The 288,358-nt window shown below is 44.9% G+C and overlaps 3 protein-coding genes across 4 annotated transcripts; 1 reads left to right on the forward strand and 2 right to left on the reverse strand.

The window, feature by feature from the left end:
* The first annotated feature begins 7,217 nt into the window (after positions 1-7,217).
* Positions 7,218-27,097, forward strand: TMEM165 (transmembrane protein 165). Its single transcript, XM_066573354.1, has 6 exons — positions 7,218-7,469; positions 19,022-19,247; positions 20,460-20,635; positions 20,828-21,010; positions 21,444-21,549; positions 23,127-27,097. The coding sequence occupies exons 1-6, from the start codon at positions 7,326-7,328 to the stop codon at positions 23,201-23,203; spliced, it is 912 nt and encodes a 303-aa protein (XP_066429451.1). The 5' UTR covers positions 7,218-7,325; the 3' UTR covers positions 23,204-27,097.
* A 6,775-nt stretch (positions 27,098-33,872) lies between these two features.
* Positions 33,873-145,681, reverse strand: CLOCK (clock circadian regulator). Of its 2 annotated transcripts, none has more exons than XM_066573356.1 (22): positions 145,553-145,681; positions 105,365-105,474; positions 102,312-102,402; positions 97,415-97,474; positions 92,571-92,719; positions 91,962-92,053; positions 90,746-90,835; positions 82,200-82,320; positions 78,765-78,878; positions 77,993-78,111; positions 75,777-75,859; positions 75,032-75,138; positions 73,263-73,410; positions 62,640-62,715; positions 60,659-60,803; positions 59,302-59,393; positions 59,093-59,185; positions 58,640-58,786; positions 52,876-53,079; positions 45,813-45,994; positions 40,252-40,510; positions 33,873-40,121 (listed from the first exon to the last, which is right to left on the reverse strand). In XM_066573356.1, exons 3-22 carry the CDS (start codon positions 102,329-102,331, stop codon positions 39,969-39,971), a joined length of 2,454 nt encoding a protein of 817 aa, XP_066429453.1. In that variant the 5' UTR covers positions 102,332-102,402; positions 105,365-105,474; positions 145,553-145,681; the 3' UTR covers positions 33,873-39,968. The 2 variants fall into 2 exon arrangements, with proteins under 2 accessions (XP_066429453.1, XP_066429452.1); XM_066573355.1 differs by having other exon boundaries at positions 58,640-58,798.
* Positions 145,682-165,303: 19,622 nt separating this feature from the next.
* Positions 165,304-244,496, reverse strand: LOC136573522 (phosducin-like protein 2). The gene is made up of 11 exons (XM_066574802.1): positions 244,427-244,496; positions 237,139-237,197; positions 227,682-227,726; positions 227,536-227,595; positions 225,848-225,877; positions 225,701-225,751; positions 178,705-178,825; positions 175,935-176,025; positions 170,312-170,455; positions 167,373-167,581; positions 165,304-165,440 (listed from the first exon to the last, which is right to left on the reverse strand). Exons 1-11 carry the CDS (start codon positions 244,494-244,496, stop codon positions 165,304-165,306), a joined length of 1,017 nt encoding a protein of 338 aa, XP_066430899.1.
* Between the last annotated feature and the right edge of the window lie 43,862 nt (positions 244,497-288,358).

Raw genomic sequence — 288,358 nt, forward strand, 5'->3', positions numbered from 1 at the left:
AGAAGAAGAGGAGAGTGGTGGTTGTAGGGGATTCCCTATTGAAAGGAACAGAGGCCACTGTCTGCAGACCCGACACTTCACGAGAGAGGTGCTGTTTTCCAGGTGCACAAATCAAAGATGTGTCTGCTGTCAAGACTCTTCAGTCCTCCAGAACACCACCTATTCCTACTAATACATGTAGGGACAAATGACACTGCAAAAAAGGACCTTGCAACTATTTGAAGACCTCGGAAAGAAGGTGAAGGAACTAGGAGCACAGGTGGTCTTCTCATCCATCCTCCTGGTGGATGGCCATGGAATAAAAAAATGGAACAGGATTCTAGAGGTGAACTGGCTACATCAATGGTGCTGTCAGCAAAGATTTAGATTTCTAGACCATGGTGTGAATTACCTATATGATGGACTGCTTGCTAGAGACGGGTTGCACCTTACAAAAACAGGTAAGCATATATTTGGTGGGTGCCTTGCTTCACTCATTAGGAGAGCTTTAAACTAGAACAATATGGAAAGAGAAGTGAAAGGCCAGGTAAAAATAGACAGCTAATTAGTACATTTAAGAACCTTGCTAATAGAAGTGGAAAGAAAGAAAGAACAAAGACAAAAAAAATTCAATAGGAAAGTAGAGGAGCAAGAGACACTAATCACAAACTAAAATGCTTCTACACAAATGCACAGAGCATGGGAAACAAACAAGGAGAATTGGAGCTCCTAACACAGGAAGAGAAATATGTCATAGGCATCACGGAAATTTGGTGGAATGATGCACATGATTGGAATACAAGGCTTGAAAGATACAATTTATTTATAAGAAACAGACCTAAAAAAAGGGGAGGAGGTATTGTGTTATATGTAAGGAAAAAAGTTCATCTCCGTGGAGATTCAAGCTTCAGACCATGGTAGTTCTGTAGTAACTGTTTGGGTAAGAATACAAGGAGAGAACAGAAAGGACACCATTGTAGGCATTTACTATAGGCCACCTGGACAAGCAGAAGATATGGATGAACTCTTTCTACATCAGATGGCCAAGCTCTCAAAAAAGCATGACATGGTGACCATGGGGGATTTTTTTTTTTTTTGAAACATAGTTTTTATTGCATTTTGACAAATTGTAAGTATATGCATTCATGAAAGCTTGAGTTCCATTGCTAAAATTAAAACAATTAATTATATAATTTTTAATGCAAAATTTAAAATTAACCTGGTCAATCTGTAATTTCAGAATTCCTGTAAAGTGATTATCTCAGGGAAGATTTTAAGTATCCAGACATTTGTTGGGAATCTCTCAGGTAAAAGTAGTGGATCCAACAAATTCTTATCTGCTCTTGCTGACAACTTTATCTTCCAAAAGTTAGAAGAGAAAACAAGAGGATCTGCTATCTTGGACCTAATTCTTACCAACAGGGAGGGAATGGTTGAGGGAGTAAGGGTGGCTGGGACCTTAGGAGGCAGTGATCATGCTATCCTTGAGTTTTCGATAAAAAGGGGAGGAAGACCTGAGAAAACTCAGACCTCAAGGTTGGATTTCAGAAAGGCAGATTTTAATGAACTCAAAGAGGGTAAGAAGAATCCAATAGCTGGATGTTCTTAAGGACAGAAATGTCCAAGAAGGTTAGGGAATATTGTGAAATGATATTCTCAAAGCACAATCATTAGCAATCCCTAAAAGAAGGTAGAATGGGAAGCATTTAAAGAAATCAGGATAGATGGACACAGAACTTGCACACATGTTAAAAAGGAAGAAAAATATGTTTATCAAATGGAAAAAGGGGGGGATATAATGCATTCTGTAGAAACTGTAGGGCAAGTGTCAGAAAAGCTAAAGTTAATAATAAATTGAGGCTTGAAACAGTGCCCAAAAGCAATAAAAAAAGGATTTGGGGGGTATGTCAAAAGAAAAGTCAAAGATGTTATTGGATGCTTACAAAATGAAAGTGGGGAATTGTTTAACAATTATGTTGAGAAGGCAAAACTTTTAAATTCCTATTTCGTATCTGTTTTCTCAGAAAGTAGATAGCACAGGGAAGATCAGTTGATGTTCCATTGGGGGAATAAAAGAATGCAGTCCATCTATAAGCAGAGAGATGGTGAGGGAACGCTTAGCTAACTTAAACGAATTCAAGTCTCAAGGTTCAGATGAATTTCATCCTAGGATACTAAAGGAAGCAGCCGAGGTAATTGCTGAACCACTCGCCATAATCTTTGAAAATTCCTGGAGAACAGTAGAAGTCCCAGAAGATTGGAAAAGGGCAAATGTTGTCCCTATCTTCAAAAAAGGGAAGAATGTGGATCCAGGAAACTATAGGCCTGTGAGCCTGATTTCTATACCGGGAAAGATCTTTGAACAAATTTATTAAACGGCATGTATGCAAGTACTTGGATAAACATGGAGTAATTAACCAGAGCCAGCATAGGTTTGTAACAAACAAGTCATGCCAGATGAATCTAATTTCCTTCTATGACAGAATCGCTATGTGGATTGATCAGGGAAATGCCATACTTATTGAAAAAAAAATGTCCAAATATGGGATTGACAAGGCAACTGTTAGGTGGATTCACAACTGGCTGAGTGAAAAGTGGTCATAAATGGCTGCACATCCAAGTGTAAGAATATGTGAATTGGGCTATACAGCAGCACATGTGAAAAAGACTTTGGTATACTAATAGATCATGGGCTGAACATGAGTCAACAATGTGATGCAGCAGCCAAAAAGGCAAACACAATTCTAGGATGTATTAAAAGAAGCATAGCGTCTAGATCATGTGAGGTTATTGTCAGACCTCACCTGGAATACTGCCCAGTTCTGGGCAACCCACTTTAAAAAAGACATAGATAAACTGGAGCAAGTTCAGAGAAGAGTTACCAAGATGGTGAGCGGTCTGCAAATCATGTCCTATTAGGAACGGTTTTAGGATCTGGGAATGTTTAACTTGCAAAAAAGAAGGCTGAGAGTAGACTTAATAGCTGTCTACAAATATCTGAAGGGCTGTCACAGTGTAGAGGGATCAGCCCTATTCTCATTTACACAAGGAAAGACTAGAAGCAATGGGATGAAACTGAAAGGGAGGAGACACAAATTAGATGTTAGAAAAAACTTTCTGACAGTGAGGGTGATCAATGAGTGGAATAGGTTACCACGGGAGGTGGTGAGTTCTCCTTCAATGGAAGTGTTAAAACAAAGGCTGGACAAACATCTGTCTGGGATGATTTAGTGAATCCTGCACTGAGCAGGGGGTTGGATCCGATGACCCTGGAGGTCCCTTCCAACACCACCATTCTATGATACTATGAGATCTTATTGAACCAAGTAAGCTAAGAGGATAGTCAAACCTACTACAGTGCACTGTAAATGCATTTACAAGGAAATTTGGGAAGAAGACTGTAGGTAAGCAAAGATGGACTGTAACAAATGTCTCCACTCCTGCCTACAAAATGTGAATAAGACTCCATAAACTAAAGGCCCATTTAGACACAACGAGAATCGCTCAAAAATCACTCAAAGCCGCCTTTTGAGTGATTCTCGTTCCGTCTAAATGCACTGACATCGTGCAGTTTTCGTGCACGAATCGTTGATCGCTGAATTCTAGCTTCTAACTCTGTGGGGCTGAAGGAATACCCTGCAATAGCTGTCACAGCGGTGGCAGAAGTCCTCGATGTACTGCCTATGTTTTCAATGGGGTTGGCGCTGCTATCAGCCCTATTGAAAGCAATGAACAATATTGTATATTTTTCTTAGCCCTGTGAGGCTTGAGTGAAAAATTGCAAATGAGTATGAAACAATTGAAAATCACTGGTTTCCTAATTATGCGTTTTCACTCGCTCTTACATCGCAAGAAAACTTATTGCTAGTGGGTAGGAACCCTTACTAAAAAAAGGGGTGTGATTTTAATGGGAAAGGGGGCAATGTCTAAACATGACATTGTGCGCCAAAATTTTGGTGCAAAAATCTAGCGCAAATTAAGCCAATAATAGATTATATAAATTTAGACAAAAGTGCCTAAACATGCACCAATTTTTCATCCTCATGAGCCGCAGTGATAAACTTGGTGCATTTTTAGAGTCTAGCCTATATTTACACTTTAAATATGCGTCAGTGTTTTGGCCAACTTCTCGCCCTAGGCTCAAAAGATGCAGCTTCACTTTTACAAGAATGTGATCTTTTGCATGAAGGGCGGGTAGCCCAGAAAAAGAGAAGCAAAGTCAAAAGTTTACCTGGAGAGCCTGCGGGTGTCTCAGCAGCTCAGTTCTCTTGCCACCTTGAGGTTGTGGTGCCCATTTTTACCCGCACTAGATTGATATATGCAGAGAATTACAAGGCTTCTCCAGGGGCTAGGGGTGGCACGTGTCTGAGCAGAGAGGGAGAGAATCAGCATCCTACCACACATTGGCTGCACCTTAGTAGTACAGAATGGGAATGGCCTTATTTAATAGTAATGGGATGTGTTTAGTCAGTGTCCTGAATTTGTGGAGCAGGGTATAGGGACATGCCAAAAACTAAAATCCCAATTTTTATTTTCTTTGAAACTTTAAAGTGCACTAACCTTTTAGACCACTTCTGCTCATCTTCTGGCTTATATTTGTCTCATCATTTCTGTAATAAACTTGCATTCAAAATTTGGTTGCCTTGCCACTGTAAATCACGCTTGAAGTGGCCGCTATTAGGGGGAGGGGTCTCCCAGCTTCTCTGCAATAACTGTCTGTGGTTAGGTAAAGAGCTTTTGTAATTAAAAAGGACAGAGGGACGTTTCCTTTTCAATAGGGGGAGAAGCTATCTTCACAGACAGCTCCCGTGCACTAAGAGGCTGCAGCCTCACAGATCTGCAGACACTGTGAGAACGACCTCCAAAATCTCTGCCTCTGTGCATTTGTGTGTGCATACATTATGTTGAGTTTAATCACGATTTAACTAGAATTTCTGAATTGTCCTGGGAGGGCAGAAGGGCAGGCATTCAGATACTGCCCCCCTGTTGATTGGACAACAAAAACTGTTCAATACAGCATTGGAAGGGCAAGAAAGCGCAGGACAGTGAACTACTAGCAGAATGCTAGGTTTGCTACATGCCTTCTTCCTAAAAGCGGATTAAAAACAGCGGGGAAACAGAAAAAGGGAAAAGACCACCTGAAAATAAGAAATTACAGACATGAAACAGGGCAAACAGCTGCAACACCCCAGAGGGATGACCCCGGACACTTAACTAACGTTAAGAGCTGGGGGGGATAGGTGTTGGCTTGTCATGGTGGCACTTACCAGGCTCTGGTCCCAGAGGGATGACACGTAGCCAAGGCCAGAGCAGGACTGCAGTCCAGCTTCGACACCCCTAGGATAGGGAGTCCTATCAGTCCACATTATCTGTACGGCACCGCTCCTGGACTGGGAGCACTCCAGGGGAGGAAGGGGCTGGGGTCGCTCCACGGCCTCTCTGGCAGACAATTATTCAAAGCAAAAAGAGTTGGCAATAACACCCTGCATGGCATGTGTGGGTGTGTCTCAGTAGAGTACCTCCGAGTGGAGATCCTAACTTTGGATGGCTCCACAGGAAAAACCTGTAGTGTGAAATTGTACCTATGCGATGGATTCCTCTACACAGCACTAGTTTGAAGTGCTCTCTCTCTCTGATGGTGGGTCTCACTCTATTCACATCCAGACTTCACTCGATACGGGATGTCTCTCCTCTTCCTCCATCTTCACCTACATGAAAAGCTGAAGGTGCTTCAATGCGGCTCTTTGTTAGCACTCTCTCTAAAGACAAGATGGAAGAACTCCTTCCCGCTCTCAAGCACTCCTATTTATACCCTCACTCATACCACATGACATGACAAACTGATACATCTACATGCAGGCAATGATTTTATTACTGTTAACCTCTCAAGCGCTGCAGCTGTGCAACACACACACTGGATATGACAGGACAAGCTTTGCACAGTGCATCTACATAGGACAAAACATGTATGACATTTTTGGAGGGGACCAGGATGGTGTTCTGGGCCATTACACCCCCATAGCTCCACTCTCACTCACTGCTCCCGGGATCCCCAAGGGATATCCCGATAGTACAGAGTGGGTGGGGCTATAAGGCTTCTCACAGGGATTCCCTATAGCAAAGAGAGCGGGGCGGGGCTAGAGGATGGTCCCTCTCTTGGGGAAGCCATGTAACCCCATCCCCTCTCTCCCCCCGATGTAGGGTAATCCCTTATGGAGCGAAGTGGAGGGAGTCGCCTATTGCCCCTGCTTGTGGGGAATTGCCCAGCAGCGGGGCTAGAGGAATACCCTGCTGCTTACAGCAGGACAGTTAAAACGTGCTGCCCAGAGACACATTTTAAATGTCCCGCGTAAATTTCTGTTAGTCCCCATGGGGATTAAGGGAACCCTCGGAAGTCCCTTCATCCCTGCGGGGTCTAACAGGAGTTTACAGCAGGACATTTAAAATGTGCCTCTAGGCAGCACGTTTTAACTGTCCTGCTGTAAGCAGCGGGGTATTGCTTCTGTCGGCAGAAATCCTCCTCATGGCTTATCATCTTCTTTTCCTGTGCAGGAGTTTCCATAGACTCCTCCTCCCATAGGAGTCTATGGAAACTCCTGCATATCGCGCCCCAAGGATAGGTCAGGTCCTATCTTTTCTCGCAGCTCGGACCTTAGACGTAGCCATTGTAGCCACGCATGTCCTATCTTTGTAAGGTGCAAGTTGGGTTCTGTTAGAAGCGATCTTTTCACAGGCCTCTAATGGGCTAAACACAAGCTCGTGTGAAGGAGGCCTAAGGGACATGTATTTCCAGCCTTCATACTGAGACCCACAATTGTCCCCAGATGTTGTGTGATCACCGCCTGACAGTGACTATATACTCTCAGACAGTGATCACACAGTATACTGTATTACTGTGTACACATTAGCCTTTTGCAAAAGAACAGAGCTCGTTCTCATTAACCACTCAAAAACCAGTCTTTTCTCTCTGCCTGCTAGATAGCAGCTCATTATCACATGGTTCTCTCATTACCACAGCTGACCACTAGGGGCACTAGCGTTCTCGCCCCTATCCCACAGCACAGCACTAGGACTACTGACGCTGGTCACGAGACGTACTCTCTGCGCCCTGCGGCCATTTTGTTGTAGCCTCTTATTATCCTACAGTCAGTATTTCTACAAGAAAATGGCGCGTCTCCAGCACTTCCCAGCAGGCTGTGCGTACTTCCTGCGGTGTGAGAGGCTGGGAGCTGCCGCTGACGATGGCAGTGGGCCGGGCTCTGTGAGCGGCGGTCACACAGGGGGAACCGGTCGGACGGGAACATCGCCCGCTAACTGCCAGCGAGTACCGCATTCCCGCACCGACCATGGCGCTCCCGCGGCGGGCTCTGCTGCTCCTCGGCCTCTGCGCGCTGCCCGGCCTGCTGCTGGCCGTGCAGGAAGATGACGGCACGCACCGCAACCGGGAGCCGCCGCTGCCGCAGAAACCCGAGCTGGTGGCCCGGGCGGAGGTGAGGACACTGCTGCCTCTGTACTGGGGGCACTGGGGGGTGCTGGTCTGTATGCTAATGGGTGCAGGTGGGCACTGGTGTATACTGGTGGGTATTGTTTTATTCTAGTGGGTACTGGTCTATTATTGGTACTGGCAGGCACACTAATGGGCACTGATGTATACTGGTGGGTACTGGTCTATTATGGGCACTGGCAGGCACACTAATGGGCACTGATGTATACTGGTGTGTGTATATACACTAATGGGCACTGTATGCTGGTGGGCACTGATGTATACTGGTGTGTGTATATACTAATGGGCACTGTATGCTGGTGGGTACTGGTCTATTATGGGCACTGGCAGGCACACTAATGGGCAGTGGTGTATACTGGTGGGTACTAGTTTATTATGGGCACTGGTGTGTGTGTGTGTATACTAATGGGCACTGTATGCTGGTGGGTACTGGCCTATTATGGGCACTGGCAGGCACACTAATGGGCACTCATGTATACTGGTGGGTACTGGTCTATTATGGGCACTGGTGTGTATATACTAATGGGCACTGTATGTTGGTGGGTACTAGTCTATTATGGGCACTGACGGGCACACTAATGGGCGCCGGTGTCCATTGTGACCGACTTGTACCGCCTAGTATACGCCCAGTCTTGGGGTTCAGCCCCCCATTGTGTTATCAGTGGCTGCGGTGAGGTTGTGGTCTGGCCACATCCATGTCGGCTGTATATAGGTGTACCGCCATCCTGTGCACATCAGTACCCAGGGCTGCCGGCCTCCTCTAGGCTGCCTGTCCACGGGCCTGGGGGCAGGAGCCGCACACTGATCTCCGCCGGTCCGCCTATCTGACAGGCTGACTGCGGGGAATCGCGGTAACTTCGTAGCATGCTGCGATTTGCCGCCCGTGAGCGGAGAATCACAATGCTTCTCCGCTCGACAGCGGGGAGCGCTCTCCATAGCAGCGCTATGGAAAGCTTTCACTGCGTTCCCCGCAGCCGGATTATCGCCGCGGGGAACGCAATTCAAACCCGCCCGTGCTGCTGCGGTACTCGCCCAGTCTGATATAAGGGGGGGTCCAGGACTGAACAGGTTTCTTTTTTTACTGGCCTAAAGTGGTGTAAAATAAAGTAAAAATCAGGGGACACGGGACCCCGGTCTTGGGATTGGCGGGGGCTAAGCAGTGACATCTCCACCAATCATATAGTCTTCCCATTTAACCCTTATTCACAAGGTAGGTGATAACGATCAGAGCAGTGGGCGGTCCCACGGCCGCATCCCTGGCTAACCAGGAGGATGGGCGGCTCCGAGGTCCATGAGTGGCCGGGGGTCCATGAGTGGCCGGGGGTCCATGAGTGGCCGGGGGTCCTGTGTGCTACTGGTCCGGCCATTCCCACATGACTCCTGGAGGAAGCCAAGCGCTCTCTAACACCTACATGGCACCGCTCCATACATTCAGGTATCCTGGTGCAGTGTCTCTAACACCTACATGGCAGCGCTCCTTTCATTCAGGTACCCTGGCGCAGTGTCTCTAACACCTACATGGCAGCGCTCCTTTCATTCAGGTACCCTGGCGCAGTGTCTCTAACACCTACATGGCAGCGCTCCTTTCATTCAGGTACCCTGGCGCAGTGTCTATAACACCTACATGGCAGCGCTCCTTTCATTCAGGTACCCTGGCGCAGTGTCTCTAACACCTACATGGCAGCGCTCCTTTCATTCAGGTACCCTGGCGCAGTGTCTATAACACCTACATGGCACCGCTCCGTTCATTCAGGTACCCTGGCGCAGCGTCTATAACACCTACATGGCACCGCTCCGTTCATTCAGGTACCCTGGCGCAGCGTCTATAACACCTACATGGCACCGCTCCGTTCATTCAGGTACCCTGGCGCAGCGTCTATAACACCTACATGGCACCGCTCCGTTCATTCTGGTACCCTGGCGCAGTGTCTATAACACCTACATGGCACGGCTCCGTTCATTCAGGTACCCTGGCGCAGTGTCTCTAACACCTACATGGCACCGCTCCGTTCATTCAGGTACCCCGGCGCAGTGTCTATAACACCTACATGGCACCGCTCCGTTCATTCAGCTGCCCTGGCGCAGTGTCTCTAACACCTACATGGCACCGCTCCGTTCATTCAGCTGCCCTGGCGCAGTGTCTCTAACACCTACATGGCACCGCTCCGTTCATTCAGCTGCCCTGGCGCAGTGTCTCTAACACCTACATGGCACCGCTCCGTTCATTCAGCTGCCCTGGCGCAGTGTCTATTTATAGCTTTTCTCGGGTGAATTAGCATTTCTGGAGTTATAAATATAACTGTCAGATAAAATGTAGGAAAACCAGTCTGGTTTGGCTGTGAGGTCGGAGCCGCTTACACTTCTGCCATGTGACACGTGGTGTAGGTGCCGCCCCGCGGTTGGCCTCATTAGCCGGGAGAGGGGAGTAACAGCACAAGTTCATCTTATCATGTAGGATCTCAGCCCGGCTGGCAGCACAGTGCCAGCTGGCACAGGGCGTGCAGGTGGCATCAGTCCAGAATCCTATATACTCCATTGAGTGTTCAGGATGGCACGGGTCCTCTCTGGGGGCTTCTGCCATTAGTGATGCCAGCGGTGATTGTTAGTTACCATCTGACCAAATTAATCCTGAGACTTGTAGTCCATAGAATGAAGGTAACCTCATCGCACACGTGTGGCGGAGGGCGCGCCCTGGCGATACGGGGCGGCACAGCGCTCGATTGTTTCTCCTTCCATAGTCAGACTTGGCGGCTACATCTTCCCTTGTTTCCTGGCGACGCGTTAATGCCGCGTTTACGCTAAACGGCTGCCGTTTGAGTTCACTCCTTGGAGTGATTATTGCCCAGAAGTCGCCCCTGTGAAGCCGCCTTTACTGTCTGGTTGGACCCGTCTGATCACATCTTCTAAGATTTGAATGCAGCATTGTGCTGCAAAGCATCATGGGAGCGTCATACTGCGATTACTATGGCGTTCAAGACGCCGCAGTGAAGAGTGCATGTGTGAGAGCGGCCTTACGCCAGGCGCACATGACCGTATCATAAAACACTGCGCATGTACAGCGTATTTTCCGCACGGTCTTGCGCTGACTTACTGTTTTTTTTGTTTTTTTTTTAAACTTCCTTCTAGTGTCTTTTAGCAACATATGTAAAAACCGCCATATATACGTAACGTAATTGTATGCACTGTGTTCCAAACGCTCCTATAGAAAACAATAAGGACTAATGTCCGCGGGCAGTTTGTTACCGTGTGTGACAAGCGGTCCATGGAGGCAATGAGAGTCAATGAACACCAGCATGTCGACAGACGCGTGTAAAAAATTGCGGCATGCTTTTTTTTTTACCAGCATAATACGTGCGTGCAGCCCCCATTAAACTCTATGGATATGTGAGCATACACACCCCATTACGTAAGCCTTGCGCGTGAAACGCTTGTCGCCTAGCAAAATGCTAATTAATCACTGTATATGCTTATTTCCCAGACTGCAGGTTTTTTTCCCGCCCGTATGGAAACGCAGAGACATACGCAGCCATACCCACTAAAAAACACCCAAAAACCGCATACGCACTCATGGAAATACACTAGTAATATGCAGGTTTTGATACGCAGCATTTACGCTGCCCGTGGACATGAGCCCTGAGGCCGTACACCCTTGATACGCGGTAAAATAGAACATGCTGCGGTCTTTTTTTACGCTTATGAGTGGAGCAATGAAAATCAATGCACGTTCATCGCGCCATTCATCGTGTCTGATGCCCACATAAAACGTAATACAAGTACATTCATGTGAGTCCGGCCCTTGCGATGGATGCGTCTTTGCACGTGTGTCCGTTACTCTAGGCCCCCTATACAGATGCCACATGTATGGTAAAGTACACCAGTGCCTATGAGCAGCTATATTACAGCATTACCAGCGGCACTTAACTTCCAGGATACTTAATGATGAATAGTTGGCATCACGCTGTGTGCCATGACATGCCAGGGTGAGTTGCTCAGAAACGGCCTGCACTATAATAAAGACTCGCTGCTGGGGCTGGCACAGATCTGTGTGTTCTTAGTGCTCCATGCTGGCATCATGTGCTGAGTACCGTGATAGTAGCCTGCAGCAGCCAGACCCCGCACATACAGCGCCCGCTAGTGCTAGATACATAGTCCGCTAATAAGAGCCCGATGACACTGAACAGTTATCATTCACGCAATTGTTGGATCGTGCCAGTTTGAACAATAATCGCTCTCTTGCTATTCATTCATTCACTGGTACAGCGAATGTGAACAACTGAACCATCAGTGAACAAAACTTTCATGATTTATCTGCCAGTATAAAAGGTTTGCACAAGCGAGCTGCGGACGGAACGGCGCGCATGGAGTACGGAACGTCTCACAACACCGGACATAAAGCTCCTCTATCGTGCGAATGATCGTTAGATCGAGTGATTTGCACAATAAATCTGCGTTTAGATTGAACAATTTTGTTATTAAAAATTGTCGCAACAAGCAAAAGTGAGCAATAATTGTTGGGGTCAAACCCGAGCAAATGACGAACGAGAATCATACAGTCTCAGCAGGATTAGAACTCCTTGTTGGCTCATGCACTCGTTGTAACCTAGTATGTTAGTCTGGGTTTACACGGGACAGAAATCTCATGGCTTGGCCGCACTGGAAACCGCGGGAGAGCCGCAGCTTCAAACCCCGCGGCATGTCGCTGCAGGTGTTGGAGCAGTTCGGCCGCCCGCATTCCGTTGCCGCTTTCTCTCCCCATAGAGAGGGGTGAAGCCGCAGCAGAAAAAAAAAAAAAAATCTTCATGCCGCGGAATTGAATTACACACCGCATGTCTGTTTCCGCCCGGCTTTGCCATAACGGATTGGCCGCCCCGTGTGGACGAGATTTTTGCAAAATCTCATCCACGTGGCTGGCTAATCCCGGGATTAGGATCCACAGGTGGTATTGCCGCACAATAATTCCGCAGCAATTCCACCCCGTGTGAACCCAGCTTTGGGCTGGAAGAAGACCGTGTCCTCCATCCAGTGCAGCCTGTTTCCACTCCCTCTTGTTGCTCCAGTGGAAGGCAAAAAAACACCCAATGAGGTAGTAGCCAATTTAGCCCATTTGGGGGGTGGGATTCCTGCGTTGTACGTAGGAAGGTGAAGCGGTGAACGATTCTCCGATCATCTGCTGTCCATACAGGACGCATGAGCGCCAACAAGTTAGTGACGGCACTCGCTCATTCAAACGAGTATCAGCTTGTCTAAAAGTGGCATTCCTGTTCCGTGTGACCGCGGTGCAGCGACGGAACGACCAGGATGAGTTGTTAGATTGTCCCTGATTAGATCTTTCATGCGGACCTACAAGTCATCGTTTGTCTACCGCCAATCCTTTGGTGTAAACGGGGGTTGTGATTTGCTGATAGAAAGCAGTGGCAGGAGGGTGACTAGCGGAAGGTTATGGCCCAATGAACGATCCAAACTGCCCAATTATTGCTCAGTGTAAACGCATGCCGTGAGAAGATATACGATGGCTGCTCCACCGCTGGTCACATGCTCCTTCCGATTTATCTTACCATGTAAAAGGACGCTTCCTCTTTCCTCGAGGGCCTTACCGGTGCGACCTCTATAAGGGGATGACCGGACACTACGCCCCTTTGGTACAACACTGACCTTGTTTGTCTCTTCTGCCGCAAGAAGGAAGTAAACTAGTCAGTAACTTTCTGTTCTATTGCCAATCTGCACAGGAAAATGTCTTCCTGGATGAAACAGTCTTGGCTACGTCTCTAAGTAGCATGGATGCATCATGTCCTCTGCAGCTGATCGATCTTGTTGCGTTTGGGTCTTAGGCCTCCCTCACACAGACGTTTGCAGAAATGCAGCGTTTCAGCCTGGTTCTGGCATTTGTTATGCCAGCACAGCTGTAAATGCGGCCAACGAAGTTCGAGGGGGAAAAAAGCCAATCCCTTCCGCTGCTCCAGGCTTCCCCTGCACCGACAGATCATCTATTGCTGGTAGGTTTGAGAACCCCACCTCTAGCAAGAGATTGCTGTGATTGACTCTCGGCACTGACTCAGCCAATCGGAGCCAGCGATCTCAGCCAGTAGAGATGGTCCCACCCACCTGACCACTCTCCATCATGTGCGGGAAACTTATAAAGACGATTTCTCCAGGTTTGCTTTAACCCCTTCCCGCCCCATGATGTAAGGGTACGTCATGGGAGCGGGGTGCTTCCCGCAAAATGACGTACCCTTACGTCATAGGGATAGCGCGAGATCATAGCAGATCTCACGCTATCCCGCAGCGGGAGCCGGCTGTCACTAGTAGCCGGAGTCCCGCTGCAACAGCGGGGGGCATTAAAGATCTAAGTAGATCACGGCAGGAAAAGGGTTCACAGAGGGAGCACACTCCCTCTGTGACTCCAGCCGGCTCTCGCGATAACATTGCAGCGATCTGCAGTCCTGCAGTGAAAGTGCCTCAGAGGGACATATAGGGTGTAAAAATAAGAGCAAAATAAAGTACAAAAAATACAAATGTAAAAATTTTTTTTTAGCATTTTGCCTCCCAAAAACCGCAATAAAAGTGATTTTAAAAAAGTATGTACCCCAAAATGGCACCAATAAAAACTACAGCTCGTCTTGCAAAAAATAAGCCCACAGAGAGCTCCGTCCGTGGAAAAATAAAAAAGTTATAGGACTTTGAATGCAGTGAGTTTAGTAAAAAAAACAATTTCCAAAAAAAGGGTTTTTATTGTGGAAAAACCTAAAAAAAATATAGGAATTTTGGTATCGTAACCGTACCGGCCCGCAGAAAAAAATGCAACGTGTCATTTATGCTGCATAATTAATGCTTTAAAAAAAAAAAAAAATCTATGGCAGAATTGATGCGTTTTCTCCCCCTACGATCATAAAAAAAAATAAGTTTTACAATATAGTCTATGTACCCAAAAATGGTACCGATGAAAACTACAGTTCGCCACGCAAAAAACAAGCCCTTATACGTCCGCGTCAACGGAAAAATTAAAGTTATGGCTGTTGAAAAATGGAGATGAAAAAATACCAAAAATCGTTTGGTCCTCAATGCCAAAATAGGCCATGTCATTAAGGGGTTAATAAAAAGCAACAACAAACTAAGGCCCAATGTCCACTTGTAGGCACGGATACCACTACTGAATCCCTCAGTGGTATCCGTGCGTGCCCGCAGCCATGGACATAAAAACACAGTTTACCTGTCCAGGTCCACCACGTGTCTCCTCCATGCCGGCTGGTTCGTCTTTCTTCAGCATGGCGGATGCATCCGTGAGTAGCGGATGACGTGCCGGACGCATGCGCGGTGCTTTCTTTTTTGTTCTTAAACCTCCTGCTTTCCCGCGGATCTGCGGGGCGTCCACAGTGTCAGCGGCTGGTGTGCCGCGCATCGGACGGCTTCCATTGACTTCAAAAGAAGCCACCCTGCGGAATCCGCAGAATAATGGAGCATGCTGTGATTTCTCTCCGCGCGTGTGATCTGCCTGCTGGGAATAAAAAGCACATCCGCATGCATTAAATTGCCGTGTGGGTGCTGACGCATCCCTGGGGGCGGCTGGACGTTGCGGATCTCCCACTGATTTTATAATTAAATCCGCCTGTGGACATTGGGCCTTGAAACAGAAGAATGGCATTACTGTATTGTGGTTTAATATGCTGAGAAGTAATGAGCGGTACGTGTTAGACGGAGCCACCAATCATCTCTTCTGTATTCGACGTTTGACATGTCGGGGTGAGATGGGAGGATTGGAAATGGTAAAGGTCAAAATGATCAACTCTTTTGTTCTTGCAAGAGGTAAGCCGCCACCGGAGGAGAATACATAGTGATTCGTGGAGGGTTCTGGAAGGAATTGCTTCCTCTGACCCCCTTCATAGGAATCGGTCGGCAGATAAGAAATAAGTCAGAAAAACCTGAAAGCTTTGCTTTATATAAAGGAGCGTTCTCTTTTAAGGAGGCCGGTGGTGCTGTTTGCTGGTCCTGTGTCATGACCTCCTACTGAATGCCCCTGGTCATACTGGTCATTGAGGTGATAGACACAAGATAAACACCCAATTTGGCAGGATGTCTAGTGATGATGAAATGTCTATATGCCGGCGTGTGACTAGTCCAGGGAGACTATAGGGAAATACTCCTCCGGCCTGCTTGTTCAGCTTCTCTATAGCTGCATTATTGCTCCTGGGCGCTCGTCCCATCTGTTCTGTCTGTTGAGTCATCCGCTATCGGAGTGCGCGGCGTGCCCCGCTTACTGATCCGACTGACGTGGCCCGTCCTCTCCTGTGATGATTCAGTCCCAGAGCACTGCCAGGCGATTGCTTCCTTTTAGAGAGGTAATGATTATTGCTTCTCTAATAGTAATTTGCTGGCGTTGTGCTGCCATGGCTGAGGAGGTGCGTGTCCACAGGCCACAAGGGCCCCGCTTCCTCCTGAAATCCCCCTACCTGTGTGACTATAGGGTTCTTTGTCCCGCGGTACGCATGGTCCACCAGTCACAAAACAGAAATTGGTTATGCCGCGATTTGTTTACCGTGCGAGTTTTCACGTGGTCAAATGATTTAATGCGACCCTATGGCAGCGGGCACGGGCAGAAATTTTTCGGGAAATCCCGCCGCGAAATTTCCGCCCGGGTGCATTCGGCCTTAACAGCATGAATTGTTACAGAACAAACGTGTTCTCACTCCTGGTCTCGGCTTACTTGTTGATATAACTTCAATAAGGACTTTCCTTTCAGTTCTGAAAGAGATCTGAATACAATAACTTTTGCATACGAAGACTGTATATATGTGAGTATTTCATGAGTATTACAAACAATGCTAACCCAAAAGTAAAGGCCCATTTACACGCAAAGATAATCTTTCTAACAATCAAAAGTTTTAGTGATCTTTTTGCATAGTGTTAATGGCCATTAAGATTTTATCATCTTCATTTGCATGTAAAGGGAACCCCAGGAGCTGTTTGCAGAGCCCAGTGTGTGATTAATCACACACCCAGCTGTGCACACAGCTGCATTGTTCTCGTCAGGGGTGTCGGCAAAAGTGGTCAGAAGTGGAGTTAGAACAGTATGGAAGTAAGGCAGTGATGTTTCCTAGGGGGAATCCAATAGGAGTGGTGGGAGCGTTTATCAGAAGTGGCGGAAAGAAAAAGTAGAGCAGTTGTTTGTCGCAGATGAAATCAACAACATTGGCTCTAGTTTTACTCTGCGTGTGTTCCCCATACCCCACTAACCGTATAACTGTTTGCGCTCCCCGGCCTGCAGACACCGGTCTCTTCATGATTAACGACCCTGCTGATGATCAGATTGGTTTCTCCCCCTCATACAAGATGCTAATTATGAATGACCGCACCAGCCATCCTTAAAGAAGTTGTAGCCTTTCTGGCCCCCTTTATATACTCAGTGATACATTGTTGCTCTCTGGTAAGAGATACCTGGAACACACAGGAGCGATTGATGGGAGAATTGTTGGTAAATCCGGGACTCGCTACCTGTAACTCATGAATGAAATGCTGTGTAACATAGTACATGCACGGCCAGCCTTGGTTCTCGCAAGTGGGACAGCATTGTCACTGCGGCTTTTAGTGGGTAGCTGTCACAAGCATCATACAGCCTGAGCAACGGGCAGCATGAAATCCGGACGGGTGTCCACACTTCACAGCGGTATGTTTTACTCTGGACCCCACCTAACTGCACGTATATCACTGATGTTGGGGGGGGGGGGGGGGATTGGTCATCAAGATGGTAGCCGATAAGGGGGCTACACTGCAGGGAAATGGCTGGAATACAAAGGGGAGACCTCCAGACTGTGACAGGCAATTGGGTGAGGGGGCAGAGAAGGAAAAATGTTTTTCCCTGGAATGGCCCTTTAAGGTACTTTAAATGGGATGATTGTCGGGCGCAGAAGTGCCCAACCGTTGTCCCCACGACTATCACCGCTGTGCTTTCACGCTGGAGGGGTGGTTGTTCAGTGAATGCAGATGGAGCACGCTAGAGATCTCCTCCGGCCACCCGCCTCCATTCACTCTGAACAGGCAGTCATTTTCCAAAATTTAGCGTAATGTTTTTTTTTAATGTAAATTGGGCAACACCCCTTTTTTCATCCAAGTTAGAAAATATAGATGAGTGTCTAAAAATGCATAATAAATGTGGTGCAAGACAGTTTTCTGGCTCAATTTGTGCCAGAAAGCTGTCACTTTGAAGGGAAAATCTGCCCCATAAAGCACAATTTATCAGGACTGTGTAACAGTAAAACTGGCATAGTTGCCCATAGCAACCAATTGCAGTGGAGCTTTCGTTGGACACATCATTGCCTTCTAAGTATGCTCGGACCGTGGATAACATAGAAGCAGGGCAGGGGAGAGGTGGAGGGAGTGAGCGGATAGCGGTCACTGCCCCAATACTACAGTCCTGGTTTCTATATGAATATTCATTTTCACATTGTTTTATTGCTGTTGGAGTAATCTGTGACCTGACGGAGTGAGTCATGTGACCTGACGGAGTGAGTCATGTGACCTGACGGAGTGAGTCATGTGACCTGACGGAGTGAGTCATGTGACCTGACGGAGTGAGTCATGTGACCTGACGGAGTGAGTCATGTGACCTGACGGAGTGAGTCATGTGACCTGACGGAGTGAGTCATGTGACCTGACGGAGTGCTCACGCTCCAGCTGATGCGTCATGAACAGTCAGAGGGAGGATCTCCCTCACCTCTCTCCAATCCAGCTAGATCACACCGTAATTATCATCACATTAAGACCGGGCTTTATACTTGCTGGGTACATCCTTAAAGTTTCTGCATCCATTTCTGTGCTGCCCAACTATCCGGGATAAACTGCATAAGTTTTTGCACTGGGTGCTGCCATCTTGATGCTCTGCTTTCTGCCGCAGCAGGAGATCGCAGGTGTAATGTGTTTTTTTTTTTTTTTTTTTCAGCACAGAAGCACTGCGGATCATCCGCGTGAAAAAAAAAAAAATCCCCAACCCCACCTCTCAGCCTTTTGCCCACCTCCCTAATTGATTTTAACCTTCAAATCCTTAGTGCATCCGCAATTGTATTTGCGGATGCACTGTGGATCGTCCGCACCCCTTGACGTCTATTGAGCCCATCCGCACGGAATCCACACTGAAATGGAACATTGCTGCAATTTTTCTTCTGTCTAAAAGGTGGCCAGCTGGGCGGAAAACAGACGGACCCCATTATTGTCATTGGGGTCCGTCTGGTTCTGTACGGTTCGGCTGGGGGGATTCACCTTTCCTGCTCCCCGAACTGAGCAGGAAAGCGGAACCCCAAGCACAGGTGTGAAACCACCTTTATACCGCTGAGGTAAAAATTAAAGCTGCGCTGTGATTGGTTGCTACTACTTATACTGCTGAGGTAAAATGAAAGCTGCGCTATGATTGGTTGCTATGGGCAGCAAAGACAGATTTTCTTTTAGACAGCCTTCATTAGAGTGTGGTGTTGGGGGTCAGCGGTGGGCTACTTTTCTGCGGCCCACCCTATAGAACCCGTTCTAACAAGTTGTCTGTATTTTCTTCCACAGAAGCTCCCTAGCCCACCCCCTGCTGTACATATCGGGAATGTGGACTTCAGCCCCACCACTAACCTGGGCTTCATCCATGCCTTTGTAGCGGCCATATCTGTGATCATTGTGTCGGAGCTGGGAGACAAGACCTTCTTTATAGCTGCCATAATGGCAATGCGCTACAACCGCCTGACCGTCCTCACCGGAGCGATGCTTGCCTTAGGACTGATGACTTGCTTATCAGGTGATTTGTCTTTTGTACCTTCTGTATTCTGTGGTTTGTTTACTTATAACTTACATTGTGTGTGCCGCCATAAACATACAAGACGTCCGTGTAACACCTTACATGGCTGTCGGCCAAGTAGATGGCTCATTCAGCTGACAGTCATTCTTTCCAGCCCCCCTACACACATAAAAACCAGACTCGGCCAGTTCTGCACATGCTCAGTATTAATAGGGGAGTAAGCCGCGGCCGGACGGATCGGGCATAGTGAAATCCAACATGCTGAGCCTTTTTTTCCATGACATCTGCCATTAGTGACACGTTTGCTAGGAGAAGACGATGCTGAGCTTTCTATCTGCATAGCTGAAGGCGCTCCAGCTGTGCCTGCACTGTTCCCTCTAGTTGTTCCATATATAGTATTGTGTTGATTTTTCAAAAATATATTTTCTATGCTCCCATGATCTCTCTCCCAGCACTGCTTTTATTCCTCTCCTTTCTTCACCACTTTGTCCCCTGGCACTGTGTAAAGAGAAGCTGTTCTGTATTGCAGATGGCTTCTTTCTCCACAGCACGCCCAGTCCCAGCTGGACCTAATGCACTGTCAGAGGGTCAGTGCATCAGATTCAGAAATACTGTATACCCAATGCACGCAATGGTGGAAAAAGCAGTCGGCAGCACAGAACAGCTTCTCTTTGCACAGCGCCAGAGAACAGAGCAGCGTAGACAGGAGAAGAATTAAAACCGTACTGGGAGAGAGCGCCTTAGGAAAAAAGCGAAGTATGTTTGAAAATCAATAAAATACTGTAAAAAGCAGGCTTTATAAATAGTTTCTTGATACAGCAGCGCCTGCACTAGAGAGAACAGTGCAATCACAGCTGGAGCTCCCAGCTAAGCTAGCTGAAGATAGATTTCTCAGCACCATCTTCACCTAGATGTATAGCTGAATAGAGGATTTGTACAAGATGTACAGAATAGGCTGATACTTACAGGACCAAAAAAGTTAAAATGATCCTTTGAGTGCGGTATTCAGTTTTCTCCAGTTCTGCTTGGAGCTCCTGTATGTGTCTGTAAAGCTACGCTGTCAGTGAGATGGATATGCAGAAGATGGCTTGTGACAGTGATCCTAAACCATATCCATCTTCACCCCAGCATCGGCACGTGATGTATGACGCTTGTTGTAAATGACTGCGTTCCTTGCCCTACTTCATGCTGTCTCCTTATTCCCTTCCTCAGTGTTATTTGGGTATGCCACCACCGTGATCCCCAGGGTCTACACCTATTATGTATCAACTGCTCTTTTTGCAATATTCGGCATTCGGATGTTAAGGGAAGGGTTAAAGATGAGTCCCGACGAAGGACAGGAGGAATTGGAGGAAGTCCAAGCTGAAATCAAACGAAAAGATGAAGAGGTACTTATTAATGCCGGCACATCCTGTAGACCATTTTGTATTCCGTCATAGGGAATCTATACAGTCCTAGTACTTGTTAAACTGAGTGCAAACTGCTTCTGGGGCCAGAAACGTCTACATATGAAGCCTTCAAAAATGTTCTACCTGTTATACATTTCACTAATATGGCTTTTCTCTGATTTTTCTTCCCAGCTTCAGAGAACAAAGCTCCTAAACGGCCCCAGTGATGTGGAGAGCGGAGTTGGACCAGCTGTTCCCAAGAAGAAATGGATGCAGTTCATCTCCCCAATTTTTGTCCAAGCATTCACCTTGACGTTCCTGGCAGAGTGGGGGGATCGCTCACAGCTAACTACTATTGTCTTGGCAGCTAGAGAGGTTAATATTCACTTCTCCCCTCTTTTCGGAATACCTAGAGGCGTTAGACTGAATGCATAAAGGTTCACCGGTCCGTGATTGTCATTGGGAATTTTGTTGGCCAAATCGAAGAGCGGAGTCCTCTTTGGGCACCTTGTGGTCACACTTGACCTTGGCAATCAAAGGGTTTACGAATCAGAGTGCTATTAGAGTACATGTTCTAGGGCGGCATGGAACACCCATCAAACACTTCTATGGCACACAAAGAAAGAAAAGTGCAGTAGACTAGAGCCCCTTAAGGACCGCAATAAAAAGGGTCTATTGGCGGTGACTAAGGGGCTCAAATACCTTTTTGTTTTACAGTAACTTTAAGTAGTCCTCTCAGAGAGGTTTCACTAATTCTTATAGTCATACGCTAGGAAATGTGAACTTCATAGTGCTGCTTCTCTCGCAGGACCCATTTGGTGTTGCAGTTGGCGGTACTTTAGGACATTGTCTTTGCACTGGGTTAGCGGTCATTGGGGGAAGGATGATTGCGCAGAAGATTTCAGTCCGAACCGGTAAGTAAACTAATTGACTTATTTTCATTCAACTGTACTGTGTGCCCAATAAATAACTAAGCCAGTGTATAGCTATCACGAGAGAGAGCGTCCGCAGTGAGAGATGGCGCTGAAGCGTGAGGTGTTACCATTACATTTTGTCATAAACCATAGTTTATTATACATGACACATTGACACAAGCAAAAATACAAAAAAGTTCGTTTAACGAATGTCAAATATACAGGGTGGGCCACGGAAAAGTAATTCGGCAACACACTGCTATGAATGCGGTCTAAAAGCATAGCAACCAATCACAGCACAGCACTCCTTTTTATACTGCTGAGGTATAATGAAAGCTGTAATGTGGTTACAGAAGTCTGGCAGAGGGACACATGCGAGTGACGCGGCTTAGTTCTTTATCCTGCTCACAGTATCATGTATTCAATCTCTTCTGTGAAGGACCCAACTGGACAACCCCTTCCTCAAAATGTTTGCCTATCAGGAGGCCTTAGAAGGCAGCCACTCTGCAATAATTACTAATGCTTCTAAATAGACAAATGACTGACTCTCCAAGTAAAAATATATATATATCCCCAAACATTGACTATTGCTGAATCCTCGGACTTATCAATATATTACCAATTTCACTTCTTTGTAATTAAGATGATCTTCTGATGGGTCACAGATACAGGTGAGAAGAACACATTAGTGAGGACTGCGATATCAGATCACCAGTCAGTTGTAGTACCAAATGTCTTTATGGAATACTTAAAAGGGTTGTCTGAGACTTTGGGCATTTTATTTATTGATGACCTATACTCTAGATAGGTTGTCAGTGGATGATCAGCAGGTTTCCACTGCTCAGGATCAGCTGATCCGGAGTTGCTGTCAGTGCAGACACCGCAGGAAGCAGATTGCACCGTCCTTACTGCAGTGGCCCAGGTTGGTAGTGCAGGCGCAGATTCTGTTGAATTCAATGCAATACCAGCCTGGACAGCTGCAGTACAGACAGATTCCTACGCTGTCTATACGGACATTGGTGTTGGGATCCCCACCAATCAGCCAATTCCTGAGTGGCAGACCCCAACCGATCATCTGTTGATGACCTGTCTCAAGGATAAGTTATCTACGGAAAAAAATGCCCTTAGTCGTCCCGGACAACTCCTTTTATCCTTCTGTACTGAAAACGTTGTTACTAAAAATGTGACAGGTCTCTTCTGGCCATGTTCCTACAACATAAAGATCTGATGTAGAATCTGACAGATATCGAAGGCTCACCCTCCTGTTTCTGCCTTGGATTTTGCAGTTTGACATACCACATAATCCACAAAATGATTAGCTCTATTGAACGGGGCTAATCTACAATCTGTCAGATTTTCAGTAACTGGGAACGGCATCGAGGGCTTTTTGAGTGGTGGCCTATTATTCTGGAGATCCGTCTGACATCAAACGTCACCGATCTGATCTTCTCACATATATCCATCTACAGATTTTCCAAGATCCTTTTCACTGGGTTTTAAGGGATCCTGATTTAGTGACACTTGCACAGCAGGTTCTCCCAGCAGTTCCTAATTGTTCTCTTTTTCTTCTCTTTCAGTGACCATCATCGGTGGGATAGTTTTCCTGGCTTTTGCTTTCTCCGCGTTATTTATAAGTCCGGATGCTGGTTTTTAGCTTTTTTTTTTTTCTTCAGAAATTCAAATTGTGGGAAAAGACTCCTTTTTTGTACTGTAGTTGTGTATATAATGTACAGGTAGAGAGGAGATGTCCACTGTACAGATCACTCGATGCAAGTGACTATTTTTATGCTCTGTCTCGAAGGTATTGACTGAGTAGCGACTTTTTTCCCCCTTATTTTGTGAATTCAGCCATATTTACAGATGTAAGGTCAACTCTACCCTTAATATTTTAACGCCATTTCTTTTGTATTTCCCGAAGATATGGGTAAAAGGTCTGCACCCATGAAATCAGGAGGAGCAGGTCTTGCCTAGGCCCTGCTGGTCTAGATCTTGGGATACCTGTGACTTTATACCTTTTTTTGAAATACTTTAAATGTTTTGTTTTTAGTTTTTCCTTGTACCCATTAGTTGTCCCCTATCCCCCAACGGCCTCCATCACTATTGTGCCACAAGGGGGCACAGTATCTGGTATGTAGCAATTGTCAATATTTGACATGAGTTCTGTTCAGACTGGTTAACAGCAGGAAGTCCTGGTCTCTGGATGTGAAATGTTTTCACTTCAACTTAGGAAATAAATACATAGAAGAAAAAGTTTTCCTTTTGAGTTGTCAAGCTGATTTAAAGAAGCCCCCAATGTTCTGCATCGGCGTATAGCTGTGTGATTTCAAGAGATGAAACTGTATTACATTTAGGGACGTTGGGCGGGATTAGAAAAAAGCATGGCGGATGTCTTTCAGAAACGGCGCCACTCTTGTGCATGGTATCGCTGAACAGGGCGGAGCTAAGACAGAACACCATCCAATGCAGCCTTTTTTTTTTAATATACCTTTTATCTCCCTTTTGATCGCAATGTATAAAATGTAACATTGTTCAGGATTTGGTAAATGCGTAAACTAGATTCTTTTTCATCGATCCCAGTTCTGCTTTTCGGCACACTGTAGTGATAGTGACGGGAATTACTGAATAAACCAGCACACTCCGCTACAGGCTGAGATACCGATCTTTTCAAATGTGCTCTCATTCGTGCCTCAAGACTAATCGTACTGTAATTCTTATTACTGAAACCATGGATCTTGTTTCTGATGAAGCGGGCATATAAGAAGCAGAGCAGCGGCAGCACACAAGCCAGCGGAGCCTTTCCTGCTGTACTCGCTTGTATCGTAAACGTATTCCAGCTATCCTGAGTGGCCGCTCCACACGGCAATTTTCTTTCTGGTTTGCAAATAATAAATGAGGTCCAATAGTTACATCCTCAGTAAGTTACCGGGGTCAAGGGGGAAAAACAATCTGTCCTTTTGTATAAAACTCAGTTAAGCTCTGTTAATTGTAGCTTTTCAGCTCCAATACTTTGTTTGCAGACAGTATGGCTCTTCAGTTTGTCGGATCATTGGTAACGTGTTCTTCGAGCACAAAACACTCCACACCCGTTTTAGTACCCCCCCCCCTCCTTAAAATGAACCACATATGTACACTCATTGTAAAAATAATTCCCCTAGAAGGAGTTGTCAGACTCTACTGTGTGACCGTAACATTGGTATCAGAGATAACAATATATCGGAGCAAACGGATAATTCATTATGGGAAGCTAAACACTTGAAGGAAGGCTCTAGTACCCTGTTGTACCACCTCTCGCTTGGGTACAGGATGTAATACTGGTGGGCATGGAGGCTCTAGTACCCTGCTGTACCACCTCTAGTTTGGATACAAGATGTGATACGGGCAGGCATGGAGGCTCTAGTACCCTGTTGTACCACCTCTAGCTTGGATACAAGATGTAATACTGGTGGGCATGGAGGCTCTAGTACCCTGCTGTACCACCTCTAGCTTGGATACAAGATGTGATACGGGCAGGCATGGAGGCTCTAGTACCCTGTTGTACCGCCTCTAATTTGGATAAAAGATATGATACGGGAGCGCGTGGAGGCTCTAGTATTTTGTTGTACTGCCTCTAGCTTAGATACAAGATGTACACCTCCATGTCTGCCTGTATCACATAATGTACCACCTCTAGGCTGACTACCACAGGCTACTAGAGCCTCCATGCCCACCCATATAACATCTGGTATGCAAGCGAGAGGCGGTACAACAGGGTACTAGAGCCTCCATGCCCACCTGTATCAAAAGTACAGTATGGTATCCTGCAGCATATCTGTCTACATTTGCTGTATTTGAGCCTCTAAATCGTGCAAACTTGTAGGCTGTCAAAGGTGGCATCTCACATGGTCCCATACATGTTCTATTGGCGATAAATGTGGCAACGGGGTAGGCAACGGAAGTGTGACAATGTTGTGGAGGTATTCTTGTAACGCCCTTGCTGGGTGCAGCTGAGCATTATCGTGCTGGTAAATGCCTCTTGGAAGCCGCCATGAGAGGAACACATGTGGCTGCAGGATGTCCTGTACATATCGCTGAGCTGTCATTATCTCGTGTCATTACTAGACATGAACATGGCCATCGGCAGTGCCCAAACTAAACCTGGATTTGTCACTGAAGACATTCCGGTTCCACTGCGTACTAGTTCAGTTTAGTAATTTACGACATCACTGCAAACTGAGGCAACGGTAGTTGGGTGTTAAAGGCACTACACGTAATGGGCACTGTGAGATCAAATGTCCTTAAACAAGCACCTGGAAATGGTTCCGACAGAGGGGCCTGTAACGATGGCGCCACCTAGCTCTGCATGGTGGAAAACAAAACAGTTAAAGCTGCTTATGTTTGTTGGCCGGACAGACCATCCTCTGTACTGGTGGTCTGTTGAGGGTGTTGTGAGACCCGGCCCACTTATATGCATGCCCCTATGTATCCACTAGTCCTAACATCTAACTACCCGCGTGGTGGGAAGCTTGTCAATACAACTACTCAGATTCTCACATTCCAATAATGCATCCCCTTCAACTCTTCAGTTGTCGTAGAAGCATGTCCATCGCCTATATAAGGTAAAGACCATAAGTATAGAGTCAGGAGGTTGAACTATCAGCGCTTGTGCGGTACGGTCCATCACACAGGCATTAACGCTGACTGAAAAACTGACTAATTTGAAAGCACATACAGCCAACTAAATATCAGGTGTCAGAATGAGATCAGACGACCCACCTGAGGAGAAGGACTTTAAGAGATTTGGATAGAATTGATCATAATACTAGCCAACTTGTTTATATATGAGGGATCTAGTTACATAATGGAGGGGGAAAAATTCACCAGCGTGGCCCTTTAAATGTAAGCTACGTATGAGTCAAAATAAATGGTAAGCAGCAAGAAGTCACCACAGCTCTCTGCTTATTTTTGTGTTTGGAGATGTAAGTTTAATTGTACCATGCTTAGTTCTTAAAGAGGAATTCTGGTATGTTTTACAAGGTGATAACCTGAAATTTTGCAATTTAATGTTGCAACTTGTTTTACAGAGCTCCAGCGATATTGCTTCCCCCCTTACTTAGTTCTCCATGGGTATCCAATGGTTACGACCTGTAGGCTCCGCTGTCTTACTGGTCAGGCATGCTCAGGGACTTCACATTCTGTAATGACATCAGTTTGTACAGTTGTGCATGCACAATTATCTGTAACTGGCAGTGGTGCATTGTGGGAGATGTCGTTTTTGTGCTTCCCAGCAGCCATTTTTAAATGTGAAAATCTGGAGCTGGCTGGCAAGCAGCGGTGGCGCAGGTCAGCAAAAATAATCCTAGAGTTCAGTTGGATATTTGGTATAGTGGGATTAAGTGGAAATATTAGGGAAGTTTTGAAACTCTTGCCCAATCGCCGGAATACCCCTGAAAGTGCACAGTGAAGTAACTACAAGTCTTAAAGCAACTTTCAACAAACTAAATGGCAGAGATGAATTGTGGCTTGATGAGAAATGTGTAACTGCTGTAAATTATTAAAGTATTTTGTGATACCTTTTGTCACTTCTCTATAGCGTATGAATGGTGGGTATAGGAGTTGGTCAGTCAGCAGAAGCTCCAGTAGTCATTGCATCATTTAGATCAGTTATGCCCAACCGGTGTCAGCAGTGGGTACGCCGCGTTCATGCGGTGCAGCTATATTTCCCAGGAGCGCATCAGGTGTGGGGGTTGCGTTAAGCAGTGTGCTCTGCCCAACCATATCATACTTTACTTCTCTGCTGAGCAAGCATGTCTTTCACAAGAACTGCTGGTAACCACAATAGTGGAGGCTTGCTGCATATCTACTGCTTTAACTGACTTCTAGGGCAGCTGTAATACATTGATAAGGATGGAGCTTCTCTTGATGCCTGAAAAGAGGTGGAATTTTAACATACAGTTCTCAGCTGCTTTTCTGATATACTGTGTTTTTTTTTAAAAAACTGTAACTAAACTTATTACAAACTTCGGACGCGATAGTGACATCAAACGTTCGTGTGGGAGTCCAAGGGGCTGAGCCCCCCTACTGCTCAGCAAAACAAACTGCGGTCTTCCACTTACACGGTCCAGGCGCCATAGAAAGTCTAGAGTCTATACCGCTCACGATGAGAGCTGAACGCTTCTGCTTGTTCGTTTTAGCAATTGGTCGGGGGGCTTAGCCCTCAGACCCCACTGATTGAAACTTCTGATATGTTACAAAGTTTTAAAATGTAGGGTGATTTAATTCACAACCACCAGAAGGTTAAAAATGCCACATGCTGCACGCAGCGGAGAAGTAAACACAAGTACATAGGCTCGTCCATCTTCCTAATTTTTTTTGTGTTTGGAAAAAATCTGCAACTGTCACATTTTTCTGAATGGACTTGCCAAAAACCATGCTGCAGACACAGCCCTGTTCACATAGAAGGAATGGATTTTTCTGTCCTTTATTTAAAGAGGGTGTGTCCCACCAAAACAGTGTTTTTTTGTTTTTTTTACAGCATAGGTGATTAATTGGTGAAGCTCCAACCACTGGGACCAGCACCAACCATGAGAATGTGTCCCTTATATGAATGAAGCATGTGGTCTGCTAATTCTGAGAGTTTTGGAGGTAGAGTACAAGTACCTGGCTATCTCCAGCAGTCCTATACAGTTAAATGGCCTGGTAATGCACTCATGTGACCTCCAATCATTCTGGGACGGTCTAGGATCACCACTCCTGTGATTGGATATGCTGACTGTTGGCTATGCTACACGGATCAAACGCTTATCTCCTGCCTTGTGGATAGATAATGGTGACATCCCACCAAAACAGCTTAATGGGGTTGGCCGAGGTAAGGGAAACCCCTGTCACCTGGTCCCCATGGTATAAAAAATCAGCAGTTACTCATTTCTTTCCGCCCCTCCCTCTTCATCCGCCAGCTCTAGTCTCCACTGGTTATAGGCAGTTGTGATGTACTGTAAACCTGCTGTAGCAGCCAATGACAGCGCTCAGCCATGATTAGAGTGCTGTTATTGGCTGCTGAAGCTTGGCAGACTGAGTCCATCAACAAGTAATGTCACAGGGAGACCAGAGGCGGTGGACAAGCAGGAAGAGTTAAGTAATTGCTGATATTGTATAGCATGGGAGACCCACTGACAGGGCTTTCCTTTAACTTACAAGGGTCGTCCAAGCTTTTTGTTTCAGATCCTTCGTTTTCTTCGCATGTGGATCTGCAGCATATTTCACCCTTCCAATTGAAAGGGTAAATGGTGCTGTGGCTCCACACCAGGGCTGTGAATTTTGATGTGGAAATGAATACAAATTCTGGTGCAGGATTTTCCACTGCTATGTGTGATGTAGTTCACTTCTATGGCAAAACTATAAACAGTGAAGTAAAAAAAAAAAAAAAGCCCTAGGAAATATAATACAACATTCACAGCAGCTGAAGACAACCAATGTAAATTGAACGGTATGGATGCATTTGCTCAACATTAAGTGGAGATCCCAGAACACGTCTTTGGTTCTGCATCTGAACTGATTTGTCAACGGATTTCTTGCAGCAAAGTATCTCTTTGCAAACACATATAATCCTTATATACTGTATAGCATTTGCTAGGTGTATTTTCATGTACTACCCCTATATACAGAGCATGGGTGTTGCAGGGGCACAGCTTACAAAGACCTTATCCATACCCCTCTGCATGGCTCCCAATAAGGGTGGGGAACTAGCCCCAGGCACACAATGGTTTTCCTGACAAGGTTTGGAAATAGGCAAACATCAGCCCCCTCAATCCTAGAATCAGAAATAGGAGAAATTTAAAGTAAAGCAGGAGAGAATAGGAAATATCACAGAACATGACCAAAGCCAGTCTTCTGCTTGATCAAGCACTTCTGTATAGAATACATCTTCTACTCTGTACACACATTCTGCAGTCTCCCAAATGTATTTGAGCAACCAAATATGTTTCTGTGCCAACAGATGGGCTGGATAACAATGACTTCACCAGTAAATCAATTTATGTATCTGCAAAAACAGGCAGCTGCAGCCATGGTGAGCCACCAGATAGCAGGGTAGGGACTGCAGGCTACTTCTGAAAGTGCACTGATTAGTAGCTGGTCCCACGGCAGAGTAGAGTCAAACAGAAATGGGTAGGGTACTTTTACATGGGCTGACAGTCACCCATGAAATTGCTTAAAAGACGGGACCTGATGACAAGTGAGCGAGAATCGCTCACCTGTCAAAGTTGTTTGGTTTTCAGCTCATCTAAAAACCACTGACTGTTGGTCTGTGTAACCAACCAGTCATTTATCTATGACAGACTGTCTGTTTACTCTAAATGGAGGCGGGAGACTGGAAGAGATCTCTGGCACGCTACAATGCCATTCAGTCAACGGTTATCGCTCATGTGTGAAAATAAAGGAATAGGTGCTATCCTTTGGTATGTAAATTAAAAATAACATCTGAATTTCTCAGAGGAGCATGCATGGTCTCCTAAGCCTCCTTCCACCTCCTGGGCCTTCTCCACAAGGAGATACTGTACCCCTCTCAAGCACCCATCCTGGGAAAACCTCCCAAAACAGCTGTCTGTACATGGTTATCTTTTCCTTCCGCAGTAGAGTCTGGCTTTGTTCCCAATCACATTACACAGCTTGTAAGAAAGCTGCCTTCTCCTAGGTGACACTGCAGACACATTATACCATCTCCTATTTACATATGGATTTTATTTGAGTTGCAATGAACCTAGAACACTATAAGCAGTAGTTCTGGTTCAACTGGAGTGCTGGATTTAGTGTGCCCAGTTCTGTACTATGTGCATCAAAGCACAAAAAACAGGATTTATTAGCACAAATTCCTCAGTCATCATTCAGAACCCAGTGGGAGAGAATCTGCGCTTCTTCTCTTTTGTAATGCAGCTGTGCTAAATGACATAGCAAATGATTCAAAGGATTTCTGTCCATCTGCATAATGTAAACTGTAGTTATAGTTAAGGGTTAATATAAAAAAAAACTAGTTCGCTAGTACCAAACCACAAAAGAAGTTGTGCACTACAGAGCAGAAGAAAAGTACGAGTATATGAAGATTGGGAAGGGCCACGTGATGAAAAGGCCAAAAACTGAAGAATGAAATGGATTACTGTCATGGAGTAACCTAGCCGTATAGTGTATCACCTACTCCGTGCCTCATCTGCCTATAGCAAGAAAAGACTGACTTGTTATCCCCCCCCCTTCCCCTCCAACAGAAGGTTAGGAAGCAGTTTAGGCCCTACAAAGTGCAGGATAGTCTCCAGGTGTGAATCTACCCCTATCTCTCTATTTGGAGCAGAGAGATGAAACTAAAACAGAATTAAATGTTTGCTTTTTTTTTGACACCATCAAGAACATAATAGACATCGCAAGTGGTTTCATGCCTCATTGGAGAATATGATAAATCTATAGCAGAGATAACACACAGGCCTGGCGACGACGACGACGACACCCCCCCCCCCCCAACAGAAATTTACAGCATAAAACTTTCACATCCCTTATCAGTGGACTTATTAAGTATTTACTCCTCTTCTCATTCTGTTCTGTGCCTTTTCATATGTATGTGTATATATAGATATGGTTCTTCAGATCTATTCTATTAAGCCTGAGTAAGAACCACAAGTAGGTTCGAAAGCTCGCTATACCATCATGTATTTTTGCTAGCCCTTAAAAGCTATCATATCTACAAGATTACTCGGTTTCTCTTACTGAGAACAATCACATTTTGCTCTACTGGCTAACACGGTACCAAACCTTTTTTATTTTCATCCTGCTGGTAAATGCCTCTGGGAAGCCACCATGAGAGGAACACATGTGGCTGCAGGATGTCCTGAACATATCGCTGAGCTTTGTACCTCAACACTACTAGGGGTGACCGACTGTGGTATGTGATGGCCCCCCAGACCATCACACCAGCAGGGTGCAGTGTGCCACTCCACAGCAAAGGATTGAGGTGCTCACCACTCTCTTCAAACACGAACACGGCCATCATCAGTGTCCAAAAAAAGTTGCATTCGTTGCTGAAGACACCTTTGTTCCACTCTGTAGCAGTCCAGTTTTGTCAATCACAACACCACTGAAAACTGAGGTGATGGTGGGTGGGTGTCAAAGGCAGAACACATAAAATACACCATGAGACTAAAATGTACTTCAGCCAAGCGCCTGGCAATGGTTCTGATAGACACAGAGGCTGTAACGATGGTGCCATCTGTTTCTGTCTGACAAGCAGCTCCAACTGTATCGTTGTCTGTCATCCAATCAGACGATTCTTTTTAGTGGTGTTCTGTCGAGGGCATCCTGAGCCAGTAGCCTTGTGTGGTTGCCCTCACGCATCCACTGGTCCCAACACCTCCTAACCGTCTGGTCAGAAAGGCCCAGGTGGCGGGCAATTCATCGATCCGACCATCCAGCGTCTTGCATTCTGATAATGAACCAATTCTCAAACTTGGTGAAATCTCTTTGATTACATCGTAGGAGCATCTAGTGGTCAACAAGCTCTACACAAGGGAGGGGGGGGAGAAGAGGTCCACTACACAGAAGTAGCCACTGAGTGCCTTTTTATAGGTCAAGGCTGGCAAGACCGTTCATCTAGCCACGCCACAACTCTAAGCATTTGCCTATCTGCCTGAGATGTAACTGCATGCCGAGTTTTGCAACTTCCCCCAGGTGCTTGTTTTGGGGTTTTTGTTTCTTTTGACAGAGTGTAGTAACCCAACAACATTCACCAACACTGCAATTTTACAATACAATTCCTTACAGGGGTTGCACAAGAATTCAGCAAAAATAGCCATGTACTGTGCAGCATGTGAGAAACTTGTACTAGGTTGGGTGAATGCATCTGTGGACAGCAGGGGCGGTGCCTAACACAGTTGGTCTCTGTGAGGGTCTATTCAGATGGGCATATATGCTATCTGCATATTTCTCGGCCAGCACACAGACCAATTATAGCGAATTAGGCTATTCCCACGAGCACTTTCACACATCGCTGCGTGGCCTATTTTGTTCTTTATCATGGACGATACTAGGACATGCAAGGTCCACTGTCCCTACTGCTTGGACAGCACACAGACGAGTTGCACCTTAAAATTCCAGGCACAGCTCACATGCCCCAGTCTGAATGGGCCCACAGGCTGAATACTAAGCCTGATCGGAATGAACAGTGTGGCATCAGTCTCCGTCCTCCGCCTGTAACGCCACTCTTTTTAGTCTAAAGATCCATTGACCCATGCTATGACTTTTTTTACAGGCTGCACGAACGGCAGCCATTTTTTAAAATTTCTCCACAACCCCTTTCAATACAACTTTTGCAACAAGGATGCAGCTTTCGCGCATCTTCCTATTAAAGGAGCACTCAGCTTCATAAATCCTTTGGATGTCGAGTTGCAGAACTTCCAAGTTTCACTTAAAGGAAACATATCCTCTATTTTATTTTTACTAATTAAAAACCAGGTAGTGAAGCATATTCCATTTTCTAATTTGTTTTTATTTTGAGATTGTAGAATTTTAAAAATTATATCTGTACAATATTATGGGGGCTGCCCTATTGATTAACCTGGAGAGAGATGCTTCGAAGCAGAAATCATTGACCATTCGCTCAATGGACAGGGGCAGACCCACTGACTTCTATGGGAGACTGCTCTGAGGATATTCATTCAAGCTTTATATGAACCACATACAAAATGTAATGTTCTTGATTTTTTTTGCATGTGTATTTTATGGGAGTGTCTGCTACACTTCTGTTGTGCATTCCATTCACCTATCAGGTGATTTGTGAGAGGATATAGCCAGGTATCCAGATTTTCCATTCTTTTTGCCCAAAGAGAACGTTAGGAACCCATCCACTAAGGTTCACCTGGACGTGGCAGATGGGCCCACATGATTTGATCAAAATATGTGCAAAGAACCTTACATTTTTCTGTAATTAGTATTAAACAGTTGTGCAATTTTATTCAGATATTAAATGAGTGCTGAAGTGTGTTTCTGTTAAGCCCGAGGCTACAGCCTTGCGATTGTTAATAGACGCACGTCTTCATTCAACAAGTCATACATGGTAAGCGAATCTGTAAAAGTGTTTTTTTTTTTTGCAAAGGGTGAATTTCCTACTGTTTTTTAGCCACTATTGTTTTATATGGTGGAAATACGAATTAGAAATACCCAAGCTGCTGAAGCTCGTTTTTACCGAAACTCAAAAGTCAACGTATTTTTAAAAGGAACTGTCAGATAACAGTATCTTATACAGGCGATACACTAAAGAAATGTTATTTTCACAAATGCCATTTCTAAAATAACACATTTCACTGTTCATATCTTGTAATCTCAGGCTTTATACACATAGGTTACACATAACATCTATGTCAGGTTAGAACGTAATTGAAGGTCGATGCAGAAAGTGCTCCTTCCTCTTCTGTGGTATACCCTGAATATAAGTACAACAAGGCACTGTATAAAAATCTCAGCTGATAGTTTGGATTTTAGCCCTCAATAGACAATAATAATAGCGCAGGGCCGGCAAAAATATATTGTACATGTATAGATACTTTTTTTTTCTTGTGCAAATCACTCCTAGAACGGAACTTTCAATACATAGTTTCTTAAAATTCTCTGATTAAAATATCTCTCCCAATACATAAAAATAGCTTCTGAGAGGTAAAAGTTTTCACACCATCAGGAAAAAAAAAGTGCAATTTTCAACATATTAACAGATACACCATACGAGTTGTAGGGATAGTAGTATGAGCAATAGTAAAAATGGGGTTGATGTTTGTCACTTTGATATATTCATAAATGACCCCCAACAGAAAAAAACGAAACAAAAAGGATAAGAAAAAACAAAAACACTCACACAATGCACAAGCATACTAAAGCCACAACATCACACAATGATGACATAGTACCATACAGGACAAAATTATAATACACAACGTATATATAAAAGAAAAAAATAAACTGAACGACAACAGGGTGGCATGTCAAAACAGGTTCGGAAAGACAGAAAACCTACGGCCATGCAGCATATAAAATTCGGTTATTTTTATATTATCCATATATATATGTAAATATGTACAGAATATTTTACACCATCTATACAACAATTAATCTTCAAAACGTCCTCAAAATAGTGTTATGTGGTTTACAAAAAATAGCAGTGATTACACTTTCTTATTTTATCAAACCCAGCATGATCTGGGACATGCCGACTGATCTGGCCTCCCCCACCATACCGCTGATCTTTGGTTCTAGGGATTCTTGCAAAAAGACTGTTTTTAAAAAGGCAAAACACAACATGATAATTGGTGAGAATGTATCCAATAGTAGAAATACAATGTAATGGAGTGGCATTTGAATACTTTTTGCTCAAAAAAGACCCACTATGTCCTACAAAAGGGGTAAGGTACACCAAAGTATTTTTTTTAGACGGTTGGTGCAGATGTTGTAGACTGGATTTTGAATCATTTTTGTTTTCACAATCTGTCTGCTTGTGCAAATGCAAGTTCAGAGCTCAGTGGATGTTTCTTGTGAAGTCTGTTTCACTCCCCTCCTTAGTCTCAATGCGACTGTGCCCCTCTCTCTAATAATGTAGGAAATGCTCACATGTTCAGTTTTGCCATAGGAAATCTGACATGTATTTTTCAAGAAACCGCTGCAGAAAATAGACTGACCCCGATTTGAACCAAATGTACCAGAAGATCAGTAAGCGGATTAGCCCAATTACTAATCTCTAGCTTTTCCATGTGGAATCCATTTAAATGGACACTAACTTTTCACTGAACGTCTGTTCATTAAACAGCCTGTGTGTCTCAATAATCTTAAAATATACCTGCATTAAAAAAAAAAAAAATGAAATGGCTCCCACTAAATGTCTCTCTTCCAGCACCTTCGCAGTCCACTTTAGGCATTCTGCTTCTCTAGTAACAGGGACATGGAGACGTCCCGCTAGAAGGGCAAGGCCATCTACGCAGACTGGCTGCCCGCTCTCACACTGAGCAGAGCTCTGCTTGCTGTCAGATCATCACAGATCTGTTGACAGTTAGGAAGCACTGAGCTATGAATAAGGAAGGGTCTGCGGGACGGTGCGTATGACATTATGATATTGCAAAGGTGATATTGTAATAAAAGGCAATCAAAAAAAGTCATATGTACTGCAATATTGTACTAATAGAAACTATAGTATATCCCGCAAAAAATAAGCCCTCGCACAACTATGCCGACGGAAAAATAAAAAAGTTATGGCTGTCAGAAGATGGCGGCAGAAATAAAAAAAAAAAAAATTAGATATCTTGGGGGGGAAAAAATTAAAGTAGTACAGCAAAAAAAACAAAACAAAACAAAAAAAAAACAACTAAATTTGTTATCTTAGTAATCGTACTGACCCATAGAATAAAAGTTGTAATGCCATTTTTGTTGCAGTGTGTACGCTGTAGAAACAAGACCTTCCTAAAGACCACGGAATTTCCTTTTTTTTTCCATTTCACTCCACTTAGAATTTTTTAAAGGGTTTTCAGAAAATTAAATAGTACCATTGAAAAATACAAGTCATCCTGCAAAAAACAAGCCCTCATACAGCCACGTCGATGGATAATTAAAAAAGAGTTAGGATTTTTAAAAAGAGGAAGAAAAAGCGAAAATGCAAAAACAAAAAAAAAACAAAGAAAAAAAAAAAGGGCTGCATCCTTAGGTGTTTAATATGTTATTACACTGAGCTTATTTTGGCATTAAGGCCTGCAGAAACGTTTGTTTTCGCATGACTGCATTCGGGGATCCATAACTTATTTTTTTCATCGACTTGACTATTAGGACCCGCTCTTTTGGGAGTTGTATTTTTTCAACGGCCCGATTCTGGTAACTTATTAGCTTTTAATTCCTCCTGGGGATGGACGCTAGGAAAAAAAACTGCAATTCTGCCATTTATTTTGCATTCTGAGGCCAGTCTCACATGGGCGAGAAAATTGCGCACTTTGGAAGCGATGTGAGAAAACGCAGAATTATTTTTAATGACTTCATTTCCATGTGCGATGCTTCCTGTTATGTGAAGTTGTGAAATTTGGAAATCGCTGCATGCCCCATCTTTCTGCGTTCTGCTATATTTTCTCGCCCACATTTCTGTATGGAGCCTCTGAATTATCTCATCGCAACGCATGAACTTGCGATGTACGTGCCATGTGTATTTAACATTAGCAACTCCTGTTGTAGTCAGGTGAGAAAAATCGCAGCAGCAGATTTGATGCGGGATTATTTTCCAGGAAAAAGCACCGCTGATGCTCAGACATCGCATGAACAATATACGACATTGCTACACGTTTCTCGTGGCGATGTCCACCAGTGCTCACCAGTGTGAAGTTTGTTGCCACATTCCACGAGTTATAAACTTCATGGTTCCTATGATACAACTGTATTTGGGCTTGTTTTTTTGCACGCCGAGTTGTCTTTTAATATAACCATTTTTGGGCTAGAGATATATTATTAATTTATTGGTCAACGTTTATTTCTATTAGTGGGGAGGGGAAGCATTCAACCGCTTTTGTGTAATTTAACTTTATTTTTATACATTTTCTATAGAATTAAGCCACTTTTTATAGAAAAACTTTTTTTAATACATTTTTTTTTATTTACAGTTAATTATCAGGCACCGCATAGTAGGTATAAAGCCATGGCAGTCAGAGCCCTTTTTAAGGCCCTTAGCTGCCATGGGAACCCAGAGGCATCCCGTGTTTGTGAGTCGCTGATAGGTGGACACAGCATCTAAGGAGTTAAACAGCCGGGGGTCAGAATGCTCTCTAATCCAAGCCATTATAGCAGGAGCCATACTGTCTGTTAACATATAGCTTCTGTGATCACCAGGACATAGGTGGCTTAATGTAAGCCAATCCACAGCGTAGTTACATCATGGAGACTTAAGGGGTTACACCAAAGGAAAAAAAAAAGGAAACTTGGCTACGGGACCTTGAAGTGAGATCACCAATGTACTCCTATTAATAATACTGTCCCAAACATGTGGGGATATTAATTATTTTGCAAAAGCCATGGTTGTTTACTGCCACAGAAAAAGTAAGTGAACCACTTGGAATTACCTGGATTTCTACAGTGATTACTAATAAAGCATGGTCTGAGTGTGTTGGTCTATAACTGTGACTTGGATAACAGTCTAACCAAACGATTTATACCGTTCATGCCCTTTATTGAGTAAACATCCACTGTGCAGGGAGAAGAAGCGACCCCTTGAATTTAATAAGCCATAGATGATTATTATTTATATAGCGCCAACATATTCCCCTTTAGCAGCAGTCATCTTCACCAAACCTTTCCAGTAGCTACAAATAAGATTTGAACAATATTGGGGAGGAATTTAGGATTATTCCTGTCTGCAAATAGGTTTCATTTCATCAGTATTTCTGAGATGCCTTGTGTGCACAGCGCTCTTCAGGTTCTGTCACAGCATTTACAGTTAAAGTCAAGCCTCTGCCTTGCATTTTCCCAAATGCAATCTTTTTCAATCATTCTTCAGTCGATTTACTTTTGTGCTTTGGGTCATTGTCTTGTTGCATCGCCCAATGTCTCTTCAACTTGAGATCATGGACTGCTGCCCTTATGATCTTCTGCAAAATATTTTGATCACCTTAGAATTTGCTGTTCTCTTTATGATCACTAGGCGGACAGCTTTAAACCATGATGTTCTCTCCACCATGCTTTACGGTAGGGATGAGGTTTGGTGTTGGTGTGCAGTGTTCTTCCTACAAACATAGTGTTATGCATTTGTGCTAAAAAGTGGAAACTTCACAGAACATTTTCCCAGAGGCATTGTGGAGCATCCGAATGTTCTTGGGCAAAATTGAAAAAGATGGCAATAAGTTTTTTTTTTCATATAGCAGCGGCTCCCTTCATGAATGCCATTCTTGTTCAGTGCTTTTCTAATAGCCGACACATGACCAGAGGTTTTTGCAGTTTGTCGAGAGTCTTCTATGGGTCTTTTGCTGTTATAGCTCTTTTACACAGGCCAAGAAACTCCCGATTGTCATTTGCTTGACAGAACGAGCCGGTGACGTCATTACCAGCTCATCCGCGCTCGGGCAGCCGTTCTAGACTGTATGATTCTCGTTGACCGTTATTGTTCAGTGTTTCACATTTCTATATGAAAACACTGAACAAGCAGTGTTTTTATGCCGACTGAAACTGAACGACGAGTGAAAACCTAACAATTCTCGGTAGTCGTTCACCTGCATTCTAATGAATTAAATTGATCGATAATCGTTCAGGTTTAACGATTTTCTGAACAATAAATGGTTCCGTCTAAACGGGGCATTACTCTTGGGTTCTCTCTCACCTCTTTCAGGATTGTCTGTTGTGCTCTTGGAGTCATCTTACCAGGGTGCCTGCTCCTAGGGAGCGTAACAGTCATGAATATCCTCCATTTGTAGATAATTAGTCTAACTGTGGACTGATGTACACCCAAGTCTTTCGCAAAGTTTTTGTAGTCTTTTCCAACTTCATAGGTCTCCCTAATACATCTTCTGAAAGTTGTTTGTATTGAGGCATGGATTACACTAACCAATGTTTCTTGAGAAAAACATGGTAAAAGATAAACATGGTCTCCTTAATTGAAACACTTTTTGCTAAATAGCCTTCGGAGAAATACATTTCCACAGATTCACTTTTTCTTCTCACTGCATTGTGAATGCTTACGCAACGTGCTCAATAAAATATATTAACAGTACAGCTTTGTGCGTTATTAAATTGTGTTTGTCTGTAATTACAACTTGGATAACAAATAAATCTTTACTACCCCCCACCAAGCTGGGTACTCATTTTACGAACTGCGGAAGGATGGAAGGCCGAGTCAACCTTGAGCCGGCTACCTGAACCAATCGAGGATTGAACTTGCAACCTTCAGGTGGTGAGCGAGAGCTTAGGACTTCATTTCTGCTGCCTTAACACTCTGCGCATTATTATTAGTAATCAATGCAAAAACCCAGGTAATTCCAAAAGGTTGACTACAGTTTTCTTACAACTGTAAAATAGCAGACAGTATGCCTGAAGTGCCTAAAGATGGATTTGGTGTAAAGGAACTAAAAACTAGCATCACATAAAAATTGTTGATACAGGTTTCTAAATAACCACCAAAAAGCAGTAGTACACACCGCGACACGTTGCCATAGGGAGGTGGAGGTTTGCAAGCTTCTCTAGAACCAAAGAATACAAAAAAAAAAAATTTCCCCCGGCGTTGACCATATCAGGTCTGTATTACGGCAGAGCCAAACATTGTAGATAGACGTTGGCTCCCAGTGAATGAACTCCGTCATCTCGTACCAAACATTCATCGTGCTGCTTTAGTAGTGATCATCAATCTCAATACTGTCCCTTGATAACTCCGTCCATGTCCTCTTTGTAACATCCACCATAAGTCATTCCTACAGTTGCTGGACTTTAGAAGAATCGCTCATGCTATCAGTCCTATGCCGAGTTAACTGCTGCTGGTGGGATGGAGCAAAGGTGCCTTGTTGCACAGGAAACGATGATAGGATGAGCTGAGCAGACTGATTCCCATGAACAAGCCTGGAGGCCTGGAGAAACAGACACACGTTACAGGAAAATCACCCCCATTGAAACGCTCAGTTCCTAGAATACAACCCATTCTAATGAGTGACGCCGAAACGGCCAGCATGAAGCTGGCCTTCTGCAAGGTGGCCTTACCTGTAAGAACTGCTGCGGTTGCTGGCCTAGTTGTGCCTGAGCTTGCTGTTGTTGCACAGATGGCAGCTGCTGCGATTGCTCTAGCTGGCTCTGCTGTTGCTGGGTAATGGAAATGGTCTGCGGTTGTTGCTGCTGTGTGGCGAACGTTGGATACGCCGTTACTACCGGTCCCATAAACATTGTGCTTGGAACCACAACTGCTCCACAAGCCACCGGTGTGGTCACAAGTTTGGTTACTATCTGCTGGGCTTGTGAAAACCTGTAATATTATGTACATTTACATTATATATTCACTGTAATGAGTCCGACCCCACATAATGTCATCTCCGTTCTAGTCTATGAAGACATCCATGCTTTCTCCCTCAAGCAATCAGTTTGTATCCTGACAAAGTCTTCATGTCCTCTATTCTTGCCCGTCAACTACTAACATTCACTTTAAAAATTTTTATTTGGCACACTTTTGTTTCACTCCATCTGAATTTGATTGCTCTGCCTTGCCTCTCCTGAATCTGCTGTGAAATCTTTTATTTATGTCATATTCTGTGCGCAATGGTATGTCCCATTGCTTTATATAAACTGATTTGACTCTATTTATTTGTTACCATATGTATTTTCCTCATCGCCTCCCCAAATAGCTTTCTCCCCGTCTCATCTTAGTATTGTTGGACATAGTTTGTTTTTGTAAGAGGGCAATAAAGCGCCCCCCCCCCCATCTTGTTCATTAGCCATCTAAAAGGTGGGTCAGCTGGTTGACTAGTGAAATGTAACAAGCCACTCCCAGCTGAAGTCCTGTAGCCAGAACTTTAAAGCCAGTTATATCCTCCATGCCTCGCCTGACATGTCCAGCACTAAGTGTCCAGAAACAAGTGTCTTATGCTGTCGAATGATGCAGTTTGACAGAGCAGGAGACAGGTAACATCCACAACTGTCCAAAGTCTGGAGAAAAATACTCTCCTCTTCGCACTGATCTCCATCACTATCCTCTTTTCAAGCCTTAACACTTTCTTCCAACGCCCAGGTCCAACACACTCCATCCACATCAGCCCCTCCCTCCTCTCCTCACCCATGTATGGCTCCCATGCACTTTTCAGCTTCCTAAGGCACCTCCAACCTCCCCCCCCCCCATACCACCAGGAAACACCTCAGCCACCAACACATATCCCCTAACCATGCACTCACCCTTGCTACCCTGCTACTTCTAGCCGCAGGGGACATATCCCCCAACCCAGGCCCACCCCGTACTGCTCCCTACCAAAATGTCCCCCCTGCCCCATTCAAATGTGCCCTATGGAACTCTCAATCTGCATGTAACAAACTCCCAACTATCCATGACCTCTTCACCAGTAAACACTTGAACCTGCTCGTCCTCACGGAAACCTGGATACAGCAGTCCGATTCTCCTCCCCCGCTGCATTGTCCTATGATGGTCTGCAGTTCTCCCACACCCCCAAATCGGACGACAGACGCGGCGGAGTAGGCATTACCTCTCGCCAAACTGTACCTTCCAGGTCATTCCCTCAGCTCCCTCGCTTACCTTTCACTCCTTCGAAGTCCCCACCCTGCGACTCTTCCCGCCCACTGCTCCTGCATTTTGCAGTTATTTACTGCCCCCCAGGTCCCACCCGCCTGTTTCTAGACCACTTCGCTGCCTGGCTCCCGCACTTCCTATCCTGTGAAATCCCAATCCTCATCCTTGGTGATTTCAATATCCCTACTAACGACCCCAGCTCCTCATCTGCCTCCCAGCTTTTAACACTTACCTCCTCCCTTGGCTTATCACTAATCTCTGACTCCCCCACTCAGAGATGGCAACACTCACGATTTAGTTTTCCTCGGCCTCTGCTCTGCCTCTCACTTTACTAACTCCCAACTTCCACTCTCAGATCACAACCTTCTCTCTTTGTCCATCAGGCACCCTAGCATCTCCCCTGACCCTCCTATCTATCGCACTTTTAGGAACCTCCAGTCAGTCCACACTAAACAGTTTGCCAAGATCATTCAGTCCTCCCTATCCCTTATCTCTCTCCTCCCCTGCCCTAACCTGGCAGCCGAACACTACCACACCACCCTCAGTTGTGCCCTGGATGAAGCGGCACCGCCTGTGACTCGAGCCGTCAAACGCAGACCACGGCAACCTTGGCTCACATCCCAAACACGCTTCATCCGGCGGTGCTCTAGGTGCGCCGAGCGGCTGTGGAGAAAGTCAAAGTTGCCAGCAGACTTCCTGCACTTCAAATTCATGCTTAAACTTATAACCTAGCCCTTCACCATGCCAAACAAGTTTATTTCACCTCTCTTGTCTCCTCACTATCCCACAACCCCAAACAACTCTTTGAGACCTTCCACTCCTCCTCAGCCCCAAAGAACAGGCCCCTGTGACAGACCTGACTGCTGGAGAACTAGCTGCTTATTTCAAAGAAGAAAAATCGACAACATTCGAAGAGAAATCTCTGAAAACTGCATGGTTAGCCCCAATTCTAGTTTCATCAGCACTGCACCCAGCACCTACTCACTATCTACGCTAGAACCAACGACAGAGGAAGAAGTCTCCAGGCTCCTTTCCGCTGCCCGCCCCACCACCTGTGCTAGCGACCCTCTCACCTCCTCCGGGGTCCCTTTCCCCAGCTCTCATTACTCACCTCACCACAATCTGCAACCTCTCCCTAACCTCTGGCACTTTCCCCTCCTCATTTAAACACTCCATCATATCCCCTCTGCTTAAAAAAATAACCCTGGACCCAACTGATGCTGCCAACTACCGACCCGTCTCAAACCTCCCCTTCATCTCCAAATTACTGGAACGCCTGGTCTACTCCCGCCTTACACGCTTTCTCTCTGACAACTCACTCCTCGACCCCCTCCAGTCTGGTTTCCGCTCTCTACACTTGACCGAAACTGCCCTTACAAAAGTAACAAATGACCTGATGACTGCAAAGTCGAGAGGTGACTACTCCCTACTAGGTATAATGAAAACAAAGATCTGGTACCGCGTTAGCCAGTAGAGCAAAATGTGATTGTTCTCAGCAAGAGAAACCACGTAATCTTGTAGATATGATACCTTTTATTGGCTAACAAAAATACCTGATGTAATAATAGCGAGCTTGCGAACCAACGCAGGGTTCTTCTTCAGGCTTATGGATTGGATCTGAAGAGGCATGGATATTTATACACACTTATAACATACATACTTATGACAAGGCACAGATATGGATGTGATTGGTTCGCACTTAAAAGAAATTCTGCAACAGCAAACAAACTTTTTTTTGTCTAGGCACTGATAGCGGAGTGAAAGTTTTATGGTCCCTAAATTACTGTTGGGGGGGGGGGGGGAAGATCAGGCAGGCTAGAAATGCTACAAGAGGTACACTGACATTTTTAGCTAAACACTGATAAGGGAGTGAAAGTTTATGGTCCCTGAATTACTGTTGATGGGGGTCTTATCTGTGCAATCAAGTCTCACACTTCCCATTCACGCATAAATCCTGGGGAATAATTTAACCCACTATTCAGTGTGTCAATGGTTATCAATTTATATTCCCAAATTCTTCTGTGGTTTTGTGACTTGAAACCACCCTTCAATATCAAAACTGGGTGGTTTCAAGTCACAAAACCACAGAAGAATTTGGGAATATAAATTGATAACAACCTTTGACACACTGAATAGTGGGTTAAATTATTCCCCAGGATTTATGCGTGAATGGGAAGTGTGAGACTTGATTGCACAGATAAGATCCCCATCAACAGTAATTTAGGGACCATAAAATTTCACTCCCTTATCAGTGTTTAGCTAAAAATGCCAGTGTACCTCTTGTAGCATTTCTAGCCTGCCTGACCTCCCTCCTCCCCCCCCCCCCGCCAACAGTAATTTAGGGACCATAAAACTTTCACTCCGCTATCAGTGCCTAGACAAAAAAAGTTTGTTTGCTGTTGCAGAATTCCTTTTAAGTGCGAACCAATCACATCCATATCTGTGCCTTGTCATAAGTATGTATGTTATAATTGTGTATAAATATCCATGCCTCTTCAGATCCAATCCATAAGCCTGAAGAGGAACCCTGCGTTGGTTCGCAAGCTCGCTATTATTACATCATGTATTTTTGTTAGCCATTAAAAGGTATCATATCTACAAGATTACGTGGTTTCTCTTGCTGAGAACAATCACATTTTACTCCCTACTAATCCTCCTTGACCTCTTCACTGCATTTGACACTGTTGACCATAACCTCCTTCTCACTATGCTCTGCTCTATTGGTCTAAAGGATACTGCTCTCTCCTGGTTCTCTTCCTACTTCTCTGACCGCTCTTTCAGTGTTTCCTTTGCTGGTTCTATCTCTGCTCCACTTCCTCTCGCTGTTGGGGTACCCCAGGGCTCGGTCCTTGGTCCCCATGTTTTCTCTATCTATACTGCACCAATTGGACAAACCATCCACAAATTTGGCCTCCAATACCATCTCTACGCTGATGACACCCAACTATACACCTCCTCTCTGGACCATTCCTCCAAAATATCACTGACTGTCCGCTGTCTCTAACACTATGTCCTCCCTTTTTCTCAAACTAAACCTCTCTAAAACTGAACTTGTCTTTCCACCTTCCAACCGACCTCCCCTCAACATCTCTATTCCAGTGGCTGGCACCATCATAACCCCCAGACGGCATGCCCGATGCCTTGGGGTCACACTGGACTCTGACCTCTCCTTTACCCTCCATATCCAATCTCTGGCCCAAACATGCCACATGCACCTCAGAAACATTGCTAAAATACGTCCGTTCCTCACCACGAACACGCTAAAGACACTCGTGTTCGCCCTCATCCACTCCCGGCTTGACTACTGCAACTCACTACTCATCGGCCTCCCCCGCATTAGACTCACTCCACTCCAATCCATACTAAATGCGGCAGCTAGGCTCATTTTTCTATCCAGTCGTTAATCAGACGCCTCTGCATTATGCCAGTCGCTGCATTGGCTGCCCATCCACTGCAGAACTAAATTTAAACTCTTCTACCTCACTCACAAAGCTCCGCATGGCGCTGCGCCAGCATACATCGCCTCCCTCCTGTCAGTACACCACCCAGCCCGCTTACTCCGATTGGCTAACACACTCAGACTAAACACCCCTGTAATACGAACCTCACACGCTCGCCTACAGGACTTCACCAGAGCAGCACCCATCCTCTGGAACGCTCTACCCCAAGGCATCCGAACAATTCCCGATGCACGAAATTTCAGACGTGCCTTAAAAACGCACCTCTTCAGGGAAGCATACCAAATCTCCTGACCTAGTCCCCTGCCCCTTCCTATGGTGCCCCACCCAGTTTGCCTTCTAATAATTGATCTGCACATGAAATCCCCTACTGCTTGCGTTCCCCATGCCTTGCTCCTTCCCCCCACCCCTTGCACCTCCTGTACCACCCCCAATCCATTTGTGTCAAACCCAATGTACCTCACATTGTAATTGTTGTATTGTTTTGCATTTATCCATGCCTGAAAGCGCTGCGGAATAAGATGGAGCTATACAAATAAAGATTATTATATTATTACCTTTGTCTTAATACTTGCCTGATTTGTCTGTCTTGGGGATATGTGGTGACAGCAGCCCCCTGGTTACTCTGCTGCATGTTGGATGGCATTTGCACCATATTAGCAGAAGATGGTTGAGAGATCACCATAGTGTTGTACAGCGGTGCCTGGCTGGACATGGACGTCTGCTGAGAATGTCCTCCATGTAGGTTTTGCTGGGCCTGTAGTAGGAGAAGATCTGGTTTAGAGGAACCGCATGGCACAGAAGCTGGATTGCGGGACGTATAGGAAATATTACACATTTGAGTTGTAGTAATAATATAAATGTGTTTCTTACATCCGCCTAGGCAAACATTATATATATATATTATATATATATATATATATATATATATATATATATATATATATTCATATATCCACCTTCATAGGAAATAGCTAGCAGTTAAATGGTTAACTGGCTCAATATTGTACACTGGTGTGTGTTGGATTCTTGTCCACTATCTACAACACACACTTTCCCGCACCTTTCCCACAGGAGAGCATTCTGGGGTCCCCAGCACTGATGAGGAAAAGCTACTTGCACAATGAACACAGTTTGTTCTCATCTAGTTAGAGGTGACGTGTTTGGTAGCGGCATACACCTGGGGCGTTAACAGAGTCATTACATACTAAGCCAATCATGAATTGTTATGATGTTGGGGACGTGTATGGTATTAATGCGTCATGTTCAATTATATATGCACCGTTATGATATGAATAAAATTAGAAGTGTACTGAGAATGACATGAAGTCAAGCTCAAATACATTTTCATGCATGAAACTTATTATAACCAATTTGGAGCAGACTGGTGAAATCTTCTGGAATATGATATTATTCCCATAACATCTGGCGCCCGACTTGCAAAAATTGATGAGTGATCTTTGGAAAATACGAATCCAACCAACGGGCATGCGGGTTGCCGGACGTCAACAATGGGGACACTGCAGCCAGGTGAGCATTGTTCTCCCATCTCCATTGTGTGTCAGTCATTCTGCTTACCAAGGCTTGGGTGAGTAATTTCCATCTAAAGGGTTAATTTTTGTTAAATGGTCACTTATCTACTCAAGAACCCTTATTTGTGATTTCACTGGCCTGTGTTGCTATGAGCTGTGAAATTGTTAGACATAAACTAAGGTGTCTCATCATCATTAGTAGCATTTATCTTGGTTCCAAACCTTGACGAAGATTTGATGGCTTCTTGAGATAAGGTGCTCGTATCTTCAGATAAGAAACGTTTATTCTCAAGGTTAATTTAAATACTTCAGGCATTAGATTGCTAAGTAGTTGACGGTGAAAGCAGACTATAGAGGGTTTCTTTCCGGCCATAAATATCGGGTAACTTTAACAGCGGACTTTAAAAATGGATAATGATGTAGAAAGGATGAAGATGGCGATTGTTCCATGTGCTTTGGGTTAAAGACAAAGGAAAGCCAGTCCTTCTTCACCATTTGAGGGCACCGCCCTGGCCTTGTCACGGATGAGGTTTTCTCCCTATTGCGCTGCCCATAGATGGCCGTGTTGTTATTGTGGCCAATAGCAGTCGGCATACCTTGATACATGTTTAGTATGTAGTATTCCTGGACCTACCAGTTACCATCGCCCAGTCAGGCCACGCCTTCGGTGGCCATTTCAGTGCCAGCCATGGCCCAGCAGCCATTTTAGAATCTGCTGTAACAATACCTTCGGCCGCCGCCCAAGCGCCATCTTAACTTCACCGCAGAAATGAGCTGGCTTATCACCTCCCATCGATGTACCTTTTACCTGGCCTCCCAATGTTCGCACTAGTAGTGCAATGCTGGGTACCTTTTCTGAATTGCATAGGAATATTCAAAACCCCTCCATTCCGGCTGCAAACCTTAACCTCATCCGATTATCTGCCCTGCAGCCTGTGTTTGGCACCCACCTCAAGTCGTTTTGCCTAGCATTATGCTTAAGTTGCCCACATACGTAGTTGTTGCTGGAAAGATCTTTTCAACTCCACAGTGGTGGGGGAAATGGGGAAGAAAGGGAATCCTTTTATAGTCTGTGTCCCCCTATGACATGAAGCAAGTTCATGCAGAATCTGTGGACAAATGTGTGACAAATAACCATCATTTGTCCCGTATGTTTTGATGTCTTAGCATTGATCTTTGCTGTACGTGTTGTCTGCTTCACATAAGTGTCAGATAGCATCCATACTGTGGGGAAATGTCACTATGGGTGACAGTAGCATTGATACAGATTAGAGGATAGCAGACAGCAGTAGAAAAACTTTCAGAGAGAGAGAGAAAGGATTATTACGTGATAATTTGATAGCCTTGTGACAGTGCAAGAGTGTTATTGTGTCACCTTGGGATATGTATAGGAAAGGGGAATGTAGGTTACACTAGCACTGAAAGGAGTGGCATTTACAAATGGCTTGATGTAATACAGGCTCTGTGTAGTTTACAAATGGTTAAAGGATGCTTGATTCTCGCAAACCTCTGATAAAGCTGCAGCTCCACCTCAGCCCCCCTTTTCAGCACTTGTCAAATACTTTCAGCAAGAGAAGGAATGTGTGTTGACCTTGTACTGCAGATGTCTCGCAGCGGTACTTTGCTTTTGCGTGAATAGAAACTTGAAATGAATCAAATGAATTCTACTGTCTTAAAAATAGGAAAGATAGGAATTTTAAGGTATATTCTTGCTGTTGTTGTGTACAGGTCAGTTCTGTGATTGGTTGGATGTGTGTATACTTGCTAAATGGTGTTCCTGTTGTGTTTTCTCTGTGAGAATGTCCTGTAGGAGAAAGGAGTTTTTGATAACCTCTATGTGAGACCTCAGTGTTTCTATTAGGGGAAAATATTAGTGATAATGGCGTTAACTGCGGAATCTGTTGTACAGCTCTAGTGTTACAGTTAAAGGTTGAATATTTTTCTTCTGTTTGCTGCTCCTGATAACAGGAATTCCAGAGGGACATAGTAGCGATTGAATGCATTTGTATGCAGATGAGAAGAGTTGGACTACTTATGCAAATTTTTCTTTGTGTGATGCTGTTGCGGCCATTTGCTAGCGTCCCTCTGCTTTCCCCGTCTGCTTTTGTCCAGCATTGAGAGGGTTACCCAGCTCTCTCCTTCTGAGCTTACCTGAGGGGTTCATTAGTCATCACACCCCTATTTAAGCTGAACTGATGCACTTTAATGCCTTTCAATTATGTACTGGTGTGAACGGTGTACATCCTACTGCGTTCTGTGTGAACTATCCCATGCTTCTGTGGGTCTGCTGTAGGCTTTCTGAGCTGGCATGGTCACCAGTTCTGTCTGTGTATCTATCTGCATCTGTCTGCTGCCAGTTCCTTCTGGTACTGAGTTTTCTCCCCTGCAGGGATAGTCAGACCCGAGGTTCCAGCGCATTGCCGCTCTTATGAGGGTGATCACTCTGCTTATAGAGGTAGGGGGCTGTCATTCTCCCCGCAGCCAAGGGTCACTTCCCCTTTTTCTGTTTACAGTCGGTCTTTCTGAGGAGTCGGCTACCAACCACTCAGGGACTGTCCTCAGCTTGGTTTGGTTGGTCCATTGGATCCATAATTTCCTAAAATCCGTAACAGCAGTAAACATTGTGTGTGGAGGATTATATGGTTCTTAATATTTATATGAGAGAGACAGACTTGACCGCATGGATGGATGAGAGTTAATGACCAGTGTTCAAGCTGTGATGAATGTAAAATGTGTGATGCAGATATTGACTGGGGATAAAAATTTCTCTACCCCTATGCATAATACTTTAATGATCGCTCAGGGTAGGATGTGAATTTCAGCCGCATTTTTGTTTTTCTATTTCTATGCCTTTGTATACATCAGTGTCAGTTTTCACTGAAGCTGTGGTTTTATTCATTAATTCAGGAGTTCAGGATAAGCAGTGATAAATATTGTCTCCCCAGGCTTTAAAAAAAATAAAAAAATAATTTTTTGGTTTTGCTTCCATCAGCTCTGCAGTACGGGACTATGGCATTCCAGCTCAGACTGGTTGGCAACGTCCCATAGCATATTACTCAACACGCCTTCACCCTGTTTCTTGTGTTGCGCCCTCTTGTGTTAGATGCGCTAACTGCAGCTGGAAAAAAAAAAAAAGTTTTAAGATGAGCTTTCAATTTACATATGACAGTATTTCGTCCCATGATGTCTCAGTTAACACTGTCATAGGTTTTCGCTCAGACTTTGCTCCATAGAATGTCACTTTTACCTACAGTGCGCCCTGCTCATGCCACTCAACGTGTGAGCGTTACAACACCCTCAATTCCGCTACCTTGCTACATCTGGAATAGGAGAGAAGTGGTTATGTTGTGCTCTCCTTACATGATGTGGTCAAAGCCGATCCTCTTCCATCTTCCATGTCAGCCCGAGAAGCCACATTGCGAGCTCTGGAAGAAGCACGCAAGCATGCTCACAAGAACGCGTCTAACATCTACACAGACTCATGCTATGCCTACAGCATTGCTCATGACTACGGACCCATCTGGAGAGTGAGGTTATTCTTGAAAGAAATTAAAAACAGTAAAGGTGTACAAGCACTGATGGAAGCCCTCTTGCTGCCTGAGAGAGTGGCCTTAAAACGCAACAAAAGGCCACTTCAAGGTGGCACAAAAGAGGCAACCGTAAATCACCCGGCTGATCAGGCTGTGAAGACAGCCACACAGCAGCCTAGACTTGATCCTTCAGGCGCTGGGGCGGTACAGGTACCAACTCAGACGTCACCCCCGGTGGATTATGACCTGTTAATTCAGTTACAAACGCAGGCAACCAAGGGGCAAAAAAGGAACAATGGGAACCAGCAAGAGGGGCAGAGAGTCACCTGAAATAAATGGACGGTATCCAACAAGCCTTGCCTCCCACAGGCCCCTATCCCGTCATGGCTCCGGCCTCCCATGGAAATACACACCTGTCAAAAACAGCTATGACAGATGTGGTTGCTAGTCACTGGTCTGCACCAGGATTTAGCGTCACAGCAGCTAAACACACACAGGGCTGCCTGATTTGTGCACAGAACGTGTATAGGCTCCCATGCAGTGCACCTGTCGTCCCGACTACCCGTTCCAGTGTCTTCAAGTAGACTACTTCCAACTGCCAAGGGTGGGCAAGTACGAGTTCGTTCTGGTCTGCCTAGACCTGTTCTCAGGGTAGCCAGTCTGGCCTACCCGCTCACAAACGCCACCACCAAAAACTGATATCTGAGGTGGTATACAGGTACAGAGTACCAAAGACAACTGAGAGTGACCGAGGTACTTCTTGGACCTTAGGCCCGCCCCCGTCCCGCCTCTCCCCATTGCAAATAGTGCAGAGGGGCGGAGAGGAGGCAGAGAGGGGGCGAGAGCTCAGTTCCTGCTCTGAGGCTCTTCCATCCCCCCCCCCCCTGCACACAAGAAGATCGTATATCGGTCCCGGCTGCAGAGAGAAGAACTGCGCATGCGCGGATGAGAAGGGGCTCGTTCCCGCGCCGACAAGAGCTGCTGCGGCCCGACAAGAAGAAGAGAAGATTCTTGTGGTAACCAGGGACGACGGAGGAGCAACACAGGGGGGGGCATCCCTTCAGGTAAGTCCAAAACTTCTGTTTGCTTCATTTTCCATGCACAATGTATATTACAAAGTGCATGGAAATGGGCAAACAGAAGTAATGAGACCTAATGTTTATGGCCGGACAGCCCCTTTAACTAATGTATATTCTCAAGTGTTTACTTCCCTTTCCAGATCCTGACAGCTTAGAAGGAACTCATTTGGGTTGGTTGGTTACCAAAAGACACGACCGCAAAGCTCTAGATCGCAGACTTGACGGTCCATAACAAGTGTTCCTGACCACCACTACAGATGTTCAGCTAGAAGGACAAATCCAACTGGATTTACGCGTCTCGTTGCAAGAGAGTCTTCCCACCATGATGAACATATGCTTTCTCCTAGGTTGTTCAATTCCTCTTATCTTTCTCACAGCTATGGTTCCATAACTAAGGCTCTGAAGGATCTAACTAGCAGCAAAATTCTAGCATCTCTGACCCCTCTTGGAGCCACCGGACGGAGCCACCAGATTTAATCTTTTGCTAGAACTTTAGTGACTATTCTTACTGATATTGCTATTATTGACTGCATTATCTGTGCCTTCAAGGATTTCTTCCCAAAGACCATTGACAAAGCTTTCCCTGTTATATATGATGATGCTTTGCCTTTGACTACTGACTCTGAAGCTGAATCTGCTTTCGATCAACCCTCTGTTCTTGCAGTGCCTTCCTATGATACTTTTTGTTTGTGCATGGAGAATGTCAGTTGGGGAAACCAGGGAAGTCATGTAGGAATACCGGCACTTGCCACAAGGGCAGTTGTAAGCACCTGGCTAGACGTTCGCCTGACTGCTCTAAGAAATGAAAAGGAGGGACTGTTGTAGTAATAATATAAATGTGTTTCTTACATCAGCATAAGCAAACATTATTTATATAATGTATATATTATATATACACATACATACATACATACACACACACATATATATATATATATCACCTTCATAGAAAATGGCTAGCAGTTAAATGGTTCAATATTGTACACTGGTGTGTGTTGGATACTTGTGCTCTATCTACAACAAACACTCCCCTGCACCTTTCCCACAGGAGAGCGCTCAGGGGTCCCACTGATAAGGAAAAGCTACGTGCACAATGAACACAGTTTGTTCTCATCTAGTTAGAGGTGACGTGTTTGGTAGCGGCATACACCTGGGGCGTTAACATATGTTAATCATAGAGTCACTACATACTAAGCCAATCATGAGTTATGATGTTGGGGGCGTGTATGGTATTGATGCGTCATGTTCAATTATATATGCACCGTTATGATATGAATAAAACAGAAGTGTACTGAGAATGAGATAAAGTCAAGCTCAAATACATTTTCATGCATGAAACTTCTCATTATAACCAATTTGGAGCAGACTGGTGAAATCTTCTGGAATATGATATTATTCCCATAACAGAGTCCACATCACTGACTCACCTACAACTGACTATGGTTACAGTGGAAGTAAGTACAACAAATTAAAACATTAAGCGACTACAAATCGTACCTGGCTAGTGTTTTGTAAAGGCTGCTGCTGGAGCATGTGCTGCGCCCCCATGTGGCTGGGGTTCATGGCCCCCTGCAGCGGGTTAGTCTGAACCACTTGGCCTTGCATGGTCAGCTGTGGCAATTGCTGCATGTTTTGGCTGTTTCCCGATGAAACCTGCACTGGTCCAAAGTTTAAGCCAGGGGTGGATTGCTGCAGAAACATCTTCAAAGCAAAGATAAGAGTATGTAAGAAGCAATATAAAGAATGTGATCTGATCTAACAAATTATACAAGTTCTTGATTAACGAGATAAAAGCGGGAACATGCCAAAGGATACAGAGTTCTTTTGTATAGGAAACTATTACCTGTTCAGTTTTTTATTACTCTATGCACAGTTTGTTACATATAAGCCTTATCAAAAGGCACACAAAGAATTTCTTATTTAACCTTTCACGACCAAGCGTCATTGATACTCCTGTGTCTAGGTCATATTCTGCAGTTCCGGTATTTGCACTTGCAAGAAACCATAACTTTATTTTTCCAGTGACATCTCTACATGGGGGATTGTATTTTGTGGGATAAGTTTTTTTGCCCCAATGGTATCATTTAACCCCTTCAATGGCACGCCTGGAAATTTTCCGGGACTAGCTTTACTGCCCATAGTGATATAGCCTGCAAGATTTCCGGGCTAGGTTTCACTATGGGACAGTGCAGAACACAATGCCATAAGCTGTGGCATTGTGTTCTGCACACACATCGCCTGCACAGTCCCACAGAGTACCAGTGCAGGACTTTAAAAAAAGAAGCAGGAAGATATAACCAATCTGCCGGCAACTTCCCGCTTCTTTTTTTTGATGTCCTGCACTGTTTACACGTAGCCACCGAGACCATCGGCTCGTCAGAAGCTGGTTGATGGTCCCCATGGCAGGAAGAGCTGGTGATGGGCTGTCAGATGATAGCCAGGCGCTAGCTCTTACAGTGGAGAACGGAGAAAACCTCTGATCTCCGCTGTTTAACCCTTTACATGCCATGGTCTGTGTGACCGCAGCATATAAAGGGCTGACAGAGGGAGAGGTCTCCCTCTATCACCATCGGACCCCCCCCCGCAATGTGATCAGAGGGTCCTGATGGGTCTCTGTGGCACCCGGAGGCTTGAATATAGCCTCCGGGTCTGCCAGCTAAATTAGGCTATGACGCTCAGACTCTGTCTAATACCCTGCTATGCCTCAGCATAGCAGAGTATTAGAAGAATAAAAAAAAGTATTACGCAAGTCCCCAAAAGGGACAAAAATTTGAAAAGTTAAAAAAATACAAATAAATGATAGTAAAAAAATTAAACATAAAAACGCCGAAACCCCACCTTTCTCCCTTTACTTTGTAAAAAATTAAAAACAAAATTACACATGGTATCCTTGCGTTCGTAATGACCCAGAGAAGGAAGTTAGTCCATTATTTAATCTGCAGGGTTCACGGCCTGGAAAAAAAAAAATTTAAAACGTGACAAAAATAGCTAATTTAGCCTATCTCACCTACAAAAAACGGAATGAAAGTGATCAAAATGCTGCACGGATCAACAAATTGTACTAATAAAAAGTACAACTCTTCCCGCAAAATAAAAACCCTTACACAGCTCCATTGATTAAAAAAAATTAAAATGCTAGGGGTCTTTGAATGCAGCGATAATTTTTTTTTTTTTTTTTAAAGTGTGAAAAAGTAGCAAAAAAGAAAAACACTATTTCGAATTTGGTATTGGCATAATCGTACTGGCCTGTAGAATTACTTTAATACATTATTTATAGTGCTCAGAGAATGCAGTGAAAAATAAAAAACATGCCAGAATTACAGATTTTGTTAATCTTGCCCCTAGAAGAAATTGAATAAAAAGCGATAAAAATTTTACGTTCCCAAAAATGAGATAAATGAAGACTGGAGTTCATCCTGCAAAAAACACGGCCCTCTATAGCTCTGGAAAAAAAAATGAATACGGCTCTTGGAATGTGGCGACACAAAAGCAAACCTTTAAGAAAAAAAAAAATGTTTAAAATGTACAAAAATAGCAAAACATAAATAAACTGTATAAACTTGGTATCGCCGGGATCGTGTGACTCAGAGAATAATGTTATCACATTATATATTTATAGTTGGAATTAAATGATTGGCCCATTTAAATAACCTGCCCTGGTGGGTCTGAAAGGGTGGTAAGAAACCCGCCACTCAAGGGGTTAATGTACCACATAACGTAATAGAAAACTTTAAAAAATTTTGGGTGGGGCAACAGAGGAAAAATATGCAACTACATCATTGGGGTCGGGGGGAGGCGTATATTGTCTGTGGTGCAGTAAAAATGACGTGTTATCTTTACTCTGTGGGGCAGTACAATTAGCGCGATAGCAAATTCAGAGTATTTTTTTTTTGTACTAATTATAAAAAGTTTTAGAGCACGTTATTTGCAGGGCGACCTGTAGTTTGTATTCATAATATGTTGAGGTACATACGACTAGTTGATCGCTTTTATTTTTTCAATTTTTTCTTGGATACCGGGTGCCCAAAAAAAAAGCAATTCTGGCATTGCGTATTTTTTTTCTGACAGCTTTCACCATTGGGAATAATATAATGTAAAACTTTAATAAATTGGACCTCTAAAGATTCAGCAATACCAATTTCTTTTTTTTCCCAATATGACAGCTGATAGCAGAGTTTTTGTTAAAATTTTTTTAATATAAATATATATATTTTTTCAACAATTATAAAGTCTTTATTTTACTTATTTTTTCTTTTAGTCCCCATAAGGGACTTGAACATTTGATCGCTTATACTGTATGTGATCCTATAGCAGTGGTGGCGAACCTATGGCACGCATGCCAGAGGCGACACTCAGAGCCCTCCCTGCTGGCACGCGTCGCCGTCGGCCGCTCACCACTTGTGAATGCTGACAGGGGCAACGGCTCCCCTGCAGGCATTCACTCAGCTGTACAGCTAGCGGCGCTGATCCCAGCGCACACTGTGACATCAGTGTGCAGCCGGGATCTTCCTCCCCCCTCCCGACATCGGTATTCTTGTATTATTTCGCCACCAGGAGTTAGGGGTGGCGACATAATACATAAACTTAACATGTAGTCATGCCCCCAGCTTGCTTGGGATGTCACTATTGCGCCGGGGGGCCGCCCCGAGGGGGATGGTCACTATTGCGCCGGGGGGCCGCCCCGAGGGGGATGGTCACTATTGCGCCGGGGGGCCGCCCCGAGGGGGATGGTCACTATTGCGCCGGGGGGCCGCCCCGAGGGGGATGGTCACTATTGCGCCGGGGGGCCGCCCCGAGGGGGATGGTCACTATTGCGCCGGGGGGCCGCCCCGAGGGGGATGGTCACTATTGCGCCGGGGGGCCGCCCCGAGGGGTGGGGGATGGGGGGGTCACTATTGCATAGGGGGGCCGCCCCGAGGGGTGGGGTAACTATTGCACCGGGGGCCGCCCTGAGGGGGGTCACTATTAGGCTGGGTGGCGCTGTGGGGTGCCGCTATTATACCTGGGGTATGTTTACATGTGGTGGAAATAGGCAAAGCTGTTTCAAAATAGCCAGGGTGCAGATTTTGACTGCTTTTTGGATGCAGAATTTTCCACAGTATTTTCTGCTGAGGACGTTCTGCAGCATTTCTGCATCCAAAAAGCAGTTAAAAACTGCACCCTGTCTATTTTGAAGCAGCCCTGTCCTTTTTAGAACGATGGGGGTAAAATCATACGTCGTGATAAGCCCCGCCCCCTGATGTGTTGGCACTTTGCAGTAAATAAGTGGGTTTTGGGTTGCAGTTTGGGCACTCGGTCTCTAAAAGGTTCGCCATCACTGCCCTATAGTATTACATTGCACTGTATTTTAACCCCTTAACGACAGCCCCATCGGGAAACTACGTCCTGCTGTTGCAGGGCGTGTATGGAGGGAGGTAGCGGCGCTATCTCCCTCCATAATAGCTGCGCTCGGCCGTTCGCGGCTATTAACCCTTTAAATGCCCCGAACAGTCCCGCACGGCCCCCCCGCGGTGAGATCGGGGGAGCCGTGCAGGTGTCATGGCAGCCGGGGGCTTAATGAATGGCCCCAGGGCTGCCTTAGCAGACTGCCTATCAAGCCATCCACACAGGGTGGCTTGAAAGACTGCCTGTAAAAAAGCAGTATGACGTAATGCTATAGCATTACGTCATACTGCAGGAGCGATCAAAGCATTGCATGTTAAAGTCCCCCAGGGGGACTTCAAAGGAATGTAAAAAAAATAATCAATAAAGTTTTTTTAATTGTTTAAAAAAAAAAAAAGTTATAAAAGTTTAAATCACCCCTCTTTTGCCATATCCATTATTAAAAAATCAAAATCATAAAATAAAAATATGTATTTGATATCGCCGCGTCCGTAAAAGTCCGAACTATCAAAGTAGTGCATTATTTTTCTCGCACGGTGAACGTCGTCTGAAAAAAAAAAAATAAAGAACGCCAGAAATACACTTTTTTAGTTACCCTGTCTCCCAGAAAAAACTCAATAAAAAGTGATCAAAAAGTCGTATGTATTCCAAATTGATACTATCGGAAACTTCAGGACATCCCGCAAAAAATGAGCCCTTGCTCAACTACATCGACGAAAAAATAAAAAAGGTATTGTGCGCACAAAATGACCGCAGAAAATAATTGAAAAAAATTAAATATCTTAAAAAAAAATAAAAAGTACTACAAAAAGTACTACAGCAAAAAAAATACTATACAAGTTTGGTATCGTAGCAATCATACTGACCCATAGAATACAAATATCAGGTCGTTTTTGTTGGAATTTGTGTGCTGTAGAAACAGGACGCACCGAAAGATGGTGGAATGTCGTTTTTTTTCCCATTTCTCTCCGCTAAGAATTTTTAAAAAGTTTTTCAGTAAATTATATGGTACAATAAATAGTGCCATTGAAAAATACAACTCGTCCCGCAAAAAACAAGCCCTCATACAGCGACGTCTATGGATAAATAAAGGAGCTACGATTTTTTAAAAGGGAGTAGGAAAAAACAAAAATGGAAAAAAGCAAAAAAGCTCCGTCACTAAGGGGTTAACAGACTTCCTATTACATAGGTGCTGTGGAAAGTCCCTAAGAGGCAAACAATCATGACAGTCCCTGCAGCCATACTGGATAGAGTTACATAACAATTACGACATTTGAAGAGAGAATCACTCATGTTTTGGGCGGAGATGTTGTTGTCAAAACACAATCAACAGTATAAAATCCCGGGGCCTTTTACACAGGCAGATTTTCGTCCCATTAAGGGCTTCTACCCACTAGCATTTTTTTTTAACCCTGCGATAGCGCTGCGTTTTTTTCAATGGGACTTTCCTATGTTAAAATCACATTGTACAAAAATCCCAACAGCACAATCTTGTAGCGAGTAGAAGCCCTAACAAGTACCTTTCATCGATATAACATGTGGATTGGCACTGGTTATTGTTATTTACATATGGCTAATGGCACGTGCGGGGAGGAACAATTGTTGATGCAGTTTTACGTACCCACAGTGTTTGCTTTTGTTGGCAGCACGTCCCGTTTACATTGGCTGACAAGTCTTTTTTTTTTTGCCTACGAACAATGCGATTAGCTGACTAATGAACGCTTCCGTGTTTTTTGGCTGATCATGGACATATATGCACGGACCAATGACCAGAGATCAAAACATTTATACCCAATTATTACTCCATCTAAAAGGGCTTTAAGATGGGAAAATATTCTGTAGTGCACCATTAAAAGGGATGAAAACCCAAGAGCAATACCTGGAAGCCTTGACCATGGACCATCTGCAGCTGCTCCTGAATCTTCCGTAATTCCTCCTGCTGCCGGTGGATGTTCTCCTCTATGATGCGCGTTCTTTGCTCCAACTGATCCTTTAGGTGCTTCATGGCTCCAAACTGTGCCGTAAACTGAAATATGGGCTGAAAATCATTAAAAGCATGGCAACAGCTCAAACCCCTTCAATATAGGCTCAGCATGAAAAAGGACACATAGTGATAAAGTGAAGACTTGGGAAAGATACATCAGACTGTAAAAGCACCTAACCAAGTGGCATCACCAAAACCATGCAGAAAATGTCTAACTATGGAAACACAGACATCTGAAGGGTGAGAATACAGACCCAGAAAAGGCAAAAAAAAACATTAAAACTGAATTCAGTAATGAGGCCAGCTATTTTCTTTCCAGAAGGAGTGTAGTGAGAAATCATGGCTTACCTGACTTATCCCGGTCTGCAGGTGAATGGCAGGGGCTGCTTGCTTCTGTACTGGCTGAGACAATGACTGGTTCAGAGACACTGAACTCATCGACTAGAAGGACACGTGCGACTAGTTATTCCACCCAGTAACTTACACAACAAACACGTGAAGGCAGCATTATGTAAGCATTATGTAAGATATCATTCTAATGGGCTGGGCCTCCTTACCTGACTACTAATGGAGGATCGCCTCTTGTCCATGCCAGATAGAGCCTGCCGTGGAGGCGTACTAGTGTCTGTTGGCATCTTGGTAGGTGTAGCTAGAGATATATAATTAGAAGTCAGAATATAGCATTAATTTAGGAAGCAATACAACAATGATTATACAGTTTGGAGCAGCGATTCCCAACCTTAGTACCACAGGGAGAATTCCTGAAAAATGTTTCCACAGCTGGAGAACTCCTAATGCCAATTTCTGGCTGAAAGTGGCTTAATGTAGGGACGGGTAAGGCAGTCTATCGTTCTTGTCCTGCGCTATAATTTGGCACAGATATGTTAACTACTTTGCAAAATATCTCTCAGCAGACTGAAATCTGCCTGCCTTCCTTACTATAAATGTGAAAGGTCTAATTGCGGTTTTCTGGTGAATCATGGTTGGGAAACATTAGCTTGGAGCATGAATAGGGTTAACATACACTATCCTACCAAAAGTATTTGGACCCCATCTAAAGAATGGATTGTGTGGGTCATTAGTATGTCGCATGTCCTAAACCATGCTACATAAGACGCAGACCCTTGGGGGTGTCAGTCATAGTTTGTATCGGGAACTGCACGCTATTGGATATACGGTTATACTGCTGCACACAAGCCGGCCATCATGAAATACAAGGCATCAGCCATCTACAATGGTGCAAGAAGAGACAGTTAAGTAATGTAAGAACGTTTTATGGAGTGATGAATCACGCTAACCAGTCTTCAAAATCAGATGGCGTACCTGGGTGTGGATAATGCCTGGGGAACACCTTCACCAGAGTGTGCTGTGCCAACAGTTAAGCACGGTGGAGGTTCCGTTATAGCCTGGGAATGTGTTACGTAGCATGGTAAGTTGTAGTGGCAAGAACCGTGTGCACGAAGGTGTACCTTGACATTCTATACAATAATGTGGGAATGGTCAGCAATACTTCCAACAAGACAACGTGCCTTGTCACAAATCCAATGCTATATTACGTTGCTTTGAGGATGTGGATGTTCCATGACTGAACTGGTTGCACAAAGTCCTGACCTGAACCCTACTGGACATCTCTGAGACAAACTGGAATGTCAGGTCAGGAAATATGAACAGCGTTCAACGTTTTGAAGAGAACTCAGACATTTGCAGGATGAATGGAGGGAAATAGCAGCTGAAGTCTGTCAGACATTAGTAGAAAGTATGCCACAGTAATTATCCAATGTCATTAGTCTAAAGGAGACCCCACTAAGTATTAACACATGTAAATAACGCCTTTTGATTCTTCCTGGAGGTATCTATTTACTTTTGGTAGGATAGTGTAGACGTATTGATAAGTTCTTGGCTTCTCATACTCACATGATGGATCAGACACGGCTGTGTGAGAAGAGGATTTGATTGAACTCTTGGATGAAGGAGATGGTGTCCTGCTGTCATCAAACCTTTCCAGGGCATCTTTCAGGCTGTCCTTACTTATATGATTGTCTGAGACATTGTCCTGATTCTATAAAAGACACAATTGATGAATGTTATGTTCTTTTCACAACTGGGACTGTACAAAGTCCAGATAATAACCATCCATAACCAAGTACAACGCTATACAAGAATTATTTGTATTTCCCTATTTATCACCTAATAAATGTAGAGGGCGCATCAAAGCAAAATTGTAATGAAAAATGGATTTTCCTTTTTTAAAGAAAGCGATTAATTTCAATCTCTACGTGTGATAAGAGGCCAAGAAGTCAGTATCAGGCCGGGCTCACACGAGTGAGTCGGATTCCACATGCGGGAGGCCCACAGCAGATTCTGGCTGTCATCCTGGTCGGTCACCCTGCACACGCAATTTCTCTTTATTGCAGATGACCGCAGCGGCTTTTATTTGCATTTCCCGTGCCATCACTAAGTGTTGACGTGGGTACCCACACCGCATATGTTGAGCGCGTATCAGCTGCGGGTCGGACGCCTCCGGTGATGTCAATGGAGGCTGCCCGTGGCAAAATACAGCATGCAGTAATTTTTCTTCCGTTCACGGAACATGCAATTCGTATCCGCGGGTGTGAAGGAGAAAGTGAAAGTTCATGCCTTTCAACACCACTTTTGCCCCGGATCCTCAGTGTGGATGGCGATCGCCAATTCTGCAATTAGAATCAGTTTGTGTGAACACACCCCCCATCTCACTGAATTAGTAACACCGGGAGATATTTAAAAAGCCACCCTTAAAGGGGTTGGCTAGGTTTTAACTATGGATACTCTGACTGAGAAAAGGGAAGCTGGTAAGGGGGTGGGTGTTCTGTCACCAACTCGCTGCTCGCCTTGCCAATATGCTAATGCATGCAGCTAATTTATTCAGGAAGAACACAGCTCCGTTTCCTCTGCTGTGACCTAGCATGGTATTGCAGAGAAAGTTCTCGTTTACTGCAAAAGTAACTTTCCCCATAATACCAAGCTGGAGCACCGCAGAGAGAATGGAGCCGAGTGCTTTGTGAACGCAGCAGCTCCATGCATGAATGCAATGGCTAGGCAAACAGCTGATCAGCAGTGGTTCTGTGCAGCGGACCCCCACCAATCTAATATTAATGACCTATCCCAACGATTGTCCCCCTTTTAACTATTGATGGCCTCTGTAAATATTTTATGTTTCCAATCAAGGATCCTTAATTCTGCAAACAGCCAAATAGAAATTCTCTCAGACTAGATGTTGTATCGATCTGCTTTACTTTTACATGTGAACAGTGGACAGATATCCGGTGCATATTGTGCGGTGTGATATGCAAATGTGGTGGAATTTCTATGTTGGACTTGTAGATGTAGAGTAGATCTTTCAGGATAACTTGAATATGTAAGTGTACAGTATATACACCTGGCACCAATGAATGCATATTACTAACTATCTCACATTTTAAAGTTCTTCACAAAACAAAAGAGAAGCTGTCACCGGGCTCATGCTGCCCGAACCGCAGGCATGATGAATCCAGAACAGGTATACACAGAGCCACATTTAAGTGTTAATCTGAAAGGCTGCGGCTTTTCAGAATAAACACACTTTGAAGTTTGCTTGTTGGACTTGGAAAACAAGCTCTCGAGTCAGAGACGGGCCGTGCTAGGCTCTCCCCGCCCGCAGCATGCTGACAGATCTCTCCCGAAACACAAGCAGGGAGTTGTCATTCTCCATGCTGCAGGTGAGGGAACTGCAAACTTCACAGTGTTTCCGTTCAGAGATGCCACAGGCTTTCAGAATATCACTTATATGGAGGCAATGTGCAGATCTGTGCAGCATGAACCCGTAACAGGTTCCATTTAATGCTCTATGGCACTTGGAAAGGCACAGACAAGCACTCACTTTATCTGAGATGATCGCTGGTGGGGAATCTTCAATACCAAGCTCGCGCCTCCTCTTGGAGCCAACCTCGGCATAGCTGCAATAGCACATGCCATTTATTAAAACCTTCATTTTCACTCAGCATGTATTGTTCAGGCAAGAAAACCACATAAATGAAATTCATTCTAAATGACATAACTTGTGGATCCTGATGATGTCATCACTAATACCACATTTACCGGATGACTGGTCAGCAAGGAAACTTTTCCTACCCTTATTTTCCCAGAGATGCTGGTGTTGGAGCATGTCCAACTATACTACTGTACTTGGATCACTACTGTAGACCAGTGGTTCCCGAACTTTTTCAGGCTACGGACACCAAACTCTTGTCTGCATGGAGGAACATATCTACTAGTAACCTGTGTTCCAGAAGACCAAGCATGTTGATTAAGAAATAAGGCACAGTTGCTGAACTTAAGTTGTTTCAGTCAAACTTTACCAGCACTTATTAACAGAAAAAAAAGGTGTGACTTATAAGCGACACTGACATGCCAAAAGTCATGGGATAGCAGTATGTAAATTGATTAACTTCTTAGTGACGGAGCTTTCTTGTTTTTTTCCCCATTTTCGGTTTTTCCTCCTTCCTTTTAAAAAAAATCATAACGCCTTTATTTATTCATTGATCTAGCTGTAGGAGGGCTTGTTTTTTGCGGGACGAGTTGTAACCCCCGGCTGCCATGACACCCACACGGCTCCCCTGATCTCACCACAGGTGGGCCGTACGGTTCGGGGGATTTAAAGGCTACTGTCAGAAGTGACAGGCATTTAAAGGGTTAACAGCCCCGATCGGCTGCACGGCATGTCAGGGCTGTTGCCCGTGGGTGTCAGCTGTAACAAACAGCTGACACCCGGGATGTATGGAGGGAGATAGCAGCGCTATCTCCCTCCATACACATCCTGCAATGGCAGAACGTAAAAACACTATGGGGCCGTCACTAAGGGGTTAAAGGTAATGGCTAGGGAACATCCACACTTATATAAGCTGTGAGGGGTTAAGTGAGTGAAGTTGAACACTGGCGAGTGAGATCTTGCCGAGGGAACATGAATTATTCGAATTTGAATGAGGCCGGATAGCAGGTGCTAGATGGATGGGAAATTCCATTTTTGAAGATATGCAGGCATTTACCATTCCTCAAACAACCATGTCAGACGCGTACTGGAAAAACGTAATTGAAGGCATTGCCACTCACAGTGGACAGCACAATGGCCGCCCACGGGTACTTAAAGGGGTTGTCCCGCGGCAGCAAGTGGGGTTATACACTTCTGTATGGCCATATTAATGCACTTTGTAATGTACATTGTACATTAATTATGAGCCATACAGAAGTTATTCACTTACCTGTTCCGTTGCTAGCGTCCTCGTCTCCATGGTGCCGTCTAACTTCAGCGTCTAATCGCCCGATTAGACGCGCTTGCGCAGATGGGTCTTTTCCCTTCGGCTCGGTTCGGCAGCAGCGGCGTTCTGGCTCCGCCCCCTTCTACGCGTCATCGCGTAGCTCCGCCCCGTCACATGTGCCGATTCCAGCCAATCAGGAGGCCGAGCCGAAGGGAAAAGACCCATCTGCGCAAGCGCGTCTAATCGGGCGATTAGACGCTGAAGTTAGACGGCACCATGGAGACGAGGACGCTAGCAACGGAACAGGTAAGTGAATAACTTCTGTATGGCTGTAATATACATCGTGCATTAAATATGAGCCATACAGAAGTTATTCACTTACCTGTTCCGTTGCTAGCGTCCCCGTCGCCATGGTGCCGTCTAACTTCAGCGTCTAATCGCCCGATTAGACGTGCTTGCGCAGATGGGTCTTTTCCCTTCGGCTCGGCCTCCTGATTGGCTGGAATCGGCACATGTGACGGGGCGGAGCTACGCGATGACGCGTAGAAGGGGGCGGAGCCAGAACGCCGCTGCTGCCGAACCGAGCCGAAGGGAAAAGACCCATCTGCGCAAGCGCGTCTAATCGGGCGATTAGACGCTGAAGTTAGACGGCACCATGGCGACGGGGACGCTAGCAACGGAACAGGTAAGTGAATAACTTCTGTATGGCTCATATTTAATGCACGATGTATATTACAAAGTGCATTAATATGGCCATACAGAAGTGCATAACCCCACTTGCTGCCGCGGGACAACCCCTTTAATGATCATAACTGGAACCATCTGGCTAGAATTGTCCATGCAGACAAGTGATTGACCGAAATCACATCTATATTCAATGCAGGAGGCCTCACACATATCAGCACAGCATTCTTAACCTTCCCCGGGATATGCAAGGTGGATACCAACCAAAGTACCCCTGTTATCACCATAACACCGGACATCACCTCACCTGGGCTCGTAAGGCTGCTAACTGGACTCTAGATGACCGGCAACATGTGGCGTGATCTGATGGGCCATTCTGCCAATTGTTTCAGTCTAGTGGTAGGATTCATTTGTAGTGCAGACCCCATAGAGCCATGGACCCCAGCTGTGAACAAGGCACTGTGCAGGCTGGCGGTGCTTTCATACTGCTGTGGGCTGTGTTCTCACAGCATGGCTTGGGTCCACCTAAACATGTCATTGACCGATGCATGCTATGTTTAACTACTTGGTGACCATTTACAGCCCTTAAGGGACTTCATGTATACTCATAATTATAGGATATTCCAGCAGGATAATGCATCATGCTATTGGGCATAAGTTGTCCAGAATTGGTCAAAGGAGCAGTCTAGAGTTCCCAAGAATGGTGTGGCCTGCGCATTCACCCGAAACAAGCATTTATGGGATGTAGTAGAAAGGTCTATTGACACCAAAGATCCTGCACCTGCAAATACTACAGAGCTGTGGGTGGCTATCCAGATGCCATGGCTCAATATTTCTCTAGTCGTCTTCCATCCGCTTGAGGAATCGGTGCAATGTCAAGTTGCTGCACTTCACTGGGCTAAAGGCAGTTCTACACAATATTGGTTCCTGACCCATGACCTTTGGCATGTCATTGTGTATACACATGCACATTTTATATCATATTCCCATTGTTCCAACCAAATAACAAGCTACATTTTATTGTGAAAGGTCAACCTAGACATTACAGCCATCTTGAATCTGGAATTACAATATTTCTTAAAATCTTCAAAGTGACTCTCCATAATAATACATTCAGCAGCTACACTGAAGTAACCCAGATTGTGTGTAGGGGGAATGATCAAATCCAGCGGTCTTAATTTGGAATGCTGTTCATTTATCAATAGCAGCTTCTTACACCACATATTCACATTCATCGGTTGAACAATAGGAAGAACAAGCATGCAGAGACACGAGGGGCGTGGCTAGCGACCAATATGGAGAGTCGCAAGTAAGGAGAGCTCCCAGGGGAAACTGCCAAAATCCGCATAAAATCCTGGCCTCTACGGATCTTTGATGCCCAGAACATCGCCTATGGACCCATAGACCCTGCAAGAACCATCGGACCGCAGTTGGGGGCAATTACAGTCTCCTGACTCCTACTACAAGGCTGCGGGCCGAGACGGAGGAGAGGCCGCACCAACGCCCTGCTGTTTTTCCCGCCCGCTGCCTGCCGCCGACCTCGCTGACCCCCTGCTTACACACCGGACCGTCCTCCTTCACCCCCTCTGGGACCCGTGACTTACCCGAGCGCCGCATCCACTCCGGACCTCTCTCCCTTCCTCCTCTGCTGCCGCCGGCTGCCCGCGATCCTAGCGGGGTGAGAGCCACTGATCCGGACCTTGACCCGCGGAGCCAGGCGACTCGCCTCCTCACATCAGGAGCCGAACCGCCGCAATACAGCCCGAGCGGGGGAAGCGGCACGCCGGCCACCCCGCCGCTTCCGATCCTCCGCCGCCTGCTGTCGGCGCCTAGCGACGAACCGAGCCGTGCCCGCTTTCCCTGCGGCCGAGGGGCCCGCCCTCTTGCCTTCAAGTAAGAGGCTCCTGCTGCCGGATCCTGACCGGAGCCACGGGCTTTGCAGCCGCCCGTCTCCGGACCGCGTGGGGACCCTCTGCGGCCGGCGGGTGATCGAGCCCCCCCCCTTGGACGGGGAGCGCGGCCGACCTCCCAGCCTCCGGACCTCACCAACCACCATAACAACTACGTGGGGGGCCGCAGCTCGCCCGGCCGTCCTGCTGCCCCATAACACCGCGTCAACGCTTGCCAGCGACATTAAACATCCCAGGGAGCGCTGATTGACGACCGGACCGCGACGCTCGGCGCCTCCAGAGACTTTAAAACGCCTGAAGATCCAGTCCTCTGGACCCGGCCCGGCGGAGCCGGCGGCAGAACCGTGAGTAACCTCTGGGGGCTGGGGGACAACACATCCACCCAACATCATCGCCCCCCCCGGAGCGATAAACCGGGCAAATAGCCCAGGACGTTACAATCCGTCTTAACCCTAGCTGCCCACACTACCACATATATATTGGTGCCCTGGAGGGGAGGAGAGGAGAGGTCTGCTTTAACACCTTAAACCCTATACGGATCTCGGTCCACCTGACCAATAAAGGCGCCCCCTGTAACTCAAATTGTGCGCCTGAGGCGCCTGGACGGAGCAGTGCCACCTTTGATGAGCGGTGTCGCCACGCGGGGTCAGCGCTGTCCCCTACCTCTCTAACGACCCCAAACCGGATAAATCCTGTATAATTGCAGCCCAAACTGCGGGACCATTACTCTCTAACAGACATTGTAACTATATAATCCACAAAGGCTCTACAGTTAACAACATCTAAGACTCTGAAAACCGCATCAAACCGCTAAAACCGCCACCCGGCCTCTACTACAAACAACAGTCTTGATATTCCTCATATTACACTACATCAGGCAGGAGAAGACAAAGACCCATATCTTCTAACAGCAATTGCAACCGTATACCCATATGGACCCTACAGCCAAAAACATCTAAACCCCATAAGAAAAGCATCAATTTGCTAGAACAGTCAACTGGTCTACCTCACACGCCAAAGTCCCCGGCACCGTTTATGTCATACTGCAGCTGACGGAGAGAAGACAAAGACCCTTACCCTTCAAGTGCTACTAGAATCGTACAAATCGGGAAAAGACAAAGATCCTCATTTCCTCACAGTCGACTCAATATCCTTCATTATGAGCACTCGGGCTAAAAGCGGGTCGGCAGCCGATAAGTTGAAAGAGTATGCCCGTACTGAGACCCCTGAGCATACCCCCAGAGCGGCACGACCCGCTCAGATGAGAGAACCCGATGACGAAACGGGACACCCCTCAGAACCGACCATGCGACAACTCCTAGACGCAATCAACACCTGCAAGTCCTCGCTTACCAACAAAATAGAAGAAATTAAATCTGATGTCTCCCTGCTACGGCAGGACCTGCAGAACATGCGAGGCAGAATGCAGGAGATGGAGGACCGCATATGCAACGCAGAAGACTCCCTACGCCCGCTCTCCGCGGCTGTCAAAAAAGCCACACGAGTCACAGAATTCTGCCAGTCCAAAATGGACGACTTGGAAAACCGGTCGCGCCGCAATAATCTCCGCATAATAGGCCTACCCGAAAGATCAGAAGGATCCCACCCAGAAACATTCACTGAAAATTTGCTAAAAACCCTATTGGGCGACGACACTTTCTCCGCTCACTTTACAGTGGAAAGAGCCCACCGGGTCCCAGCAAAACCGCCACAACCGGGAGCTCCCCCGCGTCCATTCCTAGCAAGGATCTTAAACTGCAGAGATAGAGACACCGCATTGCGTCAGGCTAGGCTAAAGGGTCCATTAAAATACAATAATGCAACAATTTCTATATTCCCGGACTTCTCCGCTTAACTACAAAAACAAAGAGCCACCTTCATAGAAGCAAAAAGAAAACTCAAGGGAAGAAATATCCCATACTCAATGGCATATCCAGCCCGCTTGCGCATCGTAGCCCAAGGAAAAGTGATCTTCCTCCAATCCCCCACTGAAGCTATGGAATGGCTGGATATGCACCCGGAGCCACTGAAGGACAACTGACCCTGCCGCACTTATACCAGGACTTGAGCCTAGTTATAATCCAAGCGGCTGATACCCCCCTGACTTATAGATGGTGAAATGCAGGGCCAAGGCATCTTTAAATCGCCTCTGGGACCTGGCGAATAGATACTAATCTCTATAGGCCACTGGGATACTTCCCCCTTTTTTTTTCTCCCCCCCCCCCCCCCAACAATATAACATCTGCTACTTCTAGATAGATTGTAGCTAAATTGTCTCGTAAATTTTCCATATATTGGTTTTGACATCCGCGCTGAAATTTAAGCGGGATGCCAAAAGTTAAAAGTTTAAACTGTTGTTTACTGCTCTGTATTAATATTTTTAGCAGGTCTGCGCTAACACAACCTTCTTCCCCACACACGCCAACATCTTTCCCCCCTTCCCATCTCATGGGTATAGATGTAACACTTATAGTACCTGTCCACGTAATCAGATATGTCTTTAAAATGCCTTAGTTGGAACGTCCGGGGTCTGGGAACTGCACTTATACGAAGGGCAGTTTTTTCATACATCAAGCAAATTAATCCACATATTGTAAGCCTACAAGAGACCCACCTCACTAAAGAAAGGGCTGATACCCTGGCGAAACCATGGGTACAGTGGATAGCTCACTCCTTCCACACCTCCTTTTCCAGAGGCGTTACCGTCCTTGTTCACAGGTCGCTACGCTGGAACCCCATTAATGTCCGCAGGGACCCCGAGGGAAGATTCATATTTATATATGGCGAAATAGACTCCAAACCCTATGTGATCCTGTCTATTTACAACCCCCCACATAGCAACCTCCCCTTGGCAGGGGTAATATGCATGGGTGACTTCAATAAGGTAATGGACCCCAATATAGACAGATTCCACACACCTCCCAACATAGCCCCAACTCCAAGCTCCTCCCTGAGACAGTTAATCGAAAGTGTCGGCTGGATTGACCTTTGGCGGTTTCAACATCCCGATACACGGGAGTTTACTTGTCATTCCCCGGGCTACAATGCGCTGACAAGGATAGACTACGTATTTAGCTCCGCAGAACTAGCATTGTCTCTCTCTAACATCACTCACTGCCCAAGAGGCATATCCGACCATAGCCCTATATTACTAACATTGAAATTTCCCCAACAAAACATAGTTCCTACCTGGAAACTTCACCCATTTTGGCTGAAGCTGATCGGATCAGATGACCAAACACCTTTCCATATATCCCTATTCTTAGACGCCCACAACGATAACACCCATCCTGCCCTGAAGTGGGACACTCTCAAAGCTTACATTAGGGGATTTCTTAAGTCAGCCATTTCATATATTAAAAAGTCGACATCCCAAACCGACAAAGAGTTGGAAGATCAGACAATGGAAGCTGAAAAAACATATATAACTAACCCTACAGACGCCAACCAAACTGCCTGGCTCGGTCTGCTCCGCCTCCACAAACACCAGATACACGCTAAAACCAAGCGCAAATTATTTTTTACTAAACAACATTATTTTGAATTGGGAAATCAGTCCAGTCATCTACTCGCTAACCTCATCAGACACGAAAACAACACTAACACGGTCCTTAAGATTAAGAATCAGCATGGAGTGGAGATGACCGATGCCCCATCCATTACAAACTGTTTCAGGGAATTTTACACTAACCTATATAGCTTCTCCTCCCAGAACACCCTGACAGACATCCTAAGCTACTTAGAGGACTTAAACTTCCCAACCCTCTCTGCGGAACAGGTTGAACTCCTGGAAGCCCCAATCACACTAGAAGAGATTCAACAGACAATTCAGGACATGGCCCTCAACAAGTCACCCGGCCCTGACGGCCTCCCGATAGAGACGTACCGCAAATATAGCGAACAACTAGCCCCACTACTACTTGAAACGCTAAACCAGGCCCAAACAGACAAATCACTCCCGCCCTCATTCTATAAAGCCTCCATAGTGGTGATAATGAAACCCGGGAAGGACCCTATAGACTGTAGCTCCTATCGCCCAATTTCATTGGTAAACGCAGACTACAAGATCTTAACTAAAATTCTGGCCACTAGGCTAAATCAGGTAATCCTCTCTATTGTTCACCCGGACCAAACGGGGTTCATGCCAGGGAAATCCACGACGATAAATATCCGCAGAGTCCAGACGGCCATCCAGCTAGGAAAGCAATACAACATGCCCTGGGCTCTGGTCTCACTGGACATGGCAAAAGCTTTTGACTCGCTGGAGTGGGTCTTTTTGGAGGCCTGCCTGGTCCGATTTGGATTCGGACCTAAATTCCAACAATGGGTTAAAACTATATATAAATCCCCGAACGCAAATGTAATCGTAAATGGCATTCCATCGACTGAATTTCAACTGGCAAGAGGCACCCGACAGGGATGTCCTCTGTCCCCAGCCCTGTTTGCCATAGCCATTGAAGCCCTAGCGATCCGTCTGAGAAACACCCCCGAAGTGAAGGGCATTAAATGGGCAGACTTTGAAAGTAAAGTGGGAATGTATGCGGATGACACAATACTCTTCTTATCGGACCCAATACACTCCTTTTCCCAAGCTATGGTTCACATAGACAGATTCTCCTATTTTTCGGGACTACATGTCAACTGGTCCAAATCAACAATCCTCTACACTGACCTTAACCCAAAAAATGACCCCTGCGTTACCAGGTACGGATTAAAACCGGTCTCATCATTTAAATACCTAGGGATGTTCATGTCACATGATCACAATAACGCTATAGCAGAAAACATAACCCCACTACTAGACAACATCAAACACAAACTGAAGAGATGGGCTAAGTTACCGCTCTCTGTAGCCGGACGCATAAATCTCATTAAAATGACTATCCAACCCAAATGTCTATACATACTGCAACACATGCCGGTACGAGTCCCCAAGCGCTACTTCCAATCCTTAAATTCCCTTATTATTACATTTATATGGAACTCCTCCCGCTCCAAGCTAAGCTTGGCCACACTACAAAGGCCCAAAGAACAAGCGGGAATGGCCCTCCCGGACCTTCGACTCTATTATCTGGCAGGACAATTGAGAAATATACGAGCTTGGGTTCTGGACAGGGTACTACCTATAGCAGATAAACAGCTTGCAAAACAAGTAAAAGGTAATAATCTCCTAAACTTTCTAGAATTTCCAGAGTGCACTAACCCCGCTGACACAGTCCCGCTCCATAAATTAGCTCTTGGCGTATGGAGGGAAGTAAAGACACTACAGCAATACAAAAACACAATACCCGAGCTCCCTCTTTGGGACAACCCGGGTCTCCCCGCACTACACTCAATCCCAGATCCACAGTATTCGATGGCTCAGGGAGTACACATACTGAGTGACATATACACAGAAGAAACACTCCCTACATTTACACAACTACGCGACAGGCTACAGTCTCCGCAGCTTCAGCTATTCAGGTATTTCCAGTTAAGACACGCATTAAACTCCCAATTCTCGCCCACCTCAACCCGCATATCCAAATTCCCCACAATCGGTATTCTCAAGTCTCAGGGACCTAAGGGACTAATCTCTGCCCTATACACGCACCTTCTTTCAGCTAAAATAGACCCTAACCCACCTCCAGTATATGACAAATGGAAACAAGCCATCCCATCTCTCACACCTGAGGAGTGGCAGGACATCTCTGAATCCCACCTGTCAGTTTCCCCGGCTATAAATAATAAACTAATTCAGTTATACATAATCCACCAAGCCTATCGCACCCCCAGTCGTCTTCACCAAATGGGCAATACATCCTCAAGCTCCTGTCATAGATGCCGCCAACCAGAGGCGAACTTCTGGCATCTAATTTGGGAATGCCCTCCAGTTAACGACTACTGGTCAAATATAACTGATCTTCTAAACTCACTACTACCGTCCCCATTGGCTATCGACTTAGACCCCAGGGTGGCACTGTTTGGCCTGCTGGAAGAGGAGGTGTGGCCACACCACACCCGTACCTTTCTTGAGAAAGCATTATTCCTAGCACGAAAGACAATAGCCATGAGGTGGATGGCTACAGAGGTCCCTTCGGTCCCGCACTGGATCCAGCTGGTGAACACCGTAATCTCCTACGAAAAAATAATCTACCAGAACCGAGGCTGCCCGGCCAAGTTCTACAAAATATGGGGGAACTGGTTGGATGCCCACTCTACCCTGTCAATGGAGTGAACCCTGAACCCCTACTTCACAAACCACTCCCTGTCACCCCCTAACCAACCATAACCCTCCCTACCCCTACCCCCTCCCTTTTTCTCTTTTCACACTCTTCCCCGGTAATAAAAAGCGCTTATAGTCCTGCATTTCACTTCTACCGAAACAAGAACAAAACAGAGCAGAATTAGGTTTAAAAAAGCTAAAAGTTTACTGTTGAAACTGTTCAAGCAATTCAAGAAATACAGCAATGAGACAGCATTGATTTATCTATAGCAAACTATATATATGTATACCTTACATTTAACAATGTTGTTTATTGTTCATCTATATTCTGTATTTTGCAATGCACATGTTAATAAAAAAAAATTGAATATAAAAAAAAAAAAAGCATGCAGAGACACAAGTAACATCAGACAACGTGTAGATCTTTGACATAAATGTGGTGTCCTTACCTTACGACAGAATGTGTGCACACAATGAACTCTGGTCTGGAATTCCATTGATGGTAAGTGATATAGTATCGCGTTTGCAACCATATCCACTGCTGCCCCTTGGTCAGGAATCTATAGTAACAAGATTTGCCTTTCCCATACTGCATTACTGTAAGAAAACCATAATCATCATCAATATGCTAGTTGCTGATATGTCAGGGTCCTCTCCACAGGCTACAAACTCCACTTCTACTGCGGAATTTCCAGCCAGTCTGGAATTGGGAAAACTAATGTATTAGGCTGCGGTCAGATAGGCGCACAAATACAAAAAACACATTGCATCTATTACAGCCATTGGTTTTCTATGAAGTCTTCACATGTCAGTATTTTTTTTTTTTTTTTTTTTTAGAGGCGCACCTGCAAAAGATAGGACATGCGTGCCTATAATGCACACCGGTAAGATCCGTGCTGCGCGTAAAGACATCATACAGAGGTGACAGGGGATGAGGGGACTCCCGGAGGATTCCATTAACACCTGCGGGAAGTCCCCTCATCACTGAACACTGACAGCACTGTGACAGTGTTCAGTGATTAGGGGTCTGCAGGGAGGACGAAAGAATCCCGTCACAGAGGAGCGCTATGCCATCCCATTGCTTTCAATGGGGCCGACGCTGCTGCTGCCCCACTGAAAGCAATAGGATGAAGGCAACCTCTGCAGTGGGTCACAGCACTCAGCCAATCAGAGGCAGCGCTTTCTGGAGGTGGGGATTTTTTAATCCCCGGCCACCAAAATACAGAAAAAGACTGACAGGACAGGGAGAGGAGTCGGACAGCGCTTCTAGGCGAGTTAAAAATTTTTTTTTTTTTTTTTTTATAAGCTAGGGCTTATATTTCAAGCTCCCCACCTGAAAATCATCGCTGCAAGGGTTGCCTTCATCCCATTGCTGTCAATGGGGGCAACAGCAGCAGCAGCAGCGCTGGCCCCATTGAAAGCAATGGGATAGGATAGCATCACGGTCCTCTGCCACAGCTGTGACAGGGGATTCTTTCGTGCCCACGCAGAGTCCCATCATCACTGAACACTGAGACAGTACTGTCATAGTATTCAGTGATGAGAGACCTTCGTGGAGCAGCTGCACTTCTACAAGCACAGCTGCTCCAGTGAACAGTTGAAGGCCTGTACACACTATTTTGGGCACATGTAATAAAGAAAAAAAAAAAAAGCACGGAGCTTCGGTCATGCGTATTTTGCACATCTGTGGAGCTCTTTTTTTTTGTGCACATGGGCACACAAACCCCCCCCCCCCCAAAAAAAAACACTTGTTTGACCGAGCCCTTTAGTCCAGACTAAAAGTACCCTTACTGTTATGTTCCATTCAGACGGGATGAGAGTCGTCTAAATGACAGCACAAGCACGGACGTCATTGCTAAGGTCGTTAGCGCTCGTGGAGAGCGTTCAGACAGGAAGAGAACACCACTGGATCACGGGCTTCTTGCTCAGCGCTTCACCTTCTAAGTAAAGTGCTGAGTGAGGAGCATTTACACCGAGCAAAAATCCTGCGATCCAGCGATGTTTTTTATGCCGACTGAACGAGAATTGAACAAATAGTAAACATTTCTTTTACACAGGACGATTATCGTTCAATTTTTTTCTTTTGAGTGAATTTTGAGAAATAAGGGCCATTAACATGGTACGATTAAGTCATTAAAAAGGCAATAAACTCCTGCTCCAGTTTCAGATTAGTCAAAACAATCACAAGATGATCAATACAAAGTACCAAACCACCTACAATGTTCATGGCATTTTGCAAGATTTTCCAAGTCATCCACATGATAGTAATCATAGCCTGAAGTGCCCAGCACCTCAAAAGGCAAATATCCAATTATTGGAGGAGCCCTAAAGCAAGGTGACAAAAGAAAGCAGACATCAGCAATGTGATCATTATACATGCTCATACATCATGCAAGTTCCCTTAACAGAAACAGCTTAGAAATTGGGTTCGAGTAGGAAAGAATTCAAGTTATTCTAGTCTTGTCTCTGTCTCTCTCGGCAGGGAGGAAATAAAGGGCTGCAGTAACCTCCGTCCCCTCCGACCCCGCCCCAGAGCAGTTCTCAACTAATCATCCAAGTTAAGTTAGAGATATGATTTACCCATTGAACGTGCCTCTAGATAAAGAGTCTTCAGTGGTATTTAATGTTAAAATATCATTATTACAGAATGGATCAAATCACTTGATATAGCATCTAAACAAGAATTCTTAAAAATGAAAACATGTTCTATATTGAATATCAGCTTAGAAGTGCTTGTAGTCAGATTAATCTTATTAGGTAAGAGCCAAGACGCACTTGTCTTACATCAGGCTCTGCAGTGAAAAAAGGCTGCAGATATCAAGGCTCGCTGAAGAGGTAGTATCACCAGAAACCGTATACACCTTTCTAACTAATACACTGCCCAAGCAGATTTAGTGAGAGCTCCTAAGCACCAAAAGCGTAACTCACTCTGCACTACAGCCACTCACAGGCTCTTCACCTACCTGTGGTCTAGGAAGAGGAACTTCCATTCCAAGCTGTGCCTTGATGTGAACTCCTCATTAGGTTCCTCCACGGTGCACATTTCCTGGTGTTAAGGACAGAAAAACAACTAACTATCTGCATCAAAAAACATTTAAAAGCAAGGCCTGTTTTATAGTTAAAGGGGTAATCACCTTCACATGCATCCAAAAAAACAAGATTTTTAAACTTACTGTAAAATCTCTGTCATCACGCTCATTGAGGGACACAGCTGTAGACTGTGGGTATAGTTAATGCCACTAGGAGGCGGACACCAAGCAAAAAAGTGTTAAGCCATTTACATGCAAAGATGATCGCTCAAAATGTGTTCAAAAGATAGCTTGATTGACAGTTTGAGTGATCATTTTGCATAAGCTTCCAATGGGCACTAGTTCCCATTAGTAGCTTATTAGCTTCATTTGCAAGTAAATGAGGCTCCCACAGCAGGTGGTGTGTTATCTGCATACAGCCCCCCTGTTCTCCCATGGGACAGCAACTGAAAGCAATGTCATCAGTGCTCCTGTGGAGAACACAGTGTGCAGTCCCTGCCATCAGCTGGCCTGCGGAAAGATTGTTTTTATGCTGAACTAAAAATCATCGTTCGTCCAAAAAGCAAACAATGGTAGCATTTACATGCAACGAGTATCGCTCAAATTACATCATTGGTAGTTCCTCCTACCAAGGACACCTCCCTGCAGGCACCGAGTTAATCAGCTTCTATGCAAGCAGTAGGAGCAGCAAAGTTGTAAAAAAAAAAAAAAAAAAAAAAGTTAAAACGGTCAATTTGAAACATTAAAACTGTAATGCAGCTTAGAACCGTGTGCAACTCCCTGGAGAGCGCTCCAAGGAGGTAGATATCAAAAACTCCTTAGAATCAAGCTGAGCAGGTGCTGCGTCCTCCAGTGAATGCGACAAGAAAAGTTTAAAATCTCATTTTCTCGTCCACGTCATTGGGGGACACAGCTGCAGAACGTGGGACGTTCCAGAGCAGCCCAAGGGGGCTGAGGAAGAGCATAAAAGGGTGAATGCGGATCAGCAGACATAAAAGTGTGCGCTTGGTAGAACTTTGAAAAAGTGGGTATTGGCCCATGTGGTGGCCTTACACAATTGAAAAGCGGCAGCACTGATCCGTACCGCCCAAGAGGTGCCCACTGGCCAAGTAGAAAGTGCATTACCACAGAAGAGAAGCTCTCTTCTCATGGCACAATAAGCCACCGCTGACCTGATCCAATGTGATATGACAGCTTTAGAAGCCACAAGTCCACGTCTCAGACCATTTGGGATTAGAAAAAAAGAATAGGAATGCCTGAGCACGGACGTCACAAAGGTAGATTCGAAAGGCTTGAACTAAAATCAAATTTGTGGACAGCAAGTTCCCTCAGATGAGCGGAAGAGGGACAGAACGAAGGTTAGACAATGTCTTCATTGATGTAGAAGTCTGACACCAGCTTAGGTAAGAAAGGAGGAAACAAGACACAGGACCACCTTGTACTGATGGAAGATGGAGAACGGAGGATTGGCCAACAAGGCTGAGAGCTCAGAAGCCTGGCAGATGGAGGTGACCGCTATCAAAAAGGCCGCATTCCAGGACAAGAGACAAGAGACAAGCTCAAGTCTAAGGGTCCTGACACTGACACTAAGGTTGGAAGCTTGCGATTGTTTCCAAGTAACTCCATTTTTGACAGTAACTAATACCCAGTCTTCAGCTGTCCCCCCCCAATGTCTCAGACGAGAAATAAACATGTTTCTTTACAGACTCTTTCTGTCCTATAGATTAGCCATATCCGGTGGCATACAAATCAGAAAGATTGAAAAATACCTCTACAGCGCCATTTATTGGATGGCAGCATTTCTTCAATTCAAAGAGACCTTATAACAAGCCATCAATGATTGGGAATATTAAACCAAGCCAGAAACCATGCATAGACAGACTGTTTCGGGGTGCTTGCCCCTCATCAGAATGCAGTAGATTTATGGCTTAGTCTGTGAGGGGCCCATTAGCTTTTAGGTGTCCCCACACCCCTTCTGGGTGCTCTCCTTGGGGAGAGACTATACCCTCCCCTGATCCACTCACCCCCTAGGTGTCCCCACACCCCTTTTGGGTGCTCTCCTTAAGTAGACACGACACCACTTCTGACCCTGGTGGCATACATACAGGACTCCAAGAACTTGATTAATGTAAACCCTAAAGACAACATACCTTAATGAACTGAGGTGTAGCCAGCCGTACGGTAGCTACAAAGCACACTCGCTCTTCATACGTGGGCCTGAGCGGCCTCTGTAATGCCCCATCAAAGCCATTATGTGTCGAGTTCGGCACTAAAATAAAGCAGAAAGAATTGTTTAAAGATCTGGTTCAGTATAAAATCTCATAACTTCTGCACAATACTGTTAGAGTTCCAATGTATCACACCTTTCAGTCTTTTCCATAGAAAATCTTGCACACCAGAACATATGAACAGCAAAAAGCAGTGGTGCCGTGCTCTGGGCGCAACATCATCCATAGCGGACTGAGCATCCCTCACTCATTTGAGTAACATGTAAAGGGATTGTCCAACTTCTAGATGTTTTGCTGCAGGAAGTTTACAGCTCTGTACATTGCACAGTGACCCGGGTTTGTACTATAGGCTGAACCCCACAGGACTCTGCCTGTGATCCCAACTCAGACCACTGCACAACGTACAGAGCTATACGCTTCCTGCAGCAAATCTTTTAGCAGTCGGACAACTGCTTTAACATTAGATAGCGATGCAGGGGAAACCAATGGCTGCCCAAAACTCTCTAAGTGATAACTTGCTGACTGTCAAGACGGTTCCACTTTGAGAATGGATTGTCTGCAGAAAACGTAACTTGTAACGTGAAGCTCTGGTTACAACGGTCTTCTTAGTAAGAAGCAGACAGCAATGTATCAAGACTGGATCTATGCATTGTAAACTATGTGTTTAGGTTGCCTATATTCTAGTGCAAATTACCATTGTTTAAAGACTTGAAATTCCCGATGCATTTTACAAATTCATACGTGGCCGGTTCTTTTGGGTCCACTGTTCCCCGTAACATGTGGCAACAGAATTCAAGTTCATTTTTTGCTGAAAGAAAATAAGACATAAAATGGCTTGAAAGGCAGATCGTACAATATCTTACAAAGACTTCTTACAAAAGCCATCTTTTGAGCAATAATCGTTGTGTCTAAACAGGCGGCCATCGGGCACTGTTCGTGCACTATTCGTTCATCGTTGACTTTTAGCAAGCGAGCCAAAAGTCAGTGATGAGCCTTATCAGAGCCGTGCATTGAGTTCTCAGCGGGATACCAGCTGATAGCATTCTTTCAGCTGGTATCCCACATGGAACTCTCAGTTATAGCTCCAAGAACAAGGCAGCTCCTGCTGTTCTCGGCATTATCAGCTAAGCAGGATACCAGCGGACAGCTCCAAGAACAAAGCAGCTGTTTGCATATACAAAGCAGCTGCTATTCTGGAAGTTATCCGCATTGTCCCTCTTTGTCTGCATTTAACTCTTAAGTAGCTAATTAGCTACCTTAAAGTTTATGCAAAGATGATCGCTCAAAACAGTCACTCAGACTATCGTTTGAGCGATTTTTGAGCGATCATCTTTCAGTGTAAATGGGCCTTAAAAGAGGTTTCCCAGTAATGACATTTATGACCTTATCCACAGAATAAGTGACACATGTCGGATCACTGGGGATTCAAAAGAGACCCCCAGCAACCCTGAGATCTGCACATCCGGAGTTCACCATGTGAACAGAGCAATGGCATGCAGGTGTGACAACCCCTCTATTCACTTACTTCTATGGGATGGAGGAAGATTGCTGAGAACTTCCTCCATCCCATAGAAGTGAACTGAGCAGCAGAGACCCCTGCACACCACGGCTCTATTCACATAAGGAACTGAGTGCAGATGTCAGGGTTGCTGGGAGTCCCAAGGGGTCAGACCAACAGCAATCTAGTATTTTTTTCCCTATCCTGAGAATAGAGGATAAATGTCATTAGTGTGAAATCTCTAACCAGTTAAGGATGAACGACCTTCACCACAAGGGATTAATATTGCGTTACTTTAATAGATTGGACGCAGCGATACTAATTGTGTTTTGGGTGTAATTTGTTTTCCTTCATTTTAAAACTACTGGAAAAGTTTTTTTTAAACTTATTTATTTATTTTTTTTAACTTTTTAAAACTAATTTTTACAACATTCTTTTTGTAGTCCCCATAAGGGACTTTAATATGTGATTGTTTGATCATTTCATTATACCGCAATCTGATAAGCTCCACGTGATTCTAAGGCTGGATGCAGACGACCGTATATCGGCTCGGTTTTCATGCCAAGCCAATATACGTCGTCTCTCTCTGCAGGAGGGGGAGGCTGGAAGAGCCAGGAGCAGTGCTCTGAGCTCCCGCCCCCTCTCTGCCCCTCTGCACTATTTGCAATGGGGAGAGGCGGGACGGGGCGGGCTAATTCTTGGAACTTAGCCCTGCCCCCTTTTATTGCAAATAGTGCAGAGGGGCGGAGAGGGGGTGGAGAGGCAGAGAGGGGGCGGGAGCTTAGTTCCTGCTCCTGGCTCTTCCATCCTCCCCCCCTCCGGAAGATGAGGACGACGTATATTGGCTCGGCGTGAAAACCGAGCAGATATACGTTCATGTGACTCCAGCCTAAGGCATACCTTTTTGTAGGTAATCTGGTATGCCAGCCCTGGCAGCTTTCAGAAGGCTGGGCCATTTAGAGGGTGTCAGCTGTGAGAAATAGCCGGCACTCACATTGTATTGAGTGGGATCGGCTCCTGATCCTCCTCTCCAAACCAGGACATAACTGGGTCTTGGAGCATTGAGAGTGTTAAAAGGAAGTCTGTCATTTTCACAATGTAAACCAAATATACTGCAACATGGAGGACTTCTTGCTGATTAAATGTTACCTGTATTTTCTTTAACACCGGCTCCCATCCACAGATATGAGTCTTGAAGCACTTCTCGTGCAGTATGCTAATGAAGAGTGGAGCATCCGATGAGCGGTTCACCTCTCACTCTGGTCCAGGCCATCTCCTACCTTCTTCCATTAAACACATCCCTTGGAGTATTGATTGACGGCTACCACTCTGGCTGCTGAAGAGGTCTAGTGTTCCATGTATCACCGGCGCCAAACTGAAGGATCAGCCCCATGTGCTGTGACACCATTCATGACATGCTGGCTGAGAAGACATCACACAACAGGCACCCAATCGCTCAGTATGGCACAGATACCTGGAACACTAGACTTCAGCAGGCAGAGCTGTCGATCTCAATCAATACTCCAAGGGAAGGGTTTGAGGTAGAGAATGAGACAGCCCGGAACAAAATGAGAGATGAATCTCCTTATGGACGGTCCCCCCGTCAGTAGCATACTGCGCAGGAAGCGCATCAAGGGTCACATCTGTGGATGGGGGGGGGGGGGGGGGGGCTTTGTTCAAGAAAATAAAAAGTAACATTTTAAGCAGCAAGTTGCCCCAGACTTTACAGTATATTTGATTTACATTGTGAAAATGATGCGACAGACTTCCGGTGGGGTGTATTCACACATGGTGGATCTTGGAGCAAATTCACATCCAAATCTGCAGCATATTTTGCACTGTGGATTTTGATGCAGATGCTCGCCAAACATCATGTAGATCTGCAGCATATTTCGCCCTTTTATTTGAAGGGTTGAAGTCTGCTGTGGATCTACATACAAATCTGCACCAACGGTACAGAAATTGATGCAGATTTTCCGGTCCGAAAAATCCGTAGTATGTATGAACGCACCCATACAGGACTTTTAGGACTGGTGTACTGACAGAGGTTTCTATGGTGTATATTGATATTGGGAGGGCAACCCTACATAGAAACATACTAAGATTACATTGCATCTAGGCAACATAGTAGATTGTCAATAACCTGGCCTATCTGAGATGAGACATGCAGACATGTGCTACAGCATTGGTGAGGGAATGGCAACTTCTACTCACTACACTAAGGGCTTCTTTAGACGACCGTATATCGGCTGGGCTTTCACGCCGAGCCGATATACGGTGTCCTTGTCTGCGGGGGACGGGGGACGGGGACGGGGGACGGCAGATGGAATAGCCAGGAGCAGGAACTGAGCTCCCGCCCCTTCCCACTATTTGCAATGGGAGGGGTGGGGCGGGGGCGGAGCTAAGTGGCGGTACTTAGCTTCGCCCCCTCCTGTTGCAAATAGAGGCAAGGGGCGGAGAGGGGCGGGAGCTCAGTTCCTGCTCCTGGCTCTTCCATCCTCCTCCCCCTGCAGACAAGGACACCGTATATCGGCCGGGCGTGAAAACCCAGCCGATATACAGTCGTCTAAATAAGCCCTAAACTAGTAAAACCCTAAGTGTAGACAACAAACAGAATAGGAAAGCACTTACTTTTCAGATAATCTGAACCCAAAGAAGCACTTTCCACCATGCGTGTTGACAGGATTTTATATATGTCCGAATGCTCCCCTTCGGGGATAAAATTAAATATACTCTGATCAACAAGATCAGACTGAAAGAAAAGATGGAAAAATAGTTAAAAGTCTAGTAAGCCACAAGATATCGGTCCACCCTAGAAACACAAAGCAAACATATCATCTTCCATTTAATACATGTCAGCTGGTGCCGAGATTCAGGTGTGACAGAGGAGTCTCATTTATAGATACAACCCATGAGGTGAAGTAGTGATGGTCTCTCTCTCCAGCGTACAGGTAGAACTATTTCCTGTTGATCTGGCAGTGACTACCGTAATACGGTCTTAGCAAAAAGATGCTAAAGCTGAGGAATCTGTTATAAACAGTAGGTGGCGATAAAGATCCAAACTTAATCACTCCAGCGAGTGAAAATTAATGATCATCATTCAGCGTAAACACGGCCAACGATTAAAAGATGAACAATAGTTCGTTCGCATATCATTCATTTCATGCAGCCATAAAACTCATTTTTTGCTCATTTGCTAACTGTTCGGTTTAAACATCAATCGTTCAGTTGTTCTCATTCACCGGTATAGTGAACTGAACGACTGAACAACCCTGCTGAAATAAAAAATAAAAGTACCGTACTTTTCGCTTTATAATTATCATTGTTGGCTCGTTCTCTGAACGAGAAGTGAACGATTCTCAACGATGTATCTGCCTGTCTAAACAGGTGGGTAATGACGTCGCCAGATCCGTCACTCGTGCAAATGATTCTCCTTCAGGATCATTCAGTGTAAAAGCAGCATTACACAGCTGAGTGATAAGATAAAGTTAACCTTTTATTTCGCTATGCCTGAAGGGAAGATATGAACACAGGCAGAGATCCAACCCAGGTCACCTAAGGTAAAATAGTTGACAAATCCAACTGCTGAAACAAAGAATCTTAGGACTTTATGATGCCACATCTGTCTTAAGGCGGTCCTGGCCGCTCTCCATCTAGGTCTGTTCTTGTAAATACTTGTTTTCCCACAGCATTTATCTTTACTCTGCATTGTTTCTGGAGACGTTTATGAATGAACTAACAACTGGGTGTTGCTATTCCTCTGTGTGTCACCATGCAATCTGATACTCTGAAGACTGATTGGCCAGTGTCCGACCATGTAGACTCACAGCGCCAACTGTTAACACCCACTGTCACTTTATGGATACATTTCTAGGAGCAATAACAGAGGAACAGCTTAAAGGGGTTGTCCCGCGACAGCAAGTGGGGTTAAGCACTTCTGTATGGCCATATTAATGCACTTTGTAATATACATGGTGCATTAAATATTGGCCATACAGAAGTAAGACACTTACCCCCTTCGGTGCTGGCGTCCCCGTCTCCATGGTGACGATCAAACTTATCCTCTGGTCTCCGCAACAGTCGCGCTTGCGCAGAGAGGAATCCTCTTCTGGAGGGTCCGGGCTCACGAGCTGCGTCCTGGCTCCTCCCCCTTCTCAGCGACATCACGTAGCTCCACCCCCGTCACATGGTGCCGATCAGCCAATGAGGTGGCTGTAATCGGCAGTGGAGCTCAGACTGGAGAAGAACATCCACGGTGCACCATGGGAGAAGACCCGCAGTGCACCATGGGAGAAGACCAGCGGTGCACCTTGGGAAATGACGGCGGCCATCTTGGAAGAAGATTTTTATAACTTCATGAAACAGCTTCATGGTGAGTAGAAACGCTCTAAAACAGATATTTTGGTATAACTTACCGTAAAATCTCTTTCTCGTCGCGTTCATTGGGGGCCACAGCCTAGACCATGGGGATATAGCCACTGCCCTAGGAGGCGACACTAAGCAAAAAAGTGTTAGCTCCTCCCCACCTGGCTATATCCCCCTGCAGGCACTCAGCTAATTAGTCTGTCTGCAAGCAGTAGGAAGCCAGTGGGAGTAAAATTATACATACTATGTTTTATACATACCAAAAAACATACTTTTGGCGCAATTTTCTGCCAAACCATGACCGAAGAACAGGAAGTTCCAGCAACCGCCTAAATAAACAAGGGGTGGGTGCTGTGGCCCCTAATGAACGCGACGAGAGAGATTTTACGGTAAGTTATACCAAAATATCTGTTTTAGAGCGTTTCTACTCACCATGAAGCTGTTTCATGACGTTATAAAAATCTTCTTCCAAGATGGCCGCCGTCATTTCCCAAGGTGCACTGCTGGTCTTCTCCCATGGTGCACTGCGGGTCTTCTCCCATGGTGCACCGTGGATGTTCTTCTCCAGTCTGAGCTCCACTGCCGATTACAGCCACCTCATTGGCTGATTGGGGGCCACAGCCTAGACCATGGGACGTCCACAAGCAGTCCCGAAAACAATATATTGGGTGGGTATTCAAAGTTCGGCTGTGCGGTCAACGACCGCCGCCTGCAAGATCTTCCGGCCAAGAGCGGCGTCAGATGATGCAGCTGTGTGGACCTTATAAAATTTTGAGAACGTATGTAAGGAAGTCCAGGTGGCTGCCTTACACACCTGAAGGGCTGAGGCTCCGTGACGGACTGCCCAGGAAGCCCCTACCGCTCGTGTGGAGTGGGCCGTAACCCGAAATGGCGGCGAGCGCCCTGAGGCGCGATACGCCTCTGTTATCAGGGACCTTATCCATTTCGATAGGGTGACTTTTGAGGCTGCCAAGCCCCTTCGGGTCCCCTCCGGAATAACGAAGAGGGTGTCGGTCTTCCGAAACTCCTTTGTTCTTTTCACATAGATCCTCAGCGCCCTTACTACGTCCAGGTGGTGCAGCATTTTTTCCTTTTTGTGTACTGGATCTGGACAAAAAGAAGGCAAGACAATTTCTTCATTAATGTGAAACTGCGAGAATACCTTTGGTAGAAACTCGGGTGATGGTCTTAGTACCGCTTTGTCCTGGTGGAAGGTCATATATGGCACCTGTATAGACAAGGCCGCCAGCTCCGAGACCCTACGGATTGACGTGATAGCGACGAGGAATACCACCTTCCAGGTCAGTAGTCGCATAGAAATTTCCTTCAGCGGTTCAAACGGCTGGTCCGTCATAGTGTCCAACACGAGATTAAGGTCCCAAGTTTGGACCGGGGGTTTAAACGGGGGCGTCGTATGGGCGACTCCTTGCAGGAATGTACGTACTGCCATCCTATTTGCGATTGGCTTTTGGAACAGTACCGTTAATGCCGACACCTGTCCTCTTAACGAACCTACCCTCAATCCTACTTCGAGGCCCGATTGTAGGAATGCAAGAATTCTGGCCACCGAAAATTGCATCGGTTGTACCCGCCTCTCCTCACACCAGGTGAAGAAGCGCTTCCAGACTCTATAATAAATTGCAGATGAGGCTGGTTTTCTGGCCCGTATCATTGTCCGAATAACCTTCTCCGAATAACCTTTTCTCCTCAACACCTCGGTCTCAACGGCCAAGCCGTCAAATGCAGAGACTTGGAATTCGGGTGTAGAAAAGGTCCCTGGGATAGCAGGTCTCTTTGTTCCGGAAGATGCCACGGTGTGTCGAACAGCATTTCTATGATAGTCGCGTACCAGCTTCTTCTTAGCCAGTCTGGCGCTATTAATATCGCTGGTCGCCCTTCCTGCTTGATTTTCCCTAGGATCCTCGGTATGAGAGGGATTGGTGGAAATACGTATAGGAGCTTGTACTCCCCCCACGAAATGGTCAGCGCATCCGTTGTCGCTGCTTGTGGATCCCGCGCTTGAGACACAAATGGGCGTAGTTTGTAGTTTAGTCGGGACGCCATGAGGTCCACGTCTGGTGTGCCCCATTTCAGGCATATCGTCCGAAAAACTTCTGGGTGCAGCCCCCATTCGCCGGGATCCACTGTTTCCCGGCTTAGATAATCCACCACCCAGTTTTCTATTCAGGGAATGTAGACTGCGGAAATCGATCTCAGATGCTTCTCCCACGTTAGTATGCCTGCTACCTCGCTCATTACCGACGCGCTCCGTGTTCCCCCTTGCCGGTTGACATAGGCCACCGCTGTGTTGTTGTCCGTCTGGACGCGTACATTTTTTCTCTTGAGACTGGGCCCGAAGTGTCGGAGAGTCAGGTAGATGGCCCGCAACTCTAGGATGTTTATATGCAGCCTTGTCTCTCTTTGAGACCACACTCCTTGAACAGACTGGTCCCCCAGTGTTCCGCCCCAACCTGAAAGGCTGGCGTCCGTCGTCACTACTATCCAACGATTTGGGCCCAAAGGCCGTCCCGCCTGAAGCCTTCCAGGTTCCAGCCACCACTTCAGTGACCTTTGGACTTGAGGGGTTATCTGGATTCGCTGTTCCAGGGTCAGCCGGGACCCATTCCAGCGTGACAATATCAAGTGTTGTAGCTTCCTCGACCGGAACTGGGCGAACGGAACCGCCTCGAATGCTGCCACCATCTGGCCCAGGATAGCCATGCAGTGTCTGAGGGTTAGCGGTTTCCCCTGTATTAGGGACCGGACCCCCTGCCGGAGCTTGTCTACCTTTGCTTGGGGTAGCAGGACCCGATGCTGGCTGGTGTCGAATATCATGCCCAAAAACTCCAAGCGTTGTGTTGGTATTAGGCATGATTTTTCGCGGTTCACTATCCAGCCGAATTCTTCTAGAATCTTCATCGTGACGTGTAGGCTTTTGATGTTGCCGCCCCACGACGGTGCCTTTATTAGTATATCGTCCAGGTATGGGATGGCTGATATACCTTCCGCATGGAGTAGCGCCATCACTGCTGCTAGTACCTTCGTAAAAACTCTTGGAGAGGTAGACAGGCCGAATGGCAGCGCCGTAAATTGAAAATGCCTTCCCTGTGTTTCGAAACGAAGAAATTTTTGATGTGTTTCCCGAATCGGGATATGGAGATAAGCGTCCTTGATATCTATCGAGGACAGAAATTCGCCTGGTTGCATGGAGGTTACCACGGACCTGATTGATTCCATCCGGAAATGTTTTGTTCTGATGAAATGATTCAACCTCCTTAAATCCAGAACCGGCCTCACTCTGCCGTCCTTTTTGGGTACAAGAAAAAGATTCGAATAGAACCCTTGCCTCTCTTGTGCCCCCGGTACCGGTTTCACAACCCCCCGTGCCAGAAGGTTCTGCACTGCCTGCTGTAGGTTGGCTACTCCTTCCGGGGTGGTAGGCACTCTGGAGCTGCAGAACGAATTCCGTGGGAGAGTCGTGAATTCGATTGCGTACCCGGATGTCACAATCTCCTGCACCCACTTGTCGCTCACGCGCCTCCCCCATGTCTCCCGAAATTGGGAGAGCCTGCCCCCCACCCTGGTGACACTGGGTGGGGGCAGCATCTCATGCCACGCCCTTTGATCCCGCCGTTTTAGATGTTCCGGGTCGGGATCGCCATGTTTGTCTTGTTTTGAAAGAGGGGCCCCTCTTTGCGTCCGTCGGGGTTCTTGTAGACTGGGACCACTGCCCTGACCCTGGACGGGACGAAAAACGCCGAAAGGATCTAAAAAACGGTTTCCTTTTTAATGGAACCTTCTCCTTTCTTGCCGGCATTTGTGGTAACGACGTGCTCTTGCCGCCTGTAGCGTCCTTTATCATGTCATCCAGTTTAGGTCCAAACAGCCTGTTTCCTTCGAATGGCAATTTTGTTAGGGCCATCTTGGATGCTGTATCTGCTGACCAGCTTTTCAGCCAGAGAGTTCTCCTTGCCACAACCGATGCAGCGGATGCCCGGGCAACGAACTTGGCTGCGTCTAGTTCTGCTGCGCATACAAACTTGCTTGCCTGTATGACGTTGTCTGTCAGTTCGAGCAACTCACTCGGTGGAGCGCCTGCTACAATGTCTCTTCGTAGTTGTTTGGCCCAGGCTATGGACGCCTTACTGACCCATGCGGCCGCAAAAATCGTCTGTAAGGCAGTGCCTGTGGCTTGAAACACGGTTTTTGCCAACGTATCCAGCTTCCTGTCTTGAGGATTAGCCAGCATTGCTACTTCGGCTGTTGGCAGTGCTGTGCTTCTAGACAGTCGTGACACTGGCGGGTCAACTACCGGAGGTACCGCCGAACCCTTTTTCAGACCCCCTGGGAATGGGTATGTAATTTCCCAAGTCTTCCCGGGTTGCCTAAATTTTTTGTCCGGGTTCTGCCATTCCTTGTTAAGGACCTCCGAAAAATCCGGATGGTCTGGGAAGACCTGTCGCGATCTCTTCTGCCGTCTAATTGACACCAGGGAAGGAGCCGTCTCCACTGGTTCCTCCGTTACTTGGAGGGTTTCTCTTATGGATATTACCAGGCCGTCCATTAGACTGGCTAGGCGCGACACCTGTTCCTCGTCTAGTTCCGAAACTGACAAGCCTGCAGAGTGGTCGTAGTCTTCAGACCCACTGCCCTCGCCTGCCGTTTGGGCCGTGTCCTGGGACGCCCATGAGCAAGACGCTCGAGGGGACTCATGGCGAGCCCAGGCTGGTCTCGCAGAATACCGGGACCGTGAAGAGTGCCTTGATCTGTGGTAAGTATGCACGGACTCCCTGGACCCATGAGAGCCATGAGAGTCCCTGTATCGTCTGGACTTGGAGGATCTAGACGACCTCCTGGTGTGGCGCGATCTATGGGGAGTGTCCTCGCTGCTACGGGACCTCCTTCTCTTGTGCCCTCCCTCGTGCATATTCCGAGGAGGACGCGTCTGAGCTGGGCTCTAACCGGCGTAAAATCGCCGCAGAGGATGTGGCCAAGCCAGAAACGGCAGCGGCCAGGGACCTCGCCCATTGGGGTTTGGGCCCTGGCTCCACAGGGGCGGCGGGGGGCACCGGGGTCCCTGGAGCTGCGCGCGCCGCGGCACATCTAGCGCAGCGGGGGTCGACTTGACCGCAAGCAAACATAACGCTGCAGGTAGTGCAAGCGTAATGCTTTATCCTCCCCTTGGCCGGGCTGGAACCCTCTGATCTAGGGTCAGACATGGCAACAGACAACAATTTCCAGGTAGCGGGTAAGCTACGTACCGTTACAGGAATGCCTGCAGGGGGGACGGGGAGGGCGAGGGGAGAACACCGCGAAGTGCTGCCTTGGGCAGGGCTTACCCGGTCTAGCAGCTGTTTCTGCGGTTCCCCCGGTCCAGCTGGAGCCTCTGGTCCTGACGCTTGGATGCTGTCGGGAGTCGACGCGGGTACACCACACGATCTCGCAGCGTTGGTGACCCGGCAGGTGCTGTGGCAGGGACTGCTGCGGCGTTGTTACAGCTGCTGGTGCCCGAGACGGAAGGTGCTGCTGCTGTCCGGGTGCTTTCTCCGTAGCAGAAGGAAACTGCAGGGCTGAATGGCTGGACGGCTGCTGTGTGCTCAGAGAGCTGCGCAGTGCTGGGCTCAGAAGTGCAGACAGACGAAGTGTCCAGCTGCAGAGAGCGGCCATTCCTCTGTCCGGCTGCCCCTTTTAAACTTGCCGTGGTCGGAGGGGGCGTGGCCTACCCCGGAAGCGTCCCCGCTACCCGGAAGTAACGTTTTCCGGCCGTGACGACGGCGCTCCGCCCCCCGGAGCGCCGTGCCCGGAAGTGGCCTGTCGGCCGGCGCCCTGCAACATGCCCGCTTCTATCCCTGGCCGGGAGAGCTGCCGCTGCCGTCCCGCTGCTCCTTAAGGTAACCTGCGTCCGCTGCCGCCGCCAGTATGGAGTCCCGAACGGACTGTTACCGCCGCCGCTGTCCGTGTGGAGTCCCAAGCGGGGTGTCTTGTCCTGGGAGCCACAGCCTGTCCGTGCGTCGACCGCTCCAGCAGTGCTGCCCCCTACGCGTCACCGTCAGACAGTGCGCTACTCCAGGGAGGGGGAGCCCTATGGCTGGCGGGTAACCGACTCAGATGCGCATTGCATGGTTGGGCCCCTTTTTCTTCTCTGGGTGAGACGCCGCAGTAGTGGTGGAGACACCCCCTGCCTGCGTCTCCCCCGGGAGGCAAGTAGAGCCAGGGAAAAGCCCCGACTCCCCTGATTCCCGCGAATAGCTCTTTCCACGTCTGCCTCCTAGCAGACACTAAGCTAAAGACTAATTAGCTGAGTGCCTGCAGGGGGGATATAGCCAGGTGGGGAGGAGCTAACACTTTTTTGCTTAGTGTCGCCTCCTAGGGCAGTGGCTATATCCCCATGGTCTAGGCTGTGGCCCCCAATGATACGGACGAGAAAAAAAACTGATTTACATGGGTAGTTTGTGATGCTTGCTTAACATGGGGGACTGGGGTGTGAAAATCTTTTCGTTTTGGCCGCGGGACAACCCCTTTAATGTAGAGTTCAGAGAAAAGATACTCAGGTGAGCACTGCAGCCCCCTTATTCTAGCAATCAGCTGAGATCTCAGCAGCAAAAACCCCACTGATCAAAACTTTTCACTCATCTCTCCGACATGTCAAGTTTATGGAAAGTGCAGTTACTCTTTAAAGCAAATGAAAATATATCTATCCTCAAAACTCAGCACCTCCCAACCTAATAGTATATGAGACCCATCACTGCCATGTCAGGTTATAAAGCAAATATAAACGTGCACCCAAAAACCTATCAGCAGCCAATACTTACAGGTAAGTGTTCAAGTAAAGGTGTAACACTCTCCGATACATAGATGATATTTCCATCGGTCATGACTGCCAGGAAAAAGCCATCCAGGGCCTGGGACAGAGAGAAGACATGTTAGATGTATTTTTCATCAATGTACTGTGTTCAAACCACATTCATACTGATTTTAAGAAAAAAAAAATTAGATGTATTGACTCCATCAATGTTAGCAGGTCAGAAGTCTATAGCTTCCATGATGTGATGTACCCACATACTAGATTAAGACCATTACGAATGCCGGAGCCTTACATTTCCAACCAAAATGTTTGCACAAGTGCAGAGACAAGTGTTCTCACAGTGCAATGCTGCAGTCAGGTTACGTCCACATATCCTGTCGCACTACTGCAGTACCAAAATGAAGTAAAAAGTAAAAAATACAGTTACCCAGCATGTTCTGCCAAAATATAAGGCTCTTTTAACATGTGCACTGTGACTTCCATTTATAAAGGAGCACTAATGTTGCCCAACAAATCCCAATGAAATACTAATAGGGGTTTTCCAGGCAGCACCCACTGTCGGTTCTGGGATACACCGGGGTTGGAGCGGAAGCTGCTGCTCCATCTCCCCTATAGTGGCCAGCGCTCTTAACTGCAGGCACTGCTCCCATTGATTTCAATGAGAGCTACGCCTGCAATTGCGAGCGCCGTCCACTACACAGAGCAACGGCTTCTATTCCGACCCTGATAGTGGGGTCCATTAGATTCTGTGAGGTGTCTATCATGTAAGCAGAAAAGCAGCCCTGCAGGTAGTGCTATTTTTCCCCATCAGATAAAGGAATGACGCCTCTGACACAGATGTGTACACCATCTTAGTTGTACAGTGGCATAACAAGCAAGAAATTCCACATGTAAACAGCCAACATATTTCATAATCTGGATTTACCTGCAGCTTCCCCAATGGCTAGAAATTTCAGGCCCCTAATCCCACAATGGGCATTTATTTGTAACGGATTGTTGGGTGTCTTCATCGATCACTAGAACAAAGGTCCTGAGCCCCCCCCCCCCCCCTCCCTTCCCGCTGCATTCAAACTTCACATTGTGGGTGCACACATAGGCAGAGTATTGTGTGCAGATGCTAAGTGCAAAACCCATCTGGAACATAAGCAAGCATTTTTCAGTGATCCGATAAGGGTGTGTTGGAAAATGTTTGCAGCATCTTGCGTAAAGTTGTCAGCACTCACTTCCAACATGAGCTGTGTAAACTCTTCGTTGCTGAGGAACGCCGGCTTCCAGTCTTGTCGAATTTCACTGGCGTCTGACTGCGCACTAATTTCTGTAGACAAAGACAAAAACAATAGTTGATACATCATAAGCTCTTCATCGGACCATCCTCATACAGCAGGCCATTGGGGGCCAGTGTCCACCCAAGATGGTCTACTGCTATACTAGTAGATCGTACTACAGTCTCGGAGAGCTCGGACTTCATTACACATCACACTAATTGAGCATTATATTGCTAAACGAGAGTGTCCGTCACAGGATAGTGTGCAGCAAACACAACCAACAATTCGGAGGGTCAATGCCAGGAGTGCTGCTCTGCTCCAGCACCTAGCATATGACAGAGACGATCTGGAGGTCTGAACAGGTACAACTAGAAGGTTAGGCAGATTCACAGCTCCTTTCTGGGATTCCATCGGTTTAGGGGAAAATCCTGCAGATAATATTTTGCAATTCTATTAAACAGAGCTGCCTTCCATTCCCCGGGTTACATAACATGACGAGTGCCAACGACCAATCCTTTGTTGCTAGCATCAAAAAACACTTTAACTAGATGATGTCTGTTTACACACCTTTGTGTTTCCGCAGAAAATCAATACTCTTCTGTAACACTGTGGATTTATCCATCTTCCGGGCATTTCCTGGCAGCATAGAACCAAGTTCTTTAATGAGCACGTTGAACTGGTCTCTCCGTTTCTTCTCAGACTTGTTCCGAGACACCCTGGAAGATCAAAGTAGTCAGTTACAGTGGTAGCAATAAGAATATTGTACTGTAACTATATCTAATATACTGTATAGACATCTTATGGCCTGATGCAGTGCAGTTTATCAAAACAACTCTGCCCTCATGTGGATGTATTATGTAACTACACTCTATGTCTCACACCTCCCTCATCATCACCATATCATCTACAGGATGGGCTACAGAAAATGAGCCCGGCACCCCACTCTAATGAAAGTGGTCTAAAATAAAACCTGTCTTTGTTATCCATAGCAACCAATCACAGTGCAGGTTTCATTTCTCATGTTGCTGAGCTGAAATGAATCCTGCACTGTGATTGGCTGCTATCATAAGACAGGGGTGGGTAATTCTCCGTGACCGACTCTGAAAAACAAACTTCATTGGGATGTTGTTTACGGGGAAATATTTTAATTAAATGCTGTAAGATAAAAAATAAATGAAACCTGCGGAGGCTTCTGAAAACTTCCTCCAGTGTCTACAAAAGTAGGTAAATGGGGCAACACAAAAAGGGACCTCCACATTGGTTTACCCTGAGTATTTTGTTGATTTGATATGCCTGAGGCCTCTGTATTATAACTATGATTCCTAATGGCATAGGATAGAGGCATTATATATCATGTATGTGTTATGAGATAGAGATAAATTATATTTATTTGTTCTGCAGTTACCGCCCTAGGGCAGGCTTTCTACTAGTTCTATATGAGAAAGACAACCGAGCAGCTACAGTTTTGTTCAACCTTAGTAATGTTTGGCGCAAGTTGGATATTACAAAGAAGTAGACAAAGGAGGTCAGCTGTTTTGTAGAGGATACGGTACATTACAATATTTTACATCAGATCAGGTGAATGGATAGAAATAGTCTAATACATTTCCTTTAAACCAGACTTCCTGGTACCATTATTACCAGACAGACCGGTGCTACTGGATTACCTCCTCAGAATAAGTGATGATCAAATATACAAATATGCCAACACATTTTTAAAATTGCAAAAGATTAGAAAACTAGATGCGCCCAACTCTTTAAGCTACAGTTCTACATCACTTTCACGTGCGCCAAGAGGATTTTCAGTGTATATTTACATGTGGGGACGTTAAGGCCTCCTGTCCATGGGCAATGTGTCACTGCATTATCTGCGGCGATAATCCGTCCGCAGGTAACGCAGTGACCACTTCCCATAGACTTAACTATGGAAAGTGCAGCCCGACGTCCACGAACGGAGAATCATAGCCATTTTCCGCTCACGGGATTCAAATCGCGGCATGCTCACTGTGGAGATCTGTCACCCCCCCCCCCCCCCCGCTCCCCCATGGCGGAATATCGCTAGTGATATTCCCCCTTGCCCGTGGACAGGAAGCCTTAACCCTTTTCAATCCACTGTCTGATGTCTGAAGACATTCTGATTGAAGGCTGTACAGCTCCGATTTAGGAAGACGTCCAGCAGGGTATTCTTACTGTAGATTACTGGCCGCTCTGTTATCAGGGGCCTCTCCAGCATGTCCCATACCGCAGTACTGGCTCTAGCCAGCAGATGGCACCATTGTATAATGCCAGAAAGAGAAAGCCCCCTAGGAAACCCTGAATCCAAAATTGGATTGCAAAGGGTTAATAGATTTCTTCATTGGCATATTATCATTGATTTCAAAGTGTTTTCTGGGACTAAATAATTGATAACCCAACCTCAAGATAGTTGATTGGTGGGGGTCCACTACTCAGAATCCCCTCCCATTAGGCCTCTCTCACACAGGTGCTTGCAGTAAACACAGCATTTTTCAATTAATTCAGCGATTTCAGCAGCACTGGCATTTGTTATGCCAGCGTTTTGGCTGCCTTCTCAGCACAGATGATAAATGTAGCCAAAGAAGCTGAAAAAAAAAATATATATATACTCCGCTAGTAGGTGCCGACCCAGCAGGCTTCCAGGCACTTGTCTGTGCCTGCAGAGCATCTCTTGCTGGTAACGGAGTTTTAAGACCACGTCTCCAGCAAGAGATTGCTCCGATTGGCTGAGCTGCGAGCCATTCATTCATTGAATGGCGGTGATTGGTACATCCAGCGCTGGCTGTCATTGGCGCTGGATTAGCCAATCAGAGCAATCTCTTGCTGGAGGTGGGGTCTTCAAACCCCATCACTAGCGAAAGATTCTCTAACAAGTGCCCGGAGCCCTGGAAAGCAGCTGCAGGGACCTGATGGCGGCAGCATTGGTAGTACCGCTAGCACAGCTAACGCTGCCTATTCATTCCAATGGGTGACGCACAGCTGAAAACGGCCAAAGATAGGACATGCATCGCTGTCAAAGTGCAGCTTTGAAAACGCAACGTTTGGACACTTGTGTGAAGAGCCCAATTGAAATGAATGGGAGTGTTGTACAGCATTTAGCACTGCGCTGAAAAGGCAGCACTAAATGTTGTACAACAACGTCTGTGTGAGGGAGGCCTTAGCTGAGCGAAGAGGCAGCGGTGTCTCTTCTCAGGCTTGTGATGGCACTTTCATCAGTCAGACTGAGAACAGCGAAGTCCAATGCAAGTGAAAGGGACCAAGCTACAATGCCAGGCACAGCGGCTATACAATGTACGGTGCTGTGCCTGGTATGGACTGGGATCACAGCAGCGCTCACCCGAGCACCACTGTCACTTCAATCAGACGACTGGTGGGAATCCCAAGTGGCGGAACCCCACGGTCAAGTATTGAGGACCTATTCTGAGGATCAGTCATCAATAGTTTACAACCCAAAAAGAAACCTTTGGAGTATATAACCCCTACTGAACACAGTTTACACACAGGATTAAAGGGGTTTTCCAATATCCTGTAGGACTGTGGAAAACCTTTATTCCTTGCAACCTACATGGTAATCATGCTGTAAATATGCTAAGTGTCTTGAAAGATTTCCCATGCCCAAGCCTACTGTTTTCAGCACAGCCAAGTGGTCTAAGTAGTAGGGTAAAATAACAGTGTCAGTCATGGCATGGCCCAGCAATGTCGCGTTCATAGGCATAACTAATTGTGCAAATATAGGGTTAGAGAGAAAAAAAAAAAGAAAGGAAGTAGAGCTCTACTGTCTGCATATCTTGTACAGATGCTTAGTTACAGCCGGTATTGCAGTGTAGAGCTGCAGTCACAATTCTGCAGGCTTCAAAGCCATCTCCTCGTTTTAGTTTCTACTTATCTGAGCAGCTTCCTCATTACATTCTGGGAAATGTAACCTTTACACAAGGCACTGTATGATAATCAGGGCTAGGAAATACTGACTGTCCCAATGTACAAAGAGTTCAAGTTAAGTTGCAAGATGCAATTCTGATGGCAAGCTTAGGCTCCTTCTAGACGGCACGATCTCGTTTGCACGAGAGGATAAACTGGCGACGTCATTGCTTGCCCGCTGGCTCTCGTGCAGCCCGTTTAGACAGGCAGATTCATCGTTGACTTGTACACAGAGAATTGCTTTCAGGTGTGAAACCCTGAATGAGAAGCGTTTAAACGGAACGACGCGTGAACGAGCCAGCGATTATTTTTAGGTCTGCAGAAACTGAATGACGAACGAGAAGTGAACGTTTCTCATTTGTCGTTGAGTCGTCGGCTCGCATTTAGACTGAATGATTATTGTTCACTTTTGTTTGAAGGATTTTTTCAATGATAATTATCATTCCGTCTAAAAGCTCCCTTATTGACCGTTTCCAATGATTAGAATTCAGATCATCTTTGGATTATAGAACTCAGAATCAGTAGAAGAAAAGGAACGCAATAAGTTTACCAACTTTTTACGCAGATTTATGAATTGTAAAGCCGTGCTTAAAAGGAGGACATGGCACGGGCACACCAGCATCATGTGTGCCAATGTACTAGTCAGAGATGCCAGATAACTCATCCCCGCTGTGATCCTCAGTATTACTGGTATAGGGCCTCTTGGCCACGGGTGGATCGGATTCCGCATGCGGGAGCCCGCAGTGGAATCTGACCCTGCCCGTGGCAGAGGACCCTGCGGGTCTTTTACTTACCCCTCCGCGTCTTCTATCTTTTTCACTGCAGATTTGTGCGGAAGCGCCGGCCAGTGCACCCTGCAGGGTAGTTGTTTTTTTTAACTCATGCTTTCCTGCGGAATCTGTGGCCCATCCGCAATTCAATTGTGGATGGGCCATGGATCGGACGGCTTCTATTGACTTCAACGGGAGCCATCCGTTCAGGATCAGCACTGAAATGGAGCATGCTGCGATTTTTTTCCCAGATTAAAAGGTCCACAAATCAAATCCGCATGCTTTATTTCATTTGCGGACGCCCATGTATCCCTATGGGCGGCTTGATTTTCGGATCTTCAGTGCAGATTCCACAAATCCGATCTGCCCGTGGACATTGGGCCTTACACTGCAATAAACCTTTTTCATGCACCTAAATGGGCCCGTTTATAGCCCTTGTGGAAGCTCCTCTTAGGTCTCTTGCACACTGGCATTCAATATTTCTCCATCATAGGAGTCTAACAATGAAAATAATGAAAGTGCCAGATCTGGCACAGGACAGGTACAAATGCAGCCCAACGGACCCAGAGACTATAACTGGGGCTGTCAGGCTTCAGTCATTTTACCAGAGAAAACGGCTTAGCACGATGCGCTATTTTGTGGCAGAGGCTCCTGACCGATGTGTACAAAGCCTTAAGGAATATTACATTGAAAGAAAACATGAAATACCGTTTTGCTTTATCCCTGTCATCTTCTTCCACAAGTCCATCAAAATTACTCCCATCATCTCTGTTAAGACAGAAATATTGTTACTGACTAAATATAAAAGATTGGCAACAGCGTCATCTATGTGTTCAGACCGCAGTGTGCTTCCCTGCATTCGTAAGGAGGTGCAGGGATATAAACCGCTACGGGACTACATGAAGCATATAGCCAACATCAAAAATCACCGATTTACATACATGCAATAAAAAGAATTGTGGGGGGATCAAGACTGAGGTGTAGTTCTCTGTTGTCAGAAAGTCACACATTTTTAAGCAAGTAGGGTTTTGCTCAAAAATTGCGAAACTTTTTGCTGCTGCACATCTCTCTTCACTTTACCAAACTGTTTGGGTTTGAGTAAAGTGGGGTTTTTAGACAGATTTAAAGAGACTCTGTTACCATCTTTTTGCACCCCTCTCTAAGGGCAGCATAAGGTAGTGACAGTCACGCTGATTACAGTGATATTTCTGTTGTATGTATATGTGCAGTAGTTTGTGAGAAACTTTTATCAGTAGCAGCAAATGCATAGGACAACTACTTGCAGGCTAGCTACACCCATCTCACCCTCCAACCAATGATTAAGTGCTGTTTGGCTATTTGCTGTGAATACAGAGAGAGCTGCCCATTATTGGTTGGAGGGTGGGTTGTTTGCGGCTAGTCTGCAGCTCATTAATATGCAGGACTAGTTCTGTGTCCTGTGACTACTAATAAAATGCATGTTTCTCAAAAACTACTGCACAGATACATACAGCAGACATATCACTGATCAGAGTGACAGGCACTACCTTATGGCGCTCTCAGGGAGGACTGCAAAAAAATAGTATTAGTCTCTTTAAGAAATGCAACTTTTTTTTAAAAAAAGTTGCAAAGTATGTCACAATCTCACTCCAATAGCTGGCTGGCGAAAAAAGTGCCCGACATCTCTAGAGAAATTTACAAGGGAACTTGTCCGCTAGAAAATTCTGTCCAAATTGCAGGCAGCATGTTACAGAGCAGGAGGAGCTTGGTCACAGGTCCAAACTTTCCGACCGCACCCAAAAACGGCACCCAAACCAACAGTGGCCCCCCCCAAGCAGCAGCAACAGTGGCCCCCCAGCAGCAGCACCAGTGGCCCTCCCAGCAGCAGCACCAGTGCCCGCCTAATGCAATCCCCAGCAACACAGCCCCCCCCCCCCCCAAATAGAATCCCCAGCAGCACAGGCCACCCCGCAAATACAATCCCCAGCAGCACAGGCCACCCCCAACATCATCCCCAGCAGCACAGGCGCCCCAAATAGCATCCCCAGCAGCAACAGTGACCCCCCCCCCACCCAACGGCATCCCCAGCAGCAACAGTGACCCCCCCTCCCCAACGGCATCCCCAGCAGCAACAGTGACCCCCCCCAACGGCATCCCCAGCAGCAACAGTGACCCCCCCCCAACAGCATCCCCAGCAGCAACAGTGACCCCCCCCCCCCAACGGCATCCCCAGCAGCAACAGTGACCCCCCCAACGGCATCCCCAGCAGCAACAGTGACCCCCCCCCACCCAACAGCATCCCCAGCAGCAACAGTGACCCCCCCCCCCACCCAACAGCATCCCCAGCAGCAACAGTGACCCCCCCCCCCACCCAACAGCATCCCCAGCAGCAACAATGACCCCCCCCCCCCAACGGCATCCCCAGCAGCAACAGTGACCCCCCCCCCCAACGGCATCCCCAGCAGCAACAGTGACCCCCCCCAACGGCATCCCCAGCAGCAACAGTGACCCCCCCCCCAACGGCATCCCCAGCAGCAACAGTGACCCCCCCCCCCCCAACGGCATCCCCAGCAGCAACAGTGACCCCCCCCCCCCCCAACGGCATCCCCAGCAGCAACAGTGACCCCCCCCAACGGCATCCCCAGCAGCAACAGTGACCCCCCCCCCCCAACGGCATCCCCAGCAGCAACAGTGACCCCCCCCCCCCAACGGCATCCCCAGCAGCAACAGTGACCCCCCCCCCAACGGCATCCCCAGCAGCAACAGTGACCCCCCCCCCCCAACGGCATCCCCAGCAGCAACAGTGACCCCCCCCCCCCCAACGGCATCCCCAGCAGCAACAGTGACCCCCCCCCCCCAACGGCATCCCCAGCAGCAACAGTGACCCCCCCCCCCCAACGGCATCCCCAGCAGCAACAGTGACCCCCCCCCAACGGCATCCCCAGCAGCAACAGTGCCCCCCCCCCCCAACGGCATCCCCAGCAGCAACAGTGACCCCCCCCCCCCCCAACGGCATCCCCAGCAGCAACAGTGACCCCCCCCACCCCAACGGCAACCCCAGCAGCAACAGTGACCCCCCCCCCCCCAACGGCATCCCCAGCAGTAACAGTGACCCCCCAATAGCATCCCCAGCAGTAACAGTGACCCCCAATGATTGCCCCACAAGTAATAGTGACTCCAATGATTGCCCCAGCAGTAATAATGACCCCCAAGTATTTGCCCCAGCAGTAATAGTCACCCTCAATAGTTGCCCCAGCAGTAATAGTCACCCCCAATGATTGCCCCAGCAGTAACAGTGACCCCCAATGATTGCCCCAGCAGTAACAGTGACCCCCAATGATTGCCCCAGAAGTACAGGTGACTCCTAATAATTGCCCCAGCAGCAACAGTGCCCCCCCAATAGCATCCCCAGGCAACAGTGCCCCACCCAATAGCATCCCTAGCAACAGTGCCCCACCCAATAGCATCCCTAGCAACAGTGCCCCACCCAATAGCATCCCTAGCAACAACAGTGGACGCCCAATAGTTGACGCCCAATAGTTGCCCCAGCGGTAACAGTGGACGCCCAATAGTTGCCCCAGCGGTAACAGTGGACGCCCAATAGTTGCCCCAGCGGTAACAGTGGACGCCCAATAGTTGCCCCAGCGGTAACAGTGGACGCCCAATAGTTGCCCCAGCGGTAACAGTGGACGCCCAATAGTTGCCCCAGCGGTAACAGTGGACGCCCAATAGTTGCCCCAGCGGTAACAGTGGACGCCCAATAGTTGCCCCAGCGGTAACAGTGGACGCCCAATAGTTGCCCCAGCGGTAATAGTGACGCCCAATAGTTGCCCCAGCGGTAATAGTGACGCCCAATAGTTGCCCCAGCGGTAATAGTGACGTCCAATAGTTGCCCCAGCGGTAATAGTGACGCCCAATAGTTGCCCCAGCGGTAATAGTGACGCCCAATAGTTGCCCCAGCAGTAGCAGTGACCCCCAATAATTGCTCAAGCAGTAACAGGGACCCCTAATAATTGCCCCAGCAGTAATGGTAATCCCTAACAATTGCCCAAGCATTAGTGACCCCCCAAAACTGCCCCAGCAGTAAAAATGACCCCCAATAATTGCCCCAGCAATAATAGTGACCCCCAATAGTTGCCCAAGCAATAGTGACCCCTAACAGTTGCCCTAGCACAAATAGTAACCCCCAATAGTTGCCCAGCAGTAGTGACCCCCAATAATTGCCTCAGCAGTAATAGTGACCAGCAATAATTGCCCCAGCAGCAAGTGCCCCCCCAATAGCATCCCTAGCAGCAACAGTGACCCCCAATAGTTGCCCCAGCAGTAATAGTGACCCCCAATAATTTCCCCAGAAATAATAGTGACCCCCAATAGTTGCCCAAGAAGTAATAGAGACCCCCAATAGTTGCCCCAGCAGTAATAGGGAGTCCCAATAGTTGCCCCAGCAGTAATAGGGAGCCCCAATAGTTGCCCCAGCAGTAATAGGGAGCCCCAAATTTTCCCCCAGTACGCGGATTGCTCGCGCGGGAAACCAATTGCCAACGGAAGCCGTCTGGATCCGCAGCACGGACGCAGTGACAGCTTTCATCGGGAAAGCATGAGTTTAAAAAAAAAAACGAGCCATGGCGCATGTGCGTGGAACACTGCCGGCGTCCCGAGCGCATCCACCATGCAGAAGGAAGAAGCTTCGGTCGCGATAGAGGGGAGCCTCGCAGCGTCCAGACAGGTGAGTATAATGTATTTTTTGGCCTCATTTCTGCGGGCGGAATCCGCTGTGGGATGTTGTGCGTGAAAACCGTGCGGGCCGTGGACATGAGGCCTTAAGGGATTTTCCAGGGTGAATACTATTGATGACCTATTCTCGGGACCCGCACCGATTAGGCGATTGCGGCACTGACAAAATGTGCACAAATACGGAGGTCGGCGATCAAATACTGAGCTCTGTCTCGGGTAGCAGTGGCAGATTTAAGCGATGCACAGGCTGACTGCGTCCTAAAAAAAAAAAAAAAAAAAAAAAAAAAAAAAAATGATGACAGCGGAGGCCTGGAGCCGCCAGCGTAGGGCAAGTGGGGAACAGGGAGAGGCGAGTATGAGCTATTTGTTATGTTGTGGCCATGGGGAGCACTTTTTGGACAAAGCTTTTAACCCTTTCCAATCCACTGTCTTACGTTTAAAGACACTCTGATTGAAGAATGAACAGCTCTGATGTCTGAAGATGTCCGGCAGGGTATTACTGTGTATTACTGGCCTCTCTGTTGTCAGGGGCCTCTCTAGCATGTCCAATACCACAGTACTGGCTCTAGCCAGCAGATGGCACCCTTGTATAATGGCAGAAAGAGAAAGTCCCCCTAGGAAACCCTGACTCCAAAATTGGATTGCAAAGGGTTAACTCTGACAACCCCTTTAAATAAACCACAGCATCAAACTACACCTGTACCAAATCTAACCAATTTTTTTGTATTATTTCTTTTTAAACATATTTGGTGCAGATTAAAAACGGAAGGGTTCCCAGTTATTGAATATAAAAAAAATTCAACATTTGTAGATATGGTTAAAAATTTACCCTTTACATCACAAAAATATATCAGAAGACAAAAGACAACGTTAAGCATACAGACAAATTTACCTGTCTGTAATGGAGCTCATCTTATGGTTGCTTATGGGAGAGAACACAAAATCCCACACTTTAACCTTGTAGGAGACATTTGTAAGCTGGTCTGTGAAAAGATGAGAAATGATACAAGTCAGCAGGCAATGTATCCATCATCAAACTAGAAGGGGAAAAAAAGCAGCCCTGGAGCTTCAGCATCGATTCAAAGGTTTCTAAACTACAACTCATTTATTTAGGAGATGCTAAACCAGGACTCCCAACGATTAACCTAATCTCTACAGATTATAAAAACAAGCGCTCCTTGGTGTTCTGCTCCCAGGATCCTCCGCAGCAGATCATTCTCCTCCGTGTTTACTTCATGCCGCTGTAATCACGCCCGGGTAGCTGCCAATTTACCAATTTAAGCAAACAGTCGTGAGCAAACAAAGTTCACTAGATCCACGAGTTAAAAAACAAGGCTGGAGAGGTCTGATAAAGAGTCGAAGGGAGGGGGGGGGGGAATCATAATTGAGGTTTTCAGCCATCATCACCGGTGTAAATTACAAATGCGAAAAAACCTTTTGTCACAAATTACTTCTGTGCTGAATTATGAATTCACAGGCCAAAAGCACGAGGCTGCATTATCGGGAGATGCTGAGGTCCCCTTCTGATCTCTGTCAGTTTCGTCTTGTCACGAGGATCTCGTGCTGATCCACATTCCCAAATACATGGATGTCCCCACAAATATCAAAAAACACAATTTCTTACTTTTTAACACTCGTACTAATCAGCTATTTTTTTTTATTCCACTCAAGTCTCCATGGCATCAATGTACAGGAATCAAAAACAGGCGAGGTGTCCTCAGAAACTGGCTGCAGGTCTACACAGTCGAGGAATCATTTCACGAAATTAGATCTGACTTGAACTTCCACATTCAGAAGCCGTATAGAATACGTCCTGAATAATAATCTTTATTTGTATAGCGCCAACGTATTCCACAGCGCTTAAGACTCTACAAAATATTCTACGGAGCCGTTTATGGAGTCATAATTCTGTACACATTTGTCAGTATTGCTCCACCAAATATTGTACGCCGGCCATATTCTGCGCATGGACATCAAAGTCGTCTGAAATTCAGATCTCTAAACGTGGCTCTGTATCCGTTATCTGTATGCGGACACACAAAGCTCACCGATTTAGAGCAGAATAGAGACAACACTGACACATGCTGAACTAAATGTACAGAAAATATTTAACTCTATGCAACACAACTAGGACTAGAGATGAGCAAACGTACTCGTTTCGAGTACTTACGCGCCCGAGTACCGCCATTTTCGAGTACTTCAGTACTCGGGTGAAAAGATTCGGGGGGCGCCGGGGGGCGGGGAGAGGCGTGGCGGTGCGGGAGGGAGCAGCGGGGAACAGGGGGGAGCCCTCTCTCTCTCCCTCTCCCCCCCACTCCCCACTGCTACCCCCCATGCCGCCACGGCGCCCCCCGAATTTTTTCGCCCGAGTACGGAAGTACTCGGAATTCGCGGTATTCGGGCGAAAAAGGGGCGTGGCCGAGCATGTTCGCTCATCTCTAACTAGGACTCAAAAAGGGTTTATGTCCAAAATTTTATTTTTTTATTTTTCAAAAAGAAAGGGAGCCTGCCATCAAGTTCATTCCACCCAAAATACGGGCAGCCTGAACTCGAGGCAGGGATATACATTGCATTGCGCCCTTGGTTGGTCATAGGCAATTATAAAAAGGGCAAAATAATTTCATTGTGCATTTTGACACAAATGTATTACAAATCTGCAGACGAGAAAGTCAGCGGCATGTCCTGGAATCTAAGCAGATCCGAAAACCCCAATCACATGTGCTGCAAGAAACTTGCACTGATATTCTGAACTCCGGCGATCAACAAAAGAATTCATAGGAGTAGCACAGATCCAGCTTCTTTAAGGAAAAAGAGGGGGGCTAAAATTAACAAGGCGCACAACATAAAACAGGCTCCCCGTCACCAGTTCTGTAATGCAGTCTCTGCAGGAAGCGGGTCATGGAACAGGAATTTGAAAATCAAGTCGCCATCACATTTTGAAGAGCTGGCATTGGAGAAGTTACATTCCAGGATAGTCGGTGCGCTCAGTGAAGATGATCCGGACCGGGGAGGGCAGTTTTGTGAGAGGTACTTGGTAAGATGTGATGCAGTTTCCAAGGAAGATTCTTGGGAGCGATGAGGCTACATTTAAATTACATTAAAGGACTCAATTAATCGTCATAATTGCACTTATTGAGAATCGGCATGTTATGGAGGATCATCATGTTATTGACCAGGAGTTACAGTGTGGCGCGGCTCATCGATGAAGGGAGTAATTGGACCGGTCTCTTGTGATGCTACTCTGGTGCCGTCTCCTTGGACTTGCTGCAGCAATCTGTCAGATCACTTATTGATGAGGACTTTGAGGATGAGGATCTATACTTACAACAAGATAGAGCCCCTTCCCCCACTACCATCATGGTGTAAGGGCCTACTTGGATGAGAATCAGCCAAACAGATGGCTTGGATGAAGAGGTTCAGTGGAACACTAAAACCTCCAATTCCCCCATTCACCGGACCTAACGCCACTAGACTTTTTTTTTTTTTAAATGGGGATACTAGAAAGAAAGTTTATGACAAAACGGCAGCAAAAGTCAAGAAACTGAGGTCAGCCAATAAACAAAAATGGGCATAAATACCAAATAAAACAATTGACATTGGTCAACAGTTGGAAAATAGACATTGAAAAAAAAAAATGAAAACAAATAGACAAAAAAAACTCCCAAAACATTTATGTATGAATGAACGAACTATAGGTTAATAAACACTGACTTTATCATCGAAGTGTGTATACATTTTATTTTGGGACATCCTGTATGTACATTCACCAACTCTATTGCCAAGTGAATGGAACTACAATCAGTGAGGTCTGTACTTGGGAAATGCAACACTCCTGAATAATAATGTGACCATTATTGGTACTTTCCCCTTTTGTTCTTATTACTTTACATATAAACGGTGGCTTTTTACTGCTAGCCTATTCCAACCTTCGGATTCTGTGGTTACCTTGCTATGTGCCGTCAGAATGAATGATCTCCTCTGCGGTGTAGGTGGTTAACAGGAAAGCGTGAAATCTTCAAGCATCACTCCGGTCTTCAGCATCTCAAGACTCAAAGCTGTGAAAAAAGGAATACAATTACATATCACCAGCACCATAAGCTTATAGCTCCACTTATAATATATGTACACATCTGGGGTATTACGGGGAGTGTCAGAGTATCTAAGCCTGTTGTGAGCAGCGGTGATTCTACGAGCCCCGCTGCCCCACATTTACTGAGATTGAGGGTTACGGACTGTAAGTTATTTTGCATTTAATAAATCACATAGAGTACGGGAAGAACATAAATTACAGCCTTCCTGCTCTGCACCACAATTTATTCTTGGGTCCAACATCAAATAATGCCTAGCGTGATGCAATAGAATTTTACAGGAAGCTTCGGTTCATCTCGGACCATATTCACCGGTATCACAAAGTGCAGCCTTCGTTCATTGGAAACCACCTACGGGGTATTCAATAGTGAGGGTGGTCTGGGATGGATCGCAACCTCCTGCGAAATTGTACCACATGACATTATGCTACCCATTTTGACATTTAGGTCACAAGGATAAATTTGCATCAGTTTCCGAGTGCCATGAATCGGTTCTAGATATAGTGGTGGATTTGACAATCCTAACTTGTGCCAAAGGTTTACCACTCTAATATAGGACTGACTACTTCTAAAATACTACTCCATGCATTCATGCTATTTAGATCATTGTAATATACCCTTCACCTACCACTTACCGCACTCGTTTTTTTTTGTTTTTAATTCCCCACTCTGCCTCTTAGCGCCATTGCGGATTAAACACCGCACGTATGATGTATGTACAGTGTCTTATACGCACCCATAGAGAATACGCACCTATACGCGCATAGCACGCGGTAAGATAGGACACGCTACCTTTTTTTTTACGTGCATATCCTACGCAACGAAAAACGCTAGAGAATGGGACACATTCTACGCAATGAACACTAAAAAATGGGACGGATGAAAATCGATGTATTTGAATTGCTGCAATGTACCAAGTATACATTCGTGTGAATGACTCCTAAGGCCGGCTTCCCACGGTCGTGACGGGCTCCGCCGCGGAATTCCGTGGCATAGCCCGTCACGGCGCCCCCGAGAGACCCCAATACTTACCTCCGGATCCGGCGTCCTCCGTCCCGCATGACGCTTCAGCGCGCATGCGCAATAGAGCGTGTGACGCGCCGCCCGCGGGTGGCGGTGAAGCGGTTTCACGCTATCTTCCACTGTGCTACAGCGGAAGATAGCGTGACGGACGGCTTCCATTGACTGCAATGGAAGCCGTTCGCGCGCACACCTGCGGCAAATAGAGCATGCCGCGGGTGAGGTCGGGTGATTTCACGGTGCGGAATTCCGCGGTGGAATTCCGCACCGTGAGCATTTAGCTATTAGGTTCAATAGAACCTAATAGCTGCAGGCAACGCGGCGGATTTTCGCCGCGTATTACGTGGCGGAAATCCATCCGTGGGAAGGAGCCCTAAGGCTTGAACACAGGCACAAGTATCCAAAACCTTGGTAGGTAATCAATATTTCCAATGAGAGTTAGGTTGCTCTCACACAGCACACTTTTTACAGCATTCAGCGTGCTTTAAAAGGGTGCGTTAAAAAGAACACGTGCAGTTTTCGAACACATCAGACAACGCCTCAGCAGTGACGTCACTTCTTAATGCGGAAACTCACAGAAAAGTGATTTTGCGTGTAGAAGTTTGACAGGCCCCATTATAGTCAATGGGAATATGTCTGGTGCCACTTAATGTATGGATCTGTCATCCACCCATGTCTCAGCAGGAACACGGAACAGCAAACGCTGGAGCGAACCTAGCCTAAAGCCGGCTTCACACAACCAGGTCCTACTGCGAAAACCTAGGTTGGCGTCCGCAACAAATCGCACGCATTGAAAAAAAGATAGGTACTTTTGCCTTTTCCTTCACACTCGCGGATATGAATTGCGTATTCCGTGAGCAGAGGGAAAAAAAAACAAAAATCGCAGCATGCTCTATTTTGCTGTGGACGGACTCTATTGAAATTAATGAAGGCCGTCTGACTTGCAGCCCTTATGTAGTTGACATTGTGTTTGGGCTGTGGGTACCTTCATCATCGTTTAGTGATGGCACGGGGAATACAAATATTGGGGGAAAAATCTGTAGTTTGTATGACTGACGGCGAGCGTCCATGGTCATCCGCATTACTGATAATGCAGGTACGCGGGGTCGCCAGCTCGCCCGTGTGCAGCCGGCCTAAGGCTCTGTTCTTCTGAATGGGGTCATACACATGAGCGATGTTTCGCGCACTCCGAAGTGATGCTATGGGGGAAACACATTGTGGCGCGTTCTGTCTTCCTGCATGATCTGGAATCGCAGCCCCTATGGTCTCAATCCACAATTACTATTCGGTCGTGTGAGACCGGCCTAAGGTAGATCGCTATTTTTATATCATGTGACGGGGGACCGCTCATCCGGTCACTGCTCCAGGCTCTTGGTGACCTTTGGTAGGCAGGAGCAAGGAGATTTTAAGTTTCCTGTGCTCCCTGGCTCCTGTGCATGTGTCCGGCATTTTGCTGGCAGGCGCATGCGCAGAAGCTGGGAATGGTCCATGGAGGAGTACTGCATAGGGGTTTAAATGCGGAGGCATGAAACTTCAACTTTTTTTTCTTCTTTTTAACTTTTATGTGATCACTATTATCCATTGGGTAACAAGGATCACATGACCAGGAACTGCATACCGCGCCCCCCCCCTCCCCCATGACACCTCCAGGTTCTCAGCTCCCCATGACAGCTTTAGGTTGTCAGCTACCTCCAGGAACAGACAGCATGTAGCTGTCACATCCACAGCCCACGTGGCTTTAATCCCCAATTTTTACATCCCTGGGGATTAAATCCTGCTAAAGCAGAACGTAAAAAGGCAATGTGGTGGTCACTAAGGGGTTAAGACCAAGAACTTACAGAAAGTGCGGACCTCACAGCTACAGGCACACGCACATCGGCCCCCACCTCACAGGCACACGCACATCGGCCCCCACCTCGCAGATAGAGGCACACGCACATCGGCCCCCACCTCACAGGCACACGCACATCGGCCCCCACCTCGCAGATAGAGGCACACGCACATCGGCCCCCACCTCGCAGATAGAGGCACACGCACATCGGCCCCCACCTCGCAGATAGAGGCACACGCACATCGGCCCCCACCTCGCAGATAGAGGCACACGCACATCGGCCCCCACCCCACAGATACAGGCACACGCACATCGGCCCCCACCTCACAGATACAGGCACACGCACATCGGCCCCCACCTCATAGATAGAGGCACACGCACATCGGCCCCCACCTCATAGATACAGGCACATGCCCATCGGCCCCCACCTCACAGATAGAGGCACACGCACATCGGCCCCCACCTCAGATACAGGCACATGCCCATCGGCCCCCACTCACAGATGGTGATGTGAGAATATCACAACACCGCCGCCACCACCACCGTGCCGAGTAAACAGACCCGAAGGGATTTATCTAGCACACGCTGGAGGAGGCGGTGCGGCAAGTCAATGAACTCACTTATTCTCTATTGTCCTAGTAACCTGCTGGCCCAGTTACCTACTTTCCTCTACAAACGCTTACTTCACATCGCCGTATGTTTGTATCTACGTACAGCAGCAAGGAGAAAATGCTTAACCAGTTCAGGACCAGGGCACTGTCCCCCTAATGACCGGGTATAGGTCTGCTTATTAAAACAATTTTTGCGGCTTTTTTCCATAATATGTAATTCAGTCACATAATGTAGCCAATCTCTCCCAGTTTATACTGCTCACTGTCAACATATCCATTACCTGCCAGGAGTTGTTGGGATCAAATGAAGCTTTCCATTTGTGATTGTAACAATGATATAAGTGATTATAATATAAGAGCAAAAGGAGAATTCATTGCAGAAAACTGACCTCTTGTATGGAGGCTCTAGGACCCTGTTGTACCGCCTGTAGCTTGGATACAAGATGTGATACGGGCGGGCATGGAGGCTCTAGTACCCTGTTGTACCGCCTGTAGCTTGGATACAAGATGTGATACGGGCGGGCATGGAGGCTCTAGTACCCTGTTGTACCAGCTCTAGCTTGGATACAAGATGTGATACGGGTGGCCATGGAGGCTCTAGTACCCTGTTATACTGCCTCTAGCTTGGATACAAGATGTGATACGGGCGGGCATGGAGGCTCTAGTACCCTGTTGTACCGCCTGTAGCTTGGATACAAGATGTGATACGGGTGGGCATGGAGGCTCTAGCACCCTGTTGTACCACCTCTAGCTTAGATACAAGATGTGATACGGGCGGGCATGGAGGCTCTAGTACCCTGTTGTACCACCTCTAGCTTAGATATAAGACGTGATACAGGCGGGCATGGAGGATCTAGTACCTTGTTGTGCTACCTGTAGCTTGGATACAAGATGTGATACGGGCGGGCATGGAGGCTCTAGTACCCTGTTGTACCGCCTCTAGCTTGGATACAAGATGTGATACGGGCGGGCATGGAGGATCTAGTACCCTGTTGTACCGCCTCTAGCTTGGATACAAGATGTGAAACAGTCGGACATAGAAGCTCTAGTACCCTGTTGCACCGCCTCTAGCTTGGATAAAAGATATGATGCAGGCATGGAGGCTCTAGTACCCTGTTGGGGCGCTTCCAGTTTGGGCAAGGCAGAGACAACATCATAAACCCAGCAGATGCCCTGATCTCATAGCCAGTCCCGTGATGCTGCTGGAGGAATTTCGGACTATTGCTGATGTCCTGTTCATTGTCAAGAATGCACTAAGAATTCTCTACACTTACGCAGTTTCTCCTTCCCATCGCTTTTGTTGCACATTTACAACCTAGTATCCACTGCTATTAGGAGCGTGGGAAACTGCCAGTGGAAGTGCAACTAACGAGCACGCGGTGGTGTCACCAGGACCTTCGGATGAGCAATACATTTCTAAAGCTATTTGAGAGCCTTATTGCAGCATTTACAATAGGGAGAGACCCCCATCAGCCAGTATGGAGGATTACTGAAGCGGTTTTCATCATATTTTATAACAGAAATGACTCACACCGTTGCATTTTATATCACATGAAAAGGATTATCCAACACATCCAAAAACATCCCATATCCTCAGGAGACCCGCTCCAGCACCGATATTTACTCAGTTTAAAAGGATCTGAAACCCAAAATACAGATTTTCTGTAAGCCCATTGGGGAACAGTTAAATGGGTCATGCCAAGATCACAACCCCTGTCCATAAGCCCTATTAGGGTGTATGAACACGGGGAGGGAACTTTTCAAAAGTTCAGTTGGTTTGCTGAATTCCAAAGGAAAAAGCTTAGTTTAAATTACTTTGAACCAAAATACCCCCCTAAAGTCAGTCTAAAACAGGCAGATTTGTATCGCGGATTTCAGTCGCCGTTCGCGCAGATGATCTGCGATAACATGCAGGCATTGACAGGCATGCATTCTCATTCACCCTCGGATACGAATTGCATATTTCGCCAGCAGAAGAATCGCTGCAATCTATTTTGCAGTGGAATCCGCGCGGACAGCCTAACTTGATGTCAATGGAAGACATCCAAACCATAGCCAATACGCAATTATAACATTGTGACAGTGCGGGAAGTAGGAAAAAAATAAAAATAAAGAAAACCCTTTACTGCACATGACCGCCTGCGTGCCTCCATGGTGATCCGCAGTACAGTTATATGAGGTACGCAGGGTCACCCGCCAGGTTCATAACCAGAATCTGCTGCAGGCCTCCTATGTGCTGAATGCAACCCGCTCATGTAAGCCCGGCCTAAAACTAATTTTTAACAGTTAGGCCGGCTTCACACAGGTGTCAAAATCACGCAAAATCTGTGCATTGCAAGACGCACAAATATGAACCCCATTCTTTTAAATAGGGTCATGCACATGAGCGATGTGTTCCTGCATGGCATCGCGAAGCGATGAAACAAATCACAGCATGTTCTAAATTGTGCGTGCTCTCACATCACAGTGCCCATTGATTTCAATAGGGCCGGCGACCGCCATGCCAACCCCATGGAAAGCAAGTGGCAAAAACTCTGCGATCCTCTGCCGCAGCTGACAGCCACAGCGGAGGACTGCTTCTTCTCTGAAGTGATGGGAGCCTGTTTTGGCATGAAAACGCCTTGCGTCTATGAGGAATTCACATGGTGGGGGCGGGATTCATGGCCGTATATAGCGCTCGCCAGTGTAAAGTTAGCTATAAAACACCACCCCCTTCTCTGTTAACATTGCTGCCTTTCAACACTGGGGTCCTAGGTTCAAATCCCACCAAGGACAACACCTACATGGAGTTTGTAGGTTTTCCCTGTGCTTGTGTGGATTTCTTCTTCTTCATAACACCCATCAATGTTATTTAGATAGCGCACACATTTATTGAGTAGCAGGAGGGGGAGAAAAATACATTTTAGTGGGATCACCCGAGGTTCGAGTTTGTGCCAGACCAAACTTTTAGCAAAGTTTGACCGAAACAGGGTTCAACTTTTTACTACGCTCAACACTAATGTACATCATAGAGCAGGGTCAGATCCCTGGGGTGTCGGGAGAGGGATCCAGGGCAAACACTCATTCTGAAAGGGATTGTGTCTGATGGTACAACACCTTTAATCATACCAACCATGAAATTCCTCTATTTCACATTTGTCTGCAGGTCCGAGAGCTTACAGAAGTATCTAAGTTAGAGGTTATCGAGACGTACTGGACTGATGAAGGAGAACAGGACTTAGAACTTGCGTACAGTACACACACACACTCAAAAACACTAAAGGAGTCCTTTTTGTGGAAATTCTCCCAAGTTTTGTGGCATTAACAGACTTGTGATAGTTGTGTGAGGTCACATGGGCTAAACAGCATCATGCATCACGTGTCCAATAGAGGGCATAGAAAAGATTCCAGTCTTGTTGAACATGCAGGTCAATGAGTTCACATAGTTTGTCCAAGGACAAGGCCGAAGGTCATGTTCAACATTAACCCTTTCCAATCCACTGTTTGACGTCTGAAGACATTATGATTTAAGGCTGTACAGCTCCGATGTTGGAAGACGTCCATCGGGGTTCTCTTACTGTATATTGCCAGCCTCTCTGCTGTCGGAGCCTATCCAATGCGTCACCTCATGCAGTACTGGCTTTAGCCAGCAGATAGCGCCGTTGTATAACGGCAGAAAAAGAGTAAGCCCCCTAGGAAAACCAGGATACAAATTGGATTGGAAAGGGTTAAAGAGGAAGTAACTTGCCGAGTACCAGTGGTGTCTCAAATACAAGTACGGGCAGGTAAAGCCCTCCTGAGAGCGCGCTGTAAGCAGCCTTGTGTCTCCTGGTGGAGGAACGGCTGGTAACATCTACAAAGAAAAGATGCTTTTTTTTGGTGGCCCCACAACAGCGGTACTATATATAACCAGAAAATATGATAGCTTTTACACCGGTCTCACACAGACATGTTGAATTCTGGCTCGGACCATGGCTGACGACCCCACGCACCTTTACTGTGGATGACCGCGGATGCTCGCTGTCGGTCGTGCGCAGTAGAGATGGTTTTTTTTAACCTATTTGTCTTTCCTACGCTGTTGCTAGGCGATGACGCGGGTACCCGCGGCCTATCCGCAATGTTAATTGTGGATGGACTGTGGATCAGACCGCGTCCACTGACTTCAATGGATGCCACCTGTGGTCCGTAAGGAACCCCCTTATTGAGGAACGTGTCAATAGAAGTAATGATTTCAGGGGAAATTCATGCCAAAAAATATAGAGGCTCTTCTGTATAAAATCAGAGGCGCACAGAAGTGCAGTACTACCGCATGGTTTCATGCATGAACGGACAGCGCCATTTACTGGAACGGTGATGAGCAGGAACACCAGACACAACTGACGGACAAGAATGGCGTTTGTAGAAGGAAGAAAAAAAGTCCTGTTTTTCTAATCCAGGACAACCTCTAAATTTGGAGAAAGATTTAAAAAAAAAAAAAAAAAAAACACCACAATTTAAGTTAGCTGCAACTTTGGTTAAATCGGTTTTTGCAGTCACACATTCTCCAACTTCGTGCATTCCTTGGAAAATGTAGCCAACACCTGATCATAAGGATATGTTGCCATGAGACCGATTTGCTGCAGATTTTTCATGCTCAATGGCTGTGAGCATAAGGTGCATGTTATTTTTTTCTTTCGTGCGCGCTAAAAGTACAGTAAAAACCACCCCTGCACACAAACACGCAATGCCCCTTCTGCAAAAACGCTCACATGAATCTGGGCCAAGTGCAGAATTGCAGGGATCTGTGGGGAGAACCCGCCGCTAACGTTACATGCTGTGGATTCAAAATACACCCGCGTCGATTCAGCTGTGGATTTAACACCATGGAGATAGTTGTTAAGATTTGCTAGAATTTCAGCCACATGGCTTGTATGGTAAATGCTGCAGAATGTCTTGTAGAAACTCCACTTGGATGATCTGCCTTATTTCTACCCCCTGGGAACAGAACTTTAGGAATATTCACATGCGGCAGATTTGTCGCAGAAAGTTCTGCAGCAGACAGTTACTTCCGTCCATCTGAACAGGACTGTTTAAGGAGCAAGCGTATGGATTTCTGCAAATCCCATTTACTTAAGTGGGTCAGCTGCAGGAATTTCTACAACAAACCTGCCAAGTATGGACATAATCTAATACAACCCTGTTGTGCAACACCGACCTGGTTGTCTAACTCCGCACATATCATCTCCTTAAAGGGGTTTTACCAGAACAAACAGTTATTCCCTATGCAAAGGAGAGGGGATAACTTGCGTGATCGGTACCAATCTCACCGCTGGGACCCCTGCTGATCTGGAGAACCGGACTCCCGTATCCCATTCTCCTGTCACTGCGGAGGTTGCATCTTTCCCAGCAGGGATGTCACTCAGAACGGAGCACTGGCGAGCATGTTCAGTCAGCACTCCATTAATTTCAAAAGGACTGTCAGAATACCCAAACAGTGCTCCCCCCCCCATTTAGAAATTTTTGAAAAATTTTTCAGTACATTACATGGTACAATATTACTTTTACAGCAATAAAAAAAAAAAACACAAGCCTTCAGACAGCTATATTGACGAAAAATGTATGATTTTTTTTTTAAGTGGGGAGGAGAACTGTGGTGGTGGTGGTGGGGGGGCGATACTATAAACAAGGTCTTGCAGGTGCAGTATTTGCTGGTTGTGGGCGAGCGACTTCTCCTTTGCTCTGTTGTAAAACTGGTTGGGATTAAGGTGCATTTACACGGGACGAATGCCCAACACTCGTCCCTGTGTGTCAGCGCTATGAAGCTGTTGCATGGAAGCTAGTATCGCTGGCTTGCTCACAGAGCGGCCAGCAGGGGGCAGGGAGGCTGCAGGAGATTTCACTCCTTGCTCTCCCTGGCCCCTCTACATTGACTTAACATAGCGGCCGTTCAGTACTGAACAGCTGCTGTTTACACTGAGCGATGAGCTCATCGCCCATCATTTATGCTGATTAGTCTTCCTGCACCTTTTCACCCCCAGTTTACGTTTGTAGAACAATGTTCTTTTCCCAAGATAAAAAGACGACCAATGCAATTTGGGTTAGAATACGTAGCCTTAACAAAAATGGAGGCCGGAACCCCCGTCACTATAGTCAACGTCTCCCAATGTTATTTGAGTGAACGTTTTCTAGACTCCTAAATAGACAAAAGGGTGTGTAATTTAATTTGATTAAAAAGGACTTATCCTGTCCAGAACATTCGGTACAAATTCATTCTTGCAATGGAAAAAAAAAGGGTAAGATAAACAATAGCGTTTATAGTGATGTACGGGAAAGTGAGAGAAGCAGCCGCCTGCGCATGGACAGCGTGGCCATATTGATTGCATGTATTAGGCAGGGGGATCAGCTCTAGTATTACATCTCTTTCTAAGGCAAGCTTCTATTGAAAGAGAAGAGAATTGAACCAATTTGTGTCTGGAGTGTGCCATCTCACGAAGTAGGTGGGCAAAGCGCTCTCCCTAGCAACTACTGCTAAAATTAACCTGCAAAGCTCTGATGCAAAGAGGAGAAGAAAACAAAAAAGAAGAAACAAAACACTCGTCTCCTCGCCACACGCTGCACACCAGAACAAGCCGAGGAAAAAAGAGACTTTACAGGCTCAAGTTTAACTGCAAACAACCTCAAAATAATACAAAAACACTCGAGGATAATCATATTCTGCTGCTTACAGAAAACATGGCGGCATCTTGTTCACAATCGTTGGGCAGCCCATAAGATGTGCAGAGTGATCCCATGGGGACGTTCCTATAATAAACTAAATACAGTTCTACCTCGGGTTACGAGTGCCCTGGCTTGCAAGTTATTTGATTTGCAAGTAGGCCTTTCCCCGAATTTGTGCTCTGATTTACAAGCAAAAATTCGGGGTACGAGCCTGCTTGCAAGTCAAAAAACTCGCAAGCGCAGGCTCAGGGGAAAAGTCCATACTCACCTGTCGTCGGCATGTCGTCCTCCCGATGGTCTGTGGCGCTGCTGCAGGCTGTCGCTCCCTCCTCCACACCGACAGAGCATTGCTTTCTGAATGCGGGGTTTGAATACCCTGCCTCCAGCAAGCTAATGCTCTGATTGGTTAACTCAGCGCGGCGTCAGCAAATGAAAGCTACTGCTGGGTTAACCAATCACAGCCATTCCATTGCTTTGTCTCCCCTCTGATGTCCGCTTTACAGACTGCCGCAGCCGGTTTACGGTATATCGCAGGTGCTGCAGCCAATGACGGAGCTTAGCGCTTGATCACAGAGTTGTGTTATTGGCTGCAGTGCCTGTGAAGTCCTGTAAACCAGGCAGCCTGTAAGTAAACTCAGTTGGGGGAAGACCAAGCAACGGCGTGGGACATAGTGGGAGCATTAAGAGGGGAGTATAGGTTTATTGCTTATTAAACAGCAAGTGAACGGATTTTTTACTGAAAAAATATATATATATCCTGGTTGATAGCAGATCTATGGCATGGGATTAAAGCCTCTACTCCTGCAATTCAGCAGGAGCAGGTTGGGTCCTCCGCTGTTAGTCACAGCTGAGAACCCAAAGGAGATGGGAGAAGTGGTTTTTACCCACTTCTGCCTTCTCTTTTCTCAATGAGAGCTATATACTAAGAAGTGAAATTGTTTCTTCCACTACGCGACCCAGCGATCACATTACTGCCGGGTTCCCCCGGTACAGCAAAGCTGCAGGATCCTAGAAGACCCTGATCAGCTCTGACAATGACTCATGTTACTACAGGGGGATGTTTTCCTCTGCAACTTAGGCTCCAATGGATGCCCCAGCCACAGTGGAAAAGTGTCAAATAAAAAAAAGGACAATGTGAATGACCCCCAGAAGTCTTATATGACATCATGGGGGTCATAGATAGTAGGGAAAAAAAAGAAAGAAAAATAAGTAAAAAAGACGCCAAACAAAACTGTCGCTGTATGCACCCTGTAATCCAAAATCATAGACTTAGACTGGTAGAGTTGAAAGGGACCTCCAGGGTCATCGGGCCAAATTTTGGAAATCTGACATGTGTCACTTTAACATAACATAACTCCGTAAAGGTTTTGCATATCCAAGTGATTCTGACATTGTTTTTTCACCACATATTGTACTTCACTTAGGTGCTAAAAATAGACCGATAGAATCTGTGTACATTTAATAAAAGCGCCAAAATTTGGAAATTTTGGGGGGGAAAAAAGTCATTTTTTCACATTTTCAGTTGCAGTGTAAAATATGTGCAAACCTACTGTACAAATTTTGGATGATATATATATTTCCATACGTTTACTTTATTATGGAAGCACCATAGGAAAACTTTAGTTTTAACATTTATTTTTAAAATTTTGAGGAACATTTTGTTAGTGCAATTTAGAGCAAAAATAAAATGTCATATTTTTGCAAACATGTCATTTTAAAAGAGTTTTTTCCCAATAGTGCACATGTAAATGAGGATTTGCACCCCAAAATGGATACCCCGTGTTTGTCCTGTGACGGAAACAATCCCATTGTGTCCCTAATCTTATGTCTGTATGCACAATGGGGCCCAAAACTAAAAGGAGCAGCTGGAACAGAAAGCTTCCGTAACAGAAATTTAGCTTTAAGGTGATTTAGGCCCCATTGCCCACTTTTAGAGCCCTTGAGCGGCCAAAGCTATATAGAACCCCCACAAATGACCCCATTTTGAAAACTATACCCCTTAACGAATTCATCTAGGGGTGTACTGTGTATTTTTACACCACATTTTTTGAATGAATCTAAGCAAAGCAATTTTTTTAATTTTTTTGGCAATTGTCATTTTATACACAGTTTTGTTTGTATAGCACATACATGAATGAAGACTTGCACCTCAAGATGGAGACCCCTGTTTGTTCCGTGTTCAGAACCATACCCATTGTAGCCCCAATCTACTTACAGGACACATGGCTAGGACTGCAACAGAGGGAACACCTGAATAAGACCTCTTTGACACAGGCTACAAAATCTCACTACTGCGGACGCCCAAAGGGAGTAGTTTCATTTCAACTTACGGATCGGAACCATGGAGGGAAGATGATACTAACTTTTTAAAAACTTTTATGCGATCGCCGTTATCCATTGAATAACAGCGATCGCCTGGCCAGGGATTACGGCTCCTGATGATAACCAGAGTGTTTTTACTGCCCTGTAGATTAAAGTCTAGACACCCAGGACGTAAAAACACCAAGTGGTTAACGGTATTTAGAAGGGGTTTACCAAGACATTTAAAAACTGTTTTAAAAGGGGTTGTCCAGTTACAAAAAGACTTTAGATCCAAAAGGATTTAAAATCAATAACACTAACAATACTAAGGGCTCCTGTCCACGGACGAATTTTCACTGCGCTCCCCGTGGCGATAATCTGGCCGCGGGGAACGCAGTGAACGCTTTCCATAGCTAGTTTTATGGAAAGTGCAGACCCCCTCTTCACAAGTGTCGAATCACTGCGATTCTCCACGTTGAGCCTATCTGTCAGACAGTCTAACCGTGGAGATTTGTCTGCCGGCTCCTGCTCCCACGGCGGAGATTCGCTGCGGGATTTCGCAACGCCCGCTGAAAGTTTGCATAGGAGTGCATTACAATACGCACTCCTATGCAGACGGCCTCGGTTTGGCCGCGCGAAATCTCGCGCGGCAAACAAACCGCGGCATGTCCTATTTTTGTGCGGGGCTGGTGATCCAGCGCTGCAGCTGAGCAATCTCCCTGGTCTGTGTTAACAGCAAAAGTCAGGGATCAACACTTTGGGGGGGGGGGGGGGGGGGAGGAAATCGGCGGGGCTTGTTGGGACGGGCATGGCCACAATGGACCAAATAATTTATGAATAACGTTACACTAGAAACTGGCAAAAAGTACGATGAAAACGTATGCCTGGTTGGGCCAAGGCGTGCATTCCTGTAGGCACATGGAGCTGCTGGGGAAACTGTACTAAGCCTGGCGTCAGAAATAACGGGCCAGAAGTGCTGAAACCCTCCTTCCTATTATTCGACATGTACCGACACAGAACAGGAGGATCACGGGGCTGTGGCACTGGATTGCCGGGGATGAGTACGAACAACATGAGAAAGGCCAACATGGCCGAAACGTCGCCTTTTTGTATGAGATGGAGGACTAAAAACCTTTTTTGTGGATTAGCACCTCTGACGCTGCCGCAGTCTTTCTTTGCATTGGACAAGTACAGTTTGTCTGGTTTTAACTTTAAAAAGTGAGTTTGTAACCAGACAACCCTATTAAGGGCAGGAATGGCATGAAAAAAGTAAACTATCCAGTATTCACCCACTGAAAAAGTTCACTAAGGCAGCTGCTTTGGTCCTATGGCGGACATGTACCGCTCATCATTCAGCTGACGGCTGCAGCCAATCACGTGGCGTAAATAGCAAAATCACAGCAGAAGCAATAGTTAATAAGGGGCTTTTTCTTCCCCATTCCTGCGTCTCTGATCAGAGAGCGATGCATACAACCGAAGTAGTAAGGCAAACTTACCCTATGCTGATTGAGGAGATCACAATTGGGACAAAACCCAGCACCGCTCTGTCGCCAGTCATACGGTCGTACGCAGAGCGGGTCTCTCTGCGTGGTATTTTCTGGAGAGGTTGCAATAAAAGCAATGTAAAAAAAAGGACAAAAACATAGCCGACGCTACAGCACTGCGGAAAACCATGACTATATTACTATTCTTCACACATTAAAAGTACAATAGTTCTAAAAACAGCAAATGCAGTGCGCCCAAAAATGCACTAAAATGAAGTCCTACTTGGCAGAAAAACTTCTCTCCGACTTGACGAGAAAGTGGGCATGTCGGCATGCAGGAGCATGAAGCATGGGCTGTCGTAGTAGAACGCTTAACTAGTGAGTCATACTGGCAAACCCACGACTGCTTATTGCTGCCACCATTGTGAGGAACACATTGTTTTTTCCTTTTATTAAACCACGTCTAGAAGAAAAAGGACAAAACATAAAAGCAGAAGACATGAGTCGTTTAGTGCGCCGGCCAAGAATTCACAATCCCGCAGTAACAAAGGGTAGGATGAAGGCGCTATTGACAGGACGCACGCCTGTTGTCTTGAAAGAAGGCCAGGTGTAATTAGGAATGTAATAATCTAGAACGTCAGATCTCACGGGCAACATAGTATCCATTTACTCTTAGTATAGCTGTGGAGGGGCGGAAGAAACCAAAGTCCCCAGTGCAAACCCACACCGATGTAGAGGTAGAGGAGACTTCTTTAGCTTCACACCCGGGACCGCCAGTGCTGCAAGGAATCAGTACTAGAGCCACTAATCGGCGCAGGAATGACCGGCCTCCCAAAGTCCGAATCACAAGCAGGGCTATAAAAGGTTCCAAGCTAGGAAAAACAAACACCCCGTACAACAATTTGTAATCTTCATAAGTAAATTAACCATTCCCATACTACAGTGCGCCCGTATGACACGGTCACATGGCGGGGTGGTCCACACATTCCGATTCCTCACACATTACATGAATGAAGGGCATTGTGTTGCTACCTCCGTAACGCTGCACATCACTCACAATTATAACAGATCAGCCTTTACCGAAGACCTACATGGATTATAAAAGCAACACACTACCCAGGGGTCACACAGGTTTTTAAAAAACATTTTCCATGACAAAACCTTGATTTTCAATGACACTTGCGGAACTTAAAATACACGCAATCAAAGGTTTTTGTTTTTTTTTACTTGAATGACTTGAATTCGTGATTTGACAGGCACTCAGTCTTGAAAGAACACTTTCTCGGAGCGTGCGTGATTTTCTTTTAATCCACAGATCAGATACAAACAAGAGATTACAGCTACAACAGATAAAGCGTTAAAGGGGTTGTCTCGCGGCAGCAAGTGGGGTTATACACTTCTGTATGGCCATATTAATGCACTTTGTAATATACATCGTGCATTAAATATGAGCCATACAGAAGTTATTCACCGCTGCTGCCGAGCCGAAGGGAGAAGACCCATCTGCGCAAGCGCGTCTAAAAAAGCAAGAAGACACCGAAATTAGACGGAGCCATGGAGACGGGGACGCCAGCAACGGAGCAGGTAAGTGAATAACTTCTGTATGGCTCATATTTAATGCACGATGTATATTACAAAGTGCATTAATATGGCCATACAGAAGTACTTAACCCCACTTGCTTTCGCGAGACAACCCCTTTAAGGAGGCGGTCACGTTCATAGCTTGAAGCGGCATGAAACTGTGACTCCGGCATTAAAGTGATTATATACCGTGTATTAAGTATAGAGGTTTACAAGGGACACTTTAAAAAAAGTCTGGAATGTTTAAGGCCTCCTGTCCATGGGCATAGCGATATTCCGCGGCAGATCGCCGCCGCCTGGGAGAGCTGACAGGCTCACCTCGGAGAACTGCAGCTAATCGCAGCATACTGCGATGTAAATCCCACGAGCGGAGAATCGCTATGATCCTCCACTCAGGGCCAGCAGGGCTGTGCTTTCCATAGTAATCTATAGAAAGCGTTCAGAGTTTCCCGCGGCCAGATTATCGTCGCGGAAAACACAGTAAAAAAAATTTTTTTTAAATTTATCGCCCGTGGACAGGCAGCCTAAGTGAACTCTCGCTCTGCCAGTAGTTACCCAAGCATTACAGATTCTATACCGCCACTACAACAGAATTAAGTTAAGCGAGTTCGCCACAAGTTTTTTTTTATTTCTTAACAAACTTGACTTGGAATATTTTGACAAACCAGCTTCTTTGATTCTGTCGATCAGCCAACCATCCTCCCATTTTTAGCATATGAACTGCATTTAATTATTAACTTAAATACAAGAAAAAGTAATTTCTCAGTGATACGGGTGAAAAAAAAATTCAGATTCGACACTTAGCAAGACGCAAAAAAAATTCCATGACAAAAACCAAAAATCCATGACTTTCATCACTACCACTATCCTTCTACAAAGGCCAAAGTGTGACTGTTCTCAGTAAAGCCCCATTTAGACACATAGATGATAGATCGAAATTCGTTAGAACGATAAAAGAGCGATGGCTTTGGTTTTAAAGACTGATGTTTTTAACCTAACCAAAATCGTTGGAAAATGTCGGCTTTTCAGTGGTTGTATTATCGTTGTGTAGGGTCTGCATTGAAAACGCCCCTAAAATCTCTGAACTGATGACTGAACGATCACATTTTGACCAAACGAAAAGCAAACGGCCGAACGATGGATTTTAAGAGGACTGAAAGAAGAATGATGAGCGAATCTTTAACGAAAACTGCCAATGAGAACCGGTGCTCGATTAACCAATCATAGCCATTCATTAAAGCAACCCAAACACCAGCTACTACTAGGTGAGTTTTTTTTTTTCTACATGTAGTCAATGTAATCAGGGAAGGGCTTATTATCGGGGGAATCATGATATGTAGATACACTGTCAACGCACTGGTGCAGCTAGGACAGAAATATGCACATGAATACCCAATTGCACTACATGAAGCTCTTAAATGGGTTGTCCGAGTTAGACCGTCTGCACACGACTCCATTTGCATTGCAGAATCCAGAGTGGGCGTCCGCTTCCAGATTCCGCAGCAAATACCTTCCATAGCATGCGTCGAAAAGTGATTCTTCCTGCACACGGGCGGAAACCAATTGTGGTTTGTGCTCACAGAGGGGAAAAAAAAAATATCACAGCATAATCCATTTTAGAGCGGATTCCGCATGGACTTTTCATGCTGCATTGTACAATTCTGCTTTCCTAAGATGAGTCAAGGACATTCTGTACAAATGGTGTGTAAAGCCGGTATGATGTGTGCAAAGGCACACCGATGCTGCAACAGCAGGAGAGGAAGGCCCAATGGCCACGGGCGGATTTGAATTGCAGAATCTGCGTGCAAGATCTGCAAATCAAGCCACCCATAGGCAAGCATTGGGCATCTGAAGTTCACTTAACACCTGAAGATTTGTTTTTATTTGATTTGCGGTTGCTATGCACAGATAATAAATCGCAGCATGCTCCATTTTACCGCGGATGACGCACAGATTGGCTCTATTTAGCTGTATAGGAGCTTAAGGTTTGCAGTATGTCCACAAATACATTTGCAGATTCACAGCGGATGTGCAGGTTAAAATCAATTAGGAAGGTGCGGAAAGGCTGGGAGGTGGGGTTGTCGATTTTTTTTTTTTTGCGTGGATGGTCCGTAGTGACATTGCGTACATCCGTGCAGGGAGAAAAACAAACAACCCGTATTCTACTGCACACAATAAAAAAAAAAAATCTATTTATTGATAACTCGCAGTGCATCCGCACATGCCGTGGACATGAGACTGAAGAGATTGTGGAAGTCGTTATCACAAAGTCTGCAGATCTGTCAGCCTGCAGTCTCTGAGTGCAAGGGAGCCGCCTGTGAAGATAGCTCCTCCCCCTGTTGCTAAGGAAATAACCCCTCTATCCTTGTTACTACAGAAACGTTGTACCTTATGACAGAGTGGATCGCAGCCACTTCAAACGTGGTCAAGCAACAAAAGTCTGAAAAGTTGGTGCCCCTTTAAGTCCTAGAAAACATTTCTCAATCATAAGTAAACTTGAAAAATTCTAAACACAGAAACCATTTATTCTGGATCAGGGTAATCCAAGACGGCTTTCTGGTTCAGTGTAATACCCAGGCTTGTATAAACAGTAACTATAGGGCCTCATCACAACAGCCATCTTTTACATAGACCAGCCTCCACCAGAGTTGCTATAATGACAGATCATATGGCATAACACGGACATGCAAGAATACATTAGGACCAAACTAAACCTGGCCATGCACGATGCATGAACATTGGCCGAACCCATCAATTTTGGCATCAATGATCTAATTTGTATGGGGGGGGGGGGGGGGGGGGGAGCACAGGTGAGGCTGGGGAGAATTTTAACAAAATTCTGATTAAACTACAATCAGACTGTCCACATCTGTGCAAACACTGAAGGGGATGCATACAGAGTAGTATCTCCAGAGCCCGGAACTGGATGAGATGCAACTTCCTAATATGAGCCCCATAATGATTTATCTTCTCTTCTTTTAAAGGGTCGGACTGGGGCGAGGTGAAGTCCAGAAATGTTATAGAATAGGCCTAAGTTTTATCCGATAACAGGGTAACATATGCCATTTATTAGACGGCCTCAGCACTTGCAAATAACATCTGGAGCTCCATTTCTTTGGGCTAGTTTCCCACAAGCGTATTGTACCACGTTCGCAATATAGACGTATGTTGCCGTGTCCACACCTGCATTAGTGAATGCCATTTTATTACTCCGTTATGCGACCAGTAAAGGGGTATCCCCTGACCGAACAGATGCGTTTTACGACGCAACCGTATGGCACCTATAAGGCACCTAAAAGTGGCCTTAGGGCTCATTCACAGGACTGTGATTTTGGTGCGTATTACACCCGCGATGCACGGCTGCGTGATACGTAGACTTACATTGATTCGGTCACAGTGTGTAAACACTGCATATAGATACACGTGACAAAAATTACAGTATGCTCTATTTCATCATATATCACGCCCTATTCTTTTTATGGGTAGCACATGCAACAATGTCCATATGTAATATATTGCTTACGGGTGATGATACATACACAACGCCATTATGAAACAGAACGAGAAATTATATTAAAAAAAAACAAAACGAAAAGACAAGTCACACTGCGCACGACCCTGTGTGTGAGAAATACACGGTCAAGCGCAGGGCACTCGCTGCCATACACAGCGATTGCCGGTTCTCCGCCGGCTCACACAGACTGGTAAAATGCTGCGTAACCCAGGCAGCGTTTTACCCATACGGTCATGTGACTGAGCCCTTACAGTGTAGGAACAGCGTTCACCACCCTGGGTCTACCATGTCGTGGTCTTGAATAAAGGCTGATTTACACGCAACGATTATTGCTCGAAATTTGTCAAATCAACGGCTTTTGAGCGATAGCCGTTGCGTGTAAATGTGTGCCCATTGTGCAATTACCATGTACTCTTCGGCCATCGTGGAGTTCAGCTCAGCCTAAAATCCATCGCCGCGTATAAGAAGGGTCGCACGCACACTAAGTTCTCCGCGGGCAGCGCTGATAGCATTGTATGCTTCCTGCTGCCCGCGGCACAACAAAAGTGATGTATTTAGAGAACAGACCACCCGCTGTTCTCTAACTACATGCAAATGAAGCAAGTTCGATACTAATGGGCTGAATAACTCATTAGTCCCTAATGCAAAATGATCGCTCAAAACTGTCAGTTTCTGACTAATTTTGAGCCATTATCTTTGCATGCAAATGGACTTTTAGATAAAGACAACACTTTTTCCATCAGCCTCCTCGCTTTAGGTATGGTAGGATTTGTCACATGAAATCTGCATTGCTAATTTCCCAGCATGCAGCAGTTCTATCTAGTAGAATTACATCCGTGTTTCCCAACATGTCAGACACTGTCATGGCTCCTGGCAGTACAGTTTTTTTTCAACATTTTTTTCCCCGTGTCGTCACCTAGCAAACTGTTTGCGATCTTCATTGACTTCAACACAAGCAGTCAACGCAAAATTTACATGAAAACGGAGCATGCTGCGATTTTTCCTCCCAATTGATTTCCACTCATGTGGAGGAAGCAGCGGATCTCCATAGGAAGTAATGCACGATATTTGCTGCGGAATCGCTGTGCGGACGCCGACCGCGGATTCCACAGCAAATATCCGCCCGTGGGCAGGAGACCCAAGACGCATATGCTAGTGGGCTAGTTACATAAATTTTTTTTTTTTTTAATGGAGTGGGTCTTTAAATATTACATCTCTTTTAGATCACAGACATTTTTAATGATTCAAATAAAAGACAAAAGCCACTAAATGGCTTATAAAAATTACTGTAATTGAAAAATTCCTGTTTGCCATCAGCAAAATGAAAACTGAAAAGGAGATTTTGGTAATGCAAAACTACAGCCATAACTAGATAGTGGCAGGCAAGAGGTATGTAAAATGTACCTTTAGTAACGATTTTATGGCCCCCTGTAAACAGGAAAAAGTATAATGCTACCGCCACAAGTGCTCCTAAAGGGACCTTCCATGAACTGCTCTCCTCTGTCCACTGAGCTACTTGAGCTTTTGACTTACAACTGCAGTGTCCAATCAGAAGATCAGTATAGCCATCAATCGGAGCTATGCAGCTGCTCAACAGGTAGTCCGCCCTCAGAGCACCGGCTGCAGCAGCATCCAAGGTCTTTTTCTGGCTGCTGGAGACCCTAATAATAATCAATAGAGGTAGCTTCACACACACCTGACAGCTCTAATTATGGGCAGGGCAGAGAAGTTTTGTATCTGCCAAAATACTGACAACACATTTAACCTCTTTAGTGGCACGCCAGGAAAATCTCCGGGGCTTGCTGCACTGACCATGCAGTTAAACCCTGGAAGATTTCTGTGGACAGCTCTAGTGCTGAAATGTACAGAGCACTGAGCTGTCATCTGAAATCTTCCGGGGTTTTTACTACATACTCAGTGCAGCAAGTCCTGGAGATTTCCCTGCCGTAATACCAACTGTCAAAGTGTGAGGCATGACATGGTAATAATATAGGTGATAACAAGCCGATTGGTGGAGGTCTGACCACTGGAACCCACTGATCCTGAGATTTCATCCTGAAGTGTGGACAATGGAGGATGCACATGCATGCCTCTGCTTCAATCACTTCAACGAGACCCCAGGAGACAGATAAGCACTTGAACCATGCTGCCAATTAAAGATATGCCCAATTGATGTGGTGCCTTATTGTAACCAGTGAAGATATTTAATACTTAAAGGGGTTGTCCCGCGCCGAAACGGGTTTTTTTTTTTTTTCAACCCCCCCCCCGTTCGGCGCGAGACAACCCCGATGCAGGGACGTACAGACAGCTTACCGGAGCGCTTACCTTGATCCCCGCGCTCCGGTGACTTCTATACTTACCTGTGAAGATGGCCGCCGGGAACCTCTTGCTCCGTGGACCGCAGCTCTTCTGTGCGGTCCACTGCCGATTCCAGCCTCCTGATTGGCTGGAATCGGCACGTGACGGGGCGGAGCTACACGGAGCCGCTCTCTGGCACGAGCGGCTCCATAGAAGACAGCAAGAAGACCCGGACTGCGCAAGCGCGGCTAATTTGGCCATCGGAGGCCAAAAATTAGTCGGCACCATGGAGACGAGGACGCTAACAACGGAGCAGGTAAGTAAAAAACTTTTTATAACTTCTGTATGGCTCATAATTAATGCACAATGTATATTACAAAGTGCATTATTATGGCCATACAGAAGTGTATAGACCCACTTGCTGCCTCGGGACAACCCCTTTAAACCAAGTTCTAGTAACAAGTTCTGAAATGTTCACTGCCGATACCGGAGAGTCGGTTTAGCTCTGTTACTACTGAAGGGCAGCCAGAAAAAAAAAATAATTATCACCAATTTCCCTATTGTCCGACTACTACAGCTTAGGATAGAAAGATGTCTGCTATAGGAATCTATGCAATTCCCCAATATGTTAATAGATTACAACACAGTGAGCTGACGTTCTCCAGTCTAGTTTCTCGTTCTGCTCATCCGTCTTCCTCTTCTACAAGCACCCAGCAAGGCTTACAGTTCCCCGAGGCCAAGGAGGGTACGCTGCCAATCTGCACAACAAGGATATATTCACTGCTAATTACAGAGTTGATCGCCATTTCTGCTAGTGCATGCAGCTTCCCTCCATAACTTGTTTTACCTCTACCGCAACTCTCACATGGCTATGTACACGTGGCCATCACATCAGCGTTTCACTTTCTGGTTTTTCTGTTCCGTCCTAGAGCATGTTGGCAAAGGAAGGATTAACGATCCGTCTGTATCAAACCTGCACCATTCGGCTTGCTTTTGTTAGCAGATTTTGGTGTGGAATGAATCCCATCCACATCATTTGGGGTGCGCAACTGACAGGCTGAGGATTGACATTCCACGCCTCACGTCAATTTTCACACGGGTTTTGCGCACATATTTTATACAGCGTGTACATGACATTTTGAAAATATTGGCCAATTTGCTGTTTCCTGCACAGAAAATCCGTCCCTTGTGAACATGCCCTTGGGCTGCATTCACACAAGCGTATGTGCCCCTCGAAGGATGTGCATTTGTATGCACAGCCCCAGCCACAGTCCCGTACATTGAAATGACTAATTTGCCCGAATTGTTTTATATGTTCTATTCCCCTGCACAAAATAGAACACAATGTTTTGGGTGTTTTTTTGCATGAAAGAACTGCGTACACAAAATACGTGCTTGGAATCAATGGGTTCTATTTACTGTGTATTGCGCAAGCAAATAAAGTCGTGCGAATTCGGTCTTATACGTTCGTCTGAATCCAGCCTATCGGCTCGGTTTTCACGCCGAGCCGATATATGGTATCCTCATCTGCAGGTGGGGGATGGAAGAGCCAGGAGCAGGAACTGAGCTCCCGCCCCCTCTCTGCCCCTCTGCACTATTTGCAATGAAAGGAGGTGGGACGGGGGCAGGGCTAAGTTCCCCGAATTAGCCCCACCCCTGTCCCGCCTCTCACTATTGCAAATAGCGCAGAGGGGTGGAGAGGAGGCAGAGAGGGGGCGGGAGCTCAGTTCCTGCTCCTGGCTCTTCCATCCTCCCCCCCTGCAGAGACAGACGATGTATATCGGCTGGGCGTGAAAACCCAGCCGATATACGTTCGTGTGACTCCAGCCTTAGAGCAGAAAAATAAAACATCCAGTAAAATCTCCATGGATTGCAGAGGGACTAATTTTGTATCAGTTCACTTCAGTTTCATATGGTTTCCATTCTTTGAGAAAAGACTGCAGCGCAGGACTTTTTTCCATCCAAAATTTAAAAAAAAAACAAACAAAAAAACAAAACACAAAAACAACCCCAGAAACTGGACAGAATGACTTTTTTTTTTTTTTTTGGTTCAACACTGTAGTCAATAGGGGACAGACGACTGACAAAACGGAAACCAGTTGGTATCTGCTTTAGCGTCCTTTTACGGATCTGTGAAAATGGCCCTGCAGGTGTGCAAAACTACAGCTTTATATTAAAAAAAAAAAAAGTTCTGCTTCTTTGATAAATCAGTTTGATGGATCCATCCCAATATCGGGTCAGTTCATCTCGGTCTGCATCACTTAGATATCCAATGGTGAAAAAAAAGTGGAACAGAAAATAGAAGGCAGCAGATGACGGCAAACACAACCCAGGCAGGACCGCTCTATCCAACCTGCCATGTGTTACTACAATATATATATCTTGTAATGAGCAGCACAAGGCTCAGAATAGTTCCAGAGAGACACTTTTTTTGTATTCAGAGGAATAGACAAAAAAAAAATTAACCCCCCGTGACGGAGCTTTATTCCGTTTTTCCATTTTCCTTTTTTCCTCTCTCCTTTTAAAAAAAAAAATCGTAACTCCTTTGTATATCCATTGGCGCAACTGTATGAGGGCTTGTTTTTTGCAGGTCGAGTTGTATTTTTTAATGGTGCCATTTAATGTACCATGTAATTCTAAGTGGAAAGAAACAAACAAACAAAACAAAACAAAGTCCCACGATCTTTCAGTGCGTCGTTTCTACGGCGCACAAACTGCAACAAAAATGACACAACTTTATTCTGTCAGTACACTTACAAGGGTACCAAATTTATATAGTTTTTTTTTGCTGTACTACTTGTATTTTTTTCAAAGCCATTACATTTTTTGAAAGGATATTCTGCCGCCATCTTCTGCGCGCAATAGCTTTTTTATTCTTCTGTCAACATAGTACTATTTTGGAATACATACGACTTTTTGATTGCTTTTTATTGTATTTTTTTCTAGGAGACAGGGTGACCCCCCCAAAAAAAAGCACATTTCTGGCGTTATTTTCTTTATTTTTTTCTGACGATGTCCATCGTGCGGGGTAAATATTGCGTTTCTTTGATAGATCTGACTTTTACGGACACAGCAATACCAAATATATATTTTTGTTTTACTATTTAGATTCTTTTATTACAACTATGGCAAAAGGTTTTTTGATTTTTTTTTAACTTTTATTACTTTTTCTTCTTTTTAAATAACGAAAACTTTATTGTTCTTATTTTTTTTACTAAGTCCTTAGATGGCACAACAACTTGCGATGCTGTGATCGCTCCTGCAGTATGCTGTAATTCCATAGCATTACAGCATACTGCAATCTGACAAGCATTCTATCAAGCCACCCCAAGGACATGGCTTGATAAGCATTATGCCATTACAGCCCTGGGGCCTTTCAGAAGGCCCATGACTACCATAACACCTGCACAGCGTTCAAGGGATTTAAATGCCGCTGTCAGAATTGACAGCAGCATTTAAAAGGTTAAAAACTCTAATAAGTTGCGCGGCTCATCGGAGCTGTTGCCGCCGGCTGTAAGAAACAGCTGGCACCCAGGATGCATGAAGAGAGGTCGCCCCGCGATCTCTCTTCATACATAGACCGCCAATACAGGCCGTCAAAAAGCGTATTCGCAGTCGTTAAGGTTTAAAATCCTACTTAGGTGCGGTTTTCGTATGAAAAAACACCCATTCAAGTCTATGGTTGTGTTTTAAAACAAACAGAAAAAAAACAAAGCTGGTTTTAAAGGCGTGCAACCATGGTGACCATAATAAAGTGAAGAATTAGAAAGCGATTTTTTTTATATGCACATGAAAAATGTGTGAATAAAAAATGGAAATCCCAAAAAGGAAAAAAAAATGTTTACAAAATAAGTGACTAAATTCGCAAACGCCCATGTGACTACACCCTTGGGCCGCATTCACACAAATGATTTTCACATGCAAGTTCTGCCCGATTTCGAGAAGGACAGAACTTGCATGTGAAAAGAAGGCATAAATTTCAATGGGTCAATTCACGCGAGTGATTCTTCACTTGGATCGATGGTTGGAGTTGGAAAAATTGCAGCATGCTCTATTTTCAGTGTTTCCCAACTCCAGTCCTCAGGGACCACCAACAGGTCATGTTTTCAGGATATCCTATAGTAAGAACCCCTGTGGCAAGGTCTGAGGCACCAACAATAATTACATCACCTGTGCAACAATCGTGAAAACATGACCTGTTGGGGGTCCATGAGGATTGAGTTGGGGAACACTGTTGTATTTCACTAAGCATCACGCAGTAAAAAAATTTATTTAAAAAAATGGGTGGTATTAGTGCATCTTGACGCCACCAGTGGTAACATGCTTTCCTGAGGCCCATCGTGCAAATGGGCAGCCTGCCTAACAGTTGGAGCACAGAGGCCAAATAGTGTTGAAGCGCTTACTACTGAGCTGGCATCGGCGCTTCACAAGCGGCACCCCCACCCACACGTGATGTGACTTGAAAAGAGCGGGGGCAAAGAGATATTATGCGCCAGCCGCAGAGTGCAGGAGCACACAACGCCCACCTTCCACCCCCACCTGATGCCGGTTTCCCAGTGGTGGACCACAAGCGCAGAGGATCGCAGCGATCAGCAATGGAGCGCCCGGCACAGATGTCACATTAATGGCGGTGGAGCACAGCCGCTGGGGACAGCAGCAGTGAGTGCGGAAGCAGGGCACACGGAGCTCAGACAGGGGGACATGAGCCTTTAAGTGCAGTGCTGTAGCCCGCAGTGCAGCCGGGGGAGGTGAGCATCGCGAGCGGGGAGCAGAGACGGAGGGGTGGGGGGAACACAACATAGCCTATTTTGCTGAGCCCTGCCGGCTTCTGCCACGATTTCGAGGTACTAGCACCTTCAGCTCTTGAGCCAATCCCAAGCTAGGGGTGTAAGAGGGGCGTTCCTCCTGTCAAACCCCTAGCTTCAGGTGGCATCAAGATACACTAATACCAAAGTGGGTTGGGATGAATAACATGGCAGTGTGCGCCCCGCTGTCTCATCATGGACAGTTACGAGCGTTGGTAAAAGCAGACTAAGGCCTCATGTCCACGGGGAAAATCAGGCCCGCTACGGATTCTCCATGGAGAATCTGCAGCGGGTCCCTCCTGCCCCGCGGACATGAGCGCTGAAAATCAGAATAAACTTACCTCTCGCACGCTCCGGATACTTCCTTCGCCGCGGCGTCATCTTCTCTGTGTCGCGGCCGGATCTTCTTTCTTCGGCCCGGCGGATGCGCAGGATGACGTCGGTGACGTGCCCGCACATGCGCCGTCCCGAAGCAAAATGATCCGGCCACGACTGAGAGAAGATGACGCGGCGGCGAAGAGAAGAAACGGAGCGGGTGGGTAAAATCTGATTTTTGTCTCCCGCGGATCCGGACGGCTTCCATAGGCTTCAATAGAAGCCCGCGGGAGACCCGCATGAAAATGGAGCATGGTCCAGATTTTTTCATGCTCCATTTTTTTAAAATCACTTTTATTGACCATCTGCGGGTATTTATCTACCCGCGGGTGGTCAATGCATCCCTATGGGGTGCTGATCCGCGCGTGGGAGAAGAGTTAAAATCTGCTGCAGATTTTAATTCTTCTTTTGCCCGTGGACATGAGGCCTAAGATGTACTGAACGAGTTATTAAGAAAGACCATCGCTGTCCACACTCCTGTCCTATGTAATTGGGGTACACGTCACGCGGGCCGTGAAAGTTTTTTCTTTAAAGAGACCCATGTCACGTAGCTATGGTAGGCGTTTACACAACCAGACCACAGAGCCCCCCAGACACAACCAGGTCCCCTTGCACTTCCCACCAGTACTTCCACGCTGACGGGTCCTAGTAGTTATAGGTCATTTGCCAACATAAGCGGCGGATGCCCCAGGATAAGACTAGAGCATGTCATCTGTATGCACAAGATTTGTTTCCAGAACTAATAGCCACACAACTTTCTTCTATCTGACCGGCACAAAGGCAGTTTTGAACATCTAAAAAGACGGACTTATAACACAGCAACAATAAGATAAAAGTCAGAAAAGTATTTCATAAAAGAGACATTGTACTGCAGACCACCAAAATGACGATACATTACACATCACAAGCTGGGCAAAACTTTTTTTTAATGCATCCAAACTGAAAATCAACAAGGCTTCTACTTCTTAAAAGGCTCCTGGAATTAAACACATTTTATTAAGCCCTTAAAAGGAGTTTCCAGGACTTAAAAGTAAAAAAAAAAAAAAAAAAAAAAAAAAAAAAGGTAAAAAAAGGATCAAAAGTAATAAGAATTGAATACTTACCTATCATGGCAGCTCCCCGTCCAGCACTGCAGCCCCGATGGCTGCACAGACCCAGCCGACAGTCACGTGCTGTATATTGCGCACATCACCGCTCAGCCGCTCACAGGTATTGCTGATTTTTCTATAAACAATGTATGGCATGTGACCAACCGCCGCTGCTTCGGGGTTATGTATTGCAGGCACCGGGGCTGAAGCGTAGGTCAGGATAGGGAAGGATTGAATTTTTATTAATTTAAAGCCCCTTTAACTTCTTTTAAAGTCTTGGTATACCCCTTTAATGATGCGCCACCCTTTTTCCGCCCTCCCTTCATCTTTTTGTTTATCCTCACCACATACAAAAAAAACAAAAACATAACTTTTATATTTATCCACCAACATAGTTGTCTGAAGGCTGTCTTGTTTATATGGTCAATACACTATGGCAGAAATACCAAAAATTTATGGGGGGGGGTTTCGGTACTACTTTTAAAAAATAAATAACTGGGAAAAAAAGTTACATTTTCTACAGCCATAGCTTTTTTTATTTTTCTGTTGATAGAGTTGTGCAAGGACTCATTTTGTGCAGGACGTCCTGTAGTTTCTACTGGTATCATATTCAAATTCATATGACTGATTTTCTTCTTAATTTTTTTTCTTGCAGACAGGGTGACATGATAGGAATATATAGGTTACATGAAGGAAGTAGGGAGAGGGGAGACATGATGGAAACCTTTACCTATGTTACACGAAGGACGTAGGGAGAGGGGAGACATGATGGAAACCTTTACCTATGTTACACGAAGGACGTAGGGAGAGGGGAGACATGATGGAAACCTTTACCTATGTTACACGAAGGACGTAGGGAGAGGGGAGACATGATGGAAACCTTTACCTATGTTACACGAAGGACGTAGGGAGAGGGGAGACATGATGGAAACCTTTACCTATGTTACACGAAGGACGTAGGGAGAGGGGAGACATGATGGAAACCTTTACCTATGTTACACGAAGGACGAAGGGAGAGGGGAGACATGATGGAAACCTTTACCTATGTTACACGAAGGACGAAGGGAGAGGGGAGACATGATGGAAACCTTTACCTATGTTACACGAAGGACGAAGGGAGAGGGGAGACATGATGGAAACCTTTACCTATGTTACACGAAGGACGAAGGGAGAGGGGAGACATGATGGAAACCTTTACCTATGTTACACGAAGGACGAAGGGAGAGGGGAGACATGATGGAAACCTTTACCTATGTTACACGAAGGACGAAGGGAGAGGGGAGACATGATGGAAACCTTTACCTATGTTACACGAAGGACGAAGGGAGAGGGGAGACATGATGGAAACCTTTACCTATGTTACACGAAGGACGAAGGGAGAGGGGAGACATGATGGAAACCTTTACCTATGTTACACGAAGGACGAAGGGAGAGGGGAGACATGATGGAAACCTTTACCTATGTTACACGAAGGACGAAGGGAGAGGGGAGACATGATGGAAACCTTTACCTATGTTACACGAAGGACGAAGGGAGAGGGGAGACATGATGGAAACCTTTACCTATGTTACACGAAGGACGAAGGGAGAGGGGAGACATGATGGAAACCTTTACCTATGTTACACGAAGGACGAAGGGAGAGGGGAGACATGATGGAAACCTTTACCTATGTTACACGAAGGACGAAGGGAGAGGGGAGACATGATGGAAACCTTTACCTATGTTACACGAAGGACGAAGGGAGAGGGGAGACATGATGGAAACCTTTACCTATGTTACACGAAGGACGAAGGGAGAGGGGAGACATGATGGAAACCTTTACCTATGTTACACGAAGGACGAAGGGAGAGGGGAGACATGATGGAAACCTTTACCTATGTTACACGAAGGACGAAGGGAGAGGGGAGACATGATGGAAACCTTTACCTATGTTACACGAAGGACGAAGGGAGAGGGGAGACATGATGGAAACCTTTACCTATGTTACACGAAGGACGAAGGGAGAGGGGAGACATGATGGAAACCTTTACCTATGTTACACGAAGGACGAAGGGAGAGGGGAGACATGATGGAAACCTTTACCTATGTTACACGAAGGACGAAGGGAGAGGGGAGACATGATGGAAACCTTTACCTATGTTACACGAAGGACGAAGGGAGAGGGGAGACATGATGGAAACCTTTACCTATGTTACACGAAGGACGAAGGGAGAGGGGAGACATGATGGAAACCTTTACCTATGTTACACGAAGGACGAAGGGAGAGGGGAGACATGATGGAAACCTTTACCTATGTTACACGAAGGACGAAGGGAGAGGGGAGACATGATGGAAACCTTTACCTATGTTACACGAAGGACGAAGGGAGAGGGGAGACATGATGGAAACCTTTACCTATGTTACACGAAGGACGAAGGGAGAGGGGAGACATGATGGAAACCTTTACCTATGTTACACGAAGGACGAAGGGAGAGGGGAGACATGATGGAAACCTTTACCTATGTTACACGAAGGACGAAGGGAGAGGGGAGACATGATGGAAACCTTTACCTATGTTACACGAAGGACGAAGGGAGAGGGGAGACATGATGGAAACCTTTACCTATGTTACACGAAGGACGAAGGGAGAGGGGAGACATGATGGAAACCTTTACCTATGTTACACGAAGGACGAAGGGAGAGGGGAGACATGATGGAAACCTTTACCTATGTTACACGAAGGACGAAGGGAGAGGGGAGACATGATGGAAACCTTTACCTATGTTACACGAAGGACGAAGGGAGAGGGGAGACATGATGGAAACCTTTACCTATGTTACACGAAGGACGAAGGGAGAGGGGAGACATGATGGAAACCTTTACCTATGTTACACGAAGGACGAAGGGAGAGGGGAGACATGATGGAAACCTTTACCTATGTTACACGAAGGACGAAGGGAGAGGGGAGACATGATGGAAACCTTTACCTATGTTACACGAAGGACGAAGGGAGAGGGGAGACATGATGGAAACCTTTACCTATGTTACACGAAGGACGAAGGGAGAGGGGAGACATGATGGAAACCTTTACCTATGTTACACGAAGGACGAAGGGAGAGGGGAGACATGATGGAAACCTTTACCTATGTTACACGAAGGACGAAGGGAGAGGGGAGACATGATGGAAACCTTTACCTATGTTACACGAAGGACGAAGGGAGAGGGGAGACATGATGGAAACCTTTACCTATGTTACACGAAGGACGAAGGGAGAGGGGAGACATGATGGAAACCTTTACCTATGTTACACGAAGGACGAAGGGAGAGGGGAGACATGATGGAAACCTTTACCTATGTTACACGAAGGACGAAGGGAGAGGGGAGACATGATGGAAACCTTTACCTATGTTACACGAAGGACGAAGGGAGAGGGGAGACATGATGGAAACCTTTACCTATGTTACACGAAGGACGAAGGGAGAGGGGAGACATGATGGAAACCTTTACCTATGTTACACGAAGGACGAAGGGAGAGGGGAGACATGATGGAAACCTTTACCTATGTTACACGAAGGACGAAGGGAGAGGGGAGACATGATGGAAACCTTTACCTATGTTACACGAAGGACGAAGGGAGAGGGGAGACATGATGGAAACCTTTACCTATGTTACACGAAGGACGAAGGGAGAGGGGAGACATGATGGAAACCTTTACCTATGTTACACGAAGGACGAAGGGAGAGGGGAGACATGATGGAAACCTTTACCTATGTTACACGAAGGACGAAGGGAGAGGGGAGACATGATGGAAACCTTTACCTATGTTACACGAAGGACGAAGGGAGAGGGGAGACATGATGGAAACCTTTACCTATGTTACACGAAGGACGAAGGGAGAGGGGAGACATGATGGAAACCTTTACATATGTTACACGAAGGACGAAGGGAGAGGGGAGACATGATGGAAACCTTTACATATGTTACACGAAGGACGAAGGGAGAGGGGAGACATGATGGAAACCTTTACATATGTTACACGAAGGACGAAGGGAGAGGGGAGACATGATGGAAACCTTTACATATGTTACACGAAGGACGAAGGGAGAGGGGAGACATGATGGAAACCTTTACATATGTTACACGAAGGACGAAGGGAGAGGGGAGACATGATGGAAACCTTTACATATGTTACACGAAGGACGAAGGGAGAGGGGAGACATGATGGAAACCTTTACATATGTTACACGAAGGACGAAGGGAGAGGGGAGACATGATGGAAACCTTTACATATGTTACACGAAGGACGAAGGGAGAGGGGAGACATGATGGAAACCTTTACATATGTTACACGAAGGACGAAGGGAGAGGGGAGACATGATGGAAACCTTTACATATGTTACACGAAGGACGAAGGGAGAGGGGAGACATGATGGAAACCTTTACATATGTTACACGAAGGACGAAGGGAGAGGGGAGACATGATGGAAACCTTTACATATGTTACACGAAGGACGAAGGGAGAGGGGAGACATGATGGAAACCTTTACATATGTTACACGAAGGACGAAGGGAGAGGGGAGACATGATGGAAACCTTTACATATGTTACACGAAGGACGAAGGGAGAGGGGAGACATGATGGAAACCTTTACATATGTTACACGAAGGACGAAGGGAGAGGGGAGACATGATGGAAACCTTTACATATGTTACACGAAGGACGAAGGGAGAGGGGAGACATGATGGAAACCTTTACATATGTTACACGAAGGACGAAGGGAGAGGGGAGACATGATGGAAACCTTTACATATGTTACACGAAGGACGAAGGGAGAGGGGAGACATGATGGAAACCTTTACATATGTTACACGAAGGACGAAGGGAGAGGGGAGACATGATGGAAACCTTTACATATGTTACACGAAGGACGAAGGGAGAGGGGAGACATGATGGAAACCTTTACATATGTTACACGAAGGACGAAGGGAGAGGGGAGACATGATGGAAACCTTTACATATGTTACACGAAGGACGAAGGGAGAGGGGAGACATGATGGAAACCTTTACATATGTTACACGAAGGACGAAGGGAGAGGGGAGACATGATGGAAACCTTTACATATGTTACACGAAGGACGAAGGGAGAGGGGAGACATGATGGAAACCTTTACATATGTTACACGAAGGACGAAGGTAGAGGGGAGACATGATGGAAACCTTTACATATGTTACACGAAGGACGAAGGTAGAGGGGAGACATGATGGAAACCTTTACATATGTTACACGAAGGACGAAGGTAGAGGGGAGACATGATGGAAACCTTTACATATGTTACACGAAGGACGAAGGTAGAGGGGAGACATGATGGAAACCTTTACATATGTTACACGAAGGACGAAGGTAGAGGGGAGACATGATGGAAACCTTTACATATGTTACACGAAGGACGAAGGTAGAGGGGAGACATGATGGAAACCTTTACATATGTTACACGAAGGACGAAGGTAGAGGGGAGACATGATGGAAACCTTTACATATGTTACACGAAGGACGAAGGTAGAGGGGAGACATGATGGAAACCTTTACATATGTTACACGAAGGACGAAGGTAGAGGGGAGACATGATGGAAACCTTTACATATGTTACACGAAGGACGAAGGTAGAGGGGAGACATGATGGAAACCTTTACATATGTTACACGAAGGACGAAGGTAGAGGGGAGACATGATGGAAACCTTTACATATGTTACACGAAGGACGAAGGTAGAGGGGAGACATGATGGAAACCTTTACATATGTTACACGAAGGACGAAGGTAGAGGGGAGACATGATGGAAACCTTTACATATGTTACACGAAGGACGAAGGTAGAGGGGAGACATGATGGAAACCTTTACATATGTTACACGAAGGACGAAGGTAGAGGGGAGACATGATGGAAACCTTTACATATGTTACACGAAGGACGAAGGTAGAGGGGAGACATGATGGAAACCTTTACATATGTTACACGAAGGACGAAGGTAGAGGGGAGACATGATGGAAACCTTTACATATGTTACACGAAGGACGAAGGGAGAGGGGAGACATGATGGAAACCTTTACATATGTTACACGAAGGAAGAAGGGAGAGGGGAGACATGATGGAAACCTTTACATATGTTACACGAAGGAAGAAGGGAGAGGGGAGACATGATGGAAACCTTTACATATGTTACACGAAGGAAGAAGGGAGATTGGAGACATGATGGAAACCTTTACATATGTTACACGAAGGAAGGAGGGAGAGGGGAGACATGATGGAAACCTTTACATATGTTACACGAAGGAAGAAGGGAGAGGGGAGACATGATGGAAACCTTTACATATGTTACACGAAGGACGAAGGGAGAGGGGAGACATGATGGAAACCTTTACATATGTTACACAAAGGAAGAAGGGAGAGGGGAGACATGATGGAAACCTTTACATATGTTACACGAAGGAAGAAGGGAGAGGGGAGACATGATGGAAACCTTTACATATGTTACATGAAAGAAGAAGGGAGAGAGGGGATATGATCGAAATCTTTATATATATGAAGAGAGAATGGAGAGGGGAGACAATCATGGATTTGATGGTTTTTCGGCGCGGATGCACAGTGGATTGTCCTCGTGGAAAAAATAAAAATCGCACACAGGTGATTAAGTCATAAAGTTGCCTAACCCCCTTCTATACAAAAGGTTAATGCCCAAATGACACACTTGTGTGCTTTTGTGGTGCTGAGAGCTAAGAACCGCCTTCAGGACGACATACAGCTCTCTTAGCTCGGGAGAGCAATGAACCTGCCCATATCCAATACCCGGCTACTGCAATGGTGTGGGCCGCTCTGAAAAAAATCTGTCCTGCATTGTCTTTTCCCTGCCTTCCTGCTTCCTTGTATTCATTTTGTACATGGTCTTCTAGTAGCCTGCAAGCCATCCGCGTCCACTTGTAATGTAATTGCGGATGCACCTGTGATTCGAATGCTTCAATAGAGGTTAATGGAGGATTTCCACGTGAAATCCGCGCAAAAATTGAGCATGCTGCCATTTCTTTTCCGCTCGCAGACACCGGAATTCTAGTCGACATGTATGCGCAGAGATGCGGATGCTCCTTCGTTCATATGGGTGACTGAAACAGCTGATCATCCACACGGTTACCGATTGTGGATTCTGCCCGTGTGCAGGCAGCCTTACACATATTACATGAAGGAAGAAGGGAGTGGGAGACATAATGAAAACTTTTATATATGTTACGGGAAGGAAGAAGGGAGAGGGTAATTATGATTGAGACATTTACACGTTACCCGAGGGGAGACATGATGGAAACCTTTACATACGTTACACAAAGGAAGAAGGGAGAGGGGAGACATGATGGAAACCTTTATATATGTTACACGAAGGAAGAAGGGAGAGGGGAGACATGATGGAAACCTTTATATATGTTACACGAAGGAAGAAGGGAGAGGGGAGACATGATGGAAACCTTTACATATGTTACATAAAGGAAGAAGGGAGACATGATGGAAACCTTTACATATGTTACATGAAGGAAGAAGGGAGAGGGGAGACATGATGGAAACCTTTACATATGTTACACGAAGGAAGAAGGGAAAGGGGACACATGATGGAAACCTTTACATATGTTACACGAAGGAAGAAGGGAGAGGGGAGACATGATTGAAACCTTTACATATGTTACATGAAGGGAGACCTGATGGAAACCTTTACATATGTTACACGAAGGAAGAAGGGAGAGGGGAGACATGATGGAAACCTTTCCATATGTTACATGAAGGAAGAAGGGAGACATGATGAAAACCTTTACATAGGTTACACAAAGGAAGACGGGAGAGGGGAGACATGCTGGAAACCTTTACATATGTTACGCGAAAGAAGAAGGGAGAGGGGAGACATGATGGAAACCTTTACATACGTTACACGAAGGAAAAAAGGAGACGGGAGACATGACGGAAACCTTTATATATGCTACACGAAGGAAGAACGGAGACCTGATGGAAACCTTTATAATATGTCACAGGAGGAGAGAAAGGAGAGGGGAGTGTAGGGGCTGAGAGACCTAATGGAAACCTTTACATATGTTACATGAAGGAAGAGGGGAGAGGGGAGACATGATGGAAACCTTTACATATGTTACATGACGGAAGAGGGGAGAGGGGAGACATGATGGAAACCTTTACATATGTTACATGAAGGAAGAAGGGAGAGGGGAGACATGATTACAAGCTTCCTAGGATAAGCATCTATCTATCTAAAGGCCGCCTGCATACAGCTGAGACAGATTCCGCATGCGGAATCCGGCTCTGGCAGCAGCAGTGTCCGCGTGTACCTGCTCTGTCGCCGTCTTTTCTGTACTGTGGATGGACTCGGTGGCTCGCCGGCGCACATGCGCAGTACAGATTTTTTTTCTCCCGCGTTGTCGTTAGGGGATAACGCAGAATTCGCGACTGGGCCTGGGGTCAAAGGGCTTCCATTGACTTCAATGGAAGCCGTACATGCAAAGCCTGCATGAAAATGGAGCAGGCTGCAATTTTCACTTGTGTGCAAAAAGCAGCGGACCTCCATAAGTAGTAGCGGGAGGCATTTTCTGCGGATTCGAGGCGCGGACCCCGCAGCAAATATCCGCCTGTGTGCAGGCAGCCCATGTGAGAAGTAAGAAGGAAACAATGTAAGGGCAGACTCTTTTCTGTCAGTCTTCTATGTTTCTAATTCCTACCGTGTTTCCCCAAAAAGACCTACCCCAATAATACGCTCCACCCTGATTTTCAAAGAAGAATGGAGGGGGGGGGGGGGGGGGGGAGCTTGAAAAATAAGCCCTAGTTACGCTACATGAAAAATAATAATAATACTCACTTAGCAGGCGTCGTTCGGGTCCCTCTCACTGGGCTGTGGCGCTCTGGCAGTCTTCCGTGTAATCCTCAGTACTGAGAGAGCATTCTCTTTCTGGTAATGGGGCTTGAATATTCCACCGCCAGCAAGAGATTGCTGTGGTTGGTTCTGGAGCGCCATAGCTCAGCCAATCAGAGACGGCATCCGATGAACCAATCACAGCCATTCATTGAATGACAAAATTGAATGGCTGTGATTGGTTCATTGAGCGCCGGCTCAGATTGGATCATGAGCGCCGTGGCTCAGTCAATCACAGCAATCTCTTGCTGGAGGCGGGGTATTCAAGCCCCGTTACCAGGAAGAGAATGCTTTCTCAGCGCTGAGGACTACACTGAAGACTGCTGGAGCGCCGCAGACCAACAAGAGGGACCCAAATGGCACCTACTAGGTGAGTATTACGAAACCCCTCAAAAATAAGACACTGTGCCTATTTTGGCAATTATGCAAAGGTAAAAGAAAAAAATCAGGAGGAGATGACTATTACAATCTTTTCTCCTTTCCCAATTCCAGCCCCTTTAAAAGGGAAGCAGACGGGTCTGCTAAGCTGGCCGGCCTGTGGGTATTGTGTTAGACATGCCAACTTCAGCAGTCTGTCTCTCATACTGATTGGGTTTAGTGGTTTTGCAAATCTTACTTTTGAAACTTTTCAGGTCTGGACTGGAGAGGAGTCCAGTGAAGCTCATATATATACGCTCCTCCCCCAGATATCAATGGACAGCAACACAAACGGACCTGCCAACCAGCATCTGGAGGGAGGAGGGCCGGGGGAGTGTGCATACATGAATATACATGAGCTTCTCTGGATTCATCTCCAGAGCGGCCCTGCAAAGTCTCAAAAGTAAGATTTGCAAAACCATCAAGCCGATCGGTACAAGTAACAGACCGCTGAAACCATTGTGCCCATCACTATACCCCGCTGCCCGGACCGCTTAGGGGGCCTGACAGGTTCCCTCTAAAAGGGGGGGTGTCCGGCGACAAAACACGTTTCTATTAACGGGTCCAACACTATTAAAGTACCATAAGCTGAGGTATTTGCTCCTCCTCAGTGCTGCAGCCCCCCTTGTCTTTGTGGTGAAACGGAACCACATGGCCGCTGCAGCACCCTAGTTCTGAACTCCTGGCATCGTGGCACCCAGGATGGGTGTGCTGATGCCAGGAAAATAGACACGGACAGTGCAACCTCCGAATGGCTGCAGCTGGTCACGTGGCGTCCGTTTCACATTGAAGACCAGTAGGCCTGCGGTGCTACAGCGCTGAAACGCTAGGTCCTCTACCTTTATCATTTTACCCCTTTCCAGTCCGCTGTCTGACCTCTGAAGACATTATGATTTAGGGCTGTACAGCTTCGATGTTGGAAGACGTCCGTCGGGGTTCTCTTACTGTATATTGCCAGCCTCTCTGCTGTCGGAGCCTATCCAACGTGTCACCTCATGCAGTACTGGCTTTAGCCAGCAGATAGCGCTGTTGCATAACGGCAGAAAAAGAGTAAGCCCCCTAGGAAAATCAGGATACAAATTGGATTGGAAAGGGTTAAAGTGTTATACCAGTTATTAAAGACGTGTTTTGTAACCCGGACAACCCCCTTAAGCCTGCAGTTCCCAGCAGATAGCAGGCAAGTAATAACTCCCATGATAAATTAGGAAAACCTGAAGGACAGTCCAGAAACTTTTATGGCTCATCGGCCATGTTTTTGATTGAATGAAGTCAATGGACTTTGATTCCTGCACACCGGCATGTGGACACGGCCTATCAATACACTACAGAAATGCTCTATTCCTCTGCGTACCACGCAGCGTAAGCCCTATAGCCCTGTACGATGCGTTGGCCATACACCATACACTGCATATGGGCAGCGGTTTCATAGGCCTTCCTCTGAGTTCAGAGCAAGGAATTTAATTTAAAAAAAGGAAATAGAAAAAAAAATTAAAATCAGACTACGCATTCTCGTGGGCGTGTGATTCACAGGCATGCGCAGTGCCTTACGTGGTCTCTGCCGACTCCTACCAGCAGCGCATGGCTACTGAATGTGTTACAATGCTCTAGGGGGACGTGCAGCGTTTTACGCATACAGCCGTGGGCATGAGCCCCTAGTCTTAAAGGGGATGTCCAAGACGTTTAGTAAAAAAAAAAAAAAGGGAAACCTTTACCCAGTGTGTAAAAATAATAAAGAGCTCATACTGTTCCCTTGTCCCCCGCTGGTGGCTCCGGGTCTCCCCCTTGATATCCCTGACGTAAAACTGCTGCTGCAGCTCAGTGCCGATTGCAGCTCTCTATCATTGGCTGCAGCAGCCTTTTCCTTGGGAAGGCACAGGCTGACTACAGCAAGTAAACATTAGGTCGGGCCTGGAGACAAGCTGTGACTTTGGGCTCTTTATGATGTTTTCACACTGGGGGACCTGTTTGTAAAAAAAAATATTTTTAAAATTGTTATCTCATTTAACCCCTTTAGGCCCAGATCCACGGTGCGAGTAGATGCGATATTTTTTTTTCCCGTGCGGACGCACTGTGGATCATTTGCGCGGCGGGAAAAAAAAAACTCAAGCCCAAAGTGCCCGCCTGCCTTCCGCCTCCTCCCAGCAACCAGAGAGGTATCTGCCTACAGATCCACAATACATCTGCGATTGAAGTGCGGATCGCTTGCTTCCATGGAGATCTATGGATCCCCTCCGCGGTGAAATGGCGCATGCACGGGGAATCTGCAAATCAAATCCGCAGGTGTTAATTGAAGTGCAGATGCCCCATGCTTCCCTACGGGCGGCTTGAAGCGCGGATTCCGCAATTCAAATCCGCCCGTGGGCGTTGGGCCTTAAATTTACCGGCAGGAGCAACTGTGAGAAAACAACAAATCCGCAAGTGCTTACCTGTCCTCGACGCTGCAGCGCTGCTGTTCACCCGGCCTCTGATGCCGGCCCAAGTCAGCTGACCACCACCAGCGCCACTACTCGGAACTGCTGTCATCATGGCGACCAGGATGCCAGGACAACAAGCCCCCGGCGCTCAGGCTGCGGTCACCTGCCTGCTGCCAGACCGGTGAGGATGGGCGGGTACTGTTATACTCTGACAGCTGCACCTGATAGCCCCTTTACACCTGCATACTCCGCGTCCGTAAACCCCATTGGAGGAGGGGGTCCTTCTTTCCATATGTGGTTATATAACAGTCACTCTGCACACCTGACAGGAGCACCCCCTACAGGTGAGCAACAGGTAGCTTGTGACAGCACACCAGATGTGAGCAGCACATACCTGACAGCTACTACATACAGGGATGAACATGGCAGCAGCCCAGGGACAGTCACAGCACATCACATCACGAGAAAACTTTTGCAACCCACCTGCTGCCCGGTAAGTAGTCTCCACTGGACCAGCAAAGGCGGAGCACGAGCAGCCCCGGCCTACCTGCTGCACAGCCCGCACACTTACCTGCTGCTGCTGTGGGCACGGGGCTGGCAGCAGCAGTGAAGTTGTCTCTCTGGCAGGGGGTGTGTTGTACCAGCAGCAGCACAAGTGTTACACAAGGAGAGCACACCCCCCACACACAGCACACCGCTCACCCCACTGGCCGGCAGCACCGAGCTGTCCCCTCCGCTCCCGGCCTCCTCCTGGACGAGGACACGATTCTTCCCGCTGTCTGTCTACTGCAAGCGCCGCGCTCCTCACTCCTCCACCATCACTAATGCAACAGCTCTGCGCAGGCGCAGCCCGGCCCAGGAAGCAGCGACAGGGAAATCTCAGGACACGACAGGGAATACGTCCTACTGCGCAGGCGCCCCGGCGTCACGTGATCTCGGAAGTCCAAACGCTAACTTGTTGCTGGAGCTGTCAGTGCCGGCCGTAGCGCCTGTGCCGTAGTTGTATACTAGTGCTGTAGCTGTATACCTGTGCCGCTGCTGTATACCTCAGCTATAGCTGTATACCCGTGCTGTAGATGTACACCTCAGCCGTAGCTCTATACCTGTGCCACGGCTGTATACCTGTGCCACGGCTGTATACCAGTGCTGTAGCTGTATACCTGTGCTGCCGCTGTATACCAGTGCTGTAGCTGTATACCTGTGCTGCCGCTGTATACCAGTGCTGTAGCTGTATACCTGTAGCTCTATACCTGTGCCGCGTCTGTATACCTCAGCTATAGCTCTACACCTGTGCCATATCTGTATCCCTGTGCCGCGGCTGTTTACCCCAGCTATAGCTCTACACCTGTGACATACCTGTACACCTCAGCCGTAGCTGTATACCTGTGCTGTAGCTGTACACCTCAGCCATAGTTGTATACCAGTGCTGTGGCTGTCTTCCTTAGCTATAGCTCTACACCTATGCCGTAGCTATATAGCTGAGCTGCGGTTGTATACCTGAACCGCAGCTATATACCTGTCCTGAGCTCTATATCTGTGCCGCGGCTGTATACCTCAGCTATAGCTGTATACCTGTGCCGCAGCTATATACCTGTCCCGAGCTCTATACCTGTGCTGCAGCTGTATACCTCAGCTATAGCTCTACACCTGTGCTGTAGCTGTATACCTGTGCTATAGCTCTACACCTGTGCTGTAGCTATATACCTGTCCCGAGCTCTATACTGTACCTGTGCATGGCTGTATACCTGTGCTATAGCTCTACACCTGTGCTGTAGCTCTACACCTGTGCTGTAGCTGTATACCTGTGCTATAGCTGTATACCTGTGCCGCAGCTGTACACCTCAGTAGTAGCTGTATACCTGTGCCGCGGCTGTATACCTGTGCCGCGGCTGTATACCTGTGCCGCGGCTGTATTCCTGTGCCGCGGCTGTATTCCTGTGCCACGGCTGTATTCCTGTGCCACGACTGTATACCTGTGCCGCGGCTATATACCTCAGCTATAGGGCTTTATACCTGTGCCGTGGCTGTATTCCTGTGCCGCGGCTCTATACCTCAGCTATAGCTCTACACCTGTGCCGTAGCTGTACACCTCAGCCGTAACTGTATACCTGTGCCGTTGCAGGCCGAAATGCGCCGATTTCCTGCCTTTTTATGTTTTTTTTTTTAATGTTTTTTTTTTATGCACGTAGATACGTTAAAAAAGCGTAACATTTCATTGCTTTCTTTGATAAATACACTGAAAATATCGGTTTCCTGCATATTTATGAACATTGATTCCAATTGGCTGTTTCGCTGCATAATACGCACCAAATATGACATGCTGCGTTTTTTTTTACGCGACCGGAAATCACTTGAAAAATACGCAGCTGTGAATGAAGCCGTTGAACACAATGTCTTCTATACTGCGTATTACGCCTGTAAAAATAGGCATTGGATTTATTTTTGTGCAAATTAGCCCTTAGCCTGTATTCACACAAACTATTTTTTTACATGTGAGTCCGTCCAAGGTGAGAAGGCCCGAACGTGCATGTGAACAGCAGCTATTAACTTCAGTAGGTTAATTCACATGAGCGATTCTCCCTGACCGATCGTCCAAGATAGAAGAGCCGCAGTGTGTCCTATTTTTGGGCGATTCTTGTTAAAGAATCACCCATTATTTGCTATAGCAGGGGAAAAACTGCAATGCGCCTGACATGAGATCTGTATGCTAGTGCGGTACTTTTTTTTTTTAACGAGTGAGATACATCTGTTTTTTGGTTTTTTTTTTTAACGTGTGTGAGACACGTATGTACATCAATGCGAATCTCAAACTTTTAATGCCAAAATGCGGAAAAATTGCTGGCAGACGATTGCACAGGGATAACTTTATGATAGGTGGAGGTCACACTGTGGAGACCCTCCACAATCCTAAGAATGGGGGTCCCATGTCTCCCTCTTCACTGTAGGGTTGCTTGTACGCAGCTATTTCTGTTAGCCCCATTAACCCCTTTAGTGGGAGGTTTATTATTACCAAGTAATGCCTTACAAGGCAGTTTTTTAAAAATGAGTCAAAAATGCAATTTAATCTCGTAAGTATTTGAAAGTACTGCACTACTGTGACAGTTGGTATTATGGCAGGGAAATCTCCAGGGCTTTCTGCGCTGAGTATGTAGTAAAAACGCTGGAAGATTTCAGATGACAGCTCAGTGCTCTGCACATTTCAGCACTAGAGCTGTCCACGGAAATCTTCTGGGTTTAACTGCATGGACAGTGCAGCAAGCCCCGGAGATTTTGCTGGCGTGCCACTAAAGGGGTTAAAAGGAATAGATTGTTTTAATGCGAATGTCAATAGGACTTTCTAATGTTAAAAACACTTAATACTGCAGAGTGCCAGATTATTGATAGTGGCTGTTCTGAGTACTACAGGTTATCCCATTTACTTCAATAATATGGCGTTCTGCAGTATCAACATGACTGTGCTCAGATGGAAGCACTGAAGAAAACATTAGCTGATTGGCGGGGCAAACCACCAGCTGATCAGATATTGATAGCCTACCCCGAGGAGAGGCCGGCAATTTTGTAAGGTGGGAAAAGCCCTTTAAAGGGGTTGTCCCGCGAAACAAAGTGGGGGTATACACTTCTGTATGGCCATATTAATGCACTTTGTAATGTACATTGTGCATTAATTATGAGCCATACAGAAGTTATTCACTTACCTGTTCCGTTGCTGGCGTCCCCGTCTCCATGGTGCCGTCTAATTTTCAGCGTCTAATCGCCCGATTAGACGCGCTTGCACAGCCCGGTCTTCTTCTTTTCTGAATGGGGCCGCTCGTGCCGGAGAGCGGCTCCTCGTAGCTCCGCCCCGTCACGTGCCGATTCCAGCCAATCAGGAGGCTGGAATCGGCAATGGACCGCACAGAAGACCTGCGGTCCACCGAGGGTGAAGATCCCGGTGGCCATCTTCACAAGGTAAGTAAGAAGTCACCGGAGCGCGAGGATTCAGGTAAGCACTATCCGGTTTTTTTTTTTTAACCCCTGCATCGGGTTTGTCTCGCGCCGAACGGGGGGGCTATTGAAAAAAAAAAAACCCGTTTCGGCGCGGGACAACCCCTTTAAGGGTACATTCACACACAACGGAAATGATGCGGATTTTCCACATCAAAAACCATGTGAAATTCATCACCATTAGTGCAGATCTGCAGCTAATTTCACCCTTCCTGCTGCGGAGTCACAACAATATCCTCATCAATATAGTGATGCAGATTTTCTGCAGCAAAAAATCCACACCATTTCCGCTATGTGTGAATCTACTATTACGGCCGCATGCACACAGGCAGGTTGGATTCCGCCCGCAGCAGAATTCGATCCTGTGCCCAGCCAGCATTCGCGCGTACCTGTATTTTCTGCTTTTTCTTTTCTGTACTGCAGAGATAGATCAGGGGAAGACTTAGGGAAAACTAGAGTTAAGGCCCTTTTACATGCAACAATTATCCTTCGAAATTCATCCAAATGGCAGAAAATGAGCTATAAAAGTTACTTGTAAACACAGGCATCGTGCACTTTTCATTCGAATGATGGATTTTGGTTCACTTAAAATCCATCGTTCAGCTGCTGAAAGACTGAGCAAATGCATTCCATTTGAATGTATTTTGCTCATCTTTCAATTGACTGCAAGATGTTTACAATAGCCACAAGGAGAACAATGGAATGTGCAGGCAGCTGTTTGCACAGCTGGGCTTGTATTTAAACACAGGCTTGGCTCTGCAAACAACTCCTGGAGGCCCTTTTATATGCAAATGAAGATGATAAAGTGTTAAGGGACATTAATACTTTATGCAAATAGATCGCTAAATCTTTCAATCTTTCATTTGTTTGAAAGATTATCTTTGTGTTTAAAAGGGCCTTTAGAGTCAGTTATTGTCAGTTATCCTTCAGTATCATTGATCTACTCCGTTATCTGACTATCATCACCATTATCTGTTTGTGCCATCATCTGATTACCATCACTCTTCCGTTCCTGTCATCTATTGGCGAGTTCCTATTGTTTGTCCGGTTACATAATTTGGCGCTACTATAAGTCCTGGAGGTATCTGAGTCCTGAGAGACACCATTAATACCCTAAAAGGAAACTGCTGTTTAAGTTCACTTGTGTCATCTTGTGACCTACTGGCATTGTTACAATTCTTGAATTTTTGTAATTAGTGAAATTCACATACTTTGATATTCACTGTTACAAAGTTTAACATTGTAGGTTCCATAAATGTTACAGCTGCCCCTCTCAAATCACCTAATTACCGTGCTCTTTTTGCACAAGAAGTACTTGGAATAGCTGCCGGACACATCCACTGATCCGTGCAAAGAATAAAAAAATAAGGACTTATCTTTTTGTCCAAGGGGTCATATATAGTGGGTCAGAGTCCATGTAGATTCCACTGTCACTATCTTTGTGTAGCTTTAGGGCTCATGTCCACGGGCAAAATGTGATTTAAAATCCGCAGCGGATCTCCCGCGCGCGGATCCGCACCCCATAGGGATGCATTGACCACCCGCGGGTAGATAAATACCCGCGGATCGTCAATAAAAGAGATTTAAAAAAAAATGGAGCATGAAAAAATCTGGACCATGCTCCATTTTCATGCGGGTCTCCCGCGGGGACGGCTCCCGCGGGCTTCTATTGAAGCCTATGGAAGCCGTCCGGATCCGCGGGAGACCTAAAATAGGAATTTAAAGCATTTACTCACCCGCAGCGGACCGCGAAGCTCTTCTCTTCCTCACGGCCGCATCTCCCTTGCTTCGGCTCGGCGGATGTGCCCGGCGGATGTGCCCGGACGTGCCGCCGGCGTCAGGAATTCATCCGCCGGCCGAAAATGAAGATCCGGCCGTGAGGAACAGCTGACCTTCCCCGCACGCTACGGATAGGTAAATGCTTTTAAATTGTTATTTTCAGCGCTCATGTCCGCGGGGCAGGAGGGACCCGCTGCAGATTCTACATGTAGAATCTGCAGCGGATCTGATTTTCCCCGTGGACATGAGGCCTTAGGAGAGTCAATTGTTCATGGCAGCTCTTGGGTGATTTCACCTCTGCGCTTGCGGTTCCACTTTCATGCTTTGTTAGAGGAGCAGAAAATGGGAATCTCTGGACAGAACCAAACAGCGCCGGATGGACTCCATTGACTACTGCATGCAGCACTTTCTCTTCTGGTATTTTGAGCTGGATCTGTGACGGAACCTCAAGCCGCACCTTTAGGCCAATGTGGTTAACTCTGAGTCATTGTTACAACTCACAAAATTCATACTCACACACAATTATTTCTCCTTCGACAAAGAGCTATTCCTGCAACTTACCGGGACCGCCATGGGTAGTAAAATGGCACCGCATTATGCTAACCTTTTCATGGCAAAACTGGAGAGTAACTTTCTGGCCTTCTGTCCAAACAAACCATTGGCCTACTTCTGCTACATTGATGACATCATGATCATCTGGACCAACACTAAACAGGAACTAATAAAATTCCATGAGAGATTCAATGCATTTCACCCCACCATAAACCTGACATTAAGCTACTAATATACAGAAATCAACTTTTTGGACACCATAAAAAATTTTGAACAAATCAATACAGACATCTCTATACCGGAAACCGATTGATCAACCCACATACCTCAGAAGGGACAGTTCCCTTCCTAAACACATCAAAAAGTCCATAGTCTATAGCCAGGCCATCAGATACAGCCAGATCTGCTCCAACCCAACAGACACGAACATTTACATAATCTCAAAAAGACATTTTTAATCAGGACTACCATCCAACCTCAATTGATGACCAAATCACCAGAGATACCCAGAAATCAACCACTCCAATACAAGGAGAAAGAAAAAAACAGACATGTACCTCTAGTAGTGACCTAGAATTCACAGCTAGAGGTACTAAGGAAGACTGCAAAGAAACTCCATCATACCCTACACAAGGATGACCGTCTGAAAACCATATTCCCAAACCCTCCCCTTCTGTGTTATAGCAACCTCCTAATTTGAGGAACTGTATAACCAGGAGTGCATTGCCCTCTGACACACCAAAAGGAACTTATCCCTGTAAGGTAAGGAGCTGCAAGACCTGCTCACATATACTGACTGCGGACAGGATACGGATCCCCAACACACAGCAGGACTATAAGATCCTTGGGACATTCACATATTCCACGTCCAATGTTATGTACCTGATCCTGTGCAGTGACTGTCCTGTTGGGGAACTTTATATTGGGGAAACAGGACAAAATCTGAGAGCCAGGATGAGATCTCATCGCCACTCAATTAGAGAGGGAAAGACTGAAGTACCTGTGGCAAAACATTTTTGTGGTCAGGGATAGAGCAGATGAGAGTTATTATACTGAGGGGCAATTGCAAGTCGCAGCGTCACAGAAGAATTTGGGATTATGGTCATGTTTGATACCCTCAAGAATGGAATGAACCTCAGCCCGGGATTCTTGCATCAGTGGAAAATATGAAAGGTCTGATAGAGGTCAAGAGGGATGTCATCTTCCAAATCATAATTTTTTTTAATTTAATTTTTATTTTTATCTCTTTAAAACTTTATAAAAATTCAGAACTGGACTTAACAATAACATAACAATCGGATAACAACATGATAATGTTGTTATCCGATAGGTGGTGATGTATCTCCTTCCATGTGCAGGTTGAAGGAGAGATAAGACACATAAAACAGTCCTGAGCTCAGTGGACTGATTAACGATTTACGTTTCAGCTCTCTTTGTCTATTGTTTTAAGTTTTGAGTGCAAAGCAGACTCAAATTTCTGTGTGTGAACATTTATTAATATCAAGAGGGATGTGTCCCCCTCACCTCTGCATCTGTATGTTATAATAATGCGCCATCCAGACTAGTTTCATTCATTAGCCTGATGAAGGGGCGAGATATCCCCAAAAGCTTGCTATAACATCATGTATTTTTGTTATCCATTAAAAGGTATCATATCTACAAGATTACTTGCTTCTTTCTCTGAGAACAATCACACACAACGCAGATGTGAAACCTGCCTTAGGAGTGAAACCACACTGCCAAAAATCCTGTGTGTAATGTGCTGACATATTAATAATACCACCTTTATTTATATACCGCATACATGTTCCAAAGCACTTTATGTCAATTGGTATTGGGTTCTCTCCCCATCAGTGCTCACAATATAAATTCCCCTATTAGCATGTTTTTCAAGTGTGGTAGCAAACCCTCGCATACATAGGGAGAATATACAAAATTCTAGCATGGAAACAATGCTAACCACTGAGCCATCATATTGGAAGACAGCATATTTAGTAATGTATGGGATGTTACAGTAAAAAATGAGAATACAATATGTAAAAAATTTAAATACTACTAAGAATAAAATTAACATAGCTTTAGATAATATTACAGAAGCTACGCACGTTGCATGACTATATTATGGTTGCCTTCCGACCAATATTTTATCCACCTAGAATACAAAAGTTTCGATTGCAACCTATGGAGTAGAATAGAAACAAAAGTAAAAGACATACAGTTTAATAGGAAGTGATATTCCACCCTGTTTGCAATTATTTTCAATAAAAACAATGTTGTATTTACTTTAGTGCTATCCAGCATTGGAGATATGCCAGCCTGGCACACAGAGCACAATTGTTTCTCATCAACAGGTTGATGTCAACATTTATCAAAAACAAAACTTTCCTGGAAATATTTAGCAATGGCAGATAATAATAATAAGGGCGGTTTGGGCAGCCACCCGAAACTCAAGACTCCACAGGCCCATGGTTGCCCAAACTGCCATACCGTCTTAAAGGGCTGCACACACAAACTTGATGAAAGTCCAACGCCTGTGGCAGGTAGCCACTGCTGCATGCTCTAATAATAGTCACAGCGAGGGTGATTGGTGACCTGTTCTACCTGAGCCCGTTTATCTCTTGCAGCTGCAGTCCAGGACTTTGAAATTTATGGCCTACCCATAAAGAGGTGTTTTCGAGTGTGGGACTACTTTTTATTTATCGCTGCAAATATGTTGCAATAACAGCCATATTCACCCTATCATTCCCTCAGCGATCCAACGCTGCAACTTCTGTGGTTCCCCTGGTCTTGGCATGAACCACCTGACAGCTGCAGTCAATCAGCGGTCATGTGCCCTTCTCCTGGCATCACCATTCAGATACAGAGAGACATGATGCCAGGACAATGACACATAACCACCAGTACCTAGACACAAAAGGTTGCAGTATTATGTATGGACCTCTGTTATGCTGCACCTTGAAGGCTTTACTAAAATTTTATTATTTGGGGTCATGCTCGTGAGTGAATTTAGGGTCTAAATAGAAAAGGCCCACTGTGTATAACATAACCTTTTTCACTGAGGCAGAAAAAGTCTACATAATAATATAAAGCCCTTCACAGTATAGACCTAAAATAAAAGGTTAAAGTTTATTCGGTTTATTTAAAAACATGGTACATAATCGGGCTGCATGCACATTACTCCTATAGATATGGAGGGGGAGTGCAGGCAGCCCTCAGAAACACACATATACAAAGACTCCGATAAGAACACTGAGAGGAACGTGTTACAAATAGGTTCCTTAATAGAGGTCAGATACTTGATATTTGTGCCCCTTTGTCAAAATTAGAAATACGAAGGGGATCCGACAACCAGGGGTGTTGTATGATTTTCGTAAAACTTCTCTTATTCATCGATTAGCATAAGTGTAATGAGTGCGCAATCACAACTTGTTACCATACTTCGCACTTAAGTTGGTTCACAGTTGCTACAGTATACTTTTGGTCCGCGGTTCCACGCGTTTCCTTGCCTAGGAGGCAGTTCATCTGGAACCCATGAACCAGCACATAATACAGGGTTAGTAAGACTTGTCCCCTAGATGTGCGATTAGAACCAATTACACAGATGTCTTGTCTGAGAAAGTAGACAACTCACCGCTAATAAATAAACAACTCACGGCTAGTGAGAGGACTGTCGTCTGTCTACAAGTTTTATCAGGCTATTGCGCAGGAATGCACCACTATTGCGGGTCAGTGCTTTGCCAGATTGATTTTTACAGTCTAGTCTCACTACGCCGAGGACCCTCCAATCAGGATATTATTGTAATCCCAGAGTTCACTAGACAGCATCCCCTGATTATATGTATCCAAAAAAAATAGGATGTCAAAGTGCAAAGGGGTACGGTATTATTGTATCTTGACGCCACCAGAAGCTAGGGGTTTGACAGGGGAACGGCCCTGTCACACCCCTAGCTTCCAATTGGCTAGATTCAAGAAGGTCCTAGCAGCAGCGTCTGGATAGCTTTTTGCCTGGCCTGGAGGGTTAGGGTTAGGGATTGGTGTTCCGGTGAGCCTTGCTTTATTAGCTGTCAAAGGTTCCATGTTATGGAGATTACATGGAAGCATGTACCGCTAATAAAGTAACCCCCCCCCCCTTCCCGAAACACCAATCCCTAACCCTAACCTTTCAGGCTAGGCAATAAGCAATGCACAGTTTTGTCGGTGAACATGGACCCCTGTGCCGCTGCCGGACAACTGCTCCGCTTTTCATACAGCGCCCCACACACACTCAGCACCGCTCACATGTGGCACTACATCACTGACATGTGGAGAGCGCCGTCTGTCACCTAAATGCACGGCCAGCGATCACATCTGGGGACCGCCGCCTCTCACCTTCCTCCACGGCCGACCACGGAATGTGAAGGGAGATGTGAGAAGAGAGCCAGCAGGGAGAGCCAGCGATAGGTCGGTGAAAGGGAGCGGAGCACATGCACTTTACCGGTTCTGCAAGGCCAGTGGCACCTACAGCAACTGTGAGCCCGAGGAAGGGCAGACATAGGCTGAAGCACGGAGAGACATTGCGGGACCTCGAACACGGAGCGGGGCTGATCACAATCAGCACTGCTGCAATGCGGCTGGCTACAGGAGCTCCATTTTTTTATTACAGAACTCCACATCTGTATAGATGAGTATAGTGACCCAGTACACCTTCATGGTCCCCTCCATAAATGTCATACATGTTTGTCTTATGTTGTGCAAAGCTTGCCTTGTCATATCCAGTGTTTGTGTTGCACAGTTGCGGCGCTTGAGAGGTTAACTTCAATAAAATCATCGCCCGCATGTAAATATATCAGTCTGTCATGCCATGTGGTATGAGTCAGGATATAAATGGAAGTGCTTGAGAGCGGGAAAGGGGGTTCCATTTTGTCTGCTGAGAGCGAGCCTAACACAGAGCCACATGGAAGCACCTTTAGCTTCCTTGTGGTGAAGATGGAAGAGCAGGCAAAGTATCCCGTGATGACTGAATTTTGGATGTGAGTGGAGTGAGCCTCAACAAGAGAGAGAGCAGTTGTAAGTAATTCTCTAGACAAGGCCAGTGCAGAGGTACTAAGTAATCTTCAAGCTTTCCTACGAGGCCGTCTAGAGCCAGGATCACCGCGTAGAAGTACACCCTTTAATAGTCATACCCATGCGTCTCTATAGCTGGGTGGAAGTACTTCAAGTTAATAATTACTGACAGAGTGTCTGTGGAGTGACCCCACCCCTTTTCCTCCTCTGGAGTGTTCCCCTTCCAGGAGCGGTTCCTGACAGATAACATAGACTGCAGGACCGGTGTCATCCTTAATTTCCTCCCTGACCTTTGATCACAAGAGATCCTGCACTGTAAAGACTTTAATGAAACTGTCTTGTAATCGTTGTCATGCAAGTTTACTAAAGTAAAGTTCATACCGGGCCCTAACCGTTCCCAGGGACCTATGATACTGAAAGACTGTTTGTGTCTATAATTATTCTCCGCCGAGGATCATTCGGGTGTGAAGGAACGGTGGCGTCACCTGTGACAACTGCTACCCCTATTTTTCTGTTTATTGGCATTCCCTATCCTAGGGTTGTCTACGGTGGCCTGCAGTGATACTCTGACCTTGACTGCGTGTATCCCTCAGGGATAGAAGTCTGGTAAGTGCCGCCGTGATAAGCCAACACTTAACCCTCCTAGCTCCCCACGTATGTCACGTGTTCGAGGTCTCCCTAAGGGACGCTGCATTGAGCATAACAGGTCCGCCACATTCATTGTGCATGCACTTATTTTCTAGTGGTTTGCTATGGGTTTTTTGTATGGGCGCTTTGTATAGGTAATGCTCATAACCAAATCATCTTACTATAAAGGCATTCTTGAGGCATAGTGCTGTGATATGATCATGTCATGATGCCAGGGCCATATTGGATTTTGTCTGTGGGCGTGGCCTAGATGTGCCATGATGTGGTTGCGCATTGATGTAGGTGTTGCAACCTCATTACTTCTCTTTACTGATGATAATGGGGGATGTACCAGCATACGCCACTATTCAGGTGTGTTATAACTTTACTGATTGGCTAAGACCATATTTACATGGGCAAGTGCTATATTAGTCTGAGAAACTCAGACCAATATTGCATTTGCAAACCAGTGATTTTTCGTTGCGATTGCACTGCGTTTTGAGAGAAAACATATTCTTCATATGCATGAAAATATTGTTTCATTATTAAAAATATAAAAATAGCATTGCACTTGCATGAAACTCACATTTACATGCGAAAGCGATGCGATTCTTTACTTGGTCCTATAGGAATTAATGGCCCAAAAAAAGGACATGTAGCATTTTTTACAATTTTTTTATTTTATTTTGCACTGTTGGTGCAAGCAAAAAAATCACTCATGTAAATTAACTCATTGAAATCAAATAGAGGAGGAACAGAAGTAAAACACGTAAGTGTTATATAAAGCAAACATAAGTGAGTGTGCAAGCTGAGTGAGTGTGCGTGGCTGCATTCTAAGTATACTGTATTCTGAAGGCCTTATTCACACGACTGTATTTACGCAGGCATTTAGTCACGTAACAAAATCGCGACCATCTGAAGTATTGGTTTCCAGTCGTTCACATGAACGATTTTTCGGTGTGTAAAAAAATTGCGCTGGGAAAAAGAGCACATACGCGACCGTTTTTGGTCGCAGATTTTATGTATGGCATCAAAAGATAGGTCTTGCCCTATCTTTTGCTCAGATACTCAGGAAGCTCCTATAGACTTCAATGGAAGTTGGAAATAAAGGAGGGGAAGGGAGTAACCCTGCGTACAATGCTAGGAAAATAACAGAGCTGGCCCAATTTAAGCATTATTAGTAGAGATGAGCGAGCGTACTCGGAAAAGCACTACTTGCTCGAGTAATTTGCTTTATCCGAGTATCTCCCTGCTCGTCCCTGAAGATTCGGGTGCCGGCACGGAGCGGGGAGCTGCAGGGGAGAGCGGGGAGGAACGGAGGGGAGATCTCTCTGTCCCTCTCTCCCGCCCGCTCTCCCCCGACTCACCTGTCAGCCGCAGCGGCACCCGAATCTTCAGGGATGAGCACAGCGATACTCGGATAAAGCAAATTACTCGAGCGAGTAGTGCTTTTCCGAGTACGCTCGCTCATCTCTAATTATTAGTCATTCCGAGCTTTTGACAGCGATCAAGGGTTTTCATCACTAATGTATATCTTTTTGCCGTTACGCAGCAGCGACCTGTGTGAATGGCTAAAAATATGTGTCTAGAGTTTGGGACTTGATCGCTGCAATTATTCAATCATGTACTAATATGGCGCATATGGGCGAACGTATAAACACATATGGTCGTGTGAAGGAGGCCTAGGTGTGCTGTGTCTCAAGTCTGTGACTTGGGATTAGCGACTCTGGATTCAGGGACTTTGGAAGAGTCACTTGTATTTATTTACTGTTTACCTATTTGAATTTTTGCATATATTACTTTATATAACCTATCTGGACAATTCCCATTTAGGCCGATGCACACGGCCGGGTCGGACTCCAACTGCGGAATCAGACCCTGTGCCCCGACATTGACTCCCTCCTACCTGTCTTGAAGTCTTCCTTCTGCTCTGCGGATATGCACCATGCACCATGCAGAGAGTCGTGCCGGCGATAACGCGGATCCGCTGCGACTCGCCACGGGATGGACGGCAACAGAATCCGTCCGTGCGAGCCTCGCACTAGAATAGGACATGCTGCGATTTTCCCCCTCAAGCGGAAATCGCAGTTAATTTCCGCTTGTGGGCATGCAAAAGCGTTTTCCATAGCATGTCCTATGGGGAGTATTTGCTGCGGGATCCAGATGTGAACTCCCGCTTCGGATTCCAAATTGCAAATACAGCTGTGGGCATTGGGCTTTAGAATATGCTCCATAATTGACAAAGCCCCCCCCAGTGTACATCTCGTGCCATGTATGCGGTCCTTGAAAAGCCATTCGAGGGTGCATACTGCTGTATGAAATGTGAGCATGTTAAGCATTTGGGAGACATGATCTATATACAGTGTATATACATGTGCATATATATGTCTGTATATGCATATATATGTTTATATATAGATATAGAAATATATCTATGTATGCAGTATACATATGCAATATTGATAAAAAATTGTATAATTACACATTGGTAATAAAGATAGAAAAAAGTTTTCTTTCCAAATTCCATGGGTGGGCCAGCAGTAGAAGCTCTCATGGAAACAGTATTTATATTTCTACTCTTCTCTTCTAAACCATGACCACATTAAGACATTTCTCACCCGAGACAGCTGCCTGTAGATTTCTGACAAGGTAATATAACGTTGCAGAAAGAAATAGAAAATCTGCTCGACTATAAAATATCCACTATTTTAACCCCTTAGCGACATCCGCTGTATGCAGAGTTTGTATCCTGAGCCACACTCCATGCATGGTGAGTCTTGGACAGTACACCCAGCTGCAACAACTCTAATTGCAGAACTCCAATCACATCTGTTAACCCTTCATATTCAGTTGCCAGTTCTGAAAGTGGCATTTAAATAGCCAACAGTGAAGGAGCTCCCTCTGTCTCCTGAATGGCTGCCACAGGACCATGGGGTGCCGTTTGGGTGTGCTAGCAACCTGGAGACTTTGTGAAGACATCCAGGGCTGCCATATGTTTCTGCGTATTAATCCCTGCCTGTAGAGATACAATATACTGCGATATTGAAGGAGAGCAAATTGATATTGAGTTTTGTGAAAAAAGATTTAGCATAATTTTTTGCTTCTTGTAATTTCTGCTCTTTCTGAGTTCAATGGTCAAGTGGGTGGTCCTAACAGTCACTGACAATCTTCCCTGTATGTATCACTGATAAGACCGCCCACTGGACTATTAAACACAGAAAAAGAAGATAGTAAAAGGACAAAAGCAAATGTTATACTGAATCATTTTCATTTCATCACACACCCTAAGATCAATCTGCTCAACTTCTCCTGCACTAAAATATGTTGCCTGCTTAATAGACTACATGTTCAACGTGACGGGGCCCCTTTAAATAAAGATACTCATACTGATGTAAAAGGTCTGGAGACACACCACACTATATAAGTTGGTGACAAAATAGTCTCACACAACTGGATTTGAATTGTGGATTCTGCAACCGTATGATCCGCGGTAATACGGTGTTCAATCAAATACATAGGATTACACAATTCAGCTCACATTAGCAGGTTGGAATAGCGGAATCCGCAACCATAAAGCCCATTGTGCTGTATGATAGCATATAAATACCCACAGCCCAAACGTAATTACATTGTGTATAGGCAGTTGGTACCCATGTCATCGCTAAGCGACAATGCGGAAATACAAACTAACAAAAAAAAGCTGGACTGTATATGACCGCCTGCATGAGTACACGGTCATACGCATGCCGTACACAGGGTCACCGGCCTGGCTTACAGCTGTGATGTGGTAAGTAGAAATACTACAAACCGCGCCAGTCTTTGATGAAGGGTCTATGGTGATGATAATCTTATTCATATACTGTTTAATTCCATACCAAGGCAGAAGACCCTCTCCATTCAGCCTGGAGAAGAGAGACGCAGATCCACAGCTGGGTTCTTCCTGTATTTCGGAGGGATTTTGAGGAGTTTGCCATCCATGGCCCATGGGACATCCCTCGCTACTGCTGCCTCTGTGAGCCCATCCTTAACTATTCAAAAATGGGAACATTTGCCATGCGGATATGAAGGAGGATCCTGAACCGCACAGTCATAAACATTTCTCAAGAGTAAAAGCCTGGTGTGGAGAAGGGTTGTAAAGAAACTTGTCATCACCTATGAGCACTGTAAACTAATCCCTCTAGCCCCACCTCCTCTCTTGGCTAGAGAAGAATCACTATTAGAACCCCTCTAGCCCCTTCCTCCTAGCCCCACCCCCTTACCCTGGCTCTCGGGGAAGCCCTGTAGCCCCACCCCCTATCTCTCAAAATACGGGGAGATATGTAGGAGATCCCCTGTAGCTTTGTCCCCCCATCTCTCCTCGCTATGGGGGATTCCAAGGCTGTTTCGTGATCTTCTCCCATTGATTTAAATGGGGCCATCGCTGCTGCCGCTGACCCCTTTGAAATCAATGGGCGATATCGCTGATTTTTTTAAATCGCAACTTAGCTTGAGTGAACACATCGAAAATGATGATGAAACCATTTAAAATCATTGGTTTCAAAATCATGCGTTTTCACTATATTTTGGTGCAGAGCCGCACCCAGATCTGCAGCACAATGCGCAAAAAGCATTTTATGCCGCAGATCTACAGCAGATTTTACCTTTGGTGGAGATTTTCATGGGTTTTTTTGCTGTGGATTTTGGTACAGATTTTCCGCTACATGTAAACGTACCCTTAAAGACGTTCTGTGTAACAATCATATATAATTGGGATGTCTCATTAGTATGTAACTGGTGCTGATTAGAGTTGAGCGAGCATACAACTGGTGCTGATTAGAGTTGAGCGAGCATACTCGCTAAGGACAATTACTCGATCGAGCATTGTCCTTAGCGAGTATCTCCCCGCTCGGAAGAAAAGGTTCGGCTGCCGGCGCGGGTGAGAGGTGAGTTGCCGCAGTGAGCATGGGGAAGTGGGGGGGAGAGAGGGAGAGAGAGATCTCCCCTTTGTTCCTCCCCGCTCTCCCCAGCCACTCACCGCCTGCCGCCGGCAGCCGAATCTTTTCTTCCGAGCAGGCAGGTACTCGCTAAGGGCAATGCTCGATCGAGCATTGTCCTTAGCGAGTACCTCTCCGCTCGGAAGAAAAGGTTCGGCTGCTGGCGCGGGTGAGAGGTGAGTTGCCGCAGTGAACATGGGAAAGTGGGGGGGAGAGAGGGAGAGAGAGATCTCCCCTTTGTTCCTCCCCGCTCGCCCCCGCCACTCACCGCCCGCCGCCGGCAGCCCAGTCTTTTCTTCCGAGCAGGCAGGTACTCGCTAAGGGCAATGCTCGATCGAGCATTGTCCTTAGCGAGTACCTCCCCGCTCGGAAGAAAAGGTTCGGCTGCTGGCGCGGGTGAGAGGTGAGTTGCCGCAGTGAACATGGGAAAGTGGGGGGGAGAGAGGGAGAGAGAGATCTCCCCTTTGTTCCTCCCCGCTCGCCCCCGCCACTCACCGCCCGCCGCCGGCAGCCCAGTCTTTTCTTCCGAGCAGGCAGGTACTCGCTAAGGGCAATGCTCGATCGAGCATTGTCCTTAGCGAGTACCTCCCCGCTCGGAAGAAAAGGTTCGGCTGCTGGCGCGGGTGAGAGGTGAGTTGCCGCAGTGAACATGGGAAAGTGGGGGGGAGAGAGGGAGAGAGAGATCTCCCCTTTGTTCCCCCCCCCCCCCCCCGCTCGCCCCCGCCACTCACCGCCCGCCGCCGGCAGCCCAGTCTTTTCTTCCGAGCAGGCAGGTACTCGCTAAGGGCAATGCTCGATCGAGTAATTGCCCTTAGCGAGTATGCTCGCTTATCTCTAGTGCTGATCTGTCTGCTAGGGTTTTCATGGATCATGAGGATGAAGCAGCTGCTGTGCTTGGCGCACCACAACAGTCCACTCATTTACTCTTGTTATTACACATTGCACACCAGGTGCTCACGTGAGCAGCACAGCCTGTAATGTCTTGGACTACTGATACACTATCAGAGCTCAGTATGCATGTGGTGGCCTCCTGAATCACCACTGCCATGTAGGTAGAATGAACCATGGCAAAATTGGCAGCAGAATAGGGAGAAAGGACATCAAAAGTTAATAAAACACCCCTCCCTGGTCCTTGGACAAATTCTGTTCCTGAACCAGAAGGCAGCTTTAAGGTGCTTGCAGAACGTGTGATTAACAAGTCAAGTAAAAAATCTCATTATTTCATCCTAAGCCTCACAGTGTCTCACCCAAGTTATAAATGTGGGAAAAGTTGTTTTTGCCAATTTTCAGAACCTTCTTTTAGCATATATTGATATGGAAGGAAGCCACTTAGGGGCGTAGCTATAGGGTATGAAAAGGATGCGGTTGCACCCGGGCCTAGGAGCCTTAGGGGGCCCATAATGCCTCTCTTCTCCATATAGGGAACCCAGCACTATGAATAAAGCGCTACAGTTGGGGGCCCTGTTGCAGAATTTAATTTGGGGCCCAAGTTTCAAGATATGCTTCTGAGCCACACCGTTATCGTTTAGAGAAAAAACTACAAAAATTAGCGTGAAAATGGGCCACATTGCCAGACTGTAGCATATAATTAGTTGGAAAATGTAATTGAAAATAATGAGTTTTCTGTGTAGCTTACAATAAAAAAGACTAAAAATGATATAATATACATGGACTTGATAATTAAGCACGGGGGGGTCATGCAGCATTCAAAGCAACTTAATTATAGGGAATTCATATTGGGTGAGTTACATTATAGAACATGTTTTAGGGATTATTGCATATTGTGGTTTTTCTACATTTTTTACATTGAACTGCAAACAATGCAGTTGGATTTACACAGTGCTTGTGGAAGAATGTTCTATTGACAGATGAGACAAAAATGGAACTTTTTAGAACAAATGCACAACACTATATTTAGAGGAAAAAAACAGTGAGCACCAAAACCTTATCCCTACTGTGAAGTATGGTAGAGGGAGCATCATCGTCTGGGGCTGCTTTGCTACCTCAAGGCTTGGATACCTTGTGATTATAACAATAACTTCTAAGATGATTTAAAATATTTTACAGACGATCATAGGGGCAGCAGTCCATGATCTCAAGATGAAAAGATGTTGGGTGATGCAACAAGACAATGACCAAAAGTACAAAAGTAAATCAAAAGATGGCTAAGTCAGAGCCCTGACCTTAATACTGTTGAGATGCTATGGCATGAAGAGGTGGGCACACAAGACATCCCAGAAATAATAATGAACTGAAAACACATTTACAGTAAGGAAATGTACAAAATTCCTCCTCAGCATTATGCAAATTTTATTTGCAGTTACAGTAAGTGTTTTGTGGAGTCAATTGCTGCTGAAGTAGGATCTACAGGTTATCAAATTCAAGGGTTCACTTAAGGCCCATTTACACAGAGCTATGATCGCTCAAAAATCGCTAAAAAGCGATCGTTTGAACGATCATCGTTGCGTCTAAGCACGCGGCCATTGTGCACTTTTCGTGCACTGCTAGCTGGTCATTAAATTTAGGCCAAACTTAAAATCGTCCTTCAGCCTTATCAGCAGTTCTCCATGGGGAGTGCTGATAGCATTGTTTCCCGTCAGAGAACAATGGAACTGAATGCAGATAAGAGCCCTCGGGCTATTAACTGCATTCAGCTAAAGGCTTTATTTGCACACTAAATTGCTATTAAGTAGCTGAGTAGCTACTTAATAGTTTATGCAAAATGATTGCTCAAAGCTGTCACTCAAACTGTCGTTTGAGCGATCTTTGAGCGATCATCGCTCTGTGTAAATGGGCCTTTACTTTTTCTCCCTGTACTGTGTATGTTCACATATTGTGCTCAATAAAAGACATGACATTTATTTCTTGTTACTAGTTTAGTTAGCTTGTGTTCATCTTTGAATCTTAACGTGTTAAAGTGGATATAAGGTTCAGCTTCATTTATGGTTGTATACAGTAGTATATACAGTCACTCGAGGATGTGGCTTTGCTGTCCTATCCTTTTCACTCGGAGAGCATTATCTGTTATTCTGTATTGTTAGATGTACTGGCCTCATCCCTATGGAGCGGTCAATAGTCCCATAATCTCCACTGGTTATTGGCTCTCATGTGGAGATACAGAAATTCGAGGTCATCAGACTTCACATTTGGAACTTGAAATGAATATAGGCCCTTCATCATCAGATTACTGGCTGTTCAGGCGCAGCTCACAGTTTTTGCCGCAGGCGACCTATAATCTGCAAAATACAAGTGTTCCAATGAGAAGGAATTCTATTGTCTTGCATACCCTTCTGCTGAAAAAAACAGAGGCACTCAATCACAAGCTCAGCCCCAATAGCTACCATGTGCCTGCACCTTTAACCCCTTTAAGACCAGACTGTTCCGATTCCTAAAGGGCCAGACACTTTAAGTTTTTACATGGCGCCCACCATTGTGGAGAGCTTGATGACAGTAAGAGAAGGAGAGGAAACTCATGTTATTTCAGCTTTATTATAGTCAGTCGGTGGCATCATTTTTCCAGTGAATAGATGTACGCTTCACTGAAGACATCATCAAATCAATAAAAGTTTTTCTGGGATCTTCTTCCAGGTCAGTTTCAATGGCTCCTGTGTCTGCCAACTTCCACTCTAGATCTATAAAGGAGAAATAGAGGCTAGATTGACAATAGGACTTCATCTCACTGGCGTTAGCCCCAGTTAACCATTTCCATGTCTCTGCTCCGGTTGTGTAGCAGAGAAATGGAAATAAAAATAGAATTAAACATTTTCCTTTTTCCCTATTGATTTCAATGAGTTTTCATAAAAATCAAAAACATTTCCGTTTGCTTCTGTTCCGTTTCATTTCCGTTTTTTTTAAATGAAACAAATGGCATTGTCACTGTCAATGAGTGATGCTGTACTTGATTGATAGTCTGATGTCACCTATTACCAGTGAGCAGTGGGAACCGCCCACTTGACACACACAGCCAGGAGACAGATCTAAGAAGAGTCTGTCGGGCTGAAGGGTATGAAGTAAGAAAAATGGGATAGAGTCAACGGGGCCATGATTATACAGTGTTATACAGTCAGCCCCGCCAACTTTATTCCATGACAGGTCCTCTTTAAAGGGGTTGTCCCGCGCCGAAACGGGTTTTTTTTTTTTTCAACCCCCCCCCCGTTCGGCGCGAGACAACCCCGATGCAGGGACCTAAAGGAAGCTTACCGGAGCGCTTACCTTAATCCCCGCGCTCCGGTGACTTCAATACTTACCGGTGAAGATGGCCGCCGGAATCCTCCTGCTCCGTGGACCGCAGCTCTTCTGTGCGGTCCATTGCCGATTCCAGCCTCCTGATTGGCTGGAATCGGCACGTGACGGGGCGGAGCTACACGGAGCTACACGGAGCCCCATAGAAGACTGCAGAAGACCCGGACTGCGCAAGCGCGGCTAATTTGGCCATCGGAGGGCGAAAATTAGTCGGCTCCATGGAAACGAGGACGCTAACAACGGAGCAGGTAAGTAAAAAACTTTTTATAACTTCTGTATGGCTCATAATTAATGCACAATGTACATTACAAAGTGCATTATTATGGCCATACAGAAGTCTATAGACCCACTTGCTGCCGCGGGACAACCCCTTTAAGTACTGGTAACCAGACTGAGCATATGAAGACTTTGTAAATAAACAGTAACCTATAGTAAACATCAATGTAAATTCTATTTTAGTATTTCTCTATGTAACTAAAAAAAAGAGTTGGGATTTGAACAAAAAAAATAAATTAAGCAATCCTTATTTGTCCCTCCCCCAAAAAAGAAACATAAATGACTGTAAAGCCTTATGCACATGTTTATAGTTATGTATCCATTTGTAGGTATCCATGATATGATACCTAAAGAAATGTATAGGCTCCTGCTGCACCTCCATATGCCTCTGGTCTTATATGGAAGCATACAGAGATTCCACTGGAAGCTACATTATGTAGGTATTGTCCCCTAGGAGTATTGCTACAGGCTCCATACACCTGAGTCTTCTAGCACACAAATCTATTTGGTGCCATGTGCTGAGAGCACTCGTCTTTATTATAGCCCATGAAGCTATATACATGGACATTTTCCATTTGGGCACAAGGTCCATGTGAAAAACTCATGGTCAATGCATGTCAGTGTGCAGAGTCCATATTGGACCGCACATGGATGGGTGCTCATGTGCTGTCTGATGTGTGTTGCCCCAAGTTTCATAGGTGCAGCTTTCATTATGGCTAGTGTGCACCTAGCCTAACTTCTGTCTTGTGCATGAGACCGAATGGCTTAAAAATGAAAACCGTAAAGTCTTTAGTGCTGAGTCTATATTTTCACATATCCTTGAGGCACTATGGTACAGAACTGAAGGCACTTAGTACTCTGTTGTATGCTGATCCATATGGCGTTATATTAAACAGACTATCTTTGTGAAACAGCTCAAGTCATTGCCATGCAAAAATTGATAGCAAATATGGTGAAAAGTGATGGAGCCACAGAAAATACTATAGTGGTATAGTCCAATATTGTCAATTTTTTAAAGAAGCCAAAATGCTATACAATATTTCTACCTTCTAGGGTCACTCTGGTTCCTCCACATTGGTCCATTCCAATAAATTGGCCTTTAATTTGGCCATTTCTGTAGACAAGTAAGGTTGGTACATAGGCCTCCCAGTATTTAGGAATGCAGTTATCAGCTGGGGCTTTTACGAATCTGGTTTCTGGAAACTTTTTAGCCAGTATCCTGAGATGATTGTTCAGCAGCTCACACATTGGTATCCTGGAAAACAACAGAGGTCTTACTGCAAAGCAAATCCAGAATGCAAATAGCTTTTCTATAGGAGACCTCTTTAGTGCAGGTATTCAGTTCTGTGGCACGTTTCCACAAATGGACAGGACTGTGCAAAAGTTTTAGGCAGGCGTGGAAAAAATGCTGTAAAGTAAGAATGCTTTTAAAAATAAAAGCTAATAGTTTATTTTTGTCAATTAACAATATGAAAAGTGAATGAACAAAAGACAAATCTAAATCAAATCAATATTTGGTGTGACCGCCCTTTGTCTTTAAAACAGCATCATTTTTTTAGGAACACTTGCACAAAGTCGGGGATTTTGTAGGATTATAGTCAGGTGTGTGATTAGCCAATTATACCAAACTGGTGATAAACATTATGATTTTCAAATGTAGTTTGAAACACAATCATTAACTGAAACAGAAACCGCTGTGCAGGAGGCTTAAATCTGGGTGAGAAACAGCCATACTCCGCTACAAATGGGTGAGGTTGTGGAAGACAGTTGCATGTCATATGACATACGCAATGGCAAGAATGAGCACAGTAACAAGGTACAAGTTAGTTATACTGCATCAGCAAAGTCTCTGTGAGGCAAAAATTGAAACAGACTGGGGTTTCAAAATGTGCTGTTCAGCTTATTTTGAAGAAGTATAAAGAAATGGACAATGTTGAGGACCAAAGGGAAAATTGGTTGGCCAAGGCAAATTGAAAGAACAATTTTGCTTTCATCATTCCACAAACTTGTACCATTTCTCTTTGGGCCAGTCAATGTGTTCCTTTGCAAATTTTAACCTATTCAGGACATGTCATGTCTTTTTTTTCAACAAAGGGACTTTTCATGGAGTTCTTGCTGGTAACTAGGCTTCACTTAATCATCTTCCAATTATAGCCGTACTCACTGAGTCTTTGTAACTTTGGCTATTCTTCAATCCATTAGAAGAAGGGTCCCCAACTCCAGTCCTCAGGGACCACCAACAGATCATGTTTTCAGGATATCCTATGCTAAGAAGCCCTGTTACAATGTCTGAGGCACTGACAATAATGACATCACCTGTGCAACACTGAGGAAATCCTGAAAACATGACCTGTTGGGGGTCCCTGAGGACTGGAGTTGGGGAACACTGCATTAGAACAGTAGTTTCCCTCCTGCTTCCGCATCTCTCAAGTTTGGGTTGCCACTTCAAGGCATTTGAGATCATTTTAGCTGAGCAGCCTATAATTTGCTGCCTTTCTCTATATGTGTTTTTCCTCTCCAATCAACTTTTTAATCAAAGTACATCCTTTATCAGAATAATGTCTGAAACAACCCAGAAGTATTTCCCATTTTCACCACTATTTCAGAAGGCAATGCACTATAACTCACATGTGCCACATCTACCTCCCTCCTACCTTAACCCCTTGAGTGGCACGCCCGGAAAATTTCCGGGACGAGCTCCACTGCTCATAGCGATACAGCCCGGAAGATTTCCGGGCTATGTATCACTATGGGAGCTGCAGAGCATAATGCCACAAGCTGTGACAGTGTGCTCTGCCTGCACAGACCCACAGAGAACAAAGCAAGGGCTTTGAAAAACCAGCAGAAGATATTGCCGATGTGCCGGCAACCTCCTGCTTTGTTTACAGGTTGCCATAGAGACCATCGGCTTGCCAGAAGCAAGCCGATGGTCTCTGTGGCAGGGAGAGCTTAATGCTTGGCTGTCAGAGGACAGCTAGGTACTAGCTCTTACAGCAGAGATCAGAGAAAACCTCCGATCTCTGCTGTGTTAACTCTTTACATGCTGCAGTCTATGTGACTGCAGCATGTAAAGGGCTGTCACTGCAGTATGTAAAGGGCTGTCACCATCAGACCCCCGGAATGTGATCAGGGGTCCTGATGGGTCCCCGTGGAAGTCCCCTAAAGGGACAAAAAAAATTAAAAAAAAAAGTTAAAAAATTATTTAAAAAATAATAAAAACACTTGTCTCCCTTTACTTTGTAAAAAAAAAATCAAAAATATAATCACACATGTGGTATCCATGCGTCGTAATGACCCAGAGAAGGAAGTTAATACATTATTTAACCCCTTAATGACATGGCCCCTTTTTTTCTTTTTTCCCCATTTCTTTTTTTTCTCCCCCCTGTTTAAAAAATCACAACTTGTCCCACAAAAAGCAAGCCCTTATATGGCCATGTCAATGGAAGAATGAAAAAGTTATGGCTCTTGAGACGCAACTGCAAAATTAGTTGAAATTCAATGATAAGACCATTTTAAAAAACCTGCCCTGGTGGGCACGACAGGGTGGTAGGAAACCCGCCACTCAAGGGGTTAAATAAGGGCCAAAATTAACACCAGTTATTCCACAGAATTAATGACTTCAACGATTTAACTCCTCACTGCTATTATCTTGAAAACTCTTTTCAATTAATCATCCAATTACTCTGAATGAGCGGCATGCACATCCTAATTGTTGGGTCTGTTTCTTTTTTCATTACTCTACTACACTTACAAATAAATTACTTGCTATGTAGAAATATTACTTCTACCAAAACCAGTCATTTAATGATGGACTGTTATTTTTTGAACAGTATTGTATATGTTAGGGATTTACGAGTTTTGCAACAACTAATCCACACTGTTTAACATCTCTTGAATTATATCGCCAAGTATCAAATAATTGAAACATATTATATGAGAGTAAGTGGGTCCAATAAAACAAGTATAATGTAACTTCATACATTACCATGATCTATAAAGATGAACCACCACCCAAACATTGTCTTTGGCGTTTGTTACTTCTTTTACATACATGTCTGCAGCAATTTCATTGAGCTCTCCATATAGTTGTGTTTTTTGGAGCGCTTTTAGTTCCTTTATGCGCTTTTTCCTAAAAAAATAAGTCTTCCGTTATTATTCACAGATTAGTCAAGGTCAAGATTTCTGTAAATATGATCTATTGTATCTTAGCATCTAGTTAGCATCTAGGCCAGTGATGGCGAACTTTTTAGAGACCGAGTGCCCAAACGGCAACCAAAAATCCACTTATTTATCGCAAAGTGCCAACATGTCCGGGGGCGGGGCTTATCACGATGTATGATTTTACCCCCGTCGTCCTAAAAAGGACAGGGCCGCTTTAAAACAGACAGGGTGCAGATTTTGACTGTTTTTTGGACGCAGAAATACTGCAGAATGTCCTCAGCGGAAATTTCAGTGGAAAATTCTGCAGCATTTCCGCATCCAAAAAGTAGTCAAAGTCTGCACGCTGTCTATTTTGAAACAGACCTGCCCATTTCTGCCACATGTAAACATACCCCAGTGATAATAGTGACCCTGCCCAGCAGCCCCAGCAATAATAGGGATCCCCCCTCCAGCGGTAATAGTGCCCCCCCCCCACAGTGGCCCCAGCAGTAATAGTGACATCCCACAGCAGCCCCAGTATAATAGTGACCCCCCATCCAGCGGTAATAGTGACCCCCCCACCCCCCCCAGTAGCCCCCCAGTATCATAGTGACACCCCGCGGCGGCCTCCAGTATCATAGTGACACCCCACGGCGGCCCCTAGTATCATAGTGACACCTCATGGCGGCCCCCAGTATCATAGTGACATCCCACAGCGGCCCCCAGTATCATTGTGACATCCTACGGTGGCCCCCAGTATCATAGTGACACCCCATGGCAGCCCCCAGTATAATAGTGACATCGCAGAGCACCCCAGTATCATAGTGACACCCCACAGCGGCCCCCAGTGTAATAATGACATCCCACAGTGCCCCTTCATTCCCCCCCGAGATCCACATACTTACTCCCTCCTCCTCGTGGAAGTGCCGCTGCTGCTCTGCCCCATGCGCCGCCAGCAGCGCTGATCACTGGTGCACAGTGATGTCAGCGTGCTGCCGGACGCCTCCTTCCCTGCTCTCGCGGAACCAAGTAGGAGACCTCAGGGGAGGGGGAGGAGGATCCTGGCTGCACACTGACGTCACAGTGTGCGCCAGGATCAGCACCGCTAGCAGCGCTGCTGAGTGAATACCGGCAGAGGAGCCACAGCCCCTCCCGGTATTCACTAACGTGGTGAGCGGCCGACGGCGACACGTGCCAGCAGGCAGGGCTCTGTGTGCCGCCTCATAGGTTTGCCACCACTGATCTAGACTATTACGGTACCACTTTCACCACATTTTTGCTGGCAGCACTTAAAGAACGGGTTTGCTTTTCCCTGTGTTTTTTTGAAAAGAGAGCTATTCTGGTAGCAGTAGTCTGTTAAGGAAATGTAAATGCATGTGAGTATTAGTTTTAATTATGGTCAAAGTAAGATTCTGACATTCATTGCTGCATCACAACTGAATCTTCTATCCAAATTCATGTTTTAGCACTAGGTGGCACTATAGTATAAGCTGAACAGGAATAGCAAAACATCTCCCTACAAGAGGTCCCGCAAGGTACTGTGCAATAGAAATTCGGTCTCAGATGTCTTTTTTAAGTTGAAAATATTGTAACTTGGAAAACTAGTAAGTAATTAGTTCAGAGGTCCTTAAAATGTCATCCCAAAATAAGAAAAAAATATGAAGCCTGAATAATATTAAGCAGTTATATAGTAAAAATAAAGCACATATAAATGTTAGGCCTTCTTCACACAGGCGCTTTTTTCAGTGAAAATCGCAGTGTATCGCTCCCATTATTTTCAATGGAGCCTCTCAGACAGGCACTCAATCGATTTTTGAGCAGAGTCTGTTTTATTTTTTGGCTTTTAGCGCATCTCATCAATGATGGGGAGTGCTAGAAGCTGGCGTTGGCCACAGCATTGCTGTGGCCAAAAATGAAAGCAAATCGCGGGAAAGCGCCGCGATCAGCAACGCTGCGCTTTGCCGAACGCCTGTGTGAGAGAGGCCTTACAGTGTACCAGAAAAATAAAATGTAGCCACCCTCATCCTAGGAATGGTAATGAGCAGAACATGATTTGTAGTATTACACTGTAGAGAGCAGTACAGGATGTGTTATATTACACCATAGAGAGCAGTACAGGACATGTTATACCTCACTGTAGAGAGTGGTACAGGACATGTTATACCTCACTGTAGAGAGTAGAACAGGAAATGTTATACCACACTGTAGAGAGCAGTACAGGATGTGTTATATTACACCATAGAGAGCAGTACAGGACATGTTATACCTCACTGTAGAGAGCAGTACAGGACATGTAATACCACACTGTAGAGAGCAGTACAGGATGTGTTATATTACACCATAGAGAGCAGTACAGGACATGTTATACCTCACTGTAGAGAGCAGTACAGGACATGTTATACCACACTGTAGAGAGTAGAACAGGACATGTTATACCTCACTGTAGGGAGCAGTACTGGACATGTAGTACTGCACTCTAAAGACCAGTACAGGACATTAATACCTTACTGTAGAGAGCAGAACATGTAATACTGTACTGTAGAGAGCAGTACAGGACATGTAGTACCGCTGTGTAGAGAGGAAAAACGAAAAAAAAACCAAAAAAAACATTTGGTGTTAGCCAGTAGAACAATGTGTGATTATTCTCAGAGCCAGAAACCAAGTAATCTTGTAGATGTGATACCTTTTAATGACTAACAAAAATGCATGATGTTACAGCAAGCTTTCGGGGATATATGTGTAGAGAGAAGTACAAGACTTGTAGTAGCACATAAGTAGTACAACACTATAGAGTGCAGTGCAGTACATAAAGTAGCACAATATAGACTGCAGTATGGGATATGTAATACTATACGGTACTATATTGTAGAGAGGCAGTACCAGACAGACAATCAGTGCAGGCACTTCAGTAATAAAGGTTTTTTACCAGCATAATGCCCATGCTGATTGGCTGAACCTTCCTTGCACATCAGCACTGCCTTTGGCTTTGTATACTGAATGTGGTTCAAGTTACAATGGCCCAGGAAAAATCATTGTATGATACAAATATTGCAACCTAAGGACACAGCTTAAGGCCCTTTTACACACAAAGATTATCGCTCAAAATTTGTCCAAACGGCCGACAATGATAATCGTTACATGTAAACACAGGCATCTTGCACTTTTCATTTGAACAATGGATTTCAGTTCACTTAAAAGCCATTGTTCAGCCGTGGAAAGACTGAGCAAATACATTCCATTTGAATGTATTTCATTCATCTTTCAAAAGACTGCAGGATGTTCTCTTCGCAGCATGTTTACACTTGCCATGAGAAGAACAATGAAATGTGTTGGCAGCTGTTTGCACAGCTGGACGTGTGTTTAAACACCAGCTGGGCTCTGCAAACAACTCCTGGAGGTCCTTTTACATGCAAATGATACTTGAAGAAGTATCTGAGTGCAGTAAGAAGAAAAATATTCAACCTTCAGTTTATGTGCTATTAATCCCTAATGACCAGTTTCTTGTGGTCCTAAATAACCAGACATTTTTTAAAAACTCTATTTTACATATATGGTTGTTTAATGGCCCAATTTTTTTTCCCTTATGGGCTAAATAAAAAAAACATTTATTGCCTTTTTTACATGACAAATAGGACTGCTTTTTATACCTTTTTCCACTCCGTTTTCTCAGTTTTTGTTTGTTATATTAGGAGTAATGTGTACAAAAAATTTAACAAATATTTTTTATTCATTGTTTGCAGTCCCCTGCAGTTAGGCCCTCCAAGTTTAATTGTCCTATTTTTAATGCATTTAATAAAATAATAAACAATTTGTACACACCCACCCGCTCTGTAGCTCCCCTGGGTGCTGCAGTCGGCGCCACTGTATCCCTCTGACTTCCGGGTTGCAATCATGTGATATGCACACAAGATCACTGCAGTGAATCTCTGATCTCAGCATTAGTGAGGTTGGGGAATGTCTGCAGTGATCAAGCCGGAAGTCAGAGGGATACAGCTACGCCGACTGCTGCAGCCAGGGGATCAACAGAGCGGGTGAGGTGTGTATAGTTTGTTTTTTAAATTCTATTACTAAGAGGCCATTTTGACCGAATTGGCATGGAATAAAGCTCGTTATTACCAAATAGGGGGCAAAATAGGCCAGTATCAATGGTTGGGGCTAAAAGGGGCCATTATTACTGAACATTATTACTGAATGTAAGGCAAAAGAGGCCATTATTACTGAATGGGAAAGGGGTATCAAAAGGGCCATTTTACTGAAGTCGTGGGGGGCAAAGTGAGCCATTATTTCTAAGTGTGGCAAAAGAAGCCATTATTATTGAATGGGGGTTCAGAAGGTCCATTATTACTGAGTGGAGGGAAAAGGGGGTATTATTACTCAGTAGAGGCTTAAAGAGGGCCTTATTGATAACATGGGGCGCTGTTACTGTGTGGGTGGGTGTAACTATAAGCAGCACTTACTGTGTGGGGTCTATGGGCAAAAATGGGGATAGTATTACTGTGTGGGGTGCCACAGGTAGTATTATCAATAACAGGGACATTAGAAGGGAGGATTGCATAGAGGGTTGCATAATGTAGGAAGGGTGGTGGAAATGTGAGGATCCAAAGAGGTCTGTGTGTCAAATTCTGCAGAGACAGGTCGTGGTCGCGAGAAATCTTCATGGCAATCAGGGCCGGATGCAGAAGAAAAGGGAAAAATCACGTGTGATCACTGAATATAATGGCACTGTAATCACTTATATGGTCTGCAGAGCCTATGTACAGCTCGTATCTACTGCTACCTGGTCACTGTATGGGGGTAATATTGTTCTTTGTATATCTGAAGGGGAGGGGGTTCGGCAACAGTCTGGTAGTATTATGTGGTCATGGTCTGGGAGTATTATCTGGGGGAATTTTCTTTATAGTGGTCTTTATTCAGTACCAGTATGGTGTCATTATTCTGTCACTATGTGATGGAAATATGTCATCGAGGTGTGGTGCTATTAATTGTCCCATATATAGTGTTATTATTAGTAATATTGGTCTTGATATAGAGGATTTTGTTCAGTGACAGTATGGAGATGATTTTATGGTTCATAGTGATTGCCCTGATACTGTATGTTTCTTTGATTTTTTTATTCACAGTATAACACTTTCTGTGCTTACTTGTGTTTGCCCTAATTGCTGATGATTTGGGCTCACGTGAACTATAAGGGCACTTTGCAATTCTTTTTCCAGGGCCACTTTGGGTTCCCAATCCGCCACTTCCTATGGACAAGGGTGGTGCAGTGTTTGGGAGAAAACAGCCATGTTTTTCTAACTCTAGACAACCCCTTTAAAGCTCAGGAGTAAGCAATATATATATATATATATATATATATATATATATATATATATATATATATATATATATATATATATATATATATATATATATATACAGCAATTGGTCTGAATCAAGTTAAACCAGTAGAAAACAAAGACACAAGTTACCTGTACATTTGTATCGCTCTCTCATCCTCTTCCTGGAATGTGTCCTCAGCTTCCTTTAAGCCAGCGAGGGTCATTTTTTCGTAGGGTTTCACTAAATATAACAATTTAAAAACTTCTGTTTTACCACTTTATGGTCTAAGAAATGGCTGTCTTGATATTTATTAGTTAGTAAGAATGCATTAGGCTGGTTTAAATGTCACAATCATTGCAATTTTGATGACTGCGAACAACTGGACAAGAAAAGTTTATTTATAGCAAATCTATAGGACAAGATGAGATTTAAAAGGGTTATCCGCAGACAAAAACTCTTTTCAAAGCCGCTTGGCTAGCAGTACTGACCTCACCCAATCACTGCGGCTCCTGTTGCTGTTCGCTTTTTAATCTAAATTAGATTATATGGTGTAGAAAAAAGAGTGGCGCTACCTCAGTGGCGGTCGGGTGTGGTGGTGAGTAGGTCCTTGTCATAATTAGGTATCTTGATAGTGAAGTAGCAAGAGAAATATATGCATAGGGTGCCGAGCCCCCATATTAACTAGCATGTATCCCCAGCAATACTAAAGAAGAAGCATTGCGTTGCTTCGAAACGTGCTTTTTAAGCTGGTTCTACCATATAAAAACTGAAACATTTTAATGCTAACATCTGTGTATGTCCATGTCTATTAAAGGGTTGCGCATTATTCTCAGCCTTTCGGATCATTCAAAATAGAGCCTTGTGTGGCGCAGAGTGTTAAGGCAGCAGAAATGCTTGCACCAGGGGACTTGTAACATAGTAAGGGCTCAGTCACACAGGCGCATCGGCGCCCGTGTTACTGCAGCCAGCAGGCGGACGTACCTGAAGACGGCCGTCTTTCTGCAGCGCTGGGAGGAAGAACATGTGACCGCCTCCATTGCCGGTCATGTGTTCTATGACCAGCACTGGAGAGAGACGGACGTCTTCTAACTGTCAGTCACACGGGCGCATCAGCGTCGGTGTACGGGTGCCAATGCGCCCGTCTGACTGAGCCCTAAGGCTAAGTTCACAGCTGAAGCAGTTGAAAGGAATGAAAATTAAAAATGGAAACAGATAGCTTTCCATTTGCTTCTGGTTTCCATCGCCCCTCAGCTGTCTTTTTTCTAAACTAAATAACCCCAATTTTGGTAACCTCTCTGGGTATTGTAGTCCGCCCATTATATTTATTACTTTAGTCGTCTGCCTTTGAACAAACTCAAGCTGTGATATGTCTTTCTATAGCCGAGATGTAATTTGCTTTCAGCAGGTTTGTGAAGGTTCAACAGGATTTACAAACAGTAGTTTTGCTGCACATAGGTAACTTTTTCTTAAAGTGGACCTAGTAAATCTTCTGAGATGTCTATTTAAGTACCGTATATACTCGAGTATTAGCCGTCCCAAATATAAACCGAGTCAATACGTTTTACCACAAAAAAAAAGCCGAGCTATACTCGAGTACATACTGGGTAAAAAAAAAAGCAATACTCACCTATCAGCCGGCGTCTGTGTCCCCGGCGCGATGCTGTCCCAGGTGCGATGCTCTCCTCGGCGGGGTGGACAGGTGCTGCAATCTTCTCCCCACTGTCTTCTCCCTGGCTTGCTTTTGAAATCCCCACCGTCAGCGCTGTGATAGGATCGAGCGCCGGCCAATCACAGCCGGCGCTCGATAAACCAATCACAGCCATTCAGCCTTTCGGGGAGAACATCGCGCCGGGGACACAGACGCCGGCTGATAGGTGAGTACTAGTGGTTTTTTTTACCTCACTTGAGTATAAGCCCAGGGGAGCTTTTTCAGCACATTTTTTTGTGCTGAAAAACTCGGCTTATACTCGAGTATATACGGTAAATACTTGTAATCCAATGAAATAACAATTCTGGAGCATTATTTTTCAGACAAGGGGGCTGGTAACACTAAATTCTCAATTTATTCTTAGATTTCCAGGAGTAATAGAGACACAACACATTGTAGAGGTATAATAAAAAGATGTTACTGAATGCTTACCGTATATACTCAAGTATAAGCTGAGTTTTTCAGCAAAAAAAAAAAAGTGCTGAAAAAGCCCCCCTTGGCTTATACTCGAGTGAGGTAAAAAAAAAAAAAAAAAACCTCAATACTCACCTCTCAGGTGGCATCTGTGTTCCCAGCGCGATGCTCTCCCTGGCAGTGTGGCAAGCTGCTTCAGTCTTCTCCCTGCTGTCATCTCCCTGGCTTGGTTTTGAAATCCCCGCCATCAGCGCTGTGTGAGGAAGTGCTGTGACTGGAACGAGTGCCGGCCAATCACAGCTGGCGCTTGAAAAACCAATCACAGCCATTCAGAATGACATTACTGAATGGACAGCATCGTGCCGGGGACACAGACGGTGGCTAAGAGATGAATATTGCTTATTTTTTTACCTAGTGTATACTTGAGTATAGCTAGGCTTATGCTCGAGTCAATAAGTTTTACCATTTTTTTGTGGTGAAACTTATTGACTCGGCTTATACTCGGGTCTGCTAATACTCGAATATATATGGTATTTTCTGGAGTATACAAGAATTCACTTAGAAGAGCTGAAAGGTCACCTTTAATGTTCTTATAGACAGGAAGAGCTTTCATATTTTTGTTAATCTCTAATTTTCCATCTAACGTCTAGCTATGGCTATGTTTTATGTATCTATTCTGAAAACACATTTGACAGTTGTCATTTTATTCTGCATGGCATTAGTGCTGCTGCTGAGCCTGTGTGGAACATGTTATTGTCTTTTCTTGACAATCCCAGTGTTTGTTGTGTGCTACTCACCTGCTGCTTCCTTTTGCATTTTTAAAGCCAATTCTTCAATTTCATCTTTTTCTTCTTTCTTGGGAGGAATAATCTCAAAAGCTCTGAGGACATCGTTCCATTCTGTATCTTCATTTGGATTCTGTTTCAATTAGTATAAAAAGTATACATATATTTGTTTGTTCTTATACTTATTTATTTCATTATAAATGGGACACGCCAGTGATTTTTTTTCCTATTCATTAGATAGCTATTCCCCAAGTATATGTTGATTAGTTTCACCTTGGATAGTTATTTCTTTCTATCTGAAACTTTCTCCTCAGATGGTTGTGTAATTTCAGTTCTGACCAGCTCAGATCTACTTGGGTTTGTGTTCAGTTACTAGTCAATTTCTCAGTTTGTGTGACGCTGTTACATGAACCTAACACAGAAACTGTCTAGAGGGGAACACAGGCACCCTTGTCACAGTTACTAACGATGATCACACAGCACCTGTGACACAGTGATAGAGGAGCTCACAGCTCATCCTGCTGACTGTATACTTATGGTCTGTAGCTTATTTAGTTGACTATAGAAGGTAATGATATTTACATTGCTTCCCCCAGTAAGTAGAAATGGTATAACCTCTAGCTAATACTGTGCTGATGCATCATGGGATTGATTGAAAGTAAAAACTACATTTTCACCATCAAGATGGTGCCTGACAAGCATCAGGCTGCACTGCATGGAAGTGACTGCAATACAGCGAGAAGACTTTTAGAGTGGACAGGCAATCATGTGAGGTGGCAGAGATGTAAACATTTTCGCTAACGTGGCCCTTTTGTATATATTATATAACTAAACTGTGATAACTTGCTGCAACAACTTATCTCAAATCAATAAAAGTCATTAAAAAGGAAAGTAAACTCTGCATACAGAGCACAGAGGCTCATGTACATGCAAATGAAGCTAATAAGCTACTAATGGGCATTAGTGCCCATTAGCAGCTTATGTAAAATGATCACTCCGCCTGTCAATCATCCTATCTTTTAAACAAATTTTGAGTGATCATCTTTGCGTGTAAATGGGGCTTAAGTCTCCTCACTAGGTGCTTCCCCTAAGGAGAAATCATACCCTTCCTTACCCATGGAAATAATGCATTGGGTTTATAGGATGAGTTGTGAATAACATATATTTTGCCTCTATCTATCCTCAAGGCAAACTGCATCTTGGGACAAATGTATTCTCCAAGTCCAAAGACAACATCTAAATGAAAGCTAAAGTCTTTGAAGTGTGAAACCGCTGGTATGATCAGGACAGCACAGCAAGACTGGCTTAATAATAGATACAGAGGACGTGAGTCATAGTCATTATCCAATGCTACTTTCATGTTTACATTTTGTTTTTCATACATCGAAAATACATTTTCTTGAGACCCAAGGGATGGTGTCCGCATGTGGTTTTTCATTTCTGCCTTCAATTTAATTTGCCTAGTTACATAATGTAGCAAACTCGCAAATTCCTATTTACCGTACATTGCTGTTTGCTAAAGTTCTAATATGATTCCTCATTTTTATTCTGACTTTGAAAAGTTACAAAAGTATAGACTCGTCTTTGTGTGAGATAGATGACTTTAGTGAATAATGCATCAACTATGTTAAAAGGAATTCTAGTGACATGTGCGATAGTTGTATGTTAATATTTTATACTGCTACTCAGTGCCACTAATAAACAGTCTGTAAGGACATTGAGATTGTAAAAAAGTGATGTCACATACCGATAATAAGAATAAATTCACTTTTGGTGTTGTGAGGGTTATGAACATATTAATGTATATATGTATGTATCTTTATACGTTTCCGGAGGCTGTAGGCCTAAATTGTACACTCTATTCTGTGTCCTATAAAAAGCTCTGCTAAAAATGCTTGTACATTTAGGCTAGTACTTAATTACATTAAGTACTGGTGTAATCTTAAGTGTCCATCATGTCTCCAAGATCTTGTTTATCTCGTTACACTGATCAAAAGGTTGTATGGAATGCTTTGTTTCTTACTGCTGTCTAGGTAGGGCATGTGATTAGAATGTAGAGTGTGATGATAATCAGGGTACCAGACACGATGTCTACAAACAAACAAATAAAGCATTGTTTATAGAGAAGACAAAATTATGTACCAGTAAAACAGGTCAACCTCTGTAACACTAGCCTCTGATACGCCTACTATTTTTTGTATAAGAAAGACAATGTACACAATAAACTCAGATTGCTCTAAGACACGACCGTGATGCCTGTGTCTATTGCTTTCTCATGGTGGCTGCCATAACCACCTTTGATTTGGAGCCCCACAGCATATTAACGTAACATGGAAAAATCCCTATCAGTAATTGGCGCCCAACGTGGGGCTTGATGGAACAAGAGGACCACCTACACCTCGAACCCCCCCGGACCCAGATGGGATAAGGAGCCACTCGGAACCACGGATTGACAAAAACTGCGCAGTAAGGTAAGGTTTTATCTTGCCACAATCTATCCGTGCTTCCTGGCTGCTCCTTTCCTGTCCGAGGGGTAAGAAGTGCATGCCTCTTATAAATCTTCAAGCTTTTTAAGAATTCATATGGTGGGCTGAATATGCTGTGCGGGTGTTTAACTGTTATTGTCTTTATTTGTTACTTTGCATGGTCAGTGTACAGGGTGAGGAAGTACAGAATATGAAACCCTCTTGCCGATCTCGGGAAGGCATGGTATAAATTGTACCAGGGAAGCCTAAAATTTTCAGGGGATAAAATCCCTGAATGGGAGCCTCTTATAGGTATAAGAGAAGTAGTTGAGACGGGGGGAAATAAGCAGGGTTGGGAAGTACCGACACTTTTAGACAAGTGAGGAAGTACTGACACTTAAAAAAGTACTGACACTTTAGTAACTGACATGCAAATGTTTTTGTCTTTATGTGTGTGTATAAATGGAAGGACCTGTATGAGAGTTAGACTGTGCTATATGGTGTATACTGTCCGGTAACCAGAAACGAAATGAAGCAAAAATGACCAAATGCTGAGCCAGACCACAGGGGGTGGAGCTAGGTGATGTAAGGAGATGGGAGGGAAGAACAATAGGAACAGGTCTTGCTCCACCCTACACACAGTCCAGCCTAGGTGAGAAGTGTGTCTCCATTTTAAGTGGATGTTGGTGTATATATATGTATATTGTGGTAATGTATAGAGTGAAGGTCACTCTTAGACTCCATGTTAAGTCTCTCACTTGAACAAATGGAGTGACCAAAGGAGGGGCATCTAATAGCCCAGGATTACCACAGTGTATATATGTATATACAGATTCGTGGAATATGTGGAATTCAAAAATATTGAGTTGTGTTAATTTGAATATTATTAAATTAAGATATTAATATGAGATAATTGTGTACTTGAAACACCTGATAAGTACTTTAGTCAAATTAATAGCAAAAGTTCTATTTAAAGTGTATCCCATTTCCAATTAACAACAGTATTTTATTTGAAGAGTGTATAAAGAAAATAATAATAAAAATAATAAGCCTCTTGGTGTACATAAACCGCCAGCCATTGTCCATACTGCTGGTAAAGAGGATAAGGTGCGGAAGACTGCACAGAAAAATAGTGAAACAAACAATTGTTTTATGTGTGTGAAAGAATAAAAATTATAAGCCTCTTGGTGTACATAAACCGCCAGCCATTGTCCATACTGCTGGTAAAGAGGATAAGGTGTGAAAGATAGCTAAAGAAATTGGCAAATGAATATTGGTCCCCATCCCACTTATTAGGGTCCCAATCAACTACAGTATGAACCTTTTATAGTGTCTTACTCTCTTTAAAGCGTACTTTGAACTAAGTCTTGCTCCTTGCAGCAATATATATTAATAGCGCTGTGAACCGGATTACGCAGAGAGTAATACACTAGTTTGTTTTAAAGGAAAATTTTGATAAACTGATAGTTGAAGAATTTCTTGTGATAATCTGGCACAGTGTGAAAATGTCGCCTTTTAAGAAAATCCGCAATAGTACGAAAATGTCGGTAGCTAAGAACAAAGAAGTGTCCGATGAATTGTTAATTATGCCAGGGTGGAATAAAGCCCCCTATAATATATTGGCCGCTGAGTGGTCGCAGTGTGGTGAATATCAGTATGTGGGTAGAAATGGGCATAAGTTGTATTGTGTTTGTCATTGGGTAGCCTATTCTGAGCGAATTGTGTAAAAACCGCGGTACTAAGAGTTTTTCTTATCTATACATAATTCGCTCATTATTGGAAGTCTGGTGTACAGTAAATGCTATCCCAATTTCTACTTCACATATTATCAGTCCGTATAGGAATGAATAAAACCCCCTTAGTGAGTGTGAATTTGCAGTTTAGAAGATGTTTACAGGCAGTGGAACCAGTTATACAGCTATTTGTCTGGAGAAGTTTCTGTGTTCTATAGAAGATAAGATACATTTCAAAGGGTGGGGAGTACTGGGCTTTAGAAGACCTACTTGTCTTTGCAAAGAAATCTGAATTAAGAATTGGTTATATTTGGCTACACAGGAAGTATGTTGTATTGTATATATATATATATATATATATATACTGTTCAGTAGCTGAAAATGAAATGAGAAAAGAATTCAAAGATGTTCTCTCATTGTCGGGTTAGTTCCCTCTTCCATCTTCACCCCCTCCTTCATCTCAATTCCAACCGTCTCCTCCCCACCCTATGCCAAGTCATCCACTCCAAGGTCAAACATTGGACTGGAGGGATGGACCTGCTGGCATTGTGGACAACAGAACCCGGATTGGAGAGAGAGCTGCCCTGCTTGCGGAGCTCCTCGGCACAAACCGGTTATGCCTATACTCACTAGATCCTAGGCTAGTGAGTGGAAGCATGAGGACAAGGAGGAGATGCAGGAGTATATGTAGAACAGGGAAGGCAGCGGGAACTATAATCTAAAATTATGTGAAAGACTATTGTGGCACAGATTGGGATAAAATTAAACATAGAGAATTGAGAAGTGGTAAAATATTTTTAATTTGTCTGAAACATTGGGGAAAAAGAAAAAAAAAAAAATTGAGAGAATCCTCCTTGTCTCTTTCTAATATCACACAAAGAGAAGGAAGAAAGTGTAAAACAATTCTATGCCCCCCTTCAACAACGTTTGTCAGATCTGGGATATAGGGGCATAGAAGAGATGGGTAAACATGTACTTAGTATGGCCTTTGTAGAAGGTCTATTGAAATCCCTAAGGTCATAGATAATAAGCCAGAGTGGAGACAGTCTGAATCTCCGGCCCCTTTTCAGACAAAAGGGCATTTATGTAACTGTCCTGCAGGCTTGGACTCCGCCTGAGGGGACTGTGCTGTTGCAATATGTTAATGACTTTCCAGCTTTGTGCTGAGGATATGAAAACATGTCAATCTGCACCCATTTCTCTTCTAAAATTTTTTTTTAGCAGAAAATGGCTGCAAGGCTTAAAAAGGAAAAATTACAGCTTTGTAAACAAAAGGTTGTTGTCTAGCTCAAGAAGGCAGACATCTCACAGAACGACGCAGGGCTGCAGTTCAAGCCATTTCTGTATCTTCTTCTGCTGCCAAAGCTTCGCACCTTTTTGGGACTTGTCTCATACTGCCGTCCCTGGCCTTTCATGCGACAGCAGTATTGACGCAAAAACATGGAGGACGTCCACGGTCACTTGGGTATTACTCCGGTAGCCCGAGGAGCCCCCTCCTGTGTCTGTGCGGTGGCAGCAGTACAAGTAAGGGTTGACAAGTCTTCTGAGTTGGTCCTGAACTACCCCCCCTAGTGGTTCTCACCCCTCATGACATCCAGAGTATACTCACTCAAGTACAACCTAAACATCTGTCTCTAGCTCGTCAAATAAGGTTGCAATGTGCTTTGCTCATGCCCCCCCTTTTTAATATTTCTTTTCAATGGTGAACCCGGCTACTCTTCTTCCAATCGAGTATCCTGTTTCAAATGGGGGAGGGGGAGGCATAGGTGATCAAATGGGGGAGGGGGATGCATAGGTGATCTATGTACTACAGATCAGCTATTTTAAAAAAAAAAAAAAAATTTTTTGCAAATAAGAACGTGATCTATTTGGAATAGAATATCAGCATGATTGTCTAGCATTGATGCAACAAGAAAGTTTAAGTTTTAAAGAGTTATTGAAACCCCTTGTTAATACATATTTTGAGTTGTTTTTATAGATGGTACCAGGGTGATTGATGACTCCACACCAGATATGCAGTGTTCACACAACAAGATCTCTAAAAGCAGAATGCCTCCGCATGTCTCAGTACAAGAAGCGGAACTGAAGGCCCTCACTGAGGCGTGTAGAGTGACAGAAGGTAACCATTTACACTGACTCCTGGTATGTATTCGGCATAGATCATGGTTACGGCCCAATATGGAAGGCCAGGCATTTTTAAACTTCTGTAGGACAACCCATTGAGAATGGTGTAGCAGTACAGAACCTTATGAAAGCCCTACTCCTACCAGACAAAGTAGCAATCCTGAAGGTGAAAGCTCATACTAAAGCCAACAGTGCAGAAGCAAAAGGCAACGCCCTAGCAGACTTCAGCGCAGACAGCGGCCCTCAAGCCGTGGAAGAAAGAAGGAAAGAAGATACTGACCGCACAAGTCAGAGACTATGATTTGGACTTTGATAAAAATTTGAACATTGATGTACTAAAGACATTACAGTCACAAGCCAGCAAAGAAGAAAAAGATAAATGGACTAATATGGGAGCAGTAGAACAGGGTGGCGTATGGCAAACAGTCAGTAACTTGCCTACCACGATCCCTGTACCCCATGATGGCCCAGCTGATCCATGGAAAGACTCACCTATCGAAGGCAGCTATGTTACCTACGCTTGAGAGAGAAAGGGTTGCCCCCTGGGTTCTTTGTAGCTGCTACATCATTTGTCCAGTTTTGCATGAGCTATGCCGTAAGCAACAGGGTAGAAGTAAATTGACCACAAAGGCACTTGCCAGGACCACTCTACCCATTTCAGGGATTGCAAATTGACGACATTCAGCTCCCACGTGTTGGGAAGTATGAATATGTGCTTGTTGTTGATGTTTTTCAGGTTGGAGGCGTACCCTGTTACAAAAGTAAATGAGCAGGTAACCGAAAAGAAGCTCATGAATAAGGTAATCTGCAGATACGGGGTACCAGAGGTAATCGAGTCAGATAGAGGTACACATTTCACAGGTGAAATAATGCAACACTTCATGTCTGCCCTGGGTAACTCCCAGGCATTTGACACCCCTTATCATCCACAAAGAGCCAGAAAACCATATTGCATTATAATATTTCTCTTCAGGCAATGAAACCCTGCACCAGAGGAAAACGAAAATGGTATGATACCCTATTAGGGGGAATTGGTACAGGTGTAGGGGTTCTGAACTCTATAGATTTAGAGGTGATGAAGAATAAAATGGCTGGGGTAGGACAGGATGTTTCTAGATTGATAAATGTTCAGGCACAATGCATGCCTTCCTTGTTCCTCCCCCGATGTCTTGCATTAAGATATGATAAGGATGTATTAACGCTTTTTAATCTGGTTTTGCGGTTTAAAAGGATTTGTTTGTAAATATGAGTAAATTCATGAACTATACACAATGTAGCCTGCAATATGTATATATGATTCACGAGAGGGACAAAGCGGTCAGATGTGATGACAAATAATGAAAAATTGTGGAGAAATATTCTCAATAATGTAATTCCAGTAGCATCTTGGATACGGCCCGGGGCTGATGGTGTAGAATGCTCTGATGAGTATAGCACTGGGGAAATGATTTTATGATGTAAAGGACACAAGCCTGATGTGTAAGTCTGTAGTACTACCTGTGGTGTTCGGACCGCCTCTATATGCTTTACAATATTGGTTGCCCAAGTTCACAGGTATGATGATTTATAGTGAAAATAAAACCCATGGTATAGAGAACTGTGAAGAAACACTGGATGGCCTAGCATGCGGACGGAGTACAGCCGCATATGAGCCATGTTTCCAGCAGCCTTCAGTCAGCATATGTGATTGGACGGTGCTACCTGCGTCTTTCCATATGCTGATAGAAGTTGGCCCCCAATATGTATATATTCTTTGTTGCCAACCGAACTGGAACCACCAATATGTATAATCTCACCACTCCATTGTCTGGATGTATACAGAACATGTCGGTGATACATCGGTTTACAGAAACTTACACCTTTTTGCCAGATGCTGAAGCAACATTAAGGTACTACTGGCACCCAGATGCTATCCCTATGTCAACTCTGACTGTATCCTTAGGTAGAATTGTAAGACTAATGAAAGACACTGAACACCTTCAAAAACATTTGGATGTTACTAACCTCTCCCTTATGGAATTAGAAAAATGTATGGGTAGGAGATAAGCTAGTCAGCCTAGGTACTAAGATCCAGGTAGACACAGAGTATAACTGGTATGATATTTTTACTGAATGGTCACCTATTGCAGGAAAGATGATGGATTTTATGTTTCACCCTTTACTAATACTGTTTCTTTTGTTCATTCTTTTGAGTGTTTGCAATTTATGGACATTCTGTGGGATACGGAGACAAGCAAATTATCTGGAATCGCTCCCTCTACGATATCGTTAAAACAGTCATACGTAAAAGAGCAACAACAGTGGGGATCCGGCGAAGAGGATAGAAAGACCGGCAGGGGTGGCTTAGCACCCCTGATAGTACCACTACAAAGGCTCTTTTCAAGATGGACTGTTTCAAATGGGGGATTGTGAGGGTTATGAACATATTAATGTATATATGTATGTATCTTTATACGTTTCCGGAGGCTGTAGGCCTAAATTGTACACTCTATTCTGTGTCCTATAAAAAGCTCTGCTAAAAATGCTTGTACATTTAGGCTAGTACTTAATTACATTAAGTACTGGTGTAATCTTAAGTGTCCATCATGTCTCCAAGATCTTGTTTATCTCGTTACACTGATCAAAAGGTTGTATGGAATGCTTTGTTTCTTACTGCTGTCTAGGTAGGGCATGTGATTAGAATGTAGAGTGTGATGATAATCAGGGTACCAGACACGATGTCTACAAACAAACAAATAAAGCATTGTTTATAGAGAAGACAAAATTATGTACCAGTAAAACAGGTCAACCTCTGTAACACTAGCCTCTGATACGCCTACTATTTTTTGTATAAGAAAGACAATGTACACAATAAACTCAGATTGCTCTAAGACACGACCGTGATGCCTGTGTCTATTGCTTTCTCATGGTGGCTGCCATAACCACCTTTGATTTGGAGCCCCACAGCATATTAACGTAACATGGAAAAATCCCTATCAGTGTGCTGCATGTATATCTTGGTGCACTGCATAAACTGCATACTGCGAACTTCCACACTATATACACTGTCATGTACCGCCAGCTCACTTTGTCTCATGTTCAGCGTCCCATCCACTACTACAATTGTGCTTTCCCTGACCTCTCCTCTTCTGTGTCCTACATGATTTCTTCTTCCCTGAGTCTGATCCCCATTGTTGCTGCTCTCCTACCCATTTCCATAGTCTCTCATGGGCATGTGCTGGCCCCTGGCTTCTTATGGGGTCAGTGTGCATCAAGGTCTCTTCTCTCCAGCCAATGTGTTCTTGTCCTAGGCTTATTAAAGTGCTATTTTGGTTACAGAACGTTTTTTCAAGTTTTCACCCTTCCATTAGATGGACTGCTGGGACCCCCACTGATCACAAGAACATTCCATCCTCCTCACTTCTGGGCGGCTTCTGCTATCCACAGTAATGTCGTGGAATGCAGTGCAGGTTGGAGTTTTGCCGGCCTTTGCTCCATTCATTTCAATGGGGCTGACGGAAATAACCAAGTGCTTGTACTTGGCTAACTCTGACAGTCCCATTGTAAATGAATGGAGCAACACTGCGCAAGCCTGACCTGCACTGCATTCAATCTCATCCTCACTGCGGTGTCTGCAGCGAGGAGGATGAAGAAAATAGGACTTACCCGGGATCGGTGCGGGTGCAGTAGTTGGACTCTGACCAATCTATCTGTTTCCCCTCATCCAGTGGATGGGTAAAAACATGAAAAAACATGCTGTAACCAGAGTACCCCTTTAAGGGACATATTCTTAGATGGAACATGCATCTAGTGGGCATCATTTTGTGCACCTGCGCTCTCTTCAGTTGTGTTTTTACTGCCGAGGACAGAGGAGCAGAGCCCAGCGATCAAACCAGGATCCCACCGAAGAGCTGTGGAGTTGCTTTGACAGCTGCAAAACCCAACGTGTCGGCCAATGTTGTTGACCTACATGGCGTGTCTGTTCCCACCTCCCAGCAAGCCTCTAGAACAGGTGTAGGCATGTACAACCAGGCGCTGTCCACCCGTGCTACCAGCCTGTTTTCCGTCCATACACCAAGTACTGTGCAACGGTGTACGGACTTCACTTAGCAAAAGAAAAGCCCGCCAGTAGAAGAAGCAGGCAGATAGTGGGCACTGGAGCTCCCACAGAGATTTTCAACAGGATGGAGGCAAATTTCTGTAATAAAACTTATTACTGGTTTGCGTGATAGCTCATTTACTCATAATATGTGGGGAAACCAAATCTTGGCACAATAGTACTGAACATACAAAGATTGATTGGCCTATGACATAAAGTGGACAATTTTTGTTGCACAACACAGGTTAAGGTGACCAGATTTTCCCAGGGTCAAAGTGGGACAAAGGGGTGTGAACAGGGGCGGGGCTTATCACGACGTATGATTTTACCTCCATCATTACTAAAAGTACATGGCCAGTTCAGAAAATAAAAGGGAGCAAATTCCGCAGCATTTCTGCATTCAAAAAACAGTCAAAATACATACTATTGCTGCAGATTTTGACTGGAAATAAGCCGTGTATCCACAGCTGATTTCATACTGTGCGGCGCTCCCCTCACCTCCTCCGTAGGCTTCCCGCTGCCAGCACTCCTTGGCTTCTGATTCCCAGTGACCTGTAGTGGCCTGACCTGACTAGCGGTGCGCACCTGACTGGGATGCAGGGAACTGGAAGCCGGGGAGCGCAGACAGCTTGAAGCCTTCTTAGGAGGTGAGGGGGAGCGCCATGCAGTTTGAAATCAGCTGCGGATACGTGGCTAATTTCCAGTCTGTACCAATGGTACAAATTTTGGCAGTTTTTTTAGATGTGGAATTTGCTGCATAATTTTTTTCCCTGCGGATATTCCGCAGCATTTCCGCCATGTGTAAACATCTCCTAACTCTGCTTGAGGTATGCTGCCACGTGCAGAGTGGCCTCAGTAGTAATAGTGACTCCTATACCAGCCCCAGCAATAATAGTACCCCCCCCCCCAATAGCCTCATAGTATTAACGCTCCCCCTAAGATCCATATACTTACCCTCCTCTTGGTCTTCACAGCGCCGACGCTCATCTCAGTGCTGCTGCCGGCGGCTGGAAGTGTGTGTGTACCTGCAGCAGTGCCTCCTCCTCTCTCCTCTCTTTCAGAACCAAAGAGGGAAGGAGGAGAAGGAAGATCCCAGATGCACACACTGCCGTCTGTGTGTGCATCCGGCCTGCGGCGCTGCAGATTCATTACCAGCTGGGGAGCTGCGGCATCCCAGCTGGTAATCACTTTTAATGGTGACCAGATGTCACCAGGAAGAGGGACAAATGCCTGTCCCGCTTTGGTCCCAGCATAAGGTGGGACACAGGGTCCCAATGCGGGACTGTCCCACCTAAATCGGGACGTCTGGTCACCTTAACACAGGTGCAGGGACTAAGTCTGAGTGAGAAAATAGTGAACCGCTGGGTAAGCTCTTCTAGTGAGGGTTGATAAACTAATAGAAGTCTAAAGCATGGTACCAAGCATACTAAGGCTACATGCACACACTGTAACTGCTGTGTGCTGTCTGGTATAAACGGATGATTCAGGGGCACTGCATGTCCTATTTCTCGTCCTTGAAATGGACAGAAATAGGACATTCCATGAGTATTTCACATGGACAATGTGTCCTTGTGAGAAAACATCGATGTGTATTGCCTCATAAGCTACAATGGGGCCGTGTGCTCTCCATGGTACTAGTGTAGTATGTCTCCACCAATCGGGAGCTTTTAACAGCTTGGGCCATGACCTGTAGGTGAGCCAGGCCAACCCATACTTCTGTGGAGACATACTACATTAATACCAGCTTATATTCCAACTGTTGTCAGAAATGAAGCGTACCATACCCTTGAAGATTGCTCATTATTTATATCCTGCGCCAGAATTTATAGGTGGGGGTTCCCTAGGTCATATCTAGACCCATTCATCTTGGTGACCTGAATCTAAAGGCAGGGCTGGGGTTATCTTAATTAAAAATGGCAGGAGGATTAACCTCCTTGTTTTTGGATTTGTATTAGAAGTGAGTACTGAAAATATCTACTGTTTTCTACATAGTGGAGTATAATTCAATATATACAGTTATATTCGTGTTCTCAGTTACCTGCATGATTTTGCAGCATGTAAGAGCAGTCTGTCAGGTGTTGGATACTTTCTATATAAATACCATTAGACTCATTCCAGAGATCGGATTCTAATTAGAATTATGACAGAACAATCTGTGACTCTAAAGCTAGCATTGTGACATAACCATCAGGATTTAGAATTATACAGTGATAGGCTCTTTAGCTTTTCTCTCTCATCCCCCTTCTGTGCATACTGTGTCCCGGCAGTTGGTCTGCCACCAATCAGAAAGTGATGGCATATACAGGGTTATTACCTTCCCGACTTGAAACACTTGTGAATTACATTTATTGACACTCAGATAAATAAATTTGATATCATTGGAAACAGAAACTCAAAAAGTTTTGTTGCACAACATCAAAAATGTTTTCCACATCATTGATTTTTGCTTACAGGTGCAACCTTTTTCCTTAAAATTGGGGTACCACTTATGTGTTGTGTGCCCATTGAGTGGATCTTCACCAAAGTTTGCTCAAAAATAAAGTTGCGCACTAATAACAGACTGGCAGACGCGAAAATCAAAGACACAAAATGCTTTCCTGTCTTCGTCAGCAGCCATTGTGTCCCTAGCAATGACTACAGCAGAGTAAAACATTTTGAGCCTCATTTATCAAAACTGTCAAACAGTAAGACTATCCCTGTTCCCTATAGCAACCAATCACAGCTCAGCTTTCATTTTATATCAGCAGCTTGAGAAGTGAAATCTTTGGGCAGTCAGGAGCCCCCTGAGTGAATAATTATTCTTGGATGAAATAGCTGCACTATTTTATATGGGATTTAGTATGGTATCTCTAACAGGGGTTCCATCGTAGATGTGAAAGGAGCCTAAACAGGCGATACGAGGATATAACATGCTGCATAGACTGAATAAAATTTCATGTTGCTGGTGATATAAAGTAATTTTCTTTACATGTTCAAAATTTACCAATATGATTTTAATTATGCATAAATATACACTCAATATTATCAACGTGACATCATTTATTACATTTACATTGCTGAAACATTACAATTATTATATAAAGCAATATTCATGGTAAGGCCGCCTGCAGACGAGCGGGTCGGATCCGGCAGCGAGAAATCTCGCCGCGCGATCCGACCCCAGAGCCTGCAGGGACGAGCGCGTACTCACCCGCGCCTGGCGGCCCCGGCTCTTTGATGTGCCAGCTGCCGCGCAGCCGGCGCATGCGCAGACCGGAGCCGGCGGCCAGGTGAGTGCGTGCCCCGCAGAAAATTAGAACATGCCGCGGTTTGTTTGCCGCGCGAGATTTCGCGCGGCCAAACCGCGGCCGTCTGCATAGGAGTGCGTATTGTAATGCACTCCTATGCAGACTTTCAGCGGCGGAAATCCCGCGGGAAATCCCGCGGCGGGATTTCCGCTCGTCTGCAGGCGGCCTAAAGCTGATGTACTGTTTTTTTTTTGTCTAGTGCAAGGGCCTAAAGGATTTCAAAAGCACTAAAAATTGTGCCAGGTACTACAACCTTAGGCACTATATTGTCATTAAACAGTATCTGTTCTGCACAGTGTGTTCTTACAAGCACAGCTTGAAATTTTTGCTACTGGGGCCTCACCAGCCACATAATGACGATGCATGTGCCTCACCAGTGGATGTACATGTGTGGTGACAGGGAATGGAGATAGTAATTAGGTAGGTGAAGTCACGGGTGTTCTGTTTTTTTGCCCATTCCACGATTGCCATTGCTTCTTCTCCCCGAACCAGTACCATAGTGAAAATGTAGGGTGCACTGGGCTGTTCTGTTCTTTGTGTGATGTGGTATATGGTGTGACTAAATAATTGTCCAGGAGAGCAGGGATAACCGTTTACTTGAATGAAGCTTGATGGTTACACGTCTGTGCAGTGTGGATGACTTCTCTACTCCAACATGTATTGTATAAATGTAAGATTGACTGGATAGTGCAAAACAAGACACCCCACAGAGCAGATGAGCACAAAGAAAACAGTTAAAAAGTTTTCAATATCACCAAAATCTAGTAATCACGCCACCACTCAACGTTAGAGCAAGCCAGCAGGAAAAAATCTGATAAACCTTGTAAGAAATCCTCCTTCTCCACCATCTGAAGAAAATGTCTAGGAAACACACCTTCCAGTGCGATTCCTGGTTGCTTTAGAAACCGGTCTCCAAAACCACATTTGAACATTTCCTTTGATTACTTCCTTGAAGTAATTAAGAACTCGTCCACTGTGGAAGGAATTTTAGTGGTAATAGTTACTGCAACAAGACTTCTAATAAAGAATAAAACTGGTGTAAATTCAAGCAAAGCCAGTCTTTATTCATCATACTCAGAAATTAAGTATGTAAATGTACACATATGAGACCGTGGTGCCATTAGTATAACACACCATACAGGAGTCCAACTCTGGATTTCACTAGTTGGCTTATCTCAGAGCGTGTAGGCAGGTATCTTAACCACATTTAAATAGGTGACTTGCTGCAAGTAGAATGACATAAGAGGTAGCCACCTTCAACATCTTCTGTGACGACTATGAGCTCACCAAGAACCAAGGTAGGCGTTAGTTTCCACTTTTGTGAGATATCATTGTCCCAATCACAAATATTGTGAAATTACTGGGTTGTGCTTTGAGTGAAACACTATGTAGGTCAGTTTTAACCATATGACTCAGAGTAATTTTTATGAATGGGATCGATCTATATATGAAATTGGTTTGTGATTTTACTTAAAAATTAGATAGGAGTTATATGTCTTTTAGGTTGTGTTCCCGTACAGGAAAATATACTTGCAGCTGAAAGTCGGCCTATCTATGAACAACTGCCTGTTTACTCTGAATGAAGGTAGATGGCTGGAAGAGATATCTGGCGTGCTCTGCCTCTATTCAATGAGCGGTCATCTCTACTGTATGAAAGCACAGGAGCAATAAACGTTAAGATGGCTGTCAGGCGCTGAAGTGCTTGAGAGTTCCATGTAAAGGTTCCCTTATACTGATGGCTCTTTTACATTCTTCACTTCTGAATATGATGAATAAAAATTCCCTCTGTTTGAATTTAATCATACAGTGTCACACTATACCGGGCTATACATTTTATGATTAACCAGATTTTCTTCCAAAATGGATGGATTTTTTCATTCCATCATCAAATTGAGGGGTTCTAGAAAGAATCTGGAGGCATATTTCTGTAACAACCATGAATATACTATCACCGCACCAAGTGACTTGATCTGATGTTGAGGGATAAAGTGATTTGTATAATCTTCTCCATCATGTGGCTGGTGCTTGTGGTACTTAATAGAGCTGACAGATGTTCTTACATGCCTCCCAACCATGATGGATTTGGGGGCTATTCCAGGTTATCTTGGAAGGCATGTCACAGGTACTGATTACAATGACCACAGACAGCATGCTCTGTACTCCACATAACCTGACACCTCCCAGGGCTCCTGCTCTCAGTGAGTCCAGCCAGCTGGAGAGGGGGAAGTCCTGTGGGAGTGATGAATATGGATTTATTGCTGCTGGATGAGCTGGGGTGGGGCCCTCGTGGTGGGGGCCACTATTACAAAGTGGGGACATTATTAGTAAGTGGGACCACAGAGGAGGCACTATTAAAAATTTAGCATCACAGAGGGGCAAGATTAGTAGGTGAGGCCACAGAGGAAGCACAATATGTAAGTGGGTCCACAGAGGGAGCATTATTACCTTGTGGGGTCACAGAGATGGCACTAGTATTATTGGGGGGAGTACTGAAGGGTTCAGTGACAGCAGCTGGGTATTGAGAGTGTGCAGAGCTGAGTTGTGATTGGAAGAAGTCATCATAGTGGTTTGGGCCCAGAGAGAAGAAAAGCAAGAATGTGTGACTCCAATCGGTGAACCATCACCTGCGATCCCCAGAAGTGACTGCACTGTAATAACTATCACTGTGTAAAGCTCATATCTGGCGATTATGTGGTGACTGAATCATTTAGAGGTATAGTGCAGCTGAGCAGCTGTATCTAAGACCATAGTGTTAGAAAATTTGTCTAACAGTGTATGTGTATGTATATATATTTTAGAAAATTTGTCCTGGTGCATTTTTATCAACTGTAGGCAATCTGTGCTATTCAATAAATAGGAATACAATACAAAAGTTACCATGCAGTATTCTTTTTTAACATGGGAGCCTATGGGCAACATATGTCACTATGTGCCTATACAGCAGCATTCATCAGAGGCATATGGAAGAGGTATATCTTAGGAATTCCTCACAACTAGAGATGAGCGAGCATACTCGGTAAGGCGATCTACTCGAGAGAGCATCGCCTTTTTTGAGTACCTGCTGGCTCGTCCCTGAAGATTCGGGGGGGGGGGGGGCGCGGGGGTGAGTGGGGGGTTGCAGAGGGGATCGGGAGGGAGAGAGAGAGAGAGAGAGAGAGAGGGATCTCTCTCTCTCCTCCCCGCTCCCCCTCACTGCCCCGCGCCGCCCCCGATCCCCGCGGCCCCCCCGAATCTTCAGGGACGAGCCAGCAGGTACTCGAACAAGGCGATGCTCTCTCGAGTAGATCGCCTTACCGAGTATGCTCGCTCATCTCTACTCACAACACACGGTATACCTCAGTATACATAGACCCTAACAGACCCTTATAAATTAATGGATTCAGGACAACCTGATCATAAATTCATGTTAACTTGCTAGAGAGCAACTTCTTTTGATTTTTTTAAAACAAAAAGTAACTTTATTTAACTTTATTATGTTTTCACTACAATAAGGCAAAAATAAAGTACATGATCTGCGATCATCTGGTTGATACGGACACGTAATACAACAGCAGGTTAAACAAATGAAAGAATCAGTCTAACAGATAAAAAGGTGTTTTAAAAACATTGGTTAGAGAAGAGCATTTATTTACAGGACATTATAGACGCATCTAGCAATACGTTCAGCGTGACAGTATTCTGCATGCAGAGTTCTTCGACTGCACCTGTCTCTAGTCATTCTCATTATACACCATAGAAATACACAGTAGAACACTGAAAAACAATGTTTGAGTATGCTTTTAATAGAATTAAGAAATTAAGGAAAATTTGGCAGTATTAGCCAAAAATAATTTATAATAATATCCTTTACATTCTATTGTGAAAGATTGTTACAGGTGTTTACAATACGGGGTGTCCAAGTCTTTGTAGGTAGACCTTCATCAGCCATCTGTAAGAGAGTGATCAAGAGGTTAACGATATACTTAATGATTGTAGTAGAAATAATGTCTACTCCAACATAAAGCCATACAAAGCTTATAGTCAGCCAAACAGACCCTTATAGGGGTATTCCAGGCTTTTACAATTGAGGACCTATCCTCAGGACTGACAGGAATCTACGGCTCAGGATCCCTGCTGATCAGCTGGTTATCTGCCACACTGTCAGTCTTCATTTGTGGTCAAGGCTGGAAGTGTACTAGCTGGTTTTACTCCCATTGAAATCAATGGGGCTAATGCCTTCTATTACACTTCCATCTCCTCATTACGGACAGGACCAGAAGATCAGCTCATCGTCAGGGATCCTAAGGGGTGGACGCCTGTCAAACAACTATTAATAACCTATCCTCAGTTGTTAAGGCCTGGAATACCGCTTTAAGAAAGCTTGAGGGTGGTCTGGTAGAGAAAACATATTTGCAAATACGTCTGAGCTAATGTGTTCATGCTGTATTCTGCCCTGAGAGGGCTGATAACAGCTGATTACATTGTCTCAGCTGTAATCAGCATGGCAGAACAAAGGGGATGTATTCAGCAAACAGCATGTGGTCTGTTCCCTGAATACAGCTCCCTACTGCTGACACGTTACTAATTGGTACTAATAGGCATTAGTACCAAGTAGTAGTTTTATGCAAAATGATCACTCAAAAGTCATCTTTTGAGTGATCATCTTTATGCCTAAATGGGCCTTAAGGGAACTAAATGATTGTTGCCAATTGCCCATCAGATTACATTTTAGTGCTGAGGGACTAAGGAGTGATTCTGTGATCAACTGTTTTTTTTTGAGGAACCTTCTAAAAAGAATTCCATGAAGTTACAATGGCACAGATTTGCCTTTTAGGGCTTGTTCACACAGGCGTATTAAGCGCGTAATACGCAATGAATAGATCCATTAGTTTCAATTGGTTCATTCACATGTGCGGATTTCTTTTACGTGATGTTCAGTTGCATGAAAAAAATGCAGCATGTTCTATTTTGGTGCATATTACGCACTAAAGGCCTAAATAGATAGCCGTGTTTTTTCTTAACGCTTTGCGGGCATGAGAATCGATGAAACGAGACAAAACGAAACCATTGATTTCAATGGTTTCATTTTCACTAGCGTGATTCGTGCGCGTAGTAGTTTTAATACGTGCGAGAAAGATAGGGTAGTACCTATCTTTCAGATTTTTTTTGGTGTGCAATAGTGCGAAGTTTGAATGTTAAGAAAAAAAGACTTTGACAGATTCATGCGCAAGTACGCTCTGTAGCGGCGAGCGTATTTGTGAATGCGCCCATATGAAGAAGCCCTAATAGTCCACTGAAGTGAACGGGGCAGTGCAAATATGCAGTGAATAAAAGTGGTCGTCCAGCTTACAACTAGTGATGGGCTATTTCACGGATAGGCCATCGATTGTAGATCAGCGGAGGTCCGCTGCCTGGCATCTCCACCAATCTACCTGTATTACCAGTAAAGTTTCCATTCACTTCAATGATAACTTTTCTGTAATACCAATCCTGACCACTGCAGTGGGAATGGAGTTGTCTGCTTCCTGTAAACATCAGCTCGGTGCTTATGCGCATCAGCCCAGCAAATAGTTGACCGGTGTGGATACCTGGCAGCGGATACCTGACGATCTACAATTGATAGCCTATCCTGAGTAAAGCCCAACAATAATTTCCAGGCGGACAAACCCTTTGATAAAGCTTAAAGGAGTTTTGCCAAAATCTAACAGTATTCCCTCTCCACAGGATAGAGGATAACTTTATGATCAGTAAGGGTCTGACCACTGGGCCCTTAAGTGACCGAGAACAGGGGTGACAATGGTCCCAGCATAAATGGAACAGAAATCATGCAAGCGTGCTGCTACTCCATTCACTTCAATGACAGCGCCAAAGATTACTGAGTACTCCTACTCAATTATTTCTGCTGCTGTGATCGAAATGAATGTAGTGCGTCCTCCGCTTCATTCATGCTAGGACTGTTGGGGACTGCTTTTTCAGTATCAGTAGGAGGCCCAAAAATCGTCCCTTCACCATCATAAAGTTATCCCTTACGTTGTGGATAGGGAATAACTTTAGATTTTGGTACAACTCTTTTAATTAATATGCAATGAAATCTGAAAAAAAAATTCAATTCACTTTCATATCTTCACCATTTTCAAGATTACAATTTTGGGCCTCTGAATGAGAATATTCTTGTGAAAATCCAGAGGCCGAAAACCTATGCAGACCCAGCCCTTTGTATCCAACCACAGCAGCTCCAATGGTTTGCTACAATGTACAATATCCGTGTAGTTAAATGGAACCTGACAGACCCCCTGAGCTGGCCAGGCAGCAGCGTACAGGGATGGACACACTGATTTCAGCAATCTGTCACTTAGGGCTTATTCACATGGCGTATTATTTATCAGCATTTTGTGAGCCAAAACTAGAAACGGGTCCAAAATATGAAAGAAATGCAAATCTTTCCATTCTACTTTCTCTCTGTACGTTCCACTTCTGGTTTTGGCTCACAAAAAACTGATGTAAAATACGTTGTGTGAATAAGGTCTTAGACTCATCGGTTTTGGTTTTGCAATTCCTAGTTTTGAAACTTAGTGGAGCTTTTCAGGTCCTTCTTACTGTACACATGGAGAGACCTGCAAGTCAGCATGTGAAGGAAGGAGGAGGGTCGGGGGAGTGTGCATATATGAATATACATGAGCTTCACTGGACTCCTCTGCAGTCCAGACCTGCAATGTCTCAAAAGTAAGATTTACAAATCCACTAAACTGATAGGTATACATAATAGACCATTGAAATCATTGGGTCCATCACTAGGCCCTGCTGCCCGCAGTCCGGCCCGCTTTAGGGATCTGACAGATTCCTTTTACAATGTATCAACCTGGACTGTTTGAAAAGGCTTAAAGGGGTTGTCCTATTACAGGACAACATTCCTCCTATATAGGGTTGCCACCTTTCTCACGAAAAAATACCAGCCATGGTAAAAAAAAGGGGCATGTCAGGGGCCTGACGTATCACAGCATTTTCCTCCTCTATCTCCTGGATCCCGTCCAGCGTTTGTGCGTATGTGCGGAATCCCGTCCAGCGTGTTCTCGCGAGTAGATGACGTTTAGTGTGATTCACACGTTATCTACTCGCGAGTACACGCTGCAGACGCTCGCATCGCATACAATCTACACATGTAATTATATACATGAGATACCCAGGTTACCCTAGCATGGTCCATATCACTATATGGAGGAGATATACCTCCCCTGTATATAGTGATGCTGATGTAAGGTAGATATGTCCTGTATGTAATTATATGTACAGCTGGTATAACGTATACCACCTAAACATACAAGATTACATGCAGTACATGGTTCATACCTCGTATCGCATGTACTGCTCCTCCGCTCTCCTCCTCGAGTCCAGACACGGTCACTGCAGGGCCAGCCGGACATCCATCCTTACCCCCATACATCACACACACACACACACAACTCCACTACATCCATCCTGATCCCCAGACATCACACACACAGCTCCGCAACATCCATCGTGATCCCCAGACATCACACACACAGCTCCACTACATCCATCCTGACCCCCACACACATCACACACAACTTCACTACATCCATCCTGACCCCCACACACATCACACAGCTCCACTATATCCATACTGACCCACACACACATCACACACACAGCTCCACTACATCAATCCTGACCCTCACACACAGCTCCACTACATCAATCCTGACCCTCACAGACATCACACACACAGCTCCAGTACATCAATCCTGACCTCCACACACATCACACACACAGCTCCACTACATCAATCCTGACCTCTACACACATCACACACACAGCTCCACTACATCCATACTCACCCTCACACACATCACACACACACACTCAACTCCACTCGCTCACTCAATCCATCTATCACCCCACAGCTGCAACACACACACACACACAGCTCCACTACATCCATTCTAACCCCCAAACACATCACACACACACCTCCACTCACTTACTCAATCCATCCATCCAGAACCCCACAGCTGCAACACACACACAGCTCCACTACATTCATCCTGACACACACAGCTGCAGAATCCTACATTTACTGAGCTCCCCGTGGTCCTGTGATCCCTGACTCCTTCCGCACAGGGTATCACATGACATGACATCACTGGAGGCCCTGGAAGACGTTGGCTCTGCAGGTCTGTGTTTCCCCTGCCAGAGAAGAGTTAACTGGCACTAGGGGACAGTGCAGGCTCTGAAAATACCAGCCTGTAATAGGGCTGATAAAATAAAAAATACCGGCACTGGCCTGACAGGAAAAATACCGGCCAGGCCGGTTGTTTAACTGCCGGATGACAACCCTACTCCTATAGTGCCCTTGTGCTATAACAACAAGGAGCAGTACTTATCTATCCTCTGCTGCCACAGGGGCCCAACACTACAGCCCTGTTGTCCTCCTTGTGTTTGTTGAGGAAAATGATGTCAACGGAAATCACTTGACTGCTGCAGCGTCTCAGTTCCAAACTCCTGGCATCATGGCAGCCAGGATGTGAGCACTGATGCCAGGAGAATGGGCAGTAAGGCTGTAGCCATTGATTGGTCAGGTGTTTTCCAGTGGCATCATCTTCCACAACAAACACCAGAAGGACAACAGGGCTGCAGTGCTGCATCATGGCAGCAGAGGACACGGAAGTATGGCACCATGGGTGCTATATGGGAAATGTTGTCCGGTAACCGAACCACCTGTTTAAAATCTTACCTATCTTACTACCTCTATATGTATCTTGTATGGGCACTAGTCTCGTTTCGAATGCTTCCAGTTTATACTGCATTTACTGTATATGTTTGTTAACCCCTTAGTGACCAGCCTATTTTGTGCCTTAAGGACCAAGCAATTTTCATTGTTGCATTGCAAGAGGCATTACAACTTGACATAGTCTTACAGGGGCTTGTTTTTTTTGGACGAGATGTACTTTTTAATGGCACCACTTTGGGTTACATACGAGTATAATATGTTGCATTACTTTTATTACGTTTTTTTGGGGAGATGAAAAAAACTTTCAGAAATGTCACTATTTTTTAGAGTTTTTTTTTTACTGCGTTCACCATTCAGTAAAAATAACATGATAACTTTCTTATCTGGCTCCGAACGATTACTGCAAGACCAAGTTTATATAGATTTTTTACTGCTTTTGCACAATAAAAACAAGTTTTTTTTAAAGAAAAACAATTGAATCTGAATCGCTGCATTTTAAGCATTTTAACCCATAGCATTTTTATCTTTCTAGCAATGGAGCTATGTGAGGTCTTTTTTGTGTGGAAAGAGTTGTAGTTTTTATTGGTACCATTTTGGGGTTCATGTGACTTTTACATTGGTTTTTATTACGTTTTTGGGGGGCGGATAAAAGAAAAATAGTAATTCTAGCATTACTTTTTAAAATTATTTTTACGGCATTCAGCATGCAAGATAAATACCAAAATATTCTCATTGTCTGTGTCATTACGAATGCAGTAATACCTATTATGTGTTGCATTTTATTTTTAGCTATTCAAAACAGTTTTTTTGAGGGGTGGTGGTGGGTGAAAATGTTTATTTTTTTTAAAACTGTATGCATTTTCTTTAAATTTAACTTTATTGGACTTTTTGACATTATTTTCAGTCCCTCAATCGCTTAGATAGTACACTGCATTACTTATGTAGCGCATTCTACTAAGCTGATGACAGCAGGCACTTATTCATAACTTGGCCACAGCTATTTTTTGCGGTTTTATATGGCTAGCTACAGTGTCTTGCAGTGCCGAAGCCCTGAAATCCCTCGGTCGCCAGAACAATGTAAGGACTCCTTCACAGTGGCAAGGGCGATATCGGGCAATGATTCACGGCCTGATATTGCACTTGCCACCATGTGCAAGCCACGTGGATGCGAGGCATTTTCATGGGAAACAGCTTCGCATCACTGCGGGAATGAAGGGAATCCCCGGCGTGGCTGTCACAGCCGCGGCACAGGATTGCGGAGTTCTCTCATTGCTTTTAACATACATATTCCAGAAACTCTCCATTAAATGGAGAATTAGAAAACAAAAATTCTATGCTTACCTATTCCTCCCTTGTCAGACTGCTTACCACATCTTCTCCCTGCCGATCCTCTCCTGTCTCCTGCAGTCTCCCCGGGTCACCTCACCGCAAGCTGACTGTTTCTTCGTCTTTCGGTGAAGAAGCGTCCATTCTCAGCAGTCTCCTTCCTGCAGGGCAATATACGCTATGTCAGTAGTGATGTTGCATTCATAGCTTAGCTTAGGGAGTGCCGAGCCATTGCCGAGATTGCGCATGCGCGCTGTCTCTCTGCAATAGTATATGAAGTCTTGCAGCGTCTCAGTAATAGATCGACATTCCTTGCTAGGCAGTGAACATTACGTCACTAGTGACACAACCTATATTGACCCGCCGGAAGAAGAATGCAGAGAATGGACTCATCATAACAAGAAGAAGAGGATCCGGGCGGCTGAAGATGAGGTGACCCAAGGGACTAGAGAAGATCAGCGAGGAAAAGATGCTTGAAGAAGGCTGCCTGGGGAGTAATAGGTAAATATTTATTTTATTTTTAAATGACAGAGCTCCTTTAACCCTTTGCAATCCAATTTTGGATTCAGGGTTTCCTAGGGGCTTTCTCTTTCTGCCATTATACAATAGCGCCATCTGCTAGCTAGAGCCAGTACTGTGGTATGGGACATGATGGAGAGGCCCCCGACAACAGAGCGGCCAGTAATCTACAGAAAGAATACCCTGCTGGATGTCTTCCGACATTGGAGCTGTACAGCCTTCTAATAGAATGTCTTTAGACGTCAGACAGTGGATTGGAAAGGGTTAAGGGCTCCTTCACACAGGCATATTTTAATCAGTATTTTATGAGCCAAAACCAGTAGTGGGTTCACAATACGGAAGAAAAGCAAATCTTTTCATTATACTTCCTCTTTGTACATTCCACTTCTCCCTAAGGGCTTCAATAGACGAACATGTTTTTGCTCCGTTATGCGGCCATGATAATCACGGCCTCATAACGGGACAAAGCGAAAACATTAATTTCAATGGTTTTATTTTCACTAGCTCCTTTCTCGGGTGCAAATGCTATGTGCAGGAAAGATAGGGCAGAACCAATCTTCCTGCTATTTTTTTAAAACTCCAGTGCTATGGCGCGGAGTTTGAAGAGTCCAAGAAAAGAGGAGAAAACCCGTTCATGCACAACTACGCTCTGTACTGGTGAGCGGAGTTGTGAATACGGCCGTCTGAGACCTAATAAACTAACTGCATACATACATGGGATTTACAGGATGCGATTCAGAGGAAGTCTACATTTTTAGGGTGCATTCACACGAACGTATATCGGCTCGTTTTCACGCCGAGCCGATATACGTCGTCCTCATCTGCAGGAGGGGGAGGCTGGAAGAGCCAGGTGCAGGAACTGAGCTCCCGCCCCCTCTCTGCCTCCTCTCCACCCTCCTATCCGCCCCTCTACACTATTTGCAATGAAAGGAGGTGGGGCGGGGGTGGGGCTAAGTGAGGAGAATTAGCCCCGCCCCCGTCCCACCTCTCCCCGTTGCAAATAGTGCAGAGGGGCAGAGAGGGGGCGGGAGCTCAGTTCCTGCTCCTGGCTCTTCCAGCCTCCCCCCCTGCAGATGAGGACGACGTATATCGGCTCGGCGTGAATGCAGCCTTAGGGTGTGGGCAGACGAGCGCATAAACGGTGCGTTTTTGCGATCAAACGTATATACGTGACCATCTGAGGCAATGGTTTCGAATGTATTTGTTCACATGGGCGATTTTACGGCGCGTAAAAACGGCAACCCGAAAAAAAAACGGAACATATGCGACCAAAATACGCGCCAACGCATATTCGATGGCCGAAAAGATAGTTTGCAAAGTAGGAACAAACGAAAATACGCTTTCTAGCTCTGGTTGTGATCGGTGAAAAACATTCTCTCGGGCGATTATACGTTGCGCTCGTGCGAACGTAAATACGCCTACGCTCATCTGCCCGCACCCTGAGAGAGTGGATCTCAATTAGTTAATTGCTACAGTTGCCAAAATGTGCAATGCTTTCACAGAAAAAAAAAAGTCTCTCCTGAGCAGAGATCAGTGAATGGACTTCTACACTGCTCATGCACCTTTAGCTATTGATTAAAGAACAGTTCGTTAATATTATGCTACTAATTAGTGGCAGCAAGAAAAAAATGCAGGCAGCGAAATTTCAATATCCACACGTTGTCCTTTATATCCATCAGTAGGGTAATGTCTTTCATTTACAGCCGTCTGTAATGTACAAATACAACAGAGACTAAAAAAAGTTTGCAAGATCTGAACATAAGTGTGGAAATAGGATATACCCTGGCAACTTTGTTTTTTGGGGTTTTCCTGCCTATAATGAGAGTTGTTCTTATATTAACACTATATTGGAGTATTGCTATTTGGTCAATTCTCCAGTATAGTCTTTAATGTATTCTTTATGTATTATGTGTATATCACTCAGTTAATCAGGTTTCTTTTTGAAGCTAATGATTTTGCATAGTAGAGAGCTTAATGTATTCGCTATCCAAAATTATTGCTATATATAGATCCAAATACCTCTTAGCGGAAACTTGGTGATCTCCTTCCATTACGTGGCTGGAAAAGACAAAAGAAATTACATAATAAGTGCTGCAGGCTACTTAAAAGCTTGATAATTAAGTAGATAACATACAGATATGACATGTCTTTTCATAATGAGCAATTATATTTTTAGAACTGCATGCCACCAGCGATAAGATTTACAGGCAGCTCCCGGGTTATGAACAAGACAGGTTCCGTAGGTGTTTTCTTAAATTGAATTTGCATGTAAGTTGGAATAGTTACACTTTAAGGGCTTATACACTGGAGCGTATATCGGCTGCCGTTTTCTCGGTCTGGCCGATATACGCTACCATCTGAGCCGTCTTTACCCTTCTCTCCCCCTTACTGACTCTCTGTGTCTCTCTCCTCCCCTCCAGCTGTATATAATGGGAGGGGGTGGTGGTGGAGCTTAGCTCCGCCCCTGTCCCGGCCCCCCCATTGCTTGCTAGGGAAAAGAGATGGGGAGCTCCCATTGCAAACAGCCAGAGGGGAGGAGAGAGGCAGAGAGTTCGTGAGGGGGAGGGAAGGGGGAAGACCGCTTAGATGGTAGCGGCCGGCCGTGAAAACTCTCTGTTACTGTAGTCTTCTGTTACACTTTAGGCTCCTCATTGCAGTCAGAGCTGGAAGTGTAATAGGGTACAATTATATCTTGTCTCCACTAGAAGAATGGGTGGAGACAAGATGCACACCCACAACCAATGCCCCCAACTGGATTGGGTGGCCATCATCTCCCCTGGCGCCCCCTGTCATTCCTCCCTCCCATGCTGCTCGGCCTTGTTCCCTGTTCCGGCTCCTGCGCTGTCAGTCTTCTTGCTGCCATCACATATGCCAGCCATAATGCGAGGCTGGTGAGGAGAGTGACAGCAGTTGAGTGACTGCACCGGAGTAGGGACGGGAGAAGGCAGAGCTCCGGGGGCAGTGACACTCCGTTGCTCTCACTTGTCCCTTTTCCTGTGCTGTGACAGTCACCCCCAACGTCCCCCCTCACCTCCTGCATTCTCCGGTCATGGTACTGCCAGGTAACACATGTCCCCGCTAGACTCTCTGTTTTCCCCTCACCCCCCACCCCACCTGCATTCTCCACATATGGTACTGCCAGGTAACACATGTCGCCTCCAGACTCTCTGCCCCCGTCCCACCCACCCCTCCACCTTAGTGCCATGCTCATAACTATCTGGCCGGCCCAGTTAAAACACATCTGCCCTTGCGGCCCCCCACTCTGCTACGCTGATAAGTCTCCTTCCATCCCGTTCCCCCTGTGGCCGCTGTCACTTTCCTCCCCGGTCTCACAGTTCACTCCGGCGGCACTCTCTTCTGCGCTATCATCCTGCAGGGTGATGTAATCTCCAGGCAGCAGGGGGGGCATGACACCCACAACCGCCAATCCACAGTTGGGGGCGTCATCCGGGGCGTTCCCTCTCACTGAAGCCAGTTTCCGGTGTCGACAAGATACAACAGTACCATGTAATAGAAAGCATCACTCCCATTGATTTCACTGGGAGTGAAGCCTTACTATTACTTACCACCAATAAAGACATGCAGCTTGGCAGCACTGACAGCAGGCCGGAAGGTAGATCATGAATAATAAATGCCAGGAAAACCCGTTTAAAGAGTACAATAAATGATAGAGTTCTTCAGAAAATATTATTGAACCTACTCTGATATCAAACTCCACAAATATGTGTCTGTTTTATTTGCATAATAAATAATCACATGAATAACATACCCTGAACAAAAAGTACCCCCTGCTTGAAACTCCTCCTGGTCCCTGGACCTCCTCCTGGAAATAAAAATAATCACAAGATATTAAATGCATATATTTGGGTTCACTTTGAAAGCATGATGTTGACTGTATTCCCATGGTTTTACTCCCATGCGTATGAGTCAGATTGGTTGGTATGCCATCACAGAGCTGTACAAACTAAATGGGCAAGAAAAACACACAGTCAGCTCTTATTTGTATTGCCTCTAATATACCACCTGAGAAGACATCCTATATCCTTACCTCCTGCCAGAGTTATCACACAATGTACAACACAGTCATGTAGATGCATGAAGACACAACGCATATGTGTGACAAAAACCCATAAAAATGGCAATGAGATAAAATCAACTATAATACACATGATATAAAATACTTGGGTGAAAAAAAATATATATATATATTTAGTCTTATCTCTGGATTTATAGTGTACACACATATACAAGTTCACAGGGGTGCCCCTGCCATGGACGATTTTCGGGTGCGTGAAAATGGTCGGATGGAAAATATAGCGCATACTGTGCGCACTCCGGTCAGTTGTTTTTACGCTGTCCGGGAGATATAGTTCTGGAATTATCTACTGGACGAAATACGGCAGCCGGTTCCGTAGACTCCTATGGGAGCTGCTGACAACGGGAGGTGGGAGGGAGTTTAGCAGAGGCTCTGATAAACTCCCTTCCCCTCTCTGCCCCTTGCCAGCTGTTGGCAAAGGGAGGGCAGGACGGGGCCAGAGATTAGCACACTAGCTCCCGCCCCATCCCGCCCCCTCCCTTTGCCGACAGCCGGCAAGGGGAGGAAAGGGGAAGGGAGTTTAGCAGAGCTAAACTCTCTCCTCCCACCCGAAGGTGTCCGGGGCTCGCCTTCTGAACAGGTGTATAAACAGGACAAGCAGTCGTGATATGGCCGACCGAAAATCACAGCGCCCCTGTGAAGGAGCCCTTTGGCAGCAGTCTGCAGAGCCTCAGAGATGGCGGGTTGCCACCCAGCTAGTACTTACTTTTAACCAGCCATATTGATGACCAGTAAAAAATAATTGCTATATACAAGCCAGTTAGGCAGCAACCTGCCAAGCAATTAACTCACTCAGTCTTCAGCTCCAGTCTGGCAGCTGCTGCTACTATAATCAGGCTTCGACCCCTGACCTCTCTGCTCAGTGTCTGCACTGCATGCAGGAATGCAGATGCTGCGCAGAGAGATCAGGGGTTGAAGCCTGACTACAGTAACAGTGGCCACCACTGGACTGGTGCTGCAGAGTCAGTTAACTACTTGTCAGGTTGCTGCCTGGTCGGAGGGCCAATATGGGGGTCACCATTACTATTGGGGCCACTATGGGGGATGCTATTACTACTTGGGCCCCTAATTGGAGTGTTTCAACTACTGGGGCAACTGTTACAACTAGAGCCACTAACAGGTGCACTATTAGTACTTGGGCCACTAATGGGGTTGCTATTACTACTGTAAACATTATGGAGGATGCTATTAGTAATGAGACCACTATGGGGGTCACTGTTACTACTGTGACTACTAATGGGGGTGCTCTTACTACTGGAGTGACTATTGAGGTCACTATTACTATTGGGCCACTTATAGGGAATTATTATTATTGGGACTACTAGGGGGTCACTGTAACTACTAGGGTCCCTTACAGGGTCACTATTACCACTAGTGTCATTAATGAGGCCACTATAACTATTACTACTTGTATATTGCTGCTTCAATGTCTGTAAAATTTTTTTGCAGGGGGTGAGGGGGAATGTTGCCATTTCTTACTTTGCCTCAGGCGGCATAAAGGCTTGGGGCACCCCTACAGGTTCAACTGAGTAAAGTGACCATGCATATAGAATATCTATCGGCTGAACAATTATGTTTATGTTATTCCAATGGTGTGGGGCTCAACTAAAAGGAATAGAGAAACAAGCAATCAATGAATGGCACACAGTAAAATGCTATCTATAGTCAACTTTAGGGTAAATACAATATACAAAGAACTTTTTGTGAAGTAAAAGGTCTTTTATTTTTGGATATACAAATCATTGTCATTCATATTTAAGATATCAATCTTAGGTTCGCATGCCATGGTTACATTGCAGGGCAGCCTCTTTGCCTCCTCAGGATAGGTCATCAATATTTGATCATGGGAGTTCTTCGTCCAGGCCCCACGCTGATCAGCTGTCTGAAAAGGCCAGTGACATCCCATTCATTTATTACATGGCCTATGTGCAGCTCATTCAAGCGAATGGGATTGAGCTCCTATGCCGAGGAGAGTTGCTATGAAATGAACCGTGCTATGCCTGGTATACAGTGAAGAGGCTGCAGTACTTGTCCGAGTGCTGCAGCCTTTTCAAACAGCTGTTTGGCGGGGACCCTGAGCATTGGACTCCCACCAATCAAATAATGATGACCTATCTCGAGGACTTTGTTTCAGTGAGCTGAAACGAAACAACTATGGGGTCCCTGTTGGATCTTTCATGTATGCAACCACTGGAAAATAATGCCCATGTACACTAGAATACCTCATATTTATGCTATAAAACTATAACTTGGTATTCCCAATCAGTAAATCTCTGTTTAAAAACTTAGCCAATGGTATCCTAATCTGACATGGTGAACGTTTTATAGTGTATGAGAATATCTGTCATGTAATATACAATACATTCAAGTTGTAAATGTGAAACAAAACTATAACTTACGACAAAAAAATGGGAAAAAGCAAAAGAATTATGTTACATACTTCAGGTTTGAATCTCTTCATCCTCCTGTCATGAAGCTGAGGAACGAGTTGCAGCAAAGGATGCACGACAGACGACTGAGAGGACATGAAGACAGACAAATGAGCAACAATGGACTCCTGGATGCACAGGATGTCTTCATTACCATTACATGGGCAGACCATGTTGAACAGAAACACTGAACATGTCCCTTTACACCAGACAACCCAGGGACCAGGCAGGAGAAGGTGCTATCTACTTTTCTGGCCTTTTCAAACAAAAGAACGATTGGCCATATCGGAAAATATATGGGGGTCCAACAAAGCAGGTAGAATAGGAGACAGAGCTCAAGTTGCAGTAAACAAAAACAGTCTTTACTGAGCAGCTGAATCAATGGTACAGTCACTTTAACCTGCCACACTGTTTCAGAATGTTGCAACATAGTTTCAAATACTTTTGCAACACTGGCTCTGCTACTCAACAACGCTGTCTCGGTCTGTCAGCCCTTGCGGAATCAAGTCTCAGTCTCTTTGCATACTTACAGTTTCTTTGTATAGTTACAGGCTCCTTGTATAGTCACAGTCTCTTTATCTACTATACAGGCCTAATTCGTTCAGTTCTCATTTGTCGTTCATTTTATGCAGACAAGGTCTCCCACCTACTATTTATAACAATGGTGGCTTCTTATGTGACAGAGGGACCTTTGAAGTAATTGACAGTAGAGAAAAAAAGCCACCTACAATGGCGCTATTGCGTGGCAGACCATTACTTTAGGTTCCGGATGCCAAAAACATGTATCTAACAGAATTTATTGCTTGTGGCTTGTTTTAATAGCATGCCTGCAGAAATACCATATACTGATATAAGCGATCAAACGATCGAAAGTTCAAGTGCCCTCTGGGGACTAAAAATAAAGTATAAATAAGTGAAAAAAAGGTTTTTATTATTGTAAAAAAAGAAAGATATTAAAACTTTAAACGTTCCCCTTTTCCTATATTTATAATCCAAAAACAAACAAAAAACCTCCAAAACATATTTGGCATCGACTCATCCATAAAACTCCGATATATGAAAATAACGTATTATTTATCCTGCATGGCAAATGTCATCATAAAAAAAAGCAAAACACAAGACCAGAAATATGTTTTTTTTGGTCACCCCGTCTCCGCGAAAAAATGTTAATGCGATCAAAAAGTCGTCTCTACTACAAAATGGTAGCAATAGAAACCACAGGTAGCCCCACAATAAAAGAGCCCTCACACAACTGTATTGACGAAAATTATGTTATGGCAGTCAGAAGATGGCGGCCAAAAATATACTTTTCTTTTCATATTTTATTTTTTAAAAATAGTACAAAAAGAATAAACTAACTAAATTTGATGGCATGATCATTCTAACCCACAGAATAAAGTTATCCTGTAATTTGTGTCACAGTGTATAAACTAAAAATAAGACTCCCCCCAGAGATGGCAAGATTGCATTTTTTTTTCATTTCATTCCACTTAGAAACCTTTAAAAGTTTTTTTTAGTACATTTTATGGTACATTAACCCCTTCCCGCTCCAGGGCGTAAGTTTACGTCCTGGCAGCGGGGTACTTCCCGCAACAGGGCGTAAACTTATGTCCTGGGGATAGCGCAAGATCACTTATGACCGGCCTCCCGCTACAACAGCAGGGGTGCATCGGAGATGCGCAACCCGCTGTTAACCCCTTCCCTGCCGCGATCTATGGGAGGGGTTCACAGAGGCTCTGTGACGTCACCGGGCTCTCGCAATATAATCGCAGAGAGCCCGGCTGGTTGCCATAGCTACAGGATGCCAGACACTGGCGTCCTGTATTGCCATAGCCTGTGATCGCTGTATAAGCGATAAGGCATGGCAGGGCAGTAGCCCTGCCATGCCTTACAACAGCGATCATCAGTGCTATACTGTAAGTGCCCCAGAGGGACACAAATTGTGTAAAAAAAAAAAAAAAGGAAGAGAAAAATGAATAAAAAAGAAAAATGTTAAAACAAAGTTAAAAAAAAGCCTTTTTTAATGCTTTTTCTCATATTAGCATTGAAAAAAATAAAACCCCAAATATTTGGTACTGTCGCGTCCGTTACTACGTGAACAATTAGTTGCACATGCTTTTGACTGTGCATGGAAAAAAGCGTAAAAAAAAAACCGCTAAAAACTGAGGCAAAATGCTAATTTTTAGCATTTTGCATCCCTAAAAACGTAATAAAAGTGATCAAAAAATCCGAATGTACGCCAAAAGTGTACCAATAAAAACTTCAGCTCATCTCGCAAAAAATAAGCCCTCACAGAGCTCCGTACATAGAAAAATAAAAAAGCTACAGGACTTTGAATGCAGTGATTTAGAAAAAAAAAGATTTAAAAAAAAAAAAAGGGTTTTTAGTGCAGAAAAGTGGAAAAACCTAAAAAAATGTAAGAATTTTGGTATTGTTGTAACCGTACCGACCCGCGGAAAAAATGGATTGTGTAATTTATGCTGCATGATTAACGCTGTAAAAGAAAATAAAAATCTATGGCAGAATTGATGCATTTTCTCTCCCTATCATCATAAAAAATATAATAAAAGTTTTACAATATAGTCTATGTACCCAAAAATGGCACCAATAAAAACTACAGTTTGCCACGCAAAAAACAAGCCCTTATATGCCAGCATCGGAGGAAAAATAAAAAAGTTATGACTTTTAAAAAATGGAGAAAATACGCCAAAAATCGTTGCATCCTTAAGCCCAAAATAGGCCATGTCCTTAAGGGGTTAAATAGCACCATTGAAAAATACAACTCACTCTGCAAAAAACAACTCCTCAGACTGCTGTGTCGCTGGATAAATAGAAGCGCTGTGATTTTTTTGAAGGTGAGCAGGAGGAAAATAAAAGGGGAAAAAAGGGGCTGCATCTTTAACATAGTAACATAGTGTGTAAGGCTAGAAAAAGACATATGTCCATCCAGTTATCCAGCTTATTACTCTCCTCCCCCCCTAACGTTGGTCCAGAGCAAGGCAAAAACACACAATGAGGTAGAAGCCAATTTTCCTCATTTAACCCCTTAGTGACGGGGCTATTGTAAAACTACGTCCTGCTGTTGCAGGACGTGTATGGAGGGAGGTAGCAGCGTTGATTACAGCTGACACCCGCGGGCAATAGCCGCGCTCGGCCGACCGCGGCTATTAACCCTTTAAATGCCGCTGTCAATTCTGACAGCGGCATTTAAATCCCCCGAACGCTGTTCGGGGGTCCCGCACGGCCCCCCGCGGTGAGATTGGGGGAGCCGTGCAGGTGTCATGGCAGCAGGGGGCCTTTAGAAAGGCCCCAGGGCTGCCTTAGCAGACTGCCTATCAAGCCAACCCCGTGGGCTGACTTGATAGACTGCCTGTGAAAAAGCAGTATGACGTAATGCTATAGCATTACGTCATACTGCAGGAGCGATCAAAGCATTGCATGTTAAAGTCCCCCAGGGGGACTTCAAAGTAAAGTAAAAAAAAAAAAATCAATAAAGTTTTTTTCATTGTAAAAAAAAAAAAAGTTATAAAAGTTTAAATCACCCCCCTTTTGCCATAACTATTATAAAAAAATCTAAATCATAAAATTATATGTATTTGGTATCGCCGCATCCGTAAAAGTCTGATCTATCAAAGTAACGCATTATTTTTTCTGCATGATGAACGTCGTCCGAAAAAAAAAATAAAGAACACCAGAAATACACTTTTTTAGTTACCCTGTCTCCCAGAAAAAACGCAATAAAAAGCGATGAAAAAGTCGTATGTATTGCAAATTAATACTATCGAAAACTACAGGACATCCCGCAAAAAATGAGCCCTTGCTCAAATACGTCGACGAAGAAATAAAAAAGTTATTGCGCGCACAAAATGACCGCAGAAAATAATTGAAAATAATTAAATATCTTAAAAAAAAATACAAGTACTACAGCAAAAAAAATTACTATATAAGTTTGGTATCGTAGTAATCGTACTGACCCATAGAATAAAAATATCATGTCGTTTTTGTTGCAGTTTGTGCGCCGTAGAAACAGGACGCACCGAAAGATGGTGGAATGTCGTTTTTTTTCCCATTTCTCTCCGCTTGGAATTTTTAAAAAGTTTTTCAGTGAATTATATGGTACAATAATTAGTGCCATTGAAAAATACAACTCGTCCTGCAAAAAACAAGCCCACATACAGCGACGTCGATGGATAAATAAAGGAGCTACGATTTTTTAAAAGGGAGTAGGAAAAAACAAAAATGGAAAAAAGCAAAAAAGCTCCGTCACTAAGGGGTTAAAGAAAAAAATCCTTTTCTACTCCAATCTGGCAATCGCAATAATCTCTGGATCACCATGTAATATTGTAGCGCTCAAGAGAGGCATCCAGGACCCTCTTAAACGCTTTTATAGAATTCGCCATCACTACGTCCTCAGGCAGAGAGTTCCATAGACTCACTGCTCTTACAGTAAAGAACCTCCTTCTATGGCCGCCTGCACACGAGCAGAATTTCCGCTGCTGGAAGCCTGCGTAGGATTGCGTTAACAAACGCAATCCTATGCAGACTGCCGTGATTTGGCCGCGCGAAATATCGCGCGGCAAACAAGTCACGGCATGCTCTATTTCTGTGTGGGGTTCTGTGAGCCCTGCACAGAAATGTCACTCACCCGCTGTCGGCTCCGGTCTGCGCATGCGCCGGCTTCCTTGCAAGCCGGCACATCAAACAGCCGGAGTCGGCGGGCGCGGGTGAGTACGCGCTGGTCCTGCAGGCGCTCGGGTCGGGTCCTGCGGCGAGAATCCTCGCCGCTGGATCCGACCCGCCCGTCTGCAGGCGGCCTATGTGGGTATAGAAACCTTATTTCTTCCAGACGTAGATGATGCCCCCTTGTCACAATCACAGTCCTGGGTATAAACAGATTGTGGGAGAGATCCTTGTATTGTCCCCTGATATATTATACATAGTTATTAGGTCGTCCCTCAGCCATCTTTTTTCTAAAGTGAATAACCCCAATTTTGATAACCTCTCTGGGTATTGTAGTCCACCCATTCCATTTATTGCTTTAGTTGCCTGCTTTTGTACCTGCTCAACCTCTGATATGTCCTTCTTGAGTACCGAGGTCCAAAACTTTATACAATATTCCATGTGTGGTCTTACCAGTGACTTGAAAAAAGGCAGAACAATGTTCTCGTCATGTGCCCCGAGACCTCTTCTAATTCCCTATATTATCCTATTTGCTTTAGCAGCAGTTGCCTGACACTGGTTGCTCCAGTTAACATTACAGTTAACCAAAATCCCCAAGTCCTTTTCCATGTCAGTTTTACCAAGTGGTTTCCCATTTAGTGCCTAATGGTGACATGTATTTCCTCTGCCCATGTGCATAACCTTACATTTATCAGTGTTAAACCTCATCAATCACATTTGTGCCCAAGCCCCCAACTTATCCAGATCCATTTGCAACTGTATTCTTTCCTCTCCTGTGTAAATTACTTACTTTTTGTGTCATCTGCAAATATTGATATTTTACTGTGCAATCTCTCCTCAATGTTGTTAATAGGGCCCAAAACTGATGACCCCTGTTGTACTCAACTAGTAACGGTGACTCAATCAGAGTATGTAGCATTAATAACCAGCCACTGCTTTCTATCACTGAGCCAGTTACTAACCTACTTACACACATTATCACTCAGCATTCTCATTTTATATACCAACCTTATATGTGGCACAGTATCAAACAATTTGGAAAAGTCCAGATACACAAGATCCAATGACTCTTCCCGGTCCAGTCAAGAACTTACCTCCTGATAGAAGCTGATCAGATTGGTTTAACAGATGCGACCCCTCATAAACCCATGCTGATATGGAGTACTACAGCTATTTTCATTGAGGTACTCCATGATAACATCTCTTAGAAACCCTTCAAACATTTTACCCAAGATTTACCGTCCTGTAGCTTCCAGGTTCACTTTTCAACCTCTTTATGAATACTGGCACCATATTGGCTATGTGCCTATTCAGTGGAACAGACCTCATCACTATAGAGCCCTTAAATATAAGAAACAACGATCTGTCTATCACATTACTTAATTCCCTTAGAACCCAGGGGTGTATGCCATCGGGACCTGGCGATTTGTCTATTTTAATCTTTTTAAGGCAGCTCTGTACTTCTTTCTGGGTTACACTAGTGACATTTAGCGGAGAGTTTACTTCAGCACTCTGAATCTCATCTGACATTTTATTTTCCCCTGTGAATACACTGCAGAAAGAATTCTTTAATAGATTAGCTTTCTCCTCATTACCCTTTACAATTTTTCTTACATTATTTATTAAAGGGCCAACACCATCAGTATTTAGCTTTTTATTATTTATGTATTTGAAGAACCGTTTAGGGTTAGTTTTACGCTCTCTATCTCCACCTTTTGTTGCTATTATCTGCTTTTTACATAATTTATTTTTTCCTTACCGGTTTTTAGTGCTTCTTCGCTGCCTTCTTGTTTTAGTAGTTTAAACGCTTTCTTAGTTAAAGTCTCCCATAATAACTACTTCATTGTGCTTTGCTGCTTCATTTATTTGTCTCAGTAATATATTTTCTGTGGCTTCTGTTCTATTTGCTGGCCTATGAAGATTTTATTATTGGTTGTCCCTCCATGTATTTCTACCCATAGAGAGACTCCACATATTCATCTCTCTCACACATATCTTCCCTTAGTGTGGGCTTTAAATAGGATTTTACATAAAGACAAACCCCTCCCCTTTCTGGTTTTTACAATCCCTTATGAAAAGACTGTAACCCTGTAAGTTCACTCCCTAGTCACAGTTTTTATCCAACCAGGTCTCAGCTATTCCCACTATGTCGTAGTATTCCTTAGACATTATTACTTCCAGTTCATCAACCTTATTGGTCCGACATCTAGCATTAGTCACCATACAGGTTAGTAGGTTTTGGTTATTTTTTATAATAAATGCATCCCTATTAACTATTCTGCCAGTTCTAACTGTACTGATCCCTCCCCACCGATCCAAGCCCTTTTTCATTACATTAGGCCCTTTTGGACGAAATGATTATTGCTCAAAAAATTGTTCAAACAAGCAAAAATGAACAGATGACTCCCCTGCACTGCTGTCAAGCTCTTTCAGCAGACAGGCAGCACTTAGCCATTCATTGATGAATTGATGAATGGCTAAGCACTGCCTGTAATTGACTGAGTGCTCAGCTAATCAGCACAGCCCCTTCAGAAGGCGGGGATTTTTAAATCCCATCTGCTGAAAGGGCTTAACAGCAGGCTTATATTTCAAGCCCTTCCCCGAAAATCATGCTGCAGGGGTTGCCTACAACCCACTGCTTTGAATAGGGCCGGCGGCAGCGCCAACCTCATTGAAAGCAATGGGATAGCATCCTGGACTTCTGCCATAGCTGTGGCAGAAGTCCGCAATATACTCCCTATGCTTTCAATAGGGCTGGAGTTGCTGCCGGCCCCATTGAAAGCATTTTGCGATATTGCAACGTTTTTCTTGTTCTGCGAGGCAAATATTTTCACTGGCTCTCGCAGCGCAAGAAAAAAAATGCTAGTGGGTAGAACCCCTTAGATTCAAGATCTGTGCTTCCAATCGTGCAACAGGCTCATATTTCGTACAGCAGTATGCACCCTCAAATGGCTTAAGAAACAGCACACTTTAGAAGACTGCATACTTAGAATACAGCACACTCACTCATCTCGCACACTTACTTTACTTTATATAGCACTTATCTGTAACACTTATGCTCCTCCTCTGGAAAGCTTAAAGAATTAAAGATTATCCAGCAGATATCACTAATGTCAGATCATTGGGAGGTATAAGAAAGAAAATATGAATGTATTCTGTGTTTACTACAATACATAAATAAGAACATGGGCTGGTAGTAAAGTTTTGGTGTTTGACTACGACAAATCACAGCATTTGTAAATGGTTCTGAGCAGAAGATTTTTAAGGGGTTGCCTCATGTGGACAATCCCTTATCTTAATGAGGACCTGCGACATCTAGACTGAGGGTACATGGTCCAGTTGGTTGCATGGAGCCAAACCATGCCCACTCATGACATCCACATCTGTCACTGTAGGTCTGGTTGCTGAAACCCACGGTAATCACCTGTGGATGACCAGACTTTTCACCTCCAGCAGCCACTGCTAGAGAAATGTGTGATTACATGGCACCAATTCAATAAATGAATCACCATATAATCCATGATTGCAGAGTCCTCCAGAAGCGGAACAGCTCTTTGCAATGGCTCTCCACTCTGGCTTGTAGAAGGCATCTCTCAAGCAGGAAAGTTCCCTCTATGTGATTCATATATCCTGGAGAGTGGAGCATAAGACAAAACAACACTGCATGGAAATAATACCTGTGCTGGTGTAAAGGGGGAGCGTTGTTCCACTCCCCCCATACTGAGAGAAGCACCACAGCCGCTGGTACATGCGGCAGACAGTTTTGTTGTGTCCAGACCCATTGACCCGATCCTCATCCAACAGAGGGAATAATAGAGGCTGTCCAGGGGCCAGTTCAAGTCTTCGTTCCTCCACCAGTGCATCGGTCAGAGGAAGAATGGGGTGATGAATTCTATAAAAGCTGGTAATGCTGGGAGGAGGCTCCCCTCCCCTCCAAGATGTCGGAGGTGACACGACTAGCGCATTACAGCTGAAGGGAATGTCCCCACCATAGGGAACAGTATGGACATGGTCCTAGCTTCTCCCATCTGCAGGTCCTGAATCTTTCTGGTGCTTCTAGCGCCATATGAATAGAAGCTGTGCCACAGGAGGAGATGAGCCCAGGAACTGCAAAAGTAAGAAACAGCTGCTGTTGTAGAGATAGCAGAAATGGAGTGCACCGAGGGGCTACTGTGAGCTGCTAGGTCTGAGCAGTGGAGACGTGTGTGAGGGTGCGATAGCCTGCAATGCAGACTACTAAGACTCAAGCTTGCTGTCAGGAGTGCAGGACCAAAAGTTTTATAGAGACGATTTTATCCAGGTGCAACAATCTGCCTGAGATGGAAATGGCCAGCCTTGAGACTTCCACTGCTAGAGGACACCTGGACCATCAGTCAGATTGCTGGAGATTATTGGTTGAGGATTGCTTCTAATTCTGGATTAGCTGGAACTGGTCAAAGCCAGTACCACTTTGCAACTACCGCAACTACCGTAAGTCTCGTTAAAAATCGATAGGTGTGCACACCCATAAAGACATGTTAGATAGCCGGTAGGCCTGCTGTACGTTAAAGAGAACTTCAGTATAAGTTGTATGAACAGCAGGGATTTACCCCAGACTCAATTGGCTAGGAGAGGACTTTCATCCGGGATCAAGTGTAAACCCCTAACATACCAGTATAGCTGAGGGAACAGTTTTCAGATGCCATGAGACACAAGAGACTATTCTGTTATTAATGGACTGTGCAAGCTAAGGTGCACTTTATTGTTGCCGTTAACTTACTATTGTGTGTTGTACATATTGTAAAATATTGTTCTTTTCTAGTGAGCCTAGAGTAATGTTGTTAGAGCATAGCTAGTTGTAGTTAGGATTAAGTAACAGCATCGCAAAAGATATTTTGTTCTCTTAATATCATACAATTGTTCTTTTATTTAAAACAGGGTTACACAACATGCGGCCCAGGACCACACGCAACCCACAATGCCGGTTTGTGTGGCCTTAATAATCTAGGCATAGACACATCTATGCATTGCTGTTCACATGTAGTTTCCATATCAGGGTGAAGAGGAGTGGCAAATAACAAAATAACAGGAACAGACAACTACTAAGGGTGCACTGTGTAGCCATGTCTGGGTCCCATATACATTAGGACAAGTACTAAGGGTGCACTGTTTAGCCATGTCTGGGTCCCATATACATTAGGACAAGTACTAAGGGTGCACTGTGTAGCCATGTCTGGATCCCCTATATATTAGGACAAGTACTAAGGGTGCACTGTTTAGCCATGTCTGGGTCCCATATACATTAGGACAAGTACTAAGGGTGCACTGTGTAGCCATGTCTGGATCCCCTATATATTAGGACAAGTCCAAATGGTGCACTGTGTAGCAATGTCTGGGTCCCCTATATATTAGGACAAGTACTAAGGGTGCCCTGTGTAGCCATGTCTGGGTCCCCTATATATTAGGACAAATACTAAGGGTGCACTGTGTAGCCATGTCTGGGTCTCCATATATTAGGACAAGTACTAAGGGTGCACTGTGTAGCCATGTCTGGGTCCCCTATATATTAGGACAAGTACTAAGGGTGCACTGTGTAGCCATGTCTGGATCCCCTATATTAGAAGAATGAAGTCTTGACCCATTTGGCACTCCAGAAAGGAGTATGTGAGGTAGAGGCATCATATATTCATGCAGCTCTCTCCATTATAGTTTGTAGGACTTACAAGATGCCAGGCCATTACCTCAACATCTATCATCTACAATGGTGAGAGCTATATGCATTGTCTCCTCCTCTCTGGAGTGCTTATAGGGGGGACCCTCATTCTCCCAATAGATGGGAGTCTTGGAAGTGGAACTAGCTTTGATACAGTATGGCATATACTTAAGATACACCATAAATGTCTGAAATGGGAATCCTCTTGCAGCAATTGGAAGTATAGAAATGTGGCTCTCAGACCAGAAAACGTTGTGCAACCTTGCTTTAAAATTTCCTAATTTTGTTACTCCGTTGTCTGCATCATATCCTGAAACCTGTGCTGCATACCACTTCCTGTGACACTGGTGAAAGGCTACTGAATTCTGCAGTTGAGTGGAGGGTTGTTGTGGAGGGATGTGCAGCAGTCATATGATAGATCTGAATCCCATCTCAGCCGCTCAATTTACAGGAATTTACAATACATAGGAATGGGAAAAAGGTGACCCAACAAAGTGTTCAGCATTCGCTAATAATAAACTGGCAATTAAATACATACATATATGTTATTTTATTTTAGTAGCATCAAAGTAATGCAAATAATGAGAAGCCATCTTTCAGTTAGAGATATTGCATACTAAAGTCCAAAGTTCAGGCAACATTTTTGTGTAGTGTACACAAGAGACTGGCGGATTTAATTCTCATTAGATGATGAAAACACATTAATAATATCTCAATACCAAGGTCTAAAATAATTTCATCTGGATACTTTGATAAAAGCATTTGATGATAGTGAAGCACAGTCTTCTAGGTTTTAAAGAATGTCAGTTCAACAAGTCAAACATTTATATAAACAGAATGTAATATTTCATTATTGTCTATATGAATATTTCTTTTCCCAGTGCGCTCTGTCACATTGCAAGAATTGCGCCCCATGAATAGCAATTGTGCACATTCAAATAGTTCTGACTCTAGGCTGTATTAATATTTATCATTGCAGTGAGCAGGTACCCAGGAGATCAAATCCTAACAAGGATACCTTCAGATATCTGCAAATAGCAAAGTACAACTGTGTATCAAGACAAGCAACTTTCCATACCATTAACCCTTTTATCAGATTGTAAAACACTGAGCTTGTAATTAATTCAAAGGGTGTAAACTACATTGCACCAATGTTCGCCTCGTCCACGCATAAAAAAATAAATAAATCACATTTCTTAGTAACATAGTATGTTAGGCTGAAGGGAGACAATGTCCATGCAGTTCAGCTTGTTTCCACCCCCTCCCCCTTGTTGATCCAGAGGAAGGCAAAAACCCCAATGAGGCAGAAGCCAATTAGCCCTTTTGGGGGAAAAAATTCCTTCCAGACTCCATAATGGCAGTCAGAATAGTCTTTGAATCAATATTTGAATATTCCTACCTGAATCCAAGACCCAGATCAACAACCCCGCTGGTTATTTAATGTCTATATCCTGTAATATCATACAGCTCTAGAAAGACGTCTAGTCCCCTCTTAAACTCCTCTATGGATTTTGCCATCACCACATCCTCAGGCAGAGAGTTCCACAGTCTCACTGCTCTTACAGTAAAGAACCCCCTTCTGTGTTGGTGATGAAACCTACTTTCTTCTAGACGTAGAAGATGCCCTCTTGTTACCGTCGCAGTCCTGGGTATAAACAGATCATGGGAGAGATCCTTGTATTGTCCCCTCATGTATTTATACATAGTTATTTGATCGCGCCTTAACCCTTTTTTTTCCAGGGTGAATAATCCCAATTTTGATAGTTGGTTATATTACTGATGCAAAATGAAAGTCAAAAGATCAATGTTTCACTGTTTTTTTAAGCTTTTTGTTCTTTATTAAAGGGAACCTGTCATACCTCCAGAGCACCTTAAACTAACTTATGGTGCTGTTAGGGAAATCATAGACTGGTAGAGTTGAAAGAGACCTCCGTGGTCATCTGGTCCAACCCCCTGCTCAGTGCAGGATTCACTAAATCATCCCAGACAGATGTCTGTCCAGCTTTTGTTTGGAGACTTCCATTGAAAGAAAACTTACCACCTCCCATGGTAACCTGTTCCACTCATTGATCACCCTCACTGTTATAAAGTTTTTTTCTAATATCTAATCTGTGTCTCCTCCCTTTCAGTTTCATCCCATTGCTTCTAGTCTTTCCTTGTGCAAATGAGAAGAGGGATGATCCCTCTGCAGTGTGACAGCCCTTCAGATATTTGTAGACAGGGAGCTGGAGCTGAGTAAAGTATTTTTTATACTTGCCAGCTTCAGCACTGTCACCCTCTGAAGATCACGTGGCACTGTAAAACCTGACTCTTTTCAGAGTCCTGTGAGTGAGCTTCTCACATAGAGTTGCCCGTGATAACAGTTCCATCAGTTTGTGGCATCTAGTGCAATTGTCACTTTTCTTATAATACATAGAAGTATGGAGGAGCAAAATTCTAGCTTCCCAACACGCATCAGGGATCTAAATCTCGACCATCGAAAGAGAATTCAGGGCATTTATTTAATTGTACCCATACATATGAAAGAAGATATGTCGCCATCCAACTCAACCAGGAGTGGATCTGGATGAAAGGAAAAATCTTTCTTTAGTCTAAGAACTTTATTTCACTCCTATTGAGATGCCCAGAAATCACATGGAGAAAGAACCTATTATTTTCAATGGGTGCAGTTACAGGTGCAATTTTTCTCTTACAGTATGCACTAATTTTTTGGGCAATTCTGTTGAAGAATTGCCCATTCTTCCTTATGGGAGCAGGGAAAACAATTGCATCACTCTTGCATGTATATGCAAGTGCAGTGTGATTTTTCTCCCATCGGGAATAGAGGGCAATATTCACATGAATGAAAATCACAAGTTAAGCGGTGCGAGTGTGATTTTCTCACAAAACACATTGCATTTGCATAAAATCCATGAGTTTGCAAGTGCGATATCTGTTTGAGTTTCTCAAACTGATATTGCACTTGCCCGTGTAAATGCACCCTGATCCAGATGGTTTTTAGTTAAACTAGAAGTACAGTACTCAAATGTGTTTGGTATTGTCACATCTAGTCAGAGGGTATCCAAGAGAGAATCCCGCAGCACACCAGGCAATACGCTAATAGCGCAGAGGTATCCAGCAATGTATGCCAAGCCACTGAAGGGACTATGGACCTCCAGTCCCCAAGTCAGACATCAACAAAGAAGAAGTGGCAGCATCCGTTGAGAGTTTTAAAGTAAAATCAGCAGCTTTATTACTCCATATTCAAAGTGGTACAGGCAATGTTTCGACTACAGTTAGTCTTTGTCAAGCCAGAGTCAGAGGATGATGGGTTCCTGGACCAAACAAAGATTCAAACTAGTAGGCCACTGATTTAGATCTTTCCAGACTAAATTTAAGTACTTTGGTGAAGTGATTTGATTTGAGGAGTTGTGAAAATAACAACCAATTTTACCAGAATCACCCAAACTGGACCAGTCCCTCAAAAAAGGAACACCCACCTGAAAAGGACGACCCCACTGCAAGAGAAAGACTGAGAATAAGTCCAAGGAGTACTGACAACAGCGTACACAAGACACTAAACCACAGGAACTTCATAAAACCAAGTAGCTAACCTTCTCAGAACTGCTACATGCAGGATCTCAGAACTCAGGGACACAGCGTGACGACCAGTATACAACACGTATACGGGGCTGCTTTAAATAACTTTACATGTAAACTCATAGGGTAACTGAGCTGAGAGACAACCCAGGCAGCCTTCCAGTGCTGCCACCAGAGGCTGTCTCCTTCGGTGTCCAGCACAGAATGACACTGCGCAGGCACCATCCATGGACTTGTCACGCAACTTGGAAGTCACTGTGCTTTTGGAGCTGTGACAGGTATGCTGCTATTAACAAGTGGCAAAATCAATGTAAAGATATTGTCAGGCAGACAGATGTGCATCCACCTTGCCACACACCGGTTTAGCTATAGGATATCTGAGGTGGTAGCACCTGGGGAACCCTGGTTTTCACACTTAACACCTCTAGATGGGATACCTGCTTTGCTGTGGGGTTCCCAAGCTGTTACACACTCAGATAGTCCTGGTTATGTGGCTGCTGACATTGCACTGGGCTAAGGCATGGTACCAGAAGGTCTGAACACGCACATAATGGAAAAGCAGGCTTGCGTCGGTACTTATGGCACAGGTGTTTAAATGAGGTCCAAGCTGAAGGTCAGGACAGGCAGCAGACAAAAGCCAAGTCCAATATACAGAGTCAAGGTCAGGGAGCACAGAAGTCAGAATAGTCAATACACAGGCTAAGGTCAAAACCAGGAACATACAACATATAGGCACTTTGTCACAATGGCTGAATGAGACCAATTACTTAGACATCATTCATGGCATCCAATTAAAAAGGTTAACTGTTCATTGACCAAGATGTAGCTGAGCAAGAGAACAGAACAGTAGAGTTCATGACAGATATGTCCTTCCTTATCCCCTCCAGTTAGCTGGATATGTGTGTCACAAGATAACCAGCTTATAAAAACAACATGATTTCCTGATATTCTGTCACACGATCCCTATCCTATATGTGCCTACTGTGGCCACCCAGTGGTTGAAATGCGTACTGCATAATTCAATGGTTTTGTTAACATATTGCAATATTGTTTTGGATTTGTTTAGTGATGAATTGGAGTCCTTTACCAAATTCGAAATGATGGGGCACTGGAATATACTCTTGCAGGAATTCTCCAGGAAGGATGTCCACCAGTACCCAGTTTTGAAGTCAAATATACAAGATAAGTCTTTCTATTCCTAAATGATAATGGCAAAGTCTCACTGGCCATATCACTGCTGAGCTATTTGTTATAAGGGTTAATGGTGCCCACAATTAAAAGGGTTTTCTCATCTCAGCCAATTATAGCTGAGCTAGGAATAACCATCTGAATGTGGCAGCTACTCGAGATTAAGGCTGCCTGTCCAGGGGCAAGTTGTCATTGCGTTATCTGCGGCGATAATCCAGCCACAGGTAACATAGTGAACGCTTTCCATAGGCTAACTATGGAAAGTGCAGCCCGACATCCACGAGTGGAGAATCACAGCGATTCTTCGCTCGTGAGATTCAAATCGCGGCATGCTGTGATTTTCCGCTGTGAGCCTATCAATTAGGCATTTTTGTTACAAAAGAACCAAAGCAGGGACTTTAGATGTTTTTGCATTTGAAGCCTTTCAAACTACAATGCATGCTCTGATCTACAGCATCCTATATATATTCTTTACCCACTGTTAGGGCCCTTTTGCAAAAGGAGCTTTCCCGCAGCGGAATTTGGCAGCGGAATTCAGCTCTGGCAGCAGCGGCGTCTGCGAGTACCCGTAGTTTCTTAGCTTTTTTTGTACTGCTGATGGTCCGCTGGGCTCGCCGACAGACATGCGCAATACAGATTTTTTTAATCTCCTGCTTTCCCTGCGCCATTGCCTAGTGATGACGTGGAGTCCACGACCATTCCTCGCTGTCAATTGCGGAAGGGCCGTGGATCGGACGACTTCCATTGAGTTCAATGGAAGCCATCCGCGCTGAATCCGTGCATAAATAGAGCATACTGCAATTTTTCCTACTCGAGTGGAAACTGCAATTAGTTTCCGCTTGTGTGCAAGAAGAATCACTTTTCCATAGCATGCTATGGATGGTATTTGCTGTGGAACCTGAAGGCGGACGCCCGCTTCGTATTCCGCAATGCAAATCCGCCCGTGTGGACCCAGATCGGATATAACTCTTTCCTTCCAATCATGATCTTGCACTGTAATCGTATTACTAACATGGTTCTGCATTGCACACTGGTCCAGATTTTCTATAGTTTGAAGGTTTTTTGCCCCAAAACTGCAACTTACCGTGATGTCTGAGTTTCCTGAGTCATGACTCTTAGAATAATGAAATAAGAACTGTGCAGAAAAGAAATTAAGACGCTATTTTACTTCACAAAAAGTTCAGCAGACAAGGACATCTTCTCAATTTTAGTGCAGTTTCGCATAACTCACCCTTTTAGAGTCATCTTTTTCCTCTAAACCCTGTAAAAGAGAAACAAACAATAGCAGAAAAAAGGCTTCATTTCTCATTAAGCCCCTTTACAATATGGTTATACCAATCAGTATCGCCAGCAGAGCAGGACAGACAATCTCCACCTACAAAATTGTTAATAATACTGCAGTGTGAGGGGAGGTTAGAGTATTTCAATGCTTCTTGCCGCTCAGTCTCAGTGGAATTGATCCAACACATTGAAAACTGATGATCGCTACTGGTACAACTGCTGAAACCCCTGGCTATCAGTTGGCATTGCTGCAATAGATTGCAGGCAGATACACGCTTCTCACGCAGTCCCACTGAGAAAAGGACTAACTGCTGATGTGCTTCTCTATACAATGGTACAAAACAGGTTTGTGCTATAAAGGCAACAAAAAAAAAATGTTTGGGGCATTTAAAGGGTTAACAGCTCCGATCAGCTGCACGGCTGATCGGAGCTGTTCCCGCCAGGTGTTGGCTGTAAGAGACACCTGGCACCTGCGCTGTATGAAGAGAGATCGCCGCGCGATCTCTCTTCATACATACCCCGATACTGCAGGACGTAAATGTACATCGAGTAAATACAAGTTATATTGGATATTTCCCCATAAAACTATATATCAGTCTGCTCAGCTCCCCCTGCTCTATAAGATGATGCCTGCAGTTTGGACAGCAAGTTCGAGTTGACAGATTCCCTTTAACTGCCGTGTGGGTCACTAAGATACCGAACAATTTGTATCTGTATAGTAGGCTTCTTTCACACAATGACCTACGTGTGCAAAAATCATTAGCGTTATAAACTCGCAGCTGTTAGAACCAATGGTTTCCTATGGAAAAGTTCAGATGTTTTTTGTACATCTAAAATTCCTTTATCTGAGCGTCCTCATAGGAAACCATTGATTCTAATAGCCGCAAGTTTTTTTACGCGCATGATTTTTGCGCACCTAGTGAAAGAGGTCATAGGCTGTGATGCATTAATGATCAGTTACTATGGATAAAACACTAATGGATAGATAATAGAGATGAGCGAGCGTACTCGGAAAAGCACTACTCGCTCGAGTAATTTGCTTTATCCGAGTATCGCTGTGCTCGGGTCTGAAGATTCGGGTGCCGCTGCGGCTGACAGGTGAGTCGCAGCGGGGAGCAGGGGAGAGCGGGCGGGAGAGAGGGAGAGAAAGATCTCCCCTCCGTTCCTCCCCGCTCTCCCCTGCAGCTCCACGCTCCGTGCCGGCACCCGAATCTTCAGGGACGAGCACAGCGATACTCGGATAAAGCCAATTACTCGAGCGAGTAGTGCTTTTCCGAGTACGCTCGCTCATCTCTAATAGATAACATAATTTAGAATTAGAAGGTTGTCCCGGAAATGACTTTTTCAACATATCACAAAAGTCTGATCAATACATGTGAAGACAAAATTGAGAATAATCTCACATGCCCAGCCATCTCTTCATTAATGGATGGCACCAGCATTTTAGGGGATTGAAAAACTGGGACCTTGATGATGTTTTGGAAAACTCCTTTGCAGAATCAGGCATCATATGCCTCCACTGACAATACATACTGAATATTACTATCCATCATCCAGTGTGTGTTATATCTAACCCTTTTGTATATAGTTTCAGTTAGTTCCTATTAATTAATAAGTCTCCTAAAATGTTTTACTTACCTGAGATTTCTGCAGAATTCCCATTACCATAAAGCAAAGTTCTTCTAGAGCACTTGATACCTGCATCATAAAAGACAGGAAGTCCCATAAACTCACAGCTCTATTTATATACTGTAGTAAATGGGAAAGTTAATTAAAAAACTCACCGCAGGCTGGGAATCTGACAGCACTGTAGTACATGCATCATCTATCTGTAGACACAGGGAAATCACAAAAATAAGAATAAATATGCAACCTGCTGAGTGTTAGCAGTTCTGTACTCAACATTGCTAGAAAAGTACACACTTACATTATTTGTGTGAAAACAAAAACCTGGTATCTTGGCGCCACTCTCCAATAAAAGTAATTAAAAGCCAACAGAAGATACGTGTTTCAGGGTGAACCCCCTTAATCATGCAAGTTGCCAAAATATGGGCCTAAAAGTGCTAGTGGCCACTGCTCCTGTTGTTCCCAGCCCTGATCCTCTCTGCTCCTGGTGCCACCAGCACTTTTGGGGCCATATTTCTGCAGTCCCAAGAGTGATGTACTACCCAGCCGACCGATAAAGGGGTTTACCCCAAAAAGTGAATCTTCTGCAGGCTTTGAATTTTTTTAATAAAAGAAAAGTTGGATATGACATCCTACCGTCTTACGACTTTCATTGGAGAGTGGCGCCAAGATACCAGTTTTTTGTTAGCGCATATCTAGTCTGCCCATTGTTGGTGGGTCCACCTAGCTGGTAGCACCTCTATTGTCTATTTTTTATAACCCTCCTCAAGGCTTTTTGATTCCTGGTCACATATATTAGACTCACACTTATACACTAGGACTTTGTTCAGGGTTTCCATTACTCTGCTCTGTTTTTGGAGGAAATAAACTGAAAAAATGTATCAGTCCCCATAACCCCCTCCTACCCCCATTGATTGCAATTTCATTGCGGCAAATTTCCGTTTTTGTCAGAAGAGCTACTTTCCAGAAAAAAAGCCTAAAATACATTCTGTTTGAAATTAAAATGCACTCCTCCATATATGTTGCAACACTAAGAAGGAAGAGTGGTGAAATTATGGAAATCGCAGGAATGATAGATATGTTAATGGTATGCAAATTATCAGAAAATGGAAACAAAATATTCAAAACATCTTGATTTATTCAGTATCAAGAATGTGCGTCATGTGCAGAAATATGAGCACTTACACAATGAGCTTATTAATGGTTGTCTGAGGAATGTTCTGCCACTTTGAATGCACTTAAGTATGCAAATCATCAAGATGAACTGCTGGCAGCGCACTTTGCAATTGCTGACCAATGACGCCCCAGATGGAAGACAAGTCCGAAGATGCTGCAGGCCATGGTAGCACGTTTAGGCCACGCAGGCTGCACGAGCAACATGTGGCCTGGCATTGCAGTGTTGAAAAATGGCACCTGGGGCACTTCAGAGAAATGGCCACACCACTGATTCCACGACCAAATCAACATAACACTGAGCTGTTAGTGTAATGAAATCTAGAGCAGTCCGCCTACAGTACATTATGCCACCAAACACCCTAATCCTGCGACTAGGACTAATGTGATGTCTCCTCATGAAACCTTTTTCATGGTGTTGCCCACGTGGTCTTCAGACCTATCTGTGACTATCATTGTGTCCAAACAAAAGTAGGACCTATCGGTGAAAAGGATGCACCTCCATTCCAGACTCCTTTTCCATCTTGCTCTGCACCATAATCACCTTTGAGAGTTGTAACGTGAGGTCAGTGCGACACCTGTCCCTGGATGTCTGGCTTGTATACGGCTGCTATTTCAGTTCCCACAGCGGTTGCACCCACATTTACCAGAAATATGCTCAGTTTCCATTGATACTTCGACTGCTACTCCTGGCTTTGGAAAAACTATGTTGCAGCCTTTCCAGAAACAGATTTAATAAAGAAATGAATGCCTAAACTGTGGTGTGTGTGTGTGTGTGGGGGGGGGGGGGGGGGGGGGGGGCGCAGCATGAAAAATTCACACCAAGAACCATAGCAGCTGACTAAACTCAAGATCACTAATAATTTCCAAAGCACCAAGTAGCACTGAGGAAGTTGCTGCAGCATTCATTGACATTGTGTACTTGCTGTATGTTGCCCATCGCCATGGACTATCTTGGCGTGTATACACACATACTACGCCAAGATAGAACATGCTACAATTTTTCTGCATGTGAGCGGTAACATGGTCACCTATGGAAGATTGGTAGAACGTATTCCATGCGCAAAACACGCATGTAGAATACGCTATACCAACACGCCTGTGCAGCGTCCGAGAGGCCAGCACACAGCTGAGCACACAGTGGGGTAGAGAAAGAGCTTGTCACGGGGGTTTTCTATCATCTCCTCCCCTGGGGGTAGCTCGAGACCTGCCCACGTTACAGCTGGGGGAAATTAAGGGGGTTGTAACAGGGGGTTATCTTAAGTCCATTTGTCACTCGTGACACCACTGTTCCATCCTCTGCGGCGGATCTCCAGATGTAATAAAGTAGTCCACACACAGGGCAACTTTCTGAACAAGAACTGGGAATGGTCGATTCTGTTCGTTTACTGAACACTTCTGAACTCGGAACCAATTAAACAGTCTTTTTTACAGCAATAAATTGTAGTGGTGTAGCAGGGAGGACTCTCGCGGTATTCGGATCATTCACAGTCCAAATTATCTGCAAATTTCCTTTCCCAGTAAAAACTCTCACTATCGGAAAACACTCACTCTCTCTTCTTTGCACTGTCTAGCGGTTGGTCCTTCTTTCAGCGTTCAGCAGAAGTCCCAAGGCCATCTGGGTCTAACGGGGCCAGGCTGAGCATGTGGAAGTCGCTTGGCCTCCTCCATGTCCCACACACACCGACCGACTTGCTCCTCTCAGGCTCCCTCCAGCCTTCAGACTCTCACACAACTCCCTCACATTGCATTCAGCAGAAACATATATGAAACAACATCATGTGACCGAAATTGACACACACGAAACAATACATTTCTCAGACAGGACAGCACATTCCATACAGCACATTCCATTTTAATGCTGCAGCCATGCAATACACATAAACCTAATGCATTGTACAAACAAGACACTGACAAGACATTGGCACAAGACAGACATAGAATATTATGGGGTCTACTAACTCTGGGCCACTACCCCTGTGTGAGCCCGGCCTAAGGCCACCTGCACACGGGCGGAAATCCCGCGGCGGGATTTCCGCCACTGAAAGCCTGCATAGGAGTGCATTACAATACGCACTCCTATGCAGACGGCCGCGGTTTGGCCGCGCAAAATCAAACCGCGGCATGTCCTATTTTTGTGCGGGGCTCGCAGAGCCTCGCACAGAAACGTCACTCACCCGGCCGCCGGCTCCGGTCTGCACATGCACCGGCTGCCCAGCAGCCGGCACATGAAAGAGCCGGGGCTGCCGGGCGCGGGTGAGTACACGCTCGTCTCTGCAGGCGCTCGGGTCGGGTCCCGCGCCGAGAATTCTCGCCGCCGGATCCGACCCGCTCGTCTGCAGGCGGCCTAAGGCTGTCTACAGTATAGAGCAATTAAGTTATGATGGAGCCCCCAGCATATGCAACTAACATTAGGCTCCCACAACAATGCTACAATGTAATTGAAATTATAAACTGTGCTCCACAAAATATAACGCTAAGTGCTTGGTGAAGCCAGAATCACCATACAACTACCAGAGTGCAGCACAAAATACACTCTTTGTAAAAAAAAAAAAAAAAAATCAAGCCCCTGAAAGGAGTTTTAATTTTGTTGCAAAACTCGGCATGTGGTTACATCTCAAGCAGATATGCTAATGATTAGAGTTGTGGCGTGATTAGATGAACGGTATTGTCACCTTGGGCACTAAAAGTGGTTCCACCCTTGGACTATAAAAAGGCTCTCAGAGGCTCCTTGTGTGTAGTGACCTCTTCATCTGTTTGTGTAGAGCTTGTTGACCACTAGACGCCTCTATGATGCAATAAAAAATTTTTGCCCAGTTTTTTGCTCAGATTTTGAGAGGGGGTGCATTATTGGAATGTGAGAAGCTGGATGGTTGTATCAATAAATTGCCTGCCACCTGGGCCGTGCTGCCCAGACTGTTAGGAAGTGTTGGGACTAGTGGATGTGTGAGGGCACATACACAACACATCTGTACTCAGGACACTTTTAACAGACCACCAGTAGAGAGGATCATCCGACAAGCACGAGCAGCTCCAACTGTTTCGTTGTCTGCTATCCAGAGATAGGTGGCACCATAATTACAGGCCTCAATGTTTGAAACATTTCCAGGTGCTTGGCTGAAGGACATTTGGTCTTATAGCGCCATTACGTGTACTGCCTTTGAAATGCACCCACCATCTCCACTGTTTGCAGGGATGTCATGAACGATGAAACTGGACTGCTACAAAGTGGAACCAGGTTGCCTTCAGCAATGAATCCAAGTTTAGTTTAGGCACTGACAACGGCCGTCTTCGTGTCTGGGGACCTAGGTGTGAGTACCTCAATCCTGTCTTTCCTGTGGAAAGGCACACTGCCCTCACTGCTGGTGTGATGGTCTTGGGGGCCATCGCATACAACAGTCAGTCACCCCTAGTAGTGGTACGAGGGACAATGACAGCTCAGCGATATGTTCAGGACATCCTGCAGTTACATGTGCTCCTTTCATGGCAGGGCTTCCAAGAGGCATTCTGCAGTAAGAAAATACACAGCAGGAGGGGGGGGGGGGGGGGTCACAGGAATGCCTCCACAACATTGTCACACTTCCATGGCCTGCCCAGTCGCTAGATTTATCGCCAATAGAACATTTATGGGGCCATCAGGGATGCCAACTTTGACAGCCTATGAATTTGCATGATCTAGAGGCTCAGTTACAGTAAATGTGGTGTGATATGCCCCAGGATACCATACAGAACCTGTTTGTCTCCATACCCGCCCATATCACATCTTGTATCTAGGCTAGAGGCGGTACAACAGAGTATTAGAGCCGCCACCCCACCCCCGTATCACATCTTGCTTCCAAGTTAGAGGCGGTACAACAGAGTACTAGAGCCTCCATGCCCACCCATATCAAATCTTGTATCCAAGCTAGAGGTGGTACAATGGGGTACTCGACCCACCCTTCAAGTGTTCAGTTTTCTGCAGTAAATTTTCCTCTTGCTCTGATATTGTAATCACTTACTTTTATAATCACACATAGATAGCTTAATTCCATTCTGATATCTTCTAGGCGCCCATGTGCATTTGCCCATTGAAGAAGCCCTAACTCTGTTACTCTATTGACAGTGGAAAAGTAAAAGACACTGACTAAGTCAGTGACATTTTAGTTTCCAATGTCAGCAAATCAAGTCAGAGGCAAGAGAAATAAGCAAGTTTTTTCTTGCCCTAGTTTTGTACATTGAGAGACAAACAAAGCTCGCCGCTACAGAGAATAGTTGCACATGAACAAGGCAAAAAAAATTGTTTTTACCTTTCAAATACCGCACTATTCCACGTGAGTTTGAAAAAAAAAAAAGCGGGAAGATAGGTCCTGCCCTATCTTTCTCGCACGTAGTATTAGGTCCATGCTGGAAAGATAGGGCAAGTCCTATCCTTTTCAGGCATAGTATTAACATGCGAGAATACAGCCAGTGAAAACAAAACCATTCTATTCTTTTCTATTGGACGAATACAGATCAGTAAAACTGACGTCAAAGTGGTGTTTGCTTCACTAATGACAGTGAATGGTTCAGTTCGTGGGTTCCATCACTCTGGTATTTTATGCACCTGTGACAGGACCCTCAGACGTAATCCCATACCACAGTAATAATGCTGTGGGGCCGCTCCCTAGCAGTACATTCAGGGTGTGTTCACACGTGGCAGAAATATCAGAAGTCAAACTCTGCAACATTTCTGCTTTAAAACAGTGTCAAAATCTGCATTGTTGGTGTGGATTTTGACTAGGAATCAGCTGCACATCCACAGCTGGTTTCAACATCTACATTGCTTCCCTCACCTTGGAATATTTTGCGCTGCTGGCACCAAGAGCGAAGGGCTGGCAGTACCCCATTCAGCCAGCATCTGCTAGTGAGTGCCACACCGCTGGTCGGCTGATGCAGAAGTGGCATCACCTCACTGGCAACTGATGGGTGACGGGTTGCGCTGCCAGCACAAATTATTCTGGGGTTAGGGTAGCGCCGTGGATGTTGAAATCAGGATTGGATATGCATCTGATTCCTAGTCAAAATCCACACCAATAGTGCAGAGTTTAACACGGTTTTTGATGTGGATTTTGACATGGAATTTTGCAGTGTAGAAAATCTGCAGCATTTCCGCCACAAGTGAGCATACCCTCAAACTACACGCGACACAAGTGTACTGTCACTCGTCAGTCGAGCACACCTCATGCTGTTTTCCATGCTGCTTCTGGTATTGAGTATATGCTACAGAGGGATAGGAGAGCAGGATCTCTTCTCTTTGTGTGCTGTGTATGGGAAACATCATAGAAACTAGTCTTCACCCAACAGCTCAAGGGAAAACTAATAGTGTCTAGGGAGAGGTGCTTATGTGGAGATGTACTGAGGGTGCAGGCCTGAGAAGAGAGGGTGGGACACATCTCTGAGTGAGAGGGGAGCATAGCATCTGGAAGGAGATACACTAGGAGTCCCCCTGAACCCCAAGGAGCCAAAATCTGCAGAGAGGGAGATCAATTGCTGGAGCTGCTTTTACAAGGCCCACTTGCTACAACTTGTGTAATCAGAAATCAGTTAAGGGAATATCGGAAGAGCGATGCTTGTACTCTTCAGCTGCAAACTGTAAGTGAGATCCGTTCTAACCCGGATCATAGATGTGCATATTAGTACTGGCCTGTTATATAGGGAAACTCTGCAGCGATTTCTAGTTAAAGAGACATTGCTTCCTCTTGTGAACACCGACTTAAAGGAGATGTCTCGAGGAAGCAGTTAATTTTTTTTTTTGCCCAGTCCCCCCCATTAAACATACATTACTAAGCCCCCCTGTAGATGACATTTCTAGCTGGTTCGTACTTACCGTTCCAGCGTTTCAGCAACTTATAAAAGTTTCCTCAAGATGGCCGCCGGCTCTTTCCCAGTCGCTCGCTGCAGCCCGACGTGCGCGCTCCCGAGACGCCGCCAGCTGTGTCTCCATGGCGACCGGACGCCCCGCAGCCGCCGACCAGACGCCCCGCAGCCGCCGACCAGACGCCCACCGCCAGGCAGCAGGTAACCGGCGCTAGCCCCCGGCTCCCCAGCGCTAGACCCTCAGCCCAGGTGAAGGCCCCGGAGCCCAGCGCTAGTTCCCCCGGCCTAGCGGCAGCCCCCCCCGGCCTAGCGACAGCCCCCCCATCGCAGCGGCAGCCCCCCCCGGCCTAGCGACAGCCCCCCCATCGCAGCGGCAGCCCCCCCATCGCAGCGGCAGCCCCCCCCGGCCTAGCGACAGCCCCCCCATCGCAGCGGCAGCCCCCCCGGCCTAGCGCTAGTTCCCCCATCACAGCGGCAGCCCCCCCCCCGGCCTAGCGCTAGTTCCCCCATCACAGCGGCAGCCCCCCCCCCGGCCTAGCGCTAGTTCCCCCATCACAGCGGCAGCCCCCCCCCGGCGCAGCGACAGCCCCCCCGGCGCAGCCCGGCGCAGCGACAGCCCCCCCGGCGCAGCCCGGCGCAGCGACAGCCCCCCCGGCGCAGCCCGGCGCAGCGGCAGCCCCCCCCCGACCCATCACTTACCTGGGAGGCTTCTCGGGGCTGCTGGGCTGGGCTGGGCTTCTCCGCTGGGCAGCTCCAGTTTCTGCACCTTCCTCTAACAGAGGATGGTGCAGAATGGCCGCTTCAGCGCGCTCCCGAGCAGTGACAGCTCGTCTGCGCATGCGCAGAAGAGCTGTAGCGGGGAGCACACTGAAGCGGCTCGTGCTGAATGGAGAAGACCGGACTGCGCAAGCGCGTCTAAAAAAGCAAGCTGCCAGCGAATTTAGACGGAACCATGGAGACGAGGACGCTAGCAACGGAGCAGGTAAGTGGAATAACTTCTGTATGGCTCATATTTAATGCACAATGTACATTACAAAGTGCATTAATATGGCCATACGGAAGTGTATAACCCCACTTGGTTTCGCGAGACCACCCCTTTAATGCAATACAGTACAAATGCTGTGTTTAGTTTTAGTGCATTCATAGTAGTGCAGTAACAACCTTGTTCAAAAGGACTGTGTACCGCTTACTGTATCTGCCTCTGCTGTTACCAGATCAACTCTTGCAAATGTTGTTCATATTGTTTTGATTTATCACTTGTAATAAGAACAGACACAGAACTGAGTTAGGGCACACAGCATTAGTCCTAATGCATACGGGCGCATTTTTGTGTCGGGATCCGCAGCGGGTGTCTGGCCGCGGATTCTGCAGCAATGTCTGCCCATAGCATGCAATGTAAAAGGATTCTTCAATGCACATGAGCAGCACTTAGAAGACCAATCCAGACAGGTACGCAGGGGATTACCGTCTTGGCACAGGGTCGGATCCCGCATGCGGAATCCGACCCTGCCGTATGCATGCGGCCTTAGGTAACCCCAGAGTGAAACTCAGATTGCTTGTTTATTGCCAGTTACTCTTGTTGCTACTCACGCTCATATCAGTATAATCATCTCTTCTGTATTCTTAAATAAAACATTGTATATTTTTTTGTTAACTCCGTGGCACCATCATATCCTGAAATCCGAGTTGTGCACCACCTCCCTGCAACATTTGCACCCACTGTACTAAGAAGGAGACTGAAGGGATCACTGGTTGCGCGCGTTCTATTCACTATCAATGGGGCTGCAGAGATACAAGTACCTTTCCATTGGGGCTTAAACAGATGGGCATGAGTTTGTCCCGTTATGCAGCCGTGAAAATCACACCACACAATGGGATGAAACCATTAATACTACCCCGAAGAAAAGATAGGACTTGCCCTATTCTACGTACGAGAAAGATAGGGCAGGACCCATCTTCCCTTTTTTTTCTTCTTTCATGCGCAACTACACTCCATAACGGCGAGCCTAGTTGTGCATACACCCATCTGTTTAAGCCCTTCTAGCTAGGATTTACTTTTTCAGTAATTTGTGTTACAATAGCTTGCCAGTGGGATCAGACCAGATTAGCTAACCTGCAGTTCCAACAAGCGTCAATGAGACTTTTGGAATCCTTGACCCTATCTCTGGTTCACTGGTTGTCCTTCCTTGGAGCACTTTTGGTACATACTACCCCCTGCATACTAGGAACACTCCACAAGTGTTTTGAAGATGTTCTGACCCAGTAAATTAGCGATTAGAATTTGGCTCTTGTCAAAGTCACTTGGAATTTTGCGCTAGCCCGTTTTCCTGCCTCCAACACATCACTGACTGCTTACTTGCTGCCTAATACATCCCACCCCTTACAGGGTACAGAAGGGCAGCAATCTCCAATACTGAGTTAGGAATGCCATTATGACAGCTCACATATATGTACACTAGGAATGCAGATAACAGATATTAGGATCTGGTGACAAGCAGTTTTTGAAGTGATGTACTAGTGCATCCTATCAAAGATCTAAGAATAAGTAGATACAAATAACTAGAAATAGGCTTGAAGTTCCAAGAATAAAAGTAGACATGCACTTACCCCATTCCACAACTGCAGCTCTCCTTCTGCTCGAAGCACAGGGAATGAGAATGGGGCACCTATAAGACAAATTTAGTTCTATTTAACTCATACGGTATAGCTATGCATAGTTATTACCTTCTCTGAGCTACAGTATATCTGATATACAGTTTTCTGCGGTACACTGCTGACTATAAAATGTGTCGCCAACAAAGCTCATTTATCTCTCTATCATGGAACACATGCTGCATTCATGTGTACCAAAAATGTTATAACCGTCTGGATGTGTTGTTCCACTTTTCCAAGTTTACTACCAGTTTCAGTTACACCTCACTTGCTACCATTTTGCTATGTGATGCAAGCACAGTATTGATGAACATTACTGATACATGGTCCCATTATTTCACGCTTATACGTGATCCTTGGTTAACACAGTGAATATTTTCACCGGTCACACTGTCTGTTTTAATGTATACTTTTTAAGGGCTCAGTCACACGGGAGTTTTTTCGCACGATTTTCTGTGCGCATAACTGATGTACTTAAGAAATCGTGTGACCAAAGCCAGAGTCACAGCTGACAAAAATGCGTTTATCCACCCAAAGGGCTCGGTCACACGGGCGTTTGTATGCTCAAAAAGAGTGCTGCACACAATCCTCTACCACAGTTGTGTCACAGCTGTGGCAGAGGAGAACGATGTTCTCCCATTAAATTCAATGGAGCCGGCAATACAGCCGGCTCCATTGAAAGCAATGGGCAGCCGGCAAGCACTGTATTAATTTACGGGGAAGGGCTTCAAATATAAGCCCTTCCCTAAAAACCATCCTATAAAAGTGTTAAAAAAAAAAAAAATCAATACTCCCCTCTCTGCAGCTGCCGGGGCTCAGCCGCATCCAGCCAGCTCTTCTCCTGAACTGCTTTCAGTAGTATTCAGCAGGCGGAGGTTTAAAATGCCCGCCTGCTGAATGGGCTGCCTCTGATTGGTCACAGCACTCACTCATGAATTCAAGAATGGGTGAGTGAGTGCTGCCTCTGATTGGCTGAGCGCTGTGACCAATCAGAGGCAGCTGTCAGCTGTCATTCAATAGCTGAGAGCTGCCTCTGATTGGTCACAGTGCTCAGCTAATCAGAGGCAGCCCATTCAGCAGGCGGTGAGTATTGATTTTTTTTTTATTTTTTACACTTTATAGGATGTTTTTTTAGGGAAGGGCTTGTATTTGAAGGCCTTCCCCAAAAATTAATACAGCGCTTGCCGGCAGCCCATTGCTTTCAATGGAGCCGGCTGTATTGCCGGCTCCATTGAATTCAATGGGAAAACATTGCGCTCCTCTGTGACAGCTGTGGTAGAGGAGAACAATCTTTAGTATACGTTCTCAATGGGGTGGGCGCTGCTTCCGCCGGCCCCATGAGCGCACATACACAGGAACACCAATATGCGCAGAACGCAGTTACATGCGTTCTGCAAATCGTTGTGTCCTATAATTTTTGCCACATGCATTTGTGCGCATGAAAAATGCACACACGTGACCGCTCCCATTGCAAAGCATTAGGTCTATATAGATGCGGATTGCAAACGCACCTGTAAATCGTGCGAAAAAACGCCCGTGTGACTGAGCCCTAATCCAGTTTTTATAAAATCGCATTGATGATTCCGAAACATGTCTGGAATATTAAACTAGGATCACCATTCTATTGGGTCACCTTAATTCGAGCTAGTTCCCTACAAGGGACAGTATAGGGTGGTATTTTTAACAATAGACTATTAATATTCATATACTTTACAACATTCTAGGCTACACATACTAGGATATATATATATATATATATATATATATATATAGTGCAGGCAGGAGGTCATCAATATGATGCACTATACATGGTCAGTGCTTGCATGACTTGATACTTGTACTGATGGTATACCCCTGCTCATGTGTTCATGTACATCTAACGCCCTACTGCAATGGCCAGATTGGAGCAAGTTACATTTAGCCCCTTAGATGTCATAGTCAATAGAGACTGCAGCATCTAAGGAGTCTGACAGAGGGAGGGCCTTACAGCTTTCAGGCCTGCCATGTATGGAAGCCTCTTGGCCCCATATAAGTAGTATACAGACAGACAGCTATAATACACTGCAGTACAGAAGTAGTGCAATGTATTTGTAATGGGCAGGTATTATGTGCCCGGTTATATGATACGGCAGTGACAGACGGAGGCTAAGGCTGAACATCAATCCAAATAAACATGGTTTCACTCCATAGGAGGCTTCTCATACTTAAATGTTATTTAATAACTTGGCATAGCATCATATGTTAGTATTGTTTCCAAAGCAACTGTAGCTATTTTTTCTATTATACATTCTATGTGTCCTCATTACCTGGCATAACATGCACGGGCTTCACATCAGGCAGGGGAAAGGCACCTGAATTTTTGCATTACTATCTGGAATCTCTTGACTGCATAACCATTACATGCATCATCTTTGGCCATAGGCCCTGGCCTCCTATGCTTCATAGGAGGTCATCACATAATAATAGCGGTTCAATCTCTGAGCTACATCAACTTCCAAATATTCTGTCCTAGCTGGGGTCCCTTGCTGCCCCATTACATATTTCACATAATACCATGCATACTGCGTCATAATCCTACAACATTACATTAACCCATTGACTACCCCACAAGGCGTTGCATTAACTTGAAAACTCATTGTGCCAAACGTAACTACGCACACTAGCGTTAATACAGTTCCGGAGAGAAGATACTCCTGCAATCCACGTCCCCCATACCCTGGCCAGGAATTTTACACAGCTCTCAATCTTGGGAGAGTAAATACACTTACAAACATCCCCGTCATTGTACTCTACTCTGCAATGTCAGGCAATTGCGAGAAGGGAGACTTCCTCTTCTCCCACACACTGTGGGGCCCTTCACCCTTATGGTTTGGCCAGTACGCCTGATGCTGCTTCTCCATCTTCAGCCTGTAGCTCTTCAGGAGCCTCACAATGTCTGGTCTATGTGGCCTCCGCCACTTTCGGTGCTGGTGCTGCTGGGCTGCTCTCTCCTCATGCTGTGCCTACTCTCTGCAGCTGTGGGGACATCTACTGCTAACCCCTTCCTCTCCTTGCCATTGAAGATATAGTAAAAAATTGTGGTGGAGCTATTCCGTGAGGAAATGGATAGCCTATATTGTGCCTATGGGTTCAGAGATTATCATACAGAGGTGCTGCCCATCCAGGTTGCTGCTCTGCTGGCGGCAGGCGTTCGGCGGAGTGATAGTGAAACAAAAATAGTGACTGGAGAATGGCACAACCATTGTGAGAAAAGAAGTTACAAAGGGTTAATTCCCACTTTCCCTAATTTGATTATAAAGACAGGGATAAATGAGTTTGAGGTTCAAGCCTTCTTCATCAGTATTGCTTGTGTGGTGGTAACAAAACAATTGCATAAAGACAATGATACATAACAAAGGCAAAAGGAACATGATAAATTAAAAAATGTTGCATAAAATGCAATGAAGTGCAGAGTTTAAAATAAGGAAATACATTTATAATATCTACAGAGTGTCACAAGATATAAAGATGTGTGTATGTGTTCCACTGTCACTTTCACTGTTAAAGGTAGCTTTTTAGTAGAAAAATCAAACTCCTGCTACTGAAGTCAGCTGTGACCTGTATTTAGAGGGGGTTTTCTGGGACTAAGATATTAAAGCGACACTCCTGGCCTGGAGAAACAAAGATGGCCGAACTGCTTCTTTGACTAAAGTTTGTGGCATATCTTTGCAGCTGGCTGCTCATTGATTCCCCTACTGTTTTCAGTGCCCTCTCCCCCCATTGTCTTATTTGTCTGCAATTCCTCCTGTTATTTTCTGAGCCCGATAGAAGTTATTTTGGCGTTCTCCACAGCCTGGTGCCAACAGATGAAATGACGTCTTATTGTAAATTAATTTATAACACTAGTTGGAGTTTCACTTTGGAAGGCCGATCATTACTATATTGATGACTGAAAAAGATTTCTCTGAACACGTACCTCTTAAATAAATAGGAATTCTGGACATCTTATGCAATTAGAAGACAGTTATAGAGATCATGAGACTTAGAGATTGCGGTGCACAATTGTATTAAGGTATCTAAAAGAGCTGGGCGTATCGGTACATCTAGTCAAGCTAATAAAATCACTTTATACCAATCAAGAGGCCACTGTGAGAACACAGCATGGGGACACAAACTGGTGTGGAATCGGCAAAGGCGTCCGACAAGAATACATCCTCTCACCTTTCTTGTTTAACTTGTATGTGGAAGTAATAATGCGGAAAATGGACTTAGATGAATTGGAAATCAGGGTGAAAATAGGTGGCAGAAACATCAACAATCTCCGTTACACGGATGACACAACTTTGCTTGCAGAAACATAAGCAGGTCTGCTTAAAACTGAAAGTGAAAACATGGGCCTCTACTTGAATTTAAAGAAGACTAAAATTATGAAAACTGCAAAAAATGGCCAAATTCAAATCAAAATCGACAATGAGGTCATAAAAAAACATGTAAGACTTCATCTTCCTTGGCTCAAAAATTGACTAGGCTGGAGAATCTGCCAGAAATAAAACATAGGAGAGCACTGAGGTAAAGCGCAATGCAAAACATGGACAAAATCTGGAAAAGCAGGGATATCAGTACAGCAACTAAATGCAGGATAGTGCAAACCATTGTTTCCCACATAGCCATGTATGGATGTGAAAGCTGGACTGTGAGGGAAGCTGATAGGAGGAGGATTGATGCTTTTGAGCTGTGGTGCTGACGAAAGCTGCTGCGTATGCTCTGGACAGTGAGAGTAGCAGAGGAGTCCTGAATCGTATAAGACCCGATATATAACTGGAGGGAGAGATGACCGGGCTCAGACTCATGTATTTTGGCCATGTAATGTGAGCAGAGTCGCTAGAAAAATCTATAATGCTGGGACAGATCAGTGGCAAAAGAAGACCAGGCCACCAAAGGACACGATGGCTGATACTGTCAAAGCTGATACTGGCATGGATATCACACAACTGAAAGAAACCGTGCAAAACCGAAAAACATGGAGGGAGGGAGCCTCTAGGGTCGCCGAGGGTTGTGAATGGCTAAACGGCTAACAACAACAAAGTATGTAGTAAAAAGGTCAAAACTTCAGCCGGCACAAATGATAGACATTATGAAGCAGGTGGGTGGTAAGTGATGGCACAGCAGAGCAGCACATTTTTTTCTTTTAATGAGGAAAAACTTTTACCGAACAAAACACAATTCTGTAGGAGCTGCGTGCGTAGCACACAGGGCGCATGACATCCCTGACAACATATCCACTGAGGTTCTTCCCTGCAAAACAGCTTCACACATGGCCAAAATATCGTGTCACAATCCAACTTAAATATACAATTCTGTTCTACTCATCAGGTGCCTAGGCCGTACCACTCTAGAATAATACACAACCCACTGTACACCATGGATATATTACACTACAACATAACTATGAACCCTGTAAGACTTTACACTCAATTATGGCACCCTAACTCTCATTTGCTTTAACACACTCCCATTAAGTTCACATCCCTCCACCCTTGCCAGAAATTTTACTCTATACAGTCCTGAGATAATAAGTACACTTAAATCCCTACAACATCTCCTACTGATCCTATTCTTCTGAACTGATGGTCTTGTTGCACTTCAACACTGACACCTCGTTGTCCGGTATCTGAAGGGAAGGAGCCTCCCTCTCTTCCCATGCACTGCATGTTCCTCCATTCAACTGTCTCTTCTTCCCCCTGGTCATCAGGACCATTTTCGTCTCTGGAAGTCTCATGCCTGGCATTCCCCAGCATGTGGAAACTGTCTATTGCACTGTCCCCAGTTACAGCCTTCACTGCTATATCTGCACTCTTCTCTGTGCTGTGTATTCCTCCTCTCACACACTCAAATCTGTGCTGCATCACAGTCCTAATAGGGCAGCTGGGCTTTCCCCATTGTGTCACACAGCCAATCAGGGCTTTTTTTTCTGGAATCTACTCAATATAGCCCAGTAGCTCTATTTACTGCTATTAGTAAGAACCTCTGTTTATGTTGGAGCTCCCTCTTGTGGCCAATTTGGATAGCACAGTCTGTAACAAATACAGAGCTACAGTGACCAATAGCAGCCAAGCTGCAATCATAAGTAAGAGGGAAGCAGGGCACTATTCACCCTCCTTACAATTATATAGCATGCCATACTGTAATCCCATACTTGATACTTCCATGTACAAGGAGGTACATTTAGCTGAACAGAAGCATCGTTTTCATATTTAGGCCATATGCCAAAGGTTTAAATTTCCTTTTTGGCTTTTAGTTTATTTTCTCCAAACCAAGCCAATCATTGGTTTTAGTTGTCAGAACTAGGAGAGACTTATATCTATTGGAAGCAAACAATGATGGCTGCTATTCAATGACAGTAAGTTGAAAGCTATAAGGAATTGATACAAAAAGTATATTACGTAGTGATGAGCGAGCATACTCGCTAAGGGCAATTGCTCGAGCGAGCATTGCCCTTAGCGAGTACCTGCCCACTCGAGAGAAAAGGTTCAGGTGCCGGCGGCGGGCTGGGAGCTGCGGTGGAGAGCGGGGAGGAACAGAGGGGAGATCTCTCTCTCCCCCTTTCCCCCCCCCCACTCCCCCCTGCTGACTGCCGCAACTCACCGCTCCCCCGCGCCGGCACCCGAACCTTTTCTCTCGAGCGGGCAGGTACTTGCTAAGGGCAATCAATGCTCGCTCATCTCTATATATTAGACATGTGGATGTGTATTAGAAATTAGAAACATTTCCATGTAGAAAGAATAATATTAATTTGCTAGAGCCCTGATACAGTTTCAATAGTATTGCCTGGATTAGTTTTCAAGTTCAGCCAGTTCCCAGAAGTTCTACAATTCATTTTCCACATAGCTATATGGCTTCATTAAAAAGAAATTTGAAGAAGAATCTGCTTATTGCCTGGGAATGCCCGTAGACATACAATGTCTTTTATTGGATACTTTGATGAGAACCTGCTTACTGCTTTGATTGTGTTAAGTTTGTTATGTAGCTTTATTATGACTCATGGCTGATATGTCATTATTTGGAACATACCAGCACAGCAGCAAATAAATATAAGTTTTCCTATCTTTAGACAATTGCTGAAATTTAAAGCTCTGTAAATGTGTCATTCAGTATAACTCCTAGCAATAACTGAGCATTGAAGTCGGATAAAAGGAAAATTACAGGTTGCAGATTTTTTTTACCTAAAATGGTTCTGGAGTACATTTCTGTGCTTTTGTCTTACGGACTTGGTTTTCACAGTTCACTTTACTTCTTTGTGGACAAAGCGTAACAATTTTGTAGCCATTAGTCATCTAAGCCTTCACCTACATTTAAAATTTAGTCTTTCAGTTTATACCTAATGGCCCATTTAGACTGGACGAATGTCGGACAAACAATGCCCGATACTTGTCTACGCATACACTTGCTCCCATGCTGATACACAGGAGTGAGTATCGCTTGCTCTATGACAGAGCGGCCAGCAGGGGCAGCTGCAGTAGATTTCACTCCTCGCTCTCCCCTGACCCTTTCTATTGACATAACATAGCGGCCGTTCAGTACTGAACGGCCGCTATTTACACTGAATGATCACTGTTCAGCTCATCGTCCGATTATGCTGCATAAACGATGGATGATGAGCTGAATGATGATGAGGAGTGGCTGGGGAGTAACAGAGAAGGTGAGTACGGACTGTTTTTTATTTTATTACACACAAAGTGACATTGGGAGCATTATTTCTGAAAGGGGACAAAAAGGAGACATTTTTAAAAGGGGCAATGAGAGCATTATTTCTAAAAGGGGACATTATTTCTTAAGTTGGATATGTACCCCAAAAATGGTACCAATAAAAACCACAGCTCATCCCCCAAAAAGCAAGCCCTCACCCAGGCCCAACGATGGAAAAAAAATGTTATGGGTCTCGGAATTTTGTGACACATAGCAATTTTTGTAAACACTTAAAAAAGCACAGCTGCTCCAGGATTTGAGAGAAAAGAAGCCCCGCAGGGCTTCAGGATTTCCCCATAGCAGGGAGAGAGCGGAGCTATGGGGGATGTAAGCATCGGGGAATTCCTTCCGTCGGCAGAAATCCTCTCAATGAGATTTGTAATCTTGTTTTCCTTCAGAGGAGTTTCCATAGACTCCTGCTCCCATAGAAGTCAATGGAAACTCCTGTGCAGCTCGCACAAAGGATAGGTCAGGTCCTATGTTTTCTCGCAGCATGGACTTTGGATGCGGGCATTGTAGCCATGCATGTCATATCTAAAATTCCTTCATGTAAATGCTTCTATAGGAAACCATTGGTTCTTATAGAAGCTCTCTTTTTACGCGCCTCTAATGCGCAAAAAGAGCGCTTGTCTGAACGAGGCCGAAAAGCTGCAATCCCACACAGCAAAAAACACTTGTAGATGAAACTCTGTCCAGCCGCAGCTGCCAATAGCTGCACAATATTTTCAGCATTATTGGCAAAATCATGCGGCCATTGGCTGCTGCGGCACAGCGGGTTTTTGATCACAAGTAGGTTTTGTTGTGTGGGAATGCAGGCTTATAAAAATATATTTTGGAATTAATCAGAAGTTTTGACCCAAAAACAGAATAATGTTCAAAGTTGGAGGTAAACTTTAAGTCAGAGTCACTGACCATAGCTCTACCCTAATGAGTCAGTGCTTAAAAGTGATTTATTGTTTTAGGGTGAAGACCTACTTGTGTGTTTTTAACGCTGCAATATCGCTGTGTTTTTTTCACGCGATTGTCAATGGGACTTTCTAATGTTAAAAACGCATCACAAGTTGGTGCTTTGCAATTTTTGTGCAATGCGTTTTTAACATTAGAAAGTCCCATTGACAATCGCGTTAAAAAAACGCAGCGATATCACAGCGTTAAAAAAAACACAACTGGGTGTTCACCCTTAATGTGATTACATATGTCACTATGACAAAAGCCATGATGCATGACCATATTTGTCAACAGCTCCTTATTTCATCTCATTCATCCAAAAGAAGCAACAGATCATTGTAGCCAAATATATGTAGTATATGAGTTAGGCCCAATGTCCATGGGCATATCAGATTCTGCATGGAGCCCGCAGTGGAATCCGATCCTGCCCGAGGACGCTGCTTACCCATCCGGGTCTTCTGCATGCCTGTCTAGGTCTTCTATTTTCTCCATTGCAGATGTGTGCGGAATCGCCGACCATCACACATGCGCAGTGGGGTTTTGTTTTTCTTAAACCTCCTGCTTTCCTGCAGAATCCACGGCTCGTCCGCACCTCAATAGCAGACGGGCCGCCGATCGGATGGCTTCGATTGACGTTAATGGAAGCCATCCATGTGGGAACCGCACTGAAATGGAGCATGCTGCAATTTGTTTTCCAGACTAAAAAGTCCGCAAAACTAATGCATATGCTTTAATGCATGTGCGGACACCCATGCTTCCCTATGGGTGGCTTGCTTTGCGAATTTTCCGAGCCGGACACTCGCACAGTTCCTGCAGATCTGATCCGCCCGTGGACATTGGGCCTTAAGTTCTTTTTTTTTTTTTCTAAGGGGTCAACCGTACGGGCTTTAGGCTTAGTTAAGCATTTCCATATCTCTGTTCCATTGGAGGAGCAAAGAAACGAAAATAAATATGGAATTAACTGTTTCCATTTTGTTCCCCATTGATTAAAATGGGTTTTCATTAAAAAGGGAAATATTTCTGTTTTATTTCTGTTTAATTCAGTTTCTTTTCCATTTCTCGAATGACACAAATAGTGCGATCAGCTGTGCTATTTGTTTTATTTGAAAATGGAGATGAAACGGAATGGAATTAAACTGAAATAAACAGATAATACTTACCCAATTAAGTTCTTTAGAAGTAGCGCACTTAATTTGTCACACACTGTTCAGCATTTTGGCCTAGTTTTTGGTAAATAAATACCGATGACACAGTGTAATTTGTCATGTGGTGTTCTCCATCAAAGGTTGTTTTTACCTACTTTGAGGACCTTCTAACGATTAGATTTTTTAAAATTCATATCACGGTAAAACCATCGAATTCTAAGAGGGTATACTTAGTTTTTCATATTACTATAATGTTTTTTTGGAGACAAGAACTTGCATGTCCCACCTTTGGTGTATTTTATGGCTCCACAGAGTAAATATAAACATAAAAAGTATCTAAAACATATACTGTATGTACTCCACTTTCCAGTACTATTTGCAGAAAACTTTTTGTCCATTTTGAAGTAAATCACTCCTTGTATTCTGCATTCAGAGTCAAGAAAGTTTTCCATTGTAGGGGTCTGAACATCCCTTATAGGTGAGGCTCATTATACATAATTGCCTGGTTCTTACTAATCATCCAGCAGCTCATTAGTGCTCGTTCCGTGATCATTTTATTTATGAGTAAAGTTATAACTCAAAATCTTTAGATCTTTTCAGGTAAATTCTCCATGGACCTAACAGTCATAATGATAAATGTATTGGTAAAAAAATGAAAGCTGACACTTTAGTTGACTTGAGTTACCCGTGTAACTAGTGAAGAACTGTATATTGTTCCCTCACCATTGCCTGGACAAACAGCGCTGGCCCTATCCCACTTTGTATCATGACTCTAATTACCACATGTGAGTACCTGGGGGGCCCTTCAACACGCTCATGTGCTACATACTGCCAAACGTAAGAGGATAATGATGTAAAGTAAAGCGGAGGTATAAATCCTGCACTGATATCTTTAATTAATTATTTGATTTGGTTACAGCTTATTGCCGAGATCATTCTAAACATAATTACATAAGTGCATGCTGATTTTATTACTGCTGTGATTAGCTCTGTTCTTGGAATCAATATTTTATACTGATTCCAGTTTCTACCAGCCAAGAGCAGAAAATAACATATGACAACTTGTGACTCATATGTTCATACAGTAGTCAGAATTGGACAATAAATCTGCAACACTGGCTATATACATTAAATATGATTGCACGTTCATTGTAAGTCTAAATTATGGCTGTCAGTACTGTATAATATTGTTCTGATTGTAGCCATTGATAACTGTACCTTTTAGTTTGTACTTTTAGTTCACAAAGTACCAGGGAAGATGACACTACAGTATACATAATAAAACAATATTTTGTAAGCTTCAGGTTTTGGGAGCCAAAAGGAGCTCCAACAAGCCACCCTGCCTTGTCTAGACTATTTAGAAACAGGGCTAGGACAATGAGCTGAAAGTGAGTGTAGCCTTTAAATAAGCACACTAGAATGGTGATTTTGAATCATAGAATGAAGAGTTGGAAGGGAGCTCCAGGATCATCAGGTCCAACCCCCTGCCTAGTACAGGATTCATTAAATCATCCCAGAGAGAGATTTGTCCAGCCTTTGTTTGATCACTTCCATTGAAGGAGAACTCACCTCCTGTGGTAACCTGTTCCACTAATTCATCACCCTCACTGACAGAAAGTTTTTTCTAACATCTAATTTGTGTCTCCTCCCTTTCAGTTTCATCCCATTGCTTCTAGTCTTTGCTTGTGCAAATGAGACTAGGGCTGATCCCTCTGCACTGTGACAGCCCTTCAGATATTTGTAGACAGCTATTAAGTCTCCTCTCAGCCTTCTTTTTTGCAAGCTAAACATTCCAAGATCATTTAACTGTTCCTCATAGGACATGATTTGCAGACCACTCACCATCTTGGTAACTCTTCTCTGAATTTGTTCACGTTTGTCTATGTCTTTTTTAAAGTGGGGTGCCCAGAACTGGACACAGTATTCCAGATGAGGTCTGACTAAGGAAGAGTAGAGGGGGATAATTGCCTTACGTGATCTAGACTCTATGCTTCTCTTAATACATCCCAGAATTGTGTTTGCCTTTTTGGCTGCGGCAATCCATTGTTGACTCATGTTAAGTCTGTGATCTATTGGTATACCCAAGTCTTTTTCACATGTGCTGCTGCTTCGCTCAATCCCTCCCATTATGTATGTGCTTTCTTTATTTTTCTTGCCCAGATGTAGGACTTTGCATTTCTCCTTGTTAAATATCATTCTGTTAGTTGCTGCCCACTGTGCATGCTTTCCTAGATCTTTTTGAATGCTCTCTCTTTCTTCCCTAGTGTTAGCTATCCCTACTAGCTTTGTGTCGTCTGCAAATTTGAGCAGTTTCACCTCAATTCCCTCCTCCAGACCATTTAAAAAATGTTGAACAACACTGGGCCTAGGACAGAGCCTTGTGGTTCCCCACTTGATACATTCTTCGACTTGGATGTGCAGCCATTTATTACCACTCTTTGAGTACGATCACTCAGCCAGTTGTGAATCTACCTCACAGTTGCCTTGTCAATTCCATATTTGGTCATTTTTTCAATAAGTATGGTATGAGATACTTTGTCAAATGCTTTACTAAAGTTAAGATATACTATATCCACCGCATTTCCCTGATCAACCCAGTCAGTGATTCTGTCATAAAAGGAAATTAGGTTTGTCTGGCAGGACTTGTTTGTCACAAACTCATGCTGGCTCTGGTTAATTACTCCATTTTTATCATGTACTTGCATACATGCTGTTTAATAATTTGTTCAAAGATCTTTCCTAGTATAGAAGTCAGGCTCACAGGTCTGTAGTTTCCTGGATCCACCTTCTTCCCTTTCTTAAAGAAGGTTGATCCTGGAAACTACAGGGTCTCACCTATATTGTATTTAGGGCCCACCTATATTGTGCCATATGTCACTTATAGAAACTTCCACAGTTCCTATAAGTGACATATGGAGTTTAAAAATTAGGATTATCCTGTGAAAAAGTTAGATAGAGCCTCGTGTGGTGCAGAGTGTAAGCTCTCGCCTACAACCTGAAGGTTGCAAGTTCAATCTCTGCGTGATTCAGGTAGCCGGCTCAAGGTTGACTCAGCCTTCCATCCTTCCGAGGTCGGTAAAATGAGAACCCAGCTTGGTGGGGGGTAATAAATAATAATTATCTGAAAGCGCTGCGGAATAAGTTGGCGCTATACAAATACCAAGATTTATTATTTTTAGATAGCAAATAAAAAGTTTGTGCTCAATTTTCTGAATTATTGAAGGTGTTAGGATATTAAGTTCTTATCTGGTAGGCTAATAGTAATATAGATGATAAGGTTGAAAATAGATACAGGTCCATCAACTGCAGTCTATAATCCTATTCTTTTTTTCCAGAAAAAAGCAGAAAACCCCAATGAGGCAGATACCAAGATACTAGGCGACTGATATCAGGAAAAAATTCCTTCCTTATGCCAACTAAGGTGATCAGAAAAAATCCCTGGATCACCATATGTATTTCCATATTTCTAGTACCCATATCTTGTGATATTGCTTTCAAACTTAAAATGTCCAACCCCTCACCACCCCCCACCCCCCTCACCCTGCTTTTGTCGCAAAATTCTTACCCGGGTCTGAAAGGAGGGTGAGTATATTACTTGATATTGTTCTTCTCTGATGTTGTCTCTCTACTCTTGTCAAGACTCAAACCCAGGACCTCTTGTGCTCCAGTCAGCAGCTCTCTCCCCTGGCTATCCAGGATTTGGACAGTTCCTTGCTGAAACCCAGCATTGTTGTATGTTTCCTTGCTCCTGCTAAGTCTACTTTCTGTCTCCCTGTCCTGGCTCCACCCTGCTACAAAGGACTTACTGTAAAAGTCTGACCATGCCTCAGATCCAGTGCATGATTATTGTGCTCCCCCACCTTGATCAAGCTCCTCTTCCTCCTGCTCATCTGCAAATGTTCCGATACCTTCTACTGCTGACACCTGGCTTCCATTTGACTAAGCGTCCATCTCATCCTATTGTACTGCATACCGATACTTCCCTATAACGATTCCTGGCTATGTTTACTATTCTCCAGTGACCTGCATGGCTACTACACCTTCGGCTCCAATCCAGCGTTAGTAAGAGATAACAAAATAATCACGCCCAAACATGGACCCCGTAGTGACCACTCTGCAGAAGCAAGTTACAGAGCTCTAGGAATTTTGAGCCTCCTACCAAGAGAAGTTCACTGGATTACAGACACTGGTCCTAGATCAACAGAAGGAAATCAGTTTACAGATGCAACTTCTGGACTTGTATCACTCAGGCTCTGATGTTCGCATGGTACTGCCCACAAAATTCGGGGGGAGGGGGGGAATCGCTGTCAGCATAGAGGCGTCCTCAATCAATGCAGGATTTATTTTCAGATGCAGCCCACACTGTTTACCAGTGACCAGAAAAAAGGTATGCTTTATCATTAAGCTCCTCACTGACTATGCACTTGCCTGGGCCTCACCATACGTAGAGACCAACAATAATCTACTCGACAGCCTCAATGCCCTCATAGCCGCTATGGGGCAAATCTTTGATGATTCAAACCACTGTGCCACGGCTGAAGGGACGTTACATAGCCTACAACAAGAGGGTGACGTTCCATTGCAGAATATACAGCAGAGTTTCATTGCTGGGCAAATGATACTACGTGGAATCCTGCTGCACAACAGAGCCACTTTCACCAGGAATTATCTGAGTGGGTAAAAGATGAACTTGCCAGAGTGGAAGCTCCCGATAACCCAGACGACTTCATCTAGCTATGCGTCTGGATTGACCAGAAACGTTCTGAGCAGTAAAAGGAGAGACTGTGGGGTTTAGGCACCAGTACCTCGTACTCGTTCAGTCAATCCATGTTGAGTTCCTACTCAAGGACTGAAACTGCTCCATAACCCATGCAGGTCAACGCCATCCACAAACCTCTCTCTACCATAGAAAAGAAAAGGTGTCAGGCTAAAAATCTGTGCCTTTATTGAGGGAGCTCAGGACATTATGCCCTAAGCTGTCCAAACAAGCTCCAAAGGACTCTCACCTTAGCCCACATTAAGCCCATGGCCAATCCAGTCATCATGAAACAAGGGGATGCCACCAAACACACCTTTGCACCAGTAGTTCAGGACGGTGTGGAAACCCTCCCCCCACTCAACCATTTTGCCTCCCCAGTTGAGATTCTAACGGGTAATCAGAAGACATGGCGCTTAGTCGTGTTGGTTTTGGGAGAGGGGGTAGACTTCATGGACTTAACATTCGCTCGTGACAAAGACATTGCAACCACACTCCAATTCATACTGATAGACTTGGAAACCGTGAATGGGTCACCCTTGTCTTCTGGTCCCATCACACAGGAGACAATTGAACTGGAGCTCCACATGAACCTCGATGATCAAGAAACCATCAGCTTCCAAAAATCACCTAAATTTTCTGTTATTCTCGGTATCCCCTGGCTTTCTACGCATAATCCCTCTATCAACTAGGAAACTAGTTCCATTGCCTTTCCTTCAGAATACTGTAAGGAAAACTGCTAGAGGGCGCCATCCACCCCTAAACCAGTGCAGGACCTCAAGTATGAGTAAAAAGACTTAGAGAAATTACCAGTTCACTGCTGGATGTTCAAGGATGTTTGCAGCAAGAAGAAGGCTGATCAGCTGCCACCTCACAGGCTGTATGACTGTCCTATTGAGCTGCTTCCTGGATCTTTTATTCCATTCGGGCGTATATTCAACCTCACAGAACCAGAGTTAGGAGCCCTTTGTTAACATCTGGATGAAAATTTAAAAAAGAGCTACATCCAGCCTTCTTCCTCTCCAACAGGAGCACCCATTTTCTTTGTTGAAAAAAAGATTCTACTATTTGACTGTGCATCGATTACCGGGAACTAAGCAAGATTACCGTTAAGAATCGCTATCCTCTCCCATTAATCCCAGAACAGCTGGAGAGGCTTCGAGCAGCCAAGGTCTTTACAAAACTGGACCTCAGAGGATCATATAATCTGGTACGGATCTGTCCCGGAGACGAGTGGAAGACAGTCTTCCGATCAAGATGCCGTTCGGTCTCTGCAATTCTTCTGCTATCTTCCAGCACTTTAACAAAGATGTATTTCGAGACCTGTTGGATCAATTTATAGTGACATATCTCATCGATATCCATATATTCTTTGACAATTTGGAGGAACACCACAGACAAGTTCGGGTGGTCTTGGAGCGACTCCAAAAGAATAGCCTCTACATCAAGATAGAGAAATGTGAGTTTCATTATCTTCCCAGAGGGCTTAACAATGGATCCCAGCAAGATGAAAGCCATCCTGGATTGGCCTATTCCAAGAAATTTGAAGGAAGTACAGTGCCTGATTGGTTTCACAAATTTTTACAGAAGATTTATCAAGGATTTCTCAAAAGTCATCTCTCCCATCATCTCCCTCACAATTAAGGCACACACATTTTCCCAGTCCCCGGAGGCACAAGCCGCTTTTGAGAAACTTAAGACTGTTTACTTCAGCACTAGTACTGATGCACTCAAAACCAGAATTGCCTTTTGTTGTGGAGGTGGACACCTCCAACTCTGCTGTTGGAGCCATTCTGTCACAACACTTTCCCTGGAAGAAACCCATCACCTCCTACACCAGCGATGGTTTAGGATGAAGAGGAGTTCCTGTTAGATTAGATCCTGGACTCCAGAAAACATAGAGGGGGGGCTGGCCTGGTTGAAGGGATATGGCCCAGAGGAGAATTCCTAGGAACTGGCCTCCAACATCCATGCTCCCCAGCTGACAAGGGAATTTCATCTCAGGTACCCAGGTAAGCTGACTCCTGGGATGTCCAGTGGCAATCCCAGGAGGGGACTGGTGTGAGGACTCCAACCCAGGACCTCTTGCGCTCCAGTCAGTAGCTCTCTATCCTGGGCTATCTATACCTGTGGCTATCCAGGGTTTGGACAGCTCCTTGCTGAAACCCAGCCTTGTTCTATGCTTCCTTGCTCCTGCTAAATCTACTTCTTGCCTTCCTGTCCTGGCTCCGCCCTAATACTAATTGGGACTTCCTATAAAAGCCTGACCATGCCTCAGATCCAGTGCGTGATTATTGTGCTCCACTACCTTGATCAAGCTCTTTTTCCTCCTGCTCATCTCCAATTGTATCGATACCCCCTGCTGCTGCTGCCGCTGCCCTCTGGCTTCCATTTGACTACACTTCCATCTCATCCCATTGTACTGCATACCGATACTTCCTGCTGCTGACCCCTGGCTTCCATTTGACTACACTTCCATTTCATCCCATTTTACTGCATACCATGACTTCCAGATAACAATTCCTGGCTATCTTGGCTACTCTCCAGTGACCGGCATGGCTACTACACCTGAGGCTCCAATCCAGCATCAGTAAGACATAACAACTCTGCTGGTTCAGTATCCTGTTTTCAGCCATCCAAGCTACCCACAGCAATTTTCTAGCTACTTAGTACACATTGTGCACTGCTCTCTAACTGGCCAGCAGTGATCATGTGATTAGTGCTGACCAATGGAAGGTATATATAGCGTACTGGTAGTCTTATACTACCAATGCACTGACGTTTAGCCATCTTGGACAGTTGAAAATGGGACTATGAATCAGCAGATTAGAAGGGCATCAGCACAGAAGTCGAACAGCAAGCAGTTTAAAATGTTACCACAGGTTTGCTTTAAAGTTGTTTAATGAATTAAATGAATTAACCATCACAATATCCTGTGGCAGAGAGTTTTAAAGTCTTACTGCTTTTACAGTGAAGAAGCTGTGTTTATCACAATGGTTAAACCTTTTTTCTTCTAGATGCAAAGATGGTCCCTTGTAGTGCTTACAGTGTTGTGGGTGATGGTCTTGCAAAGCTGATTCAGGACATGATGCAACAGAAGAAGTGCCAAAAATATACAATATTTATTTGAGAACAAAGAAATGCAAGTAAATAATGGTATATTGACATGTAGTCAATAAACCTTCCTTCTTCTGGAATAACGATGCTAATTACTGCTAACTAAATCTTAGGATTACTAGTATGTTGGGCACAATTTGGAATAACAGCAATATGGGAAAAACTGTATTAATAATGTTGTATGTGATAGCAGAGGCTGGTCTGGTGTGAGGCTTGTCTGTCATTTAACCAAGTTGCAATGACGAGCAGGAAAGAAACTGGCAGTGCACGAGCGATTCATGATGGCTCTCAGGCGCAGGTATCTGCAAATGCTACTGTGAACGCTTTGCACTATGAGGCTGCCTGTGCAACATTGGAGGCAAAATCCATTATGGATTGGGGTGATCATGTGTAATGCACGGAATGCTTTCACCATTCTGAATGCTTGACTGAAAGATGTCACGATGCGTTGAACAAGTTAGTGGAATTTGCTTGATCAGCATCTCCTGCAACCTTGGTAGGAAATACTTATGAAACAGCTGTATTTTCCTCCTTTGAATATATTATTTCACTGAGAAGGGCAAGCATGGCCCTCTTTTATAAACTTCAACTGCCTCTGCAAATAGTACTATGCAGGCTATTTCAGCACAAGCTAGTGATGTGGATATGCAAAATGAACCTACTCTACGTGATGTTTTTCTAGCTGTGACTAAAAGCAATACTGTTCTGGCTTTCCTCTTTTTGCTTAGGTTAGTAGTCTGAAAGAGGATGTTGGATTTATAAGACATGATTTGCACAGAGTTACTGAGAGATTGTCTAAAGCAGATATACGTATTAATGAAATGGAAGAAAAAATTGTGCCTATGCAGGATACAGTTAGTAAATGGGAGCAGTCTATCTGTACTTTGCAATATAAAGCAGGTGATCTGAAAAATAGAATAAGGAGAATAATTTGTGACTAGTGGGGATTCCAGAAAAGGTGGAAGGATTGTATTTGAGATAATTTTTTGACGGATAACTGAAATCAACTGTTGGGGAAAATGCTTTCTCATTTTTCTTTGCTGTGGAAAGGGCTCATAGAGTTCCTGCTAAACTACCTCCACTTGGTGCCACGCTGAGAACTGTTTTGATAAAACTCTTGCATTATAAAGATTGGGACATTTTAAAGAAAGCAAGAAAAATGAAAACGATAACAATGCACAGTCATCGTATAGCTGTCTTTACAGATGGGATGAGTGAAAACTGACAGATATTTGCAGGTCCGACTATTGGGATCTCTAGCGATCCTTAGAATGGGGTTCCCGACCTCCTCACTTCCTGGTTTCTTTTCCTATGGCAATGTATGGACAACAGATCGCAAACCTCTTCTGCCAATTGGCTATCTGGACTCATCAGCATTCCTATGAGCGCAGATTTCTTTTACATATTTGTTTATTTTATTCTAGGTTCCAAAAAACTCCTTGAGAGTTTATTGTTTTTTTCTGCGGCTTTCTTGATGTGGATGCCTGTGAGGGCATAGGAAGATTGGTCACTTGTCGAGCCAGTACTACAGGTGTAGAGGTCTGACCCCAGTTGTTGGTGTTTCAGACGTCCAAGCCAGGTAAGTTATCTTTCTTTTCCATATTTTGATTTTTTTTACTCTGTGGCACTATTCAATCGTTACTAATATTTTATAACTTGATTTTACTTATTCATAGACACTAAACATAACATATGAGACATTCTTAGTTCAGCAGATGTCCTCTTCGGCTTGGTTCTCAAAGTTACACAGAGAGGGAAGTGAATGCGTTGAACTCTGCGGCACCTCACAGATCTGGTGATGTGGTTATTTTCAGACTGTACCTTACTGATGAACCATAATTTTAGTTACTAATTTCCTCATTGTCCTCACCCCCTGGGATGGTCCAGAGATGCTGAGTCTAAGGGTTGTGTATCTGTTTAAATGGCAGGGACAGTAAAGAAAACTCAACTCACTAGCATGTTCTGTGATCACCGGTATCTTTTTCAGCAACAAATGGAAATGCTGCATAACTGCTAATGGCATGTCCAGGATAGTACAGAAGAGAGAATGGGATCAAAGTCCCATCCAAGACTCCAGCAAAAAGCCAATGACTACTAAGGAACCTGGCTGGACAGGATATGCAAACGTAATAACATCATACTTCGATTTAAAAAAAAAAAAAACAGGAGCTGTGAGTATAGGAATAGCATAGTTTCATCCTGGTGTAGTGTTGGACTCTACTGGACCATGATAATCTGACAATGCAAAGGGTGGTATCGTGGGAGCCTTTGAGAAATGTTAAATGTAATATTTGTTTATCGTATGCTTGACCAATTACTTTTAAAACATCTGTAGTGTACAGACGTTGTACACTCCATAATCAACTGTGGACTTTGAGGTGCTTAAGAAATGTACATGTCACTTTAATATGTTAATTCATTGTTGGTCAACCACACTTTGTTTGTAAGAATTCAAAATAGGCTAAAGGGCCTGAGTCAGATAGCCAGAAGAGAGACAGCTGGGGATTGGAAGAAAGTTTGTAGGCATAGGTTAGCAGTGAGCAGTCTAAGGGGTCTGTAGGAGTGTAGATCGAGAGTAGAGAGTGAAAAGAAAAGAGAGCGAGATGGAGAAGGAAGGATGCTGGTTATTTTACTGAAAGGGGGGGGGGGGGGGAGAAGAAGGTTGCTTGACGGAGTATAAGGAGAAAGAAGCCAACCAGTGCAGTTGGAAGGGAAAAAAGTGTGAGTACCCCAAAGTTCAAAAAAAGAGCATAGCTAAAGTAAATTAAGACTTTCAGCAAGCAGAAGGGCAAAGCAGGGAGGGAGGGAAGGAAGGAAGGATTGATTCTCTTGCCTGTTACTAGAGAGGCCATTTGTGTCCAGATTGCAAGTTTGCACTTCATGCCAGCATGTGTCCTAATTGTACTAAGAATTGCCTAAGGAATAATCTATCTCAAAGTAATGTAACTCTGAATTGCACTAAGAAAGTAAAGTGACTCTGAATGTTACTAAGAAAGCTCAAGTCTGTTATAGTTGTTATTCGAAACGAACTTCCCGCGATGTTCGAGGGTTCGTTTCGAATAACGAACCCCATTGAAGTCAATGGGCGACCAGAGCATTTTTGTATTTCGCCGATGCTCGCTAAGGTTTTCATGTGTGAAAATCTGGGCAATTCAAGAAAGTGATGGGAATGACACAGAAACGGATAGGGCAGGCGAGGGGCTACATGTTGGGCTGCATCTCAAGTTCACAGGTCCCACTATTAAGCCACAATACCGGCAAGAGTGGGCCCCCCCCCTCCCAACAACTTTTACTTCTGAAAAGCCCTCATTAGCATGGCATACCTTTGCTAAGCACCACACTAGCTACAACAAAGCACAATCACTGCCTGGATGACACTCCGCTGCCATTTCTCCTGGGTTACATGCTGACCAACCGCCCCCCCTCCCCCCCACAGCGCACACCAAAGTGTCCCTGCGCAGCCTTCAGCTGCCCTCATGCCACACCACCCTCATGTCTATTTAGAAGTGCGTCTGCCATGAGGAGGAACCGCAGGCACACACTGCAGAGGGTTGGCACGGCTAGGCAGCGACCCTCTTTAAAAGGGGCGGGGCGATAGCCCACAATGCTGTACAGAAGCAATGAGAAATATAATCCTGTGCCACCGCCATCAGGAGCTGCACACGTGGGCATAGCAATGGGGAACCTATGTGCCACACACTATTCATTCTGTCAAGGTGTCTGCATGCCCCAGTCAGACTGGTAATATGTACCTTAACAGTAACCGCGTTGGTGGTAATGTGGTGGTGACTGCGGACCTAGTAGCACGGTTGTATTTTGTTGGTTTTCGAAATGCGGCCAGGATTAAGTGGGCCGTGGCGGGGGGATGGTGTGGGGGCTCTCTTGTTGTGTCGGTAAAGGTGAAATTCTTGGACTGCCACCAGACGAACCAATGCAAAGGCATTTGCCAAGAATGTTTTCCCTGTTGGAGGAGGAGGGGGATGTTTTTGAGGCACTACGTGTCCTCTCCACGTGTCCGTGGTTATATGCACCTTAACAGTAACCGCGTTGGTGGTAATGTGGTGGTGACTGCGGACCTAGTAGCACGGTTGTATTTTGTTGGTTTTCGGAATGCGGCCAGGATTAAGTGGGCCGTGGCGGGGGGATGGTGTGGGGGCTCTCTTGTTGTGTCGGTAAAGGTGAAATTCTTGGACTGCCACCAGACGAACCAATGCAAAGGCATTTGCCAAGAATGTTTTCCCTGTTGGAGGAGGAGGGGGATGTTTTTGAGGCACTACGTGTCCTCTCCACGTGTCCGTGGTTATATGCACCTTAACAGTAACCGCGTTGGTGGGAAATGGCCTCGCCGCCATCATGTCTTTGGGAAGCCTCTGTTTCCACACCCCAGAGACATACTATTAGCAGCGGTATAGGCAGAGCCCAGAATTCGTAACATTTCAGCCGTAGCATTAGGACAGGCCCCACTAACATATCAGTAGCAGCATTATAGGAGGAGCGCAGTCTTCGTTCCATGTCAGCAATAGTAGCACTCAAGACAGGCCCCAGTAACAATTCCGAAGCAGCAGTATAGCGGGAGCGCAGTCTTCGTTCCATGTCAGCAATAGTAGCACTCAAGACAGGCCCCAGTAACAATTCCGAAGCAGCAGTATAGCGGGAGCGCAGTCTTCGTTCCATGTCAGCAATAGTAGCACTCAAGACAGGCCCCAGTAACAATTCTGAAGCAGCAGTATAGTGGGAGCGCAGTCTTAGTTCCATTTCAGTAGCCTTAGTATAGCCAAGGCCCAAGTTACATTTATGTAGCTAAAGTGTAGGCCAACCCCACACACCTTTCTGTACCATGAGTGCAGGCGAAGAACATACAAATTGCTATGATTACACTGTAGGTGAGGGCCCCAAAAAATTGGTGTACCAACAGTACTAATGTACCTCAGTAAAAATTGGCCATGCCCAACCAAGATGGCAGGTGAATCGCTTTGGTTAATGTGGCTTAAGTGGTAACTAGGCCTGGAGGCAGCCCAGTGTAACGAAAAATTGGTTCAAGTTAAAGTTCCAACGCTTTTAAGCGCATTGAAACTTATAAAAATTGTTCAGAAAAATTATTTGAGTGAGCCTTGTGGCCCTAAGAAAAATTGCCCGTTCAGCGTGATTACGTGAGGTTTCAGGAGGAGGAGCAGGAGGAGGAGGAGGAATATTAGACACAGATTGATGAAGCAGAAATGTCCCCGTTTTGGATGGTGAGAGAGAACGTAGCTTCCATCCGCGGGTGCAGCCTACGTATTGCTTACGTATCGCTGCTGTCCGCTGGTGGAGAACAGAAGTCTGGGGAAATCCAGCCTTTGTTCATCTTGATGAGTGTTAGCCTGTCGGCACTGTCGGTTGACAAGCGGCTACGCTTATCTGTGATGATTCCCCCAGCCGCACTAAACACCCTCTCCGACAAGACGCTAGCCGCAGGACAAGCAAGCACCTCCAGGGCATACAGCGCTAGTTCAGGCCACGTGTCCAGCTTCGACACCCAGTAGTTGTAAGGGGCAGAGGCGTCACCGAGGATGGTCGTGCGATCGGCTACGTACTCCCTCACCATCCTTTTACAGTGCTCCCGCCGACTCAGCCTTGACTGGGGAGCGGTGACACAGTCTTGGTGGGGAGCCATAAAGCTGGCCAGGCCCTTAAAGACTGTTGCACTGCCTGGGATGTACATGCTGCTCGATCTCCACACCTTCCCTGCTACCTTGCCCTCGGTACTGCGCCTTCTGCCACTAGCGCTGTCGGCTGGGAATTTTACCATCAGCTTGTCCGCAAGGGTCCTGTGGTATAGCAACACTCTCGAACCCCTTTCCTCTTCGGGAATGAGAGTGGGCAGGTTCTCCTTATAGCGTGGGTCGAGCAGTGTGTACACCCAGTAATCCGTCGTGGCCAGAATGTGTGCAACGCGAGGGTCACGAGAAAGGCATCCTAACATGAAGTCAGCCATGTGTGCCAGGGTACCTGTACGCAACACATGGCTGTCTTCACTAGGAAGATCACTGCCAGGATCCTCCTCCTCCTCCTCCTCCTCCTCCTCCTCCTCAGGCCATACACGCTGAAAGGATGACAGGCAATCAGCCGGTGTACCGTCAGCAGCGGGCCAAGCTGTCTCTTCCCCCTCCTCCTCATCCTCCTCATGCTCCTCCTCCTCCTGTACGCGCTGAGAAATAGACAGGAGGGTGCCCTGACTATCCAGCGGCATACTGTCTTCCACCGCCCCCGTTTCCGAGCGCAAAGCAGCTGCCTTTATGGTTTGCAGGGAATTTCTCAAGATGCATAGCAGAGGAATGGTGACGCTAATGATTGTAGCATCGCCGCTCACCACCTGGGTAGACTCCTCAAAATTACCAAGGACATGGCAGATGTCTGCCAACCAGGCCCACTCTTCTGAAAGGAATTGAGGAGGCTGACTCCCACTGCGCCGCCCATGTTGGAGTTGGTATTCCACTATAGCTCTACGCTGTTCATAGAGCCTGGCCAACATGTGGAGCGTAGAGTTCCACCGTGTGGGCACGTCGCACAGCAGTCGGTGCACTGGCAGCTTAAAGTGATGTTGCAGGGTGCGCAGGGTGGCAGCGTCCGTGTGGGACTTGCGGAAATGTGCGCAGAGCCGGCGCGCCTTTACGAGCAGGTCTGACAAGCGTGGGTAGCTTTTCAGAAAGCGCTGAACCACCAAATTAAAGACGTGGGCCAGGCATGGCACGTGCGTGAGGCTGCCGAGCTGCAGAGCCGCCACCAGGTTACGGCCGTTGTCACACACGACCATGCCCGGTTGGAGGCTCAGCGGCGCAAGCCAGCGGTCGGTCTGCTGTGTCAGACCCTGCAGCAGTTCGTGGGCCGTGTGCCTCTTATCGCCTAAGCTGAGTAGTTTCAGCACGGCCTGCTGACGCTTGCCCACCGCTGTGCTGCCACACCGCGCGACACCGACTGCTGGCGACATGCTGCTGCTAACACATCTTGATTGCGAGACAGAGGAGGAGGAGGAGGGTGCTTTAGTGGAGGAAGCATATACCTCCGCAGATACCACCACCGAGCTGGGGCCCGCAATTCTGGGGGTGGGTAGGACGTGAGCGGTCCCAGGCTCTGACTCTGTCCCAGCCTCCACTAAATTCACCCAATGTGCCGTCAGGGAGATGTAGTTGCCCTGCCCGCCTGTGCTTGTCCACGTGTCCGTTGTTAAGTGGACCGTGGCAGTAACCGCGTTGGTGAGGGCGCGTACAATGTTGCGGGAGACGTGGTCGTGCAGGGCTGGGACGGCACATCGGGAAAAGTAGTGGCGACTGGGAACTGAGTAGCGCGGGGCTGCCGTCTCCATGATACTTTTGAAGGACTCCGTTTCCACAACCCTATACGGCAGCATCTCAAGGCTGATGAATTTTGCTATGCGGACGGTTAACGTTTGAGCGTGCGGGTGCGTGGCGGCGTACTTGCGCTTGCGCTCCAACAGTTGCGCAAGCGACGGCTGGACGGTGCGCTGAACTACACTGCTGGATGGGGCCGAGGACAGCGGAGATGAGGGTGTGGGTGCAGGCCATGAGGCGGTAGTGCCTGTGTCCTGAGAGGGGGGTTGCATCTCAGTGGCAGGTTGGGGCACAGGGGGAGAGGCAGGGGTGCAAACCGGAGGCGCTGAACGGCCTTCGTCCCACCTTGTGGGGTGCTTGGCCATCATATGTCTGCGCATGGTGGTGGTGGTGAGGCTGTTGGTGTTGGCTCCCCGGCTGAGCTTTGCGCGACAAAGGTTGCACACCACTGTTCGTCGGTCATCAGGCGTCTCTGTGAAAAACTGCCAGACCTTAGAGCACCTTGGCCTCTGCAGGGTGGCATGGCGCGAGGGGGCACTTTGGGAAACAGTTGGTGGATTATTCGGTCTGGCCCTGCCTCTACCCCTGGCCACCGCACTGCCTCTTGCAACCTGCCCTGCTGATGCCCTTGACTCCCCCTCTGAAGACCTGTCCTCCTGAGTAAGCGTTGCACACCAGGTGGGGTCAGTCACCTCATCGTCCTGCTGCTCTTCCTCCGAATCCTCTGTGCGCTGCTCCCTTGGACTTACTGCCCTTACTACTACCTCACTGCAAGACAACTGTGTCTGATCGTCATCGTCCTCCTCACCCACAGAAAGTTGTTGAGACAGTTAGCGGAAGTCCCCAGCCTCTTCCCCCGGACCCCGGGAACTTTCGAATGGTTGGGCATCAGTGACGATAAACTCCTCTGGTGGGAGAGGAACCGCTGCTGCCCAATCTAAGCAGGGGCCCGAGAACAGTTCCTGGGAGTGTTCCCGCTCCTGAGCAGGTGTCATTGTAGTGGAGTGAGGAGGCTGGGAGGAAGGAGGAGCAGCAGACAGAGGATTCGGATTTGCAGCAGTGGACGGCGCAGAACTGCGGGTTGACGATAGGTTGCTCGAAGCACTTTCTGCCATCCAGGACAGGACCTGCTCACACTGCTCATTTTCTAATAACCGTCTCCCGCGTGGACCCATTAATTGGGCGATGAATGTGGGGACGCCAGAAACGTGCCTCTCTCCTAATCGCGCAGCAGTCGGCTGCGACACACCTGGATCAGGAGCTCGGCCTGTGCCCACACCCTGACTTGGCCCTCCGCGTCCTCGGCCGCGTCCACGTCCTCTAGGCCTACCCCTACCCCTCAGCATGCTGTATTACCAGTGATTTGATTTCACAGGCAGGAAATAAATTGGCGCAAGACTGCAGGCCAAATATAATTTTTTCCCTTTTTTGAAAACGAAAGGCCCCACTGCCTCTAGTGAATGAATAATCTAAGTTTAATAACTGTGCTGTGGCCCTGCTAATGTGTCACAGAACGTGAGGGTAGCAGAGTTATTATAACTCTGGCAGAGCAGGTATTTTTTTCCCAATTAAGGAAAGCAAATGGCAAAGCCAGCAGTAAAACGTAGCTGGGTGCGTCTGATTTTTAAACGTTGCACATGCAGCCGACACGTACACACAGCCCTTAGGACGGACAGAGGCAGGACAAATAGATTTTTTTTCAGTTTTTTTCCACCAAAAGGCAGCACTGCGTATATTCAATGAACATGAGAAGTTTAATAACTGTGCTGTGGCCCTGCTAATGTGGCACAGAACGTGAGGGTAGCAGAGTTATTATAACTCTGGCAGAGCTGGTATTTTTTTACCAATTAAGGAAAGCAAATGGCGAAGCCAGCAGTAAAACGTAGCTGGGTGCGTCTGATTTTTAAACGTTGCACACGCAGCCGACACGTGTCCACAGCCCTTAGGACGGACAGAGGCAGGACAAATAGATTTTTTTTCAGTTTTTTTCCACCAAAAGGCAGCACTGCGTATATTCAATGAACATGAGAAGTTTAATTACTGTGCTGTGGCCCTGCTAATGTGGCACAGAACTTGAGGGTAGCAGAGTTATTATAACTCTGGCAGAGCAGGTATTTTTTTTCCAAATTAAGGAAAGCAAATGGCGAAGCCAGGAGTAAAACGTAGCTGGGTGCGTCTGATTTTTTAAACGTTGCACACGCAGCCGACACGTGTCCACAGCCCTTAGGACGGACAGAGGCAGGTCAAATAGAATTTTTTTCACTTGTTTTACAAGCAAAAGGCTGCACTGCGTATATTCAATGAATAATAACTGTGTTGTGGCCCTGCCTACACAATTCTTTCCCTGCAGTATCAATGGAGGGTGCAATGCTCTGCAGAGGCGATTTTGAGAAGAAATAAAATATGCAGCACAGCTAACAGCAGCCAGCACAGTACTGCACACGGTTAAATATGGCCCTAGAAAGGACCGTTGAGGTTCTTGAAGGCTACACTCACTCCTAACACTCTCTCTGCCTATGCAACACTTCTGTCCCTAATGCCGGGTGCAACGCTCTGCAGAGCCGATTTTGAGGAAAAAAAAATTGCCACTGCTAACAGCAGCCAACACACAGCTATCAGTGGCCCTAATAAGGACCTTTGGGGGTCTTGAAGCCTACACTAACTACCAATTCTTTCCCTACAGCAGCTCCGGTACAAACAGCACTGTCCCTCATCTAACTCACAAGGCATCTGAGGCGAGCCGCGGGAGGGGCCGACTTTTATATTCGGCGGACACCTGATCACCCCAGCCACTCACAGCAGGGGGGTGGTATAGGGCTGGAACAACACAGGGGGAAGTTGTAATGCCTTCCCTGTCTTTCAATTGGCCAGAAAAGCGCGCTAACGTCTCAGGGAAGGAAGTGAAAGTAACCGGAACACCGCATGGTGTTCGTTACGAATAACGAACATCCCGAACACCCTAATATCCGCACGGATATCAAGTTCGGACGAACACGTTCGCTCATCTCTAGTCAAAACATAAAGATGGAATTAGGATTCAGGATGCACCGCAAGCCAAGGCAAATTCGGTACCAAAATCCGCAAGCTAACAGTGGATTTTGATGCAGAATTGAAGAGGGTTAGAAAACCTGTCTGCATTTCAGCACCATATCCTGTTAGGCCTCATGTCCACGGGGAAAATCAGGCCTGCCGCGGATTCTTCATGCAGAATCCTGCAGTGGGTCTCTCCTTTCCCAGGGACATGAGGCTAAAATAAAGATTAAACTTACCTGTCCGGACACTGTGGATCTTCCCTACGTCGCGGCCGGATCTTCCTTCTTCGCCCAGGGGATGTGCTCGGCACGCCGGCAGCATGCCGCACGCATGCGCCGGGCACTCTATTTTTTTTTTTTGAGCTCCCGCGCCGGAGAGAAAAAATTCAGCTGCGGGTGTGCCGCGGATCCGGATGGCTTCCATAGGCTTCAATCGAAGCCTGCGGGAGACCCGCACTAAAATGGAGCATGCCGCAGGTGTTTTCCCGCACACACAATCCGCGCCTCAAGGGAAAATGACATCCGCAGGTATTTAATTACCTGCAGGTGTCCAATGCATCCCTATGGGGCGCGGATCACGCTGCGGGAGAAACGCTGCGGATTTTAAATTTTATTTTAGCCGTGGACATGAGGCCTTAAACCTGCGGATTTTGGCATGGAATTCCACAGCTGCAGATTTCGGTGTGTCCTGCGTCCTAATTTAGCCCTTTGTGAAAGATCCCTAAGGCTACCACGACACTTCCACAGCCTAAAGGATAATTTAAGGAAAAGGTGGACCAACACCATCATGCAACTTATTACTGTTAGGGTGCCTTTCCACTAGCCTTTTTTTATCACTGCGTTTTTTTTAACGCGATTGTCAATGGGACTTTCTAATGTGAAAAACGCAACGCAGCACAACTTGCGTTTTTGGTGCATTGCGTTGCGTTTTTAACATTAGAAAGTCCCATTGACAATCGCATGAAAAAAAAACCGCAGTGATTAAAAAAAGGCTAGTGGAAAGGCACACTTAGTGTTACCCCTGCCAACTATTCAGCTGATCCCTGTAATAAGTCATGCTGGTTTTAGTGTCTTGGAATATCTACAGTAAGTCTTCACACTTTACATGGAAATAATCTCAATGATGCAGGTAACTTTAGCCTTATTATTCACATTAATGCTGCTCTAGGCTGGAACCTGCTGACAGTGTACATGGCTTGACAGCGCCAGTGTGTAGTAAATCATTAATATGTTGATGCATTCGTTACTTGTCCCCTATAAATACATAAGTATGACAGTAAATACAAAATATCTGGAATAAAATATCAGTCTAATCAATTACATTTCCATAATGTTGCATTATAACGCAATAATATATTTAAATAGAGACGGAATAGATGCATATGAACTTAGGAGGTTACGTGAAAATCAAAGGGTAAAAATGAAGATAGGTGGAAAACCAGCCCGTCTCTTATTTTTAACGGTAATGACAGTCTCAAGGATTACATAAATATAGTGACAAGAAAATTTCATTAGCTAGTCTTTTCTGCTTTTGAACATTGAAAGGTCAGAAACTTCATTGCTTGTCTGCATGCATAGTGCATTCAAGAGCTGAACGGGATGAGCTCGGGACACGGTTATGTGGTGTAGATCAGGAGTGCCAGAAGGGATGTAAAAGATGAAGAAAGTCTCTGTCTAGTGTTCCAAATAATTCTTACAATCTGCTAAAAACAGGGCTGTGGAGTCGAAAAGCCGAACCTCTGCCTTTTCCTAGACTCTGACTCTGTCTTCACAGCTTTGGAAGGAACATACACTGGACTATTGAAAGTTTATTGAACGTATAGGTTTGCTTTTACTTGCCTTAATACTGTCTTTATGCTCTATCTAGCAATTCTGAGATGAGTAAGCCACTGTAGTAAAAAGAGGAGCGAGGTACCGCTCACCCCACTTACAACAGTGCCTTCTTCCTTTGGACTATACAGGCGGAGCTTCACTACTGAGCATGTGTGGATAGAGCAGCACAGATTATTTCAACTAAAAGCCTAGAAGAAGCACCACGAGGATACTTAATGGAGAGGAAAGGCATTAACTGATTTCCTATTGCTGTTTCCACATCTTAATAATCAAACTTTTTGATAAATAGGGGCTTAGATCAATAGAACATATACTCATAGGACATTTTAAAACTTTTCTAAATTTCTAAACTTTTATTTTAACCATCTTTCTTGTAGATATTGTATTTTGTATTTTACTGTGATATATTTAAAACATACCTGCAGTTTCAGATGACATCAGTATAAAAAGCCATGTGTGCATATGTGAAGTACAGCATTATATCTGACCATTATATGACTTGTATCCTGCATTCATCACCATTTTCCCCTCTGCAGGTTGTGTATCTAATTTTCAGTACTCTCTGAGTTGTGGGAGGAGACTAGCTGTTATGCTTTCTTCTGTACATTATGCACAGAGAACAGCCAGACAGTCTTTTCCTTCTCTCTATGGCACATGCAAACATATCATCATGTAGGAAAGTTATACAAAAGTACTGAGCAGTGTACATGTGACTTTAGTAGAACAGCATGTCTGTCTGAGTCTCTCTCCCTCTAGCAGCTACTTGCTCCTCTCTCTTCTCTCTATGCACTCTTTCACATGGGCGATGCGTTTTTCGTCTGGCTGCACCATGGCCAAAAAACACATGAGCAAAAAAATCAGCAACTAAGTCGTGGCTAAAATTTGCATTTTCTCGACCATTCACGATTTTTCTCGATTAAAGGAATTCCGGGCTGCGGCATATATAAGCCACACCCAGCCATGTGAATGGGTGAGAAAACGCAAGATTTTTCTCGTTCATGCAATTTTAGGCCTGGCTGGCTGAAAATTGCAAACGCTCATGTGAAAGAGGCCTAAGAGTCAAAATAAAGCAAAATACATGAGTACTCCAGCTATCAGCTTGCATAGATTCGCATTATAATTTATGCCAGTTAGCATACATTACAGTAAATTTGCTGGGATATCCTTTCGCTAAGCCCACTTACTTTTTTAAAAAGTGACGAAAAAATTAAAAAGTTACACATTTTTGTGCAAATGTGTCATGCGCCAAAGTTTGTACCTTTTCTTCCACTAGTACTCTAGCACAGTGACATAGGAAAATTCCCACCTTTTGCTTCTTTCCCTACCCTTTATATCAGTTGTTCAAATTGTATTACATAAGTGCCAGAACATGGGATAACCAAATTTAGTTTTGCCGAATCCAAGCATTTGGGCCTCATGTCCATGGAGAAATTCGGGCCCGCATGGATTCCCTGTATAGAATCCCGCAGCGGGTCCCTCCTGCCCCGCAGACATGAGGCCAAGAAAATAGATTATAGTTAACTGTCCAAACGCTGCGGGTCTCCCCTCCATCGCGGCCATGTCTTCTTTGTTTTTTGAACTCCTGCTTTCCCGCAGTCCCGCGTCACAGATGCAGTGACAGCTGCACCTGTGCTGCGGGACCGGACGGCTTCCATAGGCTTCAATGGAAGCCGTGGGAGCCGTCCGTGCGGGAAAATGGAGGTTGCGGGTGGTTTCCTGCACATGCGATCCACGCGCCAGAAAAAAATGTCATCCGCAGGTATTTAATTACCTGCGGGTGTCCAATGATTCCCTATGGGCACGGATCGCATGTGCGGGAGACCCGCGCGGTTTTACTAATTCTATGTTGCCCGTGGACATTAGGCCTCAGACAGTATTTAGCAGAGGTTCCTAAAAATACTCTAACTGGCCAGAGAACTCAGAGTTTGCATCTGTATACAATGCGGTCCTTAAAAGGGTTGTCCGGTTGGAAAAGTAGCTTTGCAAAACAATATAAATGCCAGAATTTGTTTTTCGCCATCTGTTCAAACACAGCATTAATAGTTAATTAGATTTCATTGGAAGTCAACAAATCTGATCTAGCAGTGGTCACTAGATGAGTAACAGGCAATTAGACAAGCAGAGATCTATTTATCACTTTATTTTCATTTTTTTATCCCTGTCTTCAGAGAGTCATAGCCTTTAAGGAAGGAAGCTGACAATACCCAGTAATACGGATAAACAAACCATTACAAAGAATGCAACAACAGTCTGCAAAGGACACCAAGAAATATGCAACCACTGACTATAAGGGTGGGTTCCCACTGGGCGGATTTCCGCCGGAAATCTCGCGGTTTGGCCGCAGCAAAAACCGCAAGATCTCCGCCGGGAGAAGCGACGCGGAAAAAAACCCGCAGCGGCCCGGCTGCTCGCTTTTCCGCTGCGGCCGGCGCGCCCATAGAGGAGAACGCGGCTGCAACGGAAAGAATAAAGAATGGACATGCTGCGGTCGGCAAAGCCATGCTGCAGCCGCGGTTTTGGCCGGATTAACCGCAGCGGATTGACCGTCCCGTGTGGACGAGATTTCTGAGAAATCTCGTCCACATGGCTGGCTAATCCCGAGATTAGCGGCCTAAGGCGGATTTGCCGTGCGGAAATTCCGGACGGAATTTCCACGGCAAATCTGCCCTGTGTGAACCCCCCCCCCCCCCCCCTTAGGCCGAGCTCACACGAGCGGGTTGGAATCCATGTCTGTATATCCACAACGGAAGACTTGCGAATGATCGCGGAAACAAATTGTGAATGGTTGCATGTGCATGCAGTTTTCCACATGGATGTATGCACATGGACGCGGAGAAAGATCACGTCAAATGACATCAGAAAGAAGCCCAACTCCCTGGAAACAAACTTCTATCACTCAGACATTCCCTTGTGCTGCCGTGGTGAGAGCTGTTCTGAGAGCCATGCCTTCATGATGGGATACTGCTCCCCAGGCTCGGCTGGCTTTACACTACTTTTTTCTGAAGTGGTATAAACCATTAAAAAAAAACACTTCTTCTTGTGGAGGAAGAGCCCAGAAGAACAAGCGGAGGTTGCAGACAGCAGTTTGGATGGTATGCTGCTCCCCAGACTCTGTCTTGCCTTGTCTGCCCACAAATTCCTGCTTTCTTTATGACATTTGTATTTGTTATCCTAGCAACTTGTCCATAAACAATGCTAATTGTGTATGCAGTGCGGATCGAACACATTCATAGAGAGCAATAGATCCCATAAGCGTGGAATCCACGGTAAAATAGGGCATGCTGTGATTTTTCTTCTGCTTGCGGAATCTGCAATTCCTACCCGCAAGTATGAGCGAACCGGCAAAAGTCCATGCATTTCAATACCTGCGTATCATCCGCACGCACAGCGATTGCGGAATCTGCAATTTAAATCCGCTCGTGTGAGACTAAGGCTGGGGTCAGACGGACGTAATTCACTTCATGCCGCCCACGAGAGACATGCGTGCGGCACACAGCAAGTATGCAATGAAGTGTATGCATGTGTAATACGCGCCAAAATAGAACGTGCTGCGATTTTTCTTGCGTGCATATTTTGTGCATTTTGTGTAAGCAGCAACATGCCAGCCTATGGGAGATTAATACAGTGCATTCCGCATGCAATACCAATGCACAATACACTGTGACCATACGCTTGTGTGAACCCAACATAAGAATTTCGAATTACTGTTAAATTTACTACATATATAAATTGGCACACATTTTGAACAAATTGTGTGAGTCCATCTGCCAAGGTAACCATTTCAGATGGGACTTAACACTAAATACTTCTCCTAGACCCAGGCCTTTATGATGAATTTAGGACAGGTAGGATCCAGCTATATTCTGCTCTATTTAAAACAGCCTACAACAGATAGAAGGCATACACATCCAAGATGGAGGCAGCTACATCCCCAGATTTCGCCAGTCAGGGGCAGATGAGCTCACAATTTGAGCAAAATATGCACTAAAAGCCTTAGATATATATGTATAGTAAATATAGCACTAACGCAATTCAAAACTCTTAGAATCAATGCTTACATATTTCTTAACGCTACTTGCAGAGTGCTTTTGCGTATGCCTTGATTATGTGCTTTTACATTTCAGGCACAGCAGCAAGCATGTATTTATGGCACTTTGTTTGGGTGTGCTGTCTAAAGGCCCTTTTACACGCTACGATTATCGCTTAAACAACTGCATGACTGAACGAATTGTAAACGAATTGCCGATATTTTTGAATAAAAAACATAATAATTCGCATATTCCCTCATTAGCCTATGTAAACTAAGTAGCAGCCAGGCTCCTGTTTGTGAGAGAGATTACTGGAAGGCAAAGTCCATTGTCTTTCTCACTTGCATACACAATGAGTACATTGTCCTCTACAAGCATGAGTAAACACTGTGCTCATTGTGTATGCAAAGCAAACGAATCCTTCCTGCAGCCCTGGAAAAGACTGAACAGCCTGCATTTAAATGAAACAACTTTTTAACAACGATGGTTTTTATGCCGGCTAAAAACCAGCGCTGAACAACAATTGAACAAATAGTGCATGACTGCCCGAGTTTACATGTAATGATTATCGCTCACTTTCGGCTGTTTGAACAAATTTGAGTGATAAAAGATTTTGAGTGGCTAAAGATCAGGGCTTGCACACGACAATCCTTCATTCATGCGATTTTACAGTGCGTACGGGTGACCATAAAAACGCATATGATTGTGTGAAAGAGCCCTTACTCCTTTTTCATGGAACAGAATACCTAGTTAAATCCAAATTAGAGTCAGCTGTCTTCTTTTTCCTTGTCACACCCTCCCCTTGCTTTTTTAAACCTGCCAAAGACTTTTATGACAGCTTTCTGCGTAAAAGGGTAGGTGCTAGCTTTTCTTGCATGTAGGAAATGCGTGGAAGAAACACGCTCATGAGAACGAACTCATTGTAATCAATGGCTTCGCTTTGTCAAGTTTTACAGGTGCGAGTTTCACACGCGCAAAAACTTGCGCAAACACATTTGTCTGTTTAAGCTGTTTTTTTTTTTTTTTTGCATTGATAGAGTTTTTCCAGCTGGAAAACACATAAATCGACCCAGAAGTAATTAAGGAAGGGCCCTAGGCAGTGCCCAGTCAGTAATAAACTTTCTGCAGTCCTGACTGAAATACTGTACTGCATGCGATCTACTCAGCACCCGTCAGCGACCAACCTGTTGATCATGATCAATGGCTTACTGACCCAGGTGTGGATAAATGTAAGCTGCTCTGGATTTCGAAATATTTATTAAACTCTAATACAATGCAATAAATACACAGCATTGCGCAAATACACTAAGATCACTCCAGGAGTCAAACTGACTTTTTAAGCAGCCATGTAGGAACTTTTATGGACAACAGTAGGAAAGAACTCAAAAATAGACACTGGCAGCAAATTTTAGGCACACTGACCACCTGGTGCCTGAAATGCGTCAAGCCCTCACAATAATAGATTTATGCTATTTATTTATCTTTCGGTTGCTTCATCTCTAGAATATGTAATGATATTAGTGGCTTTTAAAAGCTAATAATTTAAAAAAAATGGAATATTAGATTAATAGAATAGGCCTTTTTCTACTGACCATAGTCTGATACCATAATACTACCTTCTAGGGAATATGTCATCAAAAATAATGTATTGTTTAAATAATGCTTTTATGTTAAACATATTTAAGGATTTTTGTTGCTTCTTTTATTTTCCATGTGATTATCCATTAAAAAAAAATCGTGAAATCTTGCAGTTCTCACTCTGCTTACTAAGCCTCCTAATAGTCTGATACTTCCTGTTCAGATACTCTTTCAGTAGTCATCTTATGATAAAATCACAGGCATGATTACAATGAAAAGTGAAAACTACATCGATCACAGAATCCACCATTAATAATAGATAATGATCACAGCTCACCTCCTGCCCCACCCTGCACAATGACTTCTGCACGTCACAACACTGTCCCATAGAAGTCAATGAACATCTCCAGACTGCAAGTCCCTATGGTCCATGTGCTTGGTGTAAAGCAAATCTCTGAATGCTGTTAACAGCAGCTCAGGCAAGATGGCCACACCAATAGTAATGTACAGACAACAGAATTAAAAGGGAACCTGTCACATCCCCAAGGCACCATAAACTAAGTTATGGTGGTGTTAGGGGAAATGAAATTATACTCTCTCGTCTTCTTCTATGGAAGAAGAGCACGAAAGAGACTCTAAAAAGAGTGAGATTTTTCCAGCACCATGTGATCTACGGAGGACAACAGCACTGGATCACGGGTGAATCTAAAAAAAATACATCGATTGGCTCCCTGTCATGTTCCCTGCCAGCACTATAATATAGTTGATAGTGCTGTGGGGATTTGTCAGGTTCTCTTTAAAAAAAATCTACAATCATAAAATAAAAACAAATTAGAAAACTAAATGTGTCAGTCTCTGGCTTTAATTAGTAGACAGTATAGGTAATATATTCCCTTTAAAGGTAAACACTAGTGAAGACCTATCCTCGGGACAGGTTAACAATACCATAGCTGATCACCAGGGATCAGCTGTTCAGGATCCCCCACGATCATGTGATCACCTGGCCTGTTGTCAGTACAGTTGGGCTGGACTTCGTCATTGGGGTCAGAGAAGGAAGTTGAGGCGACTTCACTCCCATTGATATCAACAGTACCGAAGCAGCCTATTACACTTCCAGCTCAGCATTGGGGTTGGAGCAGGAAGCCTGTAGGCAGCTTCACTCCCACTGATTTCAATGGGAGTGAACCTGCCTCTGAGACTCCCTGCTCCAACCTCGATAACAATATTCAGCCCCACTGCACTGTCAGCAGGCCAGATGATCGTCTGATCGTAAGAAATCCTGAGTGGTGGATCATCCTGAGGATAGGTCATCAATAGGATTTGCCTGGAAAAATCCTTTAAAGTAAACTCCCTTAAACAATCTGCAACAATACTCCTAATTTCACCATAAATCCTATGAAGGTAGTACATCGTTGGTATACAGTAAGACACCATAGGTGTGAACATAAGTGACACTATGTTTGAATGTCAAAGGGGTCCCACCACAGCTTTCACATTATCAAGGGCATTTGGACATCTTAGAGGGAGGTCCAACACCCGGACTCCCCTCCTTGACCCAGAGCTGCTGTTAGTCTGGTGGAATCAATCATTCATGGCAAAATCATTTCCAATACAAAAGGGGTTGTCCTTTGTTAAACCACTTCTAATTAGGCATGACACCTCTAAAGGCGTCCCCCAGAATATGCAAGTTGCTGTTTGATCTACTAACAGGGAAAGAAACATAACTCTATAGACAGTAATGCACAAACTCAAGCATTTCTTCAAAATGAGATCAGTTATTCATAATGGCTCCTCACTTTTGCTAGTATGACACTACAGGACCTGTAAAGACGTGTAGGAGCCTTTTTCCCTAATAAAGTAGGTCCAGCTCCCTTACCTCTAGTGTTTATACCATAACATTTCTATTACTTGTGTTGCTCTTTTCCTTAATCTTGATCTATCAGAGATGCTGCAGGAATCAGGCAGTCATCAGTCAATACAACCAGCTTTATTACTTTATAATCTAGTTGATTTACAAAACAGACTGCTGCTCTGAAGTGAGATCTCTTCAGCTTATCTTCATGTGGCATCACAATACGATCATATATAGGATAGATTCATGACCTGTTTGCACATTACATTTTATTGGGGCTGCAACGCAAAATATAATGTTTGGGAGCCATAATATTACACGTTTAATAAATTATATTAACCCTTTCCAATCCACTGTCTGACGTCTGAAGACATTATGATTTAAGGCTGTACAGCTCCGATGTTGGAAGACGTCCGTCGGGGTTCTCTTACTGTATATTACCAACCTCTCTGCTGTCGGAGCCTATCCAATGTGTCACTTTATGCAGTACTGGCTTTAGCCATCATATAGCGTCGTTGTATAACAGCAGAAAAAGAGTAAGCCCCCTAGGAAAACCAGCATACAAATTGGATTGGAAAGGGTTAACATGCTGTGGCCAAACCAGAACACATTTGTTACGTCTGTGCTGGATGACAAGCATCTCATCTGGATCGCACGTATGGATACACTCACAAACTGTAAACGCAGAGAACAAACTTAAGTATAAAGAAACTAAAAAGCAAGTCTCACCCTATGATACTAATGCGAGGAAACTCTATCTAAAATGGGGGCAATCATCCTGATTCCGGAACCTTGGGGCAACCTAGACTGTCCCTAGGTGATGACGAGTGGGGTAACAATTGACTGATATAACTCACAAATTACACAACAGTACTAGGAGTTACAATACTAATTAATAAGTACAAGCAACCCGGATTTATCTGAATGTATGATGAGATGTGGCCTGAACCAGAATTCTACCATGCAGATAAATAACCAGCGTCCTCTGGCGGGAGGGGTCGGAATATATGACACAATAATGGTCGATTGGCTGGCTGAGGAACCACCCCCCCTTCTGACCAATCAGACCCCACACTAACAGATAGTTGTTAACATGTCGATACCCAGTGCTGAATGACACATAAGCTGATGCCATGGTCACATGGGCAGGGGCTTACATTGTGACACCATCCCAGACCCACTTCTGTATTGTGGGTGGTATGCTGTGACTTTATGTAATGATGGTAGACTTCGGAATTTACTATGTCCAACATTCAGTATGCTAAATAAACTGTACTACCTGCCTTCTCAAAAACTAAGTTATAATGTACGTGTAATATATATATATATATATATATATATATATATATATATATATATATTTATATTTATGACACACCATTGGGTACAGTGAATAATTTTTCCACCTAGCTTGAATGCAAAATATTAATGTAGTGGACAGATATCATACTTGCAATTGACAAGCTGGACCTCTATTACCCATAATTCCATATATAAACATACATTCAGTCATAGCTCCTCCCAAAAAATGGGGAGCAGTATTGATCCATGACAGTAAGGCTCATGGGTTACTATGGGAAATATACCAACCATATACAGAAGCATCAATAAAAACTTGAATGATTAAATAAACTAGACATTGCATGAACCTAGTGACTGTCACGCCTGAACCGAATGCCAAAAACTGAATCAGATGTAATAGTTGTCCAATAGGATGGATAAACACACAAGAAATAACTTGGGGAATCAAGCGATATGAAATGTAACTTGAAAAGGGGGAAAAGGGTAGATCTCACCCTATCACATTAATATGGGAAAACCCTGAAAGCAGGGTGATCGCTGTTAACAAGCTTGGCCCCACATCTAGAACCTGGGATTATCTAGACGGTCCCTAATGAAAAAAGTCAAAATAATGACAGATGTAAGTATCAATAATACTGAAAGCACCAATTAGCAGATTAACCAGACTAGGAATAAGTAATAAACACCAGGGAATTATCTGAGATAGAGGCGACAACCAAAGAATGTGAACTCCACTATGAAGTGCATAACTGGTGTCCTCTGCGAGGAGGGGCCAGAATTTATATATTACAATGAAGGTTAATTGGCTGTTTGAGGGAAGAATCTCTAACATCAGCAGATAGATGTTGAGCACCGTATGACAGGTCGCATGCCCCATCGTCGCAGTCATATGGGCCAGGCTGATGTGACGCTAGCCAGGATCTCCTCTCCTTCTTTGTTGTGGACGTTTTACGGCCAACACTCAGCAGCAGTGACATGTTATTCCCATGGTCCATCCAATGTCATGTATAAGATTCTGGTAGAGTATTAAATCAATCAGTACCTATGATGACAATGTCTACCTTCATCATGTACCCTAATTAGCATTCACAGGATCTGCCAGATGAAGTAGCTGGCAGGCAGTCATCATTCAGTTCCTTGCTTGACTCTTTCCCCAAAATTGCCTTTCTTTTACCAGACTCTTATAGACCTCAGTAGAGTAGCAGGTTAGAGAAGCCCCTGTTCTCCCAATAAAAGAAGCAAAGCAGTTGCTTATGATTGAATGTATAGGTGTCAACTATATTGCCTTACCATGTCTATAAAATCCAAGCACTTATTGCAGTCATGTTTCATCCTGGGCAACCATACCTCTGTATGTCTGTGAGAAATCACTATAGTGTACACATGTACTGGACAACAGATATCTACAGGAACCCAATGTGTGCTTATTGCACTGTATATAAAGCAAAGCTAATATAGAAAGTACCTGCTGACTGGTCCTCTTGGTATAAAATGTTATCAAGTATTTTTTTCCCGTTTTTTGTACTGCTATGTTTCATCGCTAACAATGAACTTTAACCCTTTCCAATCCACTGTCTAACGTCTAAAGACATTCTGATTGAAGGCTGCACAGCTTCCGATGTCGGAAGACGTCTGTCAGGGTATTCTTACTGTATATTACTGGCCGCTCTGTTGTCGGGGGCCTCTCCAGCATGTCCAATACAGCAGTACTGGCTCTAGCTAGTAGGGGGCGCCATTTTATAATGGCAGAAAGAGAAAAACCCCTAGGAAACCCTGGATCCAAAATTGGATTGCAAAGGGTTAGACATCCATAATGCTCATCCACCTGTCTTTAGTTTGACCACTAATACAATACTGTCCTTTCCTGTCTACCGTTTATTTACTTCTGCTGAATGCACCACAGTTATTCGTATTGGAGGCATTTAGTACTACTTAATTCAGTCCAGCATAACTCAATTGTGGAAATTACATTGAAACACTGAGAACAGTGAAATGACCTGGATGAAACTGCTCAGTAGATGTATCACACTATGACTGTTTACCATTACCAATTCTTTCAATATCCTAGGATCAGTGCAGATACGGACCAATGTAGTGAAGTTTGTTATTTGGTATATATATATATATATATATATATATATATATATATATATATATATATATATATATATATATATATATATATATATCTTCTTAAACTATCCATAGCTTGAAATGAATATAAATCTAGTTTTACACATGGTAACACATACACATGCTTTTTGCATGCATCATTTCCATTCAGTTCCTCGTATATAGTATTGTGCAAATGTTTTAAGGCAGGTATGGAAAAAACGCTGCAAAAGAATGATTTCTTTCAAAAATAGAAAGCATCTGATTGACTCCAAATTTATTCTTCAGCAGGACAATGACTCCAAATATAAAGCCAATGTCATTGACAACTATCTTCAGTGTAAAAAAGTGGAAGTGATGATATGGTCCCCACAGAGCCCTGATCTCAACATCATTGTGTCTATGTAGCATTGTATGAAGAAATAGAAGGATTTGAGCAAGCCTAAATCCACCGATCTGCGTTTAGTTCTCCCAGATGTTTCAAACAACCTCCCTGCCGAGTTCCTTCAAAAACTGTGTGCAAGCATTCCTATAAGAATAGATGCGGATTTGAAGGCAAAAGCTGGTCCCACCAAATTCTGTTTGGATTTAGATTTCTCTTTTTTTCCTTCACTTTTCATTTTGTTAATTGACAAAAATAAACTACTAACACTTCTATTTTTGAAAGCATTCTTACTTTCCAGCATTTTTCCACACCTGCCTAAAACTTTTGCAAAATCCTGTACTTACTTGCCCGTTGATTCATGTACACTTTAACCTTAACCAAACTTTTCTGCTCCAGTCCACACAGTGCTGGCCTCTAATAATCTCCTTTTACCCTTCTGTCTGTTGCTTCTTTCTCTGATTCATGGCATTTTAATTTGCAGCATTTGGAGAAAACCAAATTATCAGAACAGACAGGAAAGATTTCTCCATATGTCTGAGAGGTCAGTAAGTGGTGCGAGCATCAGGAAACCCAGTAACAAACTCTCAGGGCACCTGACAGATGGCATGTAGACTCCACTAAACAAGACAGGCACAATAATGGGTAGACATTTACATCAGTACCCAGTTTAGGAGATGCTGGGAAACTGAGAAGAAGTTGCTTAGTAATGAAAGACTATGATAGGATGTATAATACATAACACTGCTTATATCATATAACCTCAGGTATATTCACATAAGGGATTTTTCGATAAGATACAGACAGAAAAAAACTGAAATCAGATAGAAATAGAACCCAAGCATATATACGTTTTTTTTTTTTACTTGGACGAAAAGTATGTCCTGTTTTGGCGCAATTTTTGGATGAAAAACGCCCGTTCAAGTCTATTGCTGCATTTAAAAAATTGGATCGCACTCGCATGATGCTAGTGTGATCCGATTTTAATGTAGATAACTATGAGAACCAAAATTAAGAACATTTTTTGTTACGTTCGTGAAAAACATGCATCAAAGAAAAAAATTTCATAGAAGAAAAAAATCACAATTTCGCAGGAAAATCGCACGCAAAATAGGTCTAATTTACATAGTCCAAATTTGTAGATGCCTGTGTGGATATATCCTACTAATGAGTCCAAGACCCCCCCCCCCCCCATTAAGGACTTAGTGTTATTCTAACTCTATACCATCCACAGGTTGCAGTTTTATGCTACACATGCTGAGACATGTAGTTCTGCTCAAGATAAGGAGTATGTAACTGAATAGCCTAAACAAACAGTATCACTTCATTAAACCCCCAAACATATAATTCCTGGCAGTGTCACTCAGTGCAACAGGTAGCATACTTATACAGCAGTTGTATTGTCCTGTAGATGTCCGATCTCTATAGATATAAATACCACATTTAATCCCATCTGATATCTAAGGTGTCACTCAATTTCTGGTCCCAGCAAGGTCCAAACTCTAGTATCACTAGCACCAAAGTTATGTATCCAGTTTGCATGTGTCTTCTCTACCTCTAGATTCAGAAATATTACATTAAACCATTCAGAACATCCATATGTGTCTATTCAGCTCCTGTGTAACTACAAGTACCAGCAAACTCCAAAGAATCCTAATGCCAATCACAACCACAAGTGGAATAGTTTTACATTGCAACAATGCTAACATTAAGAACAGGTTTACATGAATAACAAAGTAACAGTAAAATGCAGGATACCCTGTACAACTGATATTATGGAGAAACCTGGTGCCAGCTGTGATCATTACCTTCACAGATGCTTGTCCAAGATACTAAGATGATGAGAAGGAGCAGCCCACCAGTAGAATGCCCCCTGTGCTGCTGCCACCTGTTCTGGGTTGTGTCTTCACTGACCTTCTGCATAGCCAGCTGCCTCTTACAGGAGCCGGGGCTCAGCATGGCACAGTCTCCAGTAACTGTGGATGAGACGCAGCTCTGAGGATCCCTCCACCTGCTCACAGTACACTGATTCTTGTGGTGTGAACTCTGGCACTGCGCACGATGCGCTTTTATAGTGTAGCCATGTGGAGGAGCAGAGCACAGAGCACGAATGGGACTCGCGTCATCAGAACATCGCTCCCTGCCCACTCGGCTTAGTACATCACTGTCGGCAGCTGTGCAGGCGCACATCTGGGGATATAGGCTCCGATCTATACTGACTTCTGTCACCACACCAATAATTAAGAGTCTCTGTTGGTATAATGAGATGAAGAACTTAAAAGGGGATGTTTTCAATGATGCACTATCCTAAGATATACCATATCTATCTATCTATCTATCTATCTATCTATCTATCTATCTATCTATCTATCAATCTATCTATATTATATCTATCTCTTTATCTATCTCATATCTATCTATCTAATATCTATCTATCTATCTATATTATATTTATCTCTTTATCTATCTCATATCTATCTATCTAATATCTATCTATTTATCTCACATCTATCTAGCTATCTAATATCTATCTATTTATCTCATATCTATCAATATATCTATCTCATATCTGTCTATCTATATTTATCTATCTATTTATCTCATATCTATCTATTTATCTCATATTTATCTATCTCATATCTATATCTTTATCTATCTATCTCATATCTATCTATATTATATCTATCTCATCTATCTATCTATCTATCTATTTATCTCATATCTATCAATCTATCTCATATCTATCTATCTAATATATATCTATCTATTTATCTCATATCTATCTATTTATCTATCTCATATCTATATCTTTATCTATCAATCTATCTATCTATATGATATCTATCTCATCTATCTATTTATCTCATATCTATCTATTTCACATTATCTATCTATCTTTCTCATATCTATCTATCAATCAGGGCTCTTTCACACGGGGAGCTAGGCACGCAAAAATCACACGTTTAAAAAACACGTGGCTGTTAGAACCAATGGTTTCCTATGGGATGATTCCTTCACCTGAATGTTCCCAATAGGAAACCATTGGTTCTAATAACCGTGTGTTTTTCACGCACGTGATTTTTGCACGCCTAGCTCCCCATGTGAAAGAGGCCTCAATCTATCTATCTATCTATCTATCTATCTATCTATCTATCTATCTATCTATCTATCTATCTATCTATCTATTTCATATCTATCTATCTCTAATGTCACGTCTGTCTCTTGAGATCTGTTGTACTACAGGTTCTCTGCAGCTTTCCTGCTCAGGTGTGGGGTATTGACCTGGCTGGGAGTGTGTGTCTCCAGTCAGCAAATTACTCTAGGTCAGTACACATATAGCTGTCTTCCCATTTGTGGTGTGGTTAGCTTTCTCTGTTCTCATTCCTCTCTCTGTGTTGTGTGAGTAGGTTCTATGTGTGGCGGCTGCAGGAAAGGTTTGTGTCTTATGGTTTTGTTTGGTTGAGTCGCTGGACTCCTGGTTAGTGTAGAGACTAGTGGTATTGCCGGGAGCTGTGACATAACCTGCTAGCTTCCATATTTTGGCCAAAATGTCAAGAAATACTTGGCATTTATAGCATTAACATCTGCTGCTAGTGTTTGTGTATTGGCTGCTGTATGGTGTGATTTTGACTCTGTGTGTCTTCTTATCCTGTCCAGTTGTCCCTGTCGGTGGTGGCATGTGTATACGTCCTAGCCTAGATTTGTGTGTTCCTAGGGGCAGCAAGGGCCGAGATCCGAAGACCGCTGGGCTGCCCCCTATTGAGGCTATGTCCCCGCTCAGGTAGGTCCTGGGTCATCTTCTTTTGTAGAAGATAGGGGGAGGTGTTAATCGGTGGTTGTTTCATGTGGTGTTCCTTATCTATGTTAATGTTCGTGTGGGCCAGATGCTCACTAGCCATCATGAATGTAACAGCTAGCTAGGTATCCATTAATACTGCCTTTAGTGCAAAATTGCTCTGAATCCAATAGAAATTAATAATATCTGATATATATGCTGCTGGGTTCACTTAATTCTCATTACTCTTCTTATGATTAGTATGTTCTTCCAGACTGTACTGATTTGGGCACTTTTGAAGACTTCTTTCTAGTTTATTCTCCAAGCTTTAGGGTGGCTTCACACCAGCGTGCTTTTGTGTGTACATACGCACGCACAAAAACATGCACAAAAACAACATATTTAAAGCCCTTTCCTGAAATCAATTGACGGCAGCAGAATCCTCTACCGCAGCTGACGTGTGACAGCTGCAGTAGAGAATTGAAGAATTCCTCTGCTGCATCTGTCACAAATGTGGCAGATGTAGCAGCAGGAAATTCTTTTTACTAGTGGGGATGAAGGAAACATCTGCCACTATATATATATATATTTTTTTTTTTTTTACACTAAAATTTTTCTTTTTCAGGGAAGGGCTTATATGTAAAGCCCTTCCCTGAAAAAGAATGCAGGGGTGCCGGCAGAGCATTGTTTTCAATGGAGCCACCGGCAGCAGCCGCGGCTCCATTGAAAACAATGCATGGACCTGCATTCACGCGTGTTTTTGCACGTACATGGGTGCACACCTATGTACGCACACGCACAAAAACACGCTTGAGTGAAGCCACCCTTAGGATGCTATTGACTCCAGGCAATGGTGAATTTCCTCTCAATTAAATCAACATGTACCAATTTTTAATATGTTTTGGTTTAATACCTATAGTATTTTTTCTAGAGATGAGCGAACGTATTCGGTAAGGGCGATTTCGCAATCGAGCACCGCGATTTTCGAGTACTTCACTACTCGGGTGAAAAGTACTCGGGTGCGCTGTGGGGCGGGGGGTTGCAGAGGGGAGTAGGGGGTAGCAGCGGGAAACAGGGGGGAGCCCTCTCTCTCTCACTCTCCCCCCCACTCCCCGCTGCAACCCCCCGCTCACCCACAGCGCACCCGAGTACTTTTCACTCGAGTAGTGAAGTACTCGAAAATCGCGGTGCTCGATTGCGAAATTGCCCTTACCGAGTACGTTCGCTCATCTCTAATTTTTTCCTTTCTGAGCTTAAAAATTGTATTTTATTAAAATGCACCATAAAGGGTAGAAATTATTTTTTAAACCACCTAAAATGTGCCAGGAATCTAGTCAATTAAATTAGCTCTAAAACTAAACATAGTGGATAGATAGATACTCCAAAACCACGCAGCACATCTAAATCTGGTATAATAATTCAGTGTATTTTCCACCCATAGACGCAACATTTCAGCCCTCAGACTGGGGCCTATTTCAAGCAACATAGAAGCGCACGTGCAAAACATTTATAGGGTTTTATATAAATTAATTCAATTATAACCACAGTGATAAAATATAGAAAAATGTGTGCGAAGTGTAAGTGCACGGTGTTAAGTCCATGCGGCGAACTAAAGTGCCATGCCTTAGCACGGACGCAGGACAGCGTTCACACAAACACCAAAAGCATACACAAAATGCATACTAAACACAAGGTAGGGCTGATCTCTCGGACATAACATATCCTACACTAAGGGCTTAGTCAGACGGGCGCATCGGCGCCCTTGTTACTGCAGGGAGAAGACGACTGCACTTCAGGATGGACGTCTGCCTGCAGCGCTGGAGGAAAGGACATGTGACCGGCTTCATTACTGGTCATGTGTCCTTTCTTCTGCGCTGCGGAGAGTTGTCCGTCCTGAAGTATGGCCGTCTCCTTCCTGCAGTAAGAGCACAGTCACACGGGAGCATCATCGCCCGTGTACGGGTGCCAATGCGCCCGTGTGACTAAGCCCTTAAGGAGACAACTACTATGTTAAAACTTGTCTGCAAGCAGGGCAATCATGATCATCCCGATAAGGACGGCCCGGCGCTAGAACCTAGGGACTTATCTATCCCTGGATGGCAAGCAATCCACAGCAGGACAGGACTCAGCTCACACCATCTCACAGAACAGGACTGTTCACACCTGATTTCAGGAAACCTCCACAGACACTGAACATGTCGCTGTTATTACCAGCACCCCAAGGACTTGCATGCAAGATAGAACAGGACTGTTCATATACCTTGTGTGGCACCTGCACAGACCCAATGAACTTGTCACTGTTCACACATATGTGCAGCCACCTGCACAGACACTCACCACACATCATGCATAAACGCAAAACTCTAGGGTGACAGACAAACCCAACCCAGAAACCCCACTCACATGCATACAGATAAACCATTGCTAGCGCAAGTATCCTCACACCAAGGGGAAAGTCAGACACCATACTGAGATACAGGGAACAGTGTCAGGCATCACCCGTGTGATACACACATAAGACATCAGATGTTTGGAGACCACATCTGTCAAAGGGAAAGGAAGAGGGGGTCTGCGTAAGATGCAGACAGGAATTACAGTTGTCCAGACTGTCCTCAGGGAAGGTGAGAGAAACACTTCAAACTAGACATGCATAACATAGCTCAGAGTGGGATTAACACAGAATGTACAAACATGATAAAATGACCAGCATTCTCTGTCAAGAGAAGCTGGTATTTATGTGCAGCAGACCAGGGGGATTGGCTGTGAATACCACACCCAGCCAGCTCAATTAACCCTCACCTGTGAAGGTGTGCTCATGGAAACTTATAGAACCACTGGTCCCAGCCACACAACCTAACATACAGTGTATAATACATGTAATATTAAGGTTAAAACAGTGCATAAAAATGTTGTGCATATGCAAACACATTATAAATACTGTATATAACAACTTAAATCTGATGTCAGCACATTTAAAGGCCCTGGATCATGGTCATCATGCTGGCACTCCTAACTTGGCACAGTGCTACTTTTATTTGCTGGAGATTGATGGACATGAAAAATATCTGCTTAAAGGGAATCTGTCACCTACTTTTAGCCCTATAAGATAGCTAAAGTGCTGAGGAATATGTTTGTGCTATATAGATAAAGATTGTTATTTTAATTCTATAGAACCTACAGACGAGTAAGCAGTTGAAAAATGCCATATACGAGTCATATAATGGCTAGAAATAGTGTTATTCTTTATGTATACACACATTACAGCTCACTCTGAAAATTCACCAAAAAGTGCATATACGCTTTAATTTATATTACTGTTGTGGTGATCCTGTGGCTCAGCAATGTTGCCTTGCAGTATTGGAATCCTAGATTCAAATGTGACCAAGGACAACATTTGCATGGAGTTTGTATGTTTGTGCTATGGTTCATAACAATCATATAGCATATTACAAAACTACTTTATTAATCATTGGCGCTCTTGATCTATATACATACTAATATTTTTTTTTGATTGTGGAAGGAAACCCACACAAACACAAAGAGAATATACAAACGCCTTGTAGATGTTGTCCTTGGTTAGATTTGAACCTGTGACCCTAGCACTGTAAGGCCCCCTGCAGACGGGTGTAAATTCCGCGGCAGGATTTTCCGCAGAATTTCCGACCGTTCCCGCTGCCAAAGGATTGTATTAGATATGCAATCCTATGCACGGAGCCGCAATTTGTCCACGTGAAAACACGCACAGAAAACAAATCGCGGTATCTTCTATTTCTATGCGGGTCTCGCAGAGTCCCGCACAGAAATGTCAGTAGTGATGGGCCGGCTCCGCTCTGCGCATGCGCCGGTTGGGAGGCAGCCGGCACATAGCAGAGGAGCAGAGGAGACAGGGAGCGGGTGAGCCGCAGAACTCTGCAGGGCCACGGGTCCGCATTCCGCTGCAAGAATTCTCGCAGCGGGATCCAACCTGGCCTTCTGCAGGCGGCCTAAGGCCTCCCTCACACAGGACGTTTTGTACAGCATTTAACGCTGCCGTTTCAGCCCAGCGCTAAACGCTGTACAAGACTCCCATTAATTTCAATGGGGCTGCTCACACAGGGCTGAAAACGCAGTGCCTTCCAATGCTGCGCTTTGACAGTGATGCAAGTTCTATTTTTGGGCGTTTTCAGCCCTGCGTCGCCCATTAAAATGAATGGGCAGCGGTTTTAGTACTGCTGAAAACACGGCAACACTTGGTGATGGGTTTTTGGCAGCGTTAACCGCTCGCCGATTTTCGGGGTGAGGGCTTGCAATAGAAGCCCTCACCCCGAAAAACAGTCCCAGCGGGCTAGAGAAAAAAAAAAGTAATACTCACCTAGCCGCTGCAGTCCGGGTCGCGGTTGCTGTTCTCTGCCGCTGATCCGGGCTTCCTCTGCCCTCACAAGTCTATTGCCGTAGGCCAGGTTTGAGAACCCCTCCTCCAGCAATAGAGTGCGGTGATTGGTTATCAGCGCGCTCGATGTCCAATCACAGCCCTTCATTGACTGTCTCAGCCAATCAGTGCCAGCAAGCTCTGATTGGCTGAGACAGTCAATGAAGGGCTGTGATTGCGCATCGAGCAAGCGCCAACAACCAATCACAGCACTCTATTGCTGGAGGCTGGGTTCTCAAACCTGGCCTACGGCAATAGACTTGTGAGTACAGAGGAAGCCCGGATCAGCGGCAGAGACCAGCGGCCGCGACCCGGACTGGGGCGGCTAGGTGAGCATTGCTTTTTTTTTTCTTTTCAGCATCTTTGGCTGCGTTTTCAGCCGAGCTGAAAACGCAGCCAAAACGCTGGCATAAAGTATGCCAGCACTGCTGAAACGGGGCGGAATCTGCAGTAACGCAGCGTTGGAAAACGCTGCGTTTCTGCAAACGCCCTGTGTGAGGGAGGCCTAAGGCAGCAGTGCTAACTACTTTACCTTCCTCCAGGCTAATTTTCCTCATCTCCTTGATTCCAGTTGTAACAATTATCCATCTCCAGCAATCTAGTACATACATCGTATAACTTCTGTGCCCCGTTTTAAATTCTTTCAAGAAACTAACCATTAGAAAGAACATCCTTTGGAATTGCATAGTTTGTCACTGCTCTTAAGTTCCAAAAGAATAATAGTAAATTATTAGCTGTTTATTTTGGGTTATTTTCCTAAACGTCTTTTTACAATTACAGATATATTTGATATGATTTTATACAACTAATAAATAAGAATATTTTAGACATATATATATATATATATATATATATATATATATGTATAATCTGTATATACAGTATTTATTATAAAGTAAAAACTAGATTTTTGTCACACATGAAAAATCAATTCTCTTCAAAAATGTAATACTTGGGTTGACTTTCCAAACCCACTTTAACTGGAAATAGAATAGTAATAAGGATGTACAGTATTTCTACAAACGACATAAAATTAATTTCATCAAATCATTACAAAGAAAAGAACAGTCGCTTAATGTTTAATTATGGGTGTTGTGTTTCTGACCGGTTTGCTAATATTTATCCTCTTTTTCCTGTAAGTCCTCTCTGTCATGAACTAATATGTTAATTCATGTGTCACTAATGGCAGTATCTCTTTTTAGGCTTTCCATGTTATGATTCATGTAGATGTGGGAATGTGAATGCTAACATGCCTTCTAGTACCCTTTACTCATAGAGAATGCTGGCTGGTATGAATCTGACGTATTCTGTATAACTAATGGGAATAGATAAGCTTATGTCATAGACTTAGAGGCTGCCTGCATGCTATATACACTATGTATCACTTAGATTTCTACATTCAATTACATCAGTGGTAAACGCTATTGCACAGAAGTCTATGGTTGTGCCAACAACTTTTGGTAATTCTTGGATTACTGTGTATTTTACAGAACTATGCAGAATAAACAATACATAGTCAATAAACTGGCTTTCTATAGTCCCTTAAATGGTCACTAATATTTCAAATACTTTGTGCTTATGTGAGAAGCAATGTGATAATTAGAAAAGTGCAAATTACTTTATTTACCTAAAATTATGTTTTTGCATTGAAAATCCCTCCAAAGTGCTGACAACTAAGGGTTCCCTGTCCACTACCTGTTGTCAAGTGAAGTCCATCTCTAGTAACAGGGATAACAAGACAGAGGACAGGACGTACAGGAGGTTCATGCTGTCTATAGAAGTCTATGGACAGGTGAGGGGAGATGAGGAGAAGAGGGGGAAACAGAAGCAGATAGTCCCACATACTAGTGATGG

Source organism: Eleutherodactylus coqui, chromosome 7 (assembly GCF_035609145.1).
Source record: "Eleutherodactylus coqui strain aEleCoq1 chromosome 7, aEleCoq1.hap1, whole genome shotgun sequence".
Classification (NCBI taxonomy): Eukaryota; Metazoa; Chordata; class Amphibia; order Anura; family Eleutherodactylidae; genus Eleutherodactylus; species Eleutherodactylus coqui.

What these genes read in the sequence shown, in the direction of transcription:
- CLOCK (XM_066573355.1), bottom strand. Translation starts at nt 102,331, where the DNA reads ATGAGCTCCATTACAGACAG. An exon ending in CAGCGATCATCTCAGATAAA is followed by an intron (nt 60,804 to 62,639) that starts GTGAGTGCTTGT and finishes TGTCTTTTATAG; the next exon opens with AATCAGGACAATGTCTCAGA. An exon ending in CTTTACAAAACACTAGCCAG is followed by an intron (nt 45,995 to 52,875) that starts GTACGATTTGTA and finishes CTCCTACTACAG; the next exon opens with GCCCAGCAAAACCTACATGG.
- TMEM165 (XM_066573354.1), top strand. Translation starts at nt 7,326, where the DNA reads ATGGCGCTCCCGCGGCGGGCTCTGCTGCTCCTCGGCCTCTGCGCGCTG. An exon ending in AGCTGGTGGCCCGGGCGGAG is followed by an intron (nt 7,470 to 19,021) that starts GTGAGGACACTG and finishes TTTCTTCCACAG; the next exon opens with AAGCTCCCTAGCCCACCCCC. An exon ending in TCAAACGAAAAGATGAAGAG is followed by an intron (nt 20,636 to 20,827) that starts GTACTTATTAAT and finishes TTTTCTTCCCAG; the next exon opens with CTTCAGAGAACAAAGCTCCT.
- LOC136573522 (XM_066574802.1), bottom strand. Translation starts at nt 244,496, where the DNA reads ATGACTAATGGCTACAAAATTGTTACGCTTTGTCCACAAAGAAGTAAA. An exon ending in AGCTGCAGTTGTGGAATGGG is followed by an intron (nt 227,727 to 237,138) that starts GTAAGTGCATGT and finishes CTGTGTCTACAG; the next exon opens with ATAGATGATGCATGTACTAC. An exon ending in GAATTCTGCAGAAATCTCAG is followed by an intron (nt 225,878 to 227,535) that starts GTAAGTAAAACA and finishes TCTCTTTTACAG; the next exon opens with GGTTTAGAGGAAAAAGATGA.